The sequence below is a fragment of the Panthera tigris genome, chromosome E2, assembly GCF_018350195.1.
Source record: "Panthera tigris isolate Pti1 chromosome E2, P.tigris_Pti1_mat1.1, whole genome shotgun sequence".
Taxonomy (NCBI): domain Eukaryota; kingdom Metazoa; phylum Chordata; class Mammalia; order Carnivora; family Felidae; genus Panthera; species Panthera tigris.
Genome location: NC_056674.1, coordinates 19,608,261 through 19,894,774, shown reverse-complemented (window position 1 = coordinate 19,894,774; position 286,514 = coordinate 19,608,261). Strand labels below are relative to the sequence as shown.

The 286,514-nt window shown below is 51.6% G+C and overlaps 3 protein-coding genes across 6 annotated transcripts; 1 reads left to right on the top strand and 2 right to left on the bottom strand.

The window, feature by feature from the left end:
• Positions 1 to 38,138: 38,138 nt before the first annotated feature.
• CEBPA (CCAAT enhancer binding protein alpha) lies at positions 38,139 to 40,393 on the bottom strand. The gene has a single exon (XM_007096935.2). The coding sequence runs from the start codon at positions 40,201 to 40,203 to the stop codon at positions 39,127 to 39,129; it is 1,077 nt and encodes a 358-aa protein (XP_007096997.2). The 5' UTR covers positions 40,204 to 40,393; the 3' UTR covers positions 38,139 to 39,126.
• Positions 40,394 to 103,952: 63,559 nt separating this feature from the next.
• CEBPG (CCAAT enhancer binding protein gamma) lies at positions 103,953 to 114,266 on the top strand. Of its 4 annotated transcripts, XM_042969267.1 has the most exons (3): positions 104,478 to 104,642; positions 108,726 to 108,816; positions 110,678 to 114,266. In XM_042969267.1, the coding sequence occupies exon 3, from the start codon at positions 110,774 to 110,776 to the stop codon at positions 111,212 to 111,214; it is 441 nt and encodes a 146-aa protein (XP_042825201.1). In that variant the 5' UTR covers positions 104,478 to 104,642; positions 108,726 to 108,816; positions 110,678 to 110,773; the 3' UTR covers positions 111,215 to 114,266. The 4 variants fall into 4 exon arrangements, with proteins under 4 accessions (XP_042825203.1, XP_042825202.1, XP_042825201.1 ...); XM_042969269.1 differs by lacking the exons at positions 104,478 to 104,642; positions 108,726 to 108,816 and adding an exon at positions 103,953 to 104,152; XM_042969268.1 differs by lacking the exons at positions 104,478 to 104,642; positions 108,726 to 108,816 and adding an exon at positions 104,343 to 104,469.
• A 3,216-nt stretch (positions 114,267 to 117,482) lies between these two features.
• Positions 117,483 to 229,545, bottom strand: PEPD (peptidase D). Its single transcript, XM_042969413.1, has 15 exons — positions 229,469 to 229,545; positions 220,532 to 220,715; positions 218,427 to 218,554; positions 210,425 to 210,488; positions 204,546 to 204,593; positions 202,894 to 202,955; positions 194,972 to 195,016; positions 185,916 to 185,991; positions 184,921 to 184,967; positions 140,961 to 141,029; positions 139,214 to 139,291; positions 129,343 to 129,491; positions 121,525 to 121,709; positions 118,346 to 118,537; positions 117,483 to 117,983 (listed from the first exon to the last, which is right to left on the bottom strand). Exons 1-15 carry the CDS (start codon positions 229,483 to 229,485, stop codon positions 117,846 to 117,848), a joined length of 1,482 nt encoding a protein of 493 aa, XP_042825347.1. The 5' UTR covers positions 229,486 to 229,545; the 3' UTR covers positions 117,483 to 117,845.
• Between the last annotated feature and the right edge of the window lie 56,969 nt (positions 229,546 to 286,514).

Here is a 286,514-nt window from a genome sequence, read left to right as displayed (position 1 = left end):
TGAGGACATTCTCCCCACGTCTTCCCAGAGGACAGGCTGGAGACAACAGGAAGTGACGACAGGGGGACTAGACCACAATAGATGGCTGACCCGTCATCCTCTGCGCTCCAGGCCCACCCACGGGACCCTCTGGCCCCCTGTCTCAGGCACTGAGATGAGAGCTTCTCAGAGTGGTTGGAGCAATGGTAGGCGTTCGGAGCCATCGGAACCTTTCTCTGACCAAGCGCAGCTGGAAGGTGGCTGATCCTATGGACAGCCTCGGATACTGAGCAGTTCACGCTTCCTGCCTGCCCCCCAGGGAAAGGGAGCCGTAGAGCCGGTGTGGGAAGCACAGGTGAGTTTCCGCTAACCCAGGGTGGGTGTCTCATAGGGGAAGAGAACGTCAAAGTCCAGACAGAAATGACCTAAGATAGTTTATAGGGGAGTTCACAGGGGGAGAAGTTGTATCTGGTGAGGGGCTGGGGAAAACACACCAAAGAGGTAGCATCTGAGAGGGGAGCCTAAGGAATGGGTCAGGTGGAATTGAGGGAAAGGGTGGCTGTCCCCAGCAGCCAGCATGTCTCCAGGGATCAAAGGGTCATTTTGTAGCTTTTGACCCTACTAGCATGATCTTATCAGATCCCAGACACAGAGAGGCTTCTCGGGCTTCTCTTGGCCACTTTACCCAGTTCTTCTCTGGACTGTATCTCAGTCTCTGACCTTGGCTTTCACCACTTTCCTGTCTAAAGGATCCAAAGTGAAGCTACCCTGCAAAAGACCAGTCTGGCCCGGCCTGCACCACCACCCATGACTTGGTTTGAAGACTCCTGATCTAATGAAAGCTACTTTCTCGCCACAGATCCTGAGTCATGCCCAATTCCTTATGTCACTAGTTTAGTAGAGTACAGGATTCTTGGTGGCAAGTTATTTCCCTGAGCACCTGGAAGACATAGTTCTCTAGTTCTCTGGTATCCATTGCCGCAGACGAGACGTCTGTTGTCAGTTGAAATGTCACTCCTTTGTCATAATCCCTCATTTCTTCTTTTTTTTTTAAATTTTTTTTTCAACGTTTTTTATTTATTTTTGGGACAGAGAGAGACAGAGCATGAACGGGGGAGGGGCAGAGAGAGAGGGAGACACAGAATCGGAAACAGGCTCCAGGCTCCGAGCCATCAGCCCAGAGCCCGACGCGGGGCTCGAACTCACGGACCGTGAGATCGTGACCTGGCTGAAGTCGGACGCTTAACCGACTGTGCCACCCAGGCGCCCCAATAATCCCTCATTTCTTCCTCATCCACAAACATACCACGTTTTATTATACCTCACTTTATTGCCCTTTGGAGACACTGGTTTTTTGTTTTTTGTTTTTTGTTTTTATAAACCGAAGGTTTGTGACAACCCTTCATTGAGTGGGTCTAACCGCCATTTTTCCAACAGCCCTTGCTTACTTTGCACCTTTGTGTCCCATTTTGGTAATTTTTGCAACGTTTCAAACTTTTTCATTATTATTATATTTGTTATGGTGATCAATGATTATGACTTCCTGAAAGGTCAGACGATAGGACACATTTTTTTTAGTAACGAGGTATTTTTCTTAATTAAGGTACGTACATTATTTTTTATTAAAAGTTTCTTTAAGTTTCTTTATTTATTTTGAGAGACAGCAAGTGGAGGACGGGCAGAGAGAGAGGGGAGAGAGAGAGAATCCCAAGAAGGCTCCGCACTGCCAGTGCAGAGCCCGATGAGGGGCTCGAACCCACAAAACTGCAAGACTATGAGCCGAAGTCAGACACTTTTCTTTAATTTAATTTTTAATTTTTTAAAATTTACATCCAAATTAGTTAGCATATAGTGCAACAATGATTTCAGGAGGAGATTCCTTAGTGCCCCTGACCCATTTAGCCCATCCCCCCTCCCCCAACCCCTCCAGCAACCCTCAGTTTGTTCTCCATATTTATGAGTCTCTTCTGTTTTGTCCGCCTCCCTGTTTTTATATTACTTTTGTTTCCTTTCCCTTATGTTCCTCTGTTTTGTCTCTTAAAGTCCTCATATGAGTGAAGTCATATGATTTTTGTCTTTCTCTAATTTCACCTGGCATAATACCCTCTAGTTCCATCCACGTAGTTGCAAATGGCAAGATTTCATTCTTTTTGATTGCCGGGTAATACTCCATTGTATAGATATACCACATCTTCTTTATCCATTCATCCATTGATGGACATTTGGGCTCCTTTCATACTTTGGCTATTGTCGATAGTGCTGCTATAAACATGGGGTGCACATGTCCCTTCGAAACAGCACACCTGTATCCCTTGGATAAATCCCTAATAGTGCAATTGCTGGGTCATAGGGTAGTTCTATTTTTAGTTTTTTGAGGAACCTCCGTACTGTTTTCCAGAGTGGCTGCACCAGCTTGCATTCCCACGAAGTCAGACACTTAACCAACTGAATCCCCAGGCACCCAGGTATGCACATTTTTTAAAGACACAATACTATTGCACACTTAAGACGCTATGCTACAGTAAAAACATACTATTATATACACTGGGAAACCAAAAAATTCATTTGACTGGCTTATTGCAATATTTGCTTTATTGCAGTATACCGCCATATCTCTGAGATATGCTGTACTTTTAAGATTGTCCTTTTGTCTTTTGCGTTTTGGTTTTACTATGGTGTGAATTAATTTTTACTTATCATTCTTAGGACCCAATGTGAGGACTCATTCCTTAGTTCTGGAAATTTCTCAATCATTACATCTTGATTTTTTCCTGTTTTCACCCTGCGGAATTCTTATGATATGTATGTTAAATCTTCTTGGACCATTTTACTTTGTCCTCCAAGAAACTTTCAGTCTCATATTTTTTTATTTTTATATCTCTGTGCTGCATTCCATGAACTTTTCTTAGATGTGGTTTTTAATCCTCTCATCCACCACAACTAATTTGCTATGAATCCATCCACTGAGTATTTTACGTGGCAATGACTATTTTATTTCCTTAGAAATCTGTTTTTTACTTTTAGATAATATTTTGATTATGTTTTCTACTCCCTCTTCTATCTCCTTGATAACTTAAAATATATATATTGTGTAGTCTTTTTCAAGTTGTTCTAATGCCTCTAAATCTAAGATCTCCTGCTGACATAGTGGCTTGCTTTTGGGGGTCATTCATAACCTCTTTTTATTGTGAGCTCATCTTCATTTCTTCCCCCTGTGGTAATTATTGGTAATTATCCTGGGCTGTGGAAGTGCCCATACCAGGTGAGTGGGAAGTAAGTTTCTTTCATGGTCCTGTATCTGCTTTTGTGTTATTTTCTAGGTTTGGGGTTCTAGAACCCCTGGATTGCATAATTTGAGTCCTACATTTATTCATGGCTCTGGCTAGGGTTTTGCTTTCTCCAAGGTGGCTACTTTTTCCCACTTCAGAGGATGAAAAGCTTCATTGCACTGTCTTGGGTCAGCTTTGCAAGTCCCCTTTGTATGGGACAGTCTTTCCAGGCCTGGAGCTTCATGGAAGGGCTCAGTTCCAGCTCACCACCGCAGGGAGTCCCAGGCACATATCCTATCCTTGTCTCCTGCCCCGATTCTGAGGTCTCTCCCAGTCTCTCTGTCCTATGACCCTAACTCAGTGCCTCCATGGTCCTAAGGACCAGTTCATACCCCACGGTAGTACATCTTGACCTTCTCTTCACTGAAACCTCCCAGCTTCACCAGGGGCTCCTCTCTCTGGCCCCGGTTTCTGTGGCACAGTTATGCCCAGAACCTCAGAGGGAGCCCTACAGCACAGATTCCTCAGACACACCCTCTCACTTCCAAGAACCCCAGACTCTGACCAGCTACCGTCACTTCAGTCCATGACCTTGTAGCACAAAACTGTAAAACAGGCCAGTTGAGCCCTTGAACTTTCTAGCCATGGCAGCCAGGGCCTTCCATTGTTCCTTTCTCAGTGGTTCTTGGCATGAGACAATTTTGTCCTCCCAGGGAATATCTGGCAATATCTGAAGACGGTCTCGATTGTTGCGGCTGGTGGGGAAATGTTACTGGCATCTAGCGAAGAGAGGCCGGGGTTGCCGCTAAAGATTCTAGAAGGCACAGAACAGCCCCATCACATAGACTCAGCCTAGAATGTCAACAGTGCTGCTGCTTCTGCCCTTTCTTACAAGTGGGTCCTGAATCCTCAGGGCAGGAGCCCTATGTTCACTAAGGGATGAAGGCGGAGGGGAGCAGCCCGAGACCCTGGCCCCAGGGTATTCCCACCTCGGGGTTCAGAGGTGCCTTAGGACCTGCCGCAGGCTGAGAGTGCATCTATGGGAGGGTGAGTCTTATGGGAGCAGATGTGCGGACCGCTCCTGGCTGGCACACAGAGCCCCCTCTGGGCCAGGAGCTAGGGTGCATCACACACACTCTGCCCTACCTGCCCACGAGGCCTCCTGCTTGGCTCCCTCCCCAGTGCAGCCTGCACGCGCTGGCCACACTTCCCTGTGTGATGTGGGGAGCAGGCATGCGGTCGTTGGAGCAGGCCAGGCCCTCCTGGGGCGGGTGAGGACATATCTCTGGTGCCATCTTTCCTGTTCTGATAAATAACTGATCTGTGGTTGAGGCAAGAAGGTCACCTCTGCCCAGGGAAGCTCAGGAACAAGCCACTTGTGACTGGTGGGAAGAACGTAGGGGTGGGGGCAGCGGGAAGTCTGCCTTCCCTGGCCACCAGGCTGCTGGGGGCAGATTTCAGAAAAGGGAAGTGCTGAGCTGGGGCAGCGCTTCCTGTGGTCGCCGGCAGTCAGGGCATCGGGGCGGGCATGGCAAATCAGAGGGGTGTCTGCCCTGCCCCAAGAGGAGGCGAGGTGAGCCTTGCCTGGTCAGCAGGCCTGGGCCAGGAGGCCCCGGGCTGGGCACAGTCTGCTGCTGGTCCAGACTGGGCGTCCTGGGGAGGGAGGGACTTACTGAAACACCATGGGCCCCGCGGGACCCCTGTTTGGGAGCCTCCCGGAGCTCCCCCAGGACTTGGTCAGTTGCCCCCTGCCTCTCCTGATCTCTAGACACCGCCTGCCCTGTTCACGCACCTATTCTTTCTGCCCATCTCTAGACACTTGAGGGAAGGTTCCCTGACCCCCTTCCCTCCTGGGAAGCTCTCAGCGCCTGGCCTGGCTGCTCCGGGGAACCCCCTTCTTCCCAGAAGGGACGCCCAAGCCCAGGAACCTGCACTGTGCCTCCGGTGCCCCGCAAATGGGCAGCTATCTGTACTTTCTGTCCCCTGTACAAATGGGAGGGGGCTAGAGCAGGGGCCTAGTTGCAAGGGAGGTGGCCAGGCCTCCAGAGTTCCCGGAGCCCATCTTCCCTAGCCTGAGCATCACAGAGCAGGAGCCCAGGTGCTGAGCCCGGAGCAGCGCCTGGCCTGGGAAGGGAACAGGGGAGACTGGCTCCCCTCCAGGCCCAGCAGGGAGGGCTGCCGGTCCCTTGCTCACTGGTCCCTGACACCTTCCTCTGGCTTGAGTCCCACCCCGCCCCACCTTGACTTTCCAGCCTCACTCTGGCCCCACCAGACCCCATCAGGATATAGATAAACCCAGGGGGTGGGAGCTACCCGGACCGTGCAGCCCACAGACCCAGCTGCCCCTCCTCTCCTCCTGAGGGTCTGAGAGCCGGGGCTCCCTGGGAGGTGAGAGTGGGGGTGTGGTGGGGTGTAGGGGATGGAGCTGCCACTCCTGCCTCCCAGGTCCTGGCAGGGTCGAGTCCACAAGACCAGCACCCTGCCCCACCCTGCTGTGCTCCGCCTCAGTCTCCCTCATGTGCTGTGCTCTGGGAGGACCAGGTCAGCCCTGTCCCCACGTCCCTGCTCTACCTTTGTCCCCCCCCCGCTTTTCACCCTCCCCATCTCTCTTGACCTCAGGTCACCTCTTCTCCCTTTCTCTGTCTCTCACACTGTCTCTTCTGTTTTCTCTTTAGTAAGTTCCTCCTGCCCCCGGGACCCCCAGCCCCACTCTGTATATATTTATACATCTGTCAGTCTGTCTGCCTGTTGCTTTCTGTGTTTCTCTCCCTCCTTATCTCTCTTTCCCATCACCCCACCCTGACCCTGGCTCTTCTGTGTCTGTCTCTATCTCCCTGTCTCCCTGTCTCTCCTCTCCCCCTGCCCTCTCTCCCTCCACACTCACCCTGTCCCTGATCTTCCTCAGTCTCTGTTGTCCAGGGCCCCCGCCCCCGACGCCCCCCCCCCCCCCCCCCCGCAGGCAGCTCGGCTCCAGGCTTGGCAGGACCTGCCGGGGCATTCTTAGCTGCCCATGGGCCCTTATCCTGTTATCAGTTGGAAATGAATCAGAGATTAGGAAACGGGGGAGTGGGGGTGTTATCGCCCGGTACACACGGGGTTCTCAGCTAATCTCTGGCGGCCCCGGGTTCGAGAGGAAATGCAGTTGCAACACCGAGCCCTTCTTACCGTCACTGTCATGTCCGCTGCAAGGCTGTGGGGACATGAGGTTGGAGAGGGGAGAGGGAAAGGGCTGGGGCTCTAGCCCGCTGCAGGCGTGTGCACACTCACACCTGTGCACGTGTGCACACACACTCACAGGCAGGCACGCACAGGGGAGCCTCTTGGACCTTCGTATGCCTCACCCGTCACCAAGCCTTACGCCTCACCCTCCCGTCGCCTCTGCAAGCCCATCCCTGGGCCCCGGCCGCTGTCACTGCTCACTGGGTGGCTGCTCAGGCCTTGTCTCTTGCGCCCCAGCCCGCTCTCCTCCTAGCAGGTGGAATGGCCCTATTATTAAACAGCCACGGGACCGGCCAGTTTCCTAAGCCAGCCCTCTGGTGGTTCTCAGGATCTGTCGGTCGTTGTCACCGTGGCCTCCAGACGTGTGTGTCTGGATCTCGCCCCCACTCTGTCCTCCCCCTGCCCCCACCCCTCCGCGCTTCAGCTGCCATTGTGCTGCCACCGCAGTCCCCTTACCACTCCTCAGTGCCCTGGCTTTTGTGCATGCTGTTCCCTCTGCCTGGAAAACTTTCTGCCCCCTTCCACCAGCTGACGCGCCCACAGCCAAGCCCACTCAGCTTTCATGTGGCTTCCTCAGAGCATCGCAGGTCTCCATCAGGTCCCTCATCTCCGGGGCCCCGGCCCCTCACGCTCTGCCCTCATGGCATGGGTCTCCCTGTCCTCACTGAGACCAGCTCCTCCAGCTGGGATTCCTTGTTTCCTGTCCGCCTCCCTCCTGACTGTGGACAACGAGGCAGAGACCAAGTCCTCTGTCACCTGTCCAGTGTCTGGCTTGGACCTGGTCCCACCAGGCGGTAGTGTGGACGGATGTGTGAACACACCCACCCAGAGACACGGACGTCCAGGCCTACAGACAGAAACATACAAGCCCGTCCACACACGATGCACAGAGACTCCCACACAGACACTCAGGCAGACTCAGACGGAAAGATGCACACACACACGCCTGCTCTCCTCCAGGGGCTCAGCGCGTCTCACCAGCTGGTGGGCACCCCTGTGACACGGCTCCTGTGTGCCCCTGCCCCTGCCCCTCGGGTAGGACCCCCTGTCAGCGCAGACCTCCTGGACTCTGTTGCCCCTGGCCTTGGCTTCAGGGAACTCTTCCCGGGGTCCCAGGCTCCCTGGGGGCAGGATTCTCTGGGCCTTGGCAGAAGTCTAGCAGTGTAACTACTCATGACAAGTGGCTTTCAGGCCCAGTGCATGGTGTCCCGGCCAGCATTAGCTAGCACTGTGGTTAATACAGCGGCACAGCATTAAGCACCTCTCGGATGGCATTTTAAAGAAAAGTTACAGCGCAGGGAACGGATTGGATGAGCACACACGAAGTTGAAGCTCAGTGTTCTTCCCACAACGTTTTGCTTTTGGATTCAGTGCTGAAGTTAGTGTGAGTCAGGGTGTCTCTCCCAGCCTCAGGGAGGTTCCAGCTGGAAACAGGCAGCTACGGTGGCAGGTGAGGGTGAGGAACCGGGCCTGGGAGAGGGACAGCGGGCTATGGAGGGGGCAGGCCCGCAGACAGAGTGGCTGGTGAGGACAGAAGGCGGCCCGGCCCAGAGGGGGCGCACCGAGGGACCTCACCTGTCTCCAGCTGGGGGCGGAGGTGGATGGGCTTCTGGCCGGGAGAAGCCAGACCAAGGGGTCTGCATTTCCTACAGCAGGAACGGGGCTTTGAACCTTCGAGGCAGCTTGTCATCCAAAGCACCTACGAGCAGCTTCTCTTGTTCACAGATGGCTTTGGCCATTATCACCACCCAGCTGAGAAAAGTGGTGAGTCCCTCCTCCGGGTTCTGCTCATCTCTGAGGGTCCCCTTATCAGTCCCTCGCTTGACGAGAGCTTGCATTTCTGTTGTCACCAGGCCCTGAAAGAGGCGAACCAGAGACAGGTGCTCTGTCCACTGAGTCGGGGAAGCACGAGGGGACCCCTCTTTGACCTTTTTTAAAACTGAAAGGCATTTCCCCGGTTACTGGCTCTCACACCCTGCCAGCCACATACCGTCTTCCCCTGCAAAGGGTGCTCTCAAATGTTCCTTCCAAGGCAGCCCTAGCAGCTTCTGGGTCCCTCTATCCTGATTTCCAGTTTTCTTTATCAGGCCCACGCCTTGCCCTTCTCCCAGACCCCACATTTACAGACGCATTGGTGAGCACGGCGTGTTTTGGGTGAACGTGGGAGGGGTTTCCACGGCACCCAAGTCTCCTTGCACCATTTTCTTGTCCCCCTCGGGGGGCTGGTGGCTGGCCTGGCGTCTCTTGGATGGAAATACTGAAGAGTCCTCGGCTGATCTGAGAAACGTGAGAACAGGGCTGGGAAAATCGGCCGTTTTTGTGGTTTGGGGGTTTGAAGCAAGTTTCACAACTGATCTCCCAAGAACATGGTCCAGTCAGATGCTCTCCCCGCCCGGGGGCCCATTTCCCCGCTGGCTCCGGTGCTGACCGCCCGCCTGGCTGGGTCCAGAGGGGAGGGCCGGGGCAGAGGCAAGGGGCTTTGCCCGCCTGCCCACCCACTCCCTGCTTTCCTTCTTTGGAGGTTGAGCTCAAGGAGCTAGAAGATGGAGCCATTTTGGGGGGGTTCTTGTGGTTTCTGCCTTGTGCTTTGGCATCGGATGAGGTATCCACTCGGCACCCCCCACTTTCATCCTGGAAATATTTCTCAGGTGCCCCGGGGGCAGCTGTACCCTTAAAGCCTTCATTTGCGGGGACAAAAAGGCCAAGAAATTCTTCTGTTGCCATGCTCTTGGGCTGGAGCTGACGAGCGGTGGTAGTGGAGGGACCTACCACAGGGGTGCGGGGAGAGAGGCCCACCCGCCACGGGTTCCGATGCCTCCCCTGCATAGAGCACCCAGCTGGGCCAGGGAAGGGGTCCTCAAGGCCCGGCCCTGCCTCCAAGCGGCCTGGCCCCCGGATTGTCCTTCCCCACTCTGGGAAGTCCCGAGCTCCCTCAGGCCAGCTGGGGCAGAACTGAAATTTGTGACATCTGCCTCTCTGGCCCCTTGGCTCCAGCCCCCGCCCACTCACCCCAGAGTCTCCCTGCAGGAGCCTCTGGACCCGGGAGGAACAACATGCCAGGCCCTCCCTGAGTGAGCACGGCTTTCTTGCCTTCCACACCCCCCGCCCCAGCCTGGGCCCTGTGTGGGCAGGACGCTCCCCACTGCTGGTGGTTGGGGTGAGATTCTGTACTCACCATCCCCCTGTTCAGGGGCACAGTGGCCGGGGCCCCTGCATGTTTCTCAGACACTCCATTTCCCATGCCACACAGCAGAGGGGGAGACTAAGGCACCAGGTGGGGACATTTCTGTTCCAGGACACAGTGGGAGGCAGTGGTGTGTAGGCGACAGAGCCCCGACATCCTGGCTCTGTCGAGGGGGCTGGGACCGTCCTGGGTGTAGTGACCAAGTCAGGGTGGGGCTGGCGATAGGGAAGCTGGGAAAACAGAGCCAGGGCTAGGAGTCACCAGACTTGCGGCCAGGGAGACCGGGCCGTCGCGTGCTCCATCAGGGGAGTGGTCGGTGGTCACGCGGACATGGTGGGTGGAGAAGGGTCAGGCCAGCCCAGTAGGGAGTCCTTCCTATGTGAAAACCCTCAGGGGCCAGGGAGAGGTGCATGGGCAGACACAAATGCCTGGATGAATGGGAAGTTTCCAGGGGATGCATGGAGCCCTCTCAACAGAACCAGATAAGCTGGGACAATTGAACACACCCAGGAGGACAATTAGCCAGCATCTGAGAAACCCTCAGCGAGTCTGTCCTTCGGGGGGGTGTGGCTATGCACAGACAAGGACCACAGTGCCGGGGTCAGGCAGAGATACGTAGCCACGGCTACGCGTGTCGGGCCCAGGAAGGCTGGGGTGTTCTGGGTACATCTGCTGGGTGCCTGTGTCCCCTTCCCGTTCCCTATCCATATAGCCCCTCCCAGCTTCCTGTTTCTGTTTTGGGGCCACAGGAACTTCCTCTTCTCATCAGGGTTCAAAATGGCTTGCTGGTCTCAGTTGGAGGCCTAGTAGGGGGGCTGGTCACCCCAGCCCGAGACAGCTGCAGAGGGAGGGAGAGAGGGACTCTGCACCCCTGTATGAGGCAGGGCCGTGGAGGTGTGAACTGGGTCTCTGACCAAGCCTCTTCAGCTCCTTGGATGGATGGAGCCTCTGGTGTGAGTGCTGCTCAAGGCCAAGGTGGGCTGGATCCCACCGGAGTGACCTTGAACAGTTGCTGTATCCCCTTCTTGCCTCAGACAGAGGACCCAGAGGATCTCATGCCCTTCCCTTCTCCCTGCTTCCTCCCGGGCGTACCGGAACTTGACCTGGGCACTCATGGGCAGCACCACACTGGTCCACAGTGCACCTGCACACCCACGTGCACGTGTGGCCCCACCAGGAGCCGAGCTGCGGTGGGAGCGTGGCCTGAGAGTGCCCCTGTGTGTGACTACCTTGTTGAGTGTGTGGGGGGTCCTGTGGAATACGCACATGTGTGTGAGTGTGCAAATCTCCCTGGGTGAGTTCGCCTTTGTGCACGTCTAGAGGGCACCGTCTCCTTCCTCCCAACTGGTGCCCTGAGCAGAGCTTGTCCCCTAATTGAAGCTGAGCTTTGTCCTGCCAAGTCACAGAGCCCACCCTGGGGGGGGGGGACAGGATGAGGGAGTGAGCTTTCCTGACCCTGGGGACTCCTTAGTCTGAGTCTAAGGTGGTGTGGGGCCCAGTTCTGCACAGGGCCCAGGGCTTGGGAGGCAGCCACGAGGTGAGCCATGGGTGGGATGTGCTAGGGATGTGCCAGGGAGGGGCCACAGGGCAGTCCTCAAGCTGCTGTTTTGATCCCTGGGGGCAGAGGAGCAGCCCCAGGCAGGCCTGGGTACTTGTAAACACCCAGGGTCTGCGGATGGGGGCAAATGTGAACAAGGCTGCTGAGAACCTACACTCACACCAACCTCCCTGCTCATCTAGCTGGTCCGGGATGAACCTGAGGATCCGTATGCTTCCTCTCAGAGGCCGGGGCCAGGGTCAAGGTCAGGACAGTGCTGCCTCCCCAGCACTGCTGTCCAGCATTTCCCGAGCATTCTCTAAGTGCCGGACACCTCCTTTAATGCCGGATGGCCATCATCGTCCCTCACAGGCGAGCAGCATGTTGCCAGGAGTCCGCGGTGTGGGGACCCAGAGCTGGGCAGCCACACACCAAACTCTGGGCCTGGCTGCCTTCCTCCCACAGGGAGGGGAACCCAAGAATCCGGGGTCACCGAGTCCCACTACTCAGCACCTGGTTTGCGCTCCCCATTAGCACTGAGGGGCAGCGGTAGAACAAACACTCACCGATTGTTTACACGGAGGGCTTGGGGCCATAATTAAGTCTCCACGAATCTGCCCTTTATCAGCCAGGTATCTCGAGCGCCTCCAAAGGGGAAACATCCCGGAGCATCTAACAAAAGAAAGTTGGATGGGTTTTCAGACTTTTTTAAACCCTGAAGAATAGGCCTTTGTTGCCAACTCCCCTCCTGTGGCAGCCTGCCTGGTCCCTGGAATCCCCTGGGCTGGGGGCAGGACCAGGTGGCCCCAGCCCCAGCAGCCCCCACCCTGCTGAGCTGAGCCCCCAGACCTCACCCACCGGCGGTCTCCTCCAATTGCAGTGGTCCCCACGCTGGCTGTGGGCAGGGCGCCAGGAGTGGGGTCCTGGGTTTGTCCCATCCTCTGCCCTCAGTGCCCCACCTCACCCTGCCAGATCCTGACATCCTTCCCTTGGCAGGCACCCTTGCCAGCCTGGAGCCACAGCCAGGCTGGTGATGAGGGGTGACCTCTGATTGCCCAAAGCCCCTGAGTTCCTGGCTCCCCACTACCCCCACTGGGTCTAGGCCTGTCATTCTCACCTTTGTTAAAGCTGTTTCCTCCACCTATAATCCTTTTTCTTGCTCCTGGCTTCCTAGCAAATTTCTATGGAAATTTTAAGACTTCGCTGGGGGTGGGGGGTGGGGGGGGTGTGGGCGGCGGGGCGTGCCTGGGTGTCTCAGTCGATTAAGCGTCTGACTTCAGCTCAGGTCATGATCTCACGGATTGTGGGTTCAAGCCCCGCTTCGGGCTCTGTGCTGACAGCTCGAGCCTGGAACCTGTTTCGGATTCTGTGTCTCCCTCTCTCTCTGCCCCTCCCCCACTCACACTCTGTCTCTCTCTCCTTCAAAAATAAATACACATTAAAAAAAATTAAAAAAAAAAAAACTTAGCTGGGGCTTCACTCCTCCCAGGGAAGCTTCCATGCACTCCAGGCCAAGTTTCCTGTCCCTCCTCTGGGCTCCCTGTACTCTGCCCCTCACCCCCAAACAGTCTCATGCCCCTGGGTTCGTGTCCTTTGAGGGCAGATCCTGGGGCAGCCCAACGCCTGGCACAGAATGAGTGCTCAGTTCCTACTTACTGGAGCAAAGGAAGGACAGGTGAGAAGGGACAGCCACCTCACCCAGTGATGGGCTGTCACCCTTGGAATCCTCTGAGGGCAGCGCTGTTCACCCCACTTCCCAAAGTGGGAAACAGAGCGCTGGGAGCAGAGACGACTTTGCCCTCAGCCAGCTGGATGGTGGGTGAGAGTCCAGGCAGTGAGCAGGGAGCCTTTTCCGTAAAGGTCACATGGTAAATACTTCAGGCCTTTCAGTCACTGCTCTGGCTGTTCACCTGCCACTGCAGGGCGGGGTCAGCGAGACACTACCTAAGTGGCCAGGTGTGGCTGTGTTCCAATAAAACTTTATTTATGAATTTCATATCATTTTTATGTGTCATGAGATACGATTCTTCTTTTGACTTCTAACCATTAAAAAATGTCAAAGTCAACCTTATCTCAGGCTGTGCAAAACCCGGTAGCAAGCCTGATTTGGTCTGGGACCCGTGGTCGGCTAATAATGCACGTTTCCCGGGTGAGGACCAAGGGTGCTTTTCCCAGCCTGTCTGAGACGGGCCTGGTCAGTCCTACTTGGGGCCCCCAGCTCAAACATGATGTGTGTACAACAAATGGAGCGAGCAAACAAATGAGTGAGCTAACTAACCTGCTATCTAACCAACTAACCAGTTAACTAAGGCTTTATCTCTTGGGCTCAGAGTTACTCCTTCCCATCTCTGGGCTTCTGCAGACCTGACTGACCCCTGTCCTCTGACCTATCTCATTGACCTCTTGCCCAACCCCACCTTTCCGACCTCTGGTCAGGCCCTCGTCAACCCTCAAGTAGTCCAAGGTGGTGAGAACCTCAAGAGAAGCCCAGGGAGCGCCTAGAAGCTGGGAATGGGCACTCGTTACTGCTGGGCTAAGGGTGTGGTCTTGGGGTCGTGTGTGCTGTGGGGGCTTTGAGGCTGGGAGGGTGGGCCTTGTACCTTAGGGGAGTGCAAAGATTGTCAGGGCAGACGGGACACATTCCAGGCATCAGAATGTTCTGGACAACAGTGCAGACATAGGAGCTGCCAGAGCATGGGACCACAGTAAATCCAGGAGACTAGATACAAGGGGTCCTCTCTGCACAGGCTGACGACAGTCAGTGACAAGCCTAATCCCACCAGGAGCAAAGAGTGTGGGTCCAAATTCTAACTTTAGCCCTAACCCACTCAGCTGAGCCTGCCTGTCTGGTGTGAGTGAACCAGGAGGCTCCAGGAGGCCCCAGCATGCCTGGAACAGGCCTGCCCCCACATCTGACACGTGGCCATTCCTGTCTCAGATTCAGGCATTTGAGTTCAGGATTGCCCTCCATTCACTCACTCAACAAACGCTGATCAAAACCACCAGCAACCTGTCAGTCAGGCCCCTTCAGGTTGGGGATGATACGGGCAAGGTTCTCACCTCATGGAACTAACAGGGAAGATGGGTGATGAACAAGCAAGCAAGGCCAAGAGCAGGGCCATTTTGAAGAGCGTAAGGAACCGGTAATGTAGCATAGGGCAATGTACCTGGGCAGTGACAGGGGATGCTTCAGGAGAGCCTCCCTGGGGAGGTAGCAATAGGGCCTGGACCCAAAAGAGGCAAAAGGCCAGCCAAACAAAGATCCAGAGGGAACCACAGTGCAAAGTTCTGGAACAGGAGCAAGCTGCTCGAGCCACAGCCCCCAAGAAAGGGGCAGAGCAATGAGCATGGTGGCGGGGGGTGGGGGTGGGGGGGGGGTAGTCAGGCAACATAGGACCTTCCGGGTTGCCGCGGGGAGGGCAGCAGATCTAAAAGCCTGGAGAGCCTTTGAAGGGCTGGGCCAGCCTGGGAATGCGATCAGATTGATGTTTGCAAAGATTCCTGGATGTTGCCACTGTTGTATGAGGAGCTGAGGATGGGGACGCCAGGGCAAGACTCCTGTCCCCAAACGCAGCAGGAGGCTGGTGTGTGGACAGGAGTCTGGGTCCCTGAAGGGGAGTCAAGGGCCAGGTCTCCTGCTGGAGCAGGCGCAGAAGGCTGGGCAGGCCGTGGGCGGTGGGCAGGCCCCGAGACTGCTGCTCTTGGCCTGACTCTGGCGTTGGCTTGGCGTGCAGCCGCGGGGGAGCCGTGTGTGGGCACGTCCCGGGGCTGCCTGCCCGCCGCTCAGAGATAGGAGCCACAGGCAGACTGGCTCACCTGGGCCCGGCTCTCAGCGCCGAGGAGGTGAGGTGGGTGCGGGGTGGAGGGGGCCTCCCTGGGCCCAGAAGCCGGTCCAGAGGACGGAGAGCCCCTCCACCCTCACCAGGCCTTTGCTCTCCCATCCAGCCACTCCGTATTGAGGGCCCACCATGCACCAGCCCCCGCCCCCGTCACAGGGCCCATCTAGCCTCACAGACCTACAAGAAGTGGGTATCCGCATCTAGTGCAGGGCCAGTCTGAGATGGGCACCCCTCACCCCCACAGCAGGGCCACAGGGACCTCCGAGCCCGGCCCAGTCCTGGCCAGGCTGAAGGGCGTCAGCGACTGCCTCTCCTCTTCCCAGTCCCTATCTTCCAGGGGCACCAGGACAACCTGGGCAGCATCTGGCCCCAAAGACAGAACCGGGTTTGAGGTTTGAGGACCCAGTCTTGGTCTCAGACTTCTGGGGGTGCCAGGAGTAGGCTCCGGGGTGCTGTGTGGATGGTGTCTACAACAGAGGGCACCAAGCAACGTGAAGGCCACAGCCTGGCAGAGCAAAGTATGCGCGTAGGTGGGTCCGTGTCTGCGTGCATGCGTGAGGGCACGGCTCAGGCAGTTCTGGGCCTCCCAGTGGTTCCTGGGAGCAGGAAGGCCTGTGTGTGCATGTGTCTGTGTGCATACGTGTGACTGTGAATGTGTACATGTGGGTACATGTGACGATGTGGGCGCTTGTGTGTGCCTGCGTGCGTGTGGGGGGCCAATGAGTATGCGTGTGTGCATACGTCCGTGTGTGCGCGTGTGACAACGGGTGTGTGATGAGCGTGCACACCTGTGTGCACATCTGTGCTTGTGAGCGTGTGTGCGTGTGGCCTGCTCTCCTGGGGCTGGGGCGGCCCCTCCGCTCCAAGAGCTCCAAGAGTTCCGGGGCCTGTTTTCCAGCTCCCTCACCCTCCTTCTCTGTGAGTGTTGACTCAGGGAGGGACAGGCAGCCTTCTTTCAGGATTTCCTGGTTGGGTAGAAGTGGTGCCTTGAAAAGGGAACAATTGTGTCCTGAGTAGACGTTGAAGGGTCTGGGTCGTGCAGTGCTCTGCGGTGCCCAAGGCCACCGGGCCGTGTGCCCACCTAGGCCGGGTTTCCAGACGCGGCTACAGAAAGGCTTTCCCATGAGCAAGCCCACAGGACACGCTTCAAGCCTTTCGCTAATGCTCCCCGACCTGGGCCACATAGCTTGAGGGGGTCTGGGTCCGGAGGCCCCCGTTACAGCTGTGAAGGGGAGGCCAGCGCTCCCTGCGGACAGAAAGGCGTAAGCAAAGGAGGACCCTCCTACCTCCCCAGGCACTGGCTGCCCTGGCTCCCCCACCAGCCTCGGCCAGGTTATTCGGACCCTCTTGCCCTGCACGGGCCCCATCCCCCAAAGCCTCGGCAGATAACATGAAAATCTTTCCAGGCTGCTGGTGTCACTCTAAGAGTGAGTGAAAAGTCCAAGGAAGGCTCCGTCATGCAGAGGCCGTCTGAAACACTGGCTCTTCCAGGAGGACTCAACCAGGCGCTTGTGAGAAATGCAGAGTCCTGGGCTCTGTGGACCTGCTGAGCCAGCACCTGGGCTTCAACACGGTCCCCTGAGGAGCTGTGGAGCCCAACACTCCTAGTGTCCCCCCCCCCCCCAGCCTCCCTCCCCCCCCATCTTGGGTCAGGTTGAGGGCAAGGCTGCCCTGGGGCCGGGAAGCATTAGGGGTGGGGCTCCAGACCCGGAAGGGAACTGGAGAAGGTGGGCAGCCAGCCTGCCAGTGAGCCAGCCCTGGGAGAAGGCCTAATCTTCAGGACAAAGTGGGGATTTGCAGCCCAAAGGCTGCTAATAAGCTACAGCTCTTCTGTCAGCACCTGCTCTCTGGAGAGGGAAGAAACTGTCCCCAGGGCACAGGGAGCCGCCTGCCCTGCTCCTCTGGGAGGTGGTGGGAACCGGCCGATGGCTTGGAGTTCAGCTGTCCCTGAGCAGGGTCAGCACAAGCAATGGTCCCCATGGGGGGTCCCCAGAGAACTCGCAGTCCGGGCCCCCATGAGCTCACGCCTGCGGTGCCTGTCCCCAACAGCACTGCCACCAAATCTCTCCCCTGCCAGAAAAACAGGCTTCCCCCTGACCCCTCGCACTCTCCTTCTGAAAGAGGTTTCCTCTGCCCTCTCCCACCGCAGCTGTGTGTGATAACCCAGACGCCGGGCTGTGGGAGGTGAACAGGAACCTGCCCCCCCGCCACCTTTGCCCGCCTTGGTGCCCCCAGGATCCGGGCACAGGCCTGCCCTGAGCTGGGAAGGAGGGCACAAGAGTCCCTGGGGGCTGCAGAGACTCAGTGCCTTGTGAGGCTGAGGCTAGGGGAGGGTTCCAGGGCTCTCCCTGCGCTGGGCAGCAGCGGGGATGGGGGTGGGGGTGGTGCCGGTCTCTGGCCCACACCACACTGAGCAGCCACGAGTTGGGAGGCCGTTAATAATTAACCCTGGGCCTGGGCCTTGACCTCGTGGGCCTCTGAGTAAACAGGACTTTCTGGCCAAGCGTCCGCAGCCTGCTGGAGCCTGCTGGGCCCCTCATGGCCTCTCTGCCCCTTGACCTTTTCGGACCTTGTGGTCTAGGCCTCCTTCCCCCTCCTCAGTTGCCGAGCTGGAGCAGTCTGCACGCGTGGGCCTCTATGACCCTGCCCCAGGTCAACCTCCCACCTGTGCCCACCCCAGCACCTTTTCTGTCTGTACCCACCTCCCACCCCCAGCCTTGAAGGCCAGCGTCTCTTCTTGGATGGAAATTTGCCAACAGAGTGTCTCAGCCAAGGTCTCGGCACAGCCCATCAATGCCGAACCTCTGTGGCCGGAGCGGGACTTGACGTCACTCTTATGGACTCTGATGTCTGGGCTATATGTGATGTGTCAGACTCTGGGGCGGGGGGGGGGGGGGGGGGGCAGGCCAGGTAAGTGGTTCCAGCTGCATGGAGCAGCCCTGGTGACAGTCAAGATCATCTGTCAAAGGCTCACATTCTAGCTCCAGTTTTGCCCGAACTGGCTGTGTGACCCTTGGCCAGTGCCCTGACTCTCTGGGCCTCGGTTTCTCCATCTGTATAAGAAAAAAATGGACAGATATCCCAGGGCTTGCCAGCTCCAGGATTCTGGACCCCATTTGGGCTTAGAGTGACTGAGGACAGGAACGGTGCATGTCCCATCCCACCCCAGGGACTCGTGGACAGTCATCTGGTGGGCTCCTGCATTCCTGGCTGCCCAGCATCCACTTCCTGCCTCTAGGGAAGCCCTGGTGTTCCTTGGGGGAACCAGCCCTCGCCCTTTGTCAGGTCACATGGTTTGTTTAGGCAGGGCCGCCATAGCCCGGGGCTCCAGAAGTGGATCATGTGCCCTGCGCATGGCCAATGGGTGTCAGCCCTGAGACTTTTGCCGGAAATACTGGGAAAAATTGTTCCCTTTGTCCAAAGTGGCAAAACGGGGGAATGCGAGCCAGTGGCTATGTCGCTGGGAGCCTGCCGGAAGGCAAAGGGACAGAAAGGGGGGCAGAGCTGATGCACGAGCATGGATTTCCACAGATGGACTCTTGCTGTGCTTGAAGCTGGTACCGCCCTGGGCTTTGCCTTTACAAGACCTGTTAAGTCCTTTTCTGCTCAAACCAGCACTATACGGGTTTTCTTCTTCATTCGCATATTCTCACACCCTGCTCAGACCACACAGGGAAGATGCCACAAACACACAATAGCCACAGGTACACACACTGCTCACGTCTGCACAGAAAGTGTGAGTGAAGAACAGGGCCGGTGGGGAAGACAGCCTGGCTGCTGTGAGGGGCTTGAGGGGAGAATGAGTGAGCACGGAGAAGGGCTGGGCCAGGCCAGGTAGTGACAGGCAGAGGACTTGGGCCCCAGGGAGCCATTGAGAATTTTGGATGAGGGGATGGTGGGTAAATGGTTGTGGCTCACCAACAAGGGAACGGATGTGTTTGTGCTTATGTGCACACACACACACACATGCATGCACACACACACACTGACTTTTACAGGCAAGAAACATTCTGTGGTCCACCGTGGGAGCCCTTTGAGGGTCTGCTACTGCAGGGGCCTGGATCTGGTTCTGCACACGTGTGGGTCAGGGGCCTCTGGTCAGTCTGGCTCTCCATCTACCTGGGACGATGTGGTTTCCGGGAAGCCAAGGAGAAGGGGGTGCCTCCTCTGCTCCACCATAGGGTAGGGGGCCATTGGGCCTCTGGAGGAGCAGAGGCTCAGCCCCACTGAAGCTCCTCAGGGCCCTCAAGGAGAGCTGGCCTCCTGGGCCTCCTGGGCCTCCTGGGCCTCCTGGGCCTGGCCTCAGGGAGAGACCTCATCCTGGTGACCAGCCTGTATCTACAACCGGCCAGTCGTGAGTCCCAGAGGCAGAGGGCTTCAGACGCACGTGCACACCATGCTTACCCGAGGACACACACACACACATGAACACATAGAGCATAAAGATGATGCACTCTCGGATCACTACGGCTGTGAGCCCTGGGGTGGGGAGGTAGGGACCCTCTGGGTGGATGGGGAGTAGGGGCAATAAGCAGGGAACCCCCACCTGCAAGGCCTTGCTTGGCCCCTGGGGCTCCGGCCTGGGGAAAGCCTTCTTCACCAGAGGTGGGACCAGCTGGATCGGGGCTCTCGCCAAGCTGCTCTTCTGGCGTTTTCTCTGTTCCTCTTCCTTTCCCTGCCTTGGCCGTGGACTGTTTCAGCCCCTTCCCCATTTCTGCCTCCCGGCCCCTCCTCTCTCCAGTGCTTTCATTTTGTCTCCTGGAAGGGGCCCCCAAGAGAGAGCGGCCAGGCTCAGAGCTCGAGCCCCGCGGTCATCTGCCCAGCCCTCCTCTTCAGCTGCTCCCTGCCCTGCTTCCCCACTCTGGCCACAGCCCTCTCGTCCTTTGCCCTAGAACTGCCAGCACTCTGGTGGGGGGGCAGTGGCTGCAGGCCTGGCTCTTCCCCCAGCTGCTGCAGCCCCTCTGCCCCCCTAGAGGCTGGCCATGGGGGCTGGGCCGTGGGGAGGCTGCAGAGCCAGGACACGTGTCCTGGCCCCACGCGGAACCCTTGCCCTGGCCACAGAGTCACACTGGTCAGGCCCAGCTCTGTCCCCTGAAATCCCTGGAGACGCAGGCAGCCATGGACTCCCCCCTACCTCCAGGTTAGGAAACTGAGTCTGGCTCGGAGCAGGAGTCGGGAGGAAGCAGGATGTGGAGGAACCCCCAGGAGAAGCAAGGTCCAGCCAGCCGTGAAGTGGGAAGATGTGCCCCACACCCTGTCATCCCTTCAGTGAGGCCTCAAGGAAGAGCCGGCCCTGTAAGGGGGAGCAAGGGACCGTTTCATGGCTGTGGGCCTTGCCAGAGTGAAAGCAGACACAGGGGCCTCCGTCAGGTACAGTGGGAAAAGCACCTTCCACCCTGGGAGTCACTGTGCTCATTGCTGCCATCCTGGCCAGAGCTTGCTGGGGCCTGCCTCCAGGAAGCTCTCCTGGTCTGGACTAGGAGTGAGAAGAGCCCAAAGCAGCCGGTCTTCATCCTCCTTAGGTTGAAAGTTGCAGGGACAGGACTGGGCCATCCATTCTGTCACCCAGCCTACCTGGGTCCCCGGGCTGGGCTGCCCAGTGGGAGCCAGGGCTGCGGTGGAGATGCCCTGACCGCACATCTCAAAACCTGGGGCAAGGCCCAGCTTGCGACCACTGATGGGCTGGCGTTTGAGCAAGTCCCCTAGAAAGAAGTCCTTGGGTCTAGGGCCGCCAGTGGCTATAGCAGACGGCCCTGGGCAGTGTCAGGAGATGCCAGGAGCTGGAGGAAGGGTGGGTGGGGTCAGGCTGCCTGGGTTCACATCTGGCTGGGTGCCTGATGGGTATTTTTCCCTCTTGAGTCTCAGCGGAAAATCTGGAGTGGGACTCTCCTCCCCAGATTGTGGGGTAATGTGGATAATACCCAGCGTGGCACACGCTTAGCCCTCGATCAACGTAGCCCATAGGCGGTTCAGGCCGACAGCCCTGGAGGACGGCGGAATCCAGGTCGTTTTGGACAAGGCCTGCCAACAGGCAAAGGGAAACACTCCTGACTAAATCTGCCTTCCTGGGCCCCAGCATCCCCAAGGCACAAATATGCACACACACATGCATACACACACACATGCGCACACACACACAACTGGCTTCCCTCCCCAGGACCCAACCACCTGCTGGAAAACCAAGAGCTGCCTTTTCAAAATAATGATTAAGAATCAGCATTGACTATTCAAACTGAAACTCCCCAAACCCTTCTCTGGGGTACCCAGCTCCTCTGGAGCCTGTGGGTAAAAAGCTCTTACCATAGTGGAAAAAGTAGTCTGCCGAAACGGAAATCTTCCTCAATTTAGCTGAGTCATTTTCTCGTGGTTAAGGAAGTCCAGATCACCTCTGGCCCTTCCCCTGATGCCCATGGCCCAACCAGCCTAAAGGACCCCAATCCACACCCCCACCATGTCTGTGCCTAGCTAACCCCAGGGCCCTCCCAGCAGAGCCCCTGGCAGGAAGATACCCCAGCCCTCCTGCTGCTTCCTGCAGCTACTTCCTGCTTCTGGGTGGGCGTCCGGAGCCCTGGAGAACCAGGAACCAGGGGGGCACCCCAGAGAGGACTGTGGGCCACAGTGGGGGAGAAGGGGGCAGACCCATGGCCTGGGCGGCTCCCAGGGGGCCGCGCTCTGGGTGCCCCCGGACCCACTGTCTTGGGCTTCAGTGGGGCTCCCTACAGCCAGGGATGGGGTCTCATCCCGGATCTGAGGAGCCTGAGTCCAGGGGCTGACAGGTACCCAGTCAGGGTTTCCAGTTCAGTGGAAGCTGGTGTTGGTTGGTGCCCCTGCCTGGCTGCAGGCTGTTGCCCCTCCCTTGGAGACTCCTAGGAAGCTTCCAGAGGCTGTTCTCTGGGAAGATGGAGGGTTGATGTGAGGGGGGGGGGCACCTTGGTGCAGTGTGAAAGGCCTTGAATGCACCAAACTGCGGTAGTTGTGCAGCAGGGCGGGGAGGCCGGCTCTGCGGATGATGTGTCCTCCTCGTGCCAGAAACCAGGGACCTCCTGGGATGGCCCTCTAGCTGAGCCCTGGGCTTCCCATCTGGGTGCTCTTCCTGGACCGACAGGGAGTCAGCAGGAAACTTGAGGCTGCCCACTTGTCTGCACTCAGCCTTCCCTCAGCTGACATGTGTCATGTGCCGTCTGGTGGCCGTCTGGTGCTCTGTGTCCTGCTTGAGAAGCGGGGACAGATATCCCTGGCCCAGGGTTTCTGGGAAATTAAAGGAATGGTAGTAGGCAGTAGCCAGGAGGCCAAGCCCCGGTGTAGATGGCAGGCAGTTGACAATCCTGATGTATTTGGGGGATCAGAGGGTCACAGGCATAGTGAGACTAGGTGTCACTTCTTACCAACCTGGGGAGGAGCAGTGTAGCAGCAAGGACTGGGGGTACATCCCAGCTGGGTGTCCGAGGTCACCCGGTGGAGGTCCCCTTAGGCTCGAGTGTCAGGGTGGATGGAGGGCAACCAGCTGACGTTACCTGCATTCTGGAAGCTGTGGGAAGGGACCCAGGCCTGGAAAGACTAGAAGGCCTGGAGTGGATGGTGGTGCTATTGGGGTCCACATGGGACCCCAAAACTGAAGGACCAGGAGCACTGCAGCAGATACCAGGGAGGCCCCCCTCCCCAGAGGGCCCCTCGGTCCATCTCAGTGCCCAGCAGACATCTGCTGGCCCGGCCCTGGGGGTTGTGTTGCCCAAAGTCACCTCACACCCACTTGGACTGGGTCCTCCCCCAGGGCTCTGGGAGCCAGTGTTTGGGAAATTAGGTGAGGGGGGCCTGGGACTAGGGTGAGGAAGGGAACTATTTATGGCTAAAAGTCATCTTGAAATTTTCAACATATTTTTTATTTTTCAAAACAAAAGCTGTACACGTGGGGTGGGAGGGGGGTGAACCTAGCTTTGTGGGAAATGAGTCAGACAGCCATAAAATTGTGTTTTTCTGAGCCAAGGGGATTATTTTACATCTTGTGGCATGAACACACTGAAAGGAAGCCCTCGTCCTGGTCCCTGGCAGGCTTCCCTGCTTGCCAGCCTGGGCCTCCGCAGCTCCCTCCTCTCGTGAGCTGGGGGCTGTCACCCTCCCAGAAGAGGTGAATGCTGTAGCTGCTTCCGAAGGCCTGGCTTCTCACCTCCTAGGCCTCTCCCTTCTCCCTCCCTAAACTACCCCCCCATTCTTTTAGGCAGGAGCGAGGCCGTGAAGGGTGGTGGCCTCACGGTAGGTCCTGTCTTCACCATTTACAGTCTGAGAGTCTGGCTAAGTCCAAAGGTCCTCGGAGAGCCTCCCACCCCTCCTTTGGTGGCTGGATGGTGTGGGACAACCCTCGGAGCAACTGATAGGATACAAAGAGAGACTTAAGAGAGCACCTGCATACCATAGGTGCTCAGTAAAAGGCTTTCCTTCCCCACCGTCAAGCAGCATCCTCGAGCACAGGTGATGAGGGGCACCAGAGACAACCTGTTCCTTTGGGGGACTTTCCGAAGGCCAGAAGGACAGGAGTCCTTCCTTGTCACCAGCGTGCCCCACCCCCTACCCAGAGTCACTCCTCCCACCCCGGCTCTGGTCCCAGGCAGGGATCAGGAGGCAGAATCTCCATCCCAGGGGCTGGAGGATTCAGAAAGGTTAGGACCATAGAGTTCCGGGGACCCACTGGGGACAGGACCCTGGCTTCAGGTTATAGTTTTCAACCCCTTATCTTCTCCTAGGCAGGTGATGGTTGGGACTAGTCAGGAGAGGCTCTCCCTGGAGCCCCTCTGAAGTCTCTCACCTGTCCCTCGCAGCCCTGCCTCCACCGGCTGGAGCCACAGATCCCATGGACAGCCTGGGGCCCAGGAGACAGATGTTGTCCGTGGGGAGAGACTGCTGGCAGCCTGGGGCAGGGCAAAAGTCAGGGAGAACAATGTGGGATCTGAATCACATTGACTGATTCCAGAAACCTACCACCTTCCTCCACCAGGATGGTGTGAGCTTGCTTTTTCTCCAGAAGCAATGGGAAAGAAGGTTCACTCTGTATAGATTCCATTTCTTCCCAGGCCAATGGCCAGTACATCAGACACCAGTTGTTTTGCCTGTCTCGTTTTCCCCAATTCCAGCCACGACACCCAGATTTTCCTTGGAGAACCTCCCCTCCACTCTCATTCCATGTGGTGTGCATACAGCTGACCCTCTTCTAAATTGCCTGCTGGGGAAGGAGGGCGGTGAGAACGGGACTCAGGATCGGCCTGTTGGCATCTTCCACCCTCCCAGGCACACTGGCTGGTTCGGTGATTAGCCTATCGTCCAACAGAATCCAATTCCAGGACTTTAGACGGAACCGTTCAGAAACAGAAGCTCTGTTCTGGGTTGCTGGGTGTCAGTTTGGAGGCCTTGAGTTACTGGGAACCTCCAGGCACTGGAGACTCAGAGACTGAGCCGGCACAAAGGACGGCTAAACAAGGAGTTGGAGTGACAGAGAATTCTCCATGACGGTGTCTGGCGGATGGATCCAGCCATGCCTGAAGCCACATCCCCTCGTGGTTTGTTTTGCTGATGGCACTCGGATCTATGCCTGAGTCCCGGGCACCGAGGCGGGAGCTTTGGTGAGATGTGCCAGTATCATTTGCTTCTTTCTACTTAGGCCACTCAGGCTGGGATTCTGCAAGTGTGGGTAAGCCAGTTACCTAGGGCTGAGGCCTAACACACAGCTGGGCTCACTGACCACGGAAGCCTGGATTTGTGGGTGAGAAGGGAGTCTGGGGGTGACCCACACTGACTGCAGCCCCCTGAGGAGACCACCCTCAAGGGTGAACTTGGGAGCAGACTTCACGGGAAGGAGCTGATGATTTTCCAGTGACTACATTAGGAGAAAGAACCAGCAGCACATTCTTTGCCTTCATCTTTCCATCTGTAGGATGGGCACCCTGAGCCATAGAGAATCGATTGGTTAATTTTGTGAGATGTTTGTCAGCATTTCTAATGCTGGAATGGAAGCTCCAGGCGGGCAGAAGTTTTGCCGAGTGTGGCTCAGCGCTGTGCCCTAGAGCTGAGGAGACCCCTGCTCCGGAAATATTTGGTGAACGAAGGAAAAGTCTGGTATTCTCACACTCCCCTGCTTGAAATCCTCCAATGCCTTCCCACTGTAGTTGGAGTGTATGAAATCTAGATTTCTTCCTGTGTCCTATGAGTAGGGTAGCTGTGTCATTTATTAAGCCATTAGGGATGCTTTTTTGTGAGTCAAAGGAATGCTATAAATGATTATTGTGGAACAGTGGCAGTAAACCAGGACAGTCTCAAGCAAACGGAGAAGCAAAGCTACCCCACTCTGAGGCCCCCAGGAGCTGGTCTCTGCCCCTCCCCCTCATCCAGCCACTCTGACCTTCCCCTGGGACTTTGCTCTGTTTCTCTGCCTGGAGAAGCCCTTCGAGTGCCTGGATCTTTCTCGTCACCTTGGTCTCCACTGGACACTCTCTCCTTAGGGGCTTTGCCTGACCACCCACCCACCCAGGCAACCTCGCCAGGGGATCTGGGTTCATTTTCCTCCCTCGCAGCTCCCGTCTCCAAAGCGAAAGTGAAGGGAAGCAAACTTCCTCTCAAGAGGTGGGGAAGCGAAAGGCAGAAGAGAGGGAGGGAATGGAGCTTGGCAGACCAGCCGGGCCGGGGTCCTTCCCAGAACCACCCACAGCACGGGGCATCCCAGAAATCAGATGCTCTCTGACCTTAGTCACTCAGACACTTCTTTTAAGATGTGTTTGGAACCGGAGTTTGAATGCGGATGCTGGGGCAGGACCCCAGCAGACACACACCCGGATTGCGTGGCCAGACAGAAGACACCAGCTCTGTTTATAATGTTCCTAATTACCTCTGTCCTCCCTGATACTGGGGTTCTATAAAATTGTCACAGCCGTGTTTGTCATTTGGCTCTGGCTCGCTGTGCACACACGCGGGTGTTTGTTTACGGAACACAGACGGCAGCCGGGCCTTCATGTGGGCTCTGACACCACCCCTTTGGCTGCCACGAGGGACTGGCCCCCCTCCAGAGTTCCCAGACAGATTTGCTTCTCCGGATTCTTTAAAGCCAAAAAAAAAAAAAAAAAAAAAAAAAAAAAAAAAAAAAGCCCTGAATTTGATGATCAGGGTCTTGGCAGAAAACCAAACTTACCCCTGATGGCTCCAGTGAAGTGATGTTAACAAAGGAACTGTTTGTGGGGGTATGAGCAGGGTTGAGGGAATCGAGAAGAGATGTTGGGGTCCCTAGAGACTAGCCACAGCAGCAGCTGTCACCACTGAGGGGCTCAAGGGCAAAGTGAGAACTAGTGCCACCAGAACCCCATGAGAACTGGGCCCACGGAGGGCAGAGGGTAGGCGACCCAGCAGAGCCCGGAGCCTTGGGGGCATGTAGATGGGGCGCTGAAGCAAGCAGAGAGCAGGGAAGAAACGCCCAACTTCTCTCTTCTCCTCCCTCTGATCTGCTGGTGTCTACCATTGGCCAAAACCAACAGGGAGCCAGAGGCCTGGGAGGCCCTCGGTGTGGCCCACACGAGCCAGACTCCCAGGGCAGAGAAGAGGTATGGTGTGGATCCAGTGGCAAACAAAAAATAATCAGTATGGTTGGGTAACGCATTCTGGAACACTTCTATGGTGCAAAATCTTACCCTGTAAACATCTCTTGAGTCCATCCACCTCTGTGCCACTAAGCCCCCTCACTGGCCTGACAAGTGCCCCGCTGCCCACTGTAACCCACCTGCCACACTTCAGCATAGTGATCCTAATGAGCAAACCCAACCGCAATGCTCTCTGTGACTACTGTTGCCCTTGGGATGTTGACCAAAGTCGGAAACCCTGCTCCTGAGAGCCTGACAGTCTGGCCCAGCTGACCTCCAGCGTCACCTTTTGTCCTCCATCCCCGACCTTGCTTCATGCACTGTGGCCACACTGGACACTTAGCAACACCTAGAATGTCATGATCCTTCCCACTTCTGAGGTCTGTGTATGCTGCTCCCTCTGCCTGGCTTCCCTACTTACAAATCCCTTCAGGTCCTTCAGAGCTCAGCTTAGAAGTCATATTCCTAAGTACAACTTCCGTGAGTCCACAAAATGGGCGAAGGCTCTTTCTCATCACCCCTGAACATCCTTGCTTCACAATATGCGTCCCAGCTGTAATTAACTAATCAATTGAGTAATTGTCTGTTTGTTGTCTGTCTCCTCAGAGAGCCCGAGAGTGCCCCAAGAGTCCACTTTGTCTGTCTGGTTTCCTTGTCTGCTTCAGCACCATGCCTGGCACATAGTAGGTGCTCCACAAATACTCGCTGAGTGACTGAAGGGAGAACTTCCAGCTCCCAGTGATGGCAGGCTAGATTACTTGCACCTATCTTGCACTGAAATCAACTAAAAGTGCTGCATAAATTTTTTAAAAATACGGTCAAAGCACAAAAGTGTTGCAGTATAAAAGGAATTTCCAGGCCAAAACTGAAGGGAAAAGGAATCCACACAGGTAAGCAAGAGGAAAAGCCACTTTTTTTCTGGAGGTATTTTCTGATCCCAGTGAAACTGAGTTCTATTTTGACAGCCTCATGGAACGAGAGAGATAGAAATCAAACCCCAGGGCACATACAGGTGGGGCATATAATAAGATACCATCCCACATTGATGTGGGACTCTAAAGGGTTACACCCTCGGGGTAAGGGTGAACCAGAAGTAGACCAGCTCTCACAGGATCTTGCAATCTAAATTCTCATCTGGATGGGTTAGGGAAACTCAAGCCGTAAGGTTGATTGAGGTGGTCCTCAATCAAAAAACCAGTATTCTTTAACATTTGGCAGGAGCAAGTAAAAATGCTCTCCATGAAGGTGCTTTTGTCCTAAATTTCAAATTTTTCTTTCAGATAATTTTTTTTCTAAAACAATGACCAGCACACAGTCAAAGATGATCAGACACACAAGAAACATAAGACACTAAGAGTAAACATTAGAAGAATCAACAGAACACTGAAATAGACCCTTATGACCTCAAATTATTGACTATAAAAGAACTGTGCATCTAATGTTTAAAGAAATAAAACATGCTTAAAAATAACTGCTGGGGGTCCACCTGGGTGGCTCAGTCGGTTAAACATCTGACTCTTGATTTCAACTCAGGTCATGATCTTGCAGTTTGTGGGTTTGAGCCCCGCACTGGGGCTCTCTGCTGGTGGTGCAGAGCTTGCTTCAGATCCTGTCTCCCTCTCTCTGCCCCTTCCCTGTTCATGCTCACCCTCTCCCTCTCAAAAATAAAATAAACATTACAAAAATAACTTCAGAGAATGGGAATTTATAAAAAGTGACATTGCAGTTCTGAAAAAAGAATCCAGATGAATCTCTAGAAATGAAAACTACAATAACCACCATCAAAAACCCAATGAATGGATTTAACAGCAGAGTTAACACAGCTAAGAAGGGAATTGGGGAATGAGAAATGTCAGAAGAAATGACCACAAATACAGTGCATAGAGACAAAAAGAGAATATCGAAGAGATGGCACAAGATAAAGAGGAAGAGAAGGTCTAACATACGTTTAATGTTATCCCCAAGAGAGTAGAGAAAAGAATTGGAACAGAGGCAGTGGTTTAAGTGTTAACAGGTAAGAATGTTTTGGAACCAATGAATGGGACACATTGAACCACCTAACGATCAGCTATGGTTTGGTGATAGAACTCCATGTTTCAGACAACCCAGAGCTCAAAAGATACTGATAGGAGATTCTAGACCCAGTCTGTTCTTGGCCAAGGGCCATGATGTCATACAATACCAAGATCAATGTAGCAAAGGACACAAGAATAGGGTGAAAACTCAACCCTTGCCTGTCCCTGCCTCTGCAGCTCACCCCCAGCGGCATCCTCCTGTTCTTTCTTCCTCCTGCAGGCCTTACTGCCCAGTTACTGGGAGAGAGCAGAATGCCATTCCCCAGGGTCCCTTCACGGTCAATTGGGGGTGCAGTGGCATGGCTAGGTGGGGTGATGGAGGCCTCTGTCCCACGCTGATTCAGTACTGATGGTGTCATCCTCCTCCCAGATACTGTGATTCTTCTCTCCTTTGTCCCTAGTCTCCTTGTTCTGTGGATGGGCTCCAGTCTGAGGTCTCGGGGAGACTTGGGAGAGACTTATCGACCAGCTGGCTGATATAGTCTGGCCCTGGCTGGGGTGCCAGGATCTGAAAGAGGAGGGGATGCCAGAATGTCCCTTTGCAGCAGCTGAAGAAGGTTCAATGATGCCAGCACCACCTTAGTCCTCCAACATGGGCCGAGGAACACTAATGTTCCTGATTATCCAGCCCACCAGCACCACCTATGACCTGGATGGCAAGCTTCTAGAAGCTGGGCTCCAGAGACAGGAAAGGAATCACCCACGCCCGGTCCTACAGCCCTCTGGCTTCTACCCCTGAGCTCTCTTGGGCAGCAGAGTGACCTGGCTGGCAGGCGGGTAGTTTGTTTCTGACTCACACTCCCCTCTTGGCTTCCAGGAGGCCTGGTCCAGGTCCTCCTCAGTGTGACTCGTCCTGGGATCAGGTTCTTGTGGTTGATCTGTTCTGGACGGACAGCCATTCATCATGTTGCCTCTGGGAATCCCGGCACACCTCTCAGACATGCTCAAACAGAGAGGCTGCCAAACCTGCGCCGGGTCACACAGCAGGTGTGTGGCGAGGCTGGGACACACACGGTCTCACGCCCCCGGTGGGTGGGAATGCAGGCCAAGCCCTTGTGTAACTAGCATCGGGACCTGAGTTCTGTGAGCAGCTCCACAGTGAAGGCTCACTGAGGCCCTGGTCCCGCCCTGGTCCCGCCCTCGTCCCGCCCTGGCCCTCCGGCATGTGCCAGACTCCCCCACCCCCAGCAGCAGGTGCCTCCAAACCTCTGTGCTGGGCAGGGAGGGGGAGGGGGGGTACCGGCCGCAAAGCCTTGTCTCATGGGGAAAGTAGAAAGAGACCATCAACTGCATCTCTCAGCCCATGACGAGTGAAGATGAGGGGAGTCATGTGGGCCCCCAAACCCGGCTCTGCGACGTCTCTGACACGCCATTCCAATTTCTGGAAATCTCCAAAATGTTCCAAACAATATGCAGCTGATTTGATTTTAAAAATTAAAAAACTAAAGGAAACTAAGTTGAGGAATGTTGGGTGGAGGCGGGGGAGGGGGGAGGGTGTCGTGGAATAAAGCCAAAGATGAGAGTCTTAGGAAAACACGAGGCTTTCACTCCCCTGGGTGGATTTGTGGGTGGAGAGGGTCAAACTATGCCACGGGTCGGGATGTGTAGGAGCCCAGGTGCTGATGTCGGCCCTGCCCTGGTCTTGTCGCTGGTCCTGAGAGTCAGGGCTCCTCGGCAAGCCCGGGGTGCAGCCGGTGAGGCAGGAGACCCGAGCGCGCTGCTCCCCTTTCTAGTTTGGCTCACACCCCCCAGGCAGCACTGCCCCACATAATTACATAAACTGCGCATCACTCAAGATGCTCATCGCGCCTCTGACACATTTCGGGCTGGGAGCCATCATCCCCACCTCCCCTCGGCTCAGGGGCCTGGCCCATGACTCACATGCCTCCACCCCTCCCAGGTGAGACCGCTCCTCAAATAGAGGTCCAGCTTTGGTGAACTTGGGAATTGCTCTTGGAAGGACCCTTCTGGGCACAACGAACGCTCCTCCAGCCCAAGGCTCAGAATCAGCCCCAAGTTCAGACGCACACAGCACACCCCTGCAGCCATGCCCGCCCCCACACGGCACCACTCTCCCCGGGGGACGCCCGCCGCCCGTGACTGCCCTCTCTCCTTTCTGCTGCGCCGCACCAAGCCCAGCGGACTGACGACTTACGGCCTCCTGGCCTCCCTCAATACCCACTGCCCTCCCTTGGTTCTGCAAGTGGCATCCAACTGTTTCCTGTGCTTGAGCAGGGAGGTGGGGTGTCCGAGAGCTGCCTGCCTTCCTTGCCTGAGGAGTTTGCTCATTAACTTGAGTTACTCTCATGTTGGCGTTCCTGGCAGCGAAGGGAAACGCAAGGCCGGTTTCCAGAGAGCTTTCCTGTTGGTGGCCCCAGCTCTGAGGAAGCTTGGCCAAGGCCCCCTCCCACCTGCCTCTGTGGCCCCTCCTCACCCCTCCAGGATCCCAGTCGGGTCTCCCCACAGGGCTGAGGGCATCCCCTCTCCTGACTTCCTGGGCTCGAGCTAGTCAGGGCAAATGGGAGCTATTTGGCCCAAGTGCTGAGATGACCGAGTGGGGAAGGGAGGGCGGAAGAGGGGCGGGAGGTGTCTCCCCAGCTCACACCACACATCCTCCTGCTCTCCTGCCACCAGCAAGGGGGAGGCAGGGCCACCTTACTCGCCGAGGTCCCAGATTTACAAATACAAGGAAGTTAATGGGGGGGGGGCGCCTGGGTGGCTCAGTTGGTTGAGTGTCGACTCTTGATTTTGGCTCAGGTCATGATCTCATGGTTCGTGAGTTCGAGGTCGGAGCCTGTTAGGGATTCTCTTTCTCCTTCCCTCTGCCCCTCCCTGCTCATGCTCTCTCTCTCTCTCTCTCTCTCTCAAAATAAACAAATAAACATTAAAAAAAAAAAAAAAAAAGAAGGGAGTTAATGGGAGGCCTGTGAGGTTGTGGGGAGGGTTCTCTCAGGATTTGGGGGAGGCTGATGCCCCAGTGAGAATGTTTTCACTGGCCAGAAGTCCTCACTGAGGATTCTGCACTTGTATCAAGAAGCTTTTCCTAGGACAAGCACATGGGCACCTTTGTCGGCTCCAGAGCTCTCAGTGAAGGAGAATTTGACCACTGGACTCAGCCTTCAAGGTCACTGGCAGGAGGGCTGTGCGCAGTGGAGAAGTTCATTAAGCGTTTTCTAAGCAAAGAGAAGGCCTGGGGGGAAGGGGGTGGGGGAGGGGAACCGAAGCAACATTAAAATGGTTTCAATAATTTGGTTACTCTGGGTGCAAGGCTTCTGGCCTAATTATTCTGACGACTATCTCCTTCCGCGGGACTTTTCAGGGACCGGGGTGTGCCTTCCCCCACCCCCTCTGCCTCCTGCCCTAACACACAGTAATCTCGTTACCTTGAGCCAAATGTCTCACAAGCTTTGCCTGTTTACCTTTCACAACAACTGGATGACTGACGTGGTACTAGTTTTGCATACATTTTGCATAAAAGGAAACCGAAGCTCGGAGCAACAGACGCCACACAGTCAGTACCAGGCACGGCCAGGGGCTCAGTGGGGGCCGGCCCCGCACGGCCCACCTGCCAGGGCCCAACCTGATCAGTGGCTGGGAGAAAGAGGAAACATTTATCACCCATGAACAAATGGCTTTCTTCCAGAATCCAGCTCTCTGCATCCCTCAGGCATGTAGCAGGCCAGGACATCTGGGTCTGATACATCTGCTTTAGCGAAAACTGCTAGCCTACTACGTGCCGAGCTCTGCAGGAGAGCGTCAGAGGCTTTCAGCCCGCCCTCGCCGTCCTTGGTCCCAGGTGGGTGGCACTTGCAATACTGAATCGGACGTATATTTAAGCATCACAGACACCAGTGTCTTCAAATTGTTCCGCGATAAATCCTTTGTCCCGTGGACTTCTGGGGTAAGGCCAAATTAAACTGCTGCCAGGTAGGGCTCATTCCCTATAAATCAGTGGGAATGTGGTCACACGAATTTTAAATATCAGATTAAAATCAAATTAGTGGGAAAATTTGGAACAAATTGCCTTCAAGTACAGTGAATGAGTCTATTTTTAAAATGTTGCCGCACCAGGCAAAAGAGTGAAGCAAACACATTTCCTAACAGCGAGTCGACACCGTGATGGGAGTGATTTGTCATGCTTAGTCACTGTAATTGCTGCAGCAAAACTGAGGGATCAAATAAAACGTGTTTGCAAATTGTAAATCACTCCGGGAGGCTACTTCAGACGGGTCCTAACCTGATGTGGAAGGTCACAGCACCTCCCTCTGGGGCAGGCAGACGTCTCTCTGACACCACCTTGTCCCTATTCTCCGGGCAGGGGCTGCGCCTTGGGTCCAGCCGAGACCATCGCCCAATGTGCTGGAGAGAAGGGCCGCCATAAATCAGCTGTATGTCCTCACCAGCATGGGTTCCTGGGGGGCACCCAGAGAGCGCTTGGGCTGGCTCCAGAGGGAGGTGGGGGGGCTCCCTGGGGCCTCCACGGCTGGGCCGGGAAGGGACAAAGGCCGCTCGAGGAGAGCCTTTCTTTCTGGTGAGAGGTTGGCGGCTATTTGCCAAGGAGGAGAAATATCTTCAGATCTAGAAGGCTTGGGACAGGCTGTGATGGCTCCCTTCGGGCCGTCTGGGTCACTGGGTGACATGCTCTGGCCCTAGACCACCATGTTTGGCCACTGGTGTTCCCATCCTCAGACCAAAGTCCCTCAATGTTGACTTTGCCAGTCATCCTGGAGTGGGGACATAAGGGGAGATGCAGAGAAACCCTCTTTGCTCCCCGTGCATCTGAGCAGCTCCAGCAGCCCTGGGACATATTGCCCTGCCTCTCCCCAACCCTCTCCTCTCTTCCAGAAAGCTGACCATCTCTTGGGGGCTGGCTAGTCCCTGCTTCTGGGGCTAAACTAACCACACAGAAGTGCTGAGGATTACCTAGAACCGGATAGTTTACCTTTTTTAGGCCTCTCGTTGCCTCCCATAATGGTGAATCCTGGTTCCTCAAGCCACCCGGTGGACTCTTGAATGGAAAGGAGGGGGTGAGGATGTTTGTTAAAGAAGGAGAGGGGTGAGTTGCAGACAGATCCGTGCATTCAGACGCATGTGTTAAAGACGGGCTGTAGGCCAAACACGGGCCAAATTCAGCAGGAAGCTAAGAGAGCCAGGATCCCAGGCAAGTTCATGTAATTTGGTTTCAGGAGTTCATGGTGACCTTGGAGAGAACAGTTTCCCCGGAGGGTGAGGGTGATGGTGAAGGTAGAGGGTGGGGACAGGGAAGATGAAGGTCAGAGAATGGCTCTCTGGGTATATAAAAACCACAAAGGACTTTTTTTTTTTTTAACAAACCAATTTCCATCCCAACTTGATGGGTATAAGAAAACTACCTCTTTAAACCCACCTGAGGTGGGCCTCCAACTATGGTCTGGAAAATGGGGATAAGGAAAGGTCCTACTTCTTGGTTCTGCCTAGAAAAGTCTTCAGAACAGCAGAAGATTCTTTTCTTGTGGTCTTTGCCCAGCCCCTCTGGGCTTCTCATGGCAGCCGGGCAGTGTGAACCCCTGTGCCCTGCTCCCCTATCAGTCATGCCAGCTTCTGAGTAGCTTTTAGCTACTCTTCTTGCCCCAAGCGCCCACCCGCTCTGAAATCAAAGGGGGGCTCCCGGGGCTTAGGCCCCACGGGGTTCCCGACACCACCTTCTGCTGTTGTCAGGCTTGGGCGCGGTGAATAAAGAGAAAGGGCATCTTTGGAAGCTGTCACGCAGGGAGTCCTGCTCCTAGTGGGTGGGGCCAGAAGGCTAGAAAAATAATAAATAACAACAAAAGTGAAGGGAAGCAAAGCTCTTGGGTGCCAGAATGGGGCTGGCTGAGGCTGTGGCTGCCTGAGTAATGGGTTCCACATTTGTCTGGCTCTGTCTGCAGCGACCAAGATTGAGGATGCACAGTGGGCCTTGCAGGGGGCTGGAGGGGATAGCCCAGCTGTGGCCAGATCTAGGCATGCCCTTGTGATGGCCCCATCCCGGGCTGGCCACGACGTGGCTGAAGCATTGCTGCGAGCTCACCCTCTTGAACCCCGGCCTCCTTCCTACCCCCGCCTGCAGCTCCTGGGTCCCTGCCGGCCTGCACAGATTGTTCGCGTTATTAATGCCGTTTTCCCAGAGATTCCATCTGGCTTTTTAATTGCTCTGGGATGGGGCTCGGATGCTTTGATAGTGAATTGGTATCTTTCCTATGTCTCTGCTTACGTCAAATGCTCCATCCACAGAGAGGGGTTGGGGGAGGGGAGAAGGGGGGGCGCGTCAAGAGAAGGGAGATAGCATAATCTCTCACAGAGACCAGAAAGATCTTTCAAAGGTGCTAGCGGTTTAGTTCTATTTAAGGAAAAGAAGAGAAAGCCCTTCCCCCACCCACCAGCATAGGAACTAAACGGACGCAATAGCGCCACCTCCACCGCCAGCGCCACTGTCCAGGCAAGGGACCCTACCCCGTGTGTGCAGAAAGTCTGCTGAAGAGCAACGTCGGGGTTTCTCCTCTCCCTTGACCGGCCTCCCTCTTTCTCTCCCCCCGGCCCCCCTCTCCTCCCATGAAATCAGCAGCGTCTAGAGGAGGCCTGGCAGGTTTGTGCCTGGGAAGGAGGGGGCGGAAGACCTGGGAGGGGCAGACACTCCTCACCAGTCCCAGTGGCTCATCACAGGTGTCAGGGCCAAACCCCATGTTCACAAATTCCCAGGAGATCCAGGAGATAAGGGTGACATCCACGACAGCCAGAGCTAAACCATTGGGAGGCATCTGGCAGCAAAGAAGGTGTGCCTCCCTCTCTCCCTTCTACCTTTGCTTCCTCCCTGGAGGCCGGTTCCCCTGAACAGTGCTCTCAAGGGGCCACCAGGCTCAGACGGCCCACCGAGGGGTGAGGCCCCTGCTACCTCTCGTGAAAAAGTACAAGGCAGGGGCATCTAGGTGTGTTGGATCGGGTCCATGACCAGGTCTTAGATCAAACTGCTGCCTCCAGGAAGCCTTCCCCGGTGGCCTCTGTTCACACTCTGAGCTTCTCTTTATTGAACTTGTCACCCTGAAAACCCATCTTGGCGCCACAAGACTGTGAGCTCTGGAGAGCAGGAGCCAAGTCCTCCTGTTCCCAGCTGGGTGACCCATCCTCGGCCCAGGCTCTGGCACACAGCGGGCATCCAGTAATACTTGGGGTGTGTTCAGTGCCAGGCTCTTGGAGTGGCTCTTCAGGAAGGCTGCAGTCAGGAGGGGAACCGTGGGGGCCCTGCAGGAAGCAGTGGGTGGCAAAGAGCAGCTCTTCCCCAGGCGCCTCTCTGGCCAGGCCCAGAGTGCATGCTGGGCAAGTTTACCCCACACCACCCCCTCCCCTTGGCTGGCTGCTCTGTCTCCCGGGGGGCCCCACTGGGGGCCCCACTGGCCCCATTCCTTTCCTCGGGTTAGCTTTGGTTGGATCCGTCCTGTCCCAGCAAAGTCTGCCCTGGACCTCAGGATCTACAGTGGGAGGGGTGCCCTTTAGTAGACTGACAGCTTTGAAAGAGGAAACCCTGGGATATGGGGCAGGGAGAGGGGAGAGGGAGGAGAGAGGGCAGGAGGGGTGTCCCTCCCCTGCTCATCCTGGGATCTGTTCTGGGGGCAAAGGGGGAGGCTGAGGTTTGGCCCCCTCAAACAAGAAAAACTGGAATTAGCACTGAACTCGGAGAGGGTTTGCTGGGGCCTAGCAAGCTGTGGCCTGCCCTAGGCCTCTAGGCGGGCGGCCGGGCTCTGCCTCCTTGGTTCCCAGGGCGGTGGGGCAGGCAGCCGCCTCCACACTGGGCTCGTGGCCTTTTCTCTGCCAAGGGCGGCCATGGGCGAGGAGGCGGCAAGACACAGGACAGAGAGGGCGGGGGCTGGGGCCGGAAGGGGGCAAATCACCCCTGTTAACCACGCAGGCAGGTAAAGCTGGAGCTTTCAGAATTTAAAGAGAGTGTGTAATTTCTTGAAACTGTCCCAGCCCGCATCGGCATATATGGTGAGCTGCTCAAGTGAACCCTCTTGGGGTGAAAACAGAAGGTAAAGAGGGTCTGCCTTTTACCCTCAGCGAGAGTAAAGTCTGAAAGCTGTGGCTGCCTCCTGTGCTACTTCCTGCCAGGCCCTGTTCTACCAGGCGTGAGGGTGGGCCCTCCTTCTGTTGGCTGTTACTGCTGCTAAGGGGGTGCCAGGGTGCCTGTCCTCACAGGGCAGCCGTCTGAGTAGGGAACTGGGTCCAGGATAGGCACGGTGGGGGGAGGGTGGACACTGGGGCTGGCTCTTTGCCAGGTGGTGTGGGTGAAGGACCACACAGCCACTGCAGGGATGGCGTGGGCCCCCTCCCTGGGGTGGGTTGGGGCAGGGCAGGTATGGAAGAAGGGATGGAGGGGTGCTCGGCCTTCAGGCTGCCCTTCAGGGCCCTGCCGGGGTAGATTGCAGCCCCGTGACCCAGAGCAAGTGGGGAGGGGTAGAGGGGCCTACCCCTCGAGGCCTCTCCCTGCCTTCCCAGGGTCCTGCTGGTGGGCTAGGTCAGGCCAGGCATGAACAAGGCTGCTATAGAGCTAGGGCAGTAGGTGATCGAGAAGCAAATGTGGCCAAAGGACCCCTGGAGCCTGGAGCTACTGGGCCAGGCCTATTCAAGTCCCATAGAGCCTGTGGCAACTTCAGGCAGAAGGACCCTTCTCTGAGCCCCTCTGCTCCTCCCAGGGGCTGGTCAGAGGCCACACCAAGGCCCTATGACCTTCCCCTCAACCTCTCCCCACCAGCCCCCAGGGGACTCTCTCTTCAGGCTTTGGGCTTTCTCGGCTTGGAGTCTATCCTCCTTCTGCCCTTTATTTGCCTCGGTTGGGAGAAGTCACCCCCTTAATGTAAAGAAGGGCTCAGGATGGGAGAGCTAATGAAAGTCAGGATCTCAGCCAGAGAATATGCTGTGATTATTTACAAATGTGACCTGGCCCACAGAAAACCTTGGAAGTAGCTTTTCTGGTTTTAAAAAGACACCAACATTTACTTTGATATGTTTATATTATAGATATAATACATAAAACATCTAGCATGAAACTCTGCGTTCTCCCCAAAGAAGAGAACCAAGCTGTCCTTCCCTGCTCCCAGCCCCGCCGATCTGTGCGTGCTGGCTGGAGGCCGCCTCCCTCCAGACCAGGAGCCAGGGCCTCTGGTGGGGGCAAGCCTGTGGGCAGCCCAGGCCAGAGGGGAGCGAGGCCCATAGCCCCACACCCCCTCCATCACCCCCCCCCCACCCGGGGAAAGAGGAAGCCCACCTCACCTCTTTGGTTCCCTTGGGAGCAAAAGCAATCCCAAAAACCAAAAGGAAAGAGAGCCGCAGACCCTCCCTGCAGCTGCTGACAAAGAGTCTCATTTTGGCAAGTATCTGAGCAAAACCAAAACAAAACAAAAACCAAATAAAATGGTGGTTTAGCATAGACGTGCACATTCACATTGCTCAAGGCACCGCTGGGACACAGAGAGGCCAGATACAAGTGTTGATATCGGCTGATAAAGCAAAATATTTGGAAAGCTTCTCATAACTTCGGTCCCTCTGGGATGGACAGATTGTGCTTTATGTTTGTATGCAATGCTGGCAACATACAGTACAAGGCTGATGGTCCCAGTGTCCCTTCACCCCACCCCCACCCCCGACCAGATCTCTGGGTTTCCCTCTTCCACCAGGCCACCACTCCCATGAACACATGTCCTTACAGCTCGCCCATGACCTAACTTTCTGATCTGACTGGGGGCAGGGGGCTCCCACTGGTCACCTGGTGACCCCCCATCTCAGTGGGTTCTGCCCAGGGAAGCCCAGCCTGTCACAGGCTGGGAGATTAGAGGCAAGGAACTAGGGACCCTCCACCTTCATGTAGGACTAGGGGAACAACGTTCCAAGTCCCTGTATCTCCTCCCCTCCGAGGACAGGCATTGAGGAGCGGCTAGGGCCGGCTTGTTGGGATCCCTGCTCCCTGAACCTTTCTCCTGCCATAGGCCGCACATTGCCTTCTCCCATGGAGGCCTGCAGCCTCAGGAATGAGGCAGGAACCCTCCAAATAAAATGACAAGGCACGTATTTGCTCCACCTACTCGGTAGGAATCGGAGCGGTGAGTTTGCGTTTCCAAGGCACAAGGTTATTCCTTAATACTGGAGCTGCCGGGCTTCCGGCTGAGCCCCATGGCACTTCTCCTCTCCGGCAGGGAGAAACCACTGCCTGACCCCTCATCTTAGACGCACCGAATCTGGCGCAGAGGAAGGCAAGGGGCGCGCGCGGCAGGCCAGGCTTTCTGGCGGCACCGGAATCTCCTAGTCCCGGCCTGCGCCGCTGGGGCAGTCTTGAGATCCGGAGACCCGAAACCACTCCCTGGGTCCCAGCCAGCGGCCGGCCCAGGGCGGTCCCGCCGCCCCAAGTCTCACGCGCAGTTGCCCATGGCCTTGACCAGGGAGCTCTCGGGCAGCTGGCGGAAGATGCCCCGCAGCGTGTCCAGTTCGCGGCTCAGTTGTTCCACCCGCTTGCGCAGGCGGTCATTGTCACTGGTCAGCTCCAGCACCTTCTGCTGTGTCTCCACGTTGCGCTGCTTGGCCTTGTCCCGGCTCTTGCGCACCGCGATGTTGTTGCGCTCGCGCCGCACCCGGTACTCGTTGCTGTTCTTGTCCACCGACTTCTTAACTTTGCCCGCGCCGCCGCCGCCGCCGCCGCCGCCCGCGCGGAGGTCGGGGTGCGCGGCGGCCAGCCCCTTGAGCGCGCCGCCGGGGCCTGGCAAGCCAGCGGCACCGAGAGCCGGTGCTGGGTGAGGGCTGGGCACGGGCGTGGGCGGCGGCGTGGGGTGGCCGGGCTGCAGGTGCATGGTGGTCTGGCCGCAGTGCGCGATCTGGAACTGCAGGTGAGGGGCGGCCAGGTGCGCGGGCGGTGGGTGCGGGTGCGGGGGCGGCGGCGGCGGCGGCGGCTGGTAGGGGAAGAGGCCGGCCAGCGCCAGCTGCTTCGCCTCGTCCTCCTCGCGCGGCTCCTGCTTGATCACCAGCGGCCGCAACGCCGGCGCCCCGACGCGCTCGTACAGGGGCTCCAGCCTGCCGTCCAGGTAGCCGGCCGCGGCGCAGCCGTAGCCAGGAGGGGGGCCGTGCGTCCCTCCCGGCATCGCGGCGCCGCCGGGCCCCCCGGGGGCGCCCGTGTAGTCAAAGTCACCGCCGCCGGCTCCTGCGGGGGCCGCAGCCGCCTTGGCCTTCTCCTGCTGCCGGCTGTGCTGGAACAGGTCGGCCAGGAACTCGTCGTTGAAGGCGGCCGGGTCGATGTAGGCGCTGATGTCGATGGACGTCTCGTGTTCGCAGATGCCGCCCAGCGGCTCTGGGGCGGCAGGTGGGGCGGGGGGCTGCACGGAGCCCGCGCCCCGGGGAAAGCCGAAGGCGGCGCTGCTGGGCGCGTGCGGGGGACTCTGGAGGTGGCTGCTCATCGGGGGCCGCGGCTCCGCCTCGTAGAAGTCGGCCGACTCCATGGGGGAGCTACAGTCCTCCCGGCATGGCGAGCCTCGGCGGCCTCCAGCCTGCGCGGGGCGCCTATGCTGCTGCCGACCACCCGGAGCCCCGACTCCCTCGCGCCCGCGCAGCTCCCGGTCGCTAATGGCCAGGCGCGCTCGGGACCAGCATTTATACCAGGGCGGTCTTCGCCCTCTAGTGTCCGACGGCGGAGCGGCGCCTCCTGGGTCTTAGCGCCTGCCTTCCGGAGGGGGCGGTGAGTGGGGCCAGAGCGCAGCGCCGGCCAGGAGAGGCCCCGGCTCAACGCCCACTAACCCCCTGCCCCGCCAGCCGAACCCGGACGCGCGCATGATGCCCTACCCTGGGCCGAGTTGTCGCCCCCGCACGCACGTGGTCGGTGACGGGGCCCCCTCCTCTAGCTTCCCCGAGGCACCCACTTCCAGCCAACGGTCGGGGAGCCCGGGAGCACCGAGACGCTGCGCGGAGGAGGGGGGTGGGCTGGTGGAGGGCCACTCTTGGTCTCTGAGTTACTGTGGCGCGGACTCGCTTTAAAAGCTAGAAATCGTCCTTTTCGGGGCCGGAGTCTCTCTGCTAGGCTGCGGCGTGGAGAAGGGGCCGGGGGTGGGGGGTAGGGAACAGTTTGGGACGTACTGGCCCAGCGCATACAGCGGCATGGAGAGGCGGGGGGCAGCGTCCTGGAGCGTGGTGATTTTGTGTCTCTATCTCTGATCTCCTGATGACCCCACCGATTCCACGCCGAAATACCTCTCCCCCGCTCCGCCTCTCGAAGCCCTCTGGGGTCCCAAGGGCTCTATAAGGCCGGGCACTAGGACCCCGCGGGGAGCGGAGGGAATGGGAGGCGGCTGCGGCCGCGGAGCCTGGAGGACCCGGCCGGTCCATCCGCTTGGGCTTGGAAAACTTTTTCTTTTTAATTACTTCTCCTAGCCGGAGCGCTAGGGTTGCTAGGCGCGGGGCTGGCGCTGCTACCCGGCTCTCGGCCGCCAATTTTTTTTTTTTTTTTTTTTTTTTTTTTTCCTGCGGGACGGGCCGAGCTGGATTCCTGGGCTGGGGTACCGGGGCGAGGTGGGGCGCATAGAGGGAGGCGGAGAATTTGACTCAAATTCACTCAAATCCCAAATCGGGATCAGAATCCACTGCAGCGTACCCCTCCCCATTCGAGTGGGCTCCAGGGCGGGAGCGGGGGTGTCAAAGGAGCCGGGGCCTCGGGAATCTTGGCGTCCCAGAGTCCCATCACCTACCGGGAAAACCCTGCCGAGTGGTACGCAGGGCGCTGTGTTCCGGGGATCTTGGGGAACAAGGCGGCCAGGCCCCGGTGCCCCTAGGGCGCCTCCTCCGCATTCACTGCAGCCGAAGGAAGGGGTTTAAGGCAGCGCGTCTTCCAGCCACGTGGCGCCTCGCTGGTTCTATACCGGGATCGCCGGCGGGCCAGGGGCGCAGCCGGACTGCACTGGGAGCCTCCTGGGCCGGCAGTTCGCTCCTGCCTCTACCCCCCACCGCCCCTTAAGATTGTGCGCTGGAGCCCGACACCGTCTGGGTGTTGGTCGGAGGTGTCCCTGTTTGAGAAAAGCGGGGCTGCGCAGGTCAAGACCCCCTCGCAGACGGCGGCCTTCCAGAGCCTGGCAAGGCGCCAGAGCCCTCCCCCGAGCCCTCAAGGAGGCGCCCCACAAAAGCACAGCCGGCCCCGGGAGGCCAAGCTTCCACTGTGGTCACTGTAAAGAAGCAGCTTCGTCTGGGGAACACATACTGTGCTTTAATCAAGTTCCTATTCAACATATTCCCAATGATTAATGGCCCAACTGCTTCATTTTTTGGTCCAGGGCTCATACACAAGATATTTTAAGCTTTTGGCCTGGGAGTAAAAGTAAATATATTAAATAAATAACCTCTGTGAGCCCGGAGCAGCTCTCTGGGCCAGAGGCAGGACCCATTTCTGCACCAGGCCCCTGAGGAGACCTGGAGGAAACCTGAACACATGCAGTGAGATTTTCAGTTTTTTTCTGCAGTGAGTGCTAAAAATAACAGCCGTGGCAGGGTAGCAGCAAAGCACAAGCTACTGAGAGTGTCCTGTTCCTAGCATGGACACCTGGTCTACTGAGCAGGGTTGCTGTTTCCAGCACAGGCAGCAAGAATGCAACCTCTTAGGATGGGAGGAGACCACAGAGGCTTTCTCGACAGCAGAGGAGTAAGGCCTGATCAATAAGGGCGTGTAGGGGTAACAGGGGCACCAAGTGGGGCCCACATCCAGTGCCACAGGTCCTCACAGCAGAACCAGAATTCTCCCCAGGAGGCCTGCTCTGTGCAAGGTGCTCAGGGCCCCCGGATGAGTGAGAGGTGGCTCCTGCCCTCTCAGAGCTCCGGGCGGGAGATAGGTCGGCTCACAAGGTCTGCTCGGAGACAGTGGCCTTCCCACAGAACAGGTGACTCCAAAAAGGCAGGGGATGGGAAAGGGACACCCTCCCCTGGTGAATATGGGGCTCAAAGAGAAGCAGCAGCCACCTTTGTCTGGGGAGGTATTCTGGGCTAAATTGTGACCCTCCCCCCAATTCATATGTCAAAGCCCTATCCCCAGTATGACTGTATTCTGAGATGCAGTTTTTAGGAGGTAATAAGATTAAATGAAGTAAGGTTGGGGTTCTAATTTGATAGGCCTTATAAGAAAAGAAGAAGGAAATCTCTCTCTCTCTCTCTCTCTCTCTCTCCCTTCCTGCCTCCCTTCCTCCCTCTGCCATGTGAGGACACAGGGAGAAGGCAGAGTGTGCAAGCCCGGAAGAGAGCTCTCACCAGAGTCCAACCATGCATCCTTGTCTGTAGCTTCCAGTCTCCAGAACTGTGAGAAAATGAATGGCTGTTGTTTAAGCCACACAGTCTCTGGTATTTTGTTATGGCACTTGTCTTACGAGCCAAGACAGGTGGTGAGAGAGGGTTTCATGCAGGAGTAGACCTTTGAGCTGCACCTCGAAGGATGAGCAGGAATTTGCTGGAAGGATGGGCAGACGGAACGGCAGGTGCAAAGGTGGAGAGGCTGCGAGTGAGTGCCTGGCATGTTCTGATAACAAAGGACAAGATGTGTGGCGGGCTGGAGTGCAGGGATTGCTGGGGAGGGGCCTAGATAAGGCTGGATCCACAGACAGGGCTGGGTTCATGGCCAAGGCCACTCCCAGTGAAGGAGAGAGCCATCCCAAAGGCTTTGGCTGTCCAGCTTTTAGCAGGCAAGCACTGTGATCCAGTTTGAGTTCCTGAAAGGGCACTGTGGTAGAGGCTGGGCAGGGGAGGGTGGACCAGATGAAAAACGATGGAGACCTGAGGCCCCAGGTGGGGGTGGAGGACAGGGATGGATTTGAATGTCAGGACTTGGGGTCTGGGTGGGGGCTGAATGCCTGGCTTTTGTCTGGGGGTACCATCTGCCGACATATGTAGCGCAGAGAAAATAGAGGATCTCCTCCAAGCCCCTTGGGGTCAGCTGCAGGACACCCGCCTGCCTGCTTCGTGGCTCTGGAGAAGAGGACAGTCGGCCAGGAACAGCCGCCAGGACCTACCTGCCATATTTTAGTTTTCCCTTTGAGGTCTAAGAGAACATCTAGGGGATGGAAGGAAGCGATTCGGGGGCAGGTAGTGGTCTGTGGGTCTGCGGTGCAGGAGTGTCCCGGAGCTGTCCAAGCCCTGATGTAAGAATTGGCTCTAGATCCTGGGTGAGACCCCAGGGTTGTGGAACCACTTTCCATGGGAGGTGCCCACGGCTGGCAGGGGGTTGTGGCCTGATAGGATGCGTGGGCAGTCAGCATTTGGCTGGACTCACTGGGGAGGGAGATGGCTGTGTGGCTCCCGCTCAACTGACATGGCGCCAGTAATAAGAGAAGCGCATAAATCCTCTCTCTGACCACCTTTACTATCCTTTTTTGTCTTAATTTATGACACTTGGCAGCTCCCGAGGAGAGCCCTGAGGGAGAACTCTCCAAGTGCCTTGGCCTCAATGTGCTCAGCAGGCGGGGCCTCGGGACCGGGACCCACCCCAAGTCCCACAGGCTGCAGGCTCACCAGGGCCTGGCTTCTGCCACTGCAGGGGCCAGGGGAGAGGAGAGGCAGCTCTGGCTCTACTTTTTACAAAGGAGAAAATCAGCAACAGAAGTGAAAATGCATTTCATAGGTGTGAATTGTGCTCCAGCCAGCTCACAAGAGGAGGCTCTTCTGAGCTGGGGGAGGGCTGGCCCGGTGGGGAGAGGGGAGCCCCCACCTCCATGCATTGTGGTGCTGAGTGTTGGGCGCCCTGGGATGGAGCCCGATTCCAGGGTCATTCCCAGGGTTAACCATTCTGAGGAGACAAACGGAGGCCTGGGAAATTTTTTTGTTTTACTTTGATTCAACCTTCCTAATGCAAGGCATACAAAAGAATTCGTATATAAGTTTGAGAGTTCATCAAATTCTGAAGAGCAAGATGGGAACCAGCTTTAAGTTTTCTAGCTTTATCGAAAGCTTAATGGATAGGAGATTGGTCACTCCAAAGCAGGACTCATTAAGATAATAAATAAGGACTAAGAAAAGACAAAAGACAAGAACGCTACACTTCCCAGGTGCAGTTTGTGCTCTGACTAGGGGGCATGAGAATCTCATACAATATGTCTAATACAGTGTTTTAATAAAATGCTCTTAAAGACCCTGCTAAAACTTAGACACACAAAACAGAATGCAAGTTACTTTTTATGATAAATGCACTGGCTAATGAGTTTTATACTAATTCATTTTTATGTTTTAGATATTGGTAGGTACAGCAGATGAACCCAATGAACAGTCGATCAAGAGTCTCGTGTTTCTTACCAACAGCCTCTGGACACTTGGGGAAACCATTTTTATTCCTCAGTAGAGTGTACATCCTAGATCACTAGGAGGCCAGTTAAATTCACCATTTACTAGCTGGGTGATCTCGGGCAAGTTGAATTTCTCTGAGCCTCTGTCTTCTTTTCTGTAAACTGGGGGCAATAATTCACTATAGTGCATTCTCAGCTGGTTCTAGGGCAAAGGCACTTAGGAGTCATACAGAACATTACTGGGCATAATTAATCGCAATACCATGAACTAGAAATTCTTTAACTGTTAGGAAATGTCACTATATTATATGTGTACCATATAAAACCATAACCATGAGTACTCAGATCCATAAAAGACCCCTACTGTCAGATTCATCAGAATCAACTGTTTCCAGTTTTCTCTGAAGTTTCATTTACCATCATGTATGTACGGATTTTTCCGCCTTGTTTGTTTATCTCATTTGCTTGCAACTTACTAACAGATAAGCAGTAGCAGGCAGTAAAAAAATTTAGAGAAAGAAAACTGAGTCAAAAATGAAAATTCAGAGAATTCTATCCATTATCTTAATTTTGTTCAGCAAACCAAGGAAAGTCTTATATTCTGTTTTGTTAGAAAACTCCGTTGGTAGCTGATGGACCCCGGAACTCCCCATCCGGTATTTGGAGAACACTGCAGGAAGCAAGCAGTGGATGTGGGCAGGCCCATTGCACATTCTTGTGGGATCTGGGACAAGAATACAAATGGCAGTCCACATACCATCTGTTTAAATACCAAAAGTTATCAGTCAAACGAACAGACTGGCAGATAAAATATGTTCTACCTTTCTGCCTTGACAAATAAATCTTTGTCATGTCCTGGAAGGCCAGGTTTGAATTTAGAAGTTGACTCTGGAACATGGTGCCGGGAGGGCCACCGTCTCCTTCTCTTCCTTCCCGGTGCCATCCTCCACTGGAGGGATCCTTAGTCAGGTGGGAGTAGGTTCCCAGCACAGGGCTCCAACACTGCCGTCCCCCCCTGAAAATTGCTGCCTTCCTGTCTCCCCTTGATGAGTGTGCCCACTGCTGAATGCCTGGTGAAAGGGCCCACGTTGGCCAAGGCAGCTGGCTCGGGGCTGTCTGGGCATGGCGTTTCTTGTCCAGTAGGCTCCTCACCCTGAGGGAAGGGAGCAGCAAGAGGAGGGCATGAGTGGGATCCTCGTTCATGAGTCTAAGAATGGTCCTGGGGGTCTGCCCGGCAGGGTCTCGGCACCGTGGAGGGGGCCACACTCATTCCACATGAGCAGGAGGGCAGTGACGCCAGTGCTCCCGGCCTTGTCTGGAGGCCCCTGGCTCTACTTCTGTTGGAAGACACGTCTGTCAGCAATAATTCCAACCTCGTGTCCCCAGTTCAGCCCTTTTCTCCCTCTCACCACAGACATCCTGGTTCCAGTGGCCACCCTCCCCCACCGCAGCAGCCTCTAACTGGTCTCCCTGCCACCCTCCCTACCTCCTTGACCCCCAACTCTCCTCACAAAACAGCCGAGTTTCCCATTAGACGTGCATTCAGTCCATGTCCCTCACCTCTGTCAACCCCTGTGACACGCACCCCCCCCCCCCCCCCCCGCCTTCCAGGAGAAGATGTGCAGTGAATGTCCCAACGTGGCCGTGAGGCCCCTCATGATTTGGCCCTCACCTCTCTTAGGTCCTCGGACTCCTCACTCCTCCCCGCTCCCCAGTCTGCTGTGTGCCAAGCTTAGCATCTCCCAGCCTCCAGGCATTGCGCTTTGCTCTGCCGGCTCCTTGGAAGCTCCTTCCTGATGTTGGAGCAATTCCTTCCCTGTCATCTCAGTCTCACAGTCTCTCAGAGTCTCTCACATTCTCTCCCATTCTCCAAGAGCTTCCTCGGAGGCCCGAGTTGCACAGTAGCCACCCCTCCCCCATCACTCCTGAGGCCATTGTGCGTTCTATTTTCCTCCTAGCACTCTCTGGAAAATGGTCTTGTTTACTTATTTTACTTGTTCCCTGTCTGGCTTCCCCCAACTAGAATGCCAGCTCCACAAAGACAGGACCTTGTCTGTCCTGTTCTGCCTATTTCCAGAGCTACAACAGGCCTTGGCATATGGTAGAGCCTCAAATATTTGTCGAATGAACACAGAATGGATTCTATTCAAGAAAACTGCTACCCGGCCACCCTCCCAGAACTCAGTTCGTCCCCGAGCCTAGCAGAGCAGCTCAAGGGTGGCCCCGAAAGATGCTCGGGAAGACCCGACCCCCTAAGTTAGGGCTCCCCAAGGGCAGACCCATCCAGAGCCTCCTGAAGCCATGCCAGGCAGGACTGCCAGGGCCTGGAGAGTCCTCATAGTGCTTCTGGGCTAACTCATAAGAAGCCCCTTCAGGCAGATGTGGCCCCCAGGGGCTTGGCTGAGCAGAGAGTGCCTCTGCAGGGAGGAAAAATGGCCCCTTTCTCTGGAGAGATGTAGCCCGGTTAGGACACAAGGCTTGGTGCGGGGAGGCCTCCAGAACTGGGCTCGTTCGGGGAGTGCAAACCCTCAGTCCAGACAGCCTTGAAGCGCCCCTCTGCCTTGGCTGCAGAGAGCCCCTCTGCCTGTGGGGCACTGTTGGGAAGGTGCCCCAGGAGAGCAAGACTTCGTCTTTGGGCATGGCTGGATATCAGATCCACCGGAGAAAACGGGCCTTCCTCCTGGCAGGCTCCCATGGAAGGGAGGGGGTACTTCAGCATGTGGACCTGACGGAACCCCATCACTCAGGAGATGGGGTACGTTTCCCTCGCACTTCCGTGCACCCACCATATTGACCCCATTCCTTCTGGCTGATTCCAAGGATTTATGTCTTCGGGTGCATCTTCAAACAGAAACAAACAGTTCAAAAAGAGTTTGCAAACGTTACCATTCTTGACACCCAGGATTCACCCCTACCTGAAAAGAAGCAGGCTGGAGAACAGCATGTAGCTTCCCTTCTCTGGGAAAAAAAAAAAATTATTAAAATATACATATAGTCAGTGTACAGAGAGAAGTTGGGAGAAATACACACCAAACTGTTAACAGTGGTGTTGCCTTTGTAGGACGAGAGAGAACTTGTTCTTTTAAATTTATACACTTGTGTATATTGGACTTTTTAAGCAGATGAGTATGTATCTATTACGTTTATAGTTTTATAAACTATAAAAATATTTTAAGTCACCTTAATTTTACAGTTTTATAATTTTTATAGTTTTATAAACTATAAAATGTTTTAAAGTCACCTTCATTTACTCTACAAATATATAATGCCACAATGGATTGCATAGTTTCGTAAATAACTTCAAAATGCTTTTGAATGACCCTATTTTCCATGTTAAAACATCCGAAAATGTGCCCTGAGAATAAATTGTTGTCTGACTTGTGAATTTGCTCATAGGGAGAATCTTACCGAGTCATAGCCACTGAATCACATTTAGTTCTATGTTTAACAAGTCAGCTTTATTTTAAATGAGAAAAGCTCAAGTATTTGTATATATAAAGAACTTCTACAAGTCAGTGTGAAAAAAAAAATACCAATTCAAAAGAAAACGGGCATTTACAGAGAGTTTATAAATAAAAAAACCCAGCAAATGCAAATGAATTTTAAACATGTTTAAAAATGCCGATTCTCTGAATAAAAGATATACAAATTAAAACTACACCGGTCAGGTGGGTAAAGATAAAAACGTCTGATAATTTGCTATACAGATAAATGGATAGAGCAAACAGGCAGGATTATATATTGATCCAGTTTCTCTGGAGAACAATTTAAAAATACCTATCTAAGTTGAAAGTGTCGTTAGCCCTTCTCTTAACAATTCCCCCTTACAGAAATGTAATCCCATAAACTCTCATGTGTACAAAAGAGTTACATACATAGGTATTGACCAAAGCACTATTTATAATTGCAAAAGGCTGGCTGAATGTCTGCCTGTTAATAGAAGACCAGATAAATAATCGTGGATAGCTGATTAATTATCCTGTGTCTTTGTGAAAAAGGATGAAAATCTATATGAACACATATGGAAAAAGCTCTGATATGTTCATTTACACACACATATATATATATAATATATGCATATATAAAAATACATATATACATACATAATATGTTAATATAAAATACACATACACACGTATATAAGTGTGTACATATGTATATATACAGTGCAGAAAACGTGTATAATATATCTCCATTTGTGTAAAAAGAAGGGGAAGGGCCTATACGTATGCTCATCTCTGTCTAGAACATCTCAGGAAGGGCACTTAGGAAAACTGGAGAAGGACTTGCAAGCAGGTTAGACATTTTTATTGTACATTAAGATATATAAATGAACTAAACAATAATTACCTCGTAAGGAATTGGGGTTACTCCAAAAATTGCAAAACACGATTGCTGAATATTCCCCGAGAACACTAGTCTTGGGATAATATGAAGGGAGTGTAATTTAGTTTTTCTATAACTGAACAGGACCAAATGACCATAAAAGCCCAAACTTTTCATTGCAGTCCCCAAGAAAATCTATAAACCGATCAGTTACAGTAAAATTCTTTCCTGCGACATGAACTCATTTACCCCAAATATGGGATTGAGCTTCCTGAGCATATTGATTTAAGCAGTTCAGGGACTGCGGGTGGGGCAGGGTTATCCCTTCCCATCCCTCCAATTGGTTCCGTCTCTGCCATTTTCAGTCAAAATTCCAAAGGTCACTTGGAAAGCACATAACCCACTAAGCTGTCCAGACACTCCCTTTTGGCTAGATAACCCCCCACGGCCCAGATCCCAGCTCAGTCTTGGGAACCAGGGGAGCGCTATTACAAAGCCTTGCTGTTTGGTCAATAACTTGGAGGTGACCCTGAACAAATTGAGAGTTTCAGCGAGTGTATCTTTAGAATCTGATTTTTATTATAATTGATTAGAAAAATCCAGCTTACATTCCAAATGCAGTCACTTTATCATAGTCAAGGTGCAATAACAGTTAAACAAAAGCCAGCGTGAGTCATGCTCCTATAAAACTGTCTGCTAGCAGAGTTTGGCTTTTCTCTAAACGAGGGAAACTCAAAGTCAGGCAGCATAGAAAGGGGTTGTTCTGGCCTCTTACTGGGAGAAATTATTATAAGAAAAGCAGGTCACACAGGATCTGCCCAATGGCTCACTAACATGGAATGTGCACATTGATTGAATTCTTTGGTTGCCCAGCACCATTTGAACATCCTTCCAACATCCGGGGATGTCCCACCTCCCCACGCAGAAGCCAGAAACGCCCTCTTCCAGCTGGGATGAGGCATGTGAGGAAGAACTGACAATGTACACACTGACAAGAGCCGTTGGCACGACTGAGAGGTGTGTAGGAACAGGTGCTGCTGGACTTCACTTTGGGAGAATGACCAGGAGTGTTTGGGGTGCTACACGTATGCAGGCTGGCCACACAGCCTCTACTCTGGATCCTCTGGTCTTCCTAGAGACGTTGCCAACTTCCTACCATTTTCTCGAACTCTTCTTTAACTTTATTCTCTTTAACTAGTTAGCGTGGATTCTGTTGGTTTTGCCCAGCTGGGATAAGGCTCTGACTTGGATGACTAACGAGACCTGGGCCAAGATCAAAGTCACAGATGACTCCTTCCACCTTCTCTCTCCAGCTATGGCTTGGCCCTGGTAACTTGCCCTCTTTGCAAGCGGTGTCTCATAGCCAGATGAACGAAGACATGCTGTGGAGTAAGGGGCTGGTTTGAATGCCACTCATGCACAGTGACTTTGACAAGCAGCTTCACCTTTCTTGCTCAGTTTTATTGTCTCTAAAATGGGGGTAATAAAGCCATCTTTGCCCCACAGAGGAGTTGTGAGGATTAAATACAATAACCCATTAATAGCTCTTAAATGTTGAGGATCAACTTTACCAATAAGGGTACAAAATAAGACTAACATAGGGTGTTAGAAAATTCCCTATTATAAATCTTAAAAATCAAAATCCCTTAACAATGAGATCAGGATTCCTAGCATTTTTTTTTTTCTGGCCAAAGACTTCTTTAGAATGAATCAACAAAAATAAAATGATATATCCAACTAGAAGCTCTGGACAAAATCTAAAACTCAACTACCTGAAGATACTGGAGAATGAAAAAAGCAGGCAGATGCTGGGGGAAAGTCGACACTTAGAAGAAAAAACCATCACAGTGTGAATTTCTTTAAAAAGCATTTACTGAGCCTCAGGGCGCCTGGGTGGTTCAGTTGGTTAAGTATCCAACTTCGGATCAGGTTGTGATCTCCTGGTTTGTGGGTTCGAGCCCAGTGTCGGGCTTTTTACTGACAGCTTGGAGCCTGCTTCAGATTTTGTGTCTCCCTCTCTCTCTGCGCCTCCCCTGCTCATATTCTCTCTCTCTCTCTCTCTCCATCAAAAATAAATAAACATTGGGGCACCTGGGTGGCTCAGTCGGTTAAGCGTCCAACTTCAGCTCAGGTCACGATCTCGCGGTCCGCGAGTTTGAGCCCCGCGTCGGGCTCTGGGCTGATGGCTCAGAGCCTGGAGCTTGCTTCCAATTCTGTGTCTCCCTCTCTCTCTGCCCCTCCCCCGTTCATGCTGTGTCTCTCTCTGTCTCAAAAATAAATAAACCGTTAAAAAAAAAAATTAAAAATAAATAAATAAATAAACATTAAAAAAAAGATTTTTTTTTTTTAAAAGCACTTATCCTCAAGGCAGGCCCCAGTCTCTGCAGGCAGGGCAGCTAAAATTCTGATAGGAAATCTATCAGTATTACTGGCTTGATGAAGAACCAGAGGACACAGTTTAGGACAACCGCAGTTACTGGAAAGTGGGGAAAGAGTATCCAAGAAAGGGGAGGTGGTGCCCAAATTCTGTGCACAAATTCTACCCAAATCTCTGGTTGACTCCTAATCTGCACATGCATGGCACAGACACCAAGCAGCAGACCAGGCCACCCACCACAGAGGAGACAAAATTTACAGTGTGAATTCAGTCAAATTTACTGCATGGCAAAATCTGAATCAGCTTTTTTTCCAGAGGAACGTTACAGAATCCAGAGATTCTACAAAGCATCATTCACGATGTCTAGGATACAAAATATAATTTTCTAACCTTCCAGAAAAACAAGATAACACCACTCATTCCAAAAAAAAAAAAAAAAAACCCAAAAAACAAAAAACACAACCAATGGAGACCAACCCCAACATGACTCAGATACTGGAACAGCAGACAAGGATTTTAAAGTATTAACACTATGCCCAAGGAGATATATAGGAAACATGGTTGTCCATTAAGAGAATAACAGAAAATCTCAGCAGAACATAAATCATAAAAAAGAACCAAGTAGAAATCCTGGAAATGAAAAAGTCAGTATTAGAAATGAAAATTGCAATATCGGAAATTTAAAAATTCACTTGATGGCTCTAAAAGCAGAAAAGAGGACAAAATAAAGATTCAGTAAAATTAAAGATAATTCAGTAGAAGTTATCCAGCCTGAAGATCATACATCTTTTTTAAAAAGACTGAAAATAACTGAGCAGTTCCTAAAAGACCTGTGGGGTAATGTCAAAAGATTTAACACACATGTGATTGGAGCCCTAGAAGGAGAGGAGAGAAAAAAACGGGACTGAAAATGCTTGAAGAAATAGTTGAAAGAAATGGCTAAATTTGGCAGAGGCAAACGTTTATAGATTCAAAATGCTCAGGAAACTCCAAAGCAGGATCTTGAAAACAACAACATGCCTAGGGACGTTGTAGTCCAATTGCTGAAAACTGGATGAAAACAAAATCTTGAAAGTAGTCAGATAAGCCAAACCATAAGAGACTCTTAAAAACTGAGAACAAACTGAGGGTTGATGGGGGGTGGGAGGGAGGGGAGGGTGGGTGATGGGTATTGAGGAGGGCACCTTTAGGGATGAGCACTGGGTGTCGTATGGAAACCAATTTGACAGTAAATTTCATATATTGAAAAAAAAATGAAAAAAAGATGACACATTACATTCAGGGAAACAAACACTCAAATGACCTTGGACTTCTATCAGAAACAAAGGAGACTGGAAGGCAGTGGAACAACATCTTGAAAGTACTGGTGGGAAAGAAAAAAAGGTCTACCCAGAAATCTAGATCTAGTGAATATATCCTTCAAGAATAAAGGTGAAATAAAGATATTTTTAGGTTAAAGAAAAGCTAAGAGCATTTGTCAGCAGCCAACCTGTACTGCAAGAATTACTAAAGAAAGTTTGTCACACTGAAGGAAAGTGAAACCAGATGGAAACCCAGATCTGCAGGATGAAATGAATGTCATTAGGAATGATAAATATGTGGATAAATATAAAAGACAGTTTTTGTCCTTCATTTCTTTAAAATATAAATAATTGTTTAAAGCAAAAAAAAAAAAACCATAACATGGTATTATGAGGTTTATAATGCATGTGGATGTAATAATTACAACAATTATAGCATAAAGTTTAGGGGCTATAAATGGACCTATATGATTGCAAGCTTTCTACATTTTATGTGAAGTGGTGCAATATAAACTCTTAGCAGACTATGAAAAACTGAGGATGTATATTGTAATCCTAGAGCAATAACTAAAAAGTAAAGCAAAAAGACATAGGCACAAAACCCAATAGGCAAGTTAAAATGGAATTCTAAAACATTCAGTTACTCAAAAGGAAGGAAGAGAAACAGAAAAAGAAATGGAAAGGGTGAGCAGAAAACAAATAGTAAAATTATAGGCTTAAATCTAACTATATAAATAATTATATTAAATAAAAAGGACTAGTATTCTAATTAAAAGGCAGAGGTTGTCAGAATGAATAAAAGTGCAAAGCCCAATTATATGCTGTCGAGGAGCAATGCGCTTTAAATATAAAGACTCAAACAGGTTGAAAAATCAATGGTTGGGAAAAGATATATCATGTAAACCTTAAACATAAGAAGGTTAGAGTGATTATAAAAACATCAGTAAAATAGTATTAAAGGCAAAGAGTATTACCAGAAAAGGGGATGCTTCATAATGATATAAAGGTCAATACATTATAAAGATATGATTATCATAAATGTGTATGCACCTGATAATGGAGCCTCAAAATACATAAAGTAAAAATTGATAGAACAAAAGGATGTGACTGGAGGTTGAGAATAGGAGAAGATCTTTTAATTTCAATTTTATATACTTCTTATGGCTTAAATTTTAATACCAAATACATGTCTGTTCTATCATCATCATCACCATCATCATAGATTTCCAGATAGATGACAGGGAAAGGCATTCTAGTAAAGGCCACACGTGTGCCAGTGCAGGCATCAGGGTGGCTGGTGTACCTGGGGACTGTAGATTTCTGGCATGCCCGAAATATAGAGTTGGGTTGGTATTACTGAGGAGGGATAAAAGATAAGCAGCAGATGAGTAGAAGCGAGACTTAGAAGAGCCTTATAGGTATATTAAGGAATTTGAGCTTTATCTTCATGGTCACGGATAGTCACTGAAGTGTTTTGCAAAAGGAGGAGAGAGAATCATGTTTGATTTTTAGGTGGCTGATTCTGACTTAAAGTTGGAGGATACGTTGAAGGAGATCAGAGTAAAGGCAGAGTGGCTTCCGGAAGATGCTTCAGTAATGCAGATTAGAAATGCTATAGGCCTAAATTGTTCCACATAGATGGAGAAGGAAGTATTGTTTTGAAAGGTTCCGAAGGAAGCAATAGAGTGAGAATTTGGCAATTCTGGATCCAAATGATGACACACACTGACATCTGTGAACTCCTGAAGTTGTGTTATGAAGCCACTTGGTGAATGCTACTTTATTCCCATTTTCCCATGAAATAATAATAACATAGTAATGAATACACCATTTAAAAAGTTTATTTTATTCAACACAATCCCTATCAGAATCTCTGCTGGCTTCTTTGTAGAAATTGACATACTGATCCTAAAACTTATATGCAACTCAAGGAACCCAGAGTATCCCAAACAACCTTGAAAAGAAAAATAATATTTGGAGGACTTAGCGCTGTCTAATTTCAAAATGTATTACAAAGCAAAAGTAATTGAGACAGTGAGGGTACTGGCATAAGGAGAGGTGGATCAATAGAATAAAATTAAGAGCCCAGAAATAAACCCATGTGTCTATGGTAAGTTGATGTTTTGACAGGGGTGGCAAGACTATTCAGTGGGGGAGAGAATAGTCTCTTCAACAAATGGTGCTGGGACAGGTGGCTATCTATACGCAAAAGAATGAAGTTGGACCCCTACTTCATACTATATACAAATATTACCTCAAAACTGATCAAATACCTAAATGGAAGAGCAAAAACTATAAAAGGGAAACAAGAAAACACAGGAGTAAAGCTTGATGACCTTGGATTAGGCAGTGATTTCTCAGGACCCTAAAAGCACAAGCAGCAAAAGAAAAATTGGTAAATGTCACTTTATCACAATTAAAACCTTGTGTGCTTCAAATGACACTGGTAAGAAAGCACAAAGACAGCCTACACAGTGGAGAAAATACGTGCAAATCATATCTCTGATAAGGAACTTATGTCTAGAATGAAAAAACTCTTAGAACTCAATAACAAAATTAATCCATTACAAATGGGCTAGTGATTGGAACAAATATTTCTCTAACGACGGTATACAAATGGTCAATGTGTACATGAAAAGGTGTTAAATATTATTGATGACCAGAGAAATACAAATAAAAACCTCAACAAGAAACCAGCTCACAAAAAAGCGTTAGGATGGCTATAATCAAAAGTCAGATAACGAAGGCTGGTGAGGATGTGGAGAACTTGGAACCCATACACTGCTGGTGGGGCAGCCACATTAGAAGACAGCCTGGTAGTTCCTCATAAACACAGATCTCCCATTTGACCCAGCAACGCCACACTTTGGTATATACCTAAGAAAAATCAAAACATATGTCCACACAAAACTTGCACGTGAATATTCACAGTAGCATTATTTACAATCGCCCAAAGGTGTAACCAACCCAAATGCCCACCACCTGCTGAATGGTATAGACGAAGTGTGGTATATCCACACAATGGAATATTATTTGGCCGTGCAAAGGAATGAAGTATTGACACATCTACTGTACGGATGAACTTTGAAAATATTATGCTAACTGAAAGAAGCCAGTTACAAAAGACTGCGTATGATATGATTCCATTTGTATGAAGTGTGCCGAATGGGGAACTCTATGGAGACACAAATCTATGGTTATCTAAGACTGGGGAGATGGGATGGGGGTAGGGGTGGTAGCCAAAGGGTGCATGTTTTTTTTGAGGGTGAAGAAAATGTTCTGTAATTGTGATGGTAGTTGCACAACTCCGTGAATATACTAGGAATCATCAAGCTGTACATTTTGAGTGGGTGAATTGTGCGGTATGGGAGTTACATCTCAATAAAGCAGCAATTGGTAAAATTACAGAACAAGAAAAACGTTCATTTTATCTGGAATATTTAAAATTATACAGCTAATAAATGTATATTTCACACTTAAGACTTCCAAAATAGAGCAGGATGTAAAGGGACAAAAAACTAAATTGCCATCTATCCCCCAATTCTAATCCTACTGCAGTGTTGAGAGGAAGTCACTATTATCAGTTTAATGCAAATCCCTCTTCACATTTTTCTTTGTATTTGTATCTGTATGAACATAAACAAGATATCATCCACAATTTCATTCTAGAATTAAAAAACAAATAAGAGGATCGGGGCACCTGGGTGGCTCAGTCAGTTAAGCCTCTGACTCTTGATCTCAGCTCATGTCTTGATACAAGGGTCGTGAGTTCAAGCCCCATGCTGGGCTCTGCGCTGGGCATGAAGCCTACTTAAATAAAAAAAAAACAAAAACAAACAAGAGACTTCATGCTGTATTGTATTCATGTATTGTCCTGCTGCTTGCTATTTTCATTTAATGCTGTGTTTTGGGAATCCTTCCATGTCATTATGAATAGATCTTCCTTTTACAAAAATACTGCATAGTTTTTACATAGTATTGTGTCCGTAAGGATGTATGTAGGCCGAATACTTAATAATGGAAGTATTGGGCTGAAGGGTATGGGGTTTAAAATTTGGCAGCTACTGCGAATTATCTTCTAAAAAGCCTGTAAAATTTCCACCCACCCACCAATAGTGATTATATATACCCTTCTCTACACCTATGCCAACAACGTGGCTATTGTTAGTACTTTCAAATTTCATTTGTTTGATATCTCATTGTTGTTTTCACTTCTGTTTTCCTGATTCCTTGTTAGGGTAAGGAATTTGAATTCCCTAATGTTTTCACCCTGAGTTATTTTTCTAAGATATTTTGTATATATTTTTCACATCCCTTTAAACAAATGTTTTAGCCTTCTTATTTATCCTGAATTTCCTTTTGTAAATAGCAAATGGGTTTTTCTTGACTGTAGTTCTCATCGATTTGCCTGATCTGAGAGCTGGAGAAAAGGAAAATGCAAAACTTAATAAAGAATCTGTTAATGACAAATGGCTAAGACTAAAGTTTCAAAGTCTGTCTTTATAGCCAGTTGTATGGTATCTTAGGTTTGCTGTAAAATTAAAGTTTTAGAGTTGGTTTATATAGAACATTTAAAATTTTATCATAGGGTATTCCACTTTTAAAAACACATCCCCCAATTCTCTGAACCTTCTCTCACGAAAGGTGGGATCTAACTTTCCTCCCTTAGAGTGTGAGCTGGCCTTAGTGACTCACGGCTAACAAACGGACGGAAGTGATGCTGTGTGGCTTCCAGGTTCCCCTTGGCTCTTTGTGTGTTGGGTTGCCTCCCTGGGAACCCAGCCACCGGGTTGTGAGGAATCCCAGGCCACGTGGAGAGCCCCACACGAGGGGAAAGCGGGCTTCCTGGCAACAGCTGGCGCCAACTGCCAGCCCAGGTTTCGAGTCTTCAAACCGAGGCCCAAACATCAAGAGCAGACAGGCCATTTCCACTGGATCCTGTCCCCGTGCCCACCCCTCAGAACCTCTGAGCAAAATAAATAGTTTTGTGCCACGAAGTTTTGGGGTCATTTATTACGCAGCCATAGTAACCGGTATATTTATCAGTAAAGATAGCTTTAGAGGTGTTCCTCAACACCTTCCAACTGGGATGGAAAAGAGAAGACAACTTTGCTGAGAAATTTTACTATATTTTTCCAGTAACTCACTCATCTACTTTCCTCAATGAGATACGTTTAGAACTGTTTCTACCGTCTTCTTTTGGGTTTTCTCTTTCTATTTCTGAATAGAAGTTTTTTGTTTTGTTTTTTTTTTTTTTCTGGGATGCCTGGCTGGCTTGGTCAGAAGAGCATGTGATTCTTGATCTCAGGGTAGTGAGTTTGAGACCCACGTTGGGTGCAAAGATGACTTAAATAAACAAAACCTTTTTTTTTTAAAAAGACATTTTTTCTTATCTTTTTTTCATTTTTATTTTTATTTTTATTTATTTATTTTTTTTAAAGTTTATTTTGAGAGAGAGAGAGAGAGAGAGAGAGAGGTAGGGGCAGAGAGAGAGGGGAGAGAGCGAATTCCAAGCAAGTGGGGCTTGAACTCACAAACCGTGAGATCATGACCTGAGCTGAAATCAAGAGTTGGACCCTTAACCGACTGAGCCACCCAGGCGACCCCCCCCCCGCCTTTTTTTTCATTTTTAAAAACCTTTTACTGGCTTTGATGAAAAGCCTTTCATGTTGCTTTTACTTTTCTTCTCCCATTCTTTGCTCTCTTGGAATTAGAAACATGGAGAGTTTATATGTCATCTCTTCTTCTAGGATTATGATTACATTTTTAAAGTTTGTTTGTTTGTTTATTTGAGAGACAGAGACAGTGTGAGAGGGGGAGGGGCAGAGAGAGCCGGAGACAAGGAATCCCAAGCAGGCTCTGCACCCAGGCTCTGCACTGTCAGTGCAGATGAGCCCCACGCGGGGCTGGAACCCAGGAAACCATGAGATCACGACCTGAGCGGAACCCACAAAACTGTGAGATCATGACCTGAGCTGAAACCAAGAGTCAGATGCTTACTTAACCGGCCGAGCCTCCCAGGCGCCCCGTGATTACATTTTTTAACACGCGTTTTCTCTCAGTGTCTATATCCTCCCCTGAACAAGATGAAGAACTTACTGGGCTTTCACTTCCTTCCGCCCTCTCTTTCCCGCCATCTTTCATGTTTACACGATCTGTGCCTGAGTTTCAACCGTCTTGTAAAAAACCAGCCAGCAATGATTGCCATTTAATTGTATGCACACCCTCTGCCCGCGATTCTTCGCTCGTCACTGGTTTTAGTATCTTTCTCGTGGGTTCATTTTCTCACTTGCTGGATTTCGCCTTCTGGCAAATTTTCAGGGTTGTCTGGGAGCGTAAACTTTATGAATCTTGGGATGACTTAAATACGTCTTTATTTTGTGCTCTCCATTTGAGTGCTGCTCAGCCTTGGTGGAGAGCTCTGGGTTCGAAAACTGAACTCTTTCCAGAACTGCCGATGTGGTGGTTCACTGTCTGATGCCACCGTGTTGCCAGGGAGACACAAGGCTGAGACACGGTCATTCCTTTGTGGGGACTCTGGTAACCCCTCTCCCCCTGTCTCGCGGAGGATTTTCTCATTATTTTCGGCACTCTGAATTTCACGAGATGAGCTCTTTCTTCACTGTTCTTAGCAACCCAAGGACCATTTCCTCTCTTCGGCTCTGTGATTGCTTCTCTCCCAATCTCTGTCTCTCTCTCTCCATTCCTCTCCTGTTCCCCTTCCTGCGTCTTCACTCGGCCAGTGTCCCACTCTAGTCCCACGGGATGCAACCCTCTCACCTGCCTGCCACCTGATTGGCACCTGTCTTCCCCGTCCTTTGTGAGGACGCATGTGGCCTCCTCCCGCCCAGGTCAAGGCCTTTCCTCCTGCTCTGGACCCATTGCCCTCTCCCGCTCAGGGGCCCGTCGGTGAGCGTCCAGGCCCAGGCTCATGCCCCCACTAAGGAAACCAAGAGTCTCTCTCTCTCTCTCTCTCTCTCTCTCTCTCTCTCCACCAGTTCCACATCCGACCACCTCCCTATTTCTCAACCAAGTTTCTTGACAGCGTTGTCTCCATGAGCCCCCTCTTCTTCTTCATCTTTCATCAGTTTGCTCATGTGGTCAAGACCACTCCGACAGCCCAGGCGCGTTCCTGAAGCTGGTCTGGGGGAGGTGCCTTCCGCCCCATGGGGCAGTCAGCCCTCCGTCCTCGCTGCTTTTCCTTCCTAGAAACACCTCCACCTTCTCTTGTTGCAACACTTTCTTCCTTCAGCTTCAATCTGCTGCTTCTCAGTCCTCTTTATGGGCTCCTCCTTTCTGAGGTCCCAGCCTCAGCCACCCCCTCTTCTCTCTCTGCACTCTTTTCCTGGGGGACGTCGCCCTCTCCCCTGGCGTTAAGTGCCATCTGCGTGCTACTGAGTTGCAGATCTGTGTCTCCAGCCCAATGCCAAGTCTGAGCTCCGTCATCCAGCATCTCACCCGTGCTTCTGGTTGTTTCTCAGGATCTCAGAGTTGACAGGTCTAAGACTGGACCTTGTTTTCTCCCCTTCTCTCCAACTTACTTCAGCCAAAATCCCAGGAGTCAATTCCCACATCTCCTTTTCTCTGACTGCTCCGTGTCTGATCTCTTAGCATCATCTGTTGACGGTATTACCCTTCATTATGACTCAACATGTATGTATCAGGCTCTCCTTCTGCCCAAAGCCATTACCCTAGTCCAAACCTCCAGCTCTCACCAGAACCATAATATTCCCCTCGCTGGGCTCCTTGCTTCCGGTCCTGCTTCCTTATAATGCATCTTCCATCCAGCAGCTACAGACCTCTTTCCAAAAACACAATCCAGCTCACCGAAGTTATTTTGCACCTAAAATACATCCTACAAATTCTTCCGTAATCTGGCTCCTGCTCCATCTAATGGCATGTTCTGCCATCCCCCAGCCCTGTCCCCACACCTTCATTCACTCACTGTGGCTTTTTTTACCTCCAGCCTTTCACAGCAGGTGCTGAAGCATCACTCCATTTGGCAGGGAATTTGACAGTTGAGGAGGAGATGGGGCACGGTGCCCAAGGATGCGGCAAATTGGATGCATTCTCCCGTGACATGATGACGGGTATTTAGTTTTCTGACTTAGGACTAAAAGGGGCCTGAGAGATCTATGCCGGAAAAGTCCCTGCAATACACACGGCAGGTGGAAGGTTAAGACCCACCATGTGCAAAGATCCTCAACTTGGGAGGAAAACCACAAACAACCCAAGAGAAAAATGGGCAGGGGGCTTAACAAGCTTCTCACGGAAGAGGAATTCAAAGAGTCAGTAAACATGCAAAGAAACTGATGTATGTGTCTGTTTTCTAAGCCCATGAGATTGGCACAAATAACAGAGTGGTTGGCGAGAGTGTGTGAAATCAGACACTCTTGCACATTGTTGGTAGAAACATGAACTGCAGCAATGCTCTGGGGGAAATAATCTGGCAATGTCTATTAAAATTAAAATGCATGTCCCTCTTGACCCAGAAATGACACTATTCGGAATCTATCGTGTAGGTATAAAATTACCACCCTGGAAGTATATTTAGCCCAAGATGGCATTTTGGCAACTGTAATATCACAAAATTAAAAGGGAGGTTAGAAAAAAGATTGTAACAAAATGGAAAATTGTTCACGGTATCAGGTTAAGTCAAATGGGCAGATATAAAATTCGGTGGACATTACTACACATCTGCCAGCATGGACCGAGCATATGGACAAGAATATGTAGAAATATTGATTTAGATAGCCGGTGGGATTGTGGGGGATCTTTGCCCTAAATGTCTGTTGCTATTATACCATTGTTTTGCCAATAATGTAACTTTTTCAAAACACGTATGGTGAGTCCTGGAAGTGATGGTTGTTCGTGGGGTAAAGGTTAATTCGCCTCGAAGGCTGTTTTAAGGTTTTCGAGTTATTCTTTGGGAAGCCGCGAGTGGTGGACAGGGTTGGGGCTTGGGAGTGCTAGAGGTGGGTGTGGAGGCGGAGGGGGAGAAGGTGGAGGTTAAAGGGGAGTCCAGGTGCCGGTGCGGGGCGGGTCGCTGCCACTCTCTCTCTATTGGCTGGGTGAGGATCAGATCTGGGGCAGCAGAGAAGGAAAGCAGGAGGCTGATTCAGAAAGCCATTCAGAAGAAACCAGCCAACCAGGTAAGTGAAGAGAAAGAGAGAAGGAGCGAAGCCTCACGTGGGCAGGGGAAGTTTTTAAAGAGGTAGGGTGGGAGGAGGAACGTAAGAGTTCAATTTCAGACAGGCTGAATTTGAAATTCACGAGTTTTCTGAACTCCGTTTGGAACGGGGAAATGTTTTCTTTGAATGACAAAGTTTAATATATATATACATATATACACTATATATATATACATATATACATATGTATACATATATACATATGTATACATATATACACATATATACACATATACATATACATGTGTGTATATATACATATATATACATATATATGTGTGTATATATATATATTAAACTTTGTCATGTACATATATATATATATATATATATATTTGGGGAGCCAGAGACTGAACATTGTTCAATGATTTGATTGACCTGTAGAAAGATTGAACTTTCCCTCCAATGAGACAAACTACTTTCAGCAGAGAGGTTTCCAAAAATAGCACTTCCTCACTTTCTGGTACAGCTTTATCTTAGTTTTTCGGTCTAATATTGCACCCGGATTCTTCTTTTTGGATCTTTGTAATATGACTAGCATATTATCCCTACTTAACACAGTTCTTCAAAAAAAGAATTCCCTTGCTGGTGGTGCCCACTGTGTAGCTGTAAACAGTGGACACCAATGACCCAAACTACCCCTTGGAGCTTTCGTCTTTGCTATGGACCAATTCCTCCATTCTTTTAATAACTTTGGTTCCTCTTTACACTCTGTCAGCCTATTCCCTACATACTTGTGGTAGAAAGTGGCTCTAGCTAAGCACTGTTTTCTGGGTGTGGTTCCTCTGCACTTCCCTCATCTGGGCGCCATGGTTCTTGCCGGCTCTTTCGGGTTCTCTGGCATGAGCGGGTCTGTGACCTTCTGCAGGGCGCTCTTCAATTCTACCCACCAACTGCGGCTACTTTCCATACCCTCTGCCACGGGTCACAGATTCACACCTTCCAAGTCGGTTGTGAGCGTTAAAGCATCCAAGATTGCCTGCTAGGGTGGCTATAGGAATTTAAAAAAGGAAAAGAGCAAGGGTCATCGAGGATGTAGTGAAATTGGAATGCTCACACATCACACTGCTGGGAATGCCAACTGGGGCAGCTGCGTGAAAGGCAGTGTGACGGTTCCTCAAAACATTAAAAATAGAATTACCATATGATCCAACGATTCTACTTCTGGGTATATCATCGAAAGAATTGAAAGCAGGTCTCAAAGAGCTACTTCTACACCCGTATTCATAGCGACATTATTCATAATAGCCAAAATGTGGAAGCAATCCAAGTAACCGTATACAGACTGTGGCATAGCCGTACAATGGATTACTATTCAGCCTTAAAAAAGAAAGGAAATTCTGACACATGCTGTAACCTGGATGAATCTTGAGGACGTAATGCTAAGTGACATAAGCCGGTCACAAAAAGATGAATGATGTGGGATTCCACCTCTAGGAGGTGCAGAGGGTCGTCGAAATCAGAGACACAGAAAATAGAACGGTGGCTGTCAGGGGCTACAGGGAGGCTGGAGTGGAGAGTTGTTTAATGGGTATAGAGTTTCCGTTTTGCAAGATGAAAAGAGTTCTGGAGGTGGGCTGCACAACAGTGTGAATGAACTTAATACTACTGAATTCCATACTTCAAAATGGCAAAAATGGTAAATTTTATGTTAAGTGTCTTTTACCACAATCAACAACTTTTTGAAAAATTAACAAAAAAAAAAAAAAAAAAAGGAAAGAAGGAGTGGAGCTGGGATCCAAATCCAGGTCACCCGATGACAATGCCTATTCTTAACACTAGGCTATGCTAGCCCTACAGGTAACCGGACCCATGTACCTCGGGAGGAAGGTTACCTGTCACCCACTCTTGTCAGAGCATGCCCTTGGAAGAGTCATTCCCCAACCCAAGCAGCTTATTGATGGATGCCTCCTATGTACATTCAGAGCCCCTTTTTCTTCACGACCCCTGCCCAGAGACGTTCTGGTAAACCCATTTCTGTATGTCCATTTACCTTCTCAGGATCAGAGCCCCAGCAGCCAGCCGGCTGGGCCACCCTCAATCAGGATAACACAAGCAGCACATCTTCTAACATATTAAAGCCTTGTGAGTAGACGACACACAGCCCCAAGACCCACCTCCCAGAATTCACCCACCTTTATTATTTGTGTGTTCATTTAGCTTCCTCGTGCCTGTGTAAGTTTCTTCCGAGATAATCATCTGTGCCCCGGGGACTCTTACCAGCCCTGTGTTCGTGAAAGCTTTTCTGCATGGGCCAAGAGTATTCTGCTCATTCTTTTTACCTTACGCATTCTTCAAAGGTAGGATCTTGTCTCGTACCTCCCACAATATTGCCACCACGTTTACACACATAACAGGAATCTTTAAGAGAACAACATAGAGATGTTTAAACTTGACAAGAGTAGAGAAAATAGAGAATATACTCATGTGCTCATCACACTGAGCCAACATTTTTATATTCTCGATACCTAACAAACATTTAATAAACATACGTCATGAGATAATAGCATTGAATGGTTATAGTCCAAAAATGGAGAGTTTGAATTACAAGGAAGAGCTTCTTGGAAAAACTTCTTGGTAGGTACATTCAACTTCTTGATAGGTGACACTATGGAATACACTATTTCTACATAGGTAGGCCAGATTTTACCTGCCTAAGATCATTTATACCTAATTCTGTCTAATGATAATCTGGGGATGGGCTAAATTACCTCTTAATGTATTTTCCCATTTCTAAGTCCAGAATGCCATAGGCTCTTTGTTTACAAGCAACAGAAACTGAGTCTGGTTAACTTAAACCAAACAATCTACTGAAAAGATTTGGAGAAGCTCATAGAACCCAAGGAAAAAACAGGATAACCTTGTAAAGGACAGCCAGCAGGGCCACTCCAGGGCTCCAGGGAGCAGGAACCCATTGGCAGTCTATCCTGGGTGCTGCTACTGTCCAAATGAATTAGCACCAGCCATTCTCAGCTTGTCACTCCTGTCACCGCTTGAATTCCCAAGAGACAACGTCCCCTTTTGGATTCCCAGCAGAGAATGTTGATTGCTCTAACCTGGGCATGTGTCCAAGCACACGTTCAGTCAATCACCATGATTCTCATTTGGCCAGGCCAGGTTGGTTCCCCAAAGAAGAATCTTGTACTGTTATCAGAAGAATCCATGAGTGATAACAAGGGTGATCACAGTTCACCCAAAGACCCACTAGCACCTTTCCTTGACCAAACCTTCCAGCTTGATGTCTTGTGAACTTGATTTGTCTTATGTGGCTCCAGATAGGGCTTTACTTTTTAAAATGTTAAGTAGTTTTGGGGCGCCTGGGTGGCTCAGTCGGTTGAGCGTCCGACTTCGGCTCAGGTCGTGATCTCGCCATCTGTGAGTTCGAGCCCCGCGTCAGGCTCTGTGCTGACAGCTCAGAGCCTGGATCCTCCTTCTGATTCTGTGTCTCCCTCTCTCTCTGCCCCTCCCTGACTCATGCTCTCTCTCTGTCTCAGAAATAAATAAACATTAAAAAAAAATTTTTTTTAAATAAAAAATAAATAAAATAAAATGTTAAGTAGTTTTTAACTAATCCCTAAGATACTAACACCCTCTGTGATATTGTCTCCCAGTCCTCTCCAACCTTTTGCAGAATAGCTAGTGTTCACAAGAGTATAAATCTGCCATTTTTATTTCAATTTCAGTTAATTTCACTTTATGTAATCAATAAATGCTTGGACTCTACACACAAGTAACTTTCTTTTGGCAAATTGCATTATGCTTTCCTATTTAAAATTTTTTAAACGTGTATTCATTTTCGAAAGATAGAGAGAGACAGAGCACGAGCAGGGGTGGGGCGGAGAGAGAGGGGAACACAGAATCTGAAGCAGGCTCCAGGCTCTGAGCTGTCAGCACAGAGCCCGACGCAGGGCTCGAACTCACCATCATGACCTGAGCGGAAGTCAGACGCTCAACCAACTGAGCCACCCAGGCGCCCCTACATTATGCTTTCCTATTAATTTTTTTCTAATCTCAAAGTTGTCATCCTTATGTTCGACTCTTCTTTAGTAAGTGGTGGTCATGACACTGGGACTCCCCTATGAATTCAGTGATGCTCTGTTCAAAGACTACTTCATACGAGGTCCTAATATGAATACTTAATGAGGAAAAGTTCTGTAAAGTGAAGTATTCTTCTTATTCTTTGTTTCAAAAGGATTTATTCACATTTTATGCATTTTTTAAAGAATACATGAATAGAAATTTTAAGGAAAGGGGGTAGAAGAAATCGAATCGGTAGAATTACTGTAAAAATTTTCCATTTTCCCTTTCTATGTCATTACTATCCTGTACTTAGGTCCTTCAGCTGGTCTTTAAGTCAAAACCTTGTGGACTGGGTTGAATACACACCTTTGGTTATGATAAGCCTGTGTTTACCCCATCAATTAAAATTGGGACTGTCCCAAAGAAGATTCCAGGTTGCTGATAGAATCTGTTCTTCAGAATCCCTTCCTCTTGTTTCGTTTCCTTTTTATCCCTTTTCCTTTTCCTTTGAGACTTTTTTTTTTTCCTTCAAATCTTCTGGTTATAGACGTTCTTAGAAAACATTTGCTATATTTTCCTGGCTTTGGGCAAGGCACCTAAACTCACTCTGATCTCTCATTATTTTATTCAACACACTATGCTCACCATTTTCAGGATGGTCTAGAGTCCACCCGGATTCACAGAAATGCACAGCATTCAAGTGTGAGCTCCATGAGGGCTAAGTATACCATGCCATTGGAGAGAAAGATGGTTTCTTTCCTTTTTTACCTGAGAATCTTTTTTTTCACCTGAGAGTCTTTTTTACCTGAGAATCTCTAGACAAATGGATAATTTTCATCAACAAATTATTTTTTTCTGCACATTTTCCATGAGCCAGCTTCTCCCATTGTGCCGCCTACATCTTGGCTGATAGAGTTCTGTTCCTTAGCTGATGAATGCTTTCAGGAGCACAGGTCTGGGCCACTCTAGACCAGTGCTGTCCTATAGAAATAGAATATGAGCCACATATGTAATTAAAAATTTTCTGGGGTGCCTGGGTGGCTCAGTCGGTTAAGCGGCCGACTTTGGCTCGGGTCATGATCTCGCGGTTCCGTGAGTTCGAGCCCCGCGTCGGGCTCTGTGCTGACGGCTCAGAGCCTGGAGCCTGTTTCGGATTCTGTGTCTCCCTCTCTCTGACCCTCCCCCATTCATGCTCTGTCTCTCTCTGTCTCAAAAATAAATAAACGTTAAAAAAAAAATTAAAATGCCTCCAATCACTGAATCACGTATTGGTTCTAAATTTTAAACACAAATTAATTAAAGTGAAATAAAGTTGAAAATGTGGCTCCTTAGTTTCAACGAGCTACCCTTTTTTTAAAACAGTTTATTTATTTATTTTTGAGAGTAGGGGAGGGGTGGGGGGGGGGTGGACAGAGGATCCAAAGCAGGCTCTGCACTGACAGCAGAGGCCCCAGGCAGGGCTCAAACTCACCAACTGTGAGGTGACCTGAGCTGAAGTCGGATGCTTAACCAACTGAGCCACCTACCTGAGGGGGTCCTGAGCACCCCTCAATTAGCCATGCTTAAGTGCTGGTTTGGGGATACTTATTACTCAAAGTATGGTCCAGGGACCCGCAGAAGTGGCATCACCTGGGACCTTGTTAGAGCTGTAGCCCCACTCTATCTCAGAAGCTAGTTCCCTAGCATTCAACGGCACATTAAAGCTTAAAAAGGTTACTCTAGACCCGGGTCAGTAAAATTTTCCCATGATGTGCCATACATTTGGGCTTTGTGTACCACAGATAATCTCTCTTGCTTCTTCTTCTTTGATTGATTGATTGATTTTTACAAACACTTAACATGTAAAAATTATTCTTAGCTCATGGGCCAAATAAAAACAGGCTATAAGCCACACCTGGCAAAAACAAGCTGTAGGCCCCATTTGACCCAATACAGGCCATAGTTTGCTAATCCTTGTCCAGACCGAAGTGGATAAAAGAACAAAAGAATCAGAAAAGAGTCTTTTCTGGTGACCCAGTTACCTGGTATGTTCTCATCATAATAAACAAATGTAATTAAAAGGATATCATGAATTTTATAGAGCACATTTGCCCTTCCCTATCCAAACATAAATATGTTACCCTTTGACCCACACATACCACTTTCAGACATCTTTTCTACAGAAAAAAGTGCAATTATACACACACACACACACACACACACACGCAGGCACACACAACGTAGCAATTATATATGGTCAGAGATATCCATTGCAGCATTGTTTGTAGAAGCAAAATAGTGGAAATATTGTAAATGTCCATCAACAAACATTCTAATAAGTTATGATGTCTCCGTTACCACAATACACTCTACAGTTGTTAGAAGAAATGAAGTTGATCTGCATAAAAGGACACGAGATTTGTCCAGGACATATTGCTAATCGAAAATAAAATTACAGAACAGCATGTTCTCGTCGTAAAAATTGAAGTACACATGTGCAAACCTGCACCCCCACAACCCAAATTAGTTCAGCGATTACCCCCATGGAGTGAGAGCTGGGATAAAGGGGCAGAAGGAACGTCGAACTTTCACTCTTTGCTTTATACCTGACTGTATTATATTAATAATTCAACAGGCATGCATTATTTCCGTAATAAAAGTATTTTCAAAAGGTGACTCTGGTTTGAGGGCATATGGCCACAAATACTTTATATGCTTTGCGGTTCTCCCTATTTGTAGTAAAGCGTATGAGCATACACCTAAAAAATTAACCACGTCGGTCATTTCCATTTCTGGTAATGTGGGTCCGACGCCCAGAGAGGAAGGAAGTTGAGATGAGCCCAACCGTCTGCAGTTCTTTTCTCCTTGAAGCATTTCCCGATTCGAAATCAAATGGAAGTCACCCAATGACTAGGAATCTGGGAAACCAAGCGGAACTTTCGGCAGAATTTGAACTTTCACTTGAAGTCTAGGAGGGGGCTACGCTTGACCAAGCCTATACTGGAGCCAGACACCCCTCTCAAAAAACTGAACACACACGTAGACATCTTTCAATCCCAAACTAGAGTAAGCTCATTAGCTCTCAGTCCACTTGCCTGCCAGGAGGTAAAATGAAGTCCTCTTGAAGCGTGGTAGCATCCACCAGAGGGCCAAATTATCTGCATACTCTGTCATAACGTAATAACTTGTGCCCAATCTAGTATTGCCAGGATGTCAGGTGACAGTACGAAATGGCCAAAACTGAAAGAAAATAGAGAGCAGATGGAGAAATAGACAATAATAAATAAAACTTAAAAATAAAAGAAAATAGTCGATGGGAAGTACTGTAAGCAGACCCTGAAGGGATCCATATACTGCAACGATCAGAAATGGACTTTAAAATACCTGATTGAGGTACTAGCTAGAATAAGGGAAGAAAAGGAAATTAAAGGTGTAATTATAGAAAAAAAAAATAAGACTCTCATTATTTATAGACAACAGGATGGTGTATGTAGGAAGTCCAAAAGAGTATAGAGACAAACTACTAAAATTCGCATGTGAATTTAAAGAAAGTTACTAAATCAAGTTCAATATAAAATTTTTTTGTATGTGTCTCTCAGCAACAAACACATTTAAAATGTCACACGGAAGAGTATAAAAACATCAAACTACCTGGAAATAAATCTAATGAAAGATTCTAAGTGCTGTAATATTACCCTAGCAACTACAAAACATTACTGAGAAAAATTTATAAAGGTCTAAATATATGAAAATATACGAGATGTTTATGGATTAGAAGACTCAACATAATACACATTTAATTCTACCCTGTAGTAATCAATAAATTCAATGTCATGTCAGTTAAAATCCCAGATGTGTTCGTGTGTGTGTTTACTAACATGGGTAGACTTATTCTAAAATTATATGGAAATCGTAGTCAAGGCAATTCTGAGAAAGAACAACGCTAAGAACTTACATTATTACACATCGAAACCTATTTAAAGCTATGTAAGCTGTAATTAAGATAGTACGGTATTGGCAGAAGGACAAATGAGCTGATGGAAAACTATGTAGAATCCAGAAACAGCCACACATACCATCAACCGATTTATGACAAAGGCCGTATAAGAGTGCAGTGAGGAAAGGATTACCTTTTCAACATATGACATGGGGCCAATCAGGTACCTATACAGAAAAATATATATTCCTACTCCCCTCTCACCAACCTGAAAATCAGATTCAGATGGATTGGATACCTAAATGCAAAATGTAGAACAATAAAGTGTTTAAAGGAACATATAAGAGAATGTCTTTATGACCTCAAGGTAGGCGTGGCCATGAAAAGTAGTAACTGTAAAAGAAAATAATTGAGAAAGTTGACTATATTGAAATTCGAAACAAAGACAGTGTTAGGAGAGTGATAACACCACCTACATAGACTACGTGAAGATCTCGGAAGCAAGAAGAAAAAATTCGGATAACTTAATAGGAAAACGGGAAAAATACTTGAAAAGACCATGATAAACGATGATACCCAAGTGGTCAGTAAACATAGGAAAAGATGCCAAACTTCATCCAATATCAATGATGACAACTGCTCTGGGAAAATAGCTTGGCAGCATCTGCTACGGTTGAACATACGAATATCTATGGCCCAGCAATCCTACTTCTAGCTATACACCCATCAGAAATGCATGCAAATGTTCACCTAAAGGTATGTGCTAAAATATTTCCTAACAGCACTATCTGTAATAATGCCAAGCTGGAAACTACCAAATGCCCCTCGACCACTGCATGGATGAATCCGTGAAATACTATATAGTGATAAGAAAGAATTATCCATATCTAGATAAACAATAGGGACAAATTTCACAAAAAAATAATATTGCACAAAAGAAGCCTGACACAAAAGAGGACATATATGATGGGTAGAGGCTAAGGTGGCCCTCAGTCATTTTTCTTTCTGGTATTTATGCCCTTGGTTAACTACTTCTCCCCTTCCCAAGTATGGACTGGACCTTGTGACTCACTTCTTTTTTTTTTTTTTTTTTAAGTTTATTTCTTTTAAGAGAGACAAAGACAGTGCAAGTGGGAGAGGGGCAGAGAGAGAGAGAGACAGAATCCTAATGCAGGATTTGAACTCATGAAACCGTGAGATCATGACCTGGGCTGAAGCCAAGAGTCAGACACTTAACATACAGAGCCACATGGGCGCCCCGTTTGTGACTCACTTCTACTGAATAAAATGTGACAAAAGTGATAAAAATGTCACTTTCGACATGAGGTTGCAAAAAACTTTGGCTTCTATCCTGGGCTCTCTCTTTATTTTCTCACCGCGAGGAAAGCTGTTGCTGTATTGTGGGTTGTCCAGTGGAGAGGCTCATGTGGCAAGGAACTAAGGGCGGGGGGGGGGGGTCTCAGTCCAACAGCTGAAGGATCTGAATCCTGTTAAAAATCTGCCACTGGACTTTGATCTTCCCCATGTTGAGCCTCCAGATGAGGCCACAGTCACGGCTGACAATCTGACCGTGAATTCAGGAGAGACCTTGGGTCAGAGCTACCCAGTCAAGCCACGTGTGGTTTCCTGACCCACGGAAACTGTGAAATCATAAGTGTTTGTTGCTTTAAGTGGCAAAATTTGGGGTTAATTTATCGTACATGGGCTCAGTGACATGGGTTCCCACTCACTGGGGTCAAACTGGCTATGGCCACCACGGAGTGCCCAATCTGCCAGCAGCAGAAACTAACATGAGTCCCTGCTATGGCATTGTTCCCCAGGGAGGTCAGCCGGATACCTGATAGGTTGTTTTCATTGAAGAACTTCCAACGTGGAATTTTGTTCTTACCGGAGTAGACATTGTCTCTGGGAATATGGATTTTCCTCCCCCGTGCACCAGGCTCCCACCAAAGCCTTGTGGGACTAACAGAATTCACCATCACGGTATCCCACACAGAATTTCTTCAGATCTAAGAACTTACTTCACAGCAACAGAAGGGCAGCGGTGGGCCCGCGCTCATGGATGTCACTGGTCTTAGCAAGCTTCCCACCATCTCGAAGTAGCTGGTTTAGTAGATGGTGGAATGGCCTGTTGAAGGCTCAGTTACAACACCAGCTAGGTGGCAAATCTTGCAGGGCTGGGGCGAGGTTCTCAAGAAGAGTTTAAGTAGTGCGAATCAACATCCTATGCATGCTGCTGTTTCCTCTGCAGCCAGGATTCACAGGTCTAGGAATCAAGGGGAGGTGATGGGAGGGGCACCACTTACCTTTATCCCTGGTGACCCACTAGCAAAATGTTTGTTTCCTGCTCTTGCAAATGTACGTTCTGTTGGCCCAGAGGTCTTAGTTCCAAGGGGAGGAATGCTTCCACCAGGAGACACAATGATTCCATTGAACTGGACGTTAAGACTGCCACCTGGCCACTTTGGACTCCTTGTTCCTCTGAATCAACAGGCAAAGAAAGGAGTTACTGTGTTGGCTGGGGTGATTGATCTCGATCACCACGGGGAAGTTGGACTGTACTCCACCAGGAGGTAAGGAAGAATATGTCTGGAATACAGGAGATCCCTTAGGGCATCTCTTAGTCACCCTGCCCTGTGATGAAGGTCAATGGAAAAGTACAACCCAATCCAGGCAGGATGATTAATGGCCCCTTCAGAAATGAAGGTTCGGGTCACCCCAGCAGGTAAAGACCCATGACCAGCTGAGGTGCTAAGCTGAAGGCAAAGGTAGGAGAAGGTAGTTATAAACACCGGCTATAACCATATAGCCGGTTACAGAAATGAGGACTGTCGTTGTCCTGAGTATTTCCTCCTTATTTTGTTATGAATGTGTGTGTGCATGCATGTGTGTATGTGTGTGTAGCAAATGTCTTTCAAATGTCAAAATGTTTTCCTCCCTGTCTCATTCTCTTTAACGTAACATAAAGTATATTGACTTCATACTATAGTACTTAAGTGCTGTTCATTTTATATCATAGTATTTAAGTTACAGGATATCACAGAGAAGAGTAAACACCACTCAAGGACTTTACCTCCTCTTGTGGGAAAGGTGTTAATGTGTTTTCAGTTGTATGCAGAATAGTTGCATCCTGTTAAGTGGATTTATGACGTTGTTATTGTCTTTATTCGGAGATTCACTATGGTACAAGATTTGCCATAGGTCAGGTGCCAAGTTGACAAGGGTTAGGACCTGTGGTGGTTAATTTCATGGAGAAGTATGGAGAGAGGGAAAACATAGAAGATGCAGAAAATAACGTGAAAGACATTTTGAAAACGTTTAACATCATATAGTTGGAGCCCCAGAACAAGAGGAAAGAGTGGATTTCAAGCTGGCTAGATAAAAAGAAAGCCACACCTAGGCACATCATAGTGAAGATTCTAAAATTTACGATAACGAGAAATCTGAAAAGCATCTGGAGAAAGAAAGACACCTTTTCTTCAAAAGGAACAATAAAATTGACAGCTCAGTTTTTGACAATAAGAATAAAAGTCAGAAAAAAAAAAAAAAAAACCACACAAGCATGAGAAAAATAGTTCCAGAGTCAAAGGTAGAAATTCAGGAAAGATTAAGGAGTGACAGAAAGAGAAAACGTGTGTGTATAGCCGAGTGAATGCTGGCTGCATAAAACAAAAATAACAATGACTGATGAGTTTTATATACATGTAGAATAAAAACATATGACAATACCACGAAAGATGGGAGGGGAATTCATCAGAGCAGACCTGAACCAAAGACCCGAATTTATGTAATTCATTCAGGGAACTTAACCCAGATAATATCACTGTGGGCCCGGGGAAGGGAGGTGGGGAAGGGAAGGGAACAAGAAGTGTGCAGAATCCAGCCATTTGTCACTATGAGTAATTGGAGCTGCATCCTGCTTGGACCAGAGGGGAACAGGCACCTCAGAGTTAATCCCGCCCGAGGGGCAAAGACGCTATGATATTTGCCCACTGTCTCTGGTCAGTAATTGGTTGAGGGCTACCTCTAAGCACTTTGAATTTTCCTGCCGCATGGAGTCTGCCCTGCATCCAGCATCCAAAACAAGCCCTCCAGCCAGGTTAAGTCACAGAGGCTGGAGGCTGTACATGGAGCCAGTAGGCATGGTAAGCACCGTGGACGTTTAGGTGGGCAGAGAAAGTTCTACAGGAAAAGAGGAGAGCTCGAAAATTCAAAATTTATTTTTAACCATCCAGGAAAACATAAGCAAACTAATTTACATTAGACTCTAATATAGAAGATGCATATTATAATCTTCAGATTTTAAAGAGTCAAATTATATGTATTTGGCAATAGACAATTCTGCAATGTAGTAGAAGGGAAAATGGGTTGATAAAATGGATTAATCAAAAAGAAGATTTTAAAAATTGAAAAGATGAACACGGAAGAATGGAATGATGGGGCGTCTGGGTGGCTCAGTTGGTTGAGTGTTGGACTCTTGATTTCAGCTCAGGTCATGATCCCAGAGTCATGGGATCGGGTCCTGAATCAGGCTCCGCAGTGAGCGTGGAACCTGCTTAAGATCCTCTCTCTCTCTCTCTCTCTCTCTCTCTCTCTCTCTCTCTCTCCTTCTCTCTGTGCCCCTCATCCACCTGTGTTCTCTCTTTATAAAAAAAAAAAATAAAGAATGATGAATGGAGGGCACATACTTAATGGTAGATTTTAATCTTGATGTATCACAAATTGCAAAAACATGAAAGGATTAAGTATTTCAATCAAAAGACAAAGATGATCAGATTGAAAAATAAGGCACAATACAACTAAATGCTGCTTACAAGAGACACACTTTCAATATAGAATCCAGAAAAACTGAAAATAAAAATATGGGAAATACGGACGCTGTAAACCTCAACCAAAACAAATTCGGTGCATCTTACTAATAACCCACAAAATAGATGCTAAAACAGGATGTATTTATTACTAGGGCAAAAGAGGGATAATGAGAAAAGAGATAGGACAATTTTAAATTTGTGTGCATCAAATCACAAACCTCAATATGTCTAAAGCAAATGAACGGAACAAAAGGTGAGTCACATTCATTGTGAGAAAGTTTTAGCACATGTCTATCATTTTCTTATTTTATTTAAAAAAATGTTTAACATTTATTTATTTTTGAGAGACAGAGAGAGGCAGAGCATGAGCAGGGGAGGGGGAGAGAGAGAGATACAGAATCCAAAGCAGGCTCCAGGCTCTGAGCTGTTTGTTAGCACAGAGCCTGATGCGGGGCTTGAACTCACGAACTGTGACACCATGACCTGAGCTGAAGTTGGACGCTCAACCGACTGAGCCACCCAGGCACCCCTAGCACATGTCTATCATTAACTGATAGGCAATACAGAACCAATAAGGACATGTAATATGTAAACAACAAGATTAACAAACTTAATCTAATTAGCACATATAAAATATTGCTTCTGATATCTGAAGCATACACGTTCTTTTTAACGTTTGTTTATTTTTAAGAGACAAAGAAAGACAGAAGGCAAACAAGAGAGGGACAGAGAGAGAGGGAGACACAGAATCTGAAGCAGACTCCAGGCTCTGAACTGTCAGCACAGAGCCTGACATGGAGCTTGAACTCACGAGCCATGAGATCATGACCTGAGCCGAAGTTGGACATTAACCTAACCGATTGAGCCACCCAGGTGCCCCTGAAAAATACACATTCTATTCAAGAACACTATAACATTTACCAAAATTAGCCAGACAGGAGATGTTTTCTTACTACAATGGAATTAAGCTAGAAATCAATAATAAGTAAAACAATGCCAATCCCCCACCCCCAAATGTTGGAAATGAAGAAACACTTTTAAAAATCGAGTGCTTCAGGGCACCAGGGTGGCTCAGTCGACTTTGGCTCAGGTCATGACCTTGCGGTTTGTGAATTCCAACCTCATATGGGGTTCTGTGCCGACAACTTGGAGCCTGGAGCCTGCTTCAGATTCTGTGTTTCCCTCTCTCTGCCCCTCCCATGCTCGTGCTCTGTCTCTCTCTGTCTCTCAAAAATCATTTTTAAAAAAAGTTTAAAAAAATTTTTTTAAATTAATGAGTCAAAGAAGAAATTGCAGTAAAAATTGGAAAATACTTTAAACAGAATGATAATAAAATTATGATGTAATAAAATGATTGGACAAAGATAAAACTGTGCTTTCTATATATAGCCTTAAGTGTTTATGTTAGAAAAGAAGGCTGAAAATTAATGATAGAAGTATCCATTTCAAATGCTAGAAAAAGAACTGTACATAAACTCAAAGAAAGTACATGGAAGGAAATAATAAAGATTAGAATAGAAACAGTGACATTAAAAACACATGTATATTGGGGCGCCTGGGTGGCTTGGTCGGTTAAGCGTCTGACTTTGGGACTTCGGCTCAGGTCATGATCTCATGGCCTGTGAGTTCGACCCCCGTGTCGGGCTGGCCCGTGAGTTCGAGCCCCGCGTCGGGCTCTGTGCTGACTGCTCAGAGCCTGCAGCCTGTTTCAGATTCTGTGTCTCCCTCTGTCTCTGCCCCTCCCCTGTTCATGCTCTGTCTCTCTCTGTCTCAAAAATAAATAAACGTTGAAAAAAAATTAAAAAAAAACAAAAAACAAAAAAACAAAAAACCCCACATGTATATTAAAGAAAGATAAAAATTAGTTCTTTGAAAAGAATATTAAAACCTATAAACTCCTTGCAGGACTAATCAAGAAGAGAGAAAAATCACAAATTACCATCATGACAATGAATTTGGAACGTTAGATGAAGTTTTGAAAAAAAAAAAAAAACCTTCCAAGAGTGACAAAGAAGGAAATAGAAAAAAATCGGAATAATCTTGTATCTATTTAATAAATCAAATTCATGATTAAAAACCTTCCCACAAAGAAAACTCCAGGTCCAGATGGCTTTACTAGTGAATTCTACTAAACATTCAAGGAGAATAAATGTTATTTTCCAGGGATTACTTAAGGAGAAAGCACTTCCCAACTTGTTTTATGAGACCTCCCTCAGACTGAGGTCCACGGCCGTAACAACAATGGACACTGACCCTTCTCCCACCGAAGCTACCTTCGGTAGCAATGAGCTGCCTGCAGAAGGGTCTCACTGTTAAACCCAGCACAGCCTGCATTGCAGCCTGCTTCACCCTCCCCACTCCTGAGAAGGGTAAGCACCAGAGCACATTCACCTGATCAAAGCAAGAGCCACACTGTTAGGAAGACAAACCAGTAACCTTGACTCCAAAACTCACAAGGATATTATAAGAAAAGTATAAGCCAATCTCTTTCATAAGTTTAGATGTAAAAATCTTGAACGAAATATTATTAAGCTAAATCCAGCAATATAGCAAAAGGATAACATGTAATGACCAAGATCTAAAGAAATGTAGGGATATACCATGTTCATGAATTGGAAAACCCAATTTTGTAAATGTTAATTCTCCTCCAGTTCAATGCAATCCAAATTAAAAAAAAAAAAAAAGGTGTTTAGGGAAGTTGGTAAGCTGATTCTAAATTTACATAATACAAAGCGCTAAAAATAGCAGAGACAGCCTTGAGAAAGAATGAATTTGGAGGATTTATACTGCCAGGTAACAAGACTTACTATAATGATACAATGATATGATGGCATGATATTGACACAAAGATAGACCAACGAACAGGATAGACAGTCTGTAAATCCACACACACATGGATACTTACTTCATGATAAACATGACAAGTGCAGAGCTGTAAGGAAAGAATGGCTTTGGCAATAAATGGTGCTAGATCAATTGGATATCTTCATAGGGAAACAAAATGAATCTTGACCATTACCCCAGGTCATATGTAAAAATAATTTCTTGTCATACTGGTGACCTAAATGTGAAAGTTAGAACCAACAATGCTTCTGGAAGAAAATACAGGAGAAGATCTACATTACCATGAGGCAGGCAAAGCTTTCCTAAACAGAACACAAAACATAAAATCGTGTTGGTTGTGTTGATAAATTGGATTATATTAAAACTAGGAACTTATCCTTATCAAAAGACACTCGTAAAAGAATAGTAAGGCAAGCCACAGAATGGGAGAAGATATTTGCTGACTTATGTCTGACAAAGGACTTACAAACAGGACACATAAAGACCTCTCACAAATAAAAAAAAAAAAAGACATCCCAGTAGAAAAAGATTTGGGTTGGCAGTTCATCAGAGGCTCTCCAAATGGTCAATAAACATGGAAAAGGTTGCTCTATTCTGTTAGGTGTCAGGGAAACGCAAATTAATAGGATAATGAATTGTCACTGTATACCCCACTAAAACAAAAATGACCGTACCACATGTTCGTGAAGATGTGGAATGGGGTGTATTCATTGGGTAGGGCTGCTGTAACCAAGTACTGCAGACTGAGTGGCTTAAGCAACAGAAATCTATTTCCTCACGATTTTGGAGTCTAGAAGTCCAAGATCAAGGTGTCAGCTGGTTGGCTTATGAGCACCTCTCTCCTTGGCTTCTAGGAACCATCTTCTCCCTGTGTCTTCACATGGTCTTCTTCAGTGTGTATCTGTGTCCTAATTGCCTTTTCTTATAAGGACAGCTGTCCTGGATCACAGGCCACTCTGATGACTATTTAATTACCTCTTTAAAGACCCTGTCTCCAAATACAGTCACATTCTGAAGAACAAGGGAGTTAGGACTTCAACGTATGAATTTTAGGAGGATAGGATTCAGCCCAAAACCTGGAACAGCTGACCCTCTCATGAACCGGGAGTGTGGATTGATGTAACTTCTTTGGAAAATGGCTGGGCAGCATCGACTAAAGCTGAAAGACACACATATCCTGTTATGGTAAGATCCCCTCCCTAAGGAAAGAAAAAAAAAAACAAAACCTCTAGGCAACCTGGCTATACACGTACATGACAACATCCCTCATGACCTTGTAACCTGAGACCACTTAATCAGACTGCATGCTTGTGGGTTACCACATATAGAAGACAAAGAAGTAGAAAATATATAAAAAAAAAACTACCCCACATGGCATTCGGGGCTCAGTTCTTCGGGTACGAACCCAACTGAACCATGCTGACGAGAATAAAGTTGCTTCCTGGGGAAAAAAAAAAAAGCCTCGGTGTCATGACTCTGTGTGAGAATCCTGCTACACTGTGTCCAGAGACGATTCCATTTCTAGGCGTACATGCAACAGAAATGCAGACGCATGCATAACAAAAGACATGTACAAGAAGGCTCATGAAGATAGTTGCCCCAAGTGGAGACAAACCAAATACCCAAACCAAATATTTATGAGTACGTAAAATCTGGCATGTTCACACAATAGAATTCTATAGAATAAGAAAGATGAACTGTCTGTCGGTACTCCCAACATAGGTGAATCTCCTGAACATAATGCTGAGTGAAAGGAGCCAGACATGAAAGCATACATCCTGCACATTCTAGAGAATTGCGTTTACATCAAGTTCAAAAATAAGCAAAACTACTCCATGGGGTTCCAGGAGGAGGGAAGGATAGTGACTGGGGGTCAGGAAACATGAGGGGGCTTCTGTTCCTTGACCTGGGTGCTAACCTGGTACAATGTCATCGAGCTGGCCCTTAGGGTTTGTGCAGTTTTCCTTAGTATATCAGTTCATTAAAAAAGATAAAGCCCCTAACCCAGCCTGATACTGGTCTGCAACTGATTTAAAAAGCTACCTCTGGGGGCGCCTGGGTGGCTCAGTTGGTTAAGCACCAAAACTCTTGATTTTGGCTCAGGTCATTATCTCAAGGTTTCTAAAGATCGAGCACCCCTGCTCCCACCGTGCGGCTCTGAGCAGACAGCGAGGACCCTGCTTGGAATTCTCTCTCTCCCTCTCTCTCTCTGCCCCTCCCCCATTCACACGTGTGTGTGTGTGTGTGTGTGTGTGTGTGTGTGTGTGTATGCGCGGGCACGTGTGCGTTCTCTCTCAAAATAAATAAATAAATAAACGGGAAAAAATTAACATAAAATTAAAAGCCACCTTGTCAGGACAATCCCAGTATCCCTGTTTTCTGTCCGTGCCAGGTGGAGGCCACCAGGATGGACTGGCATTATTCTCTCCTAGCTTCTGACACCACTTGTAATTCAGGTCCTCAGCAAGTTTGGGAAATTTCTCCCCAAAGACTACACCTCTCATGATCAAAGGAACATTACGTTGACTATTCTTAGAAAGAGGAGCTTAGACGAGGGAATACTTTTTATGATGGCATTGAGGAGGGATTCGGGAAAGAAAAGAGCTTGGGTAAACAAGACAGGAATAGAGTTCAACAAATTTACCCAGACAACGTCTTGATCCCCGAAGGATCTAAAACTCATTTTCAGCTCAGATCCCTCTTAAGGGCTTGGATTCTTTATTCCCAACTGATTATTCAGCCGAATTTGGGCATTAGGTGTCCCAAAGCTGGCTGAGTGTGCCATTTCCAAAGCCCTCCCTTCCCCGCCTCTTTCTGGGGCCACAGGGCGGAGCTGAGCACTGGGAGCTGAGGCTGTTAGTGTCTCTAGTTTTGATGTAACAGGATAAACAACAACAACAACAACAAACCGAGCTAACTGGAGTTACCTTTAGAACACTTAAGATTTGGCATCTGTGTTCCTCATGTTGATTCTGGGAGGGTTCTATATCAAAACTAGAATTATTTTCCTAATATCTCGGTTTTATGAATATCCCAGTAATTGCAGGTGGGGATTTCCTTCTATGCTGGTGCCTCCTTGGCCCAAGGCCATGACTCTTGCTTTTCCAGGTTAAGGAGAGCAAAATCCTGGCAAGGGTCAAGGGTGCCTTTGGAAATAGGGATGATGGGTCCTAAACCCGTACGAGAGGACAATCTATTCCCAGGTGTATCCCACTCACTCGTGTTTGGACACACTTTGGATCAACAGGCCCCTTGTAAAACAGAATTCATTAAGTATGTAATTTGGGGGGGTTTACTTAAATTTCAAAATTTTACAAAAATCTCCCCGCAGGAACAAATTTCATGTCAAGAGGCAGGAATGTGCTTTTTTCCTTAGTATAAGTCAGGCTGCCTCTCTGAGCACATATCCATATATAATCCTTGGAAAAGAGGGCTGGGAGGAAGGGGGAAGACATTTCCCCAAAGAATGACTGTAATTACATCCACGATACCACGTCCTAAGAGGAAAAAAACGAACCTGGCAGCTTTCAGAGTAATGTGACACCTGCAGAAAGCCATTCTAGATCATTGTTTTCTTTTGGCACATTTGGGGGGGGGGTTGATTTTCTTGATTGATCTACACATCTGCTCCCACATGGCCTTCTCACCCAGGCCCACCTTCACCATGCTACTTAAATGTACTCAGTGCCACAACCTTTCCTCCTTACGCTGTTCCTCTTCCCACCCACAGTATTTACCACCTTTTACTACAGTGATGAATGTGACCCCAGGAAGGCAAGGACCTCCTTCCGGATTGTACATACTGGTACATACTAAATGCCTAGGAGTGAGCCTTGCACGCAACGAGCGCTCAGAAGATGCTTGCGGACAACTTGAGAATTCAGTACCTTCATGAACCGAGTGCCAAGCCTCCTCGTCTTCTTGCCTCATCTCAGACTGAAAACTTTGATGAAAAACTCTTTGCTGGAAAGCAGAAATAGACCCATACATACAGAGAGCAAACTGATGGTGGCCAGAGGGAAAGGGCGGGGGGGGGGTGCGGAAATGGAGAAGGGGAGTAGGAGATACAGGCTTCCCGTAATGAGATGAGTCAGTCACAGAGAACGGAAGGTACAGCATAGGGGACATAGCCAATGGTACTATAATAGCGTTGTGTGGTGACAGACGGTAGCTAGACCTGAGGTGACCATAGCATAACGTATCGATGTGTCCAATCACTATGCTGTATGCCTGAAACTAACATAACATGTTATGTCAATTGTACTTCAATGAAAGAAAGAAGTCTTTGTTGTTATCCAAAGGATATGGATATTTTCCAGATACAGGATCAGGTTGCACTTCCCCCCCTTTTCCAATATCTTTTAAAATATTTTTTTAATGTTTATTTATTTTTGTGTGTGTGTGTGAGAGAGAGAGAGAGAGAGCATGGGGAAGGGGCAGAGAGAGAGAGAGAGAGAGAGAGAGAGAGAGAGAGAGGATCCAGAACGGGCTCCATGCTGACAGCAGCAGAGAGCCCAATGTGAGGCTCAAACTCACGAACCACGAGATCATGACCTGTGCTGAAGTCAGACACTTAACCGGTTGAGCTGCCCAGGCACCCCTAAAATAAATTACTAATAAATGCTAATCTCATATTAAGGTATAAAAATCTGGAAATTAAAAAAAACCTTATGTATGTAATACATACATCCTCTATGACGTAAAGCAAATTTGGGGTTAAACGAAGATTCTCTAAAGACGAGCTCAAAGACACAACACATTTGTCTTTAATCACGGCATGAAGTGTCTGTTTGAGGAACACCATATGAAACAGCCCATATCCAATTATCATTGTTAAAATCGTGCATTGGATGCCTGGTATGTGCCAGGCCTCACATTTTCCCAACACCCTTCAGGATAGGTATTATCATCTATAGGTGAGGAAACCGAGGCCCCCAAAGAAGAAATAACGGGCCCAAGGTCACATGGATTTCAGACGGTAATATGGTTTGTTCAACTCCAGGGTTTACCCGCAGACACTGGCTAGCTCTCCAGAAAAGCGCTCAATGCCCTTTCACGTGATATTCACATATGTCATTGGTTTCATATTCTTAGTCAACACATATGTTTTGAGTAATTGTTGTGTTCTCAGCACTGTGCGGGCTTCCTTGGAGATCACTGTAAGAAGCTTGCCATCTCGCTGGGAGGCACTCACGAACCCCGGGGAGACCATGTGAACGGACGGATGAGTGGGACCCACGTGGATGCTATAAGAGTTCTGAAGAGGGAGGAGCCCTCCTGGGCCGGGCTCCCAGCCTTAATCATGGGGTGCCCCTTTGCCATCTCGGCCAGGCAGGGCCATGGGTTGAGTTTGGAGCCCAGCTTCTATCCTCCCTCACAGTGGCACCTCAATCCTCATGAGAAGTGACCTTTCCCACCGCTTGGTCTCTCCACAGGGGTGACCCTAGGTCACTGCCTCCTGCTGAAATCCTTCCTCTCTTGGAGACTGGCGGGGTGAGGGGGCATGGGACAGCTGACAGATCTTGAGTGAGTGACACAAGGGTGGCAGGCCACCTGTAGGCAGCAATGACTGTGGTGGGTAGAAGTTAAACCCAACCAGCCACACCTTGATTGGCTGCTCCGGGGATGAAACAGTGAGGCAGGCACCCCCCCCCCCCCGCCCCGCCTGAGAACAGGTTCATCCCCTATCAAGTCTGGGAGCCCACGAGATCTTCCCGCCAACCCCTTTCAGTTGTCCTAAATTTACTGTCCATTCTTTACTGGAAAGGAGTATTTTCCATTATCCTTTATCCTGAAGTTAACATTGATGGATATGGTTCATGAAAAAGAACATTCTAGAGACGCCCATCACTGAATCAGAGGGTGAAGTCTGCTTTTAGGAAATTGTTGGTCACTTTCTCAGATGCTTTCTCCATCAGTTGAAGTGTGTCTGATTCTTACTGAATAAAGCTGAGAAATTTCAGTGTTTTCTTTATTCCCCTGAAGTTACCTGAAGCTTTGTGAGCACAGAAGAAGCCACCAGGAGTCATGGAGTCATGAGGGACCTCAGGCCCTCCAAGCAGACCGGGGCACTGGCTGAGGCGGCAAGGAAGGTAATGCCGGGGCCAGGGTGCGGGGCGGGGGGGGGGGGTGCTGCTCATCTTGCCCTGTCCGATGGTGCAGGGAGAGGCTTTCCTATATTTTGGGCCCAGATCACAAGATCTTATCTGCAAAACCATGGCACTCTGCCTGGTCTTGAAACCATCAAAGAACTAAGCCCGGAATGACCCACTTACTGGGTGAATGAAGGCTGCTTGCCCTGGCACTGTTCATTACCTTCCACAGTGTGATGTGTTCATTCACAGAGTATATTTTCAGAGCACATCTGCCCCTTTAAACGCTCTGCACCCGTAACTACAGCGTGGAACTATAATTTGAATTCATCAAAGCCAATTATTCCAGTTCCTTTTTTTCAACTCAGAGTTGTTTTTTTTTTTTATTTTAAGTTGTCATGGGAAAATAATTCTTAATAAATCCCTTTAAGCACAGGGAACTAGGGCAATTACTGACATTTTAAGAATTATTGAAACATTTTAAGGTTTTATGATTTATGTTCCAAAAGACATAAGCAATCCTTTCTTCTTCTTCTTCTTTTTGGAAGAGCTTCAGTTAATTTCAAGGACAGACACTGGGCACACAGACTGTTCAAATCTAATTAATTATCTGGCTTTGCCCACAACAGTCACACCTTCAAAACATTGAGGTTGTAGCTAATCATCTGAAATTCTCCCACACTGAAATAATTGCACACACCCTTTTGGGTCATGACAGATATATGTACTGGGTGAATTACAAGGAAAGGCACACCCCCAGAGGGAAATCAAGTTTTGTTTGTTAGTGACTCATCAATTTAGTCATGTATTAAATATTCAATATCTGATGTAAAACATTTAAATCCTGAGGTAGTACCTTGAAGCAAAAATATACAAGTCTGGGGGTGCCCGGGTGGCTCAGTCGGTTGAGCACCCAACTCTTGATTTCAGCTCCAGTCATGATCCCAGGGTCATGGGATAGAGCCCTGCATCGGGGGTCCGTGCTGAGCATGGAAACTGCTTGGGATTCTCTCTCTCTCTCTCTCTCTCTCTCTCTCTCTCTCTCTCCTCTTCCTCCTCCTCCTCTGCCCTTCCCCCTGCTTGCATGCAGGTGCACGAAGGTTCTCTCTCTGTAAAATAAAAGGAAGAAAAAGAATACACAAGTTGGGTTATCCAACTGCATTAGTTTTTTGTACCCTAAATTAGATTAGAAAATCCCACATCTGGGGAAAGCAATGCTGGAAAGGTCCCACGGATGGCATGACTCAGAAATCCAGCCTCAAACCCGGTGAGGCTGGATGGTGGGTTCCTTTCAGTTTCTGATCAACAGGAAGCTGAAGGCCAGTGACCATTGACCATCGAAGATATCTACCCTATGCCCAAATGGCATTCGCTTGGCGTTAATTTACTGCATTAGAATGTGCATCGAGAAATGAACAGTTTATGACTCATACTTGCATTTAACCTAAAAAATACTTTATTTTTCCATGCATCGAGACATTTCAGAAATAGAATAAGAGGAAAACAAAATTGACCGTGAAACCTAAAAACTAGAATATGGCAGCCATACGTTAATCACTGTTGACAGCCAAACCCTTCCAGTCTACCCTGTGAAAAGACAGTACACCAGGCTAAAAAATAATACCATAAATTCTGTCAGAGTCACAGCTGAGTGGTGGTATGTAGGCCTCTTTTCTTTGGCACAGAAGTTTGGAATCCACTGCTCCACGGAAAAAATGCCTGTCAATCCAAACTCTGGACACGGATACTGGATGCCAACTCAGTGATAACTTTCACGTGCGAATCAAGTGGTTTCTAAAAGGCAAGAGAGCTGTCCCTGTGAGGCTTAGATACTGCTGCCAATGGGGCATCGTCCAGCCCTGTTTCCTACACCTGTCAGCTAGAATCAAGAGAAGCTGGTTTCCACTGACGAGGATGGTCAGGCAAGGGAGAGATGAGCAGGTAAGGTTAGGCATATTAATACAAAAGCTGGACATAGCAGGCAAAAGGCTGAGTTCCACCTGATTATCACTGATGATTCAGGAGAAATCAGTGTTTGGGTCCGCATGGCTGAAAATCTGCCTTACTGTCTATAGGGCTTGGGACTGCCTAGGGCCCATCTTCCATTTTCCAGTGCACGGTGGGCCAGGAGGCCACCCCAGCACCAAGCCCTTCTGGTGGGGGGCCAGGGCAGTGGTTAACTCCACCTTCGAGTTGTTCCTCTGGTCCCAAAGTGCCCCAGCCTCTTGCCTTCACCTTTACAGCAATCAGAACTTCACACTAAGCAACCAGTTGTTGACAAAAGGTTCATTTGTGGGAGGTCCTCATTATCCTAGGATAAATAGTGCTACATGAACACGAGCGCGCGTGCGCACACACACACACACACACACACACACACACACACACAATTGGAGTGAATCTACTTAAGACAGGAACCAATATTTCATAATATAGTGAAAAAAGATATGATGGGGCTTTGCTTTGAAAATTAAACAAGCATTACAAAAGTCAATTTTATTTTACATTTCAGAACACTTGGGGTATAATTGCAATTATGCACAGTTCTTAAAATGTTGATGGGGGAGGTTCCCCTTATGGTGCGTGATGATACTGTTTGGATTTCCCCTTAGACTGTCTCAGCGTGATGACAAAGGGGACACTTTATTACTTTTCCCAAGAGCTTCCCTTTGCTTTAAACTCATTCTCTTCCATGCCAGTATTCTTTATCTCTCGGTTTCCCTTCCTCAGTTGGTAACCTGCCTGAATTTTGCCCCATCCACCCCGGTTGTGGACTCTGCTTGTGATACAATCAATATGGCTTTCACAGACTGTGTGAAATTTGGCCCTTTTCTGCAATGTCACATCAGGTTAGATTTGTTGTATGTGTATACCAGTCCATTGCCAAGAAGACTGACCCTTCGAAAGGGTCACACGAAAAACAAGATCACTCCCCTGTTGGGTCAGGAGATGTGTAAGGGAGAATTCATTTTAACCATGGCAAACTCATCATCCATAGCCATTCATATTTTCATGTCATGATTATCTTGGATTCTCTGAGCAACTTTGTAAATATCAGGCTTCGGATAAAGAAATCCCCTTTTACTTCCCAGAACTGAAAGATGACCCATTTATTCTTTTCCAACAATACAAGCCTAATCTTGAACCAAAGCCTAAAACTATAAATTTTCCTGAGTAACTAAAGCTTTGGCTCTATCATCAAAATTTATTATATACTGTTCTCATAATTATTTTCTAAGCATAACTGAAATTGCCATTTTTTATTATATCCAAAAGACATATTCTACCCGAAAGATTTTTTTAAAGACTATTTTTCTTTTGATTGGTATGTTATTTGATTATTTTCTTGGTCCTTTTATTTAATATCTAGTTTTATTGCATTGTAGACAATAGAAGTTCTACTTTTTTTGGAACATATTCACATTTACTTTATTGCCTAATGTAAATTTTTATGTGTGTGAATGCTTCATGGGTATTTGAAAAGAATGCGTGTTCTTTGACCAGTACAGCACTGATACATTTTATGTGTTAAATCACAGTTATATGTTGTTATTCAGCCTTCCATGTCTTTTTAAAATAACATACTTCTTGAGACACAATTCACATACATCCCACTCACTGCTTTGAGGTACATAATTCCAAGTTTTCTGGTGTACTCACAAGGCTGTACAACAACCACCATATCCTAATTTTAACCCAACATCAAAATCTACTTCAGATTTATAATGACTTAGTCCCAATGAAATAGAGACATTTTAATCCTAAAAAACTTCATTCTGTCCCCTCTTTATGCTATTATTATTATAAATATTATGTCTTTATATGTTAAAAGCTCAATAATGCATTGTTAAAATTAATGCATTATGTTGTCTCATGCATTTGAAAGAAACAGAGAAGAAAAAAAGCAAGTACAGTTGACCCTTGAACCACTCAGGTTTGAACTGCACGGGTCCACTGATAGGCAGATTTTTTACAGTACAGTCCTGCAAGTGTATTTTCTCCTCCTTATGATTTTCTTAATAACATTTTCTTTTCCCTAGCTTACTTTATTGTAAGGATATAGTATATAGAACATATAACATACAAAACATGTGTTAATCGATGGTATATGCTTTCAGTAAGGCTTCCGGGCAACAGTAGGCTATTAGTAGTTAAGTTTGAGAAGAATCCAAAGTAATATGCAGATTTTCAACTGCACTGGGGTCAGTGCCCCTCACCCCTGCATTGTTCAAGGGAAAGCTGTATATATTTGTAGAGTTGTTGTATTACCTTCTTATTTCCCCTTTCTGGTTCTCTTATTACTGTAAGATTTGGATTATCCCCTTGTGTCCTTTCCTTACCCCTATATAGCTTTGCTCCCACTTTCCTTCTATGTAAAGTTATTGTCAAGTATATTGTATTTCTATATCTTGTAGACCTAACAATACAATTATATACACATTGCTTTACAAATCAGTTTAGGGAAAACAGGAGAAGAAATATACAGTTATATGCTGTCTTTTGCAATTGCTGAGTAATTACCTTTACCAAGGCTTGTGTGTGTGTGTGTGTGTGTGTGTGTGTGTGTGTGTGCGCACATGTGCACATTCAATTTACTGTGTGAAATCACTTACTTCTGTCTGAATGCTTTTTGTCAGCCAGGGGTGCTATCAACAAATTCTCTCAGGTTTTGTGTATCTGGGAATGTCTTTATTTTGTCTTCATTTTTTAAAGATAATTTTACTGGGTATAAGATTATTGTTTGACAATATTTTACTTTCAGCACTTCGAATATATCATCCCACTTATCTCCAGCTTCCACTCTTTCTGATTAAAAATCTGCTGCTAATCTCCCTAGGGACTCCTTGTACATGATGAGCTGTTTTCTTTTGTTGCTTTAATGATTTTATCTTTGTCTTTGTCCTGCAACGTTTTTACTCTGATGCGTCTGGGTGTGGATATCTTTGTTTATCATACTTGGAGTTTGTTGAGCTTCCTGGCTACATAGATTCATGTCTTTCATCAAATTTGGGAAGTTTTAGCCATTGTTTTTACAAATACTTTTAACGTTCCTTTCTCTCTATTTCAGCAAATTCCTTTATGTGTATGTTGGTGCATATAATGATGTCTCACATTTTCCCAAGACTCTGTTAATATTTTTGCTTTCTTCTTTATTGTTATTATTTTCTTACTCTCTGTGGATAGATATTGATCTATCTTTAATTTTGCTGATTTGCTTCTGCCAACTCAAATCTTTTGTTGAGCCTGCCTCTCTAGAGAAGTTTTTGTTTTGATGATTGTACTTCTCAACTCCAGAATTTCTGTGTTGCTGCTTAAGTAATTTTATCTCTTTATTGCTGTTCTCTATTTGATGAGACATTGCTATCATCCTCTCCTTGAATTCTTTTTTTTTTAAATTTTTTTAATGTTTACTTATTTTTGAGAGAGAGGCAGAGTGTTAACGGGGGAGGAGCAGAGACAGAATGGGGGACACAGAATACGAAGCAGGCTTCAGGTTCCGAGCTGTCAGCATGGAGCCCCACTCGGGGCTCGAACTCACGGACTGCGAGATCATGACCTGAGTTGAAGTTGGATGCCTAACCAACTGAGCCTTCCAGGCACCCCTCCTTGAATTCTTTAAGCATGATCTCCTTTAGGTCTTTGAACAGATTTATAATAACTGCTTTTAAGTTTTTGTCTATTTCACCATCTAGGCCCCTTGGTTTCCGTATCTTTTAAAATATTTATCTCCTTGACCTGTCCAAAAAACAAGAGGTATACTAAAATATCCCACTAAAAATGTAGTTTTGGATTTTGCCCTTATATTTCTAACTTCTAGCTTTACAAATTTTGATCCTGTTACTGGGGAAAAAAAGCTTTTTCTTTTCATTTTGGTGTTTATTATTATTATTTTAATGTTTATTTATTTATTTTTAGAGAGGGGGAAGGGGCAGAGAGAGAGAGGGAAAGAGAGAATCCCAAGCAGGCTCTACACTGTCAGCGCAGAGCCCAGTGTGGGGCTTGAAGTCATGAACCATGAGATCATGACCTGAGCTGAAATCAAGAGTCAGATGCTGAGCCAAGACTGAGCCACTCAGGCACCCCTCTATTTTGGTATTTTTAAACATTGAGCAGCTATAAAATTAATATTTGACATAATGAATACCAGACTATGTACCCATCAAATTTAAGGAAAAGAATATTTTTTTTCTAATTTTTTCACTTTTTATTTGAAAGAACGATTTTGGAACATTTATAATACCAGATATAAAAACATTATTATGCTACCATAATATATCATTATGCTATTAGCACAAGCATAGACAAACAGACCAATGGAACACAACAGAGAGTCTGGAAATAAATGCACACATATACGGACACCTCATAAATAATAAAAGCGATACATGCTGAGTAGTAGATTTGATTTATAGAAGCTCATATATTAACAGTCATCCTGTGTGTGTTATATACGTTACAAATATTTTCTCCCAGTTTCTTTTCTTGGTTATACATTGTTTTGTGTTTGGTTTTTTTTTTAGTTTGTACGTGGTCAAATTTATTGATATTTTCTTTTTGGAATTCTAGGTCTCATGAATTATTTAGGAGAAACTTCCCCGATCTGTGTACATAGGAAAATATTTTACTCTATTGACTTGGAAAGTTTTTCCAATACTTGGATCCTTGATTCGTCCAGAACTTCTTTCCTGAATAATGCGTAATAGGCATCTGACAAATACCTGTTGTCATTTCCACGTCTGTTGGCTGATCCTTTTCTCCCCTCAGGAGCTTAAAGGGCCACATTTTTCATCTTCTAAATTCCCACATGTAACTGCTGCTTTGGGGTTTTCTATTCTGTTCCACTGGTCTATCCGTCTAGTCTTGGGTCAATATCACACTGTTTCAATAGCTACGACTTAATGATATAGTTTGATTTTTTTTAGTAGGACAATGTCTCTTCAGTACTTTTTCCTAAGCCTGTAATGAATCCAGAGGGTACTGTCTAAGGTCTTCTGAGTCTAGATACACTGAGGCCAGGCAGAACACGTAGATTAGATTTAAGAGAAATATCTTTGGTGCTGGCCTTCATAGCGATGTGGTCCCGCGCCCTCCCTTCCCCTCAGGGAACAGCTCCTGTCCGTCCTGTGTTTAAACATGCCTGTCCCTCTCGCTCTCTCACACACACACCCTCTCACTCCAGACTTCCCTGCAGCAATCCTGCCACCACCTCTTGCTCAAAGTCACACTTGTAGAAAAAAGTTGTCCCAACTCATCGTTTCTTCTCCTCCCACTCATTTCTCAGTCTGCTGCAAAAGTCACCTGTCACCTGTTTAATCTTTACTAATATTCTTGCCTCTGATCTTGCTCTCCTTCGATCTGCTTCTCACTGTAGCAGCCAGAATAATCCTTTTAAGATGCAAATCTGGACACATTATCCCCTTCCTTGAAATGCTTTCATGACTTCTTATTAATCTCAAGATAAGATCCCGGGTGCCTGGGTGGCTCAGTCGTTAAGCGTCGGACTTCAGCTCAGGTCGTGATCTCAAGGTTCGTGGGTTCAAGCCCCACGTCAGGCTCTGTGCTGACAGCTCAGAGCCTGGCACCTGCTTCGGATTCTGTGCCTCCCTCTCTCTCTGCCCTTTACCCACTCACTCACTCTCTCTCTCTCTCTCTTAAAGATGAATAAACATTAAAAATGATAATAATAAAAGATAAGATCCAAACTCCTTGGCAAGGCCTCCACCATCAGTCTCGTTCATCTCCTCAGCTTTCTCCAGCCCTGGACTCTGATCACACCTTGCTTCTCACTGTCCCTGACACGCTCCCTGTGCCTCATCTGGTCTTTCATTCTGCACCTGTGCCCAGCTAACTCACACTGACCTCCTGCACTTCAGCAAGAAGATGGGAAGACTTTCCTGATCACCACTCCAAGACCAAGTGACGCCTCCTTTTTTGTGTCTCTCTGGCACCTCGTACTTGTCCCTTGTACTTATCCTTACCGTATCACACTGTTTATTTCTCTCTGCCTGCAGCAAGACTGAAAGCTCTAGAGAGCAGGGATCATTTATTTCTTTTTAAAAAAAAAAATTTTTTTTAACGTTTATTTATTTTTCAGACAGAGAGAGACACAGCATGAACGGGGGAAGGGCAGAGAGAGAGGGAAACACAGAATCGGAAGCAGGCTCCAGGCTCTGAGCCATCAGCCCAGAGCCCGACGCGGGGCTCGAACTCACGAACCGCGAGATCGTGACCTGAGCCGAAGTCGGACGCTTAACCGACTGAGCCACCCAGGCGCCCCGGGATCATTTATTTCTTAACCACCATCTAATACCAACAATTAGCAAAGTGTTTAGCACATAGCAGGTGGACTACAGATATCAAAATAAATGAATAAATAACTCCTGTGATAGCTTGGAAGGTCAACATCATCTGTGACTTTTTTTTTTTTTTTTTTAAACTAAAGATGGTTCTTTATTTTTATTGTGGTGAAAAACACATACCATAAAAGTGTACCATTTTAACCATTGTTTAAAAGTTTTTATTTATTTATTTTGAGGGAGAGCAAGCACGAGTGGGGGAGGGGCAGAGAGAGAGGGAGACAGAGAATCCCAAGTAGGCTCCCTGCTGACAATATGGAGCCTGAGGCAGGGCTCGAACCCACGAACCGTGAGATCATGACCGCAGCCAGAATCCAGAGTCGGATGCTTAAGGGACTGAGCCACCCAGGTGCCCCAGCCATCTTAACCATTTTTTTTTTTTAACGTTTATTTATTTTTGAGACAGAGAGAGAGCATGAACAGGGGAGGGGCAGAGAGAGAGGGAGACACAGAATCTGAAACAGGCTCCAGGCTCTGAGCTGTCAGCACAGAGCCCGACGCGGGGCTCGAACTCACGGACCGTGAGATCATGACCTGAGCCGAAGTCGGACGCTTAACTGACCAAGCCACCCAGGCATCCCATCTTAACCATTTTTAAAGGTACAATTGAGTAGGGTGAAAGAATATTTACATTGTTGCAAAATAGATCTCCAGAACTTCCTTACACAACAATTACTCTTTTTCCTCTTCTGCCAGCCCCCTGTAACCACCGCATTACAGTCCTGTATCTATGAATTTGACTCCTTTAGATACCTCATGCAGTGGGATTGTTCAGTATTTGTCATTTTGTGACTGACCTATTTCACTTAGCGTCATAACTCCAAGTTTCAGCCATGTAGCATGTTTATAGGATTTTCCCTTTCTTTCTTTCTTTCTTTCTTTCTTTCTTTCTCTCAAGAGCAAGTGGGGGAGGGGCAAAGGGAGAGGGAGAGAGGGAATCTTAAGCAGGCTCCACACCGAGCACAGAGCCTGACTCAGGGCTCGATCATGACCTGAGCCAAAATCAAGAGCTGGACGCTTAAATGACTGAGCCACCCAGTTGCCCCTGGATTTCAAGGCTGCACAGTATTCTATCGTATAGATGTAACACATTTTGTTTATCCATTTATCCCCTGATGGATATTTGGTTTTCTTCCACCCATTGATGACGTTTTATGATTTTCTGCAGTATTTACAATTCTGTTTTTTAAAATAAGTTTCTGATCCTGCAACATTCAAATATAGTACTTCAGATAATATAAGCATACATATGCCTTCTAGATATACAAAGGGCTTTATTGAGTATAATATTTTGTTATTATTATAAAATTATTCATACTCTTTCTAATAAGAATATTACCATTACAATGCATATATTTTAAGATATATTTCACTCTATAAATCCTTGTTAAAAACAAGAACACTTATATAAGATTAGGTATCAATCAGTTAAATTTACATAGAAGAGTGAATCTAAAAAGATTTATCTTTATAAGGTCAATCTAACTTCTTAGAAGTATAAAATTCTTACCTGAGAATCTGCAACTATATATATAACTATAATATAAATATATAATATATAAATACGTGTATAGAAAATCATTCAATAATTGGGACATAATATCACATATGATATACAATATATTTGTAGGTATCTTCCAAAGCTAAGTGTGTATCTCTTTTTGAAAGAAGGAACACACGTAATTAATCTTGATTTTGTTCAAACAACAGACAGCCCAGAGGAGAACATTTTTAATCAACACCTGAGATCAGGTGGGGAAGGATAGAGTTCCGTGCACTAATGGTCAAATTATGGTGCAATCCATACAAATAGGAATTCGGTTCCTCAAGGGATAAAAAGACAAAAGAAAGAAAGATGACTTAAAAAAAAATCCAGTCACAATCCTGTTCCTTTAAGGCAATTACCCACATTAGGCATATCTTTTCTTCCAAGCATCACCTTCATTTCTTCTTGTTGATTTTTGAGAATTTGGTCACCACTGGTTGGGGCTAATTCAAATGGACATTTAGAACAGTTCTTTATCTGCTGTTGTAAACAATGATGTAATGTACTTCCTTGTACCTTTGCATGCATGTGTAATGATATTCTTAGAATAAATGGCCAGCCAGGTCAAAGGGTATGTGCACCTCTAGGATTTTTATCGCAAATTGCCAAACGGCCTTCCAGAAAGATTTTTAAAACTTACTTTCCCACTGACCATATTTGAAGTGCCAAGTTACCTTCTCACCAATGTGATTTATTAATATTCTTTTTGATTATTTATAATCACAGATAGAGTATGATATCTCATTGATTTAATTTGCATTTGCTTAATAATAAGATATTTTTTCGTGTCTCAGGCCATTAGTATTTCTTGTGAAATGCTTGTTCATGTCGCCTACCTTTGTTAATATCAGGGTGTTCATCTTCTGATGATTGATCTTCAAGTTTCTTGCATGATTAGGAAATTTATACCTTGTAATATGCTGCCAATACTGCTCCAGCTTCTCAGTGGTTACTAATTTTATTTATAGTATTTTTTTATATCTGGAAGTTTTAACTATTTTGATAAATTTTGTCAATGGTTTCCTTTGTCTTTTTTTTTTTTTTTTTTTTTTTTGAACTGGGAGTCAACGTTAAGCAACCTCCATGTGGCGGGTGCCTGTCCCATAGGGAAGCAACTTGCTGGCCTCTAAGAGAGCTTTGGGGCAGGAGCTGGGTGCTAATCAGGGAAATTTTTCTTGCTGTCTTTTGTGCTTTCAGAAAGTCTTACTTCCTGCTTGCCAATTGGCTCCTCTCTGGCAGCGATAACCAGTGATATCTGCCTAACAATGCAGTGGGTGGTACAGGGGGTGAGGGAGGGGTGCCTGTCTCTTCAGTACAATGGCTGCTTCTATTCCGGAACCCCCAGCGAAAGTTGATCTGACCATGGAACAAGGATCAAAATTAGAAAATTAACACTGACAAGGTACTACTAACAAATCTATAGATCCAATTCCGTTTTCCCCAGTTACTCCACTAATGCTCTTTTTCATTACTTCACTAATGTTGCACGATTCAGTCTAGCATTCCATATTGCCTTTAGGTGTCATGCTCCTTCGTTTCCTCTAATCTGGGAGAATTTCTCAGCTTTTCTTTGTCTTTCGTGACGTTAACATTTTTTAAGAGTCCTGGGCACTTATTTTATAGAAGACTCCTCAATTTGAGTTTCTCTGGCATTTTCTCACGATCAGATTGAGGTTATGCCACAAGAGCCATGTGCCTTTCTCAGTGCATAACTTTGGGCACTTGGTTAAGATAGTATCCTCTAGGTTTCTCCAATGTAAGGTTATTATTTTTCCCATTGTGATTAATAAGTATCTTGTGGGGAGGTACTTTGAGAGTTGGCAAACATCTTGTTTCTCATTACATTTTCACCCATTGATTTTAACGTTCATTGATAATTCACTCCCACAATGGTTATTACGGTGGTGTTTGTCTAAAGGTGATTTGCTATTTCAATAATTCTTTCTACATTTAAGAATTGGAATTTGCTGTAAGGAAGAGCTGTTTCTTTCCTGTGATTTATTTGGCTATTCAGTTATTTATTTATGTCAGTGTGAACCATAGCTATTTCGTTTACTCTGCAACTTATAATTCATTACTATTATTTATTTTGTTAGTCACGTGCCCCAGATTTGGCCATTGGGAAACTCCTTCAAATCAACTCCTATAATTCTTGTGATATATGTCTCCATCATTTTTTGAGCATTTCTTTACTTCCTGGCACTACAAGATGTTCCAGATTCTTCTTGTGTTTTCCCTGCCCAGTTCTAGAATCAACCACTTTACCGATGAACCCTAGTTCCTCTCCTTGAAGGAAGATATTTAGACACCATGATTTGGTCTCTAGGTGGGATCATTGCCGCCAGGGTGTTTTTGTTTTTAGATCCTTTCAGTGGACAAGGCTAGAGAATATACATAACTATATTCTCACATACACCTATACACATCTGTATTTATTTCTAGATCCTTCAATCTGTATATATACTACAAATCATGAATTCATTCTGATAACCTCAGATTCCAGCCCCACACCAACCGGATTCATTCTAGCTTTCCTTTCCCCTTATTAGTAATTTCTTTCTCCAACGGTGAGAAATGTGCTCTTGTTATTCAAATGTATTTACGTGTTTGCTCAGTCCAAGCATGTACATAAAATAGTTTCACAACCGCTACCATGCCCCTTTGAAAATTCAGCAACTAAGTGCATATTATTTGCATACAGTTCTTTTTGTATTTAGCCTTATCCAAAAAAATACTACTTTCTAAAGTTATTCAGGTTAGTTCTTTTCTTTGCCACAGCATGGTTATGTTGTTCATTGGTAGTGCAGTTAGGTTCATTGGTTACTATTTGTATTTTACTTTGGGTTCTTCCCTCACCCTGTTTGGTGTTAACTATCTTTTTATTTCTAGGGCATGTGAAACTTTACCATGGTTCTCAGAATCAGAGCTATACAGAAAGGTACACTTACTCTCCCCCTCATCTCTTCTACCCCTCTTCCAATTCCCATCCACCCTTGTAGATAATCCATCTCATTAGTTTCTGGTTTATTCTCCCTGTATTTCAATTGCATAAATGATCCCCTCCCTAATCTTGATGGCAAATGGACAAATATCGTAGCCAACGCTTAAAAGGACATACCATTGAAGAGTACACATTTCTCGAGGTGGAAGGTGTGGGTCAGTTCAACAGGTAAGCTACTTAGAGCAGAAGAGGTGCTAGGCAAGGGTGAGGAAACTCTAGGATGGGTGGTAGGGGAGGCAGGTGATGAACACTGATGTAGCTTTGAGGTCATCTGCAGCATTAGGAACTGTAAGTCATCTACTAGCTCTCTTCTGGAAAATTCTTCCAGAAAATGAGACCATCCAGAATCCTAGAGAAGCTATTCACAGGTGAGATTAATGTATTATTAGTAATAAGTGGATTCATGCCATGCAAGAGGTGGACAATAGCAGGAGTCATGGTGAACTCCCAGGTTTCAGGTTCCCCATTCAAGACAGAGACACTCATTCCCCCGGCTGTGTTTTCTAAAGCCTCCTAAGTACCTGGCAGAGTGTTATGTACATAAAACAGAACCTTCCCTTTCTATAAGAAGAGAGTAAAACAGACAAGACAATAGCAGAAGGCACAAGAGTGTGCATGTTACTATTACATCATATGCCACCGAGAAGAAAAAGGAGGGCCAGCAAGAACTTGAACGGCCAGCACAGTTGAGACGTGGCCTTGGGCCTTGAGGGGTGGGGAGGATTTGGACACATGGGACTGGGAAGGAAGGGCCCACTGGGTGGGAACCAAGATTAGGGGGCATTTCTAGCTCTCCTCCATCATTTTCCACTTCCCTTCCCCTTTGTTCTCTGCCCGAGACACACTCTGACCTCATAATCTGTTCTGGCTGCTGCACCTTTGGTTTCACCTATAGTTTAGCCAAGAGAAATCCACAATTTTTTGAAAGGAAATGTACTATTCTGGCTCTCAAGTTTGTCTAGGCCCTCCCATGTATAGGTTCATTTGGGTCTTTTTAACAGTAATAGAATAAATCTCCAACCTCCATCACCAAGATTTCTTAGCCAGCTCCCGGAACCCCACCATCAACATCTCCTATCATCAAAGTCTCTTGAAGACAGGCCCTTGAGCACAGCCTCTGCTTCAGCCTCTTCTTTGCAGAGTTGATCCCACAGGCCAAGGGGCCTGAGTCCTGACCTTTACAAGAGCACAAATTCTAGAGGCATCAAAGTAGCTCCACTGGGCTGAAGAAATGGGGTCATTCATAGAGGTGGGGGGAAATGTTCCTCTCTTCATAAGGACTGTGAAATAGTGCTCGCCTCTCCAAATCCCAGATTTCCCCCCAGAAACCTTTGCAAAGAAAAAGGAAATGACAAATCCCGCCTTCCTCTTCCAGCCAAAACCTTGAGATTTGTGTGCATGGATGGATGCTACTGGCTCCACCCACCAAGCCCAGGCAAATCTGAATCCCAGTTTAGGATCACACAGGAACTGATTATTACTACAGGAATCTAAAAGAAAAGTAAAATGAAAACGGAAGAAACAATGACAAAGACCTAGCAGCGGACACAGATTCCTGATTCTAAGCCAAGGAATATGGCCTACAAGCCCACCTAGCCCGGCTTGTGCTTCCTCGACCTTATTCTTGTCTGTTGAGCACCAGCCCCCTGCCTCCCCAGCACCAGCACCTTGCTCTGTAGGATGGCCAGCACTGGCACAGAGTGGGGACTCTTAATCACTAGAGACAGATGAGAAAGAGGGAGGAACGAGTCAATGAGGGCAACCGCATCCCTCTGTCTGGTGGCTTCTCAGCTCAGCCTTGTGGCTTCCAGTGATCCACCTGGCATCTGGACCTTAGCGTGGGGATGGGGCTTCCTCGCTAGCCCAAAGATGGCTCCCAAGGCTTCAGCATGATCTCGCAGACCCCAGGTGGTCTCCCTCCACCTTGTCTTCCCTCTTTCCCACTTTCCTCCTCTCCTGGAGGAGCTCCTATAATTCTGTTGCCCCTCTGGTTCCATTTCTCTGTACGTCTTGGGTTTGCCAAGCAAAAGCACAGTCACCATTAGTGGTCAAGGTAAGAAGTGGGGCTCAAGGATCTTCCACTGAGCTCAACTTCTTACCCATTTGGCTGAAGTCTGGGCTTAATCTGATGTTAATGTTTTCAAGTGTCCTGTTTTATGTTAATATTAATGCTGTAGTGTACCACAAATGCTTTTTTAAAAATCTAAATATTTTTTTAGGATAATTTCAGATTTAAAAATATTGAGAAGATAGGACTGAGATTTCCCATTTACTCTGAAGCCAGTTTCCCCTATGATTAACATCTTACATGAGTTTTTGTTATAACGAACCAAGTTTGGCAAGTCAGCAAATAAATAAAGTACATACTTATTGGGATTTCCTTAATTTTTATCCAGTAGCCCTTTTTGGTTGCAGGATTCCATCTGGGATATCATGTTACATTTAGTTGTCATGTCTCCTTAGGATTCTCCAGACGTCCTCTGACTTTCCTTGTTTTTTTTTTTTTTTTTAATTTTTTTTTAACGTTTATTTATTTTTGAGACAGAGAGAGACAGAGCATGAACAGGGGAGGAGCAGAGAGAGACAGAGACACAGAATCTGAAACAGGCTCCAGGCTCTGAGCTGTCAGCCCAGAGCCCGACGTGGGGCTTGAACTCACGGACCCTGAGATCATGAGCCAAAGTCAGACGCTTAACCGACCAAGCCACCCAGGTGCCCCTGACTTTCCTTGTTTTTTGTGATGTTGGCAGTTTTGAGGAGTATTGCTCAGGTATTCTGTGGAATGCCCTTCTGTTGGAATTTGTCTGGTGTTTTTCTCACGGTTAGACTGAGGTTGTGAGGTCTGGGGAGGAAAATCGAAGAGGTCAAGTGCCTTCTTCACCTCATTATACCAACAGAGCTTACGACCATTGATGTTGACCTTGGTCACCTGGCTGTAGTAGTGATTGTCGGTTTTCTCCACTGTAAAGTTCCTCTTTATTTTTCCCTTTCACGCTCTACTTTCCAGAAAGAAGTCGCTGTGTGTAGCCCACTTAAGGTGTCGGGAGTTACACTCCACCATCTATGGGTGGAGTATTTCTGTAAACTATATGGAATTCTTCTGCATGGGAGATTTGTCTCTTCTTTGACATTTATTTGCTCAATCACTTATTTATATCAACATAGATATTTATTTTATACTTTGGATTATAATCCAATACCACGTCATTTATTTTGCCACTCAAATTGGCATTGGGTCTCGTTGGGCACTGGGGCCTCTTTCATTTGGCTCCTGTGACCTTTGACATACTATTGTGGAGTCAATGTTTGTGCCCTTCCCCATGCAAATGTTGGAGCCCTGCAGATGTGATGGCATTTAGAAATTAGGAGAATTCCAAGGAGGCTCCATACTCAGTGCAGAGCCCAATGCAGGGCTTGATCCCATGACCATGAGATTGTGACCTGAGCTGAAACCAAGAGATGGCCACTCAACCGAATGAACCCAGGTGCCCCCGGCAGATGACATTCTTAAATGCACAAGTGACATATCTTAACTCACACGATAATGAAATCTGACATGTGGTAAAGTGCTTTATAATGGACATTCATACTATGTACTTACTAACTGTTCAAGTTTAAATTATGTCAGATTTTTCTCTTTTATGAACTGGGCCGTTTATGAAAGTTAGGATGTCCTAAGACAACCATTCGGCATCTTGGCTGAATTAGCGCTTCCAAAGGTAAAATTAGAGGTGCAAATTTTGCCCTCAAGGATAGGGAGCATATCACATGGGAAAGAACGTAGCAGTCAGCCTGAGTGACTAAGGCTCCATCAGAGTGACCACAGTTTGATCTGCCATTTGAAGTGGATATTGATGGATTTGTCTGCTCAGCGCTCCTTTTCCCCAAAGGAAGTGCCTCTTCCACTCCCTCCAGAGCCATCATGTTAGTACATCGTGACCTGTTCCTGGCCATTTGATTATTCCAGGGATAAGCACTAGACCCAGCTGGGCCAATTCCAGAGTCCTTACTTAAGACTTTTGTAACAGGAACTTAAAAAGAGAGTTGGCTTTATTTTAGTGACCAAAACTGTGGACATTGAGGCTGTCAGCGATCAGGTGAAGAAAGCTGGTGTGCAAGCAGGAAGAATAATAAAACCAACAGGCACACACACACACACACACACACGCGCGCGCGCAGAGAGAAAGACAGAGACAGAAATGAAGACATTTGATTATTTGAGTTCTTGATTCTCATATGGCATGGGTATTTCATGAAGTATGTCCTCAAATCTTTAACCAAGTCCTTCTTTATGCTCAGGCTAGTCAGGGATGGTTTTCAGTTACTTTCAATCAAAAGAGCCCTTACCAATGCAGAATGATTGACAATCACTGTCATATTATTGTTAATATACCATGATAAATATCTACTGAGATGCAACCCGGTGACATTGTTTCAATATTCAAAATACAGATATGACCCAGATCTCCTATCAAAGACGGTTAATTTTATATATTATTTTTCAGAAAGTTTCCAAACATAAATCTATGATAAGTACTTAAGTATTATCATAACTACTTAAGACACATTTTCGATAAATGCTAAAGTTTACATAGCAAACTTTTATTGATCTGGCTTTCTAAACAATAAGAGATTTGAAATTATTAAAATTGTCCTCACTCTACTTTATGGAAACTAATGAACTAAGATGTGGTAACTAAGGAAAAAAACATTCTAAAAAACACCTTTTGGGATACACTATAGGGTCAACATCAGCACCTTTGATAGTATGTGTATGTCAGTGACTGAATCATCAAAACTGTATTAAGCACAGCTTGACCTTGTTTTGAACTGTATTTTAGTGTACTATAATTCTACACTGTAACTTGATAATTCATCATGGTAATAATAGCTACCGTGTACCAGACAGGCACTGTTCTAGGGGCCAAACACATATTAACTTTTTAACCCCCCCACAGCAATCTTATTGGGTAGATACTGTTGTTATGCCCATTTACAGGTGATGGAGAGGTTACATAATTTACCCAAGGTCACACAACCATTAAGAGGGTAAGCACAGGGCAGACCTGTCAGGTAACTAAGATAGTTAATCACAGTCGCTCTCAGGTAAATAGCATAATCAACTAACAAGACATCCTACTTCTAAGGTCCTTTAGAGGAGATTTTAATGTACTACTTGCTTACAAATTCTTTGGATTTGTAGACTACGACTTGGGTATCAGTGAGGCAGAGCTCTGTGCAGGAGATCTTTTGTTATGAGAGCTTAGGGCTCTGGGACTTGGAAGAAAGCCCCACGGTGGATCTCAAGCCAGAGACAGCCTCCACCAGGCTCTGTTCGTTTCCTCACGGTGAGAGCAAATCTTTCCAAGGCCTTCCATCTCTCCTAGGGTAGAAATCAGAACCTTTCCTGGGCCACAGGCTTTATCAATCTCACCAGTCTCCACTGGGACACTGTGCGTCAGCCACTCTGGCCTCACACTTCTCCCATCATAAAACCTTTAGAGAAGACATTCCCTCTGATTGGCCCGCCCTCTTCATCCACACCCCACAGCCAAATCCAACTCGTCTTTCAGGCCTTCCCTGCCCCACAGACCACATTTGGTTCCTTTCTTTTGATCTCACAGCATCTTATTTATGAAAATAGCAACAGAAAAATTGTGTAAGTACTGAATGTCTGTCTCCTTGGCTGTAAGGGTGAACTTCATGTAGGCAAGGGCTATGTTTTGCTTGTTCGTTGCTGAATCCCCATCACTTAGCCCACAGCTTAGCACGTAGTTGGCACCAAATAAATACTTGTAAACTAAGGAGACTTTCCAGCCACCACCTGAAGAGGAAATAAATATGAGAGTCTCCTTGGCATTGACTCGACCTGCTCTGCTGAGTGTGGAAGAAGGCCTGCCCAGAGAATGCTAGAGCGGCTTGGCAGAGTGGTTAGCAAGCCACAGGAAAATGAGTATATCTATAAAAAAATTTTTCCCTGTATAACTTGCGATTAACAAATGGTGAGGGTAAAAATTATGATTTTTGTGAGCAATAAAACAATCCAGTTTTCATAGTGCTAACATCTCAATCAAAGACATTTCAAATCAGAACACTGAGGGTCAAAGTAAAAGAAACCGTGGTTTTGGTGATACTGTGTCTTGCCTACCGAGTATGGTTCTATGGTTATCGCTGTTCACTCTTAGTTGTAGCACTTTTTATGTTTTATCTTTATGTTTTTTTTTTTCAAAGGTTTTATCATCTCTTTAACTGATTCCTCGAAACAATCTTGTGCGGAGAGCCGGTGCCACGGCCTGGGCGATGAAGAAATGTTTCCTCTTTCAAAGACTCTTATTTTTTGGACGATAAGAATTGCTAAAGAGGAAGCAATCAAACCTATCGCGCTGGCTCTGCCCTCCGCCCAGCGCGCTGCTTCCTGGTTTTAAAACGCTTTCAGATCCTCCTGTGAAGTGTCTGGGTTACGTTAAACTGGACTGCCACGCGTTTTTCGAGATCCCGTCTCTCATCCTGTTCACCTGGCACTCGGCACACGGGAATCGATCGCGAAGTCCGATCGTTCCCTGGTGACAACGAACCTCGGTCTGCCGCGCTCACCAATGTGATATCAGCACTACCCCTACGCTGGGAAAACGCCACTTCACTCGTTTTCCGGCAAGCTTGCAGCTGCCGTCAGTGCTGCGAAGTCCTGCCCTGTCCTCCAAGCTCCGTCGGGCGCCGGGCGTCCCGGGAGGGCGTCTCGGGGGCCGCTCTGGGGACCGTTCGGGCGAGGGGCGCCCAGAGGGCCTCCCAGAGCACTCGGCGAAACCCAGGCGAACGTCGGTGATTCAAAAACACCTCAGGAAGTCGTGCTTCCCAAAGGCAGGTGCTGCCTTCGCAAGGCTAGAGCTCCCCAGCGCCTCCAGCTCTCACAGATCTTCTCTCGCCTCTGGTTTCCCACAGCCCGGGGCCGCCGCTCCGGGCGGACAGCGAAGGATGCGGGCGGTGCCAGGAGCTGCTGGCCTATCCCCGCCACACCCTCAGGCCTTGCCGCGGCGCGGCCAACGCCTCCGCCACGTGCCCGCCCCCCGCAGCCAAGACGCCCGCGATTGGCTGGCGGCGCTGCCCGTCGTGAGGGGAGGGCGCGGCGCCCGCAGGCCGGCGCGCCTATTGGTCGTGGCGGCGGCGGCAGTGCGCGTGGTCGGCGTGAGGAGGGGAAGCCGGTGGCGGCGGCGGCGGCGGCGGCGGAACGGGCGGAGGCTGCCGGTTTCGTAACCGTCGCTCCTCCTCGCTGGCTCGCGGGCTGCGAGGCCTGGGTCCGTCGGGCCGCGCCGCGCGGGGCCGCTCGGAGTGGAGGCCGCCTGGGGGCGGGCGGGCTGGAGGCGCAGGTAAGGAGGCCGCGGGCGGGCGGGATGAGGGAAGAGGAGGAGGCCGCGGCGGAGCCGGCCGCTCGCGTGGGCGCCGGCCGGACCCGAGGAACCTCGGCCCGGCCTGAGGAGGCCGGCTCGCCGGGAAGGCCCCGCGCGGCCCGCGGCGCGGGCGGCGGCCCCGCGCGGCGTCTGATGCAACCTGCCGGCAACACCCGGCGGGGCCGCTGAGCTCATCCCTGGCCGTGGCCCAGGGCCGCGGCGCCGCCCGCCGACCCCCGCGCTCCTGCCGGGCGCCCCTCGCTGCCAGCCCGGGACAGGACGGGGCGGGGGACGAGGTGTGCCCCCTCCGGAACCCGGCCTCTTTTGGGGAAACGGGCATTGGTGACAAGCTAGGCTCGTATTGGCCCCCGGGGATAAAGGGTGTTCCCAGAATAGCAAGAGGAGGACCGTGCCTTACCGTAGCGCCACTTCGGAAATTGCCCGCCCCTCCAGAACTGCTTGGCCAGGGGTAGGCGAGACTTCTGTTCAGAAGTTAGGAGGGTGATAAAGTGGGCAGGGAAGGCGGCTGATTTTTATTAAATACACGACTTTACAGAAATGATCCTGTGCTTACTTAGGGAGCTGTAATTTGAATATCCTGCAGTTCACTGCTGAATATAGGTTAGATGAACGGGCAGCAACCACGAGTTGAATAGAAAAGAGAAGGGCAAGGAATGAAGCGCTTCATTAGCATGTTGGAGGGAACACAGTAAAGAAAATCGCTAGCAGAGGTGTCTAGATGAACGGAATGGAAATGCATATTTGGGGGGAAGGATAATCTGTTCTTCCAAGGAGGCTTGTATGTTTTCATTTTTGAGAAGGTTTGTTTCGTTTTCCTTTTGTCTGAGGTTTGTGCTGTAATCTGGCACCTTAAAATGTGTCAGTTTCAGAAAGGTTTTAAGGTTAGTGGGTTACACAAAAATTGGTAGTTTTCTCTCCTGAGCCTGCACTCAGGGAATCCTTATGTGAAGAGATTGTCCTAAATTCAGATAGGATATGCGACTCCCAAATAAATTTTGGAAAGAAAATACTACAGGGGTTTGCTTTCCTAAGAACTTGTGCCTCTAAAAGTTCTTGATATTGAAAAGTTAAAATCTGGTCACTGTTACCACTTGATTAGTATTTGGCATGAGCTATTCTTAAAGTCGATTCTCTGTTTCTGGAAACACTTACTGTAAACATGGCTAAATAATTACAGGATGCTAGTGAGCTGAAGAATTTCTCAGTTTCTTGATTTCCTGCTTCTGGTGGGTCTACTTGGCTTAATCAGTCGTTTGTAAATACCTGCCTAAAAAACAGGTGAAGACAAAATTTCATTTTTTTCATAATATCCTTTAAATTCTCAAGAGCACGTCATTGACTGTCAGCAATTGTCTGATCTTGGAGATGTGGGTTCATCTGTAGGGATTTGAACAGCACATGGTGAGGCCCTGGTAAAGACAACTAGGACCTCATGGGGCTGAATTAGGTCTTATGGTCTAGGATTGCCTCACCTGATCACAGTAATGTAAATATAGGTAGCCCCAATTCCAAATTTATTGGGTATTCTGGGGAGGGAGTGCTTCCATGGGTTCTTGTAGGTACATTGGTTTCCTACCTTTTTGGCTTTCCAGCCCTGTTGGTTAAAAAAAAATTTTTTTAAGCATGATTTCCTAATGGAGGTATATTTATAAACAATGTGTGTACTCTTTTTTTTTTTTTGTATGTTGTAAACCATAACAGAAGTAGATTAAAAAGGTAACGTTAAAAAAAAGACAAGTGAACATACATTTGCTCCATACTCTAGTGGACTGCTTATGTACCCCCCCAAAGGGATGTACCCTCCTTCGTGGACCCCTGTTTTGGGTCATGAAGCAAGCGGTGGCAACTAAATAGAAATCCTGCTCCTTTGGGCATATATGGACTTTGCTTACCTTTACATCTCTTGCAGTATGGAGTTGTCAGACCCTGGCAACAGATGCCTAAGAACTTGAGATTATCAATTGGAACACATAACTGGGCTAAGTAGAAAAGCAAGTTCTCAACTGAAATAAAGCAAAGACCAGACTAGAAATGATGTTCATTGTATAGATTGGGTACTCAAAGGAGCAAGTGGAATTATATTTTTATTTTCATGTACACCTTTAAGAAAGACCAAGAACCTAAGGAAGTAAGACCATAATATCTTAACACTCCTGATTTAATTGTGGTTGTTTTAAGAGATTTCAGTACTAGAGAACCTATTTCATTTCTGTATATGATGTTTATAAAAATAAATATTTTCTTTTAGCCTCTGAGCCAGTATTTGACAAATGTTTCCCCTTTTTAAAATTATTTTCATTTTATTTTATTCCTTTTTACTATTTAAAAAAACTTTTTTTAATGTTTATTTATTTTTGAGAGAGAGAGAGAGAGAGAGAGAGAGAGAGAGAGAGAGAGAGAGAGAGAATCCGAAGCAGGCTCCAGGTTCTGAGCTGTCAGCACAGAGCCCGATGAAGGGCTCGAACTCATGAACCGTGAGATCATGACCTGAGCAGAAGTCGGACGCTTGGTATGGTTTACAACATACAAAAAAAACCCGACTGAGCCACCCAGGCGCCCCTCATCATATTTATTTTAGATAGAGAGAGAGTGAAAGTGGGGGAGAGGGGAGGAGGGAGAGGGAGGGAGGGAGGGAGGGAAGGAGAGAGAGAGAGACAGAATATGAATGAATGAATGAATGAATGAATGAATGAATCTTAAGCAGGCTCTGCACTGAGCGTGGAGCCTGATACAGGGCTCGATCCCATGCCTCTGGGGTTAAGACCTGAACTGAAATCAAGAGTGGGACGCTCAATCGACTGAGCCAGCCAGGAGCCCCTCGACAGATACTTCTTGGGCACCACCACTATATGGCTCACCCTGCACTACTAGATGCTGAGCGTGTGGACATGAAGACAGATCGCTGCCTCTAGCTTAGTCTCCAGGGAGAGCTGGCATTGACAGAGAAACTGGGGGAACCACCTGGACAGCAGTACAAAGAAAAGAGAATGCAGGACCATTTAGGGGGTTGATAGTGGTTCAGTGTTGTTGAGGTGTGAAGTGTAAGGGAGCAAGGGCTGGAGAGAGAGTTGATACCTTCAATCTGATCCTACACACTGGAGCAGGTTGGAGTGTTCGATTGCTCTGGAGGCAGTGGTTGGAGGGATCACAGCTAAACCAGAGGAGACCAGTGCCCCTTGAGAGATGATGTCAGCCTGAGGGAATTAATTCTGTGGCATTCGGATGGAGACGGTGGTGGGTTGTAAGTTTTTGGGAGCTGGGTGGGTAGCCTTGTCACATACCAGTGATTGTAAAGATTTGGTGTCAGGGAGAAACATCTATGAGTGTTTTGGAGTGTGGACATTCACTGAGGAGATTGGAGTTAAAAGTTTATTTTGGGGGGCATGGGGAGGAATATCTGGTTGTACGTATGTGAAAAAAGATGACAGGAGGATTAGGAAAATCCTTGATAAGTTTATTTTCCCAAATGAAACTTGAGAGAAATTTGTTTTACTCATTCTGGCTGCTCTGCGTTTTCAGTGTGTTGCTGCTTTGAATGAACACTCCTTGAATTAAAAAATTTGAATTAAAAAAAATGCACCTCCTCATTGTGAATCTGCAGCAGTGGCTCTCACACTTCATCACTTCAGGGTCCCGTTGAAACAGGATTGCCTGGGCCTATTCCTGGAGCTCCCAATCCTTCTGTCTGGGCAGCCCGAGAATTTGCATTTCTCACAAGTTCCCAAATGCTGCTGCTGCTGCTGGTCCGCACTTTGAGAATTACTGCTCAGTTTTTCTGCTCCTCCCTGCTCGAATGATTCACATGTAAGGAAATAAGGCGCCACCCTGCTTCCTGTAGAATGAACTTTGGAATAGTATTTGTCTACGCAGGAGCCAGACTTTCATTTGGGATTGAATATCCAGGTTTGAAATAAACTAGTATTTTTTTTGCCCATTGTAGGTGCTCAATAAGTGTTTGTGGAAGGAACAAGAGCGTAAGTGACAGTGTAAAGTGGGTAACTTTTGGAGGCAGCTGTTTTGCTTGTGTAAAAACAGTTGATACTCTGGAGTCCGCTTTTTTGGACCACTTGGCTCTGACCCCCTTTACTTGATTCATTTTCCTTAACGGATATTTTTTTCACTTAAACTTTATTGGCTTTGGTTGAGGAACTTTAAAACAACAACATTTTTAAAGTTCTTAATATTTCTAAGTTTCCCTTGCTTACGTTTTTACCAATTTGATAATTACTCTTTGTTTTTCAAGCCAAAGGGCACATTTTCAAAGTCCCCCCTAGTATGTTCAGCCTACTAAGTTCAGCCCCTCTACTATGAGTCAGACTGAGGTAAAAAGAGCTCTTCTCTATTCCTGTATCTCTGGGTACCAAAATGGACATGAACGTCACTGAATTTGGAACCTGTGTTAAAATCTTTTAGTGATTTGGGCATAAAAAGCCGAGCATAAGGCAGGAAGAAAAGACTTTTTAGTACTGAAGTTCATGGTATATTTTCAGAGTCAGAAGGCATCTTACCATTCTACATCCCTCATTTGCAGATGGGGAAATCAAGGCCCCAAGAAGGAAAGGATAGGTTCCGAGCAAAAGAGGGGAGCCGGAGCCAAGACAGTATCGACCTGGTTCCTCCTGGTCTGTACTTCTTTGGATCATTCTTATCTTTGTGTTGTCTGTAGATTAGTTTTAAAGATTAAAAACATAATTGGCATATGAAAAGTTAAAAAGTTAAAGAAGATGACCATGATTATGATAGTTGAAACAATCCCAGGAGAAGTGTTAAACACGTTTTTAAAAATTGACTAAAATATTATGCCCACTTTACACCAAATAAGCAATAATGTTGATGGCCACTAACACTTCTAGTGGTAAGGTGGCTCAAATTAATACTGAACTGCCACTGTTTAACTGGAAGAAAAATAGGCAACATAGTAAATTATCGAAGGAGATTGTGAAATGTCCACTACTGAAGATAGACTTGGAGTAGATATTGTCCATGGTTTAGAAGGAAGCTTTCTTTTTTGCCTTATGTTGGAGTGAGAACAGATGGCTCACTAGCTCAGGGCTGCCTGCATGGCTTTGGAGACCATTGAAAGTAAGGATATAGCGACTTTCTAAAAGCAAAGATTTTTAAAAAGCAGGCCAGTAAACAGTGTTTTATACAGAAATGCCCAGCTAAAAGTTTGGGTGAAGCTTCTGGTGTTTACTAACTGAGCTTAAGAACTATGAGATGTACTCATTTGAGGCATTTCAGAATTCTGGCCCCAGGTTTTTTCCACTGATGTAGTTTTGGCAGTTTTGAGAAAAGAAGACAGGATAGTTTTAAGGTTCATAACATCGCTTTCTGAATTTCCAAGAGTAATTTGATTTCTTGCTGGACGTGGCTCAGCAGCTTAGTCAGTTTGTCTTGAAGTGGCCTCAGGATAGGATAGGTATCCTTTTGACACCTGTTGAGGCAACTGTAGGGGCCTAGTTGGACTCACAGTCATCCACACACGGCCAGTTTCCAAAACGGTGGCTTCATTTCTACAGGCGGCACTGCCGTGGCACTTGGAGTCGGCGTTTCCCCTGAGCCCCTTCTTCAGTGGGCCGTGGGTGTGGGCACTGCCGCTGCTCGGCCTCTGTCTGGCCTCAGCCCCAGGCTTGCTCTGCCTTGGATGCATCTTTAAGGCTTTTATGTCTTTCGTTGCGGTTCAGGTTGCCCATGTTTAGATGTGTTTATTATGTCAAGAAGAAAAAAAGCACTGTTAGAAGAAGCATGGTGGGGTGGGACAGCAGACTGGGTGTCTCAGAGCTCCTAAGTCTAGGATCCAAGAAACAAACTTAGGAAATCTATGTAAACTAGTTCTCTTTGAGGCAATAAATAAATAAATTAAAAAATAAATAAATAAATAAAAGCAAGCCAACACCGCCCGCCCCCGCTTTTCAGAATATCCCATAAAGATGTACTCTGGGAGGAGAGGCAAGTCCTCGATGACTCCGTCCCTGTATGTCGGCATCAGGAGTGTGCGGCGACCCTGATGAGTAGTGGGGACCAGGCGCTGCGCTGCAGTACGCTCGTTTGACGTGAGCGGACAATCGAAACTTTTCTCCCCTTCTTTGCAGGTGTCTCTTCTATCATAATTGAACTCAGGTTTTCCATGTTTAACCCAAACAGCTCATTTCTCTCTGGCAGATTGCCAAGTGCTATTAGTTCATATGTGCTACCTAATTAGCGGTATTCTTTTGTTTTTCCTTCCATTTTTGATAACAGTCGCAGATGGGTAGTACCCTCAGGGGTTCAGGTGGGCTGGATTTGGCCTTATGGTGCTTCTGTACTAACTCACCTTTCTAAATTAAATGATTTAGACTTCTGAAACATTGGAACAGTTGGCAGTTGCCGTAGACTTTTCTCAGCATAATCAATTAATGTTGGCCTGCTGTTAGGTACTTGCAAGTTTAATCTCACTTGATCTTGTCATTTCAAACATTTTAATGCAATTTATTTTTTAACTAGGTACATGTGAAGATTTCTTGGCAGCTTAGTGTGGAAACCGTTGATCACCTTGCCCTCATTTCTACCTGTTCCGTGTCAGCAAGAGAGCGTGCCCAAATGAGCAAGGTAGCACAGCAGAACAGTACTCCTGGAATAAGTGTTATTCATACTCAGGCTCATGCCAGCGGCTTACAGCAGGTTCCTCAGCTGGTGCCTGCCGGCCCTGGGGGAGGGGGCAAAGCCGCGCCTCCGAGCAAGCAAAGCAAAAAGAGCTCGCCCATGGATCGAAACAGTGATGAGTATCGGCAGCGCAGAGAGAGGAACAACATGGCTGTGAAAAAGAGCCGGTTGAAAAGCAAGCAGAAGGCACAGGATACACTGCAGAGGGTGAATCAGCTCAAAGAAGAGAATGAACGGTTGGAAGCAAAAATTAAATTGCTGACTAAGGAATTAAGCGTACTGAAAGACTTGTTTCTTGAGCATGCACACAACCTTGCAGATAACGTGCAACCCGGTGGCACTGAAAATACAACAACTCCTGATAATGCAGGACAGTAGACCTCACCCCTTCCAAGCTCACGGTTTGTGGCTTGAACGTTAAAGGTGTGACTACCTACACCACTCGTATCAATGGCCGAACGTTGTCTTGTTCCATTATTCAAAGATCCATTGAGGGTTGTTTTCTAGGATCAGCACTGAAGAGTTGATTAGTTAAAAATGTTAGCCATGTAATTTGAATATCTAGTTTTAAATGATACGGATTTTTTTGTGGGGATAAAACAAAGTTTTAAGGTATATGGTAAAAAAAAAAAAAAAAAAATCCTGGACCTCGATGTTTTTAATAAATCCTCACTTCCCAAGAAATGCTTCTTTTCTAGGTTGATAAAAGGAACGGGGAACCGGCAGGTCCTGCAGGAGGTTCTTGGTTTTATTGGAGATGGTTAATTGGACTAAGAAAGTTGAATGCCATTTGGTTGATCTATTTGTGATTTTTTTTTTTTTTTCTAAATTATGTACTAAAAATCCTTAGGGCTATAGAAATCAATCACTTTGTGATTTGGAGTGATTCTATGTATAGCATAACCCTTGTTTTAGCACGATTAGTATTGTTTCCCCAACAAGTACAAGTTTCTGAGTAGCAATGCCATGTTAAATAAAGTCCCATTGTGTTTTAGAGGCAGTATACAGCCAGTTGGCTTAAAAATACAAATAATTAGGAGGCGAATAGGTTTTTTAAAAATAAGAGTAAAGCATATTAGAATTATGCTTTTGGGACACCTTTGGGTTATTGGATTGGTGTTATTTTGTTTTCTAACAACAACAATAAACCAAAAGACAGCTCTGGTTTAGAGAAACTTGTGCACCAAAATTTTTGTTTCTGTAGATGCTAGTCAAGTAAGCATTTTTAAGTTACCATTTTGACAGCCAGGTTAGTAGACAGAATGCCTTGTTTACCGATTGAGATTTAGGTAGTTTCTTCTATGTCCAAATATCTGCAATGGGGCCATGATTTTTAAAGGCAGAAATGTCTTGGTAAGGATCATTTGGCATTTAATCCTAACCAAGTGATTATTAGAAAAATACATCATCAACTCTAGGCCATCTCCCCAAATAGTATAGTCTAAGAAAACTTGAAAATGTAAGGTTTAACCTTTAATTTATTTCACATAAATACATCTTTTTATATTGTTCTTGTGACATTTCTTTTTCTAGTTAGTGGGCTATTCTAGACTTTTTGTACCACTGCTTCTGTTTGTTTATTTGTATGCTTTGTGTCCCATAAATTATTTTAGAAAGAAAATACTGATAAAACTCAGGATATTGACATTTTTGTCGAGACTAAAAAATGGCGATTACTAAAGTTGGGGAATCTCTAGAGTTTGGTTTGTATCAGTGTTGGTAGTTTTGATTGTCCGTGTTGATTTCTCTTCTTTTTTCTTTCTTTCTTCCCTTTTTTTTTTTTTTTAGCACAATTCTAGCTCAGATTTGTTGGTGTGTGTGTGTCGGTGTGTGTGTGTCAGTGTCAGTCTAGGCTGGTGACAAGAGTCTGAGTCACCTCTGAGTCACCTCTGGTTAAGACATTTGTGTTACCAGGTATCTCATTTGAACATGGTCACCTTTTGGCCACATTGTTGTTTTGTGCTAGGACCTGGAACAGTTTAACCAGGATGTAACTCAGGTCGCACCCTTAGGTTGGTCTGTGCTCTTTTGGGCAGGCGAAGATAGCACGGTGACCTGCGATTCAACAGAGCCATCACTGAGTCCATGGAGCCTCTTCTGCATGTGACTAGGACCCAGTGCTGTTCCAGGAGAGCCACCATCCCCGGAGGCTTCACTCCCTGGACAGCCAGGAGACAGGATCGGGGTTTCTATTAGGGTCCAACCCCAATGTACTTTGGCTGGAGTATCAGTGTACTTACAGGTTGACGGATTTTTTTTTTTTGCCTAACTAGAAGATAGCCCCAGAATCCTACTGAATCTTTAATAGCTGACCCATGTTCTATAATTAACCTTATTAGAGGTACAGTTAGGCCATTTGAATCTTTAAGCACCTAGAAAGGTGTTACATTAAATCTCTTGTTTACCAAAAACTGTGTTTCAGAAGTTGATGTCCCTATGGAATTTATGGTTACCAATTAAATGGATTGAGTTAACTTGGAAAAAGAAGTTGTAGGGAAATCATCAGGGGTGTACACTTGATATTTCAAATCAGAACATAAGATTGAAACTTTTGGAAAAATTGACTCAAGCTTTCCTGTTACCTATGCAAACAAGAACTTTAGCACAAACAGTCATTTATTCGTAGAACAAAAATGTTAACCGTCGTCTTGACTGTCTTACTGAAGTGTTTGGGATTGAAAGTTTTTAGTTTGATAGATTCATTAGTGTAAAATTGAGGGAAACCAAGTATGGGGAATGGGTACGTTTAGAGCTTTGGGAATTGTAAAATGACTTTTGTAACTTTTGTTCTGTAGGTCACATATGAACCGTTAGGATTTGATCTGCCTTTGCAGGCGGGTCCAGTGGTTTAGGAATTAGGCTTTCGTGTAAATTTCTAGCTGCGTCTGAGTCTCCGGAGACAGGCGCTCTCTGGCCGGTGTTGGCTGCAGGTGGGGAGATCGGAGCTCTTCTGCTGTCTGGCCCCTTTCAGTTATTGGGATGTGAGCTTAGATACTTAGGATTCTTACTAAGAAGTAGTAGGACGTTAACGGCATATGACCAGATTTTTGAAATTCGGGTCATGGTGTGAAATTCTGAAATTTATGTTTAAAAAAAGGTAGTATGTGCAATTTAATATTTGGTATTAAAAGAAATCAGCTTTTGATGTTTCTTAATCCTCATTAGAGGCTTGAAACTTTGTACCTGAACCGCCCAGTTAGCACTCAGAGTGCTTTTTGATGCCTTAGAAATAGGAAGCAATTTTTTGTTTGACAAAAGCTAGGGAGGAGAAAGTTCATTCTATAGCTGTTAGATCTGCCTCTCAGGAAAAAGCCCTTAACTTGTTCTTTTGTTCCTGGCTTTCCTCAGTTTGTGAGATTACTCTATTTTTTTAAATATAATTTTATTTCTTTCAATGAATATGAAATAAAAACACACTTTGGAATAATGACTGCATTTCATTGTGGGTTTCTTTATGTTCGATACCAGGGAAGTAGTCCAGGTGTTGGCTCTGCAGAGCAGGCGGTGCGGTCTCTCCCGTTCCCAGCCCAGGGCAGGGGTGAAGGCAGGGGAGCGTGGGGGACAAGCAGGGGTGCTTCTGTCCAAGCCTAGATTTCCCCGAACATCATCTTCTGCGAAGATGGAGCGCCTCTCCAGTCACACGCTTTGTCGCGTGGTCTAATCCACGCGAGTGTGCTAGACTAGGGGAGGCCGAGCTGGCGTTTCCTGCGCAGACACCTGGCAGGTGTCTCGGTGTGTGGTTCCCATTCACACAGTGGCAGGAGGTTCGTTCTTTAGGCTCTGAGGTAGACGGGGATGTCTTTCCCCTAACAGTACAATTTGTGGTACGTACACCATCTCCATTTACACGGTGCCAGCGTCTACAAAAGTGAATAAATACTGAATCCGTGCTGACTTGAGTGTCTCAAGGGAAGATGTCATTTAGATACGTCTGTGATCCTTCAGCTATTCTCAGGTCTTGGGAAATAGGTTTCCACTCACTGCCTCTTAATGAAAATTGTAGTGCAGTAATTATTTCTGTGGGTAGGACGTCCTGTCTTGAGGAGTTTTCTATAGAGGTGATTTGTGAAGGTGCCAGCTGTTTTTTAATAAAAGCACTTTTGGACCTGCTCTGTCAGTGTGTAGAGTCCATATAGCTTTTACTTGTCTTCAGACCACCAATCCTGAAGGTTCTTTCACTGCCACACCCACTCCTCGAAGAGCTCTAGGCCTGCAAGTGAGGCAGGGGTGCCCCGGGGGGCTGGGGTTGCAGAACTGGGCTTCGTCGCAAAGGGGGTTGTGCTTGTTTGTAGCTCAGATAACTGGGTCTGGCCACACCCTCTGAAGCAGCTGTTAGAGCCAGGTGCCTTCCCACATCCCCGCCTCTCGGTCCTACCCCCTAAATGTGCCTCTCGAACCTGTCTGCTCCCCTCCCCTCCCCCGCCTTCTGCAGAGCCATCATCCGCTCTTGTCTGAACTTTGTCTCCTTGGACCATTGCGTGCTCTCCAGAACCTTCTGTCATTCCCCACTGCACCCAGTGAGGCCCGCTCTCCTTGCGATGTGGCTCCATTTGGTCTTGTTGACTTAACATCCCTCCATTTTCTAGCCCTCGTTTCTTTGCTGTGGCTGCAGGGCTTTTCCAAGCTCTCTTTACTCCTTGGAACAGCTCAGGTCTGGATGCCTCCTCTTTGCCTTGCTTTTCACTTTGAACCCTTCCTATCTCAGCCCCACCCTGGCTTTCTAGACAAGGTCAGTCCTGTTACTTCCCTTCATGGCACTTTTCAGTGTATAAGATCATGTATTTGCAGCCTCCTTGGGATTCTCTCTCCCTCTCTCCCCCTCCCCCGCTCGTGCGTACTCTCTCAAAATAAACAAACTTAAAAAAAAAAAAGATAATATATTTGTGCTTGTTTGTTCAAGGTGGCGAAGTCTCTCAGTAAACTACAGGCTCGGAGAGCAGGGAATCATGTTTTTATACTACACTGGCACATAGTGGATGTTCAATTATTTATTGAATGAATACCTAGACCCTTCCAGGGTTTCAGAAAGCCTTGTTTAGTGCTGTTCAGCTTTCTGGAAGGGTCTCTAATGTATTTCTGAAGCTGTATGGATTTTTGCAGAGGTTTGGAGACTTGAGTTGGGTGCTCCCTCCGGAACACGGGGTGGAGGGGAGATCTGTTGCCGCCCCCCCCACCCCCACCCCGAGCCCTGCACCGGTAGAGAATGCCCTTTGCCTTACTGACCTGGGCAAAAGCAGTCATACTATGCTCCCAGTGTCCCTCTTGAACAAAGAACATTCAGTGACTGAGATTTTTCTTTATGCTTTTTACCTTCTTGAGAATCATGGGAAATGGGCAGTTTGGAGAGGAGATGTCCCAAGGAAAGGAAGGACAAAGATATATAATACACTCAGCTATGTTTTTTAATGAACACCAACTAAACTATCCATTTACAGTTTCCACCTAACTGCCACTGATTCTATCCTGGCGGTGGGCGAATTGAAACCCTGTATGCCACAATGTGTCTCAGGTACAGCTGGGCTGGAGAAACGTTTGCTGAACTCAAACTCCTGACACTGAAGACTGTCGTTACTCAAACCGCTCGGCGTCACCAAGAACTTAGGGGCTGTCTGTGCACCAGCAGAAAACCTGAAAAAATGGTGGTTACAGATCTGAGAGGCAGGGTGCCTGGGTGGCTCAGTCGGCTAAGCATCTGATTCTCAGTTTTGGCTCTGGTCACCATCTCACGGTTGGTGAGTTCGAGCCCCACATTGGGCTCTGTGCGGATAGCGTGGGGCCTGCTTGGGACTCCCTCTCCCTCCCTCTCTGCTCCTCCCCAGATCACACATAAGATAAACTTGAGGAAAAAAAAAAAGTCTGAGAAGCAAACAGGAAAAATGGTTTCGTTTTAACTTGGTCACTTCACGAGCACTTTTGCGTGCCTGTCGCAGGAAGAAATCTGTACTAAACGCTTCAGTGGCTTTTCAAGGCGTCTAGCTTGGGCCACAGTTTTCCACCCCATGGTGGTTTCACCTCTGGTGTCCTGTCTTATGTGCCCTTCATCTTGGCTTGGAAACTCCTGGATGACGGCACCGTGAGGAGACAAACCTGGACCGGTTCGGCACAGAATCCCCCAGCCCTGGGTTCTGCGGGAGTGCGGAGCTGGGCCAGCAGAGGTAAGGACAGGCATTCTGCCCTCGGCGGGGACCAGGCCCCACCGGCCTTGAAGTGTCCCTGGCGGAGAGGAATCTGGCCCGTGGGTTTACACTTAGGGAAGACGTGGTCTCAGCAAACACGGAGGCCACGAGAAAGCTCACCTCTGCCGTGGAGCTGAGCTGGGGGGCAGTGTCTCTCGGGCAGATGCCGGCTTGGCCAGCACGTCCGGTGTGAAAAGGAAGTCAAGGCAGGGAATCTCTGCAAGTCTCAAGTTTTAACTATGCCTTAAGTGCCCCCTTCAGAAACGCGGCTTTGAGGCCGTAGCCGTATCAGAAAGGCTTCTTCCTCTACCGCTTCACCTTTTCCCGTGCAAAGGCGCGTGGAGGCCGGCTCCAGCTACGCGCCCAGCACCCGGCGCTCTGCACCGTCGGCGCCCACGTCCTAGGTCCGGCCACGCGTGCTCATCTGCAAAGGGAGAAAGGACAGAGAGGGAGCCGCGCACAAAGGCCCATCTTTGGAAACTTTTTATTGCAAGTTCCATTCTGCATATTGATTTTTGAGAGAAAACACTGGAAATGGATCTTCCCTGAGCAGAGGAATACAAATGACAGCAAGACACATTTTAGTTGCTATTAAAGAACAGAACTGTTTTCCATTAGCATTTCAAAAGCCACTGTCATTCAAGCAAAGTAATAGCAGACTGAGGTGTGATCTTGCAGAAGGTTAAGAAAGATTTTCCCCCCGAGGAAACAGCATGATCAAACACGGACCCAGCCACGTGATTTCTGAGCGCCCATCTGGCCTCCGGAGGGCCCGTCGTGAAGAAAGGTTGCCAGGCTGGGTCCCTGGTCCCACTGGGTGCTCCCAGCTGGCTCTATTTGGGGCCAGAGAAGGGAGTAAAGGCTTTGTCGCTGCCTGCCATGCACGCTTCGATCTCCTCCACTGTGCGGGGCACACAGGTCAGCAGTTCCATGCCGCTGTCGGTCACCACGACGTCCTCCTCGATACGGACCTGGCTCGGAACGGCAGACACTCAGTATTCCTGAGCTTGGCCTCGTGCACCAGATTAGAGGGTCAGAGGGGCCCCTTCTCAGGAGCGGTCTGTCCTGCCCCTGATGGAAGGGGCTGGCCTCCGGGCTTCCGGGGGAGGCCGCGGAGGGGAAGGCTCCTCCCATGGGGCCATCTGCTCCCGCCACCTGCCCCCCGTCTGCAACAGACCAGGAGAAAGGACGGGCCCCGGTCCTTGTCAAGTGAGGAAGCGAAGATCATCCCTCCTCCCCCTAGGGCTCCTGTGTCGAGACAAAGAGGTGACCGCGGCAGCGTGTGCTGGGGGGATGTTCTGGAAGCAGAGACCCAGGGCCTGTGGGCACTCACCCCGCCAAATCCGCGGAAGCGCTGCAGGACCTCACGGTTGAAGAAGCAGGCGCGGGCCGGGTCCGCCAGGGCCTCGTCCAGGAGGTGGTCGATGAAGTAGATGCCCGGCTCCACGGTGAGCACCATGCCGGGCTCCAGGTGCCGAGTGGTGCGCAGGCTGCGCAGGCCGGGCTCATCGATGCGCTCCACGCCCTGCGCGGACAGGGAGGCCACGGGGGCCTGAGGAGGGCTGGCTCCACCCCGAGCGCCTGCGCTCCCCGGAGCTGCGAGGGAGGCTTTGTGCTCCGGAGGGGCTCTGGCCCAGGCTGCCCCTTGCTGGGCCGTGCCCCGAGCGCTTCGGTAAGACCCTCTACTCCCTGCAGACTCTGCCCGCCTTCCCCCCCCAGTACCCCCGGAAGCGCCTGCGGGAGCCCCGGGGACAACCGGCGCGCACACACCCGGGGCCGCCCGCCCGTGCTGGCCGTGCGGCCGCCTGGGGTCCGGCTGCCCTCACGCAGGCCTCTCCTCGCCAGAGGAACGGCAGAAGCCAAACTCGTGAAGCCAAAAAAGCTCTCAGGGAGGCTGCGAGGCTTCCCGCACCACATCTTTTCCTTCCAGGCGGCTCACTTGGAAAGCGGCCCCGGCGGTGCTGGGCGCTGCTCCCCCAGACCCAGGTCTCCCGTGTGGCCTTCCAGGAGGGGGGCCAGGTGCCGTCAGCAGGACGGCCCCACGCACATGCTCAGATGCACGTGGAGGAGGCCACGTGGGCGCCCCTAGGGAACGGCTGCCCGCCTCCCTGCAGAGGCACCCTCTCCCCACAAACGCACACCTGGCCCGGGCCTCTCGACTCTCACGGCGTAGCCAACACCCGTGTCCCCGGGTCCCTGAGGCCCGGGGCCAGGGAGCAAGCGGGCAGCGAGCAAGCTCTGGGGCCGGGCTGCGGGCTTGCCCCGCCCCGTCCGCGGCTCTTCCCTGGAAGCCCAGCTGCTGGACACGGAGCTGTCATTTCTGACTGTTTAGGGGCCAAGAACATCAGACTTCAATTAGCGGTTCATGTAAGGTAACCAGAAACAGGCTGGCTCGGCCTCCACAGCTGGGCACAGCAGGGAAGGCTGTGACCGGGATTCCACGAGGGTGGGGACAGAAATGCGTGTGCAGCCACTCTGGCATGAGCTGGGCTGGGGCGGAGGTGATGAGGGGACGTTAAGGCACTGTGACCCCTGATGAGTCATGCTTTGGGTACAGATGCCTATCTGGTGTGGTACCGGGTCCCGTGACACTTTTTGCCCGGATGGGCTGGCGACACGGAAGGGCCCAGCCTGGAATGTCGGTCCCCGTGCTCAGGTGAGAGGTGCTTGCAGGGCAGGGCCTTCTGCCACCTGAAGTCTGTGGCTGCCCCCGGGCACCCTCTCCCTGTCCCTCACCTTCGTGCCACCCCGAGCACCTATCCCTTTCCCTCCATTCCAAGGGCGGCAAAGCCAGGGCCCTGGCAGAGGCAGAAACCTGGCTAGGTCGTGTCTCCCCGTCCTCCTTTGGTCACTGTGTGCCCGCACCGAGCCACTCCGTGGGTGTGCCCAGGGGAGAGGCCGTCTACGCAGGCCTCCGGAAAATTCCAGGACCACCACCCAGACTGCAGGTGAGGGGGGGAAGGGACCCTGGGGGCAGGAGACTATGCCGGCCCCGACCTCTACCCCTTCAGAGCACTGGCTCTCAGGAGTCTCCCCACAAGAACGCCCGTCCGAGCGGGGCCGGGAGAAGCATGGGGGCTGGGCAGGGGAGAGCAGACCCCACGAAGGGGAGAGGCCGAAGCCCCGGCCCCTCCAGCCCAGGGACCCGAGCCTTGTGGGGAGCGGGGGCGCCTGCCCGTGCCGCACCCACATCGGCTTCCGCTGGGGCAGAGGGCTGGATGGGGCCTCCGCTTTGACTGGGCTCTGAGCAGAGGGGACCCAGATGTGTCTGCAGGCCTGAAATAAAACAAATGACTTTTATAGGAAAAGCCATATTTTTTCTACAATGTTTATCTGTCAAAAGAATAGACTCTGTGAGCACAAAGGGCTGCTTACTGGAAAAGATAAAAGCAGTTTGCTGCCAATTTTCTCTGGTGGAAAAAAAGAGTCCTGGCGACTAATGAATAACGAACCTCAGTTAACAATGTCTGGAAGGCTCTGCTCTTGGCTCCCTGTACACAGTGTGATGGATAGAAATTAGGAAATTAAAACTGATTTTGTTTCTCCAAATTTAACTGTTTACACTTGAGGAAAAAATAATTGAATAATAATGCTTCTCTTGAGCAATTTTTCCCCCCAAAAATCGTTCTTGGTGCTTTCAAAATACCCTGCAGCCAACAGGCCAAGCCTAGTCTTGGCTAACTGGCTGGTGGGCCCCAGGGTGTGCACCGATTGCATAATCAGCCCCCTGCACCTTGGGCACCGGGCCAGGCGGCAGGGCCGGGCTCACCCCCACCCACCCGGGGCCCGGAAAGACCGCAGCCACCTGCCGGGCAGGGCCTCCCCAAGGCTGGCTGCAGGCACCCTCTGGGTGGTCCTTTCGAGACTCGGTTGGTAGGAGGGGGAGGGGAAAGCCTCGTCTGGAAATGCCCACGGAAGCCTCCCTCCCCTGCCAAGGGTGCCTCGAGAGCCTGCAGACGAGGAGGCCACAGGGTGTGCTGGCCCAGGGGCTGGGTCTGCTGCTGGGCTTGTGAGGGGTGCCGGGCTCTGCTAGTCCCTGGAAGGCCCAGGGCCAGCCATGGTGCCTCACCACCTGCACCCGAAAGAAGCCAGAGGCAGGGGACAAAAGGGCCGCAGCGCCAGCCCCATCACTAAGAGCCAGCTCTGGGGTGCCCACTGCTCTCTGGGGACCCCGCGTGCTGCACACTGGCCACCTCCTACCCTTCGGGGCAGCTGTCACCCCCAGCGCACAGCCTGGGGCTCACCAGGCAGGGCACACCCAGCTGGCACTAGGTTCTGAGGTGGCAGCCACCAGGAGAGGCGCACTCCGGGAAACACCCCCGCAGCGCCTGAACCAGGACCGACCAATGGGTGGAGGGACAGGAGGGGTGGGGGGCCTTGTGGGACCCCATTCCTCCTTCCCTAGCCGGTCCCACTACACCGCAGCTGATCGCAGAGCCCCGACCCACCGTGGGCAGGGCCAGCTCAGCTACCGCTCATTGGCAGGCCCCCGGCTGACGTGTCCACACTGACCTCGGGGTAGCCTCCCACGTCGTGCACGTCAATGCCCAGGAAGTGGCCGAGCCCGTGAGGCATGAACACAGCTCCCAGGTGGGCCTGGACCATGGCGTCGACGCTACCGCTCAGGACACCGATGCGGGCCAGCTCCTCCAGGTGGATGCGGTCAGCCAGGCGGTGCATGTCAGGCCACCAGACCCCTGCGGCTCCAAAGGAGGCTGCAATGAGCTGCGGGGACTGGCAGTCCGGCTGGGGCCCCCCAAGGGAAAGTTTGGGGGACACGTGGAGCCCTTGCACTGGCTGAGGCAGGACGGCCGGAAGTGAGTGGTGAGGGTGCCGCAGCTGGGGACCCCGAGACCCTTCCTCTGTCTCCGTTGTGCCCTCAGGGGCAGGCTCCTGTCACCCGGGGCCGGGCGTCCAGCTTAGGTCTACTCCCCAGCCCGTGGCGTGTCTGCCCGCGGCCAGTGCGTGCTTCCGGGGCCAGCGAGCCCAGGAAGGTTCCTGAGCATCAGGAGAAAAGCACATGTCCCCCACAGATGTGGGGCTGCCTCAGTGAGCCCCAAATCAAAGCTCAGGGCCTCAGGCTGTGGGGCGAGGGCATGGCTGCACACCCCCAGGCGGGGCTGAATCACCCCTGGAGCCACTGTGGGGAGCAAAGGTTTCGGGGTGAAGGTGCAGCTAGCACGAGCTAGCACGGCCTCGTGGGCTGGCCGGCAGGGGTCTGTGGCTCCGCCTGCCACGAGCCAGGGTTGACCGTCTCCACGGCAGCCCAGACATCCAGGCCCCAGACTGCTAATCCAACTCATCTTTGCCCCACGTTTCTGGGGCAAAGGTCACCGGGGAGAGCATGTCCCCAGGCACTGAGTTTCGAGGCAAGCAAGCTCAGGGGCTCTGTCCAAGGTTCTCAGGCAGCCACCCTCAAACAGCCTTGGCCATCGCAGGGGTACGCCGGCCCCCCCCACTGGGCTGGCGGGGTCCCACTCCAACCTCACTCCAGGGCACCGGGCACTCCACCTAAGTACCACACAAGGACTGAGGTTGGTGAAGCTCCCTGCCCCACGCCACAGGGCTGATTTGGGAGCAGGCCACATGCTGGCTAAGGCCGTGGGCCAGGACACGTGGGGCCAGGCAGCTGTGGGGGTGTACACCCCTGAGCAGTGATCCAGCCAGAGGGGGCCAGTGCCAACCCTTGCGGCCTCCTCCCTGTGGGGAGCGACACTGGCTCCCAAGTGGCACCCCCATGATGCCCTGCCCTCCACATCCACCAGCACGGATGATGGCAGCTGCAGAGGGGCGCCCTGGCATCCCGCACCATTGGGAACCTGCACGGACCCCGTGCCCGCAAGGGCTGGGCCAGCAGGTCTGGGCTCAGGGCTCTGAACCTCTGTGGCTGGCAGAAGGTAGCCCAAGGGCTCAATCCAGGGGTAGAGAGGGGGGCCCACTCTGGGACACAGGGCATCACCCTTCAGGCACTTGCTGGGCACCAGTCCTCCACCTGGGCCCCCTTCCCCGCCAGGGATGGAGACCCCACAGTTGGGGTCTTGGGTTGGCTGGAGGCACAGCGCTGACCCATCCTCCTGGATCCCTGCGGGCCAGGCTCTGAGCAGGTGGAGAGGGCTGCACCCCGGCCAGTTCATAGGGCGGGAGTCGGCCCAGGGCCCAAGGTGCAGGGAGGCCGAGGGGGGAAGCCCCGTCTCTAGAGACAGACAGCCTCCTTGGAGTCCAGCTCCTGAGGCCTGACCTGCCTCGGCCCACAGAGTGCCAGGGTAGTGGCGGCATCCTAGGGTCTGGCTTTACCCACTCAAGCAGCGGGGAGAGCCCGGTTCAAAGTCCTGACGGCAGAGTCAAGGTGGGCGGCTTTCCTCCGAAAGTTGGACATCCTGAAATGGAAGGCTGGGTACTGGATCCCAGCTCAGCTGCTAATGCACTTCTGGGAGCCTCAGATGCCTCCCTTTGTCAAACAGCTGCAATGCTGGCCCTAGAAGACTGGCCACAGAGACTCTGGCATCTACTGGGGGACCGGGTCAGTAACCCCCGCAAAACTGTCGGCCAATATTCATCCGTTGCTTATGGCCCAGCCAGACCCTACTTCAACGCTGGATGTCCGCCGTGCTCCTGGGGTACCAGCCAAGCCTGCCCCAGCCTCGGCTCCCCGCTCCCCCGAGGCCGATGCACCCGACCTCGCCCTCCCCAGGCCGGGCCACCTGTTACAGCCGCACACAGGCCGCTTGGAGTGAGACCCACTGCTCAGGTCTCGACACATGTGGGCCCTGCCCTGGAGGGACCTTCCCAAGCACTCTCTCCACCGTCCTGGTTATTGTCCTCCTAGCACCTTGTTCCCTGGACGGGTCTGCCTGCTGGCTCCTCGCACCTCAGGACCAGAGAGCTTGCTGGTTCAGGGGCAAAAGCACCGCAGCTCTTCCGCAAGTTGTGCTCCCGCCCAGATCCTCTGGGCCTGAAAGTGCCCCCAGGCAGCTCTGCAAACTCTCCCGGCCCGCCTGGCCCCGGGGCTGAGGAAGGGCATCCTGCACCCCGACTCCAGAGCAGCTCCGTTTCTCTTGGAAAGGGGCCTTTTCCGGTGGCCAAAGGGAAGCCCCAGGAAGCGGCCTGACGTCAAGCCTGGCTGGCTTCCAAGTGGGCTGCGGCCTCGGCAGAGGGGAGTCAGGTATAAATCATGCTCGGCCGGCAGCTCGGCTCCTCTCCTGTCCTCTTGGGGCCAGACGCGAGGGCCCGGGCGGTCCCCACGGCGCCTCCAGTCTTCTTCGCCTGTGTCCTCGGGGCCGGCCCTGCACACGCTCTCGTGGCTGGCAGTGGGGCTGCTGCCTGTGTGTGGTTAGGGTTTGTGACAGTGATCCAACCTCCAGCAACTTGGCCTCAGCGTCTGGCCCGGATGGTGGTTACGACACCCTCCGCCAGGACAGGGGCCCTGAAGTGTGTGAAGGTTGCCGTCCTTGGGCTGGGTCGGAGGAGTGGATGCAAACCAGGGGACCTCAGGCTCCCCCACAACCTCAGCAGCTCACAGGCACCTCGGGGCCCATGTGGCCAGCTCGAAGCTCAGCGGTCCCCTAAGCCTGCTCGGGTTGGGGATGCCACACTGGGGACCACACTGCAGACTGGGCGTCGGTGGCCCTGCCCGCCCTCCCACCTCCGGCAAGCCCCAAAGCTTTGTCCCACCTTCCCTGAAACATCTCTGGAATCTAGACCCTGACCTTTCCTGGACTCCTGCCTGTTTCCTCCCCAACCCTTGCAAGGCCTCATTTCCCTGCATCCTGCTTAGAGATGCGGGAGCATCCTGCCCTGAGGACAGAGCCAAGTATGTGTACCTCAGCCCGGCCTTCTCCAGGCTCACTGCCCTCCACCCCTGGGCCCACGACCCTCGTGCCGGCGCTTCCCTGTGCTTTCCACCTGCTGGCCCCTCAGCTGGTACCACCTCTCCAAAGTCCTCACCTACTCACACTCTCTCCTGTGAGCCTCTGTGTTAAGGCCTTCTCCAGGAAGCCCTCCCTGACTGCCCCTTCCTGTGCTGTCAGAGCTCTTCCCACCAGTGGGCAGCACGCTGGCCAGCTGTGGCTTAGTCAAAGCCTCTGAGCCCTGGGAGGAGGACCCTGTGTCCTGTTCCATGCCTGGCAAATGTGTGGCCTGAGCAGGAGCCCCGGCGCCCCTCATGGCTCTCTCCTGCAGCCAGGGCTGTGACCTCATGGGCCCAGGATCCAGGTGTGACCCCCTCACCCTGCTCCTCTGTGCACTCAGACCCTGGGGTGCCAGGGTAGCATCTAGGTTTGTGCCCGTAATCCGGCCGTTGGCTCAGAGACCAGAGAGCCCTGGTGCCCGGGCCCCAGGTCACAGGCTGATCTGCGCCCACCTGGCCCCCTTTCCCCACACCTTTCCCCAACGGGCCAGGGTCCAGGTTGGCCCCTGGGAGCCTCAGCAGCATCCCTCACCGCCTGAGGCCTCCCGTCCAGAGTGCGGCAGCCCCAGGGGCTCGGCCAGAGCTCAGCCAGGAGGGCCCGGAGAGCTGAATCCTCACTGCTACTTCCAGACAAAGAGCTCACTTCATCCAAAGACAATGGCCCTCAGGAGACCACGTGTGCGCCAGACCCTGGGGGTGCCGCAAGGAAGGCGCAGGGCCTGGTCCCAGGGCAGGCCCCGTGGGCTGCAGGGAGCCGTCTGGTGGGCCAAACTGGCGCAGGGCTGAGGGCCTCCAGCCCACCCCACCGCAGACCCAGCTGCTGCCAGGACCTCCGGGGACCCATTCACCCTGCGGAAGGGCAGGGGGCGGCATGCGCCCTGGGGCTGCAGGCGCCTCGATGCTGAGTGGAGTGCGGTTGCCTCTCAAAGTCTCCGCACGCTCCCCCTCCCCGCACCCCCCAACCTTGGCCAACAGCCTGAGGGAGTAAATGAGGCCAGGGAGGGCGGGAACTTGTCCACCATCCTCCAGCCAGCAGGGGGGCCTCTCAGGGCCCTCCCCAGACAGCCTCCTCTGTCCCGGCTCTTGCCACAGAGGGCGCCCGCAGACCGGGAGGCACACTGTCCCCGCACCCTTCCTCTCCTAGCCATCTCCAAGAAGGGGCCTGAGGGGAGCCCAGCCAGTCCTGTCCCTGTTCCCGCCCGGCAGGGAGGCAGAGCTGGCAAAGGCACCCGACCACAGGCCACAGCTGACACGCGTTGTGCCACGCGGGCCGGAACAGCTCCGGGTGCCCTCCTGCTTGATCACCTGGTGGCTCCACAGCGTCCTCTCTTGCCGCCTGGGCTGCTCTGGGGGCAGTCTGCTTCTGACTCTGTGCTGGCTGCACTGGCCCCCGCCCCCAAGTGGCCAGAGCCCGGACACCAGCCGGGCCAGGAGCTGCACACAACTGCACGGGTGCAACGATGAAGGGCTTGTTCATACAGACCCGCCGCTTTCACAGCCGTGGGCAGTGGGGCCCAGAGCCGAGCGAGCAGTCTACACTGCCTCTGTGGGGCCCTGTGGCGGTGCGGGCTCAGGAGGGCGGACCTGTAGCCTAAGCGGGGGAGGCCAGGGCGGGCAGGTGAGCACAGTGGGACACGGAGGGGAATTGAGTGCTGGAAGTGGCAAGAAGTGTCCTCAGTGCTCCATGGTGGCCGGAGGGACGAGGGACGGAGAATGCACGATGGACAGCAGTCTTTGGGGCACTCCTGCTTGGGTTCACCCCAGGCCTCCCTCAGGGGGGCTGAGGGGCCCCACTGGCACCCATGGAGACTCCCTGGTACCCATGGAGACAGGGTGGTCTGCACGGGGTGGGCCACTTGCCCCAACACAGGAGCCAGGGAGAGTTTTAGTTCCACCCAGCCATGGCGGCCAGGCCCCTGCCGTAGGACTGGCATGGGGGGCACCTTCCCAGGTACGGCCCCTCTGAGTGGGCTCAGCCACCCTCCCCTGGCTGTCTGGGTGACAGGGAGGGAGGCCCCAACGCTGACCCTCCCCGACAGGGAGGGAGGCCCCGACGCTGACAGGGAGGGAGGCCCCGACGCTGTCAGAACACACAGAACGCCTTCGGGGTTCTGACCCGGGGTTCTGGTCCTTCTGTGCGTCTCCTCTGGGCATCTCACTGCCACTCTGGTGTCTTTATTTCCGCTTCCCTGGAAGGTCGTCGGAAGCAGCCGTGCAGTCTCAGCGGGTGTGTGTCTTGGCCCAGCAGCCAAACCCACAAACCAGGGGCATTTCCGCTAGGACAGGACATGGGGCTGACCTGGCCACGGCCTCCTCGCAGCTCTGGGGAGATGAGCTGTCCCCACGTGAGCAGCTCTGTGGGCACAGCTCGGCCTGCCTGGCATGGGACCCGACAGAGTCGGCCCTTGGGCACTGTCAGTTGTGTCGCGATCCCCAGTATCCGTGGGAGAGGTGGGGGCTACAGCAGGGATCCGTTCCCACCCCACACCCAAGGGAACCTCCAGGCCCCAGCACAGGCCCAGCCCGTGCCCCACTGTGCGCTGGGGGAGGACCACCCCGCCCAGTCTGTGCAGACCAGCTCCGCCGAGCCCAGCCTTCTGCCTGCCCCCAGAGGGACGCGGCCAGGCACGTCCAGGGCACAGAGCACCAGGCCTTTCTCAGTGCAACTGGCTGGGGGCCCTGGGGACAGCGGGCCCGACTACTTTCTGGGCAGAATGAGGACCGCTTTGTCCTGGACGCTTTGGCCAGGACGCCCACCTGGGAAGCGCTACTCAGGTGTGAGCAGACTCTCCCGAGGGTGGGGGTGCTGCCAGGTAGGCCGGGCTGGGGGCACAGTGTGGAGAGCACAGCGGAGGAAGCCCCTGGCCAGTCCTGGAGGTATGCCCGGGGGGTGCGGGCGGCTGTGCTCACAGACGCCAGGGAGCACGCCACAGCCCACGGCTAGTGTTGTTCAAAACGGAACAAACCCTACTCATTGTGGTGTCGAGGGAGCAGGAAGGGCCATGCCCCTCGGGGTGACGGGTGACCGCTTCTCGAGGCTGGACCTCACTGGGAATAGGGGATGTGTTCCCTGGTTTAAAGGTCAGAAACACCCCGCGCCCACCAGCACGCTCTTCTGCTGCCCGGCTTCCAGCGCCCCTCCTACGCCTCCTCCGTGGATTTGCAGGCCCTTTTACACTTCCTTCTTTTACACAAAAGGGGACCATCGGCCACTCCATCCTCCACTTTTCTGACAACTCAACAACCATCCTGGAGGTTCCCATGTTAATACTCAGTGGCCGCCAAGGCTTTAAAAAAAATTTTTTTTAAGTAGGCATCATGCCCAGCATGTGTGGGGCTCGAACTCACGACCCTGAGATCAAGACCTGAGCCAAGATCAAGAGTTGGACACTCAACCGACTGAGTCACCTAGATGCCCCGTGACCTCGGCTTTTTCAAAAATTAACAGAAGATGCTGCTTCCTTCTGCAGCTGCTGAAATATGCAGGTCCCATCACCTCGTCACCCCAGCAGGAGCTTAACTTTTAAGCTTTCCTTTCGGGTTGAGCTCCCCGTATTGGGACCACCGAGCTCTGTTCTTGCTGGATGAGTGAGGGGGCAGGGCTGGGGCCCGCCAGTGTCCCTCTGTGGTTCCCTAACCTCTGGTGGGGTTAGGTGGGGGGCTCTGCGGCCAGACGGGGGCCATCCGGAAAGGCTCGCTCAGTTTGCCTCCGAAAGTGACAGTTGCTGAGGAACCCTCAAAAGCAGCTCTTGGCCTGATGACCGAGGCTGTAACTCATCCCAACAACGGGCAGTGGGGGCCCCGGGGCTGTTTAGCCAACACAGAGCCATCAGCCTCAAGAGGCCACATCCTGGGGATTTTATAGTTTGGGGATCTTTTCTTTTCCTGAATAAAGGCTCCATGGAGGGATGCCAGTCTGACTGCCATAGTCCCTCTGAGTTCAGAATGAGCTTAGAGTCCAGCCTTCGAGGGTGTCATGGCCAGGTCCCCAGAGGGCTCTGTGGCAGCCACTCACCATTCCCCAGACACTGGGGAGACACTCGGCCCACTCCAGAGCCAGCTGCGGCCTGAACAGAAGGGTGCCCTGACGTCCAACCAAATGCCAGTGTTGGCATGTGCTGGTCAAGCCCTCTCTGGAGTGGACCCTGCTCCAGGAGAGGACAGCGGACATGCTGACATTCCAGTGGCCACTGCGACCAGGGGTTCTTGCTGGTGGAGAGTAGCAGGTGGGACTTGGGGTGACCTTGGGCTGAGCTCCCCGATTCCCAGCTCTGTCTCTCCTTGCTGGCCGGCCCCCTTTCCTAGGACTGCTCCTGGGGATCTGACACCGCCTGGAGTCTTGGCCAGCTGAGCTCCTCCGGTGACGGGGGACCGAGTCAGGCTGTGCAGTGCAGGACCTGCCCCACAACCACCAGTGCCCTCACCTGGCTTCATGGCGCTCATGACAGCGCGGCAGCTCCGCAGCACCGCCTCATAGATGGCCTTCTGGTCTGCGGTGAACTTGCCGTTGGCGGGGAAGGAGCAGGTGATGTCGGAAGAGAAGCAGTAATACTCCCCACCCATGTCGAACAGGCTGCAGGGAGAGGAAGGTGTGAGGTAGGGGGTGCCCTCCCCCCCCTCCAACTCTCCACCGCGCGGCTCAAGGGCAGCCTGTCGGACCCTGGAGGCGCCGGGCGCTGAGCCCGAGCCATCTTGCTGGGTCACCAGCGCAGGAAGCAGTACGGGGCCTCCCACCCCAGTGCACCCTCACGGTGCCATCAGCAGAGACCTCTGACCCCAGAGCAGGGAAGCCTGGAGTGGGGCCGATCCCACACACGTACCCCTGCCCTCCAAGGCCTATGGACGCCCAGCTGTGGGGACTGACTTGGGAGAATGAGGAAGGGGCAGACAGGTCCCCAGGCCCTGACGCAGCATCTGGCCTCCATGCGCTGCTCATGGGAGCCGTGCAGGGGCCGTGGGGAGGAATGCCCCCATCCAACAGACAAGTGGGATAAGGAGCACCACCCAGCTCTCCTGGGCCTTGGTGTCTGAGTGAAAGCTCAGCCAGTGGCTCTGTCCCAGCACGGAGGTCCCCCGACCGGAGGACCCTGCTGGGATAGCACAGATGTGCTCTTCCAGGGCCTGAGGGAAGAGCAGGGAGGACCTGGCAGAGGACGGTCCTCACACGCGGCAGGGTGCCCTGGCGTCCCAGTGGCAGGGGAGGGACCAGCGGGCACAGGCAGAGGTGGAGAGTAGGAAGGCTGCAGAGGCCCTGAGCCGGGGTCTGTGAGCCAGCAAGCAGGATGGCGCCAGAGTCCGGAGGACAGGCCGGCTGAGCCTGCCCTCTGGACCCCCTGTGACAGGGCCCAGTGTGGCAGGGCTAGGAGGGGGTGGGGTGGGCCGCTCCACCACCCTTGCTGCCTGCCCGGGCCTCAGGGCCCTCGCGGGTCAAGGGCAGGAAGGAATCCTGCCCTGCACCCCCATGGCGGAACGCAGCAGGTTATGCGAAGGGCTGCTGGGTCACCACGCCAGAGGGGCCCCGGACGAGAGCAGTGAGGGGGGCACAGACCGAGCCCCCCCCCCCACATCCCATCCCCCCCGAGCACCTCGGCAGGGTGTTTGGCAGCAGGCACACAGGGGGCCCCACCAGCACCCCCAGCCACTTCATCAGCCAAGCCATGACGCTCATGGTGACAAAACCGATTGAGGGCCACTGGTCTAGCCCGAGGCCCAGGATTCTGCTGAGTCTTCGGTGCCAGGTGGCCACAGAGTCGGGAGGAGCTGAGGGGTGGTGGGGCTGCCCTCTGCGACGGTGCCCGGCTCTGTTCTCAGCTTCTCCTGGGGGTTGGTCTGCAGCTGCACAGGTCCTGGCAAACCTGAGCCAGGGGCAGAGCTGTGCCTTCCACCGGGGCCTCTCCCCCAAACCCAAATCCTCGGGGTGAACACCACCAACCACAAACATTCCAGGGGCTGCCTGCGAGCCTGCCTTTGGGGCCCTGACCCCAAATGACAGAGCAGGGGGTCCCTGGCCCTGCTGTTGGAGCAGGGGGTCGGGTCATGTGGCCTGACAGGAAGCACCAGCTACTCCAAAGAAACAGATCTTTGGAGAAGAAAAACTTGAATGCTCAGGATCCCTGGACACTTTGCTGGAATCCAAAGTCCCCAGCCAGGCACTTTGTAATCTCCTGTCTTTTTCCTATTGCAAAACACCATAAACAGTGTCAACAGTGCAAAAAGCAGGAGATAACACCTCAGGTGATTCTCCGGGAGTGGGGAGAGCCCCAACCAGGATGGCACAGGAACTTCAGGCTGGGTCAAAGTCATAGACTCCAGCAGACTCTGCTTGGGGCAGGCTGACGGGGAGGACCTGGGCCTCACTAGAGGTGACTTGAAGATGAAACAGAGAGGCCTTGAGCAGACACGCCCAGGCATCTGCTCCCTGGGAAGCTCCAGATGCAACAGGGTGTTTGGGCCAACAGCTGCCCAACAGGGTGTTTGGGCCAACGGTAGCTTTACTCCTGCCAGGGGCACACTCACAGAGCTGGGTGGGAGGGCGGCTTAGCCCTAACCTGCTGGGAAAGCGAGGCTCTGAACACTGGACCCGCAAAGTCCCATGTCGGGGTCAGAAGCTCAGAGCCCAGGGATGGGCTCTCTTGTCCTGGCTCCAGCACTGGGTCTCAGGGACTCAGCTTTGCTTCCTTTAAGATGACGATGCCTCCACGGCTGCAGGTTTGTGTCCTTTTAGGGCCGATGTATAGAAAGGCGTGGGGAGCAGGTCTGTGTGGGGCCATGGTCCAGTTTCACTCGGGGAGCAGAGCATTTTCATTGGGGCCCCTCAGAGGCAAGAAAAGAAAAATCGTTTGTGGTTTGTGGATTCAGAACGTCCAAGAATGGCCTGAGCAGACAGGACAGAGCCGGGAGCTTGGGGGACACAGACTCCTGGGGGCCACCACATCGGCAGCACCCCCCCCCCGGCAGAGGGCTCTATTGGTCCGTCTGGTCTCAAACAAAAACAGAAATTGAACTATTTAAAAAACGAGGAAGCCCACAAAAGCGCATGGAACACTGGAGTCATCTAGAGCAGCAAAAACAAGACGCTTCTCCTCGGCAGACAAGACTCCTGACCAAGTTTTCCAAAAACTCTCCTCAAAAACACAGAACATGGGACAGTGGGTGCTGGGAGCTCCTCAGCCAGCTTGGACTTACTGTTCAGATTCTAAAAGACTTTGCTTGTATTTTTTGTTTGAAAATCATCTGCTTACTGTAGAAGGAAGTATACGCCCAGTCGGCCAGCTCCATCCTGCCCAGCGACGCTCGGGGCACGGGGCTGGAGTCTATTTTCGTGTTCTCAGTTCCCTATCTTTCTCTGGCCCCCCCCCCCTTTTTTTTCTAAACCCCCCTCAGAGTTCCTACACACATAAGTTATTCACATTCAAGCCGCTCTGGAATCCAGGGACGAAAGCTATCTCTTTCATAAATCATCTCCCTCCAGCTCCTCTGTGTCCATTTCATCCGCCCTCTGAGCGCAAAGTGACAATGGGGAATTCGGTCATACTTTGGCTCCACCAAGCGCTCAGGATCCCTCCTCCCCGGCTGCCTGGGGACACCCACCAGGGCCGCCACCATCTTTGGCCGAGTGAACGCGTATGATAATCTAAGACATCTGGGGAGATATTACACATCTCTAAGCAATACGCTGGCGTCTCTTTCCTCACATGTGTTTATCTGGTTCTATTTCTGGCCGGATGAGAGGTTCTGTCTGCCCTTGGCTCCTCCCCAGCAGCTTCATGCCCGGGCTACCCGCCACCATTGGCTCAGCCAGACCCTCCCTAAGCCCCTACCTCAGCTCCCCTGGCCCCACCGCAGAGGCCGGCCGGCTTGGGCCGCATCTTGGGGAAACGCTGCTGTGCACGGACAAGGCTCCCTGCGCTCAGTAGGTAGCTTCACTTCAACCTCCCGAGCTGTGGCCTAGCCCTCGGCCACCTCTCACTCAGGACCGGCACTGTGCATGCACACAGGCCTCTATGCGATGGCAGGAGCATTTCAGATCCCAATTTGCAGTTGCCCCAGCCTGCGTTCCAGGCGAGGCCAGGGGATTTCTGAGAAGTCGGAAACTCCTGCTTCCCTCCAGGCCTCAGGGTGAGAGAGGAAGACGTACTAGTCGCTTTCCCGCTGATGTACTCCAGCGGGCGGCCCCTCCAGATGAAGCACACGGGCTGCCTGCCCGCCTCCAGCCCAACCTTCTGTGGAGTGCCAAGGCCCTGATGGGACCAGCGGGGCAAAGGCCATCACTTGGAGGCCGCGGGCTGACTCATCAAGCAGACCTCTCCCCACACCTTCTAGGCATCCCTGCTCCACACCCTGCTCCGTGGGGCGACTGCTCCCATGGGGCCCAGGCAGACAGGAAAGTTGCCCAAGCAACCACCCCCAGGAACCCAGAGCTGGTGATCCCTGGTACCCATGGTAACAAAAGCAGGCACAGGCTGGGGGCGTCCTGTGTGTCTGGAGAGAACTGCTATTCCCATTCTACGGATGACGTGGAGAGAAGCAGAGCACCAGTGAGGGGTCAAGTCCCCGGGAAGGACACTGCATGGCACCCGGCCTGATGTGTGGGCGGGACACAGCGCCCACCCAAGCCCTTGCCGCCACCGAAGCACCGTGGACAAAGCCTGGGCGTCAGGGCAGCGGCCTCCGCCAAGGAGGGACTCAGTCGGTGTCACGAGCACAGCACATGGTTCATTTCACTTTTTTGGAGTGCAGTGTCCCATGATGTGTGTGAGCACCCAGGCTGTCTGGACCAGTGCTTTTCAAACTGTGGGTGGTGAAGTCAACAGAGTGTGGGGTACAGGCCAGGATGTAACAGACAGAAAGCATGTGGTAGGGGGATCTGATGATAACTGGGGCTGGGTTAGAACATCAAGGATACATCTAACTGGGCGGAAGGCTGAAGGTTACAGCCACCGGTCTGGCTGTCCAGGCTAGCAGGGCCTGTGCCCTCCTGACAGTGTTCTCTTGCCCTGAGGCCTGGGCACGTCCGTAAGACCATCAAAAACTCAGGATGGGGTTGCCGGCTGAAAATCAAGTGTTCCCCTGTGCAAACAGCAAGGGGAGAAGGGTCTGGGCTGGACCTGGCACCAGGGAGTAGGCCCTGGAGGTGACACTTGTTCTCTGAGGTCAGCCAGGGCATCAGGCACCAGGACAAGTGGGGCCTAGAGCCCAGCCCAGACGTTCCACCAGCTGGGGAGGAGCCCCCAGGCACAGACTCACCCCTCCCTGTGGCCACAGAACCATCCTGTCAGCCTGTGGGATGCCAAGGGGGCGGCTGGGGCCCTGGATGAGCGGCAGCCCCCCTCCCCCATGGCCTGCAGGGTGTCCCATGGATGCAGGCTGCTGCCCATGGCACGGTGGCCCAGGATAGAGGGAGTGAGGTAGGGTCACTTCCCCAAGCAGTTTCACGCCTAGCCCACATCTAACCTGCAGGACTGACTGGGAATGAGACAAGGGAAGGAAGGAGTTGGCGGTAATGGTGCTGGTGGCAGGAAAGGGTGGCCAGGTAGGGAAAGAGCCTGCCTGGGCCATGGCCCCTCACAGGCCAGTCCCCTCATCTATGGAAGGAAAGGACGGGGCAGCTTGGGGCTGTGACATGGGCAGTAGGAGCAGTAGCATGTGTCACTGACATGCCAGCAATAGGTCAAAGGTCTCCAGGGGCTTCCCTGTGAGGAAAACCCTGGTTTCTCCAGGCAAAAAGAAGGGGGCTTTGGCCACTGTGTGCTGTGTCCCCACCTCTGCGTTAGCAGGGTAAGGCAAGAGAGAACCAGGGCTTCAGGCTGACCATCATCAGGGCGAAGAGAAACAGGGGTCCCTGTCTGCTGACAGGAGAGGAGAGGAGAGGGGGGGAGAGGATACTGCATGGGGCCGGACAGGCCTCTCTCCCCGAAAGTGGGCTGGCTCCCATGCCCCAGGGGCACACAGGAGAACTGCCGGCAGGGAGGAGGCCCGCCCACACATCCTGAGACAACACTGCCCTCTCCTGGCCAGTGCTGGGAGATCCGGCTCGGCACCCACATGCTGCCTGCAGCTGGGCCACCCAGGCCTGGTGATCCTTAGGTGTTCTAGAAGGTTCTCAGAGGGAACACAGGGCATGCTACCTCAGGAACCATTTCTCCGCTCCCTGATCAAATGGACGGAAGCAGCAGCTGAGGAGGGGTGTCCTGACCGTTTTCTAAATCAGAACCCACTGGAGGCACAGCCTGGCCCCCTCCTGCTGAGGGCCCCAGGGGGGGTGGGAAGGCTGCCAGGCCAGCCTCAGACCCAGGAGTTCAGCACAAGAGAGGGTCCAACCCTGCGTGTACTGCTTCCGGGTGGACTTGAACATGGACAGTGGTGCTCCCTGGGTGCACCTCCATTCACTTTGGGACTTTGGTTTCTGGGAAGCCAGTGCAGTACATGGGAGCTATGTCTCCCCTCACACCCACCTGGCAGTGGCTGATTTGGTGAGGAGGGGTCTTCTGGGGATCCCCTCCAGGATGGGTGTCCAATGACAGTAGCCATCACCCCTTGTGTGAACATGTGAAGAGCATTAATCAGCAAGTTTCCCACACTCCTGCCACCCTGTTTTACAAGGTCTGCCACTTGCCTCAAACTCCAAAACAGAAAGCAGCTAATGGCTCCTCTGGGATAGTGATGGGAGATGGGGTTCCTGGTGAAAGGGCTCTAAGCCCAGGGCAAAGCCCCAAGAGGTCCCACAAGAGGCCTCACGGTTCTGAGTGAGCTGAGTACTAGGGCCCCAGCAATCTGAAGCCACATCAAGGTCACGCAGAGCAAGCAGGACAGCATCTAGCAGACAGAAATGGGAAGGGGCCCACGGAGTCGGCAGGCCCTTACTTCTCAGCTCTGGGTGACAAAGCTGATGTGCAGGGAGAAGCAGCATGCCTAACCTATAAGCCCCAATTCACAGGGAGACGACGGAGGCCAACAGCGGTCATGGCCCAGCTCCTAGGAAGGTGCTGGTACTGGAGGGACAGAGGCATGGGCGGTGGGCCGGGCCCAGCTGGCTTCATGCTCTACTTGGCACACACCTTGAGACAGGGCTGGGGCTGAAAACATACAACAGGCCTTGAGACTCGAGAGCTGTCTGGCTCAGAGTCTGCCGGTGGCTCTCACCGCCAGTCTGTCATGGAGCCAGCTGCTGGAAAATGGGCCTCAGGGCCCCGGAGCACAGGTACAAGCCCCAGACTGCTGGCTCTGAGGATGGCCACCATCGCAGCTCTCACCTGCCAAGGCCATGCTGTGCCAGGCTCCCCACTCAACACTGTGTATTCTCCCAGAGATAGGTGCCCTATCACCCCGTGACTGATGGAGAAGCTGAGGCTCAGGGTACCAGCCACTCAGCTGGGGAGGGGGAGGGCAGGGGGATCATCACACAGCCCGGGCTCTCTAAGGCTCCCTGTAGGGGTGCGGGGGCACGTGTGGGACTGCGAGGGGAAGGATGGAAAGGCTGGCTGCCTCAGCCCTACCCCCACCTTCTCCAGTACAGCCTGACTGCCCCGGCCCAGCTCTGACCCCAAACAGCCCCTCACTAAACGTTCAAACATCTCTGGGGCATTTTCCCCTGACTTCAGGGGACTGAAGCACCCAGAGCATGCCAGCCGGTGGGCACCTGGAATAGCCGTGGCTCTGGGAGACACTCAGCTTCAGGAGAAACTCTGTGCTATGCTCATATTTTGGTTTCATACCTTATGATAAAGTATTGTGGCTTTTATGTTGGGATAACAGAGTGATTTATTATTTACCGAACACAGTAGGCGCTCGGCAGATCAATTTCAATAAAACAATGGATTATAAACGCCGCCAGCAATCTGGCAGCAGCAGTAATCAACAAAACATGTTGTTCTAAATGCTGCATAATAAATTGACTATAATAAACTCGTAATTATTCTACTGGCTACATTTCAAAGTTAGTACGAGAAAAATAAAATCACCAATTTGGACTTGGCATTAACATCCGTGGGATTCCTGGATCGCTCTCCTCTCTTAGCTGCAAGCGGCAGATGCAGGTGCCATGTGCTCCCACGAGGGCCAAGGCCACATCTGGGCCGTGTGGAAACCTGATCTAGGCTGCGCCCCGGTCAGCCGGGCCCCACCCCAGCAGTGGCCACCCCAGGAACACAGCCGTGACCAGCCTCTCCTGGGGTGAGGATCGTACTGGGGGCAGATAAAGAGGAGAGCAGAGAAGCAGACAGTCCTCTGGGATATGCCAAACTCACAGAGGAGAAAAACTCATGGCCACATGATGCTGCCACAGGGCCCTCCGGCAGGCCAGAGCTGGTCCAATGACAGCTGAAACCTGCTGATAGGGCTAGGTCTCTGCCTCTGCCCGAGGACTGATTCCCACATCCTGGTCTCCAGGCCCAGCCAGAATGGGCTGCACAAACAGCATTAGGAAATGCTGCAGGAGGCAAGAGTGCCTGGGGATGCCAGGTGGTTTCTTGGGGCCACGAGTGGCTCAGCCATGGCCCAGAGGGCAGAGCCCTCCCCTGTCTTTCCTTTGTCTCCAGCTGAGCCAAGTCTGAAGCAGTCAACTCCCTCCCCAAATCCTTCTGGCTCTGCACCTGGACCCTCCTTGTGTCTCAGTGACTTCACCTACACATGGAGATGGGCAGTGGGACACAGGGTGGGGACAGGGTGAGAAAATCTACCCAAAGGGGTGTCCCTGGTGCCAGGCACTGGGGAGACTCCTGTCAAGGTTTTTGCATGCCCTTGGCCCCTATGCCTTGAATGACTCGGGAAGGGTGCAGCCACTTTGGGTGCCCCCCTCTGTATGTTCTGGTCCCTGCCCTGCCGGCCCAGGCCCCCGGGAAAGGGCACATGAGCTCAGCACCTGCGTTTCTGACACGTCTCTTCTACCCCTCTATATAGTCTTGAGAGGCATGTGCCACCTCCACCAACAGAAAAGTAAACTGAGGCTCTGGGAGGGAGCTAAGTGACTCTGTTTCCTCCCAGAAGGCTGAGCTGGGCTCTTGCCAACAGTGGCCCTACCCAGAACATGCCGTCCAGCCGCTGACCCGGGTGAGCGCAGCTAGTCACAGAGCCTGCTGTGCCCCTGGCAAGGACACCCTGGGATTGGGTGGGCTTCTGCAAACACATAGCGACAGCTCAGAACATGGCTCATGCCCCCCAGTGGATGTGGACCAGGGACCCCTGCGTGCAGGCTCCCCTCCGCCCCAATGCAGGGCTGAGCTACACGTGCGAGAAGCCAGGTTCAGGTTCAGGCCAGCGTGCAGGCATTGCCAGAGCTCTAGCTCGGGAACTGAGCCCAGCAGGGCAACGCCCATACTCTGAGAAGCAGCAGGATACCGGCTGGAAGCAGGCTTGCTGAAATCTTGCTCAGGTGCCCTGGCAACCAGGAGGCGAAGGCACCAGAGAACCAGGTGGGACAGTCCGTGTCCCCCACTCCGCCCATGTGTCGGTGACCACAGCAAAGATGCCTGCAGGCTAAGGCAGGGTGGTGACGCGGGGCTTGCGGCCTTTAACTGGTTCTCAGTAGCCCTGTGGCAGCCTGGGCTGACCCTGCCTGATATGTGGGTGCTGGAGAGGAGAAGCAGGGAATGCCCAGCGCCCATGAGCTGAAGAGAGAGCTGGTCCAGGTCAGCAAGGTGCCCACAGACCCCTCCCGAGGCCTGGAGCAGCTGTCTGGAGAGGAGCGGCATATGCTCAGCATAAGCCCTACAGACCGGGGTCGTGGGCAAGATGTATGATTCTGCCAACAGGGGCCAGTCCATCGCAGGGGTGGGGGCTGCAGATCCCGCCTGTGCCTGCTTAGTCAGGGCTCCACGGGGTGCTGTGAGCACTGTAAGCTGTGCTCAGAAAAGCCCTGCAAACAGTCTTGAAGGTCAAGCACTGCCTCTGACCTCCTGGGCTAATGGCCATTTATGGATGGCTGAGGCTGGCAGGATTCAGAGGGGGCGAGGCTCCCTCCGGGTCTTCCCTGATCCAGACTAGGTGCCCACCCTCCCGGTACCGAGACAGAGGTGTGAGTGTGGCAGGTACGGGGCAGGGGCTGGGGCCACTTTGGGCCCCCAGCACAGGGCCCTCCACATCCTCTTCCCTGATGATGGACAGAAGGTGCCATGCAGGTGGGGGGCCCTGGCAAAGAAGTTTGGGCCCGGGGCAGGCCTGGGGGCCTCACTGTGCTCAGCCCTCCCAGGGTGGGGACCAAGAGATCCCAGTCTGTTCCCCTTGAGGTGGAGCCCCACTGCGGCCCTGTGGGTCACACGCAGAGCCAGGGCAGGGGCACCTCAGGCTGGCCTCACTCACCACATGTCTCCGTCCTGGATGGTCCGGTCGTTGGGGGCCCCGGCATGTCCATAGTGCAGCACGGCCGAATTCTCACCACTGCACAGCAACCAGGGGAGGTCAACAGCCCATCTTCGCCCAGCAGGCCCCGGAGGGGGCACCCCACCCTGCCCCGTGGGCACTACCGCCCACCCTCCAGCAGAGGCCCAGCGGGGGCTGTATCAGGCCCACAGTCTGAGGTGCGGGCGGGGAGCACAACGGCCCCGGCACCTTAGCCATACAGCTGGTGGAAGCCTCTGAGTGCACGGTTCACAGCGCTGCCACCGTCAGGGCTTCCCCAGGTGAGTGCTGTTTGGGCAGGTGACCTTGGGCCCGGGGATGTGGGACTGGTGGGGGGGACAAGGGTCTGAAACCCAGGGAAGGGAGTTTGAGGAAGCCCTCTAGTCCTGGTGGAGGGAGAGGGGAGACCCATGTCAGGGGCCACCATGCTGCAAGGCTGGCTCCTCTGCTCGAGACTGCTTCCCTAATGAGCGATGCCTTTAAGAAAAAAAAAGGACTTTTAAGTCTGTCCAAAGGAAAAAAAAAAAACCCACCTGGGTGTAATATTTATGGCCCTGTTCGGGAGTCTCAAGAATCATAAAAGTAGAAATAATGATTTTTCTCTCTATCCACCAGAGAAGAACATTTCCAAAGACTGAGATGTTCACATGTATTATTCATGTGCCGAGGACGTGCACATCAGCAGAGCTGCGGGCTCCGTCCTGGCTGGGCAGAGGCCAGACCCTCTGACCCAAGGGGGCAGAGCAGGGGGAGACTGGCTGGGGCGAGCCTGGGAGAGGAGGGGCCACCCGCAGCCAGGTTGTGCCCCTCAAAGACACACCTAGGGTGACACATGCAGACACACAGACACGCAACACGGCACACTCGGGAAGCCTGGGTGGCTCGGTTGGTTAAGTGTCCAGCTTCGGCTCAGGTCATGATCTCATGGTTCGTGAGTTTGAGCCCCGTGTCGGGCTCTGTGCTGACAGCTCAGAGCCTGGAGCCTGCTTCCCATTCTGTGTCTCCCTCTCTCTCTGCCCCTTTCCCGCTCACACTGTGTCTCTCTCTCAAAAATAAACATTTAAAAAAATATATAAGAAAAAATAGTGCACACTAACAACCATGAGCCGCCCCATACTCATGGTCATTTGTACCCCATGCCTCCAGCCACCATGCAGGTGACACACACACAGAGACTCAGAGCTCCCTGCCTCAGCCACAATGTGCCACATGCAGAGGTACCTAGAGTGACACCCCCTACTGCAGAGACCCAGACTCAACCACAGTGGTGATGTTCCTTACACAGCCACACTGACAACCATGCATGTGCGCGCGCGTGCGTGTACACACACACACACACACACACACACACACACACACACAACCACGGCCTCCTGCACTGACAGAGCTCCTTCCACCTCTGCTGCACACAAAAGCCATCACAGGGTAAAGCCACGTCCTGGCCCCCACACGCTGGGTGTGTGCTTGTGTGGAGGGGCCGAGGAAGGCCAGCCAGCAGCCTCAGGGGAGCGGCCACCCTAGAGGAGGCCAGGAAGGGCACGACAGTGAGGGGGCCACCCCGGCTGGGGGCCTCAGGAGAGGAGAACAATTTCCAAGAGTAAACGGGCACTCATGTGGGCACGGAAGTGAATAGGCGTGCCTGAGCTCAGGGGGGCAGCGGGGTCTCCTCGCCTTCTCACGACCTCCTTCCTCCATTGTTCCCACTTACCTGCCGCAGATGCAGGTGTAGGAGCTGTGGCGCATGCCGCCCCGGGAGTAGCAGTAGTGCTCGAAGAGGCTGCAGGGGAAGGAAGGAAGGAAGGAAGGGTGCGGTTGCCAGAGCGTGCACAGCCCCCACCCCAGGAAAACCTTCAGCCCAAGCCTTGCTTGGCTGCACCCGCAGGAGGGCCTGAGTGACCCTGCATGGGTCCACGGGGCTCATAGCCTAGAGCCCAGGGTTGGCCACAGGCCACAAGAGCACAGAGGCCAGTGAGGACAGGGAGCAAAACTGGAGAAGCCACCCCGCCTCCTGGGCCCACTGGGAAGCGGGGGCTACCGCTGTTTCTGCGGGTCTCCCCGTGACTCCCAGGTCCAGTGGCCACAACCCACCCCACCAGGAGGGGCTGGACACATGGCCAGGGAGGGACATGAACTCTCCAGGCCCCAAGCTGGACTCAGATGGCCCTGGCCCTGACCCTGGGGAGGGGCACAGGGAAAAGAGAGCAGGAGCCACTGAGCGCTGGCCTGGAGGACAGGATTGAGGGGCAGGCCCTCAAGCAGACCGAGCAGGGCAGAGCCGTCTCTGGCCACAGGTAGAGGGGGTGGAGAGAGGCAGGGTCTGAGGACAGGCCCTGCTTCCCGTCCTCAGGCCAAGCAGCAAACAGGCTGGCCTCCTGGACCAGCTCCTAGCCTGGGAAGGGGAGGCCAGAAACAAAGTCTGGAGGGAAAGATGAGACCCTAGAGGGGCAGCCAGCCCCCAGGCTGAGCCCAGAACCAGAGCCTGGGGAGGCCTCCGGGCGTGTAGGATGTCTGCAGACCCCTGAAAGCCCAGGAATGTAACAAAGGTCGGAGGGTAAGCCACCCTTGGCAGAAGTCTGGGCTCTGCCCCTGTCCCCCTGCCCCCCACCGAAGGCGCAGATCCTGGAGATGACTGCAGGGGCTATTGGACCCGACCGGCCACATCAACACCACATTAGGAGCAATGAACCCCAGGGGGCCACGCTGCCAAGAGCTCTGGGGAGGCCACGACCCTGCGCATACCCCCACCATAAGCCCCAGGATCTGGGGTAGGAGCTCGTCTTGGCATGGGACGCTGTGCTCCAAGAGCTCAGCGTCTCCAGGCCTCACCCCCTTCCTCAGGTCCAGCCCTCCCGCATCCCTGGCAGAGAAGCAGGTCCGGGGGGGGGGGGGGGTGCCCACCCCACCCACCGACCACCAGGGCAGGGGACCAAGCACGGGGCTGTGCCGCTGTCCCTGTCCTCAGCACACCGAGGCCGCCCGTGGGCACGCTAAGCAGCAATCCTGCCCTGCGCATTCTAGGCCTGTTTTGGAGAATGTCTGTATGGAGGAGTCTAATCTTCCAGGCACTGTAAACACCAATTATGTATAATTGTGATGACTGGGTATTAAGTAGTTGTCATGCAGGAGTGGTTCTGCTACATTCAGTCGGCTTTCAGACTTGCTTTACAAACCTCCCGGGATAATTGGGTATCTGTGAGCGAACTATTTCCTCAACATAAAGGATTTCAGGAACTGTCAGGGAGGCGAGGAAGGGCGCACACGTCCTCTTATCAGTGCCCTGTATTCACCAGAGAAAGCACTCTGGTGGCTCTGGTGGCCGCCACCGACTCCCACCTCCGTCCCAGAGACCATGGGGGGCGGCAAGGCTGAGTCACAGCCCCGAGTGTGGCCACAGCCCGGCCCGTTGCTCCATGGGGCAGCCTTGGACACCAGCGGTGCACCGCCTCTGCTCCCAGCCTAGAGACCAGGGCCTCGGACGCCAGGCTTCCACACGGCGAGCCCACAGTGAGTGGAGAAGGCCCAGGCCACCACGGAGCTGCAATGCTCCCTTAGCTTTGGAAGACACAACCGTGCCTGGTCAGAAGCAGACCTTGGGGCTGCACGGCCATTCTCCAGGTGATGGGAACAGCGGGCCTCTCCTGGGGTCGGGGGACAGGCAGACAAGTGCAGGCTGTGGGAGCCACCAGCGTCAGGAAGGACAGGCAGAGGGACAGCTGTGCCACCTGCACGTGCAGGTGACTAAACAGGAACATTCTGCGGCAGCCTGAGGACGAGGGGTGGGTGCCTTGTCTCCCTCCTCTGCAGCCAGACTCAGCGGCCTGCCATGTAATCTACTCAGTGGAAGCAGCCCTCGCGGCACGCCCCTGGCTTCCATTTAAGAAAAAAGGACTTTCGGGGGCACCTGCGTGGCTCAGTAGGTTAAGCGTCCGGCTTCAGCTCAGGTCATGATCTCACGGTTCGTGGGTTCAGGCCCTGCCTCAAGCTCTGTGCTGACAGCTCGGAGCCTGGAGCATGCTTTGGATTCTGTGTTTCCCTCTCTCTCTGCCCGTCCCCTGCTCATGCTCTGTCTCTCTGAGTCTCTCAAAAATAAACAAACATTAAAAAAAAGAAAAAAGAAAAATAAAAAGAAAAAAGGACTTTTGGGTAAAAGGCGTAGCTTACAGAAGCACCAAACTAAGCAATGGCTGACCCAGTTTTCACCCGCAGATTGCAGCCCGGCTCTGGGTCATTCTCCAGACACAGGGACAATCCCACACAGCGATAAGGAAGAGGAGAACCGCCACAAGCTGAAAAGTCACTCTAGCTGAAAATGATTTGAAGTTCTTCAAACTGGACTTCAGCACCTAATTTAACTTTTCTGATATGATGTGAGGACCAACTGGTGACGATAACAGGTGAATGCAACAGGCCCACATTTTCTGCTCCCACACCTAGGAGGCCCCTCTCTCTGGGACCTCGGGTGTCCAAGTTCTGGGACAAGTGCAATGGCTCAGGGGGCTCATGGAGAGATGTGAGTCCGACATATTTCTGATTTTCAAGGGGTAGGGGTGAGCAGTGGGTGCTCCAAGCTGGGGCCACATCGGTGACACGAAGTTCCTGCAGAGCGTGGTAAGCATCGGCCACGAGGACAGACCACAGCAGAGACACCTGTTCCCACTGCACAGTTCACAGACCAAGGTGGCAACAGAAGGGCAATTACTAAAGATCCTTCTAGAACCTTACGGAAAATATGGCAAACTGTGAACCGGATGAGGGTCCAGGTGACTTATAACCATAGGAGCTTAACTACGGACTGACGCAAGTCTACAGCCAAATTCGGCCATGGGCTACCAATTAGCCCCTCTGGAGCCACAAGCAGAGGACAGCAGAGTCCGCGGCTGGAAATCCTCCTTCTCCCACACTCAGAGGTGCTACGTAAAAGAGAATACGCAGAGCCACGTTCATAGGACAGGAAGGAAGGTGGGGCCAGAAGGAAGAGGGAGCTGTCAGTCTCGGGAAGCTGGAGGCCTTGGCCTTGCACTGCCATGTGGGGCTGGCGACAAGGCCTCAGGGACGTAAGAAGCAGCGGAACAGAACTCAGATCCCGCCCCCACACGCGGCGGTGGCCCCGGGCAGGGATGCACCCTCAGCAGAAGGGCAGGCTTGGAGAAAACTCGCCAGTGTCATAACAGGCAATCAGGAAGCCTGCCTGGGCTTTGGGAATAAAACAAAATACACTGCCCTCCCTCAGAATTCATAGTGTAGGCCTGTCCTCCATGGGGTTCAGGTTCCTGGTTTTGGAAACCCCCACCCCCACCCCAAGCCAAGAAATGAGCAGAAAACTATGTTCCTGACTGGTGATGCCTGGAGCACCCGCACCCGGCAGGGGCAGACACAGAACCAACTGGGCCGTCACACCCTCGACCCAGGCCAGCCAAGATCTGTGCACACGGACACGCGCATGCACATGTGCGCACGCGCGCACACACACGCACACACACACACACACACACACACACACAGAGGATGAACTCACAATCCAAAAATAGTCCACAAGAGTTGTCTTCTGCTAACAGAACCGTCAGATGGAGACTGTACCCATCGTGTAATATAACTGGCGTCTCAACATGAGCAGACAGAACAGGCAGGGCTTGTGAAGAACCACAGCGAAACTCCTGGAGGCGACTAGTCTGTCCATAAGGAGACGGGGGCAAGAGGCCAGGCACTGGTGCTGGAGGCCCAGAGATCACCTCTGCTTGCTCTTTCCATCTGTGGCTCTCCCGTGTGTCACAGTGTCCTGCTGGGCCTGACTGCCCCGCTCCCTCCTGCTCTACCTGCACAGAGCACCTGACCAGGCACCGGGCATGTGGCCCAGCCACCACTGCCTCCCCCCACCCCCCCCACCCCCCACCCCCACCCCGCCTCCCGCAGCAGGAGGGCTTCCTGAGGAGCAGAGGGATGCAGGGGGCTCTCACACACCTGCCACTCTGTGGCCCCTGAAGCTCCCCCAGCATGGCCATTCCCCAAACTGTAAATTTATACTCCTTGCCTATAAATATCTCCCAAGAAAGACACAAGTGGAAAATGCTTTGTATCCGGGCATCAATGAGAACCTTTCAGTAACCTGGGAGAGTCTGTGCTGTGAATAACGAGGTGGATGGAGCCACCACAGCGACAGAGGGGCAGGCCCATTTGTCAGTGCCTAGAGTGACGAATGGGGCCGGGAGAGCAGATGGCCTCGGCCGGATCTGCAGGAAAGGTGTCTCCAGGGACAGCACTGGGGGTCTCCGCCGGGGCCTGCAAATCCAGCCCGTGGAGCCTTCCTGGGCACACGGCCCAGCTCCTGCCCCCTGAGGTTTATCACCTGATGAGGAGATAGCCACAGCCCTATAAAAATGCATGAGCTGACCAAGATAATGGCAGAAGGGCTGCCCCGGGCAGCCGGTGTCAGTGAGCTATCAGTGCAAGCGTGAGCACTGGCAGGCCAGTCAGGGAGGTCAGCGGGGGCCACATCAGCCCCCTCCCAGGCGGGGCCCTGATGCACGTCGGTTCCCGGGAGGCCAAGCCAGGAACAGGAGAGTGGAAGGGAAGCTGAGCAGGCTGGTGCAGGCCACTCGTCTGAGCTGCGGGTCTAGGAGAGTGAGCAGTGAGGACACAGGGTTATTGTGTGTGGGCCGAGGCACTCCGAGCTAAATGCGGGGTCCTCCTGGGCCGGGGTGCACCCCACACCCACTGTTACTGCGGTCTCAGGCGGGTGCCCCACGTTTTCTCCTGGCAGAGGCAGGTTCCAGTTGCTCAGGCCTGTTAGGTTCCCCACCCATAGTCCTCGCTCTGGGCCACATGCCTCCCAGGGCACTGTTCCGTACTGACACTGAAGTCAAATCCTAGCTCTCTGCCACTTACCAGCTGTATGGCCGTTCTGTGACTCAGTTTCCTTATCTGTAAAATAGCATAAGAGTACCTCCCACAGAGTTGTTGTATCACTTAGGTGACATTATACATATAAAGTACATAACACACCAAGCCCTATGTACAGGACGCATTAGCTGTCACTGTTGTCACGGTTCAGGGGCCTCAAAGGGAGTCACACAGCAAGGATCCCTCGCTGAAGGAAAAGAGGCTGGGCTTGGACAGTCTCTTGCCTACTCCTTTAAAGCCAAACAGAATCCCTCCATGGCCGGACACTGGTGCCCGAATATTCCAGAGCAGCCAGGGTCTCTATGGGCGCCCACCAGCCCCACACGCAGGTGGACACGTGCAGCATCCCTATGACCGACATGCACACGGGGCTTCCCCTGACACGGGGCATCTCAGCCGCCTCTGTCCTGCTCATACATCCTGAAGTCTCCTCTCCTTGGGGAAGAACCAGGGCCTCAAGGGGTAAGAAGAGAGAGGAGTGGGGGTGTCTCATGATGTCTGGGGCCAATGACTATGCTCTGTGCAGTTATCACAGCACTGAGTTACTTTTCATTCACATTTCTTCTGTTTAATTACTCTTAGTTTTGGGGTAGAAATGACCACAGCTGTGTAATGAATGTGATATTGCCTTTTGCAGATCTAGCTACTAAAAGAAAATTCTTGATAAGTAAGGAAACCACAGTGCCACAGAGAGGAGTCATGACATCCACCCGGAGGCGACTGGAGGGTTTTCCTGTTTTCCCAAAGTGGAGGCAGCAGCCAAAGAGGATCCAGACCCAGAGGAGAGGTTTCTAGTAGGATGAGAACAGCTTTCCCGGGGAGCCGGAAGCACAGACCACAGTGTTTTTGAATTTCCGGGGAAGGGTGGATGTTGCTTGGCTCACTTCTTCCGAGGGTGATCAGATGTCATCAGAACGCACCCAGCAGGAGGGCCCCCATCCCGCCCTCATAATTGTTGCCATGCAGCGTGGTTCCAGCCACCCATCCAGGGCACGGCCCAAATTCCCGGGGGGATCCCAGCTTCCGTGACGGAGTTCTCTGTGGGCCTTCTGAGGGGTGGGTTCCGGGCTCAGTGGTGGTAAACTGAGAGGCTGTCCTGTCCGTCTGCCTCCCCAGGACCCCAGTGAAGAAGGGCACAGGGCAAGCTAGGGAGCCACCGCCGAGGGGTTTTAAATGAGCGAGGAGCATCCACACAGTCCGTCACCAAGAGGGGACTGCCTTCAAGCCTTGGACTAAACCCAGACGTGCGTTAGTAATAAAACCAGAACTCAAGGCACAGCTTGTGAGACTTGGCACCACCAGAGACACAGACCATGTGTAACGGCTGTGGTGGCTGTCTCCGTCAGCAGCAGTTCCTTCTGCCTGATGCTCCCCGAATCCCTTCCTGCTGCCCCACCTGGGTCCCGGACTGGGGACAGTGACACCCTCCCGGCCAGGACCTCCCACGGCCCGTAACAGAAACCGAACAGTCACCAGCAGCCTTCAGTTTTCCACAGCTGTTGGTGGGAAGGAGCGATGTTCCTACTTTGTGGATGGAAGAATCTGTGGCTCAGACAGGTGGCGTGCTGTGGTCAGGGAACCCACCGCATCTGTGTCTGAGCTTGGCGTCTCGGCAGGGTTTCTGACCCCGATGCGCCCGAAGCCTCAGGCCTGTTAGTGGTGCACGTGCGGGAACAGCACCTGCCTCGGCGGGGCGAGGCGACCCGCTCTGCAAATGCTGGTGGCGGATGGTGCCACACCGCGCCTTCCAGGGCCCTGGCCTCACACGTGTGCACAGGGCCCCACCCGATCCCGGGCCAAGGCCGGCCACCCTGGGACAGCGCCCCAGGCAGGACGGTGCAACATACGAGCTGGAGAGGAGAGGCCCAGGAGAGGCCCCAGGAGAGGGCCCAGGAGAGGCCCCTGGGACGCAGAGGCCCCGCAAGGGAAGATTCCACCAACCAGAGGCAAGGGCAGCAGCAAAGACAGGGTCACGGTGGGAAGACGAGGATCACCAGAGAGAAGCCACTCACTCTCTCCCCGAGAGCAGCGTTATCAAGGTACGAGATAATTAGCATTTTAATTGGATAATTGGGAATTCTAAATTGCCTATCTTGTATTAAGCATAACTGAGGACATAACATGACATTCAATTAACAAATATTCCTCTTTATTCTTGACATGCTTGATTAGGTTGAATTTCTGAGTTCTTCGGTATCAGTTACTGGATAAAGCCCTGGCCACGTCAGACTGCTAATAAACGCATATGTATATATATGATTATATGTATATATATATGAATATACATATATATATATGTAAATATGGAAAAGATTTTAGAAATTCTCTACACAAAGAAAAAACTCACCCATAATCTTATGCCCCAGAGATAACCTCTATCAGATATTTTGTTGACCATCCTTCCAGGCATTTTTTTAATGCAATAAACACAGATTTAAAATTTTTTTACATTTTATATTTCTAAAGCTTATTATTAATTTATTTTGAGAGAGAGAATGCACGTGTGAGTGGGGGAAGGGCAGAGAGAGAGAGAGAGAGAGGGAGAGAGAGAATCCCAAGCAGGCTCCACGATGTTGCAGGGCTCGAACTCACAAACTATGAGATCATGACCTGAGCCAAAATCAAGAGTTGGACGCTTAACTGACCAAGCCACCCAGGACACCCCTTAAACACAGATTTTCAAAAATAATAACTCTATACTAAAATAGTAAAACTGTTTTTTAAAAAAGTCACTTTTTGACTGATGTCTGATCTGACATGCATACAGAAAAGGACTACAATCGGGGCACCTGGGTGGTTCAGTAGGTTGAGCATCTGACTCTTGATTTTGGCTCAGGTCATGATCCCAGGGTTGTGGGATCGAGCCCCACATCTGGCTTTGTGCTGAGTGTGGAGCCTGCTTAAGATTCTCTCTCTCTCTCTCTCTCTCTCTCTCTCTCTCTCTCTCCCTCTCTCCCTCCCTCCCTCCCTCTCTCTCTCCCTCTCTCCGCCCCTGTCCCCCACTTGTGCACTCTCTCTCTCTCTCTAAAACAAAAAATGAAAAAGAAAAGAAAAAGAAAATGACTACAGTCCTGAGGACCCAGCATGGTGACCTGTCACGAAGTGAGCACGCCCATCCAATGTGCCCAGCACCCAGGGGCCCCTCCCGGTCAGACCTCACTCTCAGGGGGGTGGCCTGACTTCCAACACTGCAGGTTAATTTCGCCTGTTTTTGAACTTTATGTAAGTGGAATCAAACAGCATGGCCTCTCTGTCGGCTTCCTCCGCTGCTCCCCAGTAATGCTAGGTGGTGCCAGGTGGTGGGTACTTGTCGTCGTGCGTTCTCATTGTCGGTAGCGTTCCACTGGTTCTGCTCTGCTGCTGCTGAACATTTTGGCCGTTTCCAGACTGCAGCTCTCACAGGTGGTGCTGCTGTGGACATTCTGGATCGGTCTTTGGGGGGCAGGGCACGTGCACCTCCACCGAGCACACTCCGGGGCGGACACGCTGTCACCGGATTTTGTGTGGGCTCAGGGTTAGCGGGTAACACCAGTCTCTCCAGGTACTGTATCAATTTATTCACCGGCTCATAACTTCCTCCTGTGCACGGGGCCCTGTGCGCGGGGCCCAAAAGAGTGGAGAATGGCCCCACCCAGTCCTGGACGAAGGCTGGGATATTTCGGGGAAGGTTCTTGCTAAAGCAAGAATGTTTTCCCCTGTCAATAGATACATGTCTATACTATTTTTATTTTTAGGGCTGTCCCTCTGTCCAGAATCTGACTACTTCTCCCCACTAATGCTGGTGCGGGCCACGTTCTTCTCTCGCAGGTTGATGGTGACATTGGTGTGGCTGGTCTCCCTGCTTCAGCCCTTGTCCTCTACAGAGGGCTCCTTCTTCATGGAGTCCTGGCTTCCCAGGAGCTGCCCACCTTCCTCTCACTTCCCGGTCTCCCCTCATCTTCTCCATCTGTCTCCTTGCTATTCCTGGGACCGCTGGGCAAGCTCCCACCTCAGCACCACTAGATGAGCCCCATTCTCTCTGCCTGGAATGTCTGCCCCACAGATCCATAGATTGCTCCCTCCTTCAGAACTCTCCTCCAATGTCCCCTTCTCAGGGACGCCTGTCCTGAGCTTCCTGGATAAAGGACTCCCTCCCCTATAGCCCTCACCATCTAACTTTTATCCATCCGGCCTTACCTCCATTAGGCTAGGGTTCTATTTTACGTTCACTCTAGTATCTCCTGGGCCCAGAATAGTGCCTGGCACACAGGCGCTTCTCGGTACGTTTCTGTTCAGTGACTGAATAGTAAATGCTTGCGTGGGCAATACCACGGCCTATAATTTACTCAACCAATTTCACGCTGTTGGGTATCTAGGTTGCTTCCACCTCCGTGTTACGATGGACACCCATGGCCATACGCCTGTCGCTGTCTTTGGACTAAATTCCTAGAAGGAGAATTACATGGGCACATTTGGAGCCTCAGAGCCTGTTGTGCCAAACAGACCCCAAAAGGTTCATAAGGATTTTCAGGGTCCTGAACGGTGCCCCATGGGGCCTGTCTGCCCACTGAACCGTGAATCTGGTGGGCAAAACACAAAAGTATTTTGTTTTTCATTGATTAAGTGGCAAGTTTACATGTTTATTTCCTCATATTTCTTCCTTGCTGAATGGCTCATTTCTTTTTTAGGAAGCTAGACGCTCAGTTTTCTCTTATTGATCCTTACGGGATTTATATATGAAGGATACTAGCTAATGGTTTTGACCATCATCTATGTAGCAAGCAGCCGGCCCATGCTGACCCTCTCTAGTGCCTTCTTGGATGATTCCCTGGAAGAAGGGCAGGGCAGCCGGGGCAGAGGCTACACACAAGGGCAGGGATGACTGGTGCCCTGAATGTGACAACATACAGGAAGACAAAACCTGGAGCCTGCAGCGCACGGCTCGAGTGGAAAATTCTATATCTGTGAGCCCCGACCCCTTTGGGGCTGACGTCTTGAACAAGTGAGAGGGCCCCAGCTTTGGGAGGCCCCTGGAGAGCTTTGTAAACGTTTACCGGTGTAACTGACAACGATCTGCCTTAATCTGGGATCAGTGTCTGCTCACATCCGACCCAACCTCACCAGCCCTTGCCGATGTCATCAATAACACCTTTTCGGCCCCAAACTGAAAACTCTCCCTTGAAAAAATGCACCAGGCCATGCTAGGAATCATCCACAGAGGCTTAACGTATGACCGGGAAGGGGTAGAGGGAGATAATACTTATTCAACACAATCTAGAGGCTACTCTCCCTCCAAAGGATGCTTGCACCCCCACCTCCCCTCCCCAGAAAGATGCAGGGGAAGGAAGCAGGCACATGGGGCACCTTCGGGAAGAATGATGGGGGGTGGGGGGCTTCCCGTGAGTTAGTATTTCCCACGGCATGACAAAAGTCCACGAAATGACATTATAGGGTAGACTGACAAACAGGTTTTATGCATTAGGTATTTATTTTAAACTGTTCCGCTCCATTTATGGCAAATTATACTGAGTTTCACTCACGACAGGGATATAAAGCTTTCTTTTAAAGGATATTTAAAGGAAAAAAAAAAAAAGCAAAGAAACTATTAAGCAAATAGTATTACAAGTGAGACCAGGATTTGGCAGATGGTGAGAGCGTGTCACGTGCCCGATGCTGGGGGTTTCTGCTTCTCTGAGGAAAAGCCCGTTTTTAGTTCTGGGTGGGAATATATTGGTCCAGAAGCTCCCTGCCAGAGAGCACCTGCTGGTCTTTGGAAAACAGCTGGTGGGAGGGACTCAAACAGAACCCAGTCTTTCCTGTACCCCCACTTGCTCCTGTCCCTGGCCCAGCAGCCTTGGACCCCGGGCCACCGCGGACCCCAAGGGCAAATGCCACACGGGCTCCTCTGTCCTTAGCACTTGGGGTGAGGAGAGGTGTCGGGGAACAAAGCCACGTCCAGCAAATCTGGCCGCCAAGGGCCTCGGACGAGCAGATGCCAAGTTCGTACCACGTTGCTCTGCTCCGCCACTGACTGAAGACGAGGAAGAGCTTCCCCGTGGCCTGAATCCTGGCTGGAGCCTTACTTGGCACTGTTTCCGCCTTCCTTTATTTAATAGCTCCTCATAAAGCCGGGTCATTAGACAGAGGCTGTTCAGGGCAATGACTCTCTCGAACGCCCACGCGGGACCACGGGTGAACAGCACCTCGGGTGCCTGGCGGCTCCCGCTCGCCTGCGGCTCCCTTTGGAGGCACCACTCGCCAGGAGGTCCCACGCCCCAAATTCCCGCCACCACCAGTGGAAGAAGCAAAACTTGGGCTCTTTCACCACACGGGTGCTTCCTAAATACCAATCCTGCGGAAGACGAGGGTCCGGGATTCCACTCGGTGCACTAGGACAAGACCCCTTGTCATCCCTTCTAGAGAAAGAGAGGGCTTTGCTCCTTGAATGCCCCCAGGGTGGGTGTCTTGGTTCTACAGAGCCTGGTGCTACTTGATTTCCAAACATCGAATTTCTTTCTCAGTCCCATAATCTTAAAGTATTTCATAAATTTGCCGTTTCCCATGTAACTTTCCTGGAAAGCACCATTTCACGTCAATGCCTTTCTAAAGTGGCGGTCCAAAGTATCGGCTGGCTCTCCCCATCCCGTCTCCAGCTCTGGCCAGCCCTCTGGGGCTCGCTCCCCTCTTCTGAATGAGTCACCCTTGGGTCTCACTGGTGTCCACATGTTGCCTCCCAAACGCCCTCTGCTCCAGGCTCTGACGCCAGCCGGGCCCAGCTGCGCACACACAGACCATTCAAGGTGTTTGAAGCACGGGACACTAAATACAGGGACCTGGCAGGGAGGATCACTGCGCAGCAGAAGGCTGGGGCCACCTTTAGGCGGGAGGACCCAGGAGAGTCCCATCACTGCAGGATCCTGGTCACCTGCAAGAAGTGAGAAGCATGGCCGCCTCACCAGGTGAGCACTCCCCCAGGGACCTAAGACACAGTGTGTCCTCTTTGAGAACATTCTCCCAAGCTCCCGGGAACCACAAAGCCCAGGTTGGAGCCAAACCGGTAATGGAAGGAGGCCCAGACACCATCGGGCAGGCCTGGATGGGCCCTTGGTGGAGACAGCCCTTTCTACTCCAGCATATGGGCTACTCTGCCTGGGCTGCCGAAAACCCTCTTCTAACGAGCCTTCGCGTCCCCGCTCACAACTCCAAACGTTATTTCAGACACACTTGGCTGAAGGAACAACGGCAATGCTATTTATCACTTTGAAAGTCTTTATCCACTTAAGATGATAAATGGGGAAAGCATTCAGGCTGCCCCTGTAGAAAGATCAGCCCTGAAAAGAGGAGGCACTGCCACGGGGGACGCTCCACAAGCACAGGGCTGGGGAGGGGGGCGCACAACGGGGCAGCGGGCTCGACTTTCCCAGGCCCCAGGGCCTCAGCACCAGCTCACGTCACATGCGCAGGTGGTGGCTGGGGGGACGGCCACGGGTGCTCTCCACCTGCTCCCAACCTGTTGCAGGACGTCCACTCCAGGTCCATAGGGAACAGGTGAGGTGACTTAAGAACTCGTTCTCCTACTCTGGGCCTTTCCCCTGCTGAGTTCCTGCAGATGAAGGGCAGGTTCCTGAAAGTACTCCTCCAACCCCCGTCAACTAAAAATTTCTGTAATGTAAACCTATTTATCAATAGCTAATTAATAAGGTCTAAGTCCTATGATGACAGGGTGATTAAAGGGTTTCTGAAATAATCCATTTTTAATTAAAATGCTACCCTCTCTTGGTTTCTGGATAGATTCAAAAGAAAGCCTTAACAGATGTCTTGTTTTTAAATACACATTATATGAAGCCAATAATTAGAAGAATTCATGCTTTTAATTATATTTTAATTATTCTTTGCCTATTGATGCAAAGTTAAATATTCTTTCTTTATGGTACTAATACTGCTAACCAAAGCCAGCAGACAGCTAGCAGGAATTTTTGCAGGTGTGAGTCCCATTTCAGAGAGCTGTGTAGCAGCAAAGGCACTTTGGAACTCTGCCCTCATCCGGATGGCAATCTACTTCTGGTGAACCGCATGGTCTGGAGGCGCTCTCCTGGCTGCCGGTCTGTAAGAGTCATGCTCCAGGGCAGAAGCACCAGCCACGTGATAGGAGGGTCTGGGTCTCCCCTTCTCCTGTCCAGCCACGAGGCAGAAAAGTCCCGTGGCTTCTCCATCCCCTTCCTGCACATACCATGAAGCACCTCACCAGGGCAACCCACACAAGCAACCAAATCACCCGCCAAAATTCAAAAAGCTTACAAAATGCAATGAGAACTTGGAGGAGGGGGCAGAGGGAGTCACAGTGTCATGGTGTGCTTCCCCGTCTGCCATGCTGGCCACTGTGGGGAGCATCCCTACAGCCCAGCGTGCCCTGAACACTCTGTTCCAGGGTATCCCCGACTCCAGCGCAAGCCCCGCCCCCACTGCAGCACGCTGTTGGCTCCCCTCCCACCAGGATTGCCGCAGCCCCACCTCGCTGGTCCCTTGAGTCCAACAGGCTGCTCTGCTGGCCTCGAACCAGGTCCCCTCATGGCCCACCTGCCTGCCTAAGAGGTGGTGGCTGGGGGGAGTTCTCAGTGGCCTCTCCCCCCTTTCACCATCAAAAGCCCTTCCTAGGTCAGCCTCCTTCTCCTCCCTCACCACACACCCTTCATGGCTTTCACTTTGGCATATGGCTATGCCATGGCACCTGTCCTTTTTCCTTACCGGTCTCAAAGGGAACCCCTAGACGTAGGGCCAAGGCACCCTATACCTGAGGCTGGGCACACAGTAGGTCCTCAGTAAACATCCGAGCAAAGGGTAACAGATGGCAGGGACAGCTGGCCTGAACATACCTAATGGTCAAAACAGAACACACACACACACACACACACACACACACACACACACACGAGCACATGCACGTGTACACACACATACACGTGGCATTAACCCCCAGCTTCCCAGGAGGTGCCCTGGGCAGAGACTTGGCTGTGTAGCTCACCTGTCTTCCTGTAGTCAGTGGGACCACGTGATGGGCTCTCACCAAAGGGAGTATGAGCGGAAGTGACGTGTGCCGCATCCGGGCAAGGCTCTTAAGAGCGGATATAAGCTCTCCATGCTTTCTCTCTCCCCTCTCAACAGGAGCAGAGTTGGGCAACGGAAGCAGCCCTGACACTGGTGAAGGACAGCCGTGGGGCCTGCTTCAGGCTACAGCATGGCCGGGAATAAACAGTCACTGCGCTGATCCAGTGAGATTTGGGTTTTTGTTGTTAGTGCAGCAAAGGCTATCCTATGCTGACTAACACATGTAGTGGGCTCACCTGCCAATTCACAGGGGGCAAAAATGTCAGCATCCTTCTTACTCATTACTTTTAAATGCACTGTAGGTAGACTAAAGAGTATGAGTATAAAAAACAAAACCATGTGGATGCATGGATTTGTCATACTATCCACACCAGTGTTGAAATATTTCATAACTGTAAAGTTTCTAAAGAAACTCACAAAATCTTAAGGATAGGAGAAGGCATATGCAAATAGTTGAATTGTTTAGAGGCAGCAGAAGAGGCCTATGCACTCATGCAAAAGACACCAACTCTACAGGAAAGGATGAATTTGACCTTTTATCAAATGGTCAAAGCTATGCAACAAACTAGGAAAAATATTTTGACAAATAAAACTGAACATGAAGAGCACATGAAGTGCTCTTACAGATCAGTAAGTCAACCACGAATGTCCCAATAGCAAATTGTGCCAAGGACAGACAAGCCACAAAGACAAACGCCAGAGAAATACCCGCAAGAGAAGTGTCACCTCTCTGGTAATCATTGTTTCCCTTATCAGATTGGTAAAGATGAAAAACAATAAAAACAGCAGTTAACTTTGAGGGCCAAGTGCACTCGTGTGTGTGTGTGTGTGTGTGTGTGTACACCCGGCTCAGTGGTAGAGAGCACGGGTTCTACAGAGAGGCTGCCTGGCTCCTCCAAGACCCATCTGGCCGCTGTGGGATCGTGGGCCAGTTGCTGAAAGCCTTGGCCCTTACAGGCTTGGTGTCCGATCAAGTGCAGAAGGTAGGTCTCCTCGCCTCAGGGGATTAGATGAGAAAATTTCTAGGAAGCACACAGTATGTGCTCACCGGACATGAACGTCATTGACAGCTATGAGGGAGAACAAGTTCCAGAGGACCAGATGGGCTCCGTGCATCAAAATTTCCCCCAGCGATTCCACTTGCGGAACCTACCCCGAAGACATGACCAGCTGAGATGGAGAAGAGATGGAGAGATAAGGTCGATCGCTGCAGTGTCGTTCACACTGGGAAGCCACTGCCGGCGCAGGACCTGTGTGAGCGGAGATGGTGGGGCCCCCACAGGTGCGCCGTGCCCTGGCTCAGAGACGGAGGAGACAGCCACTTTGCACAGGAGGAAGAACAAACTCTGCCCTAGCGTGATCCCAGAAGATCAAAGTCCGTTTGTCTGTGCCCCTGGTGAGACCCAGAAGCATGTTTGCTAGAGCAACAGGGGTTAGCGAGCCTCTGCATCACAGGGTTTTCTCGTATCTTGTTCATAATGTTCTGTACTGACTAATTTTCCTACTGGAACAGGTAATATCCTTTTATCAGACAAAGCCATTTCACTTTGAAAATATTGTTTTGGAAGAAACAGAAGCTCCTTGTTAAAGACCAGCTGGCCTACACCCAGCCTTGCCCTGCTGGCCTGCCCAGGACTGGCGATGTGCTGGCCCAGCGGACACAACCCACACAGCCGCGATCCGGGACGACTCCGCGAAGCTGCCACAAGGGGTCGCCAATGCACACCGCCTGCCACCACTGGCACAGAGCATCTGGAGAAACCTTCAGCCAGGCTCGAGGGCCTGCAACGCAGAAACTAACTCTGTAGGCAAGACTCTCCGGTATGGGGTGTGGAGAATCCGAGCCATGAGAAGGTCTTGCCAACGAGCCCTGCTTCAAAAGCGCACTCAACTTCCTTTCTTCTCTGGAGTCAGATTCTGTGGCCAAACCCCTGTCTGCACAGAGGTCTCCCGCCTGCAGGGGGACACTTGGGGATGTCAGAGACTGGCTGGAAAACAGTGCTGCCTGCTTCTGCTGGGTGCCCACTGCACAAATGCTGCCCACCCCTCAGGGAAACACGGAGGGCTTGGGGCCCCCCTGGAGTGAAGGGAGCAAGAGACAGGATGGGGCCAAACGTGCAGCCCGGAAGGACAGAATTAAGACGCAAATCTGCCTCCAGTGCTCTCCATCTCCCCTAGGGGCAGAAGGAAGCTTCTCTGCCCAGGGGGACTGTGCTGCTCCACAGAAGCAAGCCTGCCATTGTAAACAGATTCAGCAGGCACAGGGCAAATCACCTAGAACACACACAACATGACATTCACCAAATGCTCCTGGAAAGAACTCGGATTCAGCAAACAGCTCAGATCTGAGTGGACTTCATTCGCAGCTTCGGAATCCCCTAATGGAATGCACTGGGGCCTGGCAAAGGTGGGATGCCGGAGGTCCCTGCACAGGCAGCCCGGAGACAGTGGCCCTAACGTTGCCCGAGTCACAGGCACACATCCCCCACAGGCGCCCTGCCCCCGCCCCCCTGCCGTACTGACCCACAGCCACGCCGGGTGAGGGGTGTAAGCCCCCCAGTGCCTGCAGCAGGGTGCTGTGGGGGCAAACACTTGAAGGGAATTGTTTCTACCCCACTAGTTCTGGAACGACCAGGGATCCCCAGGGCCCTGGGAGGAGCTACACAAACACTTCCATCCCGTGTGAACTGGCTTGCCTTTCCTGGCCTTCCTCGCCTCGGGCACAGAACAAACTCAGCGATGCCTCAAAGCGCCAGCCTGCCCGGAAACTTCAATAACTAGGGAAGGAGAGTTCTTTATGAAATTTTTGTAGTCTGGCTGCTAGTTCTCACCTCTTTCAGTGTGAGCAGGTGTTTTATCCTTAAACTACAGAGCCAGAGCTCTCCCTCCCTACTAAGGGGGCATTCCCACTGAACAAACACAGGGCACACCAAGGCCCTTGAGACGGTCTTAGAATAATGATGCCCATTTTGTACCTCCAGGGGACTTAACTAATTTAACAGGCAATTTTAATAATAAGTATATATTAATTCTACATTCCCTTTTTACCTATTTCTGTGACTATGAACTGTTAGGAATTAGGCAATATATTACAATAGGCTTCTAGGGACTTTTTATTAACTAATGCCCCATATTTAAAAACCTTCCTGTCAAATGAGAAACATTAAGAAATGCGGTCCCTTTTATAATTGCTTCTAATAGACTCAATATTCAGGTCCTGGCCTTAACAGACAGCCGGGGAGGTACTTCCCTAAATTGCATTTAACTTTTCATTTTCTTTCTGTCACTGGCCAACGGAATAATTCTGAAAGCACACAAATGGTCATTTTACTATGTCAGCCTGTAGCTCTCGAGAGGCCTATAAATTTGCAGAGTATGAGGACGGCTCATGATAAGGGACAGACAGCAGCCTTCCTACCCAGACTGTCACTGCAGTCACCCTGCTTTGTAGGTTTGCTCTTTGCTTTTTGGTTTCTTTGGTAAACCTATTTATTGAAATAGAACACCTACATAAGAGTTCAAACATCTTAGGTGTCCCAGACTGATGACAGTTCACAAACAGATCCCCTTGATCAAGATCCAGAACATTCCCGGTCTGGCAGGTGCCAACCCCGCCTCTTCCCTCTGCCCCTCTGCTCCTCCACCGCACTGAAGTTTTGCCTGTTGGGGAGCTTCATGTAAGTGGGGTGATACAGCAGAGGCCCTTGAGTTTGGCTTCTTGTGCCAGACACGGCCCGCATGAGAGCTGTCCGCCCGTGGTCTCGTGCACAGCGACAACCTGGCTGTCCCCACCACTCAGCAGTGCTCGTCGAATGAACACACCACAGTTTATTCATCTCTGCGGGAAGGCTTTGGGTGCCCCCGGCGTTAGAGTATGCCCCGTCCACGCACGGAACGTTCTCGCACACATCTCTGGCCGTGTCTGCTGTGTACTAAGCGGAAACGCTGGTTGCCAGGCATGGAGTGCTCAGCTTTGGTGGATGCTGCTGGCTCTCTCCCAGTGATGGTTCTGGCACCTCTGCTCTTTATGTTCACTATTCTTCCTTAACAGGGAAGAAGGTTTCAAGCCCATGCCTTTATGAACCAGAGGCTTGAACCTCTGGTGAGGCACCGGAGTCCCTGGGAGCTGCAGGGACCCTCCTCCTGCCTTCCTTGACCATCTTTCCCGTGGCAAGACCTTTCCCACAGGACAACAGCGCAGTGGCCTGCCCTCCACCCCAGGGCAGGACCACACATTTGTAAGAAACACAGAGCTGCGGATGGCTTCCGATGCCCCCTCGGAGGTACCTGTCTTTCCACCAGTAGACGCCTCAGCAGAAATGGAAACTTAATCAGGAATAAGGAAGGGGGAGTGAAACACACAAACCAGTTCAACTACAGAAGAAAGCTGCCAGCTGAGGGCACCCAGAAGTGGCTGGGAAAGGTCACGCCTCAGGAACAGGGTCAGGAAGGAGCCAGGTGGAGGAAGAGGACGCCCAGCAGGCAGCAAGTGAGGCCCAGTCCTCTCAGGCCTGCCCTCCCTGCTTCCGATAAAGGACTGAGATGGGGCAGGCAGGGGCTGTAACACTAGACGGTCATAGACATTTGAGGACAGCAAGGAGCCCAGACAGACACCAGCTCCCACGGGGAAGGAGCCCCAGGGCGCGAGTCTGTTGCACCATGAGGGACAGGGAGGGATGCTCAGGGGTGGGGTGGGACAAAGGAGGTGTTGGGGCAGCCAAGTTCGGGCAGCTGAGGTGACGTCTCCCTTGTCCACTCCGCACTTTCAGGCAGAGGAGAGAAAAGGCCCAGCCCCCCAGGACTGTCCCAGTAAAGCCACCGAGCTGAGGAGGATCCTTTGTTTTCTTTTCCAAATTCAAAGGGCCCTCGGCTAGGCTAAGCCAGCGTCTGATCCTGACTCAAAGCCATAAGGGACCCTGGTGAGCCCAACACAGAGGAGCCTCAGCTGTGGCAGCCCAGGGGGCTGGGAAAATTGAGGCCCCAGAAGCCAGTTTCAGAAGTTTATGAATAATAAATGCAATTAATGTGATGGAAAACAGAATCTGGAAGCTAAGCTGAGGCCCCAGGGCGGGTGACTCACCAGGTCACCCTCCCTTGTCACATCTCTGCCCAAGACTCTCAGAATAGACAGGTGGTATGGAGGCGGGGCATCAATCCCTCATCTGGCTGTAGCCCAGAACAAAGGACAATTGAGGCCTGGGTCTGGCTAGAGGACAAAGGCTAGAGAACCACCCCCCCTTCTCTAGCCCCAGGCACAGTGCACCAGGTGGTAGGTTCCTAGCCCGAATATGTCTCTCTGGCCTCAGTTCCCTTCACTGTCAAACGGGGATGACAAACATACTTTGGATGTTGTCACGTAAGTGCTGACCTCAGAATCTCCAAAGGCTGCAAGCAGACGACTGCCCTGGGCCCTCACATGACATTCTCATGGTGTCCCCCACTTGGGCTCTGACACCAGCTCCACATTGAGGGCCTCCTGCTAGTCTGAGGCCCATTCGCATGGCGGTGTCCCCTTCAGGCTCTCAGTAGGTCCTCTGCCTGCCTCGTGCAGGAGGAGGGGAGCAGGTGTGGAGGAAGGTGCTGGCCTCCAGGAAGCAGAGAGGAAGAAGACAGGCGGGAAGAGCAGGGGGAGGAGAGGAAGAACCTGAGGTTCAACCGGCCCAGAGCTCCCCCTGACTTCCCAACCCCAGGCTGGTTTCAGGGTTCTGCTCTGGCCTAGGGGAAGTGGGGGAGAAGGATGGGGTGGGGGGAGGGACGGGCTCTAAGTGCCTCACTTGAGGCTGGCACGAGCTTTCTTCCGTGTCTCCCACTGGCCCAGGGCAGGGTGCTCCTGCTTGACAGGCTGGGCACAGCCACGAGCTCCAGGCGGCCTGAGGCTGAGGAGACACCTACCCCACCACGGGCCACAAGCCTGGTGCCCCCGGGAGGCCTCGGCAGATGCCGCAGACCCTCCTCACTCTCCCCACGAGGGCGCCAGGGCCGTCCATGAAGATGGGTGAGGTATTACCAGGAAGGCTCTCTCACTTACTACAAATTGCGCCTTTATGGGAAAATCAATGACACTGCCTCCTTGGTCTTCCACACTTGTTGCTGGTCTAAAGTAATTACTCGGCAGGGCGACAGGCCGGAACTGGGCTGGTGTTCCCGGGAGCGCCCGCTGGCCCCCAGCCCTGCAGCCTGGGGAGCCCAGGAAGGGAAGCTGTCTGGAGAGCTCCATCCATCACACCCGGCTCTCTGTGCTTGCTCCTCGGGTCTGCTGGAAACACACGTACTGTGTGCCAGCCACGAGGTGCCATGATCGCGGGGTGAGCAGGGCGGATCCAGGCCCTCTGTCCAGAGAGAGACAGAGGTTCCCTGAGTGAAGGTGCACAAGGCAGAAACCATGTGGGGAGGGGACCCGTGGGAAGACTCCCTGGAGGAGGATGTCAGCAGAGAGGGCAGAGCAAATGGGAAATCCAGAGGCAGAGAGAAGTAGGGCATGTGAAAGGAACAGCAGCGAGGCCCGAGGAGACAGCCGGAGCTCAGGGGTGGCACAGAAAGCAAAGAGGCGGGGGACCCGAGGATGTGGCCTGGGAGGCCAGAGAAAAAAAAACCCCTTCCGCCTCCGAGCCTCAGAATGGCCGTGGCAACCCTTCCCGGCAAGGCCACTCTGAACGCTAACTTCTCGCTATAGTCTACCTCTTTCTTCCAAGATTTCTTTAAATGATAGCTTGTTTAACTACCAACATCAATTGGCCAGCAATTCCATGAACAAATGCTTCTCTGCTTGTCTCCAAGTTCAGCCACTTTTATTTGTCCCCGAGTATTTGGCAGGAACCAGTTACATCAATAAAGAAACGTCAATTTTTAACAGCCACATGAGATGCAAAAGCTTCAGATGGATTTTTCGTCAGCAAACAGGGCGCCTGGAGGAACAGTTATTAACAGCCATTGGAGACACACGGGCAGGCCCGGGAGACAGGGCTCCAGATTTAGCCTGGATTAAGGAGCCACTGCAGGCACCGGACCTCTCGACATCATAAATAATGCTGAAATTTTACACTGTGGTTGAACTCCTCGTTGTCACATCGTTTAGTCGCGGGGTGTGTGACGCTCTATAGCAAAATGACAAATCTCTTTCTCAACTGCTAAGTGGATAGAGCCCATCGGAATAAATCCAACCAAATTGCCCGCTACAGGTGAGCAGGCAGCGACACGAGGGAGAGAATGTGCAGAGGGTGGTGGCATCAGAAACAGCTTGGACAGTGATTTCCGGAGGCACCTGGACTGTGCGGTGAGGGGCCTGTCTTCTCGGTGCCCCTCGCCACTTACTGCCACATTGCCTCATGGTTGGAAGAGGTGGGGTTGCAAACCCTCAATAAGACAGGAGTCTGATGCCCAGGCTCTCCCCCAAAACAACCAGGTCGCAGCTGAGCTAATGACAGGGCAGAGAAAAGTAATATAGGCAGAATAATGTAGTGATGTGTCTCACCGTGAAATATGAGGATGGGGAAGTGTGTTCATGTAATGGGTGATCCTCCTGGAGAGCCAGAAATAACCCTCTGAGTCCTACAGGCTGGACCGCTGCCCAGACGGAAGTCCCACGGACATCACTGACCAAAGAGACTTCAGGAAGCATTGGGGGAACTGAGGCAGGACCTCAGAGGGCAGCCCCTGGGCACTGGGTTTCTGGTACACACACTCAGCTGAGCACAGGGTAAAGAGACCCATCTGCTCCCTGGGACTGGAGAAGCGTCCCAGCGGCAGGGATGCTACACCCCAATGGGGCACCCCCTCTCCCAGGCCCACGCTGTGCCTGTTCGGTGGGAGAAAGAGTGCCCGTCTTACGATCCCACCCTGGTTCAGAGCCCCAACCAACACAGCGGGGTGCTTCCTCTCTTGGGCCAGACTGGCCTGACTTTGTGTCATCAGACAATGGAACCTGCAGGGCACCAAGAGGCAGATCAAAGGGTTCCACTGGCCCTGCAGCCCGATAACATGAAAAGGCCAGACCACACGGACAGCCCAGCTCTGGCAGGGCAGCTGTCCTGGAGGAAAATGTTCTTCCTACACTGGTTGCTCTCCTCAGAGTGGTAGAGTGGAGCCTCATAATGGCAGATCTCTGGGACTGACGGGTGGTGGTCCCTCCCCATTCTTTAACAGGAACACAGGCAACAAGCAGAATGCTTTCCAGCAAAAAGGCATCTGTTCTCCAGGACAAGCTGGTGGCACCATTCTCCTCCCTGAAGTGCAAAAGTGTCTGTTCTTGGAAGGGACCTGGAGTAGAGGTTTGGGGTCACGGCCCAAGGAGGAAAAAGTGTGGTATTGCTGGGGCCCCCATAACCTGGCATGTCTCACATGCACTCACAGCCCCCAGAGTATTGGGGCTGGGGCTGGGTCCTGCACTTCCTGGCCCCGCACCTGCCCTGGGCTGGGCTCTTAAGCTTTCGGGGGCCATGACCTCTGCCTGGATTGGGAGCCTCCGAATCCTCTCCCAGAGGGGCCAAACCTCAGGCAAAATTGGGTCAGCACCAAGGCTTTCTCCCCTGTGCACAAGGGCAGTGGGAAGGGGGGCCCAGGCATGGGCAGGCTGGCCTCTGTGCAGACTGGTTGGAATGCCTATTGAACCCCCCCCCCCCGGGCATCTGGGTCTACTGCCGGACCCAAGCCATTGGTCTTAGCTTCTGAGAGCTCTCTGCAAAGGAGACGCTCAAGGTAAAAGGGACCTGGAGCAAACATGACCGCTACAGCTGGTTCCTCCTCTGTCTGCAGTCACGGAATGCATCAGTGTCCTCCTGAAGGGTGGCTGGCGCCCCCGACGGTCAGCCTGCTCTGTGACTACATCGGCTCACTTCCTCTCAGGTGCTACGACCCTCGGGCTTCGATTAATGCCTCCTATAAACTCTCCAGGGCAAATGCCAAACTTTACAAGATGAGGTTCCAAGAAGTGTCCTTAATGATTTTATGCTGGCTTTTCCTCAAGCACAGCAATGGTCCATTTATAACGACTCTAAATGACATCCAGTGGGACCTGTCGTAAGATGGGTGACCTTGGCTGGAAAGGAACTTGCCCCACATGCTCCTCTGATCTTCCACTGCTGCCTCAACTTCCCCAGGCACAAGTGGTCTGGACTCTTCTTCCAGCGTTCCCCACCTCACTTAGTAGCAACTCTATCCTTCCACATGCTCAAGTCAAAAACCCTGGAGTCACCCTTGATGTGACAGCAAATGCTGCTGGCTCTACCTGGCCTGGAGTGGATTTCCTGAGCATCGCTGGGCCACCAGGTTCACCAGGCCTGGCGTAAAATATGCCTAGAACTTGCCCGCTTCTCCCCTCCAACACTCTGACCCCAGGCCGGTGCCCTGTCACCTGTCAGCCCTTAGGGGCCTCCTCACTGGCCCCCCTGCAGTCAGCTCTCCGGTGACCACTAGACCAAGTCCCTCCTCTGCTCGACCTCCAGCCCCAGCCCCGGTCCCTCTTCTCTGCCACTCAGGCCTCTCCTGACACCCCAGGGCTCAGCCCCCCAGCACCTCCAGGTCTTGTTGGACCTCTAAGCAAGGTCTTCAATGCCACCCTACTCAAAACCGCAAATCACTCCCAGGACTCCCTCTGTTATCTTTCCTGGTTTTATTCTTCTCTGGTATTTGCTACCACCAAAAATGCTGTACATTTTACTTATTTATTTTGTTTATCTCCCCTCTGGAGCTTCACAGACAGGTTTTCCTCTGTTCTGTCTCCCTGCTCCTAGAACAGTGCCTGGCAGCTGTAGTTACCCAATAAATTTTTATAACCCAACGAACTGGCACAGGCAGGCTGGGAATGAGCCAGTACTCACTGGCCCACACGTGACCTGCTTGCCAAGAACAGAGGTGTGTGGCAGGGGTTGGGGGGGGAGGGCATGTGTCAGCCTGCTCAGCCAAGAGCTACAAGAAAGTCAAGAGAGCTTCTGCTGTGCTCCAGGCAAGCCATCTGCATGATCGAATCGGAGCTCCCTGAGCTGGACAACCCTAGGTGCAATTCCTAGCAAGGTTCGGCTGCACCGACTACATCTGGAAATGTTTTGGAAAATCCTGGTCTTGTAGGGCCTATGAGTCCGGTTTATGCAGGTTCCATCAAGCCCACAGAGATCAGCTCTGGCTTTCCGAGACCTCCTGAGATGGCATCATAAATCTGCCTTCAAAAATGCCCTGGCATTTCACCTCTTGCTCGTCAGCCTGGCCGGCCCTGGGACCACCTGTGAGCGATTGCCACACGTGCCACATTGCAACACCAGCACACGCCCCTTATCTGCCAGCGCAGGGGCACAGATCCAATTCCCCGATAACCACTGGGCCGTCGGGTTCACCAGGGCCGGTGACCACATCCACAGGAAGGGAGGCTGCTGGAAGGGTGCACGGCCAGGGGTGAGGTGGGGGGTGGGACACGACCTTGTTCTGACACACATGACTTTGGCCCCAGTCGGGTGGACGCTACTTGGACCCTGAGTCCTCCGAGGGGTGAGTGAGGAGCCATCCTTCCCTACCACCAGAGGAGGAACAGGAACGTTTATTGAGCACCTGCTCTGTGCCAGGCCACCCTAGGCCCTGGGGCCCTGACTGCAGCCTGGAACCTGCTGGGCCTGGGCTCCTGGGGCACCGTCCATCCCTGCCAGTGACCTCTGCCTACCCCTCCAACTGCTTTGTTTCAGACCCGTTACCTGTGCAGGGTCACAGACAAGAGGCTGCAGCAACCTCTGAAGGCCACACCTGGCTCTCAGGCAACGGCTCCTGGGCTTTCTGGCTGAGGCTGACCCTGGCCAGGGTGGGGGCAGGGGTGAGCTAAGCCTCCTACCCCTTCCTAGGCAGGGGTGGAAACTTCTACCTTAGGGTGAGGTGGCCAGATTCTGCCCCGATTCTGGCTTTAGGTTATATATCACCATAATTCAGACCATCAACATTTCGTCCTTTCTAATTTTTACAGGTGTTTTAAAAACCAGGACCCCTTCCCTCCCACCCCACCACCCCAAACGAGACAACCGGCCCTCTGTGGTGCCCTGCGCCCTACAGTGGGAACTGCTAGGCTTTGAATCCTGGCTCATCTGCCTGCCAAAGGTATGACCTCATCAAGTGACTCGGCCTCTTTGTCCCGCACTTTCCTGGCCCACGGAAGGGACTGAACAGTAGTCCCTACCCTTGAGCACAGAAGAGCAAGGGGCCCAGACCAGGCTGCTGTGTGATCAGACCTCAGAAAATGCTGCCACCACTGCCGCTGTCCCCGGAACTACACCCCACGGAAGCAGGGCCATCCCTTTGCGTTGTGTCCCCAGAGCTCAGGACAATGGCAAATGCTTGTGAGAGAGGAGTGGTCTGACCGAGGGGACATGCCCCGGCCTCATGGGTTTTGTGTCTTACATGCTGGTCCAAGAACTCCTCCTCAACCTCCCCTCACCACCTTCCTGTCCCCACATGTCACCACTGTGTCACTTCTAAGACCCCAGAACTACTGCCCCTGGCTCCTCCCTGCTCTTCTACCTGGCTGGCAACCCCAGATTTGTACCCTGTCCCCGGGAAAGTGGTTGAGTGTTGTCAAAAGACCCACCTACTGCCTGCCCTGTTCCTGTGCCTCTCGCCCAGGGCCAAGGGGGACCTCCAAGGGCCAAGCCTGTGCACACACACACACACACACACACACGCCTGTGGCCCCAGGCAGGGAGTGTGAGGAGGTGTGCTTAGTGGGTGTGCACACCACACACACACTTGTTGGAGGCTGGGGCACTGAAATACAGCCAGGCCTGACTGAAAGTACAGCACCAGGGCCCGGGGGATCTCTCTCCCATCCAAATCCAAGGGCCTCATAAAAGCACAGCCCAAAGGCAGAGTCTCTGCCATTTTAGGCAGGAAATACGACTGGGAGGCAGGAGGCAGGACAGAAACCAGACAATGGGCGCCAGGGGGAGCAAAACCGGGTCTGCACAGCATGGCCCGAAGCCACCAGGCAGCCAAGCAAGAAGTGGGGGACTTACTGCCATTCTTCCTCTCCCCTCTCCCCACTGTCTGTGAGTCCTCAGCTCCAGCTCCAAACTCACCCCCCACCTGCCCTCTCCTCCCACAGCAGCCTCCCTGCTGCCCTCCTGCTGCCATCTGTCTACTTGCCACCCAAAGCCACAGTTTCAGCTGGTCAGGTCCCTCCCCAGTCACAGAAACCTCTGAGGAGCATCTCACTGAGACCTCGCCCCGCCACCAACTCCTCTCTTAGCTGCCAGGCCCCACCCACTGTGCCCTCTGACCACCCGGCAAGTGCCGGCTAGCTCCTTGCCCCCTCTCAGTCTCAGCTTGAGGGTCATGCTGGGCCAAGACAGCTCTCTGTTCTTTCCTGGACTCCAACTTACCACCATGTGTAATTCTCCTGCTTGTCTGTCTCCCCCTCTGGAATATCAGCTGGGAATCTGCCCCCCACCACCCACCCACCCCGGGCCAGCCCAAGCCCTTCAGAATGCCAGTACTGCTGAGTTACCTAATGAACCAGAAGACAGGAAACCAGGCCTGATTTCTCCAGGGAGCAAAGGCAGTTATGTATGGGCTGAGTTGTGTCCCCAAGAATTCTTATGTGGAAGTCTTAACCCCACTCCATCAGAATGTGACCGTATTGGGAGATGGCCCTTTAAATAGGGGATTAAGTTAAACTGAAATCTTTAGTGGGGCCCTAATCCAGTCTGACTGGTATCCTTATAAGAAGAGGAAATTAACACAGAGACACCAGGATGTGTGCCCATGGAGGAAAGGCCACGTGAGGACACCAAGAGAAGGCAGCCTTCTGCTGGCCAGGGGGATAGGCCTCAGAAGAAATCAAATCTACTGACACCTTGATCTGAAACTTCTAGCCTCCAGGACTACAGGAAAATAAATTTCTGTTGTTTAAGCCCCTCGGTCTATGGTACGTTGTAATGGCAACCCTAGCAAACAAGGTACCTTCGGGACAGAGGGATGAGAATGGGCTCCAGAGGGAGAGAGGTTGTGGCCACAAACCACTAGGCCTGAAATCACCCATGACCTGAAAGCTGAACTAGAGTCCTGCCAGGGTCAAAGCCAAGACCTTGGAGGAGGGGGGAGGAGGGGGAAGGGGAGGAGGGGGAAGGGGAGGAGGGGGAAGGGGAGGAGGGGGAAGGGGAGGAGAGGGAAGGGGAGGAGGAGGGAGAGGAGGAGGAGGGGGAAGGGGAGGAGGAGGGAGAGGAGGGGGAAGGGGAGGAGGAGGGGGAGGAGGGGGAAGGGGAGGAGGAGGGGGAGGTGGAAAAGGAGGAGGAGGAGGGGGGAGTGAGAGGGAAAGAGGAGGGGGAGGGGAGGGAGGGGGAGGGAGAGGCAGAGGGGGAGGGAGGGGGAGGGGGGAGGAGGGAGAGGAGGAGGAGGGGGAGGGGGAGGCGGCGGGGAGACGGAGGATGTGAGGAGCCCCTCCCTCAGGCCAGCTCCAGCCACAGCTGTGTGGCCTGCAAGGAGGGGCCGGGATCTCTGTGGCAGAAAAGTGAAGTGGACCCACCGCCAGCCCGTCCCCAGCCCCACAAGGAAGGACTGCCAGTGCGGAGCGTGCAGACCGTAACCTCTTGGAGATTCATTTCTTGCCTCTTCAAAGCATTATAGATTGATTGCCAAGTCTTGCCGTAAATCAAAAGAAAGTCACTACTCATTACCTACTTAGAATTCCCTGAGTTCTTCCTGGGAAACCATTTCTCAGCTGTTTGATCTCTGAGCCACCAGCACTATCTCTAGGCATGCCACCCATCACGGCAGGCACCAGACACTTTCTTCTTCCAGGCTCCTTTCTCAGCACCTAGATGAATTTCCACCTTTCTCAGTTTCAAGAAGAGCTGCCAAGACAAATGATTCAAAGACTCCAGGACTCCAGCTCACGCTGAAAATATACGGACTGCGTACAGCCTGTTCGAAAACACCCCACGCCGGAGGGAAAGGCACGAACCACACTCGTGTCGGACAGGTCATGCTGGCGGCCAGGCCCCAGACTCACCAGGACACTCTCTTGTGTCCTTTTGCTTGTGGGACAGTGACACTTGTCCAGCTTCAGCTAGCAGCAGCTGCCCTTTCCCTGGTCAAGACCCTCCTACCCCTGAGCAGAATGCCCCCAAGGGCCCCAGGAACTCACTAGCTGGCCGGGGCTAGTAGGAGCAAGGAAGTGCCTCACTGGAAACTGTGCATCCAGGAGGGGCCTCCTTCCCAGTCCTGCAGCTGGTACCATCTTCCCAAGGAACCCCTGCCCCAAAAGGGCTCCGTCACCCCTCAAGAGAGCAAGTGGTGCTCGGCCAACATCAGCTTCCCCCACCCAGAGTGTCTGTCTCTACAGCCACCAGCCCGGCTCCAGCAAGAGCAGTCAAACCCCACTTCTCTTGCTGGGATGAACAGCAAGACAAAGTAACACAGCAAAAACCAAGTCCGGCCAGGCCCTGACCCCTAACAGCCACCAGGCATGTGCTGTGGCAGGGGGCTGGACGGGCAGGGCCTTCCACCAACGAGCCCCAGTCAGCAGGGGGCTGGAGGGCAGGGGACAGTGCACCTGGATCTTGCCAGGAAACCTGGAAGACCCGCCCGGGCAGCCCACAGTGCTGTTCCTGAAGGTCATGAAATGGGGGCAGCCCCAGCCCAGGCCCAGACACAGGTCAACAACCACCACTCACGAACAGGGGAGCCAAAGTGCTGTCACACGCGCAATCCATTCAGCTGGCGAGGGTGTGTGGCACACTCACAGAGGGTGGCCCCAGGGGAAGGCACAACGCAAGAGCAGAGGGGGCGGGGGAGGTGCGGGCGCTTGTGCTGCGCCACCAGAGCACCGTCTTTTCTAACAAAACCGTAGAATAAACATGAACGCGGCCGGCTGGGCCTGTGAGGCGTGGTGCCGGAGCTGGGAGAAGCCAGCCTTCACAGCCGGGGTCTCGCCCAAGGGCAGTGGCCGCCATCTCGTTCTGCTCGGAGAAGCGGGGAGCAGGAGAAGACCTTGGAGCACGGCAGCGCCAGAGGCCCGGGAGGAGCCTGCGATGTTCCACGGTGACAACGTGGAAGCCCAGACCCCCTGGCCTGCCACCACCAGAAGCCATCAGCGGCCTGGCTTGCAGATGCCTGCATCTCTCCTGGACCCAAGTACCACGTGTGGGGTCCCGCACCAGCGAGGGCTGCAGGAGAACAGCAGTAGAGTGGGGCAGAGCTGCCCCAGCCCCTCTGACCGGCCACCCCAACCCCGCACCCTCCTCCGGGGCGGCCGCAAGTGGAGGCAGCCAGAGCGAGGATGGCAGCCTGGCCTTCGATGACCACTGGAGGAAGCCGGAAGGCTCGCACTGACTGCGCGCACCATCTAGCCTGCACACCAGAGACCGAGGGGAGCCGTGACGCAGGCCAGCAGCCGGTCTGGCCCGGGGCTGGGGGCCCTGGGCGACTTGTGTAGGACACGAGCCTGGCTTCACAGAGAACCCAGCACCCAGAGCCTGTTGTTGGGGACTCTAAGTGGAAAATCCCTCTCTGTGGTTTCATCAAAAACTACCTCCAGGTTTCAAGAGCAGACATGCCTGCTGGCAGATAGGGAAACGGGCTTTCTGAGTTCCTGGATTCAACCCTTCATGACATCTACAGAATTCTGAGTTAGGAGGGGAAAACTCCCAGCCCAGAATAATTGCTCCCACAGGGAGCATCTTTCTGCACCAGCATGTAATAGGTCTGGATGAGAATTTTCTAAAGACCGGCACCAAACCTCACCATATGATCACAACTGTCTGCCTACTCTGGGCGCGACACCCGGACAAAGGCTCCTACTGGACAGCTCTGCGCTGACGCTCCTGGGACTTGGGAGCCCTGCTCTCTGGTGGTCAGAACTGAACAGGACTACTCCCCCTCCCCGATGGACACGGGTCCACAGGCCGCATCCCCACCCCTCCTGCCTGCCACTGGGCTCCTTCAGGGGGTGCAGGGAAAGAAAGGCTCTTCCGGGGTGGGGGTGAAGCCTGGGGGCACCTGGCAGGTAACCTGTAAAAGACTGAAGCCAACCAGAAATTTACACACGAAACATGAGAAACAGTCTTTTTTTCCCCCTACAGCTCTCCCATTTTTCTTAAAATACATGACCCTTTGGCTCTTATTTTTCCTGCTTTTGATAGAGACGTTGGTATGAGAAATCTTTCTTGACTCTGAAAGCAGCTGCAGCCTCAGAGTGATGAAAAGGGTGATGGAAGAGGGCCGCCTGGCGCTGGGGGGAGTGGGGAGTGACAGGGTGGGGTGGGGTCTGTGGTGTGTGCCTGTAGCTACTCAGTGCCCACTGGGTTGCTACTCCTTGGGAACTCCAGCCCAAGGTTACCATCCATTTCAATTTCTAGGAAAAGCCAGAAAAGTCTCCTGAGTTTTCATTATTGAGGCTAAACAACCAGAACAAACCCAAAAACCCCACTGTGTGAGCCCAAGGAAAGCCGCCTATGTCCTAGAGTCTAGCCCAGAGGCTACCAGTTTACAAACTCTGGCCTCTGTCTTGCTAGAAAATTCCTCCTTGGGAGTGAGAAGTGGCGACACCCAGGGTCTTCCCACCAGGACCCTAACCTGACAGAAGCTTCTGGAAGCCCACGGGAGCTACAGGCAAGTCTCATATGGGCCCCAGAGGGGAAGGCAGGCCAGCTAATGGGGTGTGGCCAAAGCCAACTCAGCCAACTCAATGATCCGCTACAGAGAAGAAGAGGTCTCCTACCGCCACCAAGAGAAGGCTCAGCATTGCTACAGCCAGACCAAAGTCGTGGTAGCCAAGTCATAAAACAAGGATAATTAGTGAGCAGTAGAGACAGTGTATGGCGGTTACCATAAGTGAATGGGAAGAGAAGCAGGAGAACTTTCTACTGGTGCAGAAGTGGGAATCATGACAGAAAAGATAAGGGCCAGAGGAGGCATCCAGGGGACCCCATGCAGAGCAGGAATTTAAAAGGAAGATCCTGAAGTGAGGAAAGGTTTTATTGTTCAGATTAAAGAACCAGATCTTGGGGCGCCTGGGTGGCTCAGTTGATTAAGCATCGCACTCTTTATTTCGGCTCAGGTCATGATCCCAGGGTGGTGGGATTGAGCTCCATGTTGGGCACCGTGCTGAGCACGGAGCCTGCTTGGGTTTCTCTTTCTTTCCTCTCTGCCCCCCCACCCCTCATGTTTTCTCTCTCTCAAAATAAAGTAACAAACATTAAAAAAAAAAAAAAAAAAGAAAAAGAACCAGATCCTAGGCTCACAGGGACAACTCTAAGCCTGTCTGCATGGTTTCTGGCCCCCAAACAGGTCACCACATTAGCTTCTGTAACTGAGAAGGAAGCCACAGAGAGACTGGGCAGTGACGTCTGTCAGAGTGACATGATAAATGATAGTATCCCAGGTCTCGGATAACATGACCCAAGAGGATAAATGCCCCTGGGGAGTGACCAGGGAGATAACAGGAAACACACAGGCGTGATATTCCCACTTGAGTGTGCAAACAGCCACCACTGCTGGCCTGTCCTGCATGGACAGACCAGCCTCACTTGTGGCCAAGCTGCTCCTGACTCCACAGGGCTGTTGCTGTCATCACAGGACCTATCACCTGGATCACAGTCAACCTGCTTTGTCCTCTACCCTGCCTGGTCTGTGTGTGATGTATGATGCTCTACCCGCCACTGGCCTAAGTCAGAACACACCTGATCTATGCCTCGACCCTTGAACCGTGTGGCCCTCCGTACCCCCCAAGACCCTTGCTGATCACTGGCTGCAGAACTGTATGCTAATGCAAAGAGCTCACACCTCTTCTCGAGGGGATGCCTTCGCCTGGGCCTTCAGGCCAGCTGGCAAGGCTGGTGGGATTCTGACTCCCTAAGTACGGCTGGAGCCCAGACTAGCACCAAGAAACAGCACCAATCCTTGGGAAATCCCGTCACCCTCAGAATAAAGAAAGACTCCTATAAGCATCAAGGCAAGAAAATTACAAAGTTCCCTAGAAAGGAGAAAGAAGATGCTTTGCCTAAGATCTCTGGCAACAATGGAGGGTATGGTTTCATGGGATGAAGATTCAATACCCAGTGAAACCATCCTTCACAGAGGAGGCAGCAGAAAAACTCTCCGATGTGCAAGGTCAAAGCGAAAGCATTCAAGGAAAGGAAAAACATGGTACAAAACAGGGGTCCACACTGGATTCAGTGAGACAGTGCTAATTCTGAACTGTTACAAAAATGATTATAAAACAACACAAATGTTGAAAATAACTGCTGGAAAGAGAAGTTAGATAGTAAAAAACTGGAAGGCAGAGGTGGTGGGGGAGGATAAAGAGTAAAACCATGCTGAATGTCTCATTTTTCAAAGTGAAGAATCGATATTTTTCACAGAGGTAGAGACTATAGAGAAACACAGGGCCTTTCTTCTTAATTTAAAAGTAACTCTACACCAAAAGTGGAATGTGTAGGACAAAGAAAACTTCACCAACTTTCCAGAATGACAAAAAAATTTAAAATCCTGAAAGGTGGTACAGAGCCAGAAAGCACCAAAGCGCATGAGAGAGCAAACCTTCTGGTCATCAAGACGGATGCAAATGGCTCTCCTAACACCTAGGGGCCCTCCATCTGGAACACAAAAACTGCAGCTGAGAAAGTTAAAAGCAAGAGTAAGCAAAGATACACCAGGAAAATGCAAACACACACACACACACACACACACACACACACACACACACACACACATTTAATATCAAAACCAGTAGCAGATAAAGTTAAATTCAAGACGAAAAAGATTAATTAGGTCAACAGGGGTTCCTCGAAGCTATACAAAGGGTAAAATACACAATAAAAAACATAACAACCATGGAAATGAATAAAACACAAAAATCTGTTAAGAACCACAGAGGAATTCATAAAACCACCTCTCTTAATCCTAGAGAAAATGTACAAAATTAAGGGACGAGGCAGAAAACTGGAATAAGATGAGAAACCATACATCAAAGCATGTACTCTAAAAATAAAAAATTAACATTTTCCAATAAATGTTTAATGTTTGATTTTATCCCACAAAATACTGACAAAAATAATTTTAAATAGGTCACAAAGAAAAATCTCAAAATTAAGAAAAATAAAATTTACATAGACTACACTTTTTTTTCTTAATTTTTTTTTTAACATTTATTTGTTTTCAAGAGATGGAAAGAGACAGAGTGTGAGTGGGAGAGGGGCAGAGAGAGAAGGAGACATCAAATCCGAAGCAGGCTCCAGGCTCTGAGCTGTCAGTGCAGAGCCTGATATGGGGCTCGAACCCACTAACCGTGAGATCATGACCTGAGCTTAAGTCGGATGCTTAACCAACTGAGCCACCCAGGTGCCCCTACATTTTCTAACTCCAGTGGAAACCAGTAACCAAAAGTTAACCAAGAAAATTAACCAACCACATCTATCTGGAAATGAGAAGAAATGCTCTTAGTCCATTTCTTAGGTCAAAAATCAAATCAGCTAAAACTTCTTAGGATATGGTAAAGGCAGCATTCAAAAATATATGAGCCAAAATTCATTTATTACTCAACAAGAAGAAGACTGGAAAACAATGAAGTTTCAACTGAAGAAGTTTAAAGACAGATGTTCATAACGAGGTCAGGAAGGGAGGAGAAAGGAACAAGCATAAAACTGGGGATCTAGGAGGCAGATCAGCAGTGGAGCTGATAATTGCATCTGGAAGCTGATTGTATGAAGATACCATCAAAGTGGCCACACAAAGCTTCCCCATACAGAAAGAGCAGACAGTCAGGAACAGGAAAGGAAATACAACTAACAGACACAGAGCAGGTTTTCACATTTAACATAATAAAATAACCTGGTTCTAATAAGTTCAAAACTCTTGATGAGAATAAAAACGTTCCAAGAACTAGTTTAATATTACATGTCAACTATACTTCAATTTAGAAAAATAGATAAGGGGCGCCTGGGCGGCTCAGTCGGTTAAACGTCCGACTTCAGCTCAGGTCACAATCTCGCAGTTCGTGGGTTCGAGCCCTGCATCAGGCTCTGTGCTGACAGCTCGGAGCCTGGAACCTGCTTAGGATTTCGTGTCTCTCTCTCTCTTTCTCTCTCTCTGCCCCTTCCCGACTCATGCTCTGTCTCTCTTACTCTCAAAAATAAATTAAAAATAAATTAAAAATAAATAAATAAAAAGATGGGGCGCCAGGGTGGCTCAGTCAGTTAAGCATCTGACTTTAGCTCAGGTCATGATCTCACGGTTCATGAGTCAAGCCCCACATTGGACTCTGCTGTCAGCACAGAGCTCACTTCAGATTCTCTGTCCCTCTCTCTCTGCCCCTTCCCCATTTATTCTTTCTTAAAATAAATTTGAAAGAAAGAAACAAACAAACAAAGAAACAAAGAAAGAAACAAAGAAAGAAAGAAAATGATAAAAAAGAAACACACCCTTCCAGGAAAATGTACTATACTAACTCTAAGAGGAATAAAGGATAAAGTCAGACTGAAACAATGCCTTAGGAAAACCTGAAAAAGTTGTCCAAGAAATCCTCCCGCCAAGAAACAATAAGTTCTGATAGTATCAAAGGATTTCTTTAAACGTTCAAGGAATAGACATGCCTCTTTGCCTTCTTTTTCTTTAATTTTAATTTTAATTCCAATACAGACAGCATACAATATTATATGAGTTTCAGGTGTACAATAAAGTGATTCGACAGTCCTATACATGCCTCAGTCCTTGTCACCACAAGCGTACTCCTTAATCCCCATCATTATTTCATCCCCCTCTGGAACCATCAGTTTCTTCTCTATAGTTAAGAGTCTCTTGGTTTCTCTCTCTCTCTCTCTCTCTCTCTCTCTCTCTCTCTCCCCTTTGTTTGTTTGCTTTGCTTCTTAAATTCCACAGGGGCGAAATCATATGGTATTTGTCTTTCCCTGACTGACTTATTTCACTTAGCATAATACTCTCCAACTCTATCCATGTTGTTGCAAAGCCCCTCTGCTTTCTAAACTGTTCTAGAAAACAGAAAAGTGTGAAGAACTTCCCAAATCACAATCTCAAAAACCCTGTTCTCAAAATATGGCAAAGGGAGTTAAAAAAAAAAAAAATGTGTAGCTCAATCCTCTACTTTGAGCCTTTATAGTAAAAGAGTAACAACAAAACAGTCCTGGTGATGCGGACTAGATGCCGGGCCTGCTCTACGTACTGTCCACATAATGATTCACTGGATCCTCTGAATCATCCTATGAAACGCTGTTATTACCTTTTTCCCAGATGAGGAAACTGAGGCACAATGAGTGGCAGAGCTGGTATTCAGATGCAGGGTGCACCAGTCTCTGGAGGCTGTGCTCTAACCACCACTCTTTACTGCCTCCCCATCTCAGTCACGCGGCTTGTTACAGCAGAAATCCGCCGTGACGAAGCAGTGCGTGACACAGACGCCACACTAGCTCCCCACCAGGAAGTCCCCGCAGAAAATCCACCTAAGGTACACCTAGTGCCCGATCCTGGCGTCTCATGTCCCGCTCCGATAAAAGGAACTGCGGCTCCTCGGAGAAATGGCTGATTCTAGGGCTGGAGCGGGGAACACATAAAATGAGCCTGGAGCATCCTGCCGAGCCAGAAAGTAAGACAGAGCTCAGAAAGCAAACTGACCGGGGGTGGGTGATGTCAGAGGGACACAGGAGCCTAACTGAAAGAGCCCCCGATGCCCAAAGCTAGAATGATTTGAGCAAGAAAATAAATAACACCAGATTCTAACTCAAAGTAGAAAATAATCAGCTGTGAGTCCATATAGATAGAAAATAGTCCATAAATGAGTGATTCAGCAAATACATAAACGGAGAAGAAGAGACAAATCCCTACACAGAAGAATTACAGACAGCATATGTCGACGCTTCCAAACCAAGAGGACAGAGCACAACGCGGTACAGGAGGGGGGAAAGAGAAGCTCATGGTGGAGAAACTTGACAAACGCTGCCTGTTAGGTGAGGGAGGTCAACACCAGGGATAAGTGAGGTTGACAGCACGGAGCCCTGATACGACACGATGCCAAGAGGCACTCTGCTTCTGTGGTCTTCCTCCCAATGACCCATGACCCCAGTGTAACCCTGAGAAAGACATCAGAAAAACGAAAACTGAAGGATCTTGTACAAAGTATCTGACCAGCATGCCTCAGAACTGTCAAGGTCATCAAAAGTAAGGGCGTCTGGGAAACTGTCACAGCCAAGAGGAGCCTAAGGAGACCGGACAACCGAAGGCAGTGGGTGTCCTGGGTGGGATCCTGGAACAGGAAAGGAATATCAGGTAAAAGGTAAGGAAAACGGAATAAAGTGTGGACTTCAGATAGTAATAATGTGTCAACGTTGTCCACGAGCTGTGACGAATGTGCCAATCATGTTTAACGACAGGGGGAAATGGGTATGGGGTATGCCTGAACTAGCTAATATACTTGTAACTTTTCTGTGATCCAAAACTATCATAAAATTCAAAGTTTATCAATTCCTCGAAACACATATACACAAAAAGGCCAAGGGAGACGCCAAAAAGGCATCTGACAAAATTCAACATCTTTTCCTGATAAAATCTTCTCATAAGTCAGTAAGAAAATACTACTTCCTTAAGCTGATGATATCTATTTATGAGAAGTCAACGGTCAGAATCGGGTTCAATGGTGAAATACTACAGGAAAATCCATACAGATGCCTGCGGGCACCGCTGTTACTTACCAGGATTCTCAGGGGGCAATTTCCTGGGCATTTGAAGAGTAAATGCCTATTTCTATTGGCTTTGTCCCCAAAAGCTCTAACTAGGGCTGCATCAACCAGGCTGCTTATTTGCAGGAAGCCTTTCTCTCTGGTTCTTTGTCCACATTTTCCGGCCGAATACCAGACCTGTTTGCACCCTAAATGCACCCATTTTCCAGTTACTCTTATGGGCAAAACGCACTACCTTGCTTTAAGCCTCAGAGGCCCACAGCCCCTCCACCACCAAGGTCCCAGCTACACTTTCAGACACGGGGTCTGCTGAACCTCACAGAGAGAGCTACTCCCCTCCCTCATGTCTGGTCGTGCGGACAGAGAAGGCTGGTGGGCACGCGGGACCTGCCCTGCCCAGTACGGGATGGCCCAGGATGAGGCAAAGCCTGTTCTGAACACTGAGGAATTGTCTCCCCAAGGTGGGCCTGCCTCTTAGAAAGGGCTTGCTCAGCTCATTGAGGTACAGCCAGCTGGGTGCAGTTTCGTGGGCTGCCTTCCTGAAGGGTGTACCAAACAGATGGGGGTTTCCTGACCCCTCTCGTGGTAGGCCGAGTGTGGCCTGCCTCCAACAGCCAAGGAAGTGCTGGCAGGAAACCTGCATCAGCCTCACAACACAAGGCAAAGAACGGGTTCCGCCACACCCAGACCTGGGGTCTCAGCAGGCCCTTTATGAGCCAGCCGTGCCGTGGCTTCATCCCTCAAGGTGGCCAGTGGACAGAGGATGTGTCTGCCATGGAGGGGACAGGACATGCCCATGACAGTGACCAGGCCCACAGAGAAGGCCTGTCACATCCGTTCTCACCCAGGGGGGCTCAGGGTCAGAGGCTGACTGGACCTACACCTGCCCCAAAGGCCCCGAGCAAAACTCTAGCACCTTCATGGAGGAAAGTAAACTGAGGGTGGCCTTACTGACACCCAGGCTTGCCTAGAGGGAGACCACATTAGGTCAGACCACTCCCAGGGGACTGAAAGCTATACATCTCCAGAGCCTCCAAGAAGGAGGAAAATACGGGCTTCCTGGTAATATCCATCACCAGTGAAACCTGGATCCTCTGCACGACCCATAAGGGGCACAGCCAGAGCCGTACAGGGCCCTGTCTGACCACCACATCCAGCACGGAGAGCCCCCGGCAAGACCCAGAGCCAGAGTGGGGCACGCGGGTCCAGGCACCTGAGATATGGTCCTTCGGGGATTACAGTGCACCGGGAGGGCTGGACAAAGAGGGAGCTAATCTGAGAAAGCCTGGCGGTCTCAGGATACCTGGAAATGCAGCCCCTGCAGATATAACAGAGAAGCCGGGGAGTCTGTGGGTCCTGTGGGGGAGCTGGGAGTGAGGGATGAGCTCGGGGGTCACCTGTGCCTGGTGAGGCCTAGGGCTCGGGTCAGGGGGCAGGACAGGGAAAAGCAGCTTGTCTGCGCCAGCTGGCTGTGTTTCTACAGCCATAATCGCCGCGAGTTAGTAGGCTTGTGGTTGTGGTGTTTTCCTGCAAACTCTCCCATCTTCCAATTATCCTCACTGCAGTTAAGCGTTCTAGTCCTCAGAAAAAGAAAAAAAAAACCGGACTTATTTTACAACAACACAGCAAGGGTTCTGCAACCTGCTCCCTGGGGTGGGTGAACTGAAAGACCCAGCACCGCACAGCTTACGTGGAGAGACAGAGAGAGAGAGAGAGAGAGAGAGAGAGAGAGAGAGAGAGAGAGACAGTGTGTGAGTGTGTGTGAGTGTGTGTGTGTGTGTGTGTGTGTGTGGTGTATATGTGGGTGCAGGTGTGAGTGTATATGGTGTGTGAGCGGTGTGGTGTACAAGGTGGTGCACGATGTGGGGGGTGTGTGCACAGTACTTTGTAACTGTGTGTGTGATACGTGCGTCTGTGTGGTGTGAGTGATGGGGCGTGTAGTGTGCGTATGTGTGGCACATGTATGCGTGGTATAGGTGGGTGGTGTGGGGGGGTGTATAGGTCTGTGGGGAGTGTGTGTGGTGTCAGTGGGTGATGTCTGTGTGCGTGCACACACGGGCGCACAGCATCAGGGGAGGAGACCCTTCCGCTTGGCCCCCATCTCCCATGCACGGTCTGGACTCAGAGGGCACACCGAGCGCACAGAATCGTGACTCACTCGGTCCTGCCAGAGGGCGGGGGAGGTAAGACGACCTCAGAGCTGCCAGCACAGCGGAGCGAGTTCTTCAGCAACCAAGGAGGCTACTGGTGTGGGCTGCTGTGGGGACACAACAGCAGGGAAAGCCCAGGCCTTGTCAAGGGTCTCCAGGCAGGGTCGGGGGCGTCTGCCAAGAAGGACCCCAGCCCGGGGAGGAGGACGGACAGCCATGCAGTCCCCCAGCACACCTCACAGACCTTCTGCCTTTAAATCCCTCCCACGACCCCCACAGAAGTAGTCACGGGAGAGCCCCAAATGCCCCATTCACAGCCTGGAGAGAAAGCATAATTTCAATTAAGGTCCCAGGCTGTCCAAAACATCGTTATTAATCTCCTTGTGGCAAACGTGAGCCGGGACCTGCTTACACAGCCAATTGAGCCTGCTCTAAATTAGCGTTTGCAGGTAACTGGTTCCGCCTCCAGCCCCACGCCAGCCGGCTACAAGCTGGTTACACCTCTAACGTGAAATAATATGAGGCGGTAAAATGGACGGCCCAGTTGGGCCTGCACTCAGGTGCCCTTGGTGCCCGATTTACCCACACATTAACGTCTTCTCGCTTTAACACAATTTACTATACCTCAGCTGCAGAAAATGATGTTCGTTCCCTCTGAAAACCCTACTCACAGGCACAGCCCAGAGGAGAGGGGGATCCTAATAAACGCCATCAGCTCACTTTTTCTTTTAACATGCCCTCAAGATTTTATAACAAACCTTTGATTATAAAACAGACAAACAAAGATGAGGACCGGGTTTCCAGGCCAGCATCTCTTTGGCCTGAGTCTGGGCACCACTGCCCTGATGGTCTGCCCTCTTCTGAGAAAATCAGCCCGTCTCAACCCCCCATCCCCTGCTCCCACCCTGCCCCCAAGTCCTGACACACAGGAGTCCTTGCTCGTCTTGCCCTGTGTCCCTCTGTGGGGCTGGTCAGGCTCCTGGCACAATGCCCAGCAGGTTCCAGGGATGCTCTTTTGGGCTCGTGGGTCAGCAGCCTGCACAGGAACCTGGGCTCCCTGGGCCTTCCCGGGCATCGGTCCAGCCTGGCGTTAAAAGGGCCACACCCCATGGGGAAACAATACCTGCTTTAGAGAGGATTTTATACTCCCCACCTAGTTAAGAAAAGAATTCTAAAAGTTCATGGTGGCATAGAGGACAGCAAAAAATAGCTCAGGACATTTTCTTCTCTCTCCCATCCATCCATCCAACTCACCCACACATATCTCCTGACACCAACTGTGGGGCAGACACTGGGGATAAAGGAGACAGGACTTCAAGAAGCCTCCAGCCTCCCAAGGACACCAACCACAAAACTGTGTCACAGAGTCACCTGGGCAATGACAGAGAAACGTGCCGGTGGGGAGGAAGCTTGAGGCAGAGAGAAGTCAGCGCATCTCACCACAGCAGGTGCCCCCAGGGGCTTCAGCTGGCACTGGCCTCCTCAAATCTGGCCTGGGACATCCCAAAGTGTAACAATGACAACCATCTTCCCACTGTCTTCGGGGGTGACACCCTCAGCCCCCAAAGGTCACCCTGCTCACCTGTCCTTCAGGAACAGATTCCGCCTCTTGTTCTCATCTTCTCTGCCTCAGCTTTTCCCCAGCACAGTCCCAATCCCCCAGTGCTGTGCCCCAGGAACGTCCCTGTTCTCAGCTCTCAGGGCAGACACTGCTTCCCATGTGCACCTCCTGCAGCCAGCCGTAGCGTGTGCAAGGCATACAGTAGGTGCACGATAGCATGCACACCTGGTGCATCCAGTCAAGCTGAATTAATGCCACTTGGCATCCTCAGGACAGCCGCTCTGCTGTGAGCTTCAGGCTCATGTTTCTGATCCACAGAGGAGGCGGCCGTGGGGCCAAGGGACTGGAGGGCGGGGGCACTGAGCAGTTTGAAGACGAAGGTATGGTGTCCCCAGAGCTCAGCTTAACCAAGACCCCTTCAAAGAACAGCCAAACTCAACGTGGAGACTCCGGATCTTGATGCAAACAGACCAGCGTGGACTAGGTATTAGTAAGATTAAGGAATTACTGTTAATTTGGTTAGATGTGGTAATGATGTGGTGGTTACATAAAGGGAAAAAAACCCTCATCAGCTGAGACACCTACTGCTGTACGTACAGGTGAAATGACATCATGTCTGGAGTTGGTTTTAACTTTTTTTAATGTCTATTTATATTTGGGGGGGGGGAGGGGCAGAGAGACAGCGAGACACAGAATCCGAAGCAGGCTCCGGGCTCCAATCTGTCAGCACAGAGCCTGACGCGGGGCTCGAACCCACAAACCGTGAGATCATGACCTGAGCCGAAGTGGAACACTTAACTGACTGAGCCACCCAGGTGCCCCGTGGGGGTTGGTTTTAAATATAACTATAGCAAAACAAAAGGAAACACAAACTCTGCTGGGGACTTTCAGGCTCATTATATTATTCTTTTCTCTTTTTGCATAGGGTGGTGGATTTCTGAACTTTCTCATCAAAAGAGAAAAAAAACCCCTGCACTGCCTTGGGTCGGGGAGCAAGGAGCTGGGGGAAGCATTCCGAGGGCCGCTGGCCAGAGCTCACACACAGGCCCACCTGGGCTGCGGCGGCCTCAGGCTCTGGACAGTGGGTGGGAGGGCAGCTCATGTCCCTCCCAGGAGCCAGCTTTGGAGCTGGACTTCCGGCAGCTTAGGACACGGGGCTGCCACCGCACAGAAGACGTTAGGGCTCCGCCCTGGGGCAAGCTAGTCCTGCTCTAATTTCTGGGTTATTTTTATTTGAGGCATCAGCTATGGGCCAATTCGGCGGGGAACAGATTTGTGGGGCAGTGCCAATCTGGGGGACCGCTGCCCGGCCCACCTCCCAGGTAGCCCTGTAGAACCCCTCCTGGCCCTGATCCTGGCGGGGGGCAGGGGCCGCGGGACTACCAGAGCAGATACCGCACTGCAGTAGACCACGTGGAGGCGAAAGCTGGGACAGCTCTGCGTGCCTGTCCCTGTCCTCCTCCAGCGTGACAGAGCCGGGTCCTTGATGAAGCACTTGTTCCGTGCCCCCTCCTGGGACTGCACAGCAACAAGGGCCCTCAAGGCCATGTTAACCTCTCACTACTCGGGGTAAGAGGAGAGAAACACAGAGGCCCTCTGTTCTGGACTCCTTTCAGGGTTAGACTTTGAAAATGGCGCTGATCCCCAAGCCACATGAGGTGAACAGAAATGCCCATAGCGTCCACTGCTGATTCTGTCTGCACTTCAGCCTCACCCCACACTGACAAAGCAGGCAGGCCAGAAAGGCTGAGAGAGGGACATGGAGGCACAGCGGGGCCCCGAGAGCACCCGGGCGGACTCGGCAAAGTGGGGAAGGGGTGACAGTACCAAACCCGTACAAGGGGCACCCCGCCATGGGTGAAACTCTTTTCTGTGCGTACACTTGACACCAAACGTGAGTGACGCCGAGCAATCTTCCAATTCTCTGTGGTCACCAAATGGACGTCCTACAATTTAATTCTGACATAAACGGCCAGGGTGAGTACAGACCTCCCAGTCCCACAAGCCTGCCCCCACTCCAGACACCAATCGCAAGTCCAGGCCTCTGGTCCTTCTGGCTGACTGGCTATAAACTGGGGGTTCCTGTGACCCCCTCCCTTGGGTTTGATAATTTGCTAGAATGGCTCACAGAACCCAGGAGAGTGTTTTACTTACTATTACCACTTTATTAGAAAGGATACGACTCAAGAAGAGCCAAACAGAAGAGGGAGGCACAGAGCAAAGTACGGGGGAGGGGCAAGGAGCTTCCATGCCCCCTCCAGGTCGCCACCCTTCCAGCACCCCCCCCCCCACGTGTCCACCAACCCCACCGTGTAAGGTTTCTATGCACGTTCCCTTCTGCAGGCACGACTGAGTAAATCACTGGTCAGAAGTCCACCTCCAGCCGCACTCCCCCTCCCTGGAGTTTGAGGGGGGGCTGCAAGTTCCAACCCCCTAATCTCAGCAGTGGTTCCTCCAGCAACCAGCCCCCACCTTCCACAAGTCACCATATTAGCATAAACTCAGGTGCCCTTGAAAGGGGCTTATTATGAATAATTCAAGAATTCCAAGGGTTCTAGAAGCTCTGTGCCAGGAGATGGGGGCAGAGACCAAATATGTGTTTCTTATTATGTCACAGGGGGTGTCCTCTCCCCAGTGGAGCTTCTAGACGGTACTGTCACTGGCGGGAGACCTGGGACTGGGGGCCTCCTGCCCCAGGACCTGGGTGGGAGGAGAGCCACAGGAGCAGTTTGGGTCTGACCCAAGGGCTTCCTCATGCCATGGGCAGCAACCTGCTGACCCCTGGGTCTTGGAGAGGGGCTGAGGCGCTGGCCAGGCCACACCCCTCATGCTGGGCAGCCCCGGGAAGCGCTCCAGTGGGGCGCTATAGCCTAACTGGAGCCCAAGGTCAATGGAGTTCTCCAGAATGCTTTACGAGCCACTTAACCATTCCTCGACCCAGTCATCCAAGCACAGCAGACATAATGGCAGTGTTTACACATAAAAATGGCAAGCTTTCTTTACTAGCGGCTTTCAGAGTCACAATAGCAGCTATTTGGTAAAGTTTCCCGCAAATTGCAGAAACAAAGTCCAAGAGTGGAATGATGGGGCACTAAACCATCCTGAAAAGTAATCAGAGACCATTACCATCAAACACTCCGCCGAGAGCCGGGGAGGTGGCCACAGTCGGAAGACAAATCCTCTGCCCACGATGCCAAAGCCCTGCTCGCGATCCCCACTCAATCTGGGCACGGGGCTGCGGCGCCTCATCTGTTACTTGCTCAGGGAACATAAATTACTGTTTTTTACATTTTAATCTTTACCCAGAGAAACACGGCAGCTTACCTTTCCATCTCATATTCTTTCATTCCCACTTTTACAGCCTTCATTACCTGGAGGATGGATATTAAGCAAAGACATTTGTATTAAGGAGATAAGTAACACTGCCTTATAAATAATGTATAGCACTTTTTCAAAAGAATCTCTTCTTTGAAAAAAAAAAAAAAAGAGTGATATGTGCACACAGTGGTGCAGAAATGTAACAAATTAGAACTTTTTTAAAGCTCCGAAAGCCGCACAGTTTATTTAAACCACTCTGGAGCACTTCCATTTGGAAGCCAGTGGGCATCCAGCACCCAGCTCTATGGCACAGGCAGCGGCAGACCGAGGGTGGCAAAGATTTCATCCAGATGCCTGGTGAATACTTGATGCTCAGAGAGCGACAGTGACCGTCCTAAAGGGTTTCCTTTGCTTAGCCGTCATAGAACGTGCAGAAAATGAAACGCATACAAGAGGCTGTGGCTCACAAACGCACAAAGCCACGACCACCACTAAGCAGGCACCAGGCCACCCGTCACCCTGACCGTCCTGCAAGAAATGCGCCTCCTTACTTGCTCTGGCTCCTCAGGTAAAGTGGGAAGGTTTGGGAAGGAGGACAGTTTTTGGAAAACGGAGGACAGTAATGGACAGTAATCCATGTGCTTGAATCACGGGTGAGGACGAGAGAGTCTTGAAAAGCAGCTGGAACCTGCCAGAGTGCTGGGAAGGAGAGCCCTGCCCTCTTGGAAGTGGGGGACTTGTGGCTGGGAAATGCCCTGAGGGTGGGTGCCTTAAGGTGAGGAAGAGGGGCAGAGCCTCTGTTGTCCCTGCCCCCACGGGGGAAGAGAGAAGAGCCATCACGAGTCTCTGCTGGAAGGGACACCTGCTGCCTGTTCATGGGGCACTTGGGACTAAAGCTCCCCAAGACCACCCATCCCAATGGGGCCCTCCTGCCCCACTCAGAGCAACGCCACTCGCCCACCCCAGCTACCAGCACCCCAACGAGCCTGTGCCCAACTTACCTCCCGGTGGGCCTCACTGGAGATTCTGTTGGTGTAACGCAAAACCTCCAGCTCCATGTCCGTTTTAAAGACCCGGCTTCAGAGAGAACAAAGTGGCAGGTCAGTGACTCCCAGCAGGGGCTGGCTGGACAAGCCCCCTCCACCACCGCCTCCACCCCACGCACCCCCGCCAGGGAGACCTCGGGGCCCGTCACACCTTGCACAGCCTGGGGAGGACCACAGGGCCGGCTCGCGCCCAGCCAGGCTGCAGACGGGCCGCCAAGGCCCAGGACGGATACGCTGCGCTAAGCACCGCCCATCTTGATTTAATGCCAGCCTTGGGCGTGCAGGTTGTTTCCAGTTTCAAGATCTGGAACCCACCGTGGGTGGTGGAAGAGGCCCAGATTCTGTAGCCAGACACGCGCTACCTCACTGAGACTCAGTTTCCCCATCCATAAAAGGGATAAAATCTACCTGGCAAGGCTCTTAGACCTGAATCAACTGTGCTGACTCCGGGGCTCTGCCCAGTTCGCTGAAGAGGTCTCCCGTTTCCTCCCTACCCCACCCGCCTGCCCTCGGGGCAGCCCAGGAATAACCCCTGACTCTGAGCCAGGGGTGGGAGTGGGGATAGCAGGTGGTGCAGCCACTTCCAGCTGTGAGTGCAGGTAAGAATTGTGGAAACAGCTGGTCTGCAGAGAGGAGACCAGGAAGACACGAGAAGAGAGGGGGTGCTGTGTGGGGCAGGCAGGCACAACCCAGAGACCCTCCTGTCCTTCTGACACTTAGCTGTGCCTCCTGCCACTGGACTCCAGGGGGTCCTGGGGTCCTCATAGTAAATTCATGTTAGTTTTCTCAGATCTGCTTAGGTCTTTTTGTAATCGATCTCGTTGCCAAGTAAGACTCAACCAGAGAAGCTACAGAAATACTGGTTGTCTACCCCTCCACTTCGAATAAGCAACTCTAGGCCATGGGCAGTGGTGGCCGCGACCAGTCACTAACAGCCCAGCATCCTCGGTGCATCCCCCATGGTCGGCTTCACCAAAGCTCCCCTCCCTCTCACGAAGGGGACACATTCGAGCAACCTCCAGATCAGCAAAGCCAGAGTGTCTGACGATGGCCCGCCCCTCTGTTCACAGCGTATCTGTCTCTCATCCGGCCGCCATCTGTGCCCTGAAGCCCGACCCGGGCCAAGGACGGCAGCGAAGTTGCCCCCACCTCCATCAGGGGCAGCAAACCTCTGGAGACTGCACGGAAGTAGCCGCAGTCAGCCACTGACTCATGCCGTCTGCATGGTGCCATCCAGCTGGGACAGCCAGCCATCTGTCACGGGGAAGTGACAAAGGTATCCTGGAGCACCGAGACGCCCTCCTAAGACCGTAAAGCTTTCTGGGGGATGTGGAAAATATAAACCCCTGAGCCCAGTGAGACTTTTCCCAAATGAACATCCTTTCTTTCTTGAGAAGAAGTCCCTGAAGGCTGACATTTGGCTCTTTATCATCATAAGGTGTCTCTGATTCTGCACCAGGACACTGGGAGCAGCCCACCTGGGGACCAGAAAGCTGCTTCCTGTGCCCTGGAGGTGAGGGCCCAAAGCCAGAGCAGGACTCAGGTGAGCGGCTCAGGCTCCTCAGGCCCAAATCCACTCACAGGATAACCTAGAGCCTGATGCTTTGCTCCCCACTGCCGCCTGCTCGGTTCCAGCCTGAGCGACTGGTAAGCAAGGAGTGGGCCTCTCTGTTCTCACATGTGGTGATGACCAGAGTAACAACGCAGGTGGGAACCGGGCCCAGGCTGTGCCCGCCTCCAGCCCTCTGACCCTCTGTTGGGCTTAGACCTCTGGTCCAACCTGCCAGCTACCACTCCTGCCAAAATTCCAGACCCCCAGGCCCTGTGCCCACCCATCCGCGTGGCCTTAACCAAACCCTCATGAGGGATGAGCCAGAGCCTGTGCCTGCTGCCCCCATGTTCCAGGGCCATGAAGGCCTTGGGAAAATCCGCGGCCAGGCGGATGGCACACCAAAAGCTCCCAGTCACCAGCCCCACCGGTCTCGCCACGGCCCCAGTTCTGTTGTGAGTTGCACGGGGGCGTGCAGGGCGGGAGGGCTCCTTTTAACTTTATCTCCCCAAGATCTCTCCCTTCCCCTCCTTGGGCCCCCTCCCCTGCTCAGTGCATAAATGCACTCCTCTCTCTCCCCTCCTCTCCAAATTCTCAAGCCTTCCCCTCCCCACTCACGTCCTCCTCCCCACCCACTTACAAGGGAAGGGGTGGATCAGGCTCAGCACCCCAACACACACCTGGGTTCAGAGCCCACGTGGCCCCTATTACCAGGAGCTCTACGACCACCCACTTTCCTCCTCCCCACCCCCCGTCCTCCTCCTCCAGCCAAGCTCTATCCTCCGCTACTCCGCCACGTTTCCGGAAGGGAAACCACAACTGTCCTTGCTTTAGGCGGGGAGCGAGAGGAGCTTTCGTGTTTGATCTCAGAGCTCTCCCCCATCCCCTTCCCTCCTCTCTCCCCTCTCCTCTTCTCCCTTCAGCCCACCCCTACCCCCTGCCAGCCCCCCTCTCACAATGTGTGGGAGGACCCCAGGCTGCCAAATTCAGAGGCCTTCCCTGAGTGCGGAGAGGAAGCAGCACAGTGACCCCCGCCTCCCCTGGCACCGCTGGGCTGCTCCCATCTCCCGATAAGGCCTCCCTCCCTCCCCCTCTCCACTCTACCTCTGCACCTGCTCCCGAATGGCTGTCTGTGGCACAGGCCTCTCAGCCGCTCCTCCACCCGCAGGTCCCCCAGGCACCTCCAGCTCGGCGGGACGCCAACTCCCCCACCTCACCCCACAGCTGCAGCGCCCCCCTGCCACTTACAACAGAGACCTGCGTGCCATCCCAGATCCCTTCCTGTCCCCTATCCATTGCTCCCACATCCAAGTGATGACCAAGGGCTGCAATTCCACCTCTATACCCTCTCTCAGACTCTCTGTTTCTCTCCATCCAGACCCTACTGCCTCCGGCCTGGACAACCTCTCTGGCCTCTTCGTGCCTTCAGGCCCATGTGCTCAGGGACAGCGGCTGCAGATCTTTAGTAAACGCAAATGTGATCGTGCTTTTCCTTGCTTAAAAGCTTTGGTGGCCATTGGCTTCTCCTCCAAGGGGACCTGGACCGGAACCACATTCTCTTCTCATCAGAGACGCAAGCACTTCCAGCCATGGAGGCCACGTCCTGTTTTCTTGCCCAATTTGAGTTTGTGGAAGATGACACATGAGGCTTCTAGCTGCTTTACTCAGGACTTACTTGTAAGTCATGTTTAAAAAAAAGGGGGCTTCCTGAGTGGCTCAGCCGGTTGAGCATCTGACTTCAGCTCAGGTCATGATCTCACGGTTCGGCTCATGAGTTCAAGCCCTGCGTCAGGCTCTGGGCTGACACCTTGGAGCCTGGAGCCTGCTTTGGGTGTCTCCCTCTCTCTCTGCCCCTCCCCTGATTGCACTCTGTCTCTTTCTCAAAAACAAACATTGGAAGGAAGGAAGGAAGGAAGGAAGGAAGGAAGGAAGGAAGGAAAGAAAGGAAGGAGGAAAAGAAAGAGAAAAGAAAAGAAAAAAAGAAAGAAATCAAACTGAATCAGGACAAACTATGCCACAAAGGCAGTTCTCCAACGAAACCAGCCTGGCCCACATGAATCCAAGCTTTAAAGACCCCAAGAACAGATGCCTGTGTGCTGGCTCACCTGATTATCCACAGGGCACTCTGGGCCTAAGTCTTGCCCAGGTGCTGGGCGTTCAGCCTGGCCCCCCCCCCTTATCTCCAGGACACAAGCACCAGAAACGGTTTTTAAGATTACTGTAAAAAAATAACAAGACTTTCCAGCATCTGGCAATTTCTCGCTATCTTCGAGAAGGACTGACTACCCTGAGCCTGAGGAGGCTATTTCCATTACTCGTGGGCAGGAAAAGATAACGAAAAAGGGATTCCACCACGGCCCCGCCTCTGTTGTCCCAGTGGCCTCCGGGGTGAGGGATGCCTAGTGTCACACTCGGCCCCAGCCTTGTTTGGCCCCGGGATGTGTGGGGTGGCAACAAGCAATATAATCTGCAAGTTTTCTATCCCCAGGAAAGGACCGAGGCTGCCTCCTCCACGAGGCATCAGAGGACCCAGGCTTAGGACAGGACAAGATGCAGTTAACAAGTCTGCGCTGGAAACAGCTCAGGCTCCTCGACTAGCAAGAGGAGGTGGCTGATGCGTGCAGGCGATGCGGCACTCGTGCAGAGTCCCCAGGCCTGCGGCCACACCCGTGAGCATCATCACAGCCAGTGGGCCACTCAGGGGGAAGGCAGCGCTATGGGCAGGGGAGCAGGAGTGGAGAGAAAGTCCCTTCACTACGCCAGGCCCAGAGTCCCCTGCAACAGGCCAGAAATGACAAAAACCGGACTAGGTTGAGATTTTTTTTCTGCAATCTGTTTTTTTTCCCCTTAAATATGCATAGGTCACAAAACTGCCTCTGGGCATTAAACCCGGGATTAAGGCATTAATGAACTGAGGTTTGAATGCTCCACTAATTAAAATAGTAGCAAGACAGAATGAAGTATTTCCAAAATCAGTGTCTAAGTGTCAAAGTGCCACCGTGTTGAACAAAACCCATCTGAAGGGACAAGTATTCCATCCCTCCTGGAGATGAATGTGCAGGGGATGGTTCTGCGGGAGCAGGCGGGCAGAGTTCAATGCCACAGGACCCCACATCCATTCCCTCTATACCCCATGACCTGGTGTTGCAAAGGATAAAATCCCAGAACAACAGGAGGGACAGAAAGGAAAGAGCTAGTTGGAATTACATATCTTAAGGAGGCTCAATCAATAAGCCCTCTCAAAGAAATCAGAGCCATGAAGAAAATAGCGGTTTCGCTCAGCAGTGAGCTGAGTGTGCTTGAGTCGTGGCGTGGGCCGCGCGCAGGGGAGGCATGGGAGGGTCCACCTCTGCGTTTGCTGACTGGGGCCCGGCCACGCCTTCCCCTCTGCCTGATGTGCCCACACCCCATCTGCTGCCTTCTGGGGCACAGTCACTCTGCCCTAGGATCCCCACTGTCCACTTGGCTTTCCTGTTAACGTAGGGTTAAATGCCTCTTCCTCAGGAGACAAAGACAGCAACCCTACTGGAAGACTTTTCACGTACACACCAAGAATCTAGGTCATCATCTACGTATCTTTTCTAATTCGGGACATGTTACCAGGATGCAGGGTCCTGCTGTGCCATCCACACCTCACCACCTCCTGCACACAGAAAGCCAGGGGAAGGAGAAACAGGTATGTTATCCCACTGCCGGATTAATACACGCAGGACACCTTCACTCTGTGTAATTAACAGTTCTAAAATCGGCGTGTGACTCAATTTAACACAGTCTCTCTTAAAACCCAACAAGGCACACGGCAATTGCTGACATGCTTGCTCTTCTGTGACGCTTCCAGTGGTACTTAACTGAAATCCAAGGCGCCGAGCTATTAAGACTGCACAAAAGTATCTCCTTTTATTTCCTAACCTGCCTTCAGATCAATTTAATCATCTGCAGAACAGGAAAGGAGAACCACAGCCTAAATTATGGAAGCGAGACGCCTGCTCTTAAGTTTCAACTTTTGACCTCCACATCCAAACTGCAATACCCAGCACAAGAAAAGAAATTATCAGTTATGATCTTATGTTTCTGGGGAAGAGTATGATGATAGAGGAATTTACAGGAAATCAAAAAGGCACTGCTTCAGAGAATGGAAAACAATAAAGCAGTCACAGAAAGGAAATGAATGACGCCCAAACAAACACTAGGAAGGAAGCGTCCTCTGTGCTAGCAGAGGCTGCTCCTCACCTATCAGATAGGCTCTGGGAGGAATCCCAGATCCCCAGCCCAGCAGCTAACCAGGAGCCGGGGTGCATGAGTGGCAGGGGGCATGGTGCTGAAGGAGGCTTAGCCACACAGTCCTGGGCACCTACCTGCACACGCTGACCTCACACAAGATCCATGCCGGGGCCTCTGAGCACCCCTGCATCTGCAGTGGCCTAGAGGGGACTTCGAAATGGCTGAAACTCAGGCACCCCTCCCCCCCCACTCCTCCAGGGTGCCCCTCAGATATACAAGGGGCAGCACAAGATCCGGGAACTACCGACCTGGGCTCAGCCCCTGGCTTTTCCTCAGGCAAATCATCTCCCTGTGCCTCAGTTTCCTTATCTGTAGAATGGGGATAATCGGAGCACCTAGCTTAAAGCATAAGCAAAATATCTCTTTGAATGAGGTGACATATGTCAAGTGCTTAGCACAGTGCCTTGCACACAAGAAGTCTCAAAAGGTGACATTTTATTAAGCTGAGTTAGCACTTGACTTCTACTCTCATTCAAGCCTTGAGCCATCATCCACCAAGGGAGACCACTTCTGTTTTGCAGGTGAGGAGACTGAGGCTCCATGCTATCGGCTGAATATTTGTCTCCCCCCACAAAACTGATATGTTGAAACCTAATCTCCAACGTGTCGGCATGCAGAGGTGGGGCCTTTGGGAGGTGATGAGGCCATGAGGGCAGAGCTCTTGTGACTGGGATTGGTGCTCTGATAAAAGAGACCCCAGAGAGCTCCCTGCCTCTGCTGCCATGTGAGGGCACTGCAAGAAAATGGCCACCTCGGGACCAGAAAGTCTGTTCCCACCAGACACGGAGTGTGCTAGCACTTGGATTTCCAAGGTTCTAGAACTGTGAGAAATACATTTCTGTTGTTTATAAGCCACTCCTGATGGTAAATGTTATGGCAGCCTGCATAGTCTAAGACACTTGGTGAATCTTCACAAGTTAGATATTACTACAAGCTCACTGACAGATGTAGCTGAGGCTCAGAAAAGTTAAGCGACTTCCCAAGGGGTGCAAGCTGGGGTGAGAGTTTGGAATAGCCTGCGTGGAGGGTTTTTGTGTCACCCCAGGCAGTCCCTCTCCATGGGGCCTAGACAGAGGGGGTGATGAAAGCATTCAGGACGCAGGGGCCCAAAGATGTGCCAGTGAGTCATAATTTAACATCACAGAAAACCCTCTCCTATAAATGAGGGACCAGCCTGCCATTGCACCCAGAATCCTTCCTTCGCTTATTTGAAGAGGGCAGTGATCAAGACCACCATGGATCTCACCCGAGAATGACTGCAGTCACTACAGAGGCCAGAACCCATGCTATTAAAACACACCCTTGAGGCAGGAAGGACAGTGTGACATTTCTAAAATAGTTCTACTGCCATCAAATGCCAAATAAGTCCCTTCTGCTGCTGGCTTTGATAAAGTTGGGAAGTATTCTTATGAATGCAGAATCCACCTCAGAGCCTTGGAAGTGTCACTAGAATTAAAGTGTGCTTGTTCCAAAGTAACGAGCTAATGGCTGATCCCTCAGGAGATGCCGGAGCGGATAACCCAGCCCGGTCTCCAAAGCACCCGAACTGTTAGCAGCCGTGAGGGAACGTCACCTGCGGGGTGTAAGTGGGTGCGGGCCCATTCCTGGGTATCCAGGATTTAGTCTTCTGTCCACTGGGAGCTACAGATGGGCCAGGCGTCTGTTACTTTCCAAAAACAAGAAAAGGAGGCTGTGAACGAGAAGGACCCAGGCCCCATCCTCAGAGGGCGCACGGCTGCCGACAGAGCTGGGCTGGCCGGCCTGCCCTCCGGTGAGCGCTCCCAAGGGGTCAGTCCCGATGCCAGTCCCGAAGGCCCTCGGATTTCCACCTCTGGCCCAGCCTCTCTCCCACCGGAACCTGCTTCAAACTCAGCATGCCCCAAACAAGTCCCCGATCTGTCACGGCACCTGCTCTTCCCAGCCATCCTCATCTCAGTGACACCCACCCAGCTGTTTAGGACAAAAAAACGGAGTCACCTTCAACTCCATCCTTCAGTCGTGTCACAGCCGGCTCCTCCCAGGGGCGTTCCCCTGGACTGCCACGCCACTCTCAGCTCTGTCACACCGCCTTTCCCCTGCCACCTGGGCCCTGCAGCAGCCTCCCAGCTGGCAGCCTGTGCCCTCTCTTGCCCTAGAATTGAGTCTCCAGACTGAGGCCAAAGCGATCGTTTAAAACACAAACACAATCCTACCATTCTCCTGCTTAAATTCGTCAAAGGTTTCCCATGGTTCCCGTTTCTCTCAAGATCAAGTCCAAGCGGACACCGTAGCCAACCCAGCACCCTGCCCATCTCTCTGACTGCCCTCAAGGCCTCGGAACACGCGGCCCCTGGACCTGCATCATCTCCTCCTTCTTCCTGATGGAGCTTCCCCTAGTCGGAAGGTGCCCAAACTCCAAGACTAGGTGAGCAAGACCTCCCAACCAGATGGGGAAACACGACCACAAGGTCATAGCATCAGACATGAAAGGTCCGCGCACCTCCCCGCTGTCAGGTGATGAGGTGCCAAAGGCCCCACCTCGCCGCTCTTCTACATTCAGAGTAAGTGCAGCCTTAGAACCAATAAAACACGTTTTATTGCTGAGCAACTCGATGGCTTAGGAAGAAAACTGGTGGCACGTCAGAGCTGGAGGGCCACTTCCAGGGCCCACGGAGGGGATGCCCAACCCGAGAAGGTTTGCCTTGCTGTGACCTAACAGAAACCAGTCGTGCTGCAGGACCGGGCTGCCGGTATCAGCAAGGGAGGAAACTAGGCAACACAAGAACACATACAAAAGGATGGCAACTTGTCAGGACACAGATGCCACAGGAGGAAAACACGTTTACCTTTCTGGTAATAGCATTATGGATGATGTCTGTTTTTACTCTTTTCATTATCTACTTTAAGTGAGCTATGTAAGTGTGGCTCGCTTAGGGTAGGAGTTTTTAAAAGACTGCTTAACAAAGGAAAAGATAAATTTAATTGACATTCAAGTGATTTATGCCCTTTCAGAAAAACAGACCAACTGGCGCGCGCACACACACACACACACACACACACAGAGAACCAGAGAAGAGAGCTGTTCTGGGGACTGTCTTGTCTGAGGGGCTCTCTGAGATGGAGCAGGTGGCGACAGCCGGGTCTCTGAGCTTCCTGAGCGGAAGCACAACAAACAGCCAAAGCAGCCACAGGCAATACTTACCACTCCACGATCTCTGGATGAAGAATGGTGTTGTTGACGTTAAACCTGCAGAGGAAACACAAAGCAAGCCTATTAGTTCAATGGTCCATCATCTCCCAGCAAGAAATACCTCTTTCAAGACATACCAAGAGAGGACACGACCCAAAGAGGGCCGCAAACTATAACTCCACGATCCTCCGGCCCACAGAAGACCTGCCGCCCGCTGCTTGCAGCAGACATGCGGCCGCACCGAGCCCCCTAAGTGCTGTCACTTGGGAGAGCAAGCTGCTCGGCTGCAAAACTACCCTCCACTCTTGCCAGGCAGACCTAGCCTCGTCTGTCAAGTGTACCAACACACTTATAACAGGAGTCCCAGAAGAAAAGGAGAGATGAAGGAGAAGAATATCTGAAAAAATAATAGCCCAAAACGTCATTGATTTAATGAAAAACATTAATCTACACATCCATAAGGCCCAATAAACTCCAAACAGGATAAGTCCCAAGAGATCCACACTCAGACATATTATAATCAAACTTTCAAAGGACAAAGAGAAAATCCTGAAAGCAGTAAGAGGGGAAGGAAAAAAAAAAAAAAAGCATGACATACAAGGAACCCTCAATAAGATTAATGGCTGATTTCTCATCAGAAACTATAAAGGCCAGAAGACAGTGGGATGAAAGAAAAAAAAGTGTCAACCAACATTCTATATCCAGCAAAGCTGTGTTTCAAAGATGAAAGAAAAATTAAAACAGTCCCAGATAAACAACCTGAGAGAATTCATCGCTAGAAGACCTATCCTACCAGAAATACTAAAGGGAATCTTTCAGACTATAGTGAAACAACCTTAGACTCACTCAAATCCACGTGAAGAAAATGAAGGCATTGAGAAAAGTAATTACATAGGCAAGTACAGAGACAGTGTAAATGTATTTTGTGTAACTCCTTTTTTCTCCTGACTTAAAAGACAACTGCAAAAAGCAACAATCATAAATCTGTGTGGACCAACAGAACATATGAAGATGCAATCTGTATGCAACAACAGCACAAAGGAGGGGACAAAACAAAGCTATATAGAAGCAAATTTGTTGTAGACTACTGAAATTGACATTAATGCAAACTAGACTGTTATTAGTTTAAGAGGTCATTTGTAATCCCCCAGGTAACAACTAAAAATATAATTAAAACAAGGGCACCTGGGTGGCTCAGTTGGTTAAGCCTCCAAATTGGGATCAGGTCATGATCTCATAGTTTGTGAGTTCAAGTCCCACATCAGGCTCTGTGCTGTCAGTGCAGAGCCTGATTTGATTCTCTGGCTCCCTCTGTCTCTGCCCCTCCCCAACTTGCTCGCTCACGCGCGCGCTCTCTCTCTTTCAAAATTAAAAAAAAAATAGCTTAACGAACTGAGCTCATCAGCATATAAAAAGGATACACACCATGACCAAGTCCAATTTAGCTCAGGAATATAAGGTTACTCTGACAGACAAAAATAATCAGTGTAATATGCTCTAATCTATTAATTATATTAATAATTTATATCAACAGAATACAGAACAAAACCACATAGATACAAAAAAAGGATCTTACAAAATCCAACAGCCTTTCATGATAAAAAAAACTCAGTAAACTAGGAAGAGAAGGAAACTGCCTCAACCTGATAAAGATATCTACAAGAAACCCACAGCCTACATCATAGTTAGCGGTCAAAGATGAAAAGCTTTCCCCTAAGATGAGAAGCAAGGCAAGGATTTCCTTTCTCTCCACTTCTGTTCAATACTGTACACAAGAAACATCTGTCATAGTGATCATACACTGGAAGTCTCAAGAAATTTCAAAGCACTGAGATACAGAAAATGTACACCGATTACAGTAGAATTAAACTAGAAATCAGTAACAGAAAGAAAACTATAAAATCCCAAGTTGTTTGGAAGTTAAGCAACAAACTTCTAAAGACCCACAGTTCAGAAGAGAAATAACAAAATTAGAAACTAAAAGCATGAAAAATCAGAACTGGTGAAATGCAGCTAAAACAGCACCCAGAGGAAAACTGATAGCTCTAAAACGTACTTAGTGGAAAAGAACACTGAAAACAATGATCTAAGCTCCCATCCCAAGAATGTCCCTTTCTTCTCTCTCAAGAAGCTAGAGAAAGAACAAACAAACCTGAAGAAATTAAAAGGAAATGAAAATGTACAGAAATCAATGAAATAAAAGGCAGACATAAAAATAAAGAAAAATGTACAAAGTCAAAATGTGTTCTTTGATAAGATAAACATAACTGACAAGGGGACCCCAGAAGACAAAAAGATCAGGTCGGGGTACATCATGTGTGACCCAGAGCCCAAGGTGTCAGTGGGAAAGCTGGGGAAGCCTGGCATGGCCCAGCACAAAGCAGAGGCCTCAGCAGAGAAGCTCCAGCAAGCCTTCAACCCTTTGGATTCTGAGCCCTGCTCCATCTCAGGTCAGGATATTACACATAGGGCATGCTGGCTTGTGACCAGGCAAGGACTCTCCATGGCCCCATTACCAGGGTTTGAAAAACACCTATCTAATGCCGTGGTTGTGCAGCTGGTACCCCCACTGCTGGCTGAGCCCATCGAAGAAGGAGGGACAGAGGAGAGAAGGGAGAAGGGGGCATTAGCAGGCCGGGAGGATTCTAGCTCTCCAAAGCTGTCGGGAATCCTAGCTACACAAATTCAAAGTCACCTGACTAATTCAAAGTCACCCGAAATGCTGTAGAATCAAAGCCTTACTTGTGAAATATCAAAGAGACCTCAGGCAGCCAACATGGTTTGGAGTCAAGAGCATAGCAGCAAATGACATAAATCAAGACGACAACCCAGGCTCTGCCTCCCATTTCCCCAAATGTCACTTTGACATTAGGAAAAGCAATGGCCTATCTACTCAGCAGGCAAACACAGCAGTAAAATCTCACTTTATAAAATGTACATACGTATGCACACGTGCACCCGTGCACACACAAGCAGCAGAGTGACCCAGCGCACAGGTAACATGGATATAAAGAGACAGGTAAGATGAACACACACACAGGCAGGCATGTGCTTAGGAAGAGATGCACGTAGACACACACAGATGTGTATGCAACACACACACACACACACACACACACAAACACACACACACAGAGGCATGTAGACACACCCAGACTAATACACAAAGATCCACCCCTAAATATACACACATAAACCCACAGATGCACACAAATGCACACTCAGATACAAAAACACTCAAGACAGGGGCACCTGGGTGGTTCAGTCAGTTAAGCGTCTGACTTCGGCTCAGGTCATGATCTCACGGTTTGTGGGTTCGAGCCCCACATTGGGCTCTGTGCCTGGAGTCTGCTTTGGATTCTGTCTCTCCCTCCCTCTCTGCCCCTCCCCCGCTCACGCTCTGTGTGTGTGTCTCTCTCTCTCAAAAATAAACAGTAAAAAAAATTAAAATTAAAATTAAAAAAACCCCACAAAACCAAAAACACTCAAGACACACACAGAAGAGTCCAAAAGACATTCACCGCAGCATTGGCGGGGTTTAACTTGGGGTGATGAAATTTGGGTGTTACCTCTGTGTAGTCAGCATTTTCTATGATGAGCATGTATCAACTGGGTAAAAACAACAACAAACCCATCAGTGCCTATGAGGGTGGGGAGCGCGTATCCTAGAAGCAGAGGGTAATTCCCTGATGGGCTCTGCCTGAGGGACAGGTGACAAAGGGTGAGCAGTATGGGCCCAACCATCCCTGTCCCTGTCCCTGTCCTCCTCCCTGCAGTTTCTAACCCAAGGAGGGAGGCGAGGCTTGCCGGAGAACAGGCCCTAGAAGGGCCCCCCACTGCCCACCCTTGCTAGGGGCTGGGGTGGGTTCCTATCTCCTCATGGAGACTCCATGGGCCATAATGAGAAGCCCACACCTCACATTGATACACAAGTTAACAGTAACCACAATGCCAAGTCCCCATGCCACAGACCGGCATTTTGTTGCGATCATCAGGTTTTAATAAAGTCCCTCTATTTCCTGGGTTTAAAAATTCACATCTTTGAATATTAATACTCCTACATTAGCAACCCCCAAATTCAGCAATTTCATATTTAACTGCTTATTTAAATGGAATTCATTTGTAACCAATTGTCTTCAAATATGCAAGGCAATTTAAGTAAATGCCAGAAGATAAGAGATATGCTTATCCCGAATAACCAGCTGATGTGAAATATCGACCATATTTCTCTCTCAGACAATGGCATGACACTGAGCCCTCAGTAACTCACTGCCCTGGCCTAGGGCTCCTGGGCAGTCTGCCTACTTTGAAGGGAACTATTTCATGCCAAGAAGGCACCCCCATGGGCCACTTGGCCCCCACAGATCATCTTCTCCTCCATGGTCAGTCTCTCTCTTTCTCTCTCAGGAAAATCTGCTCTAAAATCTACCTCCTCAGATGCTAACAAAGATTTATCATGCCTGCCTCTGCTCCCAGGCTACAGGAACCAACCTCTCCAGGCAGCTGTGGGAGGGAGCCCACGGGGAGACCTCACATCCCCCCACTCCTGCACAACCAGCCTCTCCACCTCAGCTCTGGCTCACCCCAGCCACAGAACAGTCCTGGCCATGCCCTCCCCAGGACCTGGCAAGAAGTACCCGACCCCACTCTCCAGCCAGAGCCCATGGGGTGTCTGATCCTTCCACATCTTCTGTGGGACTTATCCCTGCACCAGTGTGGCCACACGTGGAGCCGTGGCCTGCACCAGAGCCCAAACTCAGCACAAAGCCCAGCAGACTCTCCGCACCTGTTCCCGTCATCCCAGAGAGAATAGACACACTTCTCAGTGACCCCAGGGGCTCCAGGCCATCAGGAGGCCCCGGTGCATGTCTACCCTTCCCACCTCACCCTTGTCTTCCTGTTCTCTACCATCACCACCACTGCGAGACCCGACACATTCCCCGACGTGGGTAGCAAGCGGCCTGACCCTGATCTGAGAAGGTTGGGACAGGTCTGAGGTCTCCCAGAACCAAACCCACAGCCCCACCAAGGTCACAGACCCAGAGGCAGCCAGCCCCCAGGAGCCATACTTGGAGAGAAGGTCGCAGGCCAACTGTCCACCTGGACCAGTGCCCAGGGGGTCTGGACTGGGTGGACATGTTGAGGCCACCATTCTACTATAAGCTCCTTCCTCCCCTCAGGCCAAGGGATAAAGATGGCCTGGGATGGCCCATCAGCATAAACCAAGAAGCGAAACCGGAACTTCTGCCACAGCAGGTCAATCAAAAATCCAAGATGCAAGGTGTTTCAGAGAAGTTCAAAAGGGTCAAAACCAAAACCTCCGGGAATAAGGTGCTTTATTATAACCGATGATAGAAGCTGATGGAAAGTAGGACAATAGCAAGATTCACCTTGCTTAGGAAACAGGCTATTATTAGCCCCAGCAAACAGCTGGAGACAAGGCAGGCAGGTGAACGTGGTGGCTGAGCCGCAGCAGCCCTCAAGGACAATGGCAGAAGTCAGGAGGAGGTAGAGTCAAGGCGCTGGCAGCCAGGATGGTGGGAGGCAGGGGTCTGAGCTGCACCCAGAGCCCAGGAATATAGACATGACTTTCTGTACGGAAGCCACTGGCGGGCAGCTGGAGGCAGAGACTGGGGCCCAAGGTCATACCCGTGGTGTGTGGGGTGGGGGCACCTACCACAGGCTCCTCCCCAACAGAACCCCTGAGGGTGGAGCTGCTCAAAGGGTGCCCCAGTGGGATGAGAGGCCCAGAGGGAAGGGAGGGTGTACCACGGGCAGGCCAGGGGACTCCAAGGCAGAGAGGCCCAGGGGAGGCCTCTCACCAGCAGTGCGTCAGCCAAGGCACACGGGTACAGAAGCCAATCCCTCAGCACCGGCATGCAGGAGCAGGCTCTCAGCCCGGTAGTGAGGGGCCTGGCAGTATCCCAGAGTCAGCCCCGCCTGGACTGGACTACAGATTAGAGAGGGCCCAGTCCAGTGCCTGGGGAGAACATGCAACATTAAGGCAGTCCTGGCTCTCCAAAAAACCTTCCAGATGCTGACCGGGTGGGGTGGGGGTCTGGCAGAGCAGAGGCTCCTCTGGGCTCTTGGCAGGGGCTAAGGAGTCCCAGGGAGCAAAAGGGGACAGAGGCTGAGGTCTGCCTACTGAAGGGAGGTCATGTTCACAGCAGGACTCCTCCTAGCAGGGGAGGGGAAAAGGTCTCGGCTTCCACTGCCCCCTGACTGTGATGTCCCTGGAATCTCCCCATGCCTCTTCTCTGGGAAAACTTGGGGAACAGCCAGCAGAGCTCTGCTCTCAGGGGCTACATCGTGAGCTGCCTCCCAGGACCCATACCTGACACAGCACCTGCCAGACCTGTTCCTGGGGTGCTAAGGAGGTTCTCGGCATCAGAAACTCTGGAGGGGGCAAAGAACCCACAGCTCACTGGTACTGGGAACCTTATAATCAGTGATCCTGAAGTCCACCTGGCTCACTACATAGATGGGGAACCAAGGCTCAGGAGGCAACGGGGGGCGGGGGGGTGCTTGATGGGGGTGTGCTTGTGAACAACTGTTTACTGAGCACCAGCTCCGTGCCAGGCTCTGGGGGAGCAGGATCCCATTTCACCCCCAGGGCAAGCCCAGGCAACACCACGCTACATGTGGGGGAGCTGAGGCTCAGAGGGCAAGCTCTGTTTAGGTCATAGCACCAGTCAGTGAGGTGATCACCAGGGCTCCCTGCTCCCACTCAGGGCCTTCCCCACCAGGCAGAGACCGATGAGAAGCTGGAGGGGCCAGCCCACGGGAACACAGACGTTGGTGTTGGTCAAGATGGGTGAGCAGGGCAGCGGCACGTCCACAGTGCTGGGGGACCGGGGGAGGCTGGGCCCAGGACAGGCCATGGTGGGCTGGGCCCCACACCTCCCCCTCCGGGGCCTGGGGAGAAACGGCAGCTCCACAGCCAGCATTTCAGAGAGCGAGCGCGTGGCGTGGCCGTTCTGAGGAAATTCCCAGGAGAACGCAGGGATTTGAGCAATGAGAAGCAAACCTGATACCCGCCCCCGTCCCATTGCTCTGATCATTGGGGGAGTGATACATATTTATGAGCTCATAATCCTTCCTAATCACCCCTATATCACACAGCCGCACAAACTCCCTGTGGCTCAGGCTCATACATAATTATAAGGCACTTCCTCTGTCACCGCCTCAGTCCACCAAAGGACGACAGGACGCGGTGGCAGTGGTGCAGAGTTAGGCTCCAGTGGGGGAGGAGCTAGGAATGGAGGCCCAGGAGCAAGGCTGGGAGCTGTCCACACTCAGCAGCCTGTAAGAACAGGTGCCTCCATTCAAGGGCTCCTCTGCTGCAGCCTGGAGCCCCACAGACGCCCCAGGGCCAGGCACGAGCGGGCCCAGGGACACAGCACAGCTAGCAGGCGGCACTCTCCAGGGGCCTTGGCGTGAAGGGGACAAGGAGGGCAAAGTGCTCTCTCCGGGCCCCACATCTGCCTTCCTGCCCGGAGAGGCCCAGGAGGGGAAGCAGGGATTGAAGACTCTTCCTGGAGCTAAATGGGGGAGTAAGGGCAGGTAAGGGGGTCCCTGAGACTGGGGCAGCAGGGGACTCAGTCTGGGAGAGGTTAGCAGCCAAGAATAAGAAGGGGCTGAGAAGAGCAAAGACCACAGAGCTCAGAGCAGGTGTCCAGAGGGAGAGCAGGCCCCCGCCTGTGTGTGCGCCCCAAGCCTGGGCAGGTCTGCACTTGCATTATGGAGCTCAACAGAGAAGAAGTTGAAGTGATTTTAGGCAGATTGTTTTCTAAACATTTCCTCAAAATGCCCAACTAACTCCTTAGCCTCTTCCTGTTCAAGTACTTTACATCTAGTTTGTAGACAGGGCAAGGCCTGCTGGTGAGATGTGAGGGGGGCAGGACGGAGACCATTCCGGGGGCCCCAGGACTCACCTGCTGATGCCCTCGAAGGAGGCCTCCCTGCAGACACTGCCGCTGTCGGTGTTGACACCACGCTGCAGAGACAGAGGGAGCGTTAAGGGTAGACTCGTCACACGGGGCCACGGCGCAGGTCCCCACAGCCTGCATGGGAGTGCCTGCCTCCTCCATCCAGCCTTAGGACTGGGGAAGAACCTAGAGCCCCCACCCCTGCCCGGCAAACATATCCATCCCTTCCTGCCTGTCAGGTAGCTCCCAGCCAACCTCCCCCTCCCCACAAAGGCAGGCAGTTCCTTTCTCTGCCGCAGCTTGAAAAAGGAGGAAGGGGCCACACAGTGTCCCCGGGGCACAGGAGCCTCCTCTATCAGATCACTTTGCCGAAACCAGCTCAGGCTGTGCAGGCACAGAAGGGGGCGACAGGACCAGGCTCCACCACCGATCTGCTCTCCCGGGCCGGCCTCATCTCCCTCACACACATACGTGTACACACGCTCCCCACTGACGGGGTCCAAACAGCACTGTCAGATCCAGCCCTCCCGAGATGCAGGTAGGACCCAACTCAGGCATGACGGGCCCTCCCCGGTGACATGAGGAAGCTGCACTACATCCCTCTTCTTTCTCTAGCTGTAAGGAGACTCCAGGTGGAAAGGACAGGAGACAGACCAAGGGACTCAGAGAAGAGTGTGCCATCCCCACAGAGACAAGGCCTTCTGACCCACCCTCTGCCCTCAGGAACCGCAGGCCGATGTTTAATAACGGCCCCCAGAGAAAACACACCGGACCGTCTCTGACCACAACCATCTCACGGAATCTTCCTTCTTGGCCATCAAAAGAGCAGAGCGGAACAAAGAGAACATGTGAAGGGCTCAAGTAAATAAATAAATAAGAAGAACCATTTCTGAAGAAGGATCGATTAACAAGGGAGAGAAAGGTCACTTTGGGAGGGAAGAAGGGTTGCACACTCTCCATATTCGAAACTCCCCAAGGTCAAAAAAGCGCAAGACAGCAGGCTTCTTCTCTGAGCCACTCCGCAGCCCCGGTGCCCCCACAGCCCTATTTAAGGCACCACAGGCCCATCGCACACCCCACCCAGCCCCAGGTGGCACCAGGGACCCACCACACACCCTGTCCCACGTGGTACTAAGGACCCACCATGCTCCCCACCCCACCCCACGTGGTACCAGGGGCCAGCCGTGCACCCCACCCCACCCCCAGGCTGTGGCAGGCCCTCGGTCATTCAGTGTACCCGATTCTAAATCTGATGCCACAAGCCCAGCACCCTCGTGGGCAGATGCCACAGGTGCGTCTTTAAAATCCTATTAACAATGGAGGAGACACAGGGCGGAAGCACATTGATATTCTACATCTATGGACTCCAGGAGCTCAGCCTGACACAAATACATTCTCCGGCTGGGTTTTATTTTAACCCTTAGAGTAGGTATCTCATCACAGCGGCATTCTGCCAGAACACTGCACATCCCAGGGACACGGGAGAATCGAGGTCGTGACCCTGGACACGTTCAGCTCCCCCGGATGAGAAGGTGTCGCTCTGTGTCACCGATGACCATTCCTCTAGGTTCTCAATCCTCCCCTATGCCTCTGCTGGGACAGGCAGCTCCCCGAAACCCTTCCCCGTGGTGTCCAGTCCCTGGATACCAGCCACTTACCAAAGTGAGGAGCACAGAGGGGCCTTGTGATGTTAGGACACTGGCAATCTGAAAGGTCAGAAAGAAAAATCCACTTTTGAGCAACCATGAAGACGTTTGATGGAGATGATACACCACCATTACTTAATCATGACGGCTCACATTTATGGAGCACAGTGTTAAAACGGGCAGTGACGTTGCTGTCCCCATCCTGCCGCTGAGGATGCCGAAGCTCACAGAGGCCAAGTGACTTCTGAAAGCCACACAGCTATCAACTGGCAGGGATTCAAACCCAAACATGGCACACATTCCCACATGCTGCCCTACCTCCAGGCCCACACACATCCCAGGCTCCAAACCGCCAGACCTGCCCACACTGCGAGGCCAGCACCTCTGTCCATCTGCCAGTCCCGCCTAAAAGACCTGTTCATAAGAGCTCTTAGGCACTGATCCCAACAGCCTCCTGTCCCCAGGGCAGACACTTTCCTCCCTGTCCCCTATTCATCTCCTAGACCCTGTCTACCCTCTGTCCCCCATCCTACATCCCTACTCTCCATCCCTGCTCCCCCTTGACCCATGCAGGCCTCTTGCCCCTGCATGTTGGTTGCTTTGCACCCTGACGCCATGAAGGAGCGTGTCCTGCAACCCCATCTCTCCATGCCTTTGCCTGGGCTCTTACCTCTGCCTGGCGCGCCTCCTCCCCACCCCATCAGTGCGTACTGAGAACCGAGGCCCTCTGGCCCCCCAAGACAGGCTCGCTCATTCTCTCCTCTTCTGCCCCATTCCTTCAGCAAAGCACCTACCACCCTGCATTAGCCATGACATCTGTACCCCAAGAACGCCAACCACCCCAGCGGGAGCGCTTTCTCCCTCTCCTGGCCCCCACTCCTCAGTCTGCCCTGCATCTTGGCTACTGTAGCTCCTACTGCATTTGAGCCACCCCCCCCCACCCTAAACTCCTTCACATCCCGACACAGGGCGAGAGTGAGGAAGATTTGTTTGTGTCTTAAACAGCCTTACTGAGCTACCACTGACATACTCTATAACGCACATATTTAAAGTGCACATTTTGATAAGTTTTGACATATGTATATATATACATGATTTTTTAATACTGAGAGGCTCCCAGAGAAAACCTGGAATATACTGAAAAGTATAAGAAGATAAAATACACCTACAATCCCATCCCCAGAGACTTTTTTTTACCTCTGCACATAAAAACAGAGATCCGTAATGACATTTGGATCATAAGGAGTTACACACTTCACTTATTTCCTGAGATTAAGTACTCTTCAGCCACGTGACTCCCACCAGTCACTACTGCCGGGGATAGTAAACAGCCAATGAGCCCCTGATCACGGCCTGCGCCAGTCCTTCAGACATCATCTCATTTCGCCACCCGTGAAGCTGGTGCTACAAATGTCCAGATTTCACATATGAGAAAGACTATGGGTTCGCTCGTTTGTTGAGGTTCACAGTTCAAAAAGAGCAAGCCTCGGAGCTGAACATATGGCTGCCTGGCCCTCTCTCAATAGATATGGCACACGATTTACTTACTCATTCCTCCACTGGACACTTAAGTAATTTCTAATGGTTAACCAGTATAAGTAATGCCTGATGAACATTCTTCTACACGTGTTTATTTCCTTACCGTAAATTCCTTTAAAAATGTATTTCCTTAAAAACAAAATTAGACCCAGTGAGACTGCTAGGTGAAACGCCATATACGCCATATACGTTGACCTTTCTGATGCCACTGGCCAGGTTACTCTCCACACGTGCACCAACCGTCTTCCCACCATGGTGCACAAGGCTCCCTCCCCACCCGGACCCTCCCCTCTGACTCGGAACCGCTCTGAACACTGAATCCCCCACCTCTGTGCTGCACAAACCAACGGCTTGGCTGAATCCCCGCCACTCCCGCAGGCCCTCCTGGAGGAGTGGGGGGCGGGGGGGGGGGGACTCATTAAAAGAACAAGAGCTGTGCATGTCAGGCCCCTGGGTGTGTTGTCACGTCGATGTGAAGGGTCTACATTCATCAGCACAGAATGATTCCGTCAATTACGGCAGCAGCACCGGAGAGCAAGCAGGCACTTGGGGATTGTATGTGCTACTGTCCTTGGGAGAGGGGAGCCACATAACGAATGTGTGATCTGACGGTTTTTCTCTCGGCAACGGCTCAGGACATGCCGGTTAGGAATAATGCAGAAAGCAGTCCTCTCGCACCGCCTGATGCGCAGGCGGGTCGAGCCCCGACACCGAGCAGGCTGGGCGTCTGCTACTTCTGGCAGGGCAGCGTCTTTCATCGATCACGGCTGCTTGAGCGGGCCCTGGTTACCTTTGCGGTTGCAAAACCTCCCCCAGCCTGGCAGCTCCACCCGCCCTTCCCCACGGACACCCATTAGCAGTACATTCTCATCAGCAGACCCTGATTCCAGGCCTGGCGATGAAGGAGACGGGACGTGCCTGTGTGTCGCCAGCTCAAAATGCAGCTCCAGCACATGGGACGGCACGGCTCTGTCAGCACAGGGCCTCATTTCCATGGAGCGGTGGTCACTGGGGACCCATCAGCTCTCACAAACCAGTGCCATTAAATGCCCTGACTTGCTTCGTACCACGGCCAGCATCGATTCCCCGGGCAGCCGGGCCTCTCTGGCAGGTCGAGGTAGATGGCACACACAGAATTTAGCAGGGCCTTGTGCACAGGGACCCTCCCCACCTTGGGGACAATCAGAGGCTTCCCGAGGACATCTCATGCGCCTTCATGCCCAGGGCCCCAACCAGGCCTGAAGGCTACTCTTCATGGGTGATGATCCAGAGAAAGGGGCAGGACAGTCCTTAAATGGTGCTGGTAAGAAAGCCTGCGCTGCTCTAGGGAGCTGGACCCTGCAAGCATCTGAATGTTTAAAAATGAACTCTTTTCCATGGCAGTCAAAAACAGGGGTGCAACTTGGTGGCTGGGAATGCATTTAAAAATATGAACTTGTTTCTAAAATTTAAGTCTCAGGAAAGATCACAAACCACATGGATTTGCAGGCACTCCTCCTGACAAAATGAAGTTTCCAGCAACTCTGGACCAGCAGTCCAGATGTAGCAGCCATCCCCACAGGGCCCCCCACACCCCTGCCCTCAGACCCCGCCATTCCCTGATGCCTCTCCACACCGAGGCCAAGAGGCAGGCAGCATCTGTCTCTATGCCACCACAATGGTATCTCTTTCATCCATCCTGCCCGCATCTGAGCCAGTGACCCTGGCACCTCCCAACATGTGCCCGGCACCACAAAGGAGAGCAAGCGCATGAAACGTGCCCTCCACCCTGCAGCTGCCCTCCCATGAGGAATGCCAGCCTCTGCACCGCACTTGAGTGAGATGTCTTGAAGCACTTGCCAAGGTTCTCCTGAGCACCCCGTTCTCAGGGAGGCACCATTTGCTCTACCTTCCCAATAATTCACATCAGGTCGTCTACGGGGATGAAAGGAACCAGGCAGCCACGTTTCCTATATCAGATGCCTGCATTTTATACATGACGTGAAGTGACCAGCCACGGCCTGGGGTGCGGGCCTTCCTGCCTTCTTTCAGAAAAGGCAAGTGAGCTGCTTCCCATCTGTGATTTGTCACAAATAACCAAGGCTGCCCAAAGCCAGTTGGGGCTCGGCACCATAGAAGTGGCCTGAGGAGTCCTTTCCTGATCCAAGGGGCTTCCTGTCACCTTCTATGATGGAGCAGGTCCCAAGCACCTCAAGGGCTCCCCAGCACAGGTGTCTTAATCCAGTAGTCTATATTGTCAGGCTCCATTTCGAGCCACAGAAAATCGAAGTCATTTGGGAGTCTAGGTCATCCCCTTTGTCTGACAGGGCAAATGCAGAAGTGGAGGGTCTCTGGGGTCCAAAGGTCCTGGGGTTGCCCCCTAACTCTGCTGCTTCCCCGGCTAAGGGCCCACAGTTAGGGCCTTTCACCTTGGCCTTGGCTTCCTCTGCAATGGGGCAGGGGCTGTGGCCTGCATGGGATAGGGCACAAGGGATGTTGCTGGAATCAGCAGGTGCCACCCCAGAGTGAAGCATTTGACCAGCTGTTAACAGTGAGCCTCGTGTCCAGTAAGAATCACAGTGGCAACAGTGATGAGAGTACTGATTAACGATGACAGCAGCGATGATGGGACACAGAAAAAGCTCCTGGACCTGAGATCCTGTCCTCTGAACTCCTCTGAAGACCTCATTTAATATTCTGCTTTGTACATACAGACTCAGAGTGAGCTGCCCTCTGGGGCTGTAATTCTACACTATCACTACCGGCTCTCCCGTCCCGCCACTCCAGACTCTGTTTCACTGCATTTGGAGGCCAGTTCTACTCTTCTCCCCCAGATCACAGTACAAACGGAGTTGAGTTTCCCCCAGCCATAAAAGCAAAAATGTCAGAATGCAGCTGGGGAGGCTGCAGTGAAGAGATGCTCTGACTTGGTGAGTCCCAGGCTGCCCCCTCCAAATTTCTGGAAAGGTCAAGGTCCCCAAGGACGATAATGTTAAAATGCAGTTTATAGAGGCAGGAAGGATGCACTTGCCAAGGAGAGGGTCAGGAACAAAATCGGAACGAAGGATGAGCGGGTCCCTCGCTCCCTGGTACTTAGAGATGCAAGGTAAGTAGCAAATGACCTCATTAGGAGCACGTGAGTAAATGTTCAGGCTATTTGAGATCCTATACCCAAAGAAATCAATAACAACAGGTCACAAGTGTATTAACCGACTCTTTAGATGCTATGAGTTGCCCCCCAGTAACTCAGTATTGAAATCCAAGGACAAAAAGAAAGATCAAAAGCCACCCTCTCTCCACAACCCAACCAGGCAGAAGGTGCTGCAGAAAACAGGTGCCCGTGGCCCTGGGCGCATGGGTGCAAGCCGCGCTCCTTGACCAAGGCCCCCCTGACCAGGCACCGAGGGCCACAGTCACCCTCTGCTCCAGACCGTGTCCTGGCTACGGAGTTCATCCCTGGGTCCCAGCAAGCTCTGATGCCCACACACCCCTGGGACATTTACTCAAGCTGGCTGGCTGGCTCCTCTGCTGCTTCCACAATGACCCCCAGCACTTAATGTAGGTCCACGTGCCACCTTGGTCTGGGGAAATTGGCATGCGAGGGCCCCATCCCGCCAATCCTGCCAGGCTGGAGCAGCAGTGCCTGACCTGGAGCAGCAGGCACTGACGTGCTTGGGGCACGGGGCCTGTAATACAGGCCTCCCTGTGTACCTGGCAGTGGCTGCAGTTGGAGGCCTCGGTCCCCCAAGGAGACCATGGGGGCGCACGGCTGCGCGCTCACCTCTGCCCCAGTCCTGCTCCATCAGCAGTGAAAGTCAGGGGCAGCCCCTTGTGACTATCTGGATTCGGGACAGATGCAGAGTCCCAGAAGGACAGTCATTCACCTACCCAGGCCACATGACACCCCCGGGCACCCACGTTGGGAAGTAGATTAAATCCGGGGGCCTCCAACTGCACCCCACCCACGGGCCTCTCAAAGTCTGGGGTTTTTCTGACAGCAGCATCTGCAGCCGGCAATGGTCTATGGGGGAGCACCTCCCCACACGTGAAGGCCCGGGCTGAGCCCGAGGGGCGCTTAGATCAGACCTCCCAGAGCTGTCCTCCCACTGGGAAGCTCAGCAGCCACAACCCAGGTACAGAGGCCTCCAGCTGCCGAGTCAGGGCACCGCCCAGGCACCTCCCCTTCAGGGAGGTCTGAGGTACACACTTCCCATCTGCTCTCTGCAAACGTGGGCACTGCCGAGGTGGCTGGGAGCCGGGCGGTGGCATCCCACAACACACAGCCAGGCTATGGCAGCGAGAGGAAGGGGATGCCGGAACGGAGGGGTGACGGAAGCCCTGACCTGCACAGAGAGGAGCCGGCTGCTACTGACCTCGTCTGCATACTGGACGTCATCCACAGCATACTTCTCCTTGAAGTACTCCTTGGAGTGGATCCTCAAAGGGAAGCACAAAGAACACCAGGGTCAGGGTTTGGCCACACTCGGCACGGGCTGCCTTCCCGCTCTCAAGCCCAGACCATAAAGCCCCAGGGCCCATTCCCGCCCCGACACAGAGCAGGCACAGACTCGGATGACAAGGGGCACTGGGCCACAGATTTAATGCTGAACCGTCTGCCTCTCCTGACCTCCCCAGCTGACCTCCACTCGTCCTTGGAGCCCGTGACCCTGGCCACCCGCAGCAAGCATCTGCAGACCAAACTTCACCCTCCACCACCAGCAACAGCCCACCAGGCAGCCAGCCAGTATACCCTTTGGGGCATGAAATAAGCTGCCTCCCAGGAGCTGCCCCCCATGGAGCCTCTTTAAAGGAAAGTTTTAAAATTAACATTTTAAAGAAGTCAATATCAGTATTACTCATTGTGATGAGAACATTCAAGCTTACTCATCATCTCTGAAAAATCAGCCATGAGAAGACAGACAAAGGAAGGAGGAGGTTGGGCCATCTCCCGGAGGGCTCCCAGTCATGGTCATGGTCACAGTCAATGGTCCAGCCAGCACCCTCCCCATCCCCCCGCCTCCCGGCAGGTGGGTGAGTTGATGTCACTGCTGGTGACAGAACTCACATGAAGTGGAGCACTAGCCACACGAGGGGAGGGTGTCACAAGCCAAGTCTATTGACGCACACACGCCATCCTGCGCCATCCCACGCCTGGGCACCACATCAGCACAGGGGATATACCCCCCAGGCTGCCTGTGATCACATGGTATTCTAGTCATCGAGCGTTAGATCCGAAAGCGGCCTCGGGAGAAAACAGCAGATGGTTTTCAGACTGTGCTTCCTGGACTCGCAAGGGTGAGCAGATGACAGGGGGGTGAGGGTGCCAAGGGCAGCGTGCCTGGGGACGCCCAGAGGGGGCAGAGGAGGGAGCACACTTCCAGACTTGGAGATGACCACCTCCAAGAGCAAGCTCCATGTGCCTTTAAGAAAGACATCAGTGACCAGGGTCACTGCCCGGGAAATGGAAGCCCACTACCCTCCCTGAGCCCTGCACGGCTTCCCTCTCCACTCAAGCATGCGCCAGACAGATCATGGCCAGGAAGCAGAGATCATGGACCTGGGGGGCAGATGGGTGGGCCTCAGGGATCAGCAAGGAGCTCACAGCCACACACGGCGAGCAGGGCTGAAGAGATGACAGTCTCACTGCAGCGAGCTGCTCGGTGCCCCAGAACGCTCTTTGCTTTATCTCTCTTTTGGCTTCTCTGAAGTAGGCACTGGGTGTCAAGCTCTTGCTGTTAATTAAATTTGCACAATCCAGTCACATTAGCTTCCACGCCTGAGTCAGGACTCAAACGTCAAATGGCCAAAGTCTGGCACCACCAGCAGTACCACCTGAAGGAGCTACGGGGCAGGAACAGATGACAGGCACCTGGATGCGGGAGGCCCCGGTTCTCCGCTTACGGCGGACAGCTCACTGACCCTCGGCTACTAAGCGGTGACACCCTCAGCCATGCGCAAAAGCACATGCCAGAAGGGAGCGGTGGGGCCATCAGTGTCATCACCACGTCCACCCTCGACCGCACCAGCTTCGGTCTCAGCTCCAGGACGGATGCCCTGCATCCTCGGCAGGTCCCCAGTCCACCTCTGGTCCCCAGCCACTTCATCGCTTGCAGCGGTGGCAGGCACCCAACGCCAACTGCCAGCAGATTTGGGAAGTGCAAAGGACCTGCTTTCAGGGGATGCTCCCTACAGGTGGGCATCTCAGCCACTACCCCAGGGAATGTGTGCCTGCCTGCCTGCCTGCCCTGCCTGGGAGTCTCGGTGGTCAGGCTTCAGCACAGACCTAGACTGGAGACCTGAGAACATCTCCACACACTCAGCCTGAGGTCAAGGTCTTCGCGATACGGAACCAGGGGAGATGGGAGGAGGAGGCGTAATGGCGAGGCAAACACGAGGTAGCTGTGACCTATGGGTGGCCCCAGGGCTGTGCGCTCACCTGTCCACCCCTCGCCTACCAGCCATAAGCCGCTCCACTTGCCGCAGGGGCCGAGGAGCAGCCAGGGCCAGCCAGCCCACACGAGAGCCTGCTGCCGCCACCCTGATTATCCGGGAGGAAGGCAGGGCAGGAGTCAGTCCCATCACGTGCCCCTTGCCCTCCTCAAAGAAGTCGAATGACACAGTCCTGAGCACCCACTGGGCCTCAAGGGTCAAAACCACTGACTAGCCACAGGCCTGGTTCATAATAGGAACGATCACCTCACAGATACAATGTGAAAAACATCTTTTCTGGCACTTCGCCTGCCTTTCTTTCCTAAAGGGCACAGATAATTAAGTTTGAATACTACTTGTTTTTCATGTTTTGAGGCTAATTATAGTAAAAATAATTTAAATGTCACCCTAAGGGAGACGTGTGCCAGGCCACCGCATCAAGCCAGCCACCAGAGACTCAGCCGTGATGACTTGGTGGGGTCGACCAGGGAAGGAGCGGCTGCTCCAAGAGCCCCGCTGGACAGGCAAGAGAGGTCAGCGGGCAGCTACAGGACCCGCTGGGGGCCAGGCTGGCGGCAGCCACAAGGAGGGCCTGCACTCTGCCCTGTCTGGGGTTCGGGGTCCAGCGGGGCAGCTCATGCCAGATCCCAGCACATGGCAGATCCAGAAAAAAACCACTGGACCAGGGGAGAGTGGGTCAGCAGAGAAGCTGACCTCACCCTAGAAACTGTCCCTTCAAAGGGAAGGGACGGCTTTGGCAGGAGAGAAGAGAGAGCGCCCCACTCAAAGCGGTTTGTGACTTCACCACCAGCAGCCGGGGCCAGCATGAGTTAGAGGTGGCCTTTCCCAGAACTCAAGGTCAGGGTTGACACTGAGAGTACCCACGCCCCGTGCAGGGCCTCCTGTGGGAAGGAGACATTAAGTGAATGCCTGTGGTGTAGACACAATGGAACCCTTCAGAATATGAAATTTCCAAGCACAGGTCTTGCCAGCTAGCTGCCCACCTGTGTGCGGTTAATGAATAAATAACAGGACCAAATTACAGCAGTCACCATCAATTTTAGCGGCCAGAGTCTGCCTTCAGCCACACGCAACGCCGCTGCCTCTCATCCTGCTCACAGCACAGCGCTGGCACTCGCTCCCGACGTGGGTCGGCAACCACTGCAACATTCCAGTGGCTCGTCAGAGAACAGGTCTCTCCAAAGCAGTGCAGGTTCCTGATCCTGGGGATCACAGCCGTGAGGCGGTGCTGGGCATCGGGGGAGCCAGGGCTCCGGAGGTGATCAAAAGGAGGCCCGTGATCAGCAGAGCCAGAGCCCCGGGAAAGGTGCCCAAGGGTTCTGGCAAATGCTTAGCCAGGCCTCGGGCTGCCTGAGATCAGGCTCCCCCCACCCCGGACCGCCTGGGGTAAGAGCCAAAGGGGCTTCCTCAGCCTCCTCGGGAAGGCCTGCACCTCCGTCAGTGCCCCTCCCTGAAGACAGAGGGAGGGACAGGGTGAGGCCACCAGGTGGGCTGAGGCGGCCTCAGTCCTCCTGACCCAGGTGTGTGTACAGGGTGCGGAACGGTAGCTGTGAGAAACCGCTCACAACATACACAACCCGCAATATGCACACATACCACATCACACCCTACCACACGCCCCCGCACACCCCATCCCACACGTGCACATACACACCGCATACCGCATACACCCAAACCACACCCACCCACAACCACTCCCCTGGCACCCACACACACATCACAGCACAAGCACATCAGCTCCCATGCCAGAAAGAGCAGGGCTCAGGCCCTGAGGCCCTGAGCCCGGGGGGAAACTCCCCCTCACCACTCCTGGGCAGGGCCCTCAGTAGGATAAGCACCCTCCTCCCTGCAAACCCCACACCAGGCCCACTGTCTCCCATACCAAGCCACAGTCTCAGCCAGGAGACAACAGGAGCAGAACACGGTCAAGCTGCAAAGGTTCTAGTAGGGCCCCCCAGACCCCGCAGGCCCAAAGTCACTCACCCTCTCTGGGCGCTGAGGCTGCCCGGTATTGAGTTACGGAGACAATTTTAGAGGACCCCAGACACCCCGGCAGCCAAAGCTGCCATCAGCTAAGCCTGATTCTGACAAGACATGATGGGAAACACTCTCACGTCCAAAGGCCCCGGACTTTTGTCAGCAAAGATTCCAAATGAAAACAAATGAGAAGCTACCCTACCCCTGTACCCAAAAAGACCCAGGGTGAGGAACAGGCCGGGCAGCAGGCCTCGTTGTCTGCTGCCCTGACAACGGGACAGGCCCTCTGTGCAGGAAGCGGCAGATCCGCAGATGGGGGTGTTGTTTCCCTGGACGACTGTGGATTGCAGGATCTGCCAGATGGATTTTCAAAAGCCATCAGAGACTGAAAAGGAAGCTGAGGAGCTGAAGGTCAAATGTTCAGGCTGGTGGGTTTTGATTGCAAAGGCCAGGTAATCCCACAGCCTCGCTCCTGAGCCCTATTGATTATGAGTGTCTGGAAACAGCCACATGCAATCAGATCTGGCCATTCCCCAGCTCCAGCCCCCAACAACCAACTCATTTACCACTGCCCCACTATAACTGAGTCTTCTCTCCCAAAGGCTGGGGACATGGGGACCGGGAAAGGGGCACGCCAGAACAGAGGAAGGGAAAGGCCTGCCCAGGTGGCCACAGTGGGGAGCCAGGTCTGTAGGAAACCAGGGTCTAGCTCTCTGCTGTGGAGCCAGAAGGCCCCTGGGGACCAACCTGCTCATTCCGGCCCACCCAGCATGGAGCCTTTCCAACTGGGAGACCCACACTGCAGACCCATTTCTATACTCAAAGGCCGCACAAGCAGCTGTGTCTGCACCAGACAATCAGCTGGCTTGGCAAAGCAGGGACAGACTGAAGGAGAACTTTTAACAGTGGTCCTGAAAGTCAGCCATGACCAAAGCACAGAATATTATTCCTGTATTATTGAAGATTATGCTTCAGAATAGCCAACTGCTAACAGCTGTTCCCTGACCAATCAGGTCCCGGGTTTTAAACCCTCCAGTCAAGTGCCATGTGGCTCCCCAGATGGTGGCTGTGAGGAAACATAGTGAGATTTGCTCAGATTTTCCCACTGGATGGTAGAGTCCCTAAGGCAGGGACAGGCCTTTCCTCCCACTGCCCCAAAAGACGTCCACCCTCCAGGACAGGCACTCCCCAATTTCACACAAGAGTCAGCCCTACATAAAAAGCACGCAGACAGAAGAGAAAATGCACTCAGAGGCTCCCTACATTTCCAGACAGAAACTCCAGTGAGGCCCTGCTCACAACCTCCCCTAGCCCCCCCACCCAGGCCCACATCTCCGACTGCAGGACCGGCACTCCTGGAGCCAGTAGGGAGCCACAGGGAGGATCACAGATAGCCAGCTCATAACCCCGGGTGCTGGAGAGGGGCCCTGGCTCTTTGTGGGGTATGCCACTGGCAGCTAAGTGACCGCCTAGAGTGCAGGAAGGGTCTGGAAGGAATCCTCTTACCAAGACCAGACCTACACTCTCACCAGGAACCTTCTCACCACAGCTGAACCAGTCACCACGGTTTTGTAGCAAACCATACTGACACTCTTCACTTTCATGGACCCTGAAGGTCTGGGCTTGCGACAGAGCCCAGAGTGGACAGCTTGTCTCTGCTCCACAAGGTCTGGGACCTCAGCAGCAGGACCCAAGGGCTGGGACTTGGGAGTCACCTGTTCTGATGGGTGGTCTGGCTGTCAGCTGGGCCTCCGCTCCTCTCCATGAGGTCCCTCCTACATGGGCCCCCTCACGGCATGGCAGCCGGGTTCAAGGGCCAGTGTCCCTGAGCAGAACCACAGTGCACTTTATCGTCTGTCTACAAGATGACCCTGCCACACTCACACATCGAGGCAGTCACCAGGTCCTGATCCGAGTCAAGCAGGAGGGGACAGATTCCACCTCTGCATAGGGAATGGCCACAAATATTGCTGTGGTCATTTTTGGACATTACAAGCTGCCTGTCCCTGCCATCTACCACCTCACTTCAGTGTCACAAACATAACCGTCCCCACAGTGACCATCACTCTGACGACTGGTGGTCAGCCTTGACCATCACTCAGCCCTGGTGGTGCCTCACGGACAGTACTGTCACTGTTCCCCAGATAAGGAATCAGAGGCCCCAACAGTGGCGAGACCTGCTCCACAAAGGGGCCGTGCTGAGCCGTCCGGCAAGCTTCCAGCAAGACGGGCCCACAGGACCTGCACAGGCCACACTACCACACTGCTGTTTCCTTTCAAAGCAGGGCAGTTGTACGGATTCAACCAGGAATTTGATGAAGACTGACTATAAAGGCTACAACAAGATGGAGAGGTGGAACCCACCCTCCCAGGAATACCCATGTCTCCAGGCCGGATATGCTGATCTAACAGGAGGAGGCGTCCAGGAAGAATAGACTGAGGAAGGCCTGCCCCAGGCCAAACCCGAGGCCAGTTTCTCTGCAGGTACAAGACACCGTGGCAAGGCAGGCAGGGAGGTCCAGAGGACAGAGCAGACATCTGCCTCTGTACTCCCCCACACACCCCCACCCAGGCCTGGGCGGTGTAGAGCCTCTGGGGGCTCTCACTGGGCCTGGCTCACCTTGACTAAGGTGCCGCCCCACCCCTCTGGGAAGAAGACAGTACAACCTTCCGTGTCCACCCTGACCCGGGTATGGAGGCCAGTGGGAACCTGCTCGTTACAGCAGGGACACATTTACGCCATCTGCCCTGAGGCCTCTGAGAGGGCCAGAACCTACGTGGCTGTTCAGTCACGCACTCCAGAGGCCAAGTGGATCAGGCATGGCCACTTCCCACCCCCTCCCCCAGAGGCAAGCAGGAGAATGTCCTCCAGGGAAGCACAGCCCACTTCTCTTCTGCCGTGAGTGCTGCCTAAAGCTGTCTCTACGGCAAAGCTGAAGGCCTGGGGCCAGGAAGCCCCAAAGGAGAAACGTTACCAACCTGTGAGCCTGGATCCCTTGCCCCAAGATGACAGAAGAGGGATCTCTCAGGCCAACCAAAGAAGCTATGGAGTCTGCACTGAAGGGCCGGTGGGGAAGGGTGCTGCATGAGGCACAGGAGGCCCTGTCCTGGGGTCTGCACAGAGCAGCTCCCTGTAGCAGCCACAGGCCCGCCAGCCCACCTGGTAATGAGTGATCGAGGACACTAGGCAGCGAGGGCTGCAATTCAGACATTTGCCCAGAATGACCACCCTCCAGGCAGGAACGACATGCTGAAGGTGATGAGCATTTTCCGGGATCCCCTGAGCACCTCAAGCACCCACGGTGAAGTACAGCGTCTGACTCAGCACCTCTGTGCAGGCAGGATGGCTCCCAAGGTGGGTGGACATGGCCAAGGGCCCTGGAGCTGGTAGAGGCCGTGGATGATGGGGAGGAGGCCTCTGAGCACAGCCCAGCCCTGGTCCCACACTCTTCACACAGCACAAGCCTAGAGCCACTGACCTGTCTCACGGGTGAGCCAACTGAGGCAGGGCCTCCATCTGAGCCAGAGACGGGCACACGACAGGCATCCCGCAATGCCACATTAGCGATGGGCCTCAGAGAATGGTCCCAGGCTGCCCTCTCTGACCCGGGCCAACCCCCATGACACCCAAGGTGGGGCCGCCTCCCACTGATGCCATGCGGGAGTGATGGTTCACTGGGGCCACAGCCTCTGACATTTTAACAAAGCTGAGAATCCAGAATTTCAAGATTAATAAATAGTACCTCCAAACAAACATGACCACAGTCTGTGGCTCTGACACCCCTTCCCAACCAAGGCCGCAGGCTCTGGCCCTGAGCAGTCAATGGGCCTGACCACTGAACCCCGCCCCCCATCCCCGGCTACTCTTTCCCTCCTTGTCACCACAGGCCAGACCCTTCCCCCTGCCCCAACCCCAGCGGTGGTCAGCAGGCCCAGACTGCTCCTTACTTTCCCATCCAGGTGGCATAGCTGGCAGGAAGCCTGGGCACAAATAGGGTTGACTTCCCGGTGCCGACATCAATTGTGCCGTAGCAGCCTGGATCCGTGACGCCAAACGCCCAGTGAAAGAAGGACTCCTGTGATGAGAACAAGGACCCTGGTTACCCGGTCAGCAGGACAAAAACATGAGGCACAGGGAGAGGTGTGAGGTGTCGGAGTGAGCACCGAGCACCCTGGAAAGTCAGCTCAGGGCCCCCCAGCCCCACACAGTTGTCCATCTATCCACTCTGCCCGCTGACAGCTGCGGGCTGTCTCCCACTTCCGGGATTTGGCATGGAGCAGCCCGGCTGGCTCCTCCCACCCTGCTTTCAGCTTTCTCTGATGATGCACATTTCACGACATGCCCCAGCCCCACCTGCACCCCTTCCCGGCAACACCCTCATGCCCCCCCGCAGGGCACCCTAGGGCACGCCAGGACACGGGTGCCCATGAGCACCACGGGTCCGGCTCAGCCCTGCCCGCGCCTCTCTGCTGCCCCCATGCCCGAAGGTGGGCAAGATGCCACTCTGACTTAGACACCTAGGCCAGACATCTGCACGGAAAGGAGTCCTCCATTTAGGACTTCTTACTTCCTTCTCCCACCCCCGGGGCAGCTGATGACTTCAGTGTTTAGCAATAAACATTGAGCTAAAATAATGTTCGAAAGGTATGAAGTGGAGGAGGATCTCTGCTAAAATTAACCTTGCATAACAGCAGTCAGGGAGCCAAAGGCTGAATTTAGGAGATCGATTTTTAAACCACAAAATACGTAAACCTCAGGAAGCATCAAGACTAGGCAGAAAAGCCTTACTGAGACCTCCACGTCTCTAGCAACCAGGGGACTGCAGGCTTGCAGCTGCAAGAACAATGTGGCATGGGGAAATGTGCAGCGGGAGCCACTTGCGGCATAAAAACACCACAATGGCTCTCAGCAGCCGACAGCCCATCTGCGTCCTGTGCAGGGGACACAGCCCAGCTGGGGAGGCCACCACTTGCCGCGCCTCCACACTCAGGTCCCCTTCACATTTCCCTGACTCCTCCTGGCCTGGATGCTGGACAGCCATGTCCCCAGGGAGGTTCCGGAGTTCCCAGGGTGCCAGGCCCCAGATCTGCAAGTGGCAGGGAGGAGAAGAGAGCCCTATACTTGGGAGTCCAGAGATGCGACTCTAATTAGTCCCAGCTCCCCCCCCTGGCAAGTCATTTCCTCTCGGAGCCTCGGTTGCATCATCTATAGAGTGAGTGCGATGCTAAGATCGATGAGTGGGGCTGGCTCAGGGCGTCTCCGGCTTTCCGGGTGAGCCTCTCTGCTCAGTGCCTTTGCTCCTGTTCCTGGGAACTGAGTGATGCCAGCGATTCCCAGCCAAGGCCGCCACATCCAGACTGCAGCTAAGCTACCCCTACTACCCTCCCCTGCACAGGGTTCCAGATCCTTAAGGAGTCCCTAGTCTACTTCCCAGGTCAGGAAACTGAAGCCCGGTGAGGGTCAGTGAGTCAGCAATGGCCAAACCATGATGAATGTCTGGGCCTCCTACTCCTGCTCAGCACCCTGTTCACACGCCCCCTCCCGGACGTCTGCAGCCCCCTGCAGCCCCCGTCTTCCCTAGCACAGGAAGAATCTGGCCCCAGGAAGTCAGACCTCCCCATCTGCACCTCTGCCCAGCCCACCCTCTTACCACCCACTCCTGTGGACACTACCCTCCTCCCCAGCCTGGAACACCCACACCCAACTGCACTTGTCAGAATTCACCCTGGCCTTCAAGGGCCCACACCGAATACTGCCTATTCCGTGAGGCCTTCTTGCCTACTTGCTCCCCCAAGAATGTCATCGTTCTGTATTCTGACCTAAGAGCTGAGACTGGCTGGCATCAGCTCTGCCTACAGCCACAGCTAGGAGGGATCTGCCCCTCCAGACTATTGGGTATGGGCTTCCTGGGTGCCCACGCCTCGACCTGCCCTCAGAGAGCCTCTGCAGGGTCCCCTTGGGGGTAAAGCTGCCCAGGGCCTACCAGGCCCGATGGTGGAGGAGGGCGGGCAGCCCACAGAAGGCCGGGTGCACGCTTACAGGGCGGGCTCACCTGGCGGAAGAGGACCCCGGTGTCGGTGCAGTAGCGCTGTGTCTCCTCCCCGCCCTGCAGCAGCACCACAGAGCCCGCCTGCACAGCCGGGTTCTTCCGCAGCCGCTCACACAGGCGCCGCCTGTTCAGGGCAAAGAGTGCCAACGGCACCTTCAAGGTTTCATTCCCCAGCCAAAACGAAGGTCTGCAAGACACGAACACACATTGCCACATAGGCTCTGTTAGCGCCACCAAGCACATCCGCCACCCGTGGCCTCAGGTGACTGGAGGGCCGAGCCTGCTGTGGGACCCCCATTAGCATGGGGCAAGCTGGTCTAACCTCAATCTGCCTGACCTAGAGACAGCCCCTCGCTGGGCTGCCGAAGACTACAGGGCCCCCTCGGCCGCACCCTCCCCTGCTGTCCCCGAGCGCCAGGCCCCGAGATCAGATGAGGGAAAACTGCATCTGTTTAACCAGCTGGCAGGTGAGGCCCATGGAGGGAAGCCTACAATGGCTTGGAGACGCACTCGACTTCTGCCCTCAAGGATCCTACTATCCATGCAAGAATGAGCTGTAATCTGGCCCAGACAACACTGGATCCCTGCCCAGTGCCTTCATAATGCTGTCTTCTCAAGTCACAGACCCAGCATCCTGGGCCGGGACACCCACCTGGCCCCAGCACACACACACACAGGACACCCAGTACCAGGGCCTGAAGTGAGTCTGTGCCGAGGGGATCATGGTGAGATGGACTGGGCAGTGGCAGCCCTCAGGGTGCTCTCCTGAAGGACCCACATCACAGGAGAGCAGGTGGATGTCTCTCCCCACCCCCACCCCAATCCCCTCTACACTGAGAAAACAGCTCACCCTCCCAGCACCCACCCCCCCCAAAGCCCACCTGCCTCCAGACCCTGCATCCCATGTCTATTCCCCGGTTGCTCCAGCCTCAAGTTTTCCCTCTCAGGATCGCTCTTTGTAACCAGTGTACAGGAACCTCACCCTTGTAAAAAATAAATAAGTAAAAACACTTACTTCCCTTGACTGCAACGCCCCTCCAGCAGTTGATGTCTCTGTCCCCTTTGCAGGAAATATCCTCTGCAGTCACTCAAGTCCACCGTTCTACTGCCCATGCTCTCCTCGATCCCCTCCCTGGCCTTGGCCGGGTCACAGTGACCCCTGCTCCTGAACCTGCACCCAAAATCCTTATGTGGCTTCCCAGTCCTCGCCTAGCTTCTGGGTTCCTAGGCACCTGGGGGCCACTCTTTCCACAGCCACCCCCCACCAGGCTCAGGCTCGCTCCCCCCTCAGCGCCACCTCCAGCTGGAGGAACCCCTCTCCTGCCTGGACAACCACAGGGAACTCTCCAGGCTCTCTCAGTCCCAGCTTCCCCCACCCAGAGGGACACTCTACAATGCAAATCGGAGCAGGCCCTCCCCTGCCCACCTCCTCTGCTACCCAGTGCACTTGGCCCAGAGCTACCAGGCACTGAGGGGATGCAGCCCCACTCTGCCTGCACTGGCACTCCAGTTCTTCCCCAAATGACAAGAACACTCCCCAGGGGCCTGGATGGCTCCCGTTCTCACTGTATCCGGGCCTCTGCAGAAACGGCCACACTTTCCAGAAGCTTTCCAATACTCTGTCCAAGACTTATCCCCTACTCTCCTCACTCCTCTCTAGAGCACAGGGCACTGCCTGACATCATTTATTCACTTGCTCATGGTCTCCCCAGGTAAAACGTAAGCTCTAGGAGGGCAGGAACCTCACCTTCTTTCTGAAAGAATGACCAAACGGAGGACAGGGGACGGAAGACAGAGGTAACATCCTAGCAAGTGTGCTGGGGGCTAGGAAGGCTGCCGGGCCAGGCCCAGGGGGCGGCAGGGGAGTCAGGCAAGTGCATGTGGTGTGTGCCCCAGGGAAGGGGGCAGCAGGTGAGCACGCAGGCCCAAGAGGGCAGAAATAGCCCAGAGCTGGTTGAGAAAGAAGGCTCTGCCAGGGAACACAATGAGAGCCGGGCACCGCACTCACCTGGCCATGGCCCCTCAGAGACGGGGACACATGAGCAGGTGACACCCCCATGCACATCATGGCTTAAAAGCCACCGCATTCTGGTCTTCCCCGGCTTTCCTCTTTACACGTACAGCTCTCTCCTCTCTCCCCCCACTTAGCACCCTCCAGATCCACTTTCCCTGCTCCGCCCAGGTCCCCCTAGCACTTCAGTAAGGCTCCAGGTGGATTTAGCCGCTGGGAGGCAGGGCAGGAGACTAAAGGGTGGAGGGAGGACACAGAATCCATTCCCTCCTCTCCCTGGTGAAGCTGGAACCTGATGGCTGGTGGTCCCGCCCCGCAGGACCACAGCTTGGCTTCCCTGGCTCCTGACCAGCTTCCCTCTTCTCTCCCAGGTCCCCTTAACCTGCCCACAGCTCTGTAAACTGACCCTGCATGAAACTCTCTTCATCACCCCTTTGAGTGAGGCCCTGCCAGGTTCCTGGCTGAAATGACACATCTACCTTCTTTTTTTTTTTTTTTATTTTAATTTTTTAATGTGTATTTATTTTTGAGAGAGAGAGAGAGAGAGAGAGAGAGAGAGAGTGTGTGTGTGTGTGTGTGTGTGTGTGAGAAAGAGAGAGAGAGCAGGGGAGAGGCAGAGAGAGAGAGAGAGAGAGAGAGAGAGACAGAATCCGAAGCAGGCTCCAGGCTCTGAGCTGTCAGCACAGAGCCCAACGTGGGGATTGAACCTGTGAACCACGAGATCATGACCTGAGCCGAAATCAGGTGCTTAACCGACTGAGCCACCCAGGTGCCCCGACACATCCACCTTCTGACACATAGGCAATCTGTATGTACTGGTGCTCACTGGGGGGGTCCGCCTCCACGCACAAGAAAGTAATCCCATGGAGACAGATCTGGGCCTGCTCTGGTCGCTGCCGCCCCAGTGCCTAGCACTCCGCTTGGCACACAGCAAGTACTCAATAAATATCTGCTGAGTAAACAACGGTCACAATGTGGGGCCACCCACACAGCTGTGCAGATCAAAAGTTGCCACGTCGGCTCCAGTGGGGCAGGAAGCAGGACCCTTGGGCCCACCCTGGCCCAGAAAGGGAGGAAGGGTCACGCACACCCCACACGCGTCGACAGGGCTAGAGCTCCCCACCCCAGTCCCTGGGCCTCGCCCTTACAGAAGGGTTGTACAGAGGCCAGGACTTCCTCTGAGCTGGGCTGCTTTTCTGCTGTGCTCAGCCACAAGGATCAAAGGGCAGAGGTGACAGCTCGTGAACATGCCTGCATCCCAGCTGGCCATGCAGTCAGGAACCGAAAGTGCAGCCACCAGCACCCGCACGGCCCCCCACACTCTTTCCCCTCACTCAGCAAATCCCAGGGAGGGGATGGCACAGGGAAGAACCTCATCTCTGCAGACTCCCCAGTGGCCCAGCGGGAGCATCACTAAGACACTGCTGCAGGTGGCCTCGGCCAAAGTCGCCCGGATGCACAAAGACTCCATAGCACAGCTGGCTGAAAATGCCCAGTTGCAGCCAGCACCCATCCCCTCGCCCGGCCCACCCCATCCCCCAACCCTCTCCCTGACCCTCTCTCTTTAAAAGCACCAGACACTAGCTCCACCTGGCCTGCCACCATGCCCCCACCAGGAAGGCTCTCAGAAGAAGAGCTGGGCTTCCTCTTGTCCAGAACCTTCTGAGAGGCCTACATGTTTCAGAGCATCTGGACTGGGACCTTCTGGCCCAAGGGCCAAGCAGCCCAGAACAAGACAGGTAACTTGCTAAGAATCCTGTCTAGGAGCGTCAGCTGTTATTGTGAAGAAAACGTGCAATACTCCCTAAGTCTCCATGGGGCTCAGGCCGAACGGAGAAGGGCAGCCCAGGCCAGCCCAGGAGCTGCGGTCACTCGTTACTGCAGGGCACCCCCAGAATCAAGGCTTATAGAGACGCGCCCTTTGATTTTTCCTGATGTAAACCAACCCTCTCCCCCCATCCCCAACAGAACATGGGGCCCAGAGCCAGTGCAGGTGACTTCCTGCAAGCTCAGCAAAAGCAGCACCAATAAAACGTCTCCACCTGGTTTCCACTGGCGCTTTCACGGATCCCTAGAATTGAAAAGGCAAAAGCCAGGTCATCCCCAAGTGCCAGTGTAAATAAGCCAGCAGAGGCTGGCACACCAGCTCTGGGGCACCGGAGAGACCCAGAGAACAAACTCCGGTCCCCACAGGCCAGCCCACCCCTACCAACCGCCAGGGCCCAGGAAGCAGCCAGTGACCAGGAGTGGGGCCAGCCTCGGGGAGAGTGTGACGCTGTTGTCCCTCCAACCCATTCCTGTCCCCCAAACCATACTGAGCCACCCCTTCCTTTGCCTCAGTGGCCACCTGTGGGGTTCTCACCCACGGGGGATTCACCCATGAGGATTCACACACAGAACTTAGGGACTCCATCTTCTTGGGTGGGGAAAAAGTAGATCTTTCTTGCCTTTAACCTCTCATTCAACTGTATATTTTCTTCAGTTATTATTAATGTAAGGAACTAACCACAGCAGCATCAGCAGTGTATGAATCTGTCACAGTAACAATCATATGTGTTTTCCTATCATATTACTGATGTCACGGGATCTCAAAATATCACTCTTGGTCATTGCTACTTCATAATTAGGGTGGTCATTAGGCCTGCTGTTTTTATGACTTAATGTGTGAATAAAGAAGCATATATTACTATACAGTAAATTTATTAACATTTTGATAACTGTATTTCAATGTAATTAGTTTCCCTTGTAATTCTCTGTATTTTATTTTATGCATTTAAAAATTTTTTTTCATGTTTATTTATTTTTGAGAGACAGAGAAAGAGAGCAAGCGAGCATGAGCAGGGGTGGGGGGGAGGGGGGCAGAGAGACAGTGAGACACAGGATCTGAAGCAGGCTCCAGGCTCTAAGCTGTCAGCACAGAGCCCGACTTGGGGCTCGAAACCACAAGCTGTGGGATCATGGCCTGAGCCGAAGTAGGACACTTAACCGACTGAGCAACCCAGGAGCCCCTATATCATGCATTTAAAAACATGTTGAGAAGGGTGCACAGGCCTCACCAATGGGCATGGGGTCCACGGCACAGAAAAGGACAAGATCCCTGCACTAGAATGTAATGCCACTTCTAGATGGGGCCCACACTGCTAAGTTCCCGGCAAGAAAGACCAGCCATGGGCCTCTGCTTCCTCACCCTCAGCCTCCGGCTTGGGCTGGGCCCCAAGCCCACTGGCTGGCTGTCAGCAAGGGCAACCCACTCACCCTGGCTGGAGGGGCCTAGAGGCAGCTGACCAACACTCCCCCACCCTGCCTCCCTCTTTCCCGGGAAGGGTCAGGGGGGTCTAAGCATACACAGAGACCGAGAGAGAGAGAGCTATGGAGTCAGGACCAGGCCTGGAAAAGAGCCAGAGGAGGGCAAAGGAGCACTCAAAGGCCAGCCTGCCTCCCACAGACCCACCCCTACCCACCCACCAGCGTCGGCCTGACACCTCTTCTCCAGGAGCAAAAGGTTCGTATCAGGGTGGGGACAGGCTTTGATCCAGAACCTGACTCCTCCAGTTACTTTCTCTCCCTAAAAATGCTGACTCCGGCATGACCTATGACCAACAGATACACACCGAGGGCAGCTCATCTGCTTTTCCTCACTGGCAAAGGCTCCCTGGGAAGCAGCTCCCCGGGAGCCACTCGGTTAAAGAATTAAAGGTATCTCTTGGGGCGCCTGGGTAGCTCAGTTGGCTAAGTGTCCGACTTCGGCTCAGGTCAGGATCTGGCTGGCTGGGAGTTCGAGCCCCGCGTTGGGCTCTGTGCTGACAGTTCGGAGCCTGGAACCCGCTTCGGATTCTGTGTCCCCCTCTCTCTCCGCCCCACTCCTTCTTGTGCTCTGTCTCTCTCTGTCTTTCAAAAATGAATAAACGTTAAAATTTTTTTTTAAGGTATTTCTTCATCTTACTTGGAATTCTGTCCCCACCCCCACCCCCCACCACATTTCCTTTCCTCAATCACTGAGAGCCTCCTTGCAAAGCAGGACGGCACAATGGATTAATTTAAAGTTCCCCTTGGGGCACCTGGGTGGCTCAGTCGGTTAAGAGTCCGACTTCAGCTCAGGTCATGATCTCGCGGTCCATGAGTTTGAGCCCCACGTCAGGCTCTGGGCTGATGGCTCAGAGCCTGGAGCCTGCTTCCCATTCTGTGTCCCCCTCTCTCTCTGCCCCTCCCCTGTTCATGCTCTGTCTCTCTCTGTCTCAAAAATAAATAAATGTAAAAAAAAAATTTTTTTAATTTAAAGTTCCCCTTTTATTCATTAGGCATCATGTCACCCAGCACCAATCACAGGGTGGCCAAATGGCCCTGAAGGTACAAAATGACCTGATCCCTGGGATCCAAGGATGCCAGAAGAGGCATAAAGGGAAGCAACATCTCAACCACAACTGGCAGGTGTGCTGACACGGAAAAGCATCCTGCCAGTGGAGAAAACTGGGAATCTCTGGAGTTCTGAGCAGGAAGCTTGTATCAGAGGTCAGGAGGGAGGGCAGTCAGGAAAGGTTTCTAGGAGGAGGAATCATCATCTAAGCTGGGCCTGCACGTATGTGAATAGTTACATCGGAGGCCAAGGGCACTCCAGGGCCAGCAGGTGAGTGGGCACAGCCAAGAAGAGAAAGGAAAAAGCCAGGTGAGGGAGGAGATGCAGGCAGCTCTGGCTGCAGCCAAGTCTCATCTCTGACCACGAAGGCTCAGGCATGGCTCAAAGAGGGGGCACCAAGTGCTATGGGATGAGGGGTCGAGCAGTGAGGGAGGGCTTCAGAGCAGACCCTCTGGGGGCTATCTCATCCATCTCATACATGACGTCCCTGCCCAAGCTGGTAGGACAGAGCGGGGTCAGCCCTGAAACACTCCCCAGGGGAGCTTTTTATTGCACCTGGTCTTCTAGTTGAATCTGAGATGCTAGTTTAGGGCTTCCAGTGCTCCTCAAATCACACGCAGCACACTCCAGTCCCTGAGACTCTCACAGCCTCCCCTGGCCCAGGCTCTGGAGGACCCTGCAGGCAACCAAATCCGACCCCCCGAGGAGCCCATGACCATGACTTGATGGCATAGTGCCTCATTACGTCTGACACCCTGATCTGTCCTGTGTGTGCAGATGGGCAGAATTTTGCTGGAAACACTCAGAACCTACCCCCCCTTAAAGAAGCTGCTAGGGTTTGACCTCAGATTCAAAGTGTCCGGCAGGATAGTCCCATACCACGGCCTGGGATGGCTCCTGCCAAGGAGGCCCTGTCAAGCTCCGGAAGCTCCCTGCACTTCCAGTAGTGCACCTCTCCAAGAACCCTGTCATTTTGTGTCACCTCCCTCACCACCCAGCCCAACCCCCCCCTCCCCTCACCAAGGCCCAGAGGATCAGCTTTGCTGTAAGAGCCCTCCTTCCAGGATTTGGCCAGCTCCAGGCTCACGCCCATCCAAACAAGGAGTCTGGCTTCTCTGTACCTTCTCTGTACCTCTGGCTTGCTCTGAACCCAAATGCAGCCCCTGGAACTCGCTGTGGCCACCTAACTAGCCCAGATATAAAGACAACAGACCCACATCTGGACACTGGCCTACACTTGCTCACTCTGCTCCTTCAGACAGGGTCATAGGCTGGGTTCAAGGATCTGACCCTGGGTTTTTTAACATTCATCTGGGATTGTGCATGCACAGTTCTCTGCCTGAGGGGCACCCAGAGACTGGTACACACGTCATCCATTAAAGGTCGGCCCAGTACTGTCCCCAGAATACAGCAAGTGACCAATAAATGTTTGATTTGTATGTCCCAAGCTCTCTCAACCTTGGGGGCTACTTGAGGGGGCCATTTTCTGTTGCCATTCTCCCCGCCTTCCAAAAAGAGAAATGCAGTCAGTCCCCACTCTGATCTCAGTTCCTAGCAGGGCATTTGGGGCAGTGCCCCCTAGCTATGACTTCCTCTCCTAGCCCCCAGCACCACCGGGCCCATTTGCCCTACCCATTACTGGGCCTCCCCTTGAACTCACACACAGTCCAGGGTAGCAATCGTCTAAAGAGCACATACGATTTGATTAAACACTTGGATAGCTCCAGCCCCTCGGGACAAAGTCTGGAGAAGCCAACTGGGACACCACGCCCTCCAGCACAAGGATGCACCCCACTCTCCCCTGTCCCCGGCAGTCTTAACTCTCAACCTTTGTCACTTGCCCTTTGTTCAGATGTTCCCTCCTCTGGTACACTCCTCCCAATGCTGCAATGAACCCATCTGTCCACGCTTCCTCCCAGCAGGACCACTCACCCATTTTTTCCTGCAGAATAATTTAGGAAGCACCTACTGCATGCAAGGCACTTACTAGTGAGATCCAGGAGTGAACCAGCGAGAGGCCCTGACCTTCCTTTCAAATGAGAAGACGAGAAACAAGTAAAATGAATGTACTATATAGTTTATCAGGAGGTGATAAGGGCTGCAGAAGTAAGATAAGTGCTGAGGGAAAGCGTCTCCGAGGTGACGTTTGGGCCCCGAAGGAAGCGGGAAAGTGGCCCTCTCGGGAGGGAATTCCAAGCCCTTTTCAAACGCCGCTTCCTCCCGGGAGCACTGCGTCCCGGACTCCGGGGCAACGCCGCCTTCCCATCTGAGGGTCGTGGCAGTGAACGCGCCTGCAGACGCGAGCCCCTGCCTCGGCCACACAGCCGGGCCGCCACGCGCGCGGGTGTGTCTGAGCGCCAGGGTGATCCCGAGGACCACCCTGCAGCGGGCAGGGGAGCTCAGCTGCCCCTGACTCGGAGCGCGCAGCCAGCCCCCCGCGCGACGAAGCGCGCTGTCCACGGCCACGCAACTCAACCAGCGGGGCCGCCGCCCGGCGGCGGGGGCTATTGACCGGGAGACCCAGGCCCCCTCTCCGCGCCGCCTGCCAACGGCCAGGGACAGGAGCAGCACTCACCCGGTGGCCGCCGCCATGTTCGCTCGGCACCAGCGTCACGTGAAGTGAGGCATCAGCTGAGCCCGGCCAGGTCCCACCGCCGGAGGCAGGGCCGGGGCGGGGCCGGGGCGGGGCCGGGGCGGGGCCGGTTGTCCACGCCCCGCCCCCTCCAGCGTCTAGCTCCTGGAGACCCAGAGGAACTGAGCCTGCAAGAGAGGAGGATCCATCTACTCACCGGCAACCCGCTGTACTCGAGGGGCAGGGCCGGAGTAGGGGGCAGGGGTCTTTCCAGGGTAGGAGGGAGTGTCCCCAGGCCACGGATACCTTGATTCAACCCCCACCGGGCGTCTCAGCGCCCACCGGGGAAGGACACCCTGGGAGAGAGAGAGAGAGACCTTGACCCAATCTAGGGACAGGGAAGAGGTGATAACTGTAGCTTAAGAAGGGAGATGACCTGAGCAGAGGCCAGGACTACCGGAGTAACCAAAAAGTTCAGTGTCCAGGAGAGGGGATGTGGGAGTGAGAGGTAAGACCTCAGAGGTAAGCAAGGGTCAGATCCTGTAGGGCTTTGGAGACGGGTCTGGGAAGTTAGGTCTGGTAGGACCTTTTCAAGCTCCCTCAACTGCAGGATGGAGAAGGGCCCAGAGGCAGGGAAGCCAGTGAGGAGGGCTGGGGAGAAGTGGACACAAGGAGGGCACAGTTCAGGAGGGAGAATCTACCAGAAGGTATCTCCCTTTGCTCTGCTGGGCACTGCTGTTGGGTGCAGGGTCCCCCAAAGAGTTGGAGGAAGGGGTGCCAAGGAGGGAGATGGGAAGCAGATGTTCTAAGGGAGCAACGTAAGCTGCAGGTGTTCTGGAATAACAGTAATACTAACAACTACTACCAACAGGTACAGAGCACTTACTGTAACCCAATGCTTTGCAGAATTAGCTCACTGAGTCCTCACAAGAGCTCTGCGCAGCAGTCTCTGTTCTTAATGCCTTTTAACAGATGAGGAAACTGAGGCCCGGAGAGGCAAGTAACTCACTTGAGCTCACGCAGGAGGCGAGTTTATGCAGCCACACCCCTGACTAGTTACCCATGCTGGCTCTGTCAAGGAAAGGGGCCCAGGGCTGGGGTGGGGTGCCCCTGGGATCCTGGGCCACATGAGGGTGTGCATATGTGTGAGGTCAGGAAGTAGAGCCCAGCACAGGCCCACAGGGATCCTGACCCGAGCCCCCAACTGTCTCAAAGCTGGAAGTAGCTTCTGGTTGGAAGACTTGGGTTTGGGGTACCTCTTGTTTCTTTGACAAGGATGTGGGTCACTGTGGCCAGGCTGGGGGGCCCCAGAGGCTATGAGATGGAGAGGGAGAGAGAGCTACTATGTGTTCCCACAAAGCTGGGAAGAGAAGAGGGGGAAGAACCAAGCCAGACCATAAGCAGAGTGGGTGACACAGCATGGCCACTTTGGATCCCATCACCACCCCCGATTGCCTCATCTGTCAGGTGAGATCTAATGGTACCACCTTGCAGGGCTGTTGTAGGGTTTCATAAGCAAACCTCCAGGCATCGTTAGCCTGTGGCACAGCCGAAGAGGTCAAAGCCGTGAGGAGGAAGGCGGCACCTCCAAACAGCTCTTCACACCTCCCTGACCCAGTTAAGACAGAGGAAAATTGACGGAAGAGGGGACCCCCATCCTCCCTCCCCCTTCCTACTACATATATAACAGTTCTCAGGGGTCTCTGTCCCCCAGGTAGGACTCCCCCAGAGAGGGTCTATCAGCCCCCTTGTGAGTTTCCAGGGAGAAGAGCAGAGGTACCAGGCTCTATAGCTTACCACCTGGCCCTGGGCCCCCGAAATGTTGAACCCCTCCTTCAGCAGTTCCTCCACCTTCAGCCAAGGAAACTCAGTTCCCTAAAAAGAGACACTTGTTAAAATTAACAAAGGGTGAGCAGAATGAGCTTTTCATGTTCCTTTGTAGAAGGAACACCTGCCCCTGAGCTAATTACAACCCCTCCACCATTTCTTTTGACGTAAACTATGTCAAAATTAAGCCAACTGTCAGCTCAGAGTGTTTATTAATATGAAAAAGAAGCAATTATCCTAAACATCCACACAATAATAGAGGGAGGGCACCTATCAACTCAGTGAAGCTCCCTGGTGTGTGGGTAGTAATAGGAGGGCCCTGCCCGTGACTCCTGTACACCCAGGCCCGTCTGGACTGAGGCCTCTCCTGCCAGTGTCACAGGAGCCTGGCCTAGGGGACCACCCGTCACCACTCACCCCTCCCTCCCCATCAGAGGCTCTGGGAGGACTATTCCCCACCCCACCTCCACCCCCCACCATCTGAGCTCCGGCAGGGCTGGTCCCCACCCCCACCCTTCCCCATCAGGAGCCGGGGCTCCAGGAGATGCAGCCCTGGGAGTGGGAGAAGATTGCATAGTTACTCATGCAGGGCAGATCCGGACGCTGTTGGGAGGCAGGAGGCAATTGGAGAAAGATTGATTTTAAGGGAGTTGGAGCAGGAGTGTGTAAATCAGCAAGGGAGAACACTAGGCAGCACGCTCAGGCCTTAAGCGATGTCATGTCCGAGGTCACGGGCCCTTGGCTGAAACAGTCTCCCATCCTTGTGACCTACGGTGTGTGGGGGGGGGGTGGTGTTTGTGCTCGGCCATCTCAGCAGCCAGAGCATCATAACTCTCCAGAAGTGCCCTGCCCCAGCCAGACACTCACCAGAAACCTGGTCCCAGGAAGGCTCCTCCTGGGAGCTTCTGTGACTCCTTTTGTCCCTAAGACACTGTGTCCTTCCAGGTTTCCCTGCTCCGCCCACCCCTCTCAACCTAGCCACATGTTCTTGCAGCCCCATAGACACTGATGACAGTTGGCTGCCAGGCGATGGCAGCCCCAGCAGCGTTGGCCAGCCAGATGGACACGTGAGCCACCCTTGGGGCCTTGAAGGGTTGTCCCCTGGCAGAGCTGGGACATGGGCCCCGTCCATCTTTGGCTGCATACTGAGGACACTGGTCTGCTGGAAGGCTCTGTGGGACCACGCTGGAGGTGGCCTGGATGCTGGCTCTGACCCTGGCTACCAAGCTGTCCCCCTTGGTGCCACTCTGTGACTGGTCACACTATGAGGGGTCAAGGCCCAGACCCTGCCCTGGATGTCCCAGGACAGAGGAGGAAGAGAAGCCCACCATCGGGAAGGCTGCTGTTTCCTCCTGCAATCAGTGGGGGGGTTCCTGATTCTGGGCAGGAAAGCAGGGGGGCCAAGCTCATGTGTGGGGCTCGAGCTCAGGAGGGTCACAGGATGGACCCAGAAAGAAGCCAGCAAGAGACCCTGTGCCAACCACATGGGAACACCAGCCTCAGGGTGTGGCATGTGACATGGGGTGTCATTTGGGGTATCCTTGATCGTTTCGCTTCTGCCGAGAACGGAAGACGGGGCTCAGAAAACCAGCACCAAATAGACTGAACAGAAGGAGTAGAGGGGGCGGGAATGGCACGTTGCTACCCGACCTCTCCGCCAGGGAGGAAAGATGGAAATGAAATGCCGGGAGGCTGCCTCTCCATCACCGCGCTGGCAGGTCCCAGCCTTCAGCCTCTGCAAAGTCAGCAGGGGTAGCAGCCGCAGGCCTCCCACCCACCCCACCCCCCGAGGCCTGCGTGGCCAGCCCCTTCCTCCAGGCCCACGCCAGGGTATCACCCCCATCCGCCAGCCCCCCACAGGAGCCCCCACATCACGGCACACTCCGCCTGCCCTTCCTCCCCACCTGCCCGCCTGCGTATCCGTCTTCCTGCAGAAAAGAGGCGGCAGCGGCTGAGGGGCCCTCCCTAGGAAGCCCGTCACCACGTCAGATGAAGTGGTCCCTGCTGAGTGCTTTGCCAGGGTCTACGAGGCAATTCAAGATGAGAAATGGAATGGTGGCTTCGGAAAGGCAAATCATTCCAACAGCACCTTAAAAACATCGACGGAAACAAGCTCTTTGTGTGTGTGTGAAAATGGGGAATATATTGTTTTTCACTGTTTGGAAGACTGTTTTCTCGTCTTGAAATCACAAGCTGTTTTCTTCCAGAGAGACTTATAAATACATCCAATTATCGACATTCAATATAGGAAATAAAGTTCTGGAATGGTTTTCTTCCGTACACGCGGAGTGGGCCGGCCAGGTTGCGCAGGTGATAATGACTTTTATTTCTTGTGAGTTGCATCCGCGCAGAGTGGCTGGTCTCTGCACCTTTTATTGCTTTCACCTTTATTACATTTGCCGTGTTGTGCTGGGCTCTTCATTGGTGTAACCTTATTACCGCTTTCAAGATCTTGATAAAAATGAATGAGAGTCCTAATTTCAAAAGTAGGAGTGTGGGGTCCCAGAGCAAGGGGATTTGCTTAGGTGGCTTGTGTCCTGCAGAGAAATCTCCCTGGCGGGGGACGGCTCTCCAGCTGTCCAGCTCCAAGTACTGAACTTGTTCTGCTGACATTCACAATGGCCCTCTCCCATATTCCGGTCGGCGTGGCATTTTAAGGAGGGCACGTTTGGCCCTTCATGAAATCACCCCCAGACTGTGTCCTCAGCGGCCATTAACCTATCCATGCCACCGTTAAGCCTGGGGTCACCTGTGGCTCTGCCTTTTCCTGACCTCATGCCTATCACCCCTTTCTCTTCAGTGCCTTGTCCCTCCCATGCCTCTTCCTTCCTGAGGGCCTTTGTCACCACACCCCCATGTGACTGCCAAGGCTCCCCGGCTGCCTGCCTGCCTTCAGTCTCTCCCCATTAGGAGCCCCCATGCTCATTAGGATTCTTGGTAGCAAACAGCCCCTGAGTCTGTCTATCTCAAGCAGAAGAGGGATAGAAGGATGTCAGGCAGCACATTTGAAGGAGAGGAAGGCTCAGAAAACAGGCAGGAGCTGGGCGGTTGGTAGCCAGACCAGGCCACACCACACACTGCTGCCCAGGACCCTTGCCACTACCTCTGTCCTTGGACATAAACTTGGACTGACACAGTATCCTGGCTTCCCTGCCCCCCATGGCCAAAGCCCTTGACGGGCAGTTCAGCCCATTACAAAGTCCAAGCCTTGTGCCCACTCTGGCTATCTCATCCCTTTCGGCTTCAGGGCAGGGGGCAGAAGGGGAGTGTTGGCTACCTAGCATCTCACCGAGGCCCATTCACCAAACAGGCGGGAGTTAGATCCTGCTATGTATACACAAAGCCTTATGACATACAGTGATGGCTCAGCTTGAGGACTAGCAACTCCTCCTCAATGAAACCTTGAGAAGTCCACAACTTGTACAGACTAGTCCTGAGTATTGTGAGCCAAAAGCCTAGAATGCAATTATTTCCATTTCAGCGCTGTGGGGAATAAGCTTAGAAATTCCCTGGGCTTACACCAATGGTTAACAAGGCATAAAGAATTACAAAGCCATAGGGTGTTCTCACCCAAGCTTGAGTGAACAAGATAAGACCCCCAGAATGAAGTGGGGGGGGGGGCGCAAAGTCCCCAGAATATGCCACAAAGGTATATGAGGTAAGCAAGATTAGGCAATTCAGGGCGAAAATGCCCCCCAATTTAGTACTATAGCAGAAAGCTGCTTTCACAGGACGGAAGGACCAAATTAGGTAAGCTGGTAAATAGGACTACAGACCGCTGCTGCTGTGGGTGATGCTGCCCAGAGCAGAGCTGATTAACAAAGGAGAAGGTGCCTTGATGACCCTGAGGTTATTCGCCCTATCTGTCTTATCCCCTAGGCTAGCTAAGATAAACAGACGCGGCGCCTCCTGTCTGCCATTAACAACCATCTGCCCATCTGCCCGGCGCCAGGATTTTGTTTTATATTGACCCAAACCCCAACACTGTATATCTTCAAACCCCCTTTTCCCTCATGCCCATGAGTTAATGTTCACCGATTGTCTCTTTGTGCACACCCATTACGTTTGTAAGCCTTCTGATCTTAATAAATACGGAGCAAGGACCCTTATTCGGGGCGCTTGTCTTTTCTGGGACATTAGTCATCTCTCGCTTTAATCCTGCATCCCGCTCTTTAGCTTGACAAGAGAGAACTTTAGACTCAGAGTCTGTGACACAGCACAAGTGTGAATTTCTTGTTCCATGGTTTTTATTTTCAGTTTACATGGGAAGGTGTACAATCTTCACTTCTTCGGCTCTAAAGATCTTTCCTGGAAGCCCTGCCTCCGTGTCACCGACAAACAAAGATCCCCACATGCAAAGTGGCCCATTAGAAATCACGTCGTATGGAAAGAAGCGCGTGGCCTTCAGAGTCAGAAGCTCGGTCCTCTGACTTCCTTCTCTGGTCCTCACTCTTTCCATTTGGAATTGGGCCCAAGATGCCTTTGCCTCTGTATGGGGCAGTTCCAGGGGTCAAATGAGGACTTGGGAGACAGTTTATACAAATGTGGCAGTAGTCACTTGCGTTATTATGATACTTCTTATTAGAGAACATTTACACACGGTGGTTAGGAATGTACAATACCAGGTCCAGTTCCTGGCTTTGCCGTTTACTCACTGTGTGGCATTAGGAAAGTTACTCAACCTCTCTGAGCCTCAGCTTCCTTGTTGGTCAAGTGGGGGTGATGGGTCTCAGCCTGGAGGATTGTTGAGGAGATGAGAAAGGGTGGTCCTATGAAACACAGAACAGCCCCTGGCTCAGCATGGCCACTATCCTTACTTCAATGGTCAGGCAAGAAATAGGGGCATCAGGAAAGGACTAGGACCCTTATCCCATGCCCTGTGAGGTCACTCTCAGCCCTGTCCACCTACAGAACACTTTTACACAAATAAGTGAATCCATAACCCCAAGGCCAGGTGGCCAGGGCTCACTCCCTTCGGGAGGACTGGCTGGCTGAGTGCTGGGGCTGCCTGGCCACCCTGAACCAGCCCTGGGCTCCCTGTATGTGGGCTGGCAGTCCAGCCAAACCCAGGGATATGGAAGAGCATCTTGCAGGGAAACTGAGTGAATGGGGAAAACTGCAGGGAGGGTGTTCCTGGCTGCACCCCGGACCTCTGACCCAGCCTGGAGCTTCAGTCTGCAGGGCTCCGCTAGGAGGCACGGATTTGCGTGTAGGGAAGAGGGTCTGACGGGAGGTTTGTGAGAGGGGCTAAGGACGTATAACAGATTGCAAAATTGGCCTCAAATTCTTGCTGCGTCCACCCCCCTGCTTAGTGATGCTGTGGCCCCTCCCACCTGGAAGTGGGGTCTATTTCACCAGCCCTTGAATCCGGGGTGGCCACTTGACTTATCTTGGATAATAGGACGTTAGCAAAAGCAGAGGCCTTCGAAGGTGCTCGCCTACTGGGGCTCACCCTCTTGCAGCTCTTGGATGCCCTGCCACCTTGTAAAGACGCGCTAGCTACTCTGCTGGAGTGTAAGGTGCCTGTTGGACAGCCTGCATACAGCAGACATAAAGGCTAGGTTGGCCTAGATTATCAGCCTCCAGCCAACCCGACGGCTGCGTACCGATGCACGAATGAGTCCAGCAGAGACCAGTCGAGCTGGCCCCTGGAATCCTGAGCTATACAAATGACTGTTTTGAACCATTACGTGGAGTGACCTGTTGTACCAGTTTATCAGAACAGACACAGGGCAGAGGGAGGAGATCCTGGGGCTCTCCCTACAGCCGGGGCCGCGGACAGATGCGGTAGGGGCTGTTTTCACAAGGAGCTCTGGGGGATGCAGGTCCAAGCAACACTGCGGTGGGGCCCTGAGGAGAAAGTGTGACGTTCACCTCACCCCTGCCTGGAGCACAGCCTAGCTTCAGCTTGGAGAAGGTTGCAGGGACGCTGATTCTGCCCCAGCACTCTGTGGTTGCACTACCGTGGGGGCCCCAAAAGGCACCATTTCCCAAAGCTGCTTTTCTGCAGGCGGCTGGGCAGTGGTAGTGTAGAGAAGTGGGCAGCAGGCTTGAAGCACAGAAAGTGGGAGAACGCTGTGAGCTTCTGTAAGAATCCTTCTGGGGACCCCTGGGGACACCTGGAACAGATTTTCAAGGAGACTGGCAGGTCCATGGAATAGAGATGGGGTTGGAGCCAATTAAATCGAAATGATTCTGTCGATGGAACAATGTGTGCACCAAAAACCAATCAGTGAGCCTGGCCTGGGGGCTTGGCCTGCGCTGTCACATCCCAGAGCAAGGCTGGCATGGGGTGTCCACAACATGGGATTGTACCGGGTGGCCTGGATGCGTGCCTGAGACACGTGACAGTCAGCAGGGAGTTCACCCCTAGGTTAGCCTTGCTCAGACAGACTCAAATTTCATGGGTGCCAAGCATATGAAGACAAAGGTCCTGCTGCAGAGACACCTGCCCAAGTCTAAGGCTGGGACTGTCCAAGCTGAGCGCCCTCCCTCACCTCTGAGCACTAGCCACTATATTCTGAGCCTCTTTGACAGAGATTAATAGACACTCCAGAAGTTGCCACTGCTGTGCTCAGTCCAGACAGTAGCATGGTCTCTGCATCAGATGTCAAGTTCACCAGTAGTCTGATGAGCCAGCTGGGGTCTCGCTCCCCTCCCCATTTTTTTCTGAACATTCCATTCAAACAGGCTTTGGGAAAATCACAATTTTATTTCCAGATCTCAGAGATCAATATTTAGGGCTTGAGGGAGAATTTACTGGAAATCATCTCGCAGTGGAAACAGCAGAGGCAGGAGCTTCCGTCCATGCAGCTTCCCCGAAGACGCATCTTGTCTCAGTTCCCAGACCACGAATTCACCTGTAGGACCAAGCAGTCCGCCAAGCACCGGGGGGTCTCCCGGCCTCCTCCCTCCCGGGTGGGCTGCCAGAGCCTCAGCACCAGTGTCGGTCGGGGGACGGCAGCCGGGCCTTTCTTCACAGAACTCTGGGAGGGGAAGGGACCGAAAACTTGCATCAGGCACCACCTCTGTTTGAGGGACAAAGAGGCCCAAACCGGGCTTGAGAAGAGCTCCTGAAATCTTTGTGGCTGTTCCCCAAACTCTGGTCTGCAGAACCGGCTGCACAGAAAACCAGTTTTAGCTTTGGATCTGGCACCAGGGGCAGACTTCGTCACTTCTGTCACTAGGGGACACTGGCTATGTGAAAATTATGGGCCCTTTCTTCCGGGTTCACATCCTCTGGGGACTTGGACAAGCTCCAAGCTCCTTCTGTGTGGTTTTGGGGGGTGGGGTTGCAGAGGCGGGTAACATTCAGGCCACCCCTCAGAGATCCTGACTGGCTGGGCTGAGGGGGGCCCTGCCGGCTGCCCCTCCAGGGATGAGGCGTAGGCCCTGGTCATCGATCCTGAGTCCATCGGCCTCCAGCACCCACACACTTATCCCCTTTCTTCCCCGCAGTGAGGGCCCTGCATGCCCAAGTCTCCCTCAAGTCCCGCTTCCCTGGGAGGCCCATTCCTGCCCTTCCCACGGCCTAGTCAAGAAAGTTCACTGGCCTGGCCAAGGCACCTGTGGCACCCACAGGGGGCCCCAGCCTGCTGGCCCGAGAGCCCGCTAGCCCATCACTCCCCTCCAAGACTGCCATGAGGTAAAGCTTGCTGAGACAAACGTTAAGAGGCTGTGGAGAAATAAATCGAAATGGCCTCTTTGGAGAGCACTTTAGAAATATCTATTAAAACCAAAAAAATTAAAACGAAGCTTTCTGACCCATAATTGCAACTCTCATGATCTACCCTAAGGCTCCCCCTCCACATGAGCGGGAGGAGATAGAAGCCAGAGCCCTCACTGCAGGATTATCTGTGATAGCGAAAAATTGAAAGCAATCTGAGTTCATAACTCTCGCCAGCTCGCGTGCTGTGAGAGCAGTTAGAGGGAACGTTCTAGATCTACAGGTATCCACGTGGAGAAATCTCAACAGCACTTTGTGGAGTGAAAAGCGAAGGCACAGAGCATACCTTGTTATGTCGTTAATGTTTACAAACCCATAAAACAATGGACTGTTCTAGGAATTCTCTGTGGGCACACGTTTATGTTGTAAAAGCACTTACAAGGTCTGGAGGAAGATAAAAACCAAAGGTTGTCTTCAGGGAGTGGGGGAGGGTGCTGCGAGAGAAATCGAAAGGGAATGCAACTTTATTTAGTGGTCTAATTTCCTAAAAAGGAAAACATAATCATGCGTTTGTGTTGTCAAAAATAAATAAAACTACTTTAAAAAAGAAAATGCCTATCTCTGGGGCACCTGGGTGGCTCAGTCGGTTGGGCATCCGACTTCAGCTCAGGTCATGATCTCACACTCCGTGGGTTCGAGCCCCGCGTCAGGCTCTGTGCTGACGGCTCAGAGCCTGGAGCCTGCTTTGGGTTCTGTGTCTCCCTCTCTCTCTGCCCTTCCCCTGCTCATGCTCTCTCTCTGTCTCAAAAATAAATAAAAACATTAAAAAAAAATTTTTTTTTAAAGGAAGAAAATGTCTATCTCAAGGAGGCACCGCAACCTGTAGGGGTCCCTTGCAAACTGAGGAGCTTGTTTTAATCCAGAATCTGTTGGAGGCTCCCAGCTAGCACCGGCACCCCCTACTCTGGCCCATCCCCACCACTGTGCTTCCCTCCCCACACCCCGCTCCTGGCTCTGAAATCACAGTCAGACTCTACCAGGAAAAGGAGGCTGGTTGGTTTGTGTTTTGACGGAAAAGGCCTGGTTATCATTTACAAGGCTCATATGCAGAGCGTTCCAGGGCAGTGCCCAGAGAATTGTTGTGATGCTGGCCGGCTGGGTCCGAGAACCCAGGGGAGGCTCCCACAGGACCAGCCAAGAGCGTCCTTGGCTTGACGCAGGGTAGATATCAAACACGAGCCAGAGAAAGTGAAAACAGAATTTATTGAAGAGCGTAAGTGACAGGTGGAGAATAGCACACGGCGCATCTTGAGAGACTTGGAGAGGAGAGGACACAGAGTCTCATCGTTGCTTGGGGCTGGGGGTTTATGTCAGGGGAAGGTCTAGGGTACGTGTTCCTCCAGGAATCCGGGGTAGGGTCTGGTCAAAGGCGAGCGTCAGGTGAACAAGCGACGTTACTCCGTAAAGCACGGAAGGCGGGTGTATTGATGCTGGTGTCAGCCGAGGTTCCATGATGTCCTGGCACATGTTTGGGATCTGGCTCTTCTTAGGTGTTACCAGGTGTTTGGGGCCTAGGATAAAACTCAGAGAATGATTAATTCTCTCGCTTCTCTCGCTTATTCAGAGGCATGATATGGGACACGAGTAAATGGGGCCTAACTGAAAAACAGCAGAGATGGGGCCTTTCTAAACTGGAATCCCTCGAAAGCTTCCCTACTTCAGTTGGGTAGTTGGGGCTGCTGGGTGGGGGGACCACTCTGGCTCATGAGAGCCCACACCCCATGTGCCACCCCTGTCCCCCGCCATGACTCCCCACCCCACCCTCCTGCCAATCTCCCTCCTAATGCCGTCCCCCAACCCCCGTTTCCCCTCTCCTCTCTCCCTATCCTGACCCTTGCCCCCCAACCCAGGGCCTGCAAACTCCTCCCAAAGAGAGAATCCTCCCGCCCTTGTTTTGCAGACCTTGAGTGAAACCGGTGGCCAGTCCTCTGGTGCAATGGCTGCCAGTGAAAGAGAAACAGTGTTTTAGGCATTTACTCATCAAGAAAGGGAGTCCTCCTCCCCCTCCCCAGGATTTGCAAGACAGAGCTCAGCCCCCTCCTCCCTTCTGATTTCCAGCTTTCTCTGTGGTTTCCATGGATTCCAAGATTGCTCCCAGCACCTGAGCCCAGAGGGAGGGGGAGGGGAGTGATGGAGCAGCCCAGACAGCCAGGGGAGGGCAGGGGAAGTTGCTCAGCGGCAGTCCCCCTCAGGCCCACCTGCCTGACCCTCCTCCCAGAGAACCCAGAGGTTGGAGGGACACCTGGGCTCCCAGGGGGCCTCACTGTCTCCTCCTCATTCTGGAAACTCCAGGGCATTCCAGGAAACACGCCCTACCCTGAATGACTTCAAAGCCAGCTCACTGAGGGGCTGTCACTCCCAATAAGAAAATGCCAACTGTGGCCACAGCAAGAGGGGACAGTGTCCACACTGGCTGGTAAGGATCACACTATTAGTGAGAAGAGCCGGAGGTTTTAGGGAAGTGGACAAGGACATCCCTCGGTCAGTCTCTGTTCCGTGGGACCCAGGGTAGCAGAGAGCTCACTTGGGTTCCATGTTCCTGGGGCTCTAAGGGCTAGCTGCAGAATCTGGACCACCGGAGAGAAGGTAAAAAAGGTTAATGATGGAGAATCACTGACCATCGTTCACCTGGGGGTATCCATCGTGCCCTGTTTAGTCCCTTCCAGAACATTCTTCACCCCACTCCCATCCTGCCAGAGCCCATGGGGCACTGTGACTGTGGCTGCTCAGCACCCCAACATCCTTTCTCCCTTGAGCACAACTGTGCAGACCCCAAGCATGGCCGGGCCAGTGCCCCACTCAGCCAGAAAGGCTTCAGCGGGCTTCTGGAGCACTGCAGTCAGAGCCAGGGCGGGCAGCTGCGTGGGCTACAAAAGGAGCCGGTCCCTGTGGGGCCTCTAGGCAGAGGCTGTCCTTCCTGGGTCCTCCCCCAGCCTGGCCCCAAGATCTGAGAGCTGCCTCACACCCTTCCAGTGAGGTCCTTGTCACCTTTGTTTGCCCAAGTCCACCTTTGAGAGCCCTGCCTGACATGTGTGCCCATGGGTGGGTGGTCTCCACTGGTAGGTAGATGCTTGGGAATCCATTGTGATATCAGGGACCTGCCACTATCAAGACCTCTTCGTGTTCTGCCTCAGCTTCCAGAAAAATCTCCCAGAGAGTCTTTAAAAGCTCGTGCCTGGCTTCACCCCAGACCAAGTGAATCAGAATTCCTAGAATGGAGACAGCACACTAGGATTTTTTGAAAACTCCCTGGTTGATGCTATTGAAAGTCAGGACTGAGAGGGCTTTGGAACAGAGTCTTCCCCAGATTTGTTGATGGGGACGGTAGGGTAAGGGTCCTACCTGACCGACTTCACAGTTCCCCACTGGGTCCACATCCCTCAACTCTGCTCCAGCCTCTGGAAGGCTGCCCCCGGGCCCGGGCCCGGCCTCCTCCTCCTCCTCCTCCTCCTTGTTCCTTTCCCTGAAATCCCAAATCCTTAAGGCACACTGCTCACCTCTGATCCGGCAACCCCACTCCCGGGATCGTGCCCAAGGGGAAGCCTGAGCGTGTGTCTACCAGCAGGCACTGGCCAGCCTGCTGGAGGCTGAGCTGCTCCGAATAGAGCCGCAGACTGGGGCGACCCAGGGGCCTGTCAACGATAGGTTGGATAAATAAAGTCGTGTTCTCATACAGAGGAATGCACGCCAGGAAGAGGAGGAATCTCAGAAGCACAGTGAGGAGTGACATCAGCCAGACACAGACGAGCACATGCTGGATGATTCCATGGCTGCCTTGCTCTCTGCAGTATTGAGTAACTGCCACAGAGACCGCAGGGCCTGCAAGCCTAAAATATTTATTACTTGACCCTTTACAGAAAAATTTGCCAACCCCTGACCCACATGGGAGGCAGAATAGAAAGAGACAGGGAGGGAAGCAAGACTTCTCAATGTGTACCCTCTTTTTTATCACTTTGGTTTTTGTTTTTTTTTTAAGTTTTTATTTATTCTGAGACAGACAGAGAGAGACAGAGAGACAGCACGACTGGGGGAGAGGCAGAGAGGGAGGGAGAGACAGAAGTCCAAGCAGGCTCTACACTGTCAGCACGGAGCCTGATGTGGGGCTCGAACTCACAAACCATGAGATCATCACCTAAGCCGAAGTCAAGAGTCTGATGCTTAACTGATTGAGCCACCCAGGTGCCCCTCACTGGTTTTTTGAACTTGTCAATCAATGTATGGCCTGTTTACTTAAAACAAAAAATACGGTAAAAACAAAATCAATGAAAAAACATTTTTAAAGAGCACTAGAAAACTCATCTAAACTGTGGGAAATACGAATAATGGCCACCCACGACTCACAGGGCCTGGAGGGGGCATGGGAGAAACTTTGGACCCTGGTGGTGATACCGGGTTTAACTCCTCCAGGCGGCCCCATGGGCGCATTCGGTTTATGAAAACGCATGGGCTGCATAGGTAGGATGTATGCACTTTGCCCGGGATACACTTGTATACACTTTTGCTAAACATAAACAAAACGTTGTAGTCATTGATGGGGATGCCCTCTGGGAAGATGGGGGAAGCATCTGCAGTCCCTCTTACTAAGGCAGGAAAGAAAAGGAACCTAAACTTTCAGGTGCATTTTAAAGTCAGCGGAATATTTGCATCCTGCTGGGGATCTGTCCCTCTCAGCCCCCAAAGCCACCTTGTACCCTACCACCTAGGTGCTGGGAGGTACGGACTGGAGGAGAGCCAGAGCAACCCAACCCCCGATCCTTGTCCCCTTGCAAGATCCAGGTGCCTTTCAACCTTGTCTTACGTGGCATCTTGACACCATGGGATGCTGGGGTCCACTCTCTCCTCCTCGAAACTCTCCCTGCTGTGTCTCCCACCTGCCCGCCCTCTGTGGAGACTCAGCCCAGCCCTCACACCAAAGGCACCCCCTCCCCGGGTTCTGCTGCAGACCATACGTCCTTGTAACTGCTGCCCGCATGCTAGCGGCCACAGCTTTATCTCCGGTTTAGATTCTTCCCTTGGTTCCATTTCTGTGTTGCCCAGTGGAATCATGGGGCCTCTCGGGAATCATCGGGCAAGACAAATAGCCTCAAACAGTCACTCCTTATCCTCCATTGTTATTCCCCACCTCAGTGACCGTGCAGCCAGCTGTCCACACAGAAATCTGGTGTCACCTCACCTTCATGGATACATCCCATCTGTCACCAAATGCAGCCAGCTCTCCCCTAAATATTTCTGGAATCCTCGCGCCTCCCACACCCACTGCTCTGGAACAAGCTCCCTCTCTCTTCACCAGGGTTATCGCTAGAACCTTCAACAAGGCTCTCCGGGCGGCATCTGCCCAGGAATCCTTTAAATAAAAGAGATCTAATCTTGTCCCTCCCGGCTGCTCACAGCACTTCAACCCTTAGGCTAACGCAGGGAGGTGTCAGGCAGGGCTGCATTTTAGAATCGCCTGGAGAGCTTTTAACAATGTTGTATCCCACCCTACCCCAAAACCCCAACTGACCCCAGTCTGGGGCCCCAACCATTGGTACAACTCCTCCTGCTTCCTGCTGTCGGCCCCGTCTTTCTCTGGGCCCACCTCACCCCCTGCCCCCCTTCCCTAATTCCACATTCCTGGCACCCTGACTCTTATGGTGCCAACCCTCACCCACCAAGTACGCTGCTCCCCCAGCCTCGGACGCTTGTCTTCCCTCCACCCCCTGCAGGGACCACCTGGACCCTTTCCCTCCTCCTGTCTGCTGAGGAGTCCTTCCCCCGTGTACCCCCTGCTCTGGTCTTTTCCTCCTTATCCCTCCCCGTGGGCCCTGCTCTCTGTCTTCCCCACTAGGACCGCACTCCGGGAGGGCACTGCTCATGTCTGCCTCCGTCTCCTTGACAGAGACTCTCTCTTTGCCTAAACTCCGGCTCCTCTGACCCCCTTCTCGACTAGGCCCCAACCCTGGCCTGTAAGGGCTGCAGACCACCCCCCATCCCAACCCCCCCCCCCCCCCCCGAGAGACTTGAGCACACTCTGGCATGATTTCTGACAGCTCAAGGCCCTAGTCCTGCACAGCCCAGCCTCCCTCAAGGCCCTAGTCCTGCACAGCCCAGCCTCCCTTAAGCTCCTGCCCGGGAAAGCTGAAGGCTGCCTTAGAAATGTGCCCTTTGCTCCTGTCAATGTCCGAGGGTAGGGCCCCCTCTCCCAGTTTCTGGGGGAGGATAGGAACCTATTTCAGTGAGCCCCAGTTAGCAACAACCACCTGCTTTTGGCCATTTTGCGCTTCCCTGACTGCCCCAGCCCTGCTTGCTGGCCCTCCCCATGCCTCCCCCTTTAAACACCCAGTCACCTCCACCCAGAGGAGTTGAGCTCAGTTATACCCGCGGCTCTTTCTCCTTTTGTAGTGGCTACTGAGATCTGTCTTCACTGCCTTCACCTAGCCTCCCTCTGTCTCCCTTGTGCATATTCTGCTACCTTCTCTTGAGAGAAAGGCAGGCAGGGTGTAAGCAGGCTGGTTCCCACGTTTCTGTTGAGGATCTGAGGCCCCAGGCTCTGCACGTGGCCAAGCCCACTCAGGAGGGAGTGCCCCTGCCCCTAAGTGAGCACCCCAAGGGTATTGACCTCCAAGGGCCGCTCTAACAATTCACCACACACGGGGTGGCTCTAAACAACAGAATTTGTTCTCTCGTGGTTTGGGAGGTCAGAAGCACCAAATCGGGCTGTCCGTAGGGTTGGTTCCTTCTGGAGGCTCTGAAGGAGAATTGTTCCATGCCTCTTCCCTAGCTTCTGGTGGCTTGCGGAAGCCCTCGGCCTCCTTGGTTTGTGGTGGCATGGCTCCAGTCTCGGCCCCCATCTCGCATGGCCTTCTTCCCTGGGCTGTGCCTTCTGCCTTCCTGTCCCTTATAAGGACACTTGTCATCGTGTTTAGGGCCCGTCTGGATTCAGGATGATCTCGTCTTGAGATCCTTAACTTAGTAACCTTCACAAAGACTCTTATTTCAAATCTGGTCACGTTCTGAGGTTCCGGGCGGGCATGCCTTTTGGGGACCACCATCCAACTCACTAGACCTAGGGCATGGTGGGCACCCCACCCTCCTTGCTGGTACTCACACCAGCATCACCAAGGAGATAAGACAGATTCATGGGGGAGAGGGCCAGGCAGGGAAGGTCTCAGGAGTATGGGACGGCCTGAGACAGAGGGTCTGAGAACCCCACATTCCAGCAGACAAACCCTCCCGTCCTCTGTCAACTCCTCCCCAAAGATGAGCACTCAGCTCAGACAGAGTCAGGACACCTGGGTTTGAGGCCTGGCTCTGCCCCTCTACTCACTGTGATCTCTGGCAAGCAGGTCCCCTCTCCAGGCAAGATGAGCCCCACCCCCCCCCCACCCCTTGCAGCTTGGCTCCAGGACTGTGAATGCGAACCACAGTACATCCTTCTCACATCTCAAAGAGTCAGGTCTCCCCCACACATCCCAGCCTGGGAAGGGGGAGAAAGAGTGGCTGGTTGTGCCTGGGGGTGGGATGTGCCTGAACTGGTCATGCGGCATGATTTGGGGAGCCCTAAACTTCCCAGATGGTCGTGTCCCCACCGTGGTTTGTGCAGATGGCTTCTTCCAGCATCCATTGAGTCCTCTGCAGACAGCAGGGGAGGACACATGTGGCCAAGCACAGAGCAGGATGCAGTAAGCCAGACACCACGGGGAGTCCTCTGGGAACAAGGGTGGGGTTGTGAGCCCACTCAGCAAGGTGTCCTGGAAATCCATCAGTGGGGTTTGATGTCCACACAGGATATCAGGGGACTCGTCTGCATAGGAGCCCATGGGGCAGAGAGAACCCAGATGGAAACAAGAGATCCGTACCCACGACACTTGCATGGACCCCAGACCTGTCCTAAGATGTGCAGAGGATGAGCACATACCTGTCCACCCTCACCCCCACACTGAGACATGTGACCCTTCTGGTTCTGGGGTGATGCCAATACCCAAGATTGGGCCCAGAGTTGGGCCATCCACATTCTCTTGTTGGAATATTCAGGTCATGGAGTGCAGCCACGACCAGGGTGTGTGTGGCCATGTTTGTGCAGGGGCTAAGCCGGGGTGGGGGTGGTGGGGGTGAGGTGGGGGGGGGTGGAGGGAGAGGACTGATACTCATTCAGTTCCAACTCATTTCGGTCTCATAACGCACTGATGACATAAGTACCATTAGAATTCCCATTTTATAGATGAATACACTAAGGCTCAGAGAGTCTAAATAACTAGCCTAGGATCACACAGCTCTTCAACAAATAAGACAGGCTTCCAACCTGGTTCGTCTGGCTTCCAAGTTGCTCTTTACCACCTCGGCCAAGGCCCAGGGCAAGCCATGAATGGCATAATGAACACATCACATGGGCTTATCAGCCAACACCAAAGACTCTGCCATGATGGTCCCCAAATAACATTTTCAACAATGGTTGTATTAGGGTTGTGGGACTGTAAGGGACATTCTTCTCTGTTTTCCAAGTGTTTGTTAATGTGCTGATGTTATCTTTAAAAAGCTAAACATTGAAAAATTATCTCCCCAGTTGCTCTTGTCGAGAGTACAGCTAGGATAATTATCATTCAGAAGCGGGTGCTCAGGGGACGAGCTGGCCATTCACAGATTCTGCAAGCCCTATTTCCCCCATTTCAATTCAGAGCGCCAGAAGATTCCACACCAGTACTGCCTTTCTGCACGTTCACGCAGAGCCGTTTCTGCCAACCCACAACTTAATGCTGTGCCCTCAGTTTCTGCTGAGGATAAATAGACACAATCCAAATGTGTAGATAGTCTCTGCATTTTCCATAAAACTGCTCTCACAGACACCATCTGCTGTGTTGTTCACATCCCTTGCAAAGATCCAGTTGACAAACCCCAATTCGTAGTGGGAGGAAACACTCTCTTGATCAACCTGTAAACTCCTGAAGAGCTCAACTATGCCTGTTTCATTCACATAGTTTTCATTGTTTTCAAATGACCAGTGCTACACTGGGCATTTACTAAGCGCTCAAGCATTATTTGTAGAATGAAAAAAATAATAATGTATTGACTTGCACAACCAAGAAGTCCAAAGGTATGTCTTGCCTCAGGTACAGCTGGATCCAGGGATCCAAATAGTATCATTAGGTGTCCACCCTCCCATCCTTGGTTCTGCTTTCTTGTGTTGTTTGCCTCCTTTCTCAGGAAGGCTGAGTCCTTATGGCAGCCAAGACAGCCACAAGAATTTCCAAAGTTATTTCTACACACCAGCTTGTGATCCCATAGAAAGAGGGTACTTCATTCCCCCAAAGACCTAGGGAGGACTTTGGTCAGCTGGCATGGGCCACATGCACATCAAGAAACCAACCAGGAGGGCTAAGGGAATGAGGTCCTCTCATTGGCCAGGTCTGGGTCATGTCCCACCCCTGAAGCAAGGGGGAGGAGTCAGCTGCAGACCACTCTGGGACACAGAGCCTCTTCTGCCTAGCGAGGACAAGCTCTAGCACTAGAAGATGTGGAGGGAAGCTTGGTGAGTCGGGGTCACCCCCAAGCCCTATAATGCCCCAACCCCGACTCCAGATTTTTCCCCCTCTGTCCTGTACTTCCCCATCCTGATAAATGGTACAACTACCAACTATTCAGTTCCTAGAGCCTGAAAAGTTCAGATTATCCTTTGCTCTTTCTTTCCCTCTCCTGTGGGCCTACGGAAACTTGAGGCATGTGGCCACATGGGCCCAGCCACCCAGCAGTCCAGCCTTGGCCCAGCAGCTGCTTGACCAGGCCTTTCACAGCCCAGGGACAAAGAAATCATTATGCCCATTCTATGGATAAATACACCAAGGTCAGGCTGGGCTAATGATGCCTCTCCTAAGGATATGCAGAACCAAGGCAGACTCCAGGTCTCCCAAGACTGAATTGAGAAATACACCCCCTACTGCACCACACCTTGGCTTGTGGCCCTGTTTGCAAATGACCACCTGTACCAACAGGCCATGGCCCAAGGTCTCTGGCTTGGGAGCACTGGGTTCTCTCACTGTGGGATAGGAGGAAACAAGGCTCCTGTGTGGACAGGGACTGGTGGCCACCACTTGTTGGCACTGAGCACATCTTTCCTCAGGAGCTCCTGGGCTTGGGTTCTGAGGCTAGCCATCACCATAACAGGCTTCTGGACACCCGGGAAGCTGCCAGATGTGTCTGCACACAGGCTAGGCTCTCAGTAAAGCAGGACCCCACATGGTGGAGGGTAGGAAGGCATCCAGACAGGGCCAGTTGTTCCTGCAGACAAACATGCCTTTGCTCATGGGCTCCTTGGATTTGGGGAATTTTAGTCTCTGATACAGAAGAAAGGCTGTACTTTGATTTAGAGAATCCAACTCAGCTCACATCACCTGAGCCCCACAAGGTGTCTGGCAGGTGCGAGGTGCAACTCTGGGCAGTGCTGTGCTCAGTTCCTGTGCACGGTGACCCCAGGAGTTGTGCATCCTGGCCTGGCATTCTCATTTACACTATTACATATTACGTCATTACATTAAATTATCTCATTCCAACCTCCCTGAAGCCCCATGATAGCCTGGTCATCTGGGCCAGTCGGGTCCTCCAGGAAGTAGAAACCGAGATGGAGTTAGGGGTGCAACAGGTTTATTGAGGGCAATGTCTGTGAGAGATAGCAGGAGATGAAGTGATTGGGCAGGGAGAGCCTCAGATCCCAGTGGAGATGTGACAAGATCTCAGCCAACCTTACAGGGAGCTGCACAGCAAACACCGCCCACTAGCGGAGTCCTGCATGGACCCAAACAGCCAGGTCCTAGTACCCCTGCTGTGCTCGGTGACAGCCAAGGGATGCCCAGGAAGAGCCTGGCTGTGGCTTGCAAGTTCTTTGCAGCTCAATGACAATCCCTGAAGGGGACAGGAGGACTTTCATGGCAGCCTTGTGACCATTTCGCAGATGCAGATGCCCGTGCCAAGAGAGGTGAGTGACTCCCAGAGACGTGTAGCTGGCAGGTGGCAGAGACAGGCCAGTGAGGGACTGCCTGGCTCAGACCATGCCCTTGTCAAGCATAGGCTATGCCCGGCTCTTAGCTGGTGAGACGCCATTTTCTGCCATTGGTCAGGACTCCGGGACACATTCCCTTCCCATTCTCTGGAGGAATGACCACTGCAGCCAACTGAGGCAATGGCCTGTCAAAGGCCCCAGGTCCCTGCTAGGCCTTGCTCAAAGCTCCTGTCCCTGGGAAATGTGAGCAGGGACAACAGGCAGAAATTCAGTCTTCCTGAACAAAACTCTTGCTGTGTAATGAGAAGCCACTTGGATGTGGAGGCTCCGGTTCTAACTGGGATTCATCAGAAAGCCGTAGTGTTCCCCCACTCTTCCCAGGGCCATTCTGAGCCATCTACCTGTCACCCACAGAGGTGTCTTCTCACTCCCACCTGCCCTACTGCCTGTGACACAACATGAGAGGTGATTTTATGGCTGCCTTTTCACCCTACCCGGTTGCCAGCTGCCATGATTGTCCAGAAATGCTTCTGGTTTGGGTTTTAAGAACTGGGGAAGGCAAAGCTTTTGATCCCCGTGTGTCCCACAGATGGAAAGCTGACTCCTCTAAAGGGAAGCTCAGACACACGTAAGTTCATTCTCCGACCCCAGACTTTTTTCTCCAGCCCCCCAATTCCCCCTTTCAGCAAATGGTTCCACCCTCAGCCCCATTGTTCAATCTAAAACTTCAGAAGTCAGTACTACTCCCTCGCCTTAGCTTCCCCTCCCCTGATCTCAAGGAATGAGGAGCAGACCAGCAAACCCTGTGGTTCTGCGTACCCTGGGGTTACCCCTCTCTCAGCGGCTCCACTGCTGGTCTGCCTGCTTCAGCTTGAAACCTATGAAGCCGCTCTTCACCCTGGAACTGGAGGGGCCTGGTTACATTTTACATCCGGTCACCCTCCTCTGGTGGGTCTTCTGGCACTCACAGTGATAGCAGACCATGAGGTCCTCAACCCTGGCTGCACATTTCAAAATTGCAATGTCAGGATCTCACCCCTGAAATTGGTCTGGAGTGGGGCCTAGACCTTGGAATTTATGAAGCCCTGGGCGCCCTAGTGGCTCAGCTGGTTAAGCATCTTTCTTCATCTCAGGTCATGATCTTGCAGTTCATGAGTTCAAGTCCCACATTGGGCTCTGTGCTGACAGCTCACAGCCTGGAACCTGCTTCAGATTCTGTGTCTCCCTCTCTCTCTCTCTCTCTGCCCCTCCCCGACTCATGCTCTGTCTCTCTGTCTCTCTCAAAAATAAACATTGAAAAAAATTTAAAAAAAAGAATTATGAAGCCCTCCAGGAAGGCTAGCTTTTATGTGCATGCAACCAGGACAATGGCATAGAGCCCCATGCTCAAAGAGGGCCCCGTGCTTGGGGCTGAATCTCTGCAGCCACTGTCTTGAAATTCCTAATAATTTTTATCCTTGAACTGGTGTTTTATTTTGTAAATCAAGTCCAAAGAGACAATGGCAGGCAAGTGGTGGCTCAGTCGGTTGAGCATCCAGCTCTTGATTTCAACTCAGTTCATGATCCCAGGGTGGTGGGATTGAGATGCATGTCAGGCTCTGTGCTGAACATGGAACCTGCTTAAGATTCTTTCCCTCTCTCTCTGCCTCTCTCCCCTACTCGCACACCTACTCTCCCTCTCTCTCTCTAAAATAAATAAATAAAAATAAATAAAAATTTAACAAATTAAGTGTTTCACCATGCGTATCTTCTCTTTAAAATGTGACAATGGAACATGTGCTGAGGGCTTGGAGTGTCCCACTTTTATCATCTCCCCACATCCCAGGACGGGTTCCCAGATGCCTACTCCCCAGCCCCACCCAGCAACTGCTGTCACCTTCCACTCCCTGGGGGCCTGAGCAGAGTCAACGGGGGTTGGGAGTCAGTGTTGGGCTGCAGGATGGGGCCTGGGGGCCTCTGAGGATCTGCATTCATCCCACAAGTATCGCCTATGTCCAAGGGAGGGAGGCATTAAATAGCAAAATAATAAAAACAAACAAACAAAAACCCATCAAGAAAGGAGGAAATGTTTCCTGCTCTTTGAGCCAGCTTGCTTGCTTGCTTTCTCTTTCTTTCTTGCACTGGGCCCTGCAATAATGTAGCCCTGCCTCCAGCGGTCGCTGTTAGTGCTGGTACTCACCATCTGAACTTATACTGGATCTCTCTACTGACAGCACCATGGCGCCTTCCCAGAGGCCTTTCTCTGGGAGAAGATGGGGCAACCACAGCTGCAGGAGAGTCCCTGAGGGCCTGAGCACAGTCAATGGGGAGAGGGGGGAGTGTCAGTGTTGGACTGCAGGATGGAGGCCTGGGGGCCTGTGAGGATCTGCATTCATCCCACAAGTATCGCCTATGTCCAAGGGAGGGAGGCATTAAATAGCAAAACAATAAAAACAAACAAACAAAAAACCATCAAGAAAGGAGGAAATGTTTCCTGCTCTTTGAGCCAGCTTGCTTGCTTGCTTGCTTTCTCTTTCCTTCTTGCACTGGGCCCTGCAATAATGTAGCCCTGCCTCCAGGGGTCGCTGTTGGTGCTGGTACTCACCATCTGAACTTATACTGGATCTCTCTACTGACAGCACCATGGCGCCTTCCCAGGGGCCTTTCTCTGGGAGAAGATGGGGCAACCACAGCTGCAGGAGAGTCTAACAGGGCAGATGGAGGACTATCACCCTTTACCCCCTTGTCTGTCAACCTCTCTGAGCTCCAGTCCTCTGCTTCCCCCTCACTCCCTACCCATCAACCCCTGGCCTTCTTTCCACCCTCTCCCACCCCTCTGTGTCCCCTTTGCTTGGACTGCTCCTTCCAGCCTTTTCCATGGCTGGCTCCTTGGGCTTTCTTTCAGAGGGGCCCTCCTGAGCCCTGTTGCATTTCCTCCACGGCTCATGACTATCTCTGAAAGTCTATTTCATTATGTGTCTGTGGGTGCTCTGCCATTATATGTCTTTCCTTCCCTGCTTCCTGAGGGCAGGACTCTTTCTGTGTGGCTCACTGACACGTCCCCAGCACAGTGCTGGGCACAGAGTCGGAGCCCAGTAAACATCTGGTAAAGAGACAAGCGAGCAGAGGACTAGCTTAGCATTTGGGCTAAGCTCCATCTAATGGAGACTCCATGAGTTTCCATCTAAGGAATGACTTCCAAGGTGCTAGGCCAAGACCTGACTGGACAGACCCTGTCTGGCTGGCCCACGCAGGGTGCGATGTGGAGCTGACCAGACCCACTGCGAAATGTTCAGCTCATGCCATAACCCACTCTCGGCAAGGTGGCAGGGAACACCAGCGGCCCAGAGGGAAAACCACGGCTGCTTCAGCTTGAATGACGAGGGAGGAGGTGAGGTGTTGGATACACTCAATTATTACCCCAAACCCTATCATCGCTCATAATCTGCCTGAGATAAATCACAGGCAGGTAATTATTATGTCAGGCCAGGTAGCAGGGAGAAGTTTTAAAATAGCAATCAAAGAACTTCCTGGTTAATTCAAATCTACCCTGACTCCCTCCAGGGGATAGAAGTGCTTTGGCTGTAGAATTGGCCGGGCGCGGAGAAACGCAATTGCTCAATGCAAAACGGGGACTCCTGGACTTAATGTTTCTCTCTGTCAGGTTTCAGACTAGCACACCTGTCAAGAGTCCTAAATCAATGATCACCCATCCAGAGTAAATCATATTGCAGTGGCGTCCTATATTTTGGGTGTCAAACCCATACGTCCCAGCCTGCTTGCCAGAAGTCACCTGCCTCTGCTCCAGTCAGGCCCCAGGATGCAGGCCCCTCCTCTTAGTGCTACCTCTGGCCTTTGGTCCCTGGGTTTCTCACACTAGCATGCCCTCACCCCCCCATCCAAATGCCAGCTCAAGCCACCTGGGCCCTGGGCATCCTGTACCCCAGGCCTGTACCTGCACCCCAGGAGCTCCCACGTGCCATTCCTACCCTCAGAAGACAGTGCTGGGTTATCTGCCCCTGGTCAGATACTGGTCAGAACCCTGGGCTTTTCTAGAGCTGAGGCTTCCCATTCTCGTTCACTTGAACAATACAGCCCCCTGGGACTGGCTCTGCCCAGCCGCAGAAACCAGTGTGGGCTAACGTAAGCCAGAAAAGAGGGGCGGGTTGACTGGAAGGGTGCTGGGCAGGGAAAGGTCTCGTGGGGTGGCAAGCACAGAACACCCAACCCACTCTGGGCCAAGAAGACCCTTTCCAGGCAGGCAGGCCTCAGGCTGGGCTGGATTCAGCCACTATCTCTGGGCTCTGGGCTCTGGTTGACTCTCCTGGTGGCATTCCTGGGCTCCACGTGGTGGCAAGGTAGGTGTTCGCACCTGTCCAGGTGCAGGCCCACTAGGACATGGTGGACAGTGCTCCCCCTTACTCAGATGAAAGCCCTGGGGTTAGTTCTAGTGGGACCTGTGTGGCCAGAGTCACATGTGCGCCCCAGAGCCAATCACCGCGGCAAGGGAGAGCAGGGTTCTGATGGGTTTGGGCCCTGGGTCGCATGCCGTCCTGTGACACAGCGTGCAGGCTGAGAACGTGGGACAGCTGGGGCCTTCCCAGAGAAGGGGGAAAGGGCTTTGAGCCGGCAGGATGCTGTCACGGCTGCAACCCGGCCCGCCTGAACTTTGTTTTCCAAATTAATAATTATGTGGTTTTCCTTGTAGCTTGTGCTGTAATTCCATGGTGGTGAATTATCCGAGTGGAAAAGTGTCCTTGGAGTGCATCCTCCCCTGGCCTGGAGCTCGGGCTAGCCAAAGGCACTGCAGCAACAAGGGGGTGGGTTGTCCATTTTCTCCCTCACCGTCGGGTGGGGCAGAATTTACCCGGGATTTGTAGCTGGTCAAATCAGAATGCTGCTAAGCGAGGGGGAGTGGGCAATCCCACAGAAGGCCCTCAGTACCCCGGCCCCACCCAATGGCAGTGATTTTACGCACAGGCCTGAGCCCCTCACCCTCAGCCTGAGACCCTCCAGATGAAGTCCAAGCCCATTATTTCGGTCCTCCAAAGCCCCCATCTGCCCGCAGCCCTGTGTCCTCTCCAGTCCAGCCTCAAATCCTGCCCTGGCCGGACCCCAGATTTGGGTGGTCAGTGCTCCTTTCACACCTCTGGGCTGCTGTTCCTTCACCTGGCATGTTCTTCCGGACTCGTCCACCAGGTAACCCCTACCTGTCCCTCACCACAGACCCAGGTGAGAGACACTGCTCTTACCTGAGCCCAGCAGCACCCCTGCCAGCCCCCCATTCCTGGGTCCCCCCCAGGAAACGGACAGGAGCATTGGTGCCATTGGGGGGCCCTGCAGCGAGTCTTGGCAGGTGCGCATGCTCTGGGGGCTCTTAGGGGCCCATCTCTGGGGCCCCCCTGAGAAGCTGGAGGTGACCTCTCTACCCACAGACTTTTTTAAATGAGGGCTCTTGGCCAACATAATAAGACTACAAATAAAGAAAGAGAAAAGCAGCACAAAGATTAGAAAGGAAGAGACAGTATTATCATTCTTGGCAGACAATATGTTTATGTTTACCTAGAAAATCCATGCCCATTAACTGCACAACAATTAGAGCCACTGAGAGAGCCTGGGAGAGTGGTTTGCTGGAAGATAAATTGGGAAAAATCCACAGCTTCCCACATACCAGTGGAGGGCCGACTGGAAAATGAAATGAAAAAGGGGCCTCGTTCACAACATTGATGAAGCTACAAATTCTGTAAACTTGACATGACCCACGCAGGACCCAGAGGAAGAGACCATACAACATTAACAAGGACAATAGGATGTGCCTGGTTGGAGAGAAATGGTTCTTTTGGACAGGGAGACCTACTATTGTAAAGATTCCAGCGCTCTCCACGTTTATCTGTGTTTTTACTGCAATTCCACTTAAAAAAAAAAATCCCAAAACAAACTCGCTGGCGTATGAGAGGAAAATGCACAAGTTCATCAGCAGTCATAACCCCCCCACCGCGGGGACACCACGGCCAGCGCCCCTTACACGACCACGTGGCACCGTGGCACCGGGGGTGTTCTGGCTCCATGACCTCTGGCCTTGGTGCTGTCCCCTGGGTGGGTGACCCAGGACAGACAAGGTTGCCTACAGTGTGTTCTGAATCTGTGATGGGAAGGTGACAATCTCCTGAGGGAAAGGGTGGGGGGCCCAGGGGAGGGGACCCCATGGTGGAGTCTAGACCAGGGAGGATGGCTGCCTGGTGACGATGTCTCTTTGGGCCCTCAGGGCTCCCAGCGCTGTGCAGATGTGCAGGGGAGAAGCAAGTAGGTCAGGGCACAGAAGACTCCACCTCTGTCCTGACGCTCTTCTGCGGCTTCCTGACACTGGGAGGCAGAGATCGGATCCCCTTGGTCTGCCACTCCTTTAGTTGTGACCCTGGACCACTCTGCCCCTGATGTTTTTCCGTCTCCCCATCTGTAATATGGCGGGTGGCTGCATCTCAGGGACTGGGGCTCTCCAGCAGGGCCTCCTTTCTTGGCAGGTGGAAACTGCCTTCGGATAAAGGGGAATTCAGATGTCCAGCTGGCTGGGGGGTTGGGGGGAGGCGGACCAGAGCTGAAAGCCTGGGACAGCCTGGGAGAGAGGTCCAGAGCAGGCCACTCATCCTTCTACAGAGGGACAGACAAACAGGCTGTAGGGAGGGGGCGTGGACTGGTGAGTGGGTCTGTGTCCTCAACCCTACATCCGGCCTTCCGGAAAGCCCGGAAGATCCCGTTTTCCCGATAAGCCTGGGAACTGCGGTTGGAGTTGGGGCCTTGCACTGGTGGCTCAGGGAGCGCCCTTTCTTTCTCTCCCCTGACCCGCTGCCCCCATGCTGGAATTGGGGACGTTTTGCCGCAGGATGCATGATGGGGCTGGGTGGGGGCTGCAAGTTCCGCCTCAGAACTTAGGTTACTCTCAGATTCATGGGAGCCATAAACCCGCGCCCTATTTCTGCTCTAATTGAGGCTATTTGTATTGTGACTAAAATAATCAGAGACAATTTTATTGGTATGTTCTAAAAAATAATTACATCCCATACATTTAAGTTACGTAACCACAGTGACAATCCGACTGGGGACCCCAGGGCCCCAGCTTGGAGGCTCTGTGCCAGAGGAGCCCTGTCCCGGCTCCAGCACCCGACAGCTCCCCAGAATCAAGAGCAGACGTGTCACTGACGGAAATGCACCCCTAAGACCTGCGGCACAGTCAGGGGCCCTCCAGAAGACGGCCAGTAAAGATTTGAGGGCGGGCATGCCAGCCCGGTGACCCGAGAGCGCTGCAGGAAAGCAGAAAGAGGGGTTCTCTGGATCCCGCCCAGACCTGGGCCCGAATCTCGCCTTCAGGGTGGACATCTCAGCTTTGCCGCTCCGCAAGGAGTCATCTGCCTTCTGGTCACCCCGTTCCCGTGTGGGGACCCCCCCACTCTTTGCCCTCCAGCTTCTGCAGCAGCTGACTGTCCCGCCAGCTCTGGGGCAGGCCAATCAGAGCGTGGTATTCCCCAACCATGGCAACCGGTTCAGCGTTAGCTAAGCGTGTTACCTACTCAGAGACCAGGAGCCCCAGGGCTATCCCCGGATTTCTCCCATACACGAGCCAGCGCATCCCACTTTGGGTTAAGTATGTTCGAGCTGGGCTTTTGTCCCTGTGACCCGAGGAGTTCCAAGGATGTGATTTGCGTAAGGGAGGGCAATAGCCTTCATCCATGCGGAGATGCGTGGAGGTGTGTCACGTGCAGCGCCAGGCACAGCGCCACCATAAACAGTGGCTGTGACTGTTGTCAGGGGCATCATGGAGCACTCGTCACTGGTGCGAGGAGATAGGGAGGGGCTCGGAGGGCACCCTGAAGCCCAAGAGGGGCCTCTTGTTGGGAGGTTCTGGCCCACGTGTTCACGGGAGGCAGGAAGGGTTTTCCTGCTGGTTTGGCTGTGCCCCTTGCTTTCTTCCTCGGGACCCGCCTGCGTGGGCCTAACACAGCCGATTGTGCTCAGCCGTGGCCCTGGGTCACCGGAGGCCCTCAACTAGGCTCCTGCTCCCCTTTCCTCCTCAGCATCCCTCAGCTCTCAGCAGAGCTGACTGATGGACGCCTCGGCATTCCCAGTGGGCGCCGCGAAGCCCTCTGGGCCCTGCATTTGGAGCCGAGCAGGGTCTGGTGCGTGTGCCTGCCAGCCCCACAACGCTACCAGAAGCAAATCTAAACTCCCAGCTGCTGGGAGCCGGTTCTCTCTCCCACAGCAGCCGCTCCCCCTCCCCCCGACTCCCCAGGAAGCCACATTTGTCAAAGCTGCTGGCAGATGGTGGGAGCCTTGCCACCCTGCCCAAGAAAGCCTTCCGTCTGCTGGACTCAAACCGTCTTGATCTTAGGGAGAAAGCCCACTGTCTACCTGGTGGGGGCGACACCTTCTACTCCCGGGTCTTCTCTGGTGGGTCCACTGCCTGGGGAAGGACCAAGAGACATGCTGGGGCTGGAACACCCCTGGGGACCCCTAGTCCCCCAGACCGCGTGGTTCAGTGGAGACGCTCACGCTTGCACGTGTGCATACTCACGTGTACACACCCATGCACACTCACATGCCCCGAAACTCTTGCTTGCTCTGCCCACACCAGAGCAGAGAAAGTTCGGCAGGCAGCCCTCTATGGAGCTCCACAGCACCCACATGCCCCGGGCTCTATGTGATGTAAGCCCAGGAGACCACCTGCTTCTGGACGTCCTTGTCCTCCCTGTCCTCGGGGTCCCCAGCCTGACGGGTGGGTTGTAGCTACTAGCATCCTTGGTCCTTGTGAGTGTTGGGCCCACCTTCTCCATGGGACATTTTCTCTTTCCAGCCGCAGGAGCCTTGCCAGAGATCCCTGATTTCATTCCTTCCTGTGGTCAGCCCATACGTGCCACAGACGGCTTTGAAACTCCAGCTACCCTCCCAGGCCCAAATGTGAAGTGCAGAGGACTCCAGGCCCACGGCCTCAGGGAGACATGAAGACCCAAGGTACCTTTGGTACAACCAGTCCCTGGAGTTCAGTGTGTGTGTATGTGCGTGTGTGTGCGTGTGTGTGATGGAGGCACCCTCACCTCTGGGTCTGGGTTACAGGCCTCCCCTTCTTTGGGTCCTAGAGGGCACAGCCTGGCAGCGCACATACCCCTCTCTCCCCCACCAGCGGCAGCCCCTTCCTCCCAGTGATGGCCTCAGGGATTCCCCACTCCTACCTACCTGCTCCCACAGAGCCGTCCTCCAGACAAGGGGACTCCTGGACAACTTCCCACAAGGATCTGCTCACCCAGGACAGGCAGTGCCTTCCACGAGCCACAGTGTAGGGCTCCCGTGCCCTGTGTCGTCTCTGATCATGCAGAACATGAGTCTACCTGACCTTAGACACTACAGGGGGCACCCGAGAGTCCGTTCTCAGGAGACCTCCCCTCTCCAGCCCAGTGTCAAGGAGCCAGGCCCTTCCAGTGCAGCCCCACCAAGTGGGACCCTTGTGTCTCCTGCCGATAGCCTAGTCAGCCAGGCCTGCTCAGCTCTTCCCTGACTTAGCTGTGCAGGAATCGAGAAAGACGGGAGTGCCCTGTGGGCCCAGACGAGCCAAGAAGCCTTCATGCAGGAAGCCCTCTGCCTCCTCCCTTGGCCTCCAGGCCAGCTGGAGACCTGGGTCATGGTCAACCAGAACCTGGAGCATGTGCAGCCTCAGGCAGTGGGCAGGGGGCTGGGCCTGCAGGAATGTGGAGCCCCGAGGTCCTGTCTTCGGGCTGCCAATGTGCACCCCTCAGGGGGCTTTGGGAGACACCATCCTCGTTCCCTGCTGGTAGAAGGGTAGCACAGACAACCTGGAAAGATGTAGAAGAGAGGAGGAAGGAGGGAAGAAGAGAAAGAGTAGGAGAGGGAGAGGGAGGGGAAGGGAGGGAGAGAGGGCGAGAGAGAAAGAGAGATTGAGAGTCCCTCAGAGGTATCTGGGGAAGCTGCCAGGCAGACTGGGAGCTGTCAAGGAGCAAGGGGAGTCCAGGTGGGGCTGCTAGAGGGACAGACAAACAGCATCTGGGTCCCACAGGAGACAGGTCCACCCTAAAAACGAACCTTAAGACATCTGTGCGAACAGCCCTAAAGACCTCACTCCACCCCATCCCCACTCCTTGTTCATTTTTGTTAATGTCTATTTATTTTTGAGAGAGAGAGAGAGAGACAGAGACAGAGACAGAGAGAGAGAACGAGTGGGGAAGGGGCAGAGAGAGAAGGAGACCACAGAATCTGAAGCAGGCTCCAGGCTCTGAGTTGTCAGTGCAGAGCCTGACATGGGGCTCGAACTCACGAACCATGAGATCATGGCCTGAGCCAAAGTCGGATGCTTAACTGGCTGAGAGGCCCAGGCGCCCTCCCCCACTCCTTGTTCAGAGGAGGAAACTGAGGCAGGTGGAGCTGTTCCAGGTTCCACTGTGGGCCGTGGGTGTTCCAAAACCCAGATCTCTAGACTCCTACTCCGGTGCTGGGCTCTCGCCAGCGACTGCCCCACACCACGGCACCCGTCCGTCCCTCCACTCTCCCTCCATCTGCAGGATGGGGGTGTCGAGCCAGAAAGTTGCAGATGCCCCTTCTGGCTTGGATATCCCGAGACTTCAGACCCCTCCCTCCGAGTCTTTGGGAGCCCAGCAGGAGCTCTGGCAGGTCCAGAGTCCCCTCCCCTCTCATCAGTCAACACCGGATCATTTTTTCAAATTAGCTCTGTCAATTACAAAAGTAATACCTGCCGGCTCGTTAACCTATTTCACACAGCACAGAAAATACAAGGTGGAAGCTGGAAGTAAGTGCCTCCCACCCCGGTCTGTCTCCACTAGGTGCCAGGTGTTCTGTGCAAACAACCAGCAAACCCTTCTCTATCTCTTTAGGCTCTTCTTCCTGCAGCATCAAAGAAGACAGTCCGGAGTGGGTGAGCCAGGGACAGTCCTGAGGCCAGGCCCAGCGATCCCACACCCGAGCCAGCCCCTGCCCCCTGCCTGCACCGGCCCCTCCCCGCGCCAGTCCCCTGCGCTGAGCCCAGGGACAGGGGCTCATTATCCCATCCTGTCTGCCTTGGATGCCGCAGAGTGACAGCTGTTCCGTGTTTAATTACTGATGGGCTGCGGCTATGCCAACCCATGAATAAAATTACAAGTTGTTCTGCAATGCAAATACCACGCCGCTAAGTCTGAGGGTCTGTGAGGTGCTTATTTTGATTGGCTGGCTTTTTTAATGAGAAAAGTTTCATTACACTTTAAAGAACATTAGTAATGATGAAACTCACACACCTAAAGATTTATATAGCACCGCAAACAAGTAGCAAGGAGAAGGGAAGTTATTTATAACTTCAAATATGCTCCTGCTCGGCTGATTGCATTGTTTTAGGGAGCAGAGCATTTTTAGCTGATAATTGCTTTAATGATAAATGTGGAAACTCAGGAACCAAAATATCTGAAGTGTCTTTAAAAGGCAAAAACCTCAGCTAAGATTGGGATGAGCTGACCTAATTTAGGGGAGGGGGCTGGAGAAAGGGGAGGGTGACCTCAGCAGGGCACGGGGGATAAGAATAAATTACAAACCGTGGGCACTGGGGGGACTAGCCACCTGTGGGTGCCACCAGGGACAAGTTCAGCCTGTGGAACTGAACCGGAGTCGTGAGCTTCTCCTGTTGAAGCTGCCACTGCCTGGACCGCCGGACTATTTCTCCTCTGTGGTTGGGCCAGTCCCTTCTGAGTGATGCACCCACGCTCTGCGTGACCAGACATCTCCTCTGAGCCACAGCTGGATGCTAATACAAAGTGTGGATACGTGATCTAAAATCCACAGAGATCTAAAGACAGAACATCTGATCCGGCTTCCCCTCTCCCTGCGAACATGGAGCTTCCCCTGGGAAGGCGGGAATTCGCCGATTCATGGGCCTGGGAGTTGTCATTTCCCTCACTAAGTTTTCCGCGGAGATCCTTCGCTCTGCAGACACAGCTGAGCAGCAGTATAGCTGCTCCCGCTGGCCTGGGTCCTGGTCTCCAAACGGAACAGAGCTGACAAACGTACATTCTTTGTACCAGCCTCTGGTACATTCTTTTGCTCACTCATTCTGCCAGCGTGTGTTTGTTGGGGGTTTACCATGGGGCCAGACGAGGAGGATAGAGCCTGAGCCTCCAGAAGCAGCCAAATGGGGACGGCAGAGACAAGCCGAGCCCCATTAGGGGGCGATAATGGAGGTATGGATGCCCAGCTCAGGGGCAGCAGAGGAGAAGGACCCAGCTCTGCCTGGCGGGAGGAGGGGGCATCAGGGAAGGGGTCATCCAAGCCAGCCTAAGAGTTTGCTGCAGGCACCCGCCGTCTCCAGGGCTGTGGAAGGGAAGGGGACTTTTAGGCCAGGAGCACAGGGTGGTGTCTGTGAGGGGGGTGATTTGGGGCGAGGTGGAGTGTCAGGGCAATGCACCATGGCTTGTCCTGGAGCACACCTTTGCAGCTCAGAGCTGGGGTTCAGAGAGGCCCGGAGGTGGCTCTGATGGGGGCAGGGAGGGAGCCTGGAGAACGGGGCGGGCCAGCGGGCAGACCCGTTTAAAATAGTGAGAAGGTAGAGTCAGTGTTTTCTGCCTCCTTTCCCCGAGAGGTCAGCCAAGCAGGGTGTCTCCTGTCCCCTCGGCCAAGGACCCCATCCTGGCACAGAGAAACGGAAGAAAATGGGGCAGGGATCCCAAACCAGCTTGGGAACGTGTGCGCCTGCAGTCTTGTTTCTGGGCATGCGTCCACCTGTGTGCATGTCCGTGTGTGTATTGTGTGTGTGTTCCCATGTGTGCGCACGACCGTACACGCTTAGGTGTGTGCGTGGCGTGTGTATGCATGTCTGTGAAAAAGTGTACGGGGTGCCCACGTCTGTGTGAGCGTGTGTGCGGGTGTCAGTGTGTGTGTCTCTCGTGTGTGAGCTTGCACGCTGTGTCAATGTGTGCCCGCGTGTGCATTTGAGACGTGTGTGTGTGTGTGCGTGCTCGCCAGAGGATCCACGTCTAGAGCAGACACTGCGTTGTTTTAATAAAGCCTGACACTCTGGGATCAACACCATCTGACACCGTGTTTGGAGCCTCTCAAATGAATCTGGTGCAGCCACGCACACAGCTCGTTCCCTTGGGCAGCTCAGGTTGCCGGAGTCTCCTCGGTGAGGGAAGCAAATAACCCGTAACTACCACTGCGGCCCCTGGGACAGCCCACGCCAGGCTCGGGGGAAGGCAAGGGCGAGAGGGCATCTAAGAAGAGCCGGACCAGGTCCCCCCACCCGGGCCCACCCAGCCTTCAGCCTCAGGGCCCCTGAAGACAGGAGAGGTGCCCCAAAGCCCAAGTGTCTGTGTACGTGCACATGGGTGTGTGGGGCGTGCACACACATATACATAAGAGTATACGTGTACAGGGGCGCCTGGGTGGCTTCAACTGGTTGACTGTCCGACTCCTGATTTCAGCCCAGGTCATGATGTCACGGTTCGTGAGTCTGAGTCCCACGTTGGGCTCTGTGCCGGCAGTGAGGAGCCCGCTTGGGATTCTTTCTCTCTTTCCCTCTCTCTGTGCCCCTTTCCTGCTCACGCTCTTTCTCTCTTTCTAAATAAATAAATAAATAAAGCATTTTTAAAAAAGGGTGTACATGTGCATGTCCGTGCAGGGTGTGTGTGTGTGTGTGTGTGTGTGTGTGTGCGCATGACCTGTGTTTCCTAATCCAGAAAAAACCATCTTCGTTGACCACAGATTTACTCAAAGTCACGTCCGAGGGGCGTGTGGAGGGGGATAGCTCTCTGACCCCCCAGTGTCAGAACTGCCCAGGCAACAGAGAGGTTGCTCCATGAAATCAGGACAAGCCCCCGGCCCTGTGCACCATGCCACGGTGGGAGGGGAATTCACGGCCCGCATTGGAGGCCTGGTCTCTTCCTACTGGCTTGTTGGAGGTTAGCGGGCAACAAAGCCCGCAGGGACGGGGTCATTATTGGCTTTGAGGAGTCTTTCTTGGGCGGCCAAGTCATGCGAGCTTTGTTTCCTCTTCCCTCCTCAAGGCTGGGGCAGGCGAGGGGCTGGGAACCAGGCTGCGGCTGAGGGATTGGGAGACTGACTGAGTGGAACTTGCTGATTTTGGTGACAGCAGTGGGCCGCAGTTGTGACACGGCGGCCTGAGTGGGCCGAGTATCAGGGATGCACTAGACAGAGACAAAAGTGTAGACCACTTGCCAAGCCGCCAGAGGCAGAGGGGAGGTAACCCAGTGGGCGGATGGACAGAGCAGATCCAGCTACGGAACACCTCTCACCACAGACCGTCTTCACCCAGGAGCGGTGTCGTGAGCTCATTTCACAGGCAAGAAACCGAAGCTCAGAGACATTGTACAGTGGCCTGTGGCCGCTCAGCATGCCTGCTCAGAGCTCTGGCCTGCACTGAGATCCTGAGCCCACGGTGCTGCCTCCTCCATGCAGCCCTCCTCTCTTGTCACTCCAGCCAGGTAGTAGAGCCAGGAGGGCCAACAGGACCTTGAGCTGGAAAACAAGGTTTTCCTTTCACCTCAGCCCCAAGCCGCAGATCCTCATTTGCTGAATGATCTTCATTTGCAAATTGTGCTCTAAGAGGGGGGGAAAAATGCCTTACTTTGCATTTTAAGGAAAGGCATTAGTGAAGTGGTGGGTAGAGGTCTGGGCTGTGAGGTTGCATTTCAGAGGCTCTGCAAGAAGAAGAGACTGACTCTGGGTCCCAAAGAGGAGCCCAAATTACTCAATTTTGTGAAAGGATAAAATATTAGGTGTTAATTAGTCCCTCTAAAGTCACTACCTGGTGTGTATGTGTGTGTGTGTGTGTGTGCGCGCGTGCACATGCCTCGTGTATGCATATAAAAACACGTATGCATATATCTACGTGTATATATGTATATATGTGTGTGCATATATATGTGTATATACATAAATTATTATTCCTAGATGAGTTTGGGACGAGATTAGTTTTACAGCATAAACCTAAATAGCATAGTGGTGGTTTTTTCCCCTCGGAAGTAATATGCTTATCCACCAATGTTCTCTAGTAAAAGCTTGACTTTGAGGTAAAAAGATAATCCCAACCTTAGGCTTTCTGTATTTTCGAGACTTGCTGCATGCATCCCTCACTGTAAATATAGAAACACAGAATGCGATTTCACCATAACACAGGATTGAAGCAGGGATGTCAGGTTGTAACAGGAATACGAGTGACAACTTTTATTCTGATAAAGAAAGCCTAAGCCTCACTCACTGACCTCCTCCGGCACTGATCGAAAAGGCTTTGAGGATATTCATTGTCTTAATGAATTCAAGCCATGGAACCTGAAGTGGCTGTTAGTTTTCCCGTCTTCAGACAAAGGAGCTGGGCCTTCTTTATCTCCACATTTCCCAGAGACTTTATCATAAGAAAAATATGTTTGCCCCTTGTTACCGTTCACAGGGGGTTGGGGGGAATGACTCCTCAAACCCTAGCCATCGACGCGCGTGGTGAAGAAGTATTCAGAGGGTCTTAGCTGACGGAGCACGTTACTTACCAGGCGTGGGCTGTGTGCGCGGAGATGGTGGTGGAAGGAGGCTTCAGATCCCTCCCCGAAATGAGAAAAATGTAAAGACGCAGACTGGAACGCCCTGCTGATGTTCAAGAGAAGCCGCAGCCGTGTTTTGCAGACTTCCGAGGAGTTTCTGCCGGGTGCCGGGCAGCTGAGCCAGACGCGGTGGTCGCTTGGTGGGGACCCAGAGTCCTCCTTCCTGGGTGTGGAAAGAAGTGAAAGAGAAGGGTGGTGACAGGGAAAGTGAGCAGATGCTGGAGGACATGATACATGTCTTCTGCTCTCCGGGGTGAGGCTTGCGGTGAGCGCAGTCACCGGGAGGTGGGGGCCAGTACCTGCTACATCTCCAGGCCCCTCGGGGGCCCCAGCCACAAGGCCATGAGCACATCCCTGGCTGCACCAGGACAAAGCCCTGGGTGCTGGGTGGTTTATCTGACCTGGGCATTAACTGGTGTGGAGGAACTCCTTCCAGCACTTTCTAACTCAGGGAGCACCTCTTGTCCCTGGGGCCACCAGCCACGAGGCAGCTGTGCCGGGCCTGGACCGCCTGAGTGTCCACACCATGCTGAGTTCTGTAGCCGGGCTCTTGTCTTAATTGCCCCTTCCCCACTGCGGTGGGCTTATCTGTTCTGGAGAACACCTTTCCAGAACAAGAGGGATGCACCTCATTCACGCAGTGGGATGAAGCATACCCCAACTTGGAGGCAGAGACCCGGGAGTGAGGGTGAACTCCGTCACACAACAGCTGAAGAAAAGGTGGATGGAACAGAAAACCATATTGTGCTAATATCAAGGAAGGAGAAGGAAAAAACCAAACTTTAAAAATATTTACTCCAGTGACAGTAAATATCTGGAGAGGCCCCATGGACGGTTGACTCGGACGAGTGACACGGAGAGTGAGTTTGAGAGGATTTTTCGGAATGCAGCAAAAAAGGACCAGACGAGAGAGAGGTAATCAGAGAAGGGACGATACCATGGAAGGCAAGATATTGGGAATCCAATAAGGGTGAGGAGTGCCAATGAAGAGTAGAGCACAATTAGCAGAAACGAAAAACCTTCAAAAATGCAAAAGAGGAAAACTTGCTGAATCGAGACAGATGTGACCCGTGTGTTGAAAGTGTTCCCTGTACACCTAGACAAAATGAATAAACATCAAAGGATGGCTGGTGGAAGGATCTAAGCTCTTGGATTAATGTGGAATAAGGGCCTCCTGTGACAAACATACCGGACTGGCCTCACATTGTCCACCTTCTTGTCTTCCTTGGAGTGAGCCTTGCCCTGACCTTTTGGCTTCTCTTTCTCGGCTCTCCCTGCCCCTGCCGTCAACCCATCATCACTAATCCCAGTGCAATGTACTTGCACTTCTCCTGGCCCTGCCCCTGGGCTGCCCAGAGGCCCCAGGTGGGACATGAGTCCTCGGTGCCCAACAGGCAGAGTCTCGGCCAGTCAGGCTTTCCCAGACCAGGACCCCTATCTGCAACTAGGATCTGGGTAGGCAGAGGGGAGAGACCCATCCTTCTTTAAATCTGGATCAATCAATGGACAAACCCTGAACAGCAGAAGACACATAACTATTGGACCACACTGTAGACCAAATGTGTGACCTGCTTCCCCAAGTCAGTGGGGGTGTGCCCAGGCTAAGCCAGAGGCCACCAGTCAGGGCTGCCAAGTCCCTGACGATCTACCTACCTACCCCATGACCCAGCGAGGGAAATGGGCTGCTCACCAGTCTCTTCCGCAGCAACTGTCTCCCAGAAGGACGAGAAACATAATTAAAATCTCAGGTGCCTTTACCCAAGGGTCATTCCAGCTGGAGAGCCTAAATATCATACAGTGTATGAATGTGCTGCATTTATTATTTTCACCATGGAGACGTCCAAGGAAACTGACCTTTTCAGCTTCAATAAAAACGGATTTTCCTGTAGGTCCTTTGACAGCAGCTGTGATGGTGAGCCAGGCTGAAACTCAATATTAAGCACCAAAGAACAGAAAAGGAGGTGCCTTCTCTTGGCCTGGGGAGGGTGGCGGGGAGTTATTGACTCTCATCTGCAGTTACATAAAGGATGTGGGGGCCTGAGCCCTGCTCTGAGGAGAGGCCTACCACTCCTCTTGGACCCTGATTGTTTCGACACCCCTCAGCATCAAAAGTGCCTGTTATTCAAGCACTCGGTTCAAGGAGGATTATATTCAAAACAAAGCCACAATAGTGGGCTGTTTTGGAATTCAGAAGGGCTGGGTCTGACTTGCTCAGGATGCAATATCCCCTCTTGTAAAGTGCCCGAGAGCCCCCAGATATCCGACTTTGACCCATATTCCCCTAAAATGCAGCCTGGGGCTGGCCATCTTTCTGCTGCTTGGTCACACAGATGGGAGAAAACCTTGCAGACTTTCTGCCCCACCATAATAGCCAATACACAGAGGAAAAATTAACAGTCAACTGGCAACAAGGCTGCCTTGCACTGAAACAAGATGTTTAACAGTAGCAAAACCTGGATTTCCTGTTAAAAATCAGTGGCTTGGTTGGGGAATGGATGACAGTTCCAGAGTTACTGCAACATGATACTCAGAATGTCTAGGTCTCCACGAAAAAGGTGAAGGAGATTAAAAAGTAAAATCTTCCAACTATAAAATAAATAAGATGGCAGGGGGCAGCTCCTGGGTGGCTCAGTCAGTTAAATTTCTGACTCTTGATTTCAGCTCAGGTCATGATCTCATAGTTTGTGAGTTCAAGCCCAACATAGGGGCCACTGGCAGCATGGAACCTGCTTGAGATTCCCTTTCTCCCTCTCTGTGCCCCTCCCCTGCTCATGCTCTCTCTCTCTCTCTCTTTCTCAAAATAAATAAATAAAACTTAAAAGGAATAAAAATCAAATAAATAAGATGTGGGGATATAAAGTACAGTATAGGGAACAGAGTCAGTAACATTGTACCAACTTTGTATGGTGATGGTTGATAACTTAACATTGTAAGAGGACCATTTTATAGTGTGTATAAATGTCTCATCACTATGTTGTGGACCTGAAATTAATACAATATGGTATGCCAATTATTCTTCAATGAAAAGCAAAACAAAACAAACAGTGGCTTGACCTCAGGCATTTCCTCCTCCCCCTCCCAACCCAGCCACAATGAAAGTGAATAAATTTTAAAAGGTAAAACCAACAAGGACAAACACAGATGAGGAAGTAAGAGCAGTGAGGGATTTCAGTGAATTCTGCAAGGCAGAAAGAACAGGAAGAGTGAAATCTGAGAGAGCAGAGCAGAGAAAGTAACACTGGAGGCGCCTTGGAGGGGACACTGGTGAGCATGACTCCACAAACCACAGGATGCCCAAGCTCAGGTGTGGAGGAGCTGTGTTCCTGGAGCTGGGAATGGGAGAGAGCTGTTTTAATGGGGGAGTAAAAACAGGGCAATTGAGGAATATCACAGAAGATGGCAGGGTAGGAAGCTGTCCCTTCATCCAAGTAACTATTGAGCTGTCAGGAGCTCTCTGAAACTGCTGTCATGAAGACAACAGCCCACGTTTATGCTCCTGGTGTGGCTTACAAGTGCCAGGGTGGGCAATAAGGAACTTGTCCCCTAAACATCAGGGTTGTGGGGTTTTAAAATTTTTTTTAATGTTTATTCATTTTTGAGAGACAGAGAGAGACAGAGGGTGAGCAGAGGAGAGGCAGAGAGAGAGGGAGACACAGAATCCCAAACAGGCTCCAGACTCTGAGCTGTCAGCACAGAGGGCAATGTGGGGCTTGAACTCACGAACCACAAGATCATGACCTGAGCTGAAGTCAGACACTTAACCAACTGAGCCACCCAGGAGCCCCCAAGGTTGTGTATTTTGATTGCTGATTGCTGCTTTAGATCACTGAGGTACTGGCAAGTCATTGCTTGAAACTCCGTGGGCTGAAGCAGTTTTCCCATCATGAGAGAATTTAAAGAGATAGTACTCCACCCCAGCCATTTAACTGAATGACCACAGAGACAACAGAATAGAAACTTTAGTGACCATCCACAATAAGGAATACACACTTTGCAGAAATAGTTTGGGAAACTCACACGTTGATGCTCCCAGCCCTCAAAAAGCAAACTTCAACGATCTCTGGGGATTGGGAGAATTAAAGTTCCAGAATTACTATAACATAATATTCAAAATGTCCAGTTCTCAAAAACAACAACAACAACAACAACAGCAACAACAACAACAACAACAAACTACAAAACATACAAAGAAATGAGAAAGTATGGCCTATTGACAGGGGGAAAAAAATAATTTAATGGAAACCATCTCCAGGAAGACCAGGCATAGGAATTATTAATCAAAGGCATTAAATTGATCATCTTTAATATATTCAATGAGCCAAATGAAATGTGCAAAAGAAATAAAGAAAACAAGGGAAATGATGTAGAAAACTTGAGACTATCAACAAAGAGAAATTATAAAAAAGGAACCAAACAGAAATTTTGAAGCTAAAAAATACAATAATTGACATGAAAACTTGCAGGAGGGTTTGACAAAAGATTTGAATAAATAGAAGAAAGGTTCGGTGAACTTCAAGATGAGACCATTGAAATTATCCAGCCTGAAAAGCAGAAAGAAAAAAGAATGAAGGAAAATGAACAGGGCCTGAGGGACTTGTGGGACACCATCAATATAACACAGAAGAGAAAGGGGCAGAAAAAATATTTGAAGAAATAATGGTGAAAACTTCCTAAATCTGATGAAAGACATGGTATAAACACTCAAGAAGTTCAACAAACTCCAAGCAGGATAAACTCAAAGAGATGCACGCCGAGACATATTATATTCAAATTTCCAAAGACGAAGAGAACAAATTGGAAGTGACTAAGAGAGAAGTAAATGGTCATGTACAAGCGTTGTTCTCTGATTTATCATCAGAGATCGTGGAGGCCAGGAGGCACTGGGATATATTTAAAGTCCCGAAAGAAAAAAAAAGCTCAATCAAGATTTCTATACTTGGTAAAACTATTCTTCAAGCATGAGGGATAAATTAAGACATTTATAAATAGAGAAAATCTTTACCAACAGATCTTCCCTATAAGACATGCTAAAGGGAATCCTTCAGGTTGAAATAAAAATACACTAGGTAGTAACTACAAGCCATGAGAAGAAATAACACCAGTAATTCATAGATAAATATAAAAGCCAGTATTATTATAGTTTTGATTTGGGTTGTAACTTTTCCTTTTTCTTATATGATTAAAAAGAAATGCATAAATTATTAATAGTAAATCTATATTAATGGGCATACAATGTGTAAAAATATGATCTGTGACAGTAGTAATGTAAAGGAGAGGGATGGAGATGTATAGGAACAGAGTGTTTATATACTATTGAAACTAAGTTGTTATTATTTAGATTCTTATAAGTTTAAGGTGTTAATTATAATCCTCAAGGTAATCACTAAGGGACTAACTAAAAAATATACAAGAAAGAGAATCAAAATGGAACACATGCAAAAAAAATCAAACTACATTTTAAAAAGGCAGTAATGGGAGAATTGAGGAACAAAAACATGTCAGACATATAAAGAACAAATAGACATATATTTGTTTCTATTTACAGAAATGGAGAGATTATAGAAAACAAATACAGAAAATGGTAGAAGTAAGTCCTTCTCTATCATTAAATGTAAACGGATCAAATTCTCTTACCAAAAGACAGACATTGGAAAATTGAATAACTAAAATAAGATCCATTAATATACAGTCTACAAGAAATGCACTGTAGATACAAAGACAAAAGAAATAGAAAGTTAAAGGATGGGAAAAGATATTACAGCAAATAATAAGTGAAAGAGAGCTGGGTGTCTATATTATTGCAGACAAATGTGACAAAACTTTATCTAAACTAAGAAAAACAAGTGACAAGACTCAAATTTCTAACATAAGAATTTAAAGTGGACACATTTCTATAGATTTTTTAGAAGGAAAAAGTGTTTTAAAACAATACTGTCAATGCCAACAATTTGGAGAACCTAGACAAAATGGAAAAATTTCTGGAGGCACACAATCTACCAAAACACACTCAGAAAGAAATAGAAAATCTCAACAGACCAATAACTAGTAAGATTGGATCAATATTCAAAAATCTCCTAACAAAGAAAAGCCCAAGACCAGATGTCTTCACTGGTGAATTCTATCAAACATTCAATGAATTAACACTAATTTTCCCTAAACTCTTCCAAGAAATTGAAGAGGAGGGAATACTGCCTAACTCATTCTAGGAGGCCAACACTATACTTACACCAAAGTCAGAAAAAGACTGTTATAAGTATCATGTCAAATTCTCAATAAAATAGTGGTAAACTAAATTCAGCAGCATATTAAAAAGCTTATACATCATGGCTAAGTAAAATTTATTCCCAGAATGTAAGGATGGTTCAACATACAAGAAAGAAAATCAATCAGTATAATACACCATATTAATAGAATAAAGGAAAAAACATGTGATCATCTCAATTGATGTAGAAAAAGCATTTTACAAGATTCATCATGATCAAAACACTCAATAAACCAGGAATAGAAGCAAAAGGCTATGCAAGAAAAACCCACAGCTAACATTATATCCAGTGGTGAAATACTGAAAACTCTTCTCCTGAGACCAGAAAGAAGACAGAGACACCTGCTTTTACCTTGTCTATTGAATTGCTATTCACAACTTCTACTCAGTTGTAGTGCAGGTTCTAGCCAGAGCAATTATGCAAGAAAAAGAAATAAAAGCTATTCATATTGGAAAAGAAGAAGTAAAATGAATTCTGTACACAGATGACAAGATCTGATAGGGAGGAAATTCTAAAAATACACACAAACAATTAGACCTAATACAAATTTGGAAAAGAGTCAGAATCTAAAATCAACATGAAAAAAATAAGTATGTCTGTATACCTGTAATGAACAATTCAAAAATGAAATTAAGAAAACAACTCCATTTACTATAACACCAAAAAGAATATTTAAGAATAAGATTTGTACACTGAAAACTATAAAACATTGTTAAAATAAATTAAAGGAGATCTTAGTGAACAGAAAGACATCATATGCTTATGGATTTGAATAATATTATTAAAATGACACTACCCAAAATGAACCACAGATTCAAAGTAATCCCTATGAAAATCCCAACTGTATTTTTTATAGAAACATGAAAACCCATTCTAAAGTTCATATAGAATCTCAAGGGACCTGAAAAGCTAAAACAATCTTGGGGAAAAAAAACGAAGCTGGAAGACCCACACTTTCTGAATTGAAAACTTAATAGAAAGCTACAGGAATGAAAAGAGTGTGGTACCTCCTTAAGAAAAAACATTAAGACCAATGCAGTAGAGTAGAGAACACAGAAATAAACCTTGAATGCATGACCAGTTGACTTTCAGCAAGGGTGCCAAGATGACTCAATGGAGGAAAGGCAATGTTTTCAACAATGTCTGCAACAGATGTCATCCAAAGAACCGGAAGTGACAATGGCATCAGACTTTTCAATAATAACAGTAAAAACTAGAACACAATGGAAGAATGTTTTTAAAACTTTGAGAAAGAATTCTTTTCAATCTAAGATTCTATACCCAGCCATACTATCAATCAAGAATGAAAGCAGAATAAAGACATTTTCAGACCTTCAGACACTAAAATTATTTTCCAAATACCCTTCAGGAAGCCAAAGAACATGGCACTGAAGAACATGTCCCAGCAAAATGAGAAAGAACAAAAATGGCATCACAGGATCAAGGGAATGGAGGATCCACACAGGAGAAGACTAAAGGCTGCTCCTAAGCAACAGCTTCACAGAGATCGCAGCAAGAGGCAGAAAGTTCCAGAAGGGAAGTCCTCAGGAATGAGACAGAATGAATGTGTCAGAGCTGAGGCTCCCAGATTTTCTTGGTTTGTGGTGTCCTTGTCTTGGTCATTTTTTTCTCGGTGCTCTTGGGCTAAAAGACACACCTAACATTTCTGTTTCTTAAATACTTAGGCCCAAACAACATAATCAATATTTATGTCCTAACAACTGAGTAGCCATTTGAAAAACTAATGCACATTAATTGAAAGAAAAATATTCGAGGGTGCCTGGCTCAGTCAGTTAAGCGTCCGACTCTTGATTTTGGCTCAGGTGATGACCTCACGGACGTGAGATCCACGCCCTGCCCCTTCCTGGTCTGCTGTCAGCACAGAGCCTGCTTGGGATTCTCTCTACCCCTCTCTGCTTCTCTTTCAAAATAAATAAATAAACATTTAAAAAAGAAAGAAAAATACTTGAATTCCATTATTTAATAACTACAGTTACTTCCTAATGGGATGTGTGTCCCTGTTGGACACTGCACAGCTTCTCGAACCTTTGACTCAGGTATACACCTCTACCCTCATTTTCTGTTTTGCATCTACATTTGCCCAATGCTTGCTTTCTATCATAGTAATTACCAAAAACCCAGCTTTGCAAACATGGGGCATGATTGAAAGGAATGTAGTTTACACTATCATTGAAACAGTGAACTACTTTGTGCTAGTAGTTTGTGATATCTAACAAATACCACTGTGTTGCCCTCAAAACTTTAAAATGTCCCATGGTGCTTCTGTGTATTCACTACAACATCCTGGGGTGCCTTGGTGCAAATTGGGAATTGTGATATTAAAGTGTATCAAAAATATTTTCAATAGGCTTGTGGCAGGAATTTCAAAATATGTGGAAAAAAATAATGATGGGTGTACTGAACACCAGGCAAATGAAAAAGTGAAGCAATTGCCAACTCTAGAGGGAAAGCAAAGTTTGGACAAGAAAGGAGATGAGGCGATACTTCTTGATTCAACAACAAACAATACTTGCAAAGTCATGATAACATAAATACTGACTATAGTCTTAACCAGAAGAGGGACCCAGGATGGTGGAGAAACAGTAGGGAGGAGGGCCCTAGGAACGCTAGAAACTCATTCACACGGTGGGATATTAATACGGAACAACAGACCCCATGAATGAAGACAGAGCCAGGTTTGGGACTGCGGATTGGAAACGTGGAGGGAAACACGGAGGGGAGCAGGCGTAAGAGGTAAAAGTGTTGTCTCTGGGAGCAAAATTGGGACGTAGGGAAGTAGAATGTTGTTCTTTATTATAAGTCTTTTCGTAATACTTGACCTTGGAACTATATGCATGCATTGCTTTGATAACAACATTTAAAAATTAAACAAAACAATACTAGAACCTAACAGATGTAACCCAGATGCCCCTTACGATCTGGATAATATTTCATATGCAACAGAAAGTCTAGGAACTCTCCTGAGATTTGTGCAGCTCTGAGCCCGAGAGTGGCAGAGATGGATTATATTCTCACGGTGCTCCAGGCCCCGGCAGCCGCTTCTCTCACTTGTCCTCTGCTTGCCATCCCAGCCCGCCTTCCCCAGCTTCCCCAGCCTCTCCAAGCCAACAAGGCCAAAGCCTGTGAATGTATGGACCTCTGAAGAGGGGGTGCTGATTGGACACCCCTTTTTTCCACGCCAGGCCTGGGCTCTCCCACTCCAGCTGGCCCTCTGACCCCGAACCTCCCACCCCAGCCTGTGCCGACGACGTTAGCCCCCAGTAGCTCGGCCCCCAGCCCACTGCGGCTGTGCACAGACATACACGCAGACACATGCACTTGTACCCACACACAGGCTTCTGCACAAAGAGCAGACCCTCTGAGAAGAACCTGGAATGGTCATCTTTCCTTCGCCGGATTCCAACCTCCCAGAAGAGAGTGGTGGTTTGAAGCAGCAAATTTTTCCTCCACTTCAGTCATCCCCCCGACACTGCTAAGCACAAGAATAACAGTGACTGTGGGCTGTGACTCACGGTGGTCCGACAACGTGATGGTAACAAAGCTCTTCCCTGGCAGCTCACGATCCCCAGGCTCTGCGTGTTTGCACGCAGGGAGCCACGCAGAGAGCCACGCAGGGTGGCCTGGCCACCATCCACCTTAACCGAATACAAGATTAGCGCTTAATGCACTTACATTTCCGCGATCCAGAAATGCAGACTGACTCACTTGGTGGGATCCTGATAGGAAGCCTGTGGTCAGGTGTTTTCGGCGTAAGGAGCTGTGCCTCATTCACCCAGAATAGCTGAGCAAGGACTTGCAGCCCCCGATGAGAGTCTCCTTCCCGTGTGGGCCAAGAACTCTGTTCGAAGGGCAGGTCTGTGCCTACGGCATTACCCCAAGCTCTTGGGAAACAGCACTCTGCATTTCTCTCCCATCTCCCCGGTGGCATTGTCACAGCCCTGGGGAAAATCTGGAGTCTAATGCCTCTTCAGGGGGTGGCCAGGACCCACCTTTGGTCCTCCTGGCCCTTCCTGAGGACACTGTCCACACAGATGTTCCAGAGAGGCGCTGCCTCCAGCTGGGCGTCACCAGGATGAAGCTACAAGTCTCCCCACGGACAGGGCAGCCTGTGGGAAAGGACCCGCTGCCCTTCCATGTGACCCATACTGAAGTGATCCTCTCTACTCCGCCATGTGGGGCCCTGAGGAGAGGGCAGTGGAGGGCTCCAGGGAAACGTTCAACCTCCACGGTAAAGCCAGACCTCCAGCGTCGGCAATGAAGTCAGCATCCTTGCGACAACCAGTGACCACTTGACCTAGCCACACCGACCTCCAGCTGAACCCAAGTGTGGACGCATGGCCTTTCCCTTAGGACTCCAGAGGACGGAGCTAGGACAATAAAAGAGGACAAAGGCCAGCACACCCAGGCAGCTTGGGCTCCTTCTTGGGCCTGAGGGCTTTGGGCTCTCCTCCCACCTCCTGGGCCATCTCGTGGGCATCATCATCTTTGAACCTGTCCTCTGGAGGCCACTTATCGGAGTTTTTGCCTTCTTTGGAATCTGCCTGCCCTCCCTCTCCACGCCCCTCCTGCCTCCTGCCTGGGCAGACACAGCCTTCTCCTCTTGTCCAAGGTTCCCTGAATGAGGCCCTGAAGGACACTGAAATAGTCCTCTCTTTAGGTGAGCCTCCACACTCCCACCCCCTTCCCCCCCCGTGCCAGGACCCCCTGAAAACTCAAGTGCCACAGGTCAGAGGAAGGGGAGCCAAGAGTCACTGAGGATGACATGCCAGAGTCCCATCACATCCACCTCTCGAATATTCTCCCTGGAGCAGGTCAGTCTTGCAGCCATCACCAGAATCCTGGGGCATGTGGGCTGGTGTCATCCTACTGAGGCAGGATATGTGCGTTGGGCAGGCACTGGGCCGGGTCCCCAGTGCTCTCCTGAGCTAGATGCACAAGGACTGTTGCCTCCCGCTTCCTGGAAACCCCCTGCCCAAGTCCTCCACGGAAATTCCCTTTTGCTGGGGGCCTGGCCTTGAACTTCAAACACACCGGCTATGACTGCCTGAATAGCCAGCCCTGTGCCCTGGCCGAAGAACAGGATGGCGGGGAAGCACATACTGTCCGGAGACGTTCTGCGTCGATTGAAGCCTTCAGTGTCTGGGAAGCAGGAAATGCTGTCTCCTTCCACAAGCGAGTCTGGTCCTCACTGGTCTCAATGCCACCGCAGGGCCGGGATCACTACCGGTGAGAGTGGAGCTGCGTCCTGAGTTGTTAGTTGTCCTTCTTGGTTTGGAGCATAATCCATAATGCTCGGCTCCCGGTGCCTGGCTCCCCACCAGCTCTGAGGATTACTGAGGAGTGGGGCATCCAGTCAGGGTCGGGGCACAGGGTCCTGGGGGCAGTTCTGGGAGAATAAGGAGGAGCAGGAGGCTGAGCTGACTGTCAGCCGCTCCAGCAAGGAGCCTGGCTGCCCCTGATCTAGGGGACACACTCATCCCTCTCCCCCCAGCACCAGGTGCCCGGCCCCTCCCCAGACCTCCTCATGCAGCTGAGCAGCCCACACATCCCTGTCTGTCAAACTTGCCAAGGACAATTTGTTAAGAACCGTCTGTGCAGCCATAATGAGACTTGGCCCTTCCGCTCCAGTCCTGGTCGGGGGTGTTCCAGGGAAACAGGCTTTCCAGGGATGCTTAGGCATGGCCGTGCCGTATCCTGGCAACCAGACCCAAAGCCAAGTTCTCCTGAGACCCTGGCTCCAGCCCAGCGCTGGGCAGAGTGGGGACTGGCAGCGGTGCAGGGCTGCCCTCACTGCCCACCCCACCCCTCGGCTGGACCCGAACGGTGCAGGAGTCCACACCCCTCCTTGGGCAGCCAGCCACCCCCTGCCCTGGCCTGCTTTTCCACCATCTCCTCTCTGGGCTCCCGGGGCTGTCCTGGGGGCACCCCCGTAAGGGGGTTGGAGGGGTGACACTATTCCTCCAACGCCCACCCACGGACCCATGGCTCCCTAGCTGCCCCCACCCTTCTGCCACTTCTCATTCTCTGGACAATTTGTTTAATAGCAACAGGTGACCGGGATCAGCAGTCGAGGTGACTGTGGTGCCTGCAGACCTCCAGCCACAGAGCTCCCTGCCCTCAAGGCAGACCTTGTCTCCAAGCCCGGCCAGGCCATCTTCTGTGGACACCTCTGTCTGCCCTTCTGATCCAGGAGCTGGAAAGGGAAGCAGCATGCTCCCGGCCACAGACCACCCACCCTCTGTGGGAGGCCTTCTCAAGCGGGTGACACTGCCCACAGCCCATGCAGTAGCCCAGAGAGGTGCAGGCCCCTCGCTGCACTGCAGTCCGCCTGCTCAAGCCCACTGACCAGTCCATCAAACTACCTCCCCTCCTACAGCAAAGCTTTGGGGAGACAGGCCCCGGGCTGGAGCGGCACCCCCACTCCAGGGCTTCACGTTTGGCCTCTAGTATTCCCACTCACCAGGCTTCTGAGAGCATCTCTGATATCTCTGCCGTAGGCAGCTCTGCCCCCAGGGTCTGTGGTGAGCCCCCCCACCCCCACCTCCTCTGGGCTCCAGGGAGAGGACCTCCTGGTGGGGCGGGCCCACCCAATGGCCTCTGATCTGTTGTTCCCTGGGCTCCCCCTCGGCCCCTGTCCTCGCTGAGTCACAGCAGCTAGGAGCCTGCAGGAGAGGAGAAGGCCCATCCCCATGGAGTGGACACCATGGCGCTGCATCCAGACCCTTCTCCAGGGCTGGTGCGCCCACCTCGGCTGGGAATATTGCTGTGTACTTCCCCTGGAATCATCTCGGCAGCCAGGATGCACCTCTTCCAAGGTTATGCCCCTCGGGGGCGATCTTGCATTCTGGATGAGGAGGGGGTACAGAGGCCTGTTCCTTGCCTCAATTTGGGGTCGACTCTGAAGGGCACCTCTGGTGCTTTCTGTGGGACTGGCTGTGGGCCTCACTTGTGACCCCACTTCTCTCTCTGCCCACTCCTGCTCCCCTCATGTCCTTACAGGGGTCCCTCCTGAGAGCCCTCAGTATAAACCATGTGCCCCAAACTCCTCACCTCAGTCTGCTTCCAGGAAACTCAGCCTAAATGGCACTGGGCTCTGGGGCCAGTGGGTCATGGGGATGAAGGGCTTGTGCTCCCACCCTGTTGGAATCGTCACTGCAAGCTCAGAGTTGTAACTCCAGGTCTTGACCTCCAGCTAACCAAGGTATGGGCCTGACCCCCAAGGGCCTGCCCTGGCTCACCACCTCTGTGAAAGTCTCCCTCCGTGGTGAACACTATTAACGCTCCCCCAGACCCTCTGTGATCCCCTTTGCACATCTGGGCATTGGTGCCCCAATTATAGGAGCTGCACCAGCAACTTCTCAAAGGGCTGCCCCAGGGGACGGGAGCTGCTTTGCCCACAGGCCCAGGGAGTCCATGTTCCTTGGGTAGCCCTTGGGGGTTTGTTGTTGTTTTACAAACACAAGAACAAAGCTTTCAATATCTTGTAGCTAAAACATTCTGGAAGGGAAATCAGCTCTTACAGTGCACTGACAACCAACCCGCCTGGAGTCAGCCTCATCCAGTCCCTGACTTACAGCTTGCAGGGGCCAGCCAAGCTCTTCTGTCATCAGCGGGGAACCCACGGAGGTGGAGGGAGGAAGGCCCACCAAGGCCCACACAGTGGCTGGGGCAGGAGTGTGAAAGCCCAGCTCCTTGCTTCAAGATGGCAACAGCTGGGACTTTGTCCGAGATGATCGTCTTGTCTGGCCCCCTCCCTGCCCTGCCCTCTTCCCTTCCAGCCCGTCCCTGGGACCACGTGTGTGCTCACCTGGGGTCTGCTCCTGAGAAGCCCCACGGGAGACCTTCTTTTATCAGAGAGAAAGCAGAGCCCAGAGAGGACTCACACACACACACACACACACACTCAAGCCTGTGGGCCTGTGGGATTTCCACGTTTGTGTCACGTAGGGAAGAACTTTCTCCCACTCAAGGATCCGCCATGTGAAGGTTGCTCGCCCACGTTTTCCTCCATGATTTTTGAAAGCTTCGCTTGTTATAATTAAATCTTTAATCCACTGCTTGGAATTTATTTTGGTGCATAGTATAGGAAAGGAAACCAATTTAATATTTTTTCATAAACAGTTAACTAATTATCACAGCACTGCTTATTTATTTATGTGGTTTTTAAATTAAAAATGAATTAGTACATGAAATGATTGCCAAGATATTAAGTAAAAAAAAAAAAAATAAGAAAACATAGTGCAGAACAGTGTGTATAATAAGCCCTTATTTGTTTAGAAAACGACATGCATGGACAGTTCCTTAAAGGATTTATAGAGAGCCTTTCTATAAACCGTTAATGGTCGTTGCCTCCAGAGAGAGGGACAGGGGTCTGGAGTGGATATCTACTTTTCACTGAATGCCCTTTGACTTATTTGAATTTTTTATCATGTGCAGCTATGACCTTTTTAGTAAAAAATAAATTAATTTTAAAAATTCAAGACTCTGTAAGTTGCAAGCAAGAAAACATAGCTGAGTTAACTTAAGCGTAAAGGGACGCCTATTTTGAAGGATGTGGTGATCACCCACAGAGCCCAAGGGCAGGAGGGCTGCCAGTGTTGAAATGCCTGGAACCAGGGATGCAAATCTAACAGGACAGCCCTTCCTGCCTGTCCAACTATCCCCATCCTAGATCAGAGCACTTTCTCCCAATGGAAAGTGTCTAAAACCCACCTGTCCCTGCCCTCTCCTTCACTCAGACAGTCACAAGGCTCCTTCTTCTTAGAGCCCACCTTCTTTTCACAGGGTGCAGGTCATTTAACTACTCTGTCTGTGCCCGGCTCCTGTGGTGCCACCCGTAGGCTCAGTGATGACAAATCCCATGGAGAGTGGTAGGTTTCATTTAGAAGAGGTGACATGTTAAGAATCTTCTAGAACAGGACTGCACCCCACTCAGTTGCCAGTCTAAAAGAGATACCATTTCTTCCTGCCTAGGAAGAATATGGGGGTGATGGGACCAATGAATTTTTGCCTTCCACAGATCTCCGGTGGCTTGCTTCCCTGGCCAGCAGTCGCCCCAAGGTCATGAGGGGAATTTTCGACCCAGTGTTTTATGGGGTCATTCCAGAAAAGAGCACTGGGGAAGATCCCCTTGAGTAGGCCAACTGCCTTGATAGTTTATTCCCAGCTAGACCCGGAGGTGAGAACTGTGGATTTCCTGAGGGACTGAGAAGCAATAGGCTCCTGTTGACCAGGTTTTCTCTTTCCCAGCAATACATCTCTTGTGAAAATCCGAGCTGTGCAAATGCAGGAGTCCCTTATGGCTTTACTCTCTGTTGGCCCTTCACCCTAGACCCAAGAGCCAACAAGCATTAGAGGGGCTAACATGTAGCTCCTCTAATGTTGACGGGTTTCTCAGTGTTAGGCGTGAAGTCCTCGCTGTTGACTTCCTCACTCACAACCTGCCTCAGTCAGCTCATTGTCTTTCAAGGACTGTCTACTTACAACTCCACTTCTGGTACCAAGGTTGATATCTCTTACTATTCTTCTGATTACACCATCCAACTAGAATAGGCTTAAACAAAAATATAGTTTTTTAAAGGCTGTAGAACTAGGGAACAGAAACGCAGGTCTCAGGAAGATCCACCACTCAGAGCCTGGACTTCCATTGCCACATGGTTGAAAACATGGCCGCCAAACTTTCCTGGCTGTTTAAGTTACAGATTTAGTCACATGAAAGACTGATTTTCTCGAATTCCTGGCCAGAAGATCTTGACGGGCCTACCTTGGGTTAGTGCCCACCCCAACTCAATCCCTCAGGCAAAGCTGGAGGTAGGGTTGAGGGTTGGGGAGAAGACAGGCACATTGTACAAGATGGCTGCTAGGCACTCACCAACTCTGTCAAAATAAGGGGCTACGACTGGAGATTATTTCGAGCTAGAAGACACCTCTCAAAGATGGACAAAATCTAATGGAATAGAAGTTTGTTTTTCTATATGTATGAGAAATATATGTGAATTACAGAAAAATCATTGAATCCAGGAAAACAGGAAACATCCTTGGTCTCGTCTACTGAAACAATTACCATTAACAGCTTGGTGTTCAACTCTCTCGCCCCCTCCTCCACTACATCCTTGGGTGGACATCCTTCCAGTCTTTTTTCTCTATATTTATAATAAATTTTACGTATATGTCATACCACAGTATGAATGCTCAGCCAGCTTTATTAGAGAATCTAAAGTCTTTGATCTTTTTTTTCTTCTCTGTTGCATTAGAGATGGAATGCAAATATTTCATCTCTCCTGCAGGAAGGTTTGCATATTAAGCCCTTCCTGCCCTTGAGGAAAGAAAGGGTAACCAGGTTTTTGGCTGCTAAATGATGGGCTTAATGGCTCATCAAATCAAGCCTATTGTGAAAGAATGAGAGAAGATGAGGGGTTTGTTGGCATTTGAGGTGAGCAATAAACAATACCCTTCTCTCCCCATCAAGTTTTGAACCAACCGAACAATAAAACTCAGTAATCAGGCAGATGGAGATGAAATTGTCAGCTTCAGTTTTGATGAGGCTGATGTGAAGTCCCTAGGCTCTGCAGCCCCTGTGGGGTTTCCTAATATTACACCCACCACCAATCCCTTCCCTACCAGCTAGAACAGTGGTTAGTGACACCCCCCTGCATAAGTATCTACAAAAATGGATCATACCATATTCACTTTGCTCTGAAACCTGCTTTGTCCTTTATCAATACCCTTTGCTTTATAAATCTTTAATTAGGGTGCCTGGGTGGCTCAGTCGGTTAACCAACTTCAGCTCAGGTCATGATCTCATGGTCCTTGAGTTCGAGACTCACATCGGGCTCTGTGCTAACATCTCAGAGCCTGGACCCCACTTCTGATTCTGTGTCTCCCCCTCTCTCTGCCCCTCCCCTGCTTGTGCTCTCTCTCTCTCAAAAATAAATAAACATTAAAAAAAATAAATCTCCTTTAATTGGCATCTCAGTTGTTTTAACATAGGGACTACTATGAACATCCTTATTTATATATTGTTTTTAACCTGTTTGATGATTTCCTTATGATAAATTCCAGGAAGTGGGTTACATTAAAATTGTGTATGCATATTGTTACAATGGTCTCAGAAAGATGGTAGCAATTCAGAATCTGCCTAACAAGGTATGAAAGTTCCTGTTTCCCAATAGCATTGGTAATTATCCTTTTTTGCTCTTTGCAAATAGAAAAGACCAGAAATGTATTGTTTTAATTAAAAAAATTTTTTTTATTTTAGAGAGAGAGAGAGTGGGGGAGAGAGGCAGAAGGGGAGAGAGAGAGAGAGAGAGAGAGAGAGAGAGGCTCTTAAGCAGGCTCCATGTTCAGTGCAGAACCCAACACAGGGCTCAATCCCATGACTCTGGGATCATAACCTGAGCCGAAATCAAGAAATCGGACACTCAACCGACTGAGCCACCTAGGCGCCCCAGAAACATATTGTTTTAATACATATTTCTAACAGTCGCTAAAGTTGAATGTCTTTTAATGTTTATTGAGGGTTTTTTGGGTAAGTAAATTTTTTAAAATATAATTTATTGCCAAATTGGCTAACATACAGTGTATACAGTGTGCTCTTGGCTTCGGGAGTATATTCCCGTGGTTCATCGCTTACATACAACACCCAGTGCTCATCCCAACAAGTGTCCTCCTCATTGCCCATCACCCATTTTCCCCTCTCCCCCACGCCCCCATCCACCCTCAGTTTGTTCTCTGTATTTAAGAGTCTCTAATGGTTTGCCTCTCTCCTTCTCTGTTTGTAACTATTTTTTCCCCTTCCCTTCCCCCATGGTCTTCTGTTAAGTTTGTCAAGTTCCACACATGAATGAAAACATATGATATCTGTTTTTCTCTGACTGACTTATTTCACTTAGGATAATAGCTTCCAGTTCTATCCACATTTGCTGCAAATGGCATGATTTTATTCTTTCTCATTGTCATGTAGTACTCCATTGTATATATAAGCCACATCTTCTTTATCCATTCGTCAGTTGATGGACATTTAGGCTCTTTCCATAGTTTGGCTATTGTTGAAAGTGCTGCTACAAACATTGGGGTACATGTGCCCCTATGAATCAGCACTCCTGTATCCTTTGGATAAATTCCTAGTAGTGCTATTGCTGGGTCATAGGGTAGATCTATTTTTAATTTTTTGACGAACCTCCACACTGTTTTCTAGAGTGGCTGCACCAGTTTCCATTCCCACCAACAGGCAAAATGCATTCCATTCCCACCAAATGCAAGAGGGTTTGCATTTCTCCACATCCTTGCCAGCATCTGTGGTTTCCTGAGTTGTTAATTTTAGCCACTCTAACCAGTGTGAGGTGATATCTCAGTGTACTTTTGATTTGTATTTCCCTGATGATGAGTGATGTTGAGCATCTGCATTTCTTTTGGAAGATTGCATTTGTCTTTTCATTGTTTTCTCATTGATTTTTAAGAGCTCTTTATATGTTGAGGACAATAACTTTTTGCTCATTGTAATGTATTGCAAACCATGTCCCATATACACTCCCTGTCAAATTTTGTTTTCTGGTTTTATGGATGGTGTATGGGAATCATTTGGAAATTCTTCACCATACACATGTTAGGTACATTTATGAAGTACTTACTATATACCAGGCACTGTTCTAATTGATTCACATGTATTAAATTATTTAATCAATACAACAATAACCCTGTGAGGTATATAGTATTATTGTACCAATTGTACACATGCAGAGACAGGCACAGAGAGGTTAAATAACTTGCCCAAGGGCACATAATCAGGAATTAGGACTCAAGTCCATTGCCTGGCTGTGAAGTCCTTGATCTAATCATAACCTAATGCTGCATTTATTTACTGTAAACCCTGGAGAATCTGAAACATTTCCTTGGTTTGCGGCTGGCATATGAATGTTGAAAGTCTCCCCAGGCAGTTTTGTCATACCCCAAGGATGAGCACCAGTGATTAGTGGTGTTTTATTTGTGTTTTGCCCTACAGAAGTTTTAAGTTTTCATGTAGTCAAATTTGTCCTATTTCTATTTTTCTTTAGTACTGCATTAAGAAAAAAAGCCTTCCTCAGCCCAAATCTGTCAGGTATCGATTGCTGCACAACACTTCACTCTCATGCATAGTGGCCTAAAACAATAAATATCTATTAGTGTTTATGACTCTGTGGACAGCATTTGGGCAAAGCTCTGCTGGATGGTTTCTCTGCTGGTCTCACCAAGGATCACTCATGTGGTTAAAACTGGCAGTTGGTTCTGGCTTTTGGCTCAGATGCCTTGGTTCTCTACCACATCACCTGTCTTCCTCCAAGAACTTAGGCTGGCCTCCATCATGGCACAGTGGTCTTCTAGCTATGAGAGGGCTAAGTAGAAGCTGCCACGTCTCTTAAGGCAGAAGCTCCAGACCCGGTCCAGTGACACTTCCCTACACTATGCTGGCCAAAGCAAGTTATGAGGCCAGCCCAGATTCAAGGGGTGGAGAGACAGACTCCACTTGTTGATGGAAAGAACATCCAAAGAACATTGCAAAGGGCCACAGACACAGGAAGATAGATTCATGGGAGGACACTGTTGTAACAATCTACTGTAAGATGTTAAAATCGCTCTTCTACCGTGTCTTCTAGTACTTTTTTTGAGGGAAAATTCACACAACATAGAATTAACGATTAACCATTTTAAAGTGTACAAGTCAGCGGCATTTAGTATACAGTGTTGGGAAACCAACATCTCTATCTAGTTCCGAGATATTTTCATCACCCCCGAAGGAAAACCCATACCTACTGATAGAGCAATTATTCCTTAATCTCCTTCTATGCAGATCCTGGAAACCAATGCATTCTGCCTCTATAGATTTACCTATTCGGGATGTTTCCTATAAATGGCATCATACAACATTTGGTCTTCTGCATCTCACTTCTTCCACGTGGCATCATGTTTTCAAGGTTCATGCACGTTGTGGCACATGACCGATGCTCCATTCCTTTTTATAACTGAATAAAATTCCATGGTATGGACATGCCACATTTCGTGTATTCATTCAACATTTGGCGACGTTTGGGTTGTTTCCACCTTTTGGCTTTCAAGAATAGCGCTGCTAAGAGCATCTAGCACTCTTGATTCTTCTCACGTTGAAATTTTGCCCACATCTGGGGTTCAGTTGTACACAGTTTGAGGTGGAAATCAGGTTCTTCCTTTTACCCCAATGGCATGTGTTTATAGACCATCCTCCTTAAACCAGTGTTATCTGCCACCCTTATTGTCATGTGATGGCATGTGCCCTGGGCAAGTTGCATAACCTCTATTGTACTTTAGTTTCCTCATCTGTAACTTGGGGTAGTAGTAGTAACCAACCTCACAGGGTTATTGCTGGCATTAAGCGGATTCATACATGTCAAATGCTTTGAACAGGGCCTGGGATGTGGGAAGTGCCCGTTATTATTCTTAGTATTCCCAAATTTCTACATATGCAAGAATCCACTGTGGACTCCTTCCTGTCCAGTCATTTTCTTTGTCTGTTTCCATTTGTAATGAGCATTGATTTATATTTGTTTTAATTTCCCATAAACCGAGACTACCTTCATTGTTCTTTTTTTAAAAAAGTTCTTAGTTTATCTTGGCCTTTTGGAATTCTTCCAATTGAATTTTATCAGATTCTTCCCCCTAA

What these genes read in the sequence shown, in the direction of transcription:
- CEBPA (XM_007096935.2), bottom strand. Translation starts at nt 40,203, where the DNA reads ATGGAGTCGGCCGACTTCTACGAGGCGGAGCCGCGGCCCCCGATGAGC.
- CEBPG (XM_042969269.1), top strand. Translation starts at nt 110,774, where the DNA reads ATGAGCAAGGTAGCACAGCAGAACAGTACTCCTGGAATAAGTGTTATT.
- PEPD (XM_042969413.1), bottom strand. An exon ending in CCTCTGTGCTCCTCACTTTG is followed by an intron (nt 202,956 to 204,545) that starts GTAAGTGGCTGG and finishes CTGTCTCTGCAG; the next exon opens with CGTGGTGTCAACACCGACAG. An exon ending in GCTTCCGCGGATTTGGCGGG is followed by an intron (nt 117,984 to 118,345) that starts GTGAGTGCCCAC and finishes GTTCCGAGCCAG; the next exon opens with GTCCGTATCGAGGAGGACGT.